The 288,358-nt window shown below is 41.0% G+C and overlaps 1 protein-coding gene and 1 non-coding gene across 7 annotated transcripts; one reads left to right on the top strand and one right to left on the bottom strand.

Moving 5' to 3' along the window:
• Window positions 1–108,624: 108,624 nt before the first annotated feature.
• Tbl1xr1 (TBL1X/Y related 1) lies at window positions 108,625–255,106 on the bottom strand. 6 transcript variants are annotated; one of them, XM_051156967.1, is made up of 16 exons: window positions 254,837–255,106; window positions 181,676–181,736; window positions 133,851–133,953; window positions 124,026–124,171; window positions 122,390–122,606; window positions 121,749–121,881; window positions 121,220–121,361; window positions 120,449–120,512; window positions 120,264–120,361; window positions 118,958–119,018; window positions 116,714–116,835; window positions 116,504–116,578; window positions 114,367–114,494; window positions 113,653–113,818; window positions 110,360–110,461; window positions 108,625–109,528 (listed from the first exon to the last, which is right to left on the bottom strand). In XM_051156967.1, the coding sequence occupies exons 3-16, from the start codon at window positions 133,906–133,908 to the stop codon at window positions 109,502–109,504; spliced, it is 1,539 nt and encodes a 512-aa protein (XP_051012924.1). In that variant the 5' UTR covers window positions 133,909–133,953; window positions 181,676–181,736; window positions 254,837–255,106; the 3' UTR covers window positions 108,625–109,501. The 6 variants fall into 6 exon arrangements, with proteins under 6 accessions (XP_051012924.1, XP_051012926.1, XP_051012925.1 ...); XM_051156969.1 differs by lacking the exon at window positions 254,837–255,106 and adding an exon at window positions 254,354–254,452; XM_051156968.1 differs by lacking the exon at window positions 254,837–255,106 and adding an exon at window positions 229,070–229,172.
• Window positions 239,676–239,782, top strand: LOC127199727 (U6 spliceosomal RNA). The gene has a single exon (XR_007831991.1). It is a non-coding gene; the product is annotated as a U6 spliceosomal RNA (small nuclear RNA).
• Window positions 255,107–288,358: the final 33,252 nt, after the last annotated feature.

The following is a 288,358-nucleotide window of genomic DNA, read 5'->3' as shown; positions in this document are numbered from 1 at the left end:
GCTGTTAAAAATATAAAGTGAGAAAGTAAAAGTAGAAACAAGTGAGAGTATTTGCACTCTCAGAAATTGTCCTATTTCTCAGAAGAGCCTTCCCTCTTAGCTCCAGAACTACCCTTTAAAACACCTTTCCCAAGATAATAAGAGACTTTTCAAATCAAATGAGAGGATTAAAAGCTGGAGATGATCTTCCAAAATTTACACTCCTAAGAAGGCTGCCAAAGGATACATGTAGCACATGAAGATCCCTTTCATTTACGAATGTTTAAAAGACCAAATTTATAAACAGGACCTTGTGACACACACCTATAATTGCAACAGGAGATGGAGCAGGACTATCAGTTTAGGGTCATTCTTGGTACTTGGCAATTGAGGCCAGCCTGTTTGAAATAGACTCTCCAACAATTAAACAAACACTAACAAGTGAAGCTCTTCAGTTCAAATAGGAATTTGTTAACTATACTGTCTTGACTCCTACATTTTCACGGGTGAGGAGGCTAAAAAGAGAACAATGATAAGCAAGTAGAATTGATAAGATAAGAGTTCAAGGCATCTAGTCCCGCCCATAGGCAGATACATTCCGGTGCTCACCCAGCCTCCCACTCCACTCTACTCTGCTTGAGCATAGTAAGGCCAGGACACTGTAAGTACAGACTGTGTTCTGGTTGAATTCTACATGAACAGAAAATTAGAAAGGCATCTGGGAAGAAGTGCATGTTTTCTGCACTTCTTACAAGTGAGTTTCTTCACCAAGAGTGGACAGCCACCAGATCTTTCCAGAGAGAAAGAGAGAGAGAGAGAGAGAGAGAGAGAGAGAGAGAGAGAGAGAGAGAGAGAGAGAGAGAGAGAGAGAGAGAGAGAGATTGGACATCGAAGTTGAAAATTGTTTTGCTGGTTGGTTGGTTGGTTTGTTGGTTGGTTGGCTGGTTGGTTGGTTCATAAATTGTGGATTTTTTTGTGGTGGAAGTAGTAGTGGTGGTTGGGTTATTTTTGTTTGGTTTGGTTTGGTTTGGTTTGGTTTTGAAACAGTCTTGTGGTATAGACATGACTGACCAGAAACTGAGCATGTATACAAGGCTGGCCTCAAATTCATGGCATTCCAAAGAGCTGGAATTACAAACTTGCTGTACCTTGGTCCAGGAAACTGGTTTGGGGGACCTGGCTTTGGGATAGTGATCACTTTAGGAAGGTGCCTGCTCACAGCAACATATAGAATCAAGCAGAGGCTGACAAACCAAGTAAGGGGCAATGGCAGAAATGATGACAGCAGAAACAAGACACATTTTATATCTTTATTGTTTGAGTCAGTGGGCACCATCTGTCTGTGACATACATGCTGACTCGACAGCATCTAAGACTACTGAGCATGCCCATCAATCCTAATACTTCTTGTGGGTGTCACTAACACCATACATTGCTGTACTCTCTCTCTCCTTTCCTCCCTCATCTCTCTCTCCCTCTCCCCTCCGTGCCCCCATGTTGATTTTCTGCCTCCCCTTGTTTCTTGTACTGTTTTTTTCCCACCCTACCCTTGTTATTTCTCAGATTTCTATCTTTGGTATTTTTCTGGTTCCAAACTGAATTCCCCTTTATTACATTTCACTCTGAACTTTATTTTTTTGTTGTTTTTAATATATTTTATTAATTTATTCTTATTATATCTCAGTGGTTACCCTATCCCTTGTATCCTCTCATTCCTCCCTCTCTCCCATTTTTCCCTTACTCCTCTCCCCTATGACTGTGACTGAGGGGGATTTCCTTCCCCTGTATATGCTCATAGGGTATAAAGTCTCTTCTTGGTAGCCTGCTATCCTTCCTCTGAGTGCCACCAGGTCTCCCCATCCAGGGGACATGGTCAAATATGGGGCACCAGAGTTTGTGTGAAAGTCAGACCTCACTCATAAAGAAACTGTGGTACATTTACACTGTGGAATACTACTCTGTTATTAAAAACAAGAAATTCCCGAAATTTATGGACAAATGGATTGAACTAGAAATGATCATAATGAGTGAGTTAACCCAGAAGCAGAAAGAGTCAAATGGTATATACTTACTTTTATCTACTCACTCTGAACTTTAAACACAAGTGACTCACAATCCCTTTCGTCTGCCTCTACTGTCCTCATCTTCACATTCACACCACTGTGCATACCTTACTTTCCCCTTCAAGAATCTTTCTTATTTCCCTTCCCAGAAAAATCTCCATCCATTTTAATGATATTTACCTGATTCCCACCATACATTGAGTATGTCTCCATTCATAGGATCTAAATAATGAACACAGGCGCATCTTTGTTCATATCTTTATGAGACTGTGAAGTGAATAGAGAAGTAATTTGACCTCAGCTTGTACTTGTCTCACCAGCACCCAACATATCACTTGCTTTGTACTGGATGTCCAATAATCACATATTAAAGTGAGTTTAATGCACTTTAAAGATTTGTCATAATATTTTTTTTCAATTTCTTCCCAGTTGTCCTCTTCAGGCCCCTATACTCTATTTCCAAATATCTTCTCTACCAATGAACTCCACCATACCTGACAGTGATTTTCTCATAGATTTTGTGAAAGGAGGTATGATCTAAGCCAACTGACACCTTTGGTGAGAGTTTTGTAGAGGAGCTCTTTAAACAATGAGCCAGTTCTATGGCCTGAAAATTGAATACTAAATAAGTTTCTGTTTCTATATAAGAGAGAGAGACAGACCAAAACAAATAGATAAGTAGGCAACAGTACTCAAGATCCATATTGCTCTGAGAACTCTGTGAGACAGTGAAAATGTACGAAATTGAGTGCCCACAGAAAGCTCAACAAATCTTCTTCTGCTTTATTCTTCTTGGTGTTTTCTTTTAAATAGGAGTTGTAGAACCCCAGTTCAGTGGTTTGAAGGAGACATGCTTACCATGGGCTCCTGTCCTTGAACAGTTGGTCACCATGTGGTTGTGCTGTTTGGAGAAGTCATGAAACCTCTGGGAAGTGGAGCCTTGCTGGAAGACATACATCACTCTAACAAGATTTGAGGCCTTGCCCCACTTTCTGTGTCTTTCTGTGTCTCTGTCTCTCTGTCTCTGTCTGTCTGTCTCTTCTCTTCTCTCTCTCTCTCTCTCTCTCTCTCTCTCTCTTCTTCTTCTTCTTCTTCTTTTTCTTCTTCTTCTTCTTCTTCCTCTCTCTCTCTCTTTTCCTCCTCCTCCCTCTCTCTCTCTCCCCAACCCCGTATTTCCTGTATAAATGGCATGCCTTTCTCACTGTGATAGACTGTACACACTCAGGAATATAAGCCAAAATAACTCCTTTCTTCCCATCAGGTTATTTTAGAACTACAACATAAAAGACAATAGTGCCACCAGAAACACTAATTCTTTTTCAAATACTATTTGTGAAGGCAATGATAGATTGAAGAAGGGCAAAAGCTTTGAAGTGAGCATCAGCTCTAAGCCCCTCACAACATCACACAGTCAGCTACCTACTGTGTCTCCTGGGACAGCCAATCTCTATTGGTCACTATTGCTGATTTTGATATAACTCATCTCTTCCACCTATAACATCCGTTCTACCTACCATTTCTGCCTAGCTAAATCTTGTTCACTTTCTGTGGTGCGGAGCAGAAGCCATCTTTTAAAGAAATCTTGCAATGATTCCTGGGAGAGAAACTGGGCTATTTCTGGGGTTTCCCCAGCACTCCACTATCCTCACCTCCTCTTACCTGAATCTTGTCTTCCTCCAAGCTCTCTATCCACATCCTCCCCCACACAAGAACAGAGCGCCTCCTTGCCATGGCAAAGACCTCCATTTCCCAGGAGGCTGGAGAGATTCTGCTTAGAGAACAGCCTCACACTCAAATCCAAAGACAAAAAGTAAGAATAAAGTAGTTGTAACTGACACAGAACACTTTAGTTCTGGAAATAAAAAATTGAACTTGAACAGCAAAGATTTTTGTTAAATCCTTACCAGGCACTGGACTGACAAAATATAGTTATCTCTGGGTAATGTGGAGGGGATTCCTGACCTTCTCTCTATATTGGATTTTAATTCTCTCTTTAATAAATCTCACTCTCAATGGGGGTTTTGACAGTACAGGGGCCATTAATGAGAACACAAACCCTGGAAATCTAATTATCAGCTCAGAAGACATACAGGGATAGCCATGCAAGGGTAAAGTGTGAAATCTGACCAGTGGATCTTCAGGGCTTGCTGTGTCTAGATGTTTTTAACTAGTGTAATTATTTTTCTCTAGAAGGCATTTCAAAGAATGGCATTTAAAATGACCAGAGAGTAGATCAAAGGAAACAAAAGTAGCAAGTTTTATACAGGCACCATCAAAAAGAGATTGGAGTGTGCTGACCTAGGAGATCACTGGTTCCCTCCAGATTGATGCCCAATTTCCAACAAACAGCCATTGAAACTGAAAATGCAGAGCACCTCTATTCTGAGGAAACAGTAGAAAGTTGCAATGAAAATGTGTCCCAGGGCTTCCACTGTATTTTATTTGTCATTCAAAATAGAAACTTTAGCTGGCAAAGCTGTACCATTTTTTAAAGATTTACCTTCCCTTTAAATGTGCGTGTGGTTTGGTTTTTTTCATGTGTGTGTGTGTGTGAGAGAGAGAGAGAGAGAGAGAGAGAGAGAGAGAGAGAGAGAGAGAGAGAGAGAGAGAGCACAAAAGAGGATATCATCCTCTTGAAGATGTAGTTATAGCTGTAAGTCACAAGGTCTAAGTGCTTGGAACAGAACTTGGATCCTTTATAAATGCAACACACGCTCTTAACTTCTAAGCCATCTCTCCAGCTCCTAGCAAGTTGTAATTTTTAACACACTCATGTTAATAAAAAATTTAACCTGGATTTGGAGCTGTTCCTAGGGAACTCACTGATGTGTCTAATAAGACAAATTATTTCTAGTACCTTTCATTTTACAAGATGAAGCAACAAATTCCTTGTGATTTTCCAGAAGATCTATAGATCTGAGACAGCTCTGAGTGCAGTAGATAGTTAGCGTTCAGTGTGGGAAAGATACAATCTGACCATCCTGAAGATCCCATTGCCTGGGTGGAGCAGAGGGGTTTCATAGGGTTTGGGAAATGCCATAGTAAGTATAAGAGTATATTATATAAGCATGCAGACCTGAGTACAAATTCCCAGATCCTGTGTAAAAGCCCACACATGGTCATGCATCCTATAAGCCCCACCCTCTAGGGCCAGAAAGAGGAAGATTGTTAACCTAACTAACCTATCCAAAAGTGGCAAGCTCTGGGTTCAGTAACAGCCCATTCCTCAACATAACAAGACACAGAATAATAAACAACATTCAACATTATGCTCTGGCTTCTGAATGTTTGTGTACAGGAGCATAAATTCATATACACACAGGTGTTCACAAATACATACATACATAGAAAAGGTAAAAAAAAAATGGTTCCAATGACATATTCTGATGTTTGAGAAGAGAGCCAGTGCTATGAGGGATAGATTGCACTATGCAACTGAGGGAATAATATTTAAGCAGGCTTTTGCAGCAAGGAGAGCATCATTAACCAAGAATGTCTCAGAGATAATGGAAGGAACAAGCAGGATATTGGATGCCGATAATCAAGAACATCATCTGTGGGAAGCTGAAGCTATCGCCCTCGCTAAGATGGCACCTGGCAACCAGCCAGGCAAAATGACTTGCAATTCTGCTCCTGGTAAACAAGTCCTTGTTTGGGTTGTGGGCCGTGCTTTGCTCTGACGTATGCATCCCGCCTTGTCGGGAACCAATTGGAGCTACCAACGTAAGGGCTGTTGATTGGGTGAGGCAGAGGATATAAAGGGGCGCTGGGGTGTTGGAGGGGAGAAAGGAAAAGGAGGAAGGAAAGGGAGAAGGAAAAGAAGAAGCTTGCTGAAAAGGTTCCTGAATAAACTGCCTGGAGAAGAACGTTCGGGTCACATCCTTATTTTCCGCTGGTCGGAAGGGTCGCGACAAGTGGTGGCCCAAACGGGGAACTCTTGTCATTTACAAGCGTTCAGAACTCCTGGTGGTCAGGGCAGTCGACTGGTAAGTTCCCTGGTAAGGGAGGGACGAGCTAAGTTCTCAGATACAGAGACTATAAGGTTCCCTGGTAAGCAAGGGACGAATAAAGTTCTCGGATACAGAGACTATAAGGTTCTGGTTAGGACTATAAAGACTCGGTACGAGCGCTAAAGTTCCCGACAGCGGACAAAAGCGAAAATCAAATGGGAAATTTACCATTCAGCCCTGTGTTTATCGCATTTAAAGACTTGTTGAGAGCAAAACCTGCAAAATCTGTAACATCATCAGATTCAGAGGGGGAGGACTCAGAAGAGAAAGTAGAAAAGCTGATCCGGAAAATGGAGAAGCTAGAATCCGGGGGGGAGCCTTCAGCTCCTGGGCCGCCTCTATCTGAGTTGCCTCGGCCTCCTCCCTACGTTCGAGAGAATGGCTCGGGGACAGGACGGTGGACAAGGCCTCTGGGCCCGTGGCACACGGCGGACTGCCGGCGGGAGCGCGAGCAGCTAAGCGGCAGCGGAAGTGTCTCCGCTGAAAAGATGCTACCCTTGTCGCTGCTGAAGACAACACAGAATCATCCCCATGCTGGTGGAGCTGAAAAATGGGGAGATGTACAACAGGCGCCTGTTGAACTGCAACAACTGGATGAACATCAACCTGCGGGAGGTCATCTGCAGGTCCCGAGATGGTGACAAGTTCTGGCGGATGCCTGAGTGCTACATCCATGACAGCACCATCAAGTACCCACGCCCCCGAAGAGGCTGGAGATCAGACCTCTACTCCCGCCTGTTGCATTTTAAAATAAAGAAGGCGGGACTGTGGGAAGCTGAAGCTATCGCCCTCGCTAAGATGGCGCCTGGCAACCGGCCAGGCAAAATGACTTGCAATTCTGCTCCTGGTAAACGAGTCCTTATTTGGGTTGTGGGCCGTGCTTTGCTCTGACATATGCATCCCGCCTTATTGGGAACCAATTAGAGCTACCGACATAAGGGCTGCTGATTGGGTGAGGCAGAGGATATAAAGGGGTGCTGGGGTGTTGGAGGGGAGAAATGAAAAGGAGGAAGGAAAGGGAGAAGGAAAAGAAGCTTGCTGAAAAGGTTCCTGAATAAACTGCCTGGAGAAGAACGTGCAGGTCGCGTCCTTATTTTCCGCTGGTCGGAAGGGTCGTGACAATCATCACCGTGTGGGAGTCCCCAGGATGGGCGGCATGGGTTTCCTCTCACAGTCAGGGATACCTCCCCTGGCTCCTCTGGGTTCCTTTGTCAACCAGAACTCATGATTACCTGACCTTGCTCAGTTCAGCAAGAATTCCCCTACCCTTGATATCAAGGAATATCAGCTTCCTGGAGAACAGAGAATGGGACAGAGACTTGTGGACAGAAACAAAAGCCAATATGGTTTGACAAATGATAGAACAATTCTAAGGATGTGGGAAACAAGAAAGAAGTAGAGGGAAAAATGAAAAATTTAATAACCACACTGCAAATAATGGAGCTTTTATTCCAGGTGGTGTGAGACTTAGGAGTCACTTCCATTAATGAGGCTTTCTGTTCTCTGTTACATGCATTTACTACAATTATATACATCACATTAGCATATTAAATCTCCATCCAAGTAAATGCATTTTGTAACATAACTATGATGAGCCACAGAGCGCATTTTGGACCCACTTGTGCTGGTGATACAAGCCAGTTGTCACAGGCCTGGAAGATGGGGAGTGGTGCTTTTTCCAGCCTTTCTCTTTAACAACAAGTTGTTGTCCTCCAATGCTAGACTTACAGGTTTTGTGTAAGTCTTCTTTTTTGGGTGAGCCTTCTGGGCCTCACACTCCACCCACTCCTTTGCCTCATCCTGAAATCAAACAAGCTTCTCTTGAAAGTTTAAATCTGGGGCTGGAGAGATGGCTCAGTAGTTAAGAGCACCACCTGCTCTTCCAGAGGTCCTGAGTTCAATTCCCAGTGACTACAGGTAGCTCACAACCATCTATAATAAGGTCTGATGGCCTCTTATGCAGATAAAGCGCTCATATACAATAAACTGTAATGATGATGATGAAAGTTTCAATATGTTAGATCCGGTCTCCCCTTTAAGATGCTGATCATTCTAACCAGTCAAATCCCACAGCCCAGGAGATCAGGCCATGTCCCACTGTAGTACTGTGGCTAGTGATCTCTCTCTCTCCCTCCCTCCCTCACTCACTCACTCACTCCCTCTCTCCCTCCCTCACTCACTGACTCCCTCTCCCTCCCTCCTTCCCTCTCTCTCCCTCCTTTCCTCTCCCTCCCTCCATTCCTCCTCTGCCCCTCCCTACTCTCCTCCTCTAGGACAGAGATATGACAGCCATACTTTGCAGTAGCTTTATACACCCTACTTTATGACCCTGCGCAATAATACCTTGTTCCTCTATTTTCTTTGTCACATAGGCTACCCAAGTCTAAATTACATAGTATAGGTCTTCCTACCCAACCCCACTGAAAGGGCATAAAAGTCAGGTATCTTTTCAATGCCACTATCTTTAAACTCTCCCCATGGACTTTCTCCCCATTTGTGAGCTCCACAGTCACTCCTCATATATTGAACATTGACTTCATTCTGTTTCCCCTATTGCAGCAGTCTTGACTCTTGTTGCTTGAGGAAAGTCTTCTTTGCCTGTTTAAATCTGTCTGGTACAGTTTTTCTTTAACACTTGTTAGCCATTTCTAGGACACAAATATAGGACAGGATTACTCAACTGTCAGTAGCTTTTGTAAACAAAGTCTCAGTAAAGTTCAACCCTGTCAGAGCACACAACAAAAAAATGGCTTCCTGCGGTAGGCTGCATGAAGTAATTTACTGGCTAACAACCTTTTATCTTGCCCCAAAGCAAACTTTTTCTCAATATGTTCTGCAAGTAACTACTCTGGGTGAGACTACATGGAGGCGAATACAGGCCATTAACATAGAACAAGAGAGACTACACAATACTACATGAAGAGGACTGATTAAGATAGAACAAGAGAGAGTTAGCCCCACTCCATTGGAAGAACTTAGCTTATCAGAAGAGTGAACTAACCAAAACTATCTTCAGGATTTTACTTTCTTGGACAATCATAACTCCTTCATAGAATTCCCTCTGCTCTTCAGAACACACACTGTACTTCCTTTGGTTTTTAAATGTATATTTGCTATCCTTTCAAATGTATATTATGCTTCCCCCTTTTAATTTTTTTAATTTTATTTTATTAATTTATTCTTATTACATCCCAATGGTTATCCCATTTCTTGTATCCTCCCATTTCTCCCTCCCTTTTTTCCCTTACTCCCTTCCCCTATGACTGTGACTGAGGGGGACTTCCTCCCCCTTTATATGCTCATAGGGTATCAAGTCTCTTCTTGGTAGCCTGCTATTCTTCCTCTGAGTGCCACCAGCTCGCTTCCCTCTTTTAAATGCATACCACTTTCAGGTACATTTTTCCAAGTCTGACAACTCATTATAAATTCACCTTTCTTTGCACATTAGGTCTCCCTTATCCTTTCTCTGGCTTGTGTGTTGAGAGGTACCTTGTCCCAGTCAGACTACAGGGAAAGCTTGAAAGACTAAGTCTAATGAAAGCCTGGGGTGAGGCAATTCCCAAGCTCTGGCAGAAGGAATGCCTTCCTTTCTGCTGGGTTTTTATAAACAAAGATTCCACCACCAGCGTTAGCTCAGCGCAGCCGCAGTTCTCCTGCTGTGATGCAGGCTGGATAGAGCGCTCAGTTCCACAGGCTCTAAGACTCTGGTTGGACACAGTGTGCAGTTTGAATCCAGAATTCCTGGCTGAGATTGGCGGACAGTTCGGGCCCTGAGTCAATAACTGACCACAGCACGCACTTTGAGCCAAAAGCCCTTAGCTGAGCTTGGTGCGCAGTCCCAGCCCAAAAATTCTGGCTGGACCCTGTGTGCATTTTGGGCCCAGAATCCCTAGCTGAGCTCGACAGACAGTTCAGGCCCTGAGAATCTAGCTGAGTTCAGCCCGTGGTTCGGGCCCAGTGTTCCTGGCTGGACTTGGCAGGGGACACAGAAGGCTGTGGATACCTTGGCCTAACCCAACGCTCATTCAGAGACCCAGAACGATTGCAGGACACACAGCACAGGGGAGCTGAGCATCACTGGCTGTGACAGCCCAAAACAACAGGGCTAACCTCCTAACATCCACACCAGTAAAGCTTTAAGCTCCCAGCCTAGGGAAATCGTGAGAAAACAAGTGAATCTATCATCAGACTCCCTCCATCCAACTCTGGAAGCTACCCAACAAAAACAAAGATGGCAAGATATCTAAAGGACAGCGAAAAAGCATACACAAAAAAAACCCCAAACAACATGGCATCTCCAGTTTCCAGCTATCCCAAAGAAAACAACCCAGAGAACTCAAATACAACGGAAATACAAGAAAATGACCTCAAATCCTTAGTAATGAGGATGATAAGGGAGGAAACAAATAAAATTTGTAATCAAATGCAGGAAGACACAGCCAAATAGGTGAGAGACATAAAAGAACACATAGAGTGGAACTGGAAAAATTGCAGGAAAATGCAAACAACCAGATGAAAGAAATAAATAAAATGGTTCAAGCTCTGAAGACCTGTAAAGAGGCAATGGAAGAAACTCAGGAATATACAAACAGTCAGATGAAAGAAATCAAAAAATCAGTTCAAGATCTGAAAATGAAAATGGATTCAATGATAAACACACAGACAGAAGAAAAACTAGAACATGGGACCTCAGAAAAGAAGGCGAGCAGCACAGAGGTGAGCTTTACTTTAAAATTCTGAGTTTGAATGTAACAAAAACCCTAATACCAGGCATGAAAAGCCCCTTTATGTACTGTTGGTGAGGGAGTCTAAGAGAATTCTACAATTTTGTAGGTTATTGTTGCTACCTTTGGTTGCCTCTCAGAGGATGAGCATAAGTCCTTATTATTATAAATACCATGCATTTTGGACCAGGATCCCAAGGACCTAAGGTGAGTCTAGCCTGAAAGCCTCCCTTTGACAACTAGCTTTTATGGCACCCGTGCAGGCTCCCAAGAAAGGAAGCAACCCATAGTCTTACCCAGATACTCTAGAATATGATCTATAATAATGACAAACACAGTACAATAATTCTAAAGGTGAATATATATATATGCCATATCCAACACTCAGGAGATAGAGGCAGGAGAATCAGGAGTTCAAGGAGATTTTCCTACATATCAAGTTGAAAGCTGGGCTGAACTACATGACACTTTGTCTGTAAAAGAAAAATGAGCCAGGCATAGGGGCACATGCTTTGAATCCCAGCACTTAGGAGGCAAAAGTAAAAGGATCTCTGTGAACCCCAGGCCACCCTGCTCTACACAGTGAGTTCCACACCAGACCAAGCTATATAGTTATACTCTGTTTTAAAAAAAACAAAAACAAAAACAAGGGTTAAAAAAAAAAAGAATCTGACATAGCAAGTGATGTAGAAACCCAACTACATATATTCAAAGTACAAGAAGAGCCAATTGGACACACAGCCTTAACTAATACTCTCCCCCCATCCCTTCCCCTCTCCTTTCTCTCTTCTTCTCTCCCATTCCTCTTTTTCATCATTATAAATTTGCCAGTCCACTGCATATCATACTAATGCTCCTGACTGGAGGGCAGAGCTGTGTTTTCTCACAGAACTGTACATGTCTTCTTAAGGGAGAAAACTTAAAAAATAGCATAGGGAAGTTTGGATAGTTGGTTGTGAAAGAAAACTCACTTGTATATTTCTACACGTCCTCCTTGAACTCATTCCTATGCTGCCTAGAAAACTGCAAGCCAGCACTTCCCTCTTGTTGTAATTAGGCACTCTGCCAGCCTGCCTTTCAGCAACTCAGTGGCAGCAGCACACCGGCCACTGCCACCAAGGGCTACGTAATTCCACTGTCAACTCACACAATTCCACTATGCAATACAGGCACCCTTTAAAAGTCCTGGACACCCCAGACCTCTCTGAGTCTTGTTTGATATCTCTCTCATCTGTCTCTCTATCTGTCACTCTCTCTTCTCATGTCTCCATGCAGAGATGGCTTTTCTCGCTCCTCCCTCCACCAATAAACTTCTGGCACTAGATCTGTTGCATGTGTGATCTCTTAGCTCATACCATGGCCCCAACATTTTTTTGTCTCTTCATCCTAACACCCCTAAGCAGGTCTGTTCAAAAGGCAGGGTCTATGGGTAGTGGTGAAATATCCACCCTTGAGAAACTTTCCCTTATGAGCACCAGATAATAGCTCTACCTATTAAATGAGACTCCCTCTCTGAAAGTTTTATTCTGCCTGTAGATCACATTTTTAGATGAAAGTTTGGCTATTGAAGTAGCTGCCAGAATATTATGGTCTGGAGTGATTGCAATTTACAGTATTTCATAAATCATGACAAGATTGAAAATGCTTGTGACAGATGAGGTTTTAAATTGACATCCTGTCTCTTTATGGGCATTACAAAGGATGTTCTCATGGCATGCATACACTACAGATGCATCTTCTCTTAGCAGCCAAGAAGTTCCCACTTTACACAATACCAGAGAAAGACAGAGAGAAAGAGAGAGACCATGTCTATCAGACAATAGCTTTCCCCTCTGCTTTGTAGGAAAAAGAAATTCAAATGGCAAGAATGTAGTCCTTGACCTCTATCAATGGTTTAAAAAATACATATTACTAGATACTACCCACTCCTGGTCAGCAGCACTGTCTTTGAATATCTGAAAGCCTACTGAAACCCCAGATATTAGGGATTTTAAAAAAAAAAGACTAAATCTATCCTGTTGGGTGCTTTTGAATTTTTTGTTTTGTTTTGTTTTTGAGACAGAGTCTAACTGTGGAGCTTTGGTTGGCCTGGTACTCACTATATAGACCAGACTAGGAAGAGAGACAAAGAACCTGCAACCTCTTTGACACAGGGGAGCAATGCCTCATGTGGGACCAGTGGAAGAAAATGACCAGTCACCTCCAAACCACAACAGTAAACAACATGCCACAATAACCTTGACGTTTCAGTAGTGGCACCAATATTATAGCAGTACCCAACATCTCTCTATCTGGACTTAAGACCCACTCAACAAGCAGAAATCATGCCTTGCCCTGGACACATAAACAACTACCCAGGGTTAGTAAAGTCATGGATCTTAGAGGAGAACTTATAACCACCACTTTACTAAACCAGCATAATCCATGACTATGTCCTCAGACTCAGAGATGTGTGTAGTCCTCAGCCCAATCATGGACATTTCTCTTTCCAGCAGATGGAGACCATTACAGAAATTCACAACTGATAAAAATGCAGAGATGTAGAGACCAGTCCCAACTGAATACCTGTGGTTCAGAGATCATAACAGAAATGAGGCAGAAAGATTCTAAGAGCCAGAAGACAGGGAGTTTATTATGAGATTGTGTCTCCTAGAAATTTCAGAAGCTGCACCCACAAAGTCATACTGGCATAACTACCTAAACATGACCTTAATAAGGATGACACCAGAAGACACACTAATGTAGAATGTGGAAAGCTCAGGAGACTTCACTCCTATACAAAGAACAACAGACAACTAAGGAATGCTAAGAATGGGAGAAGCAATCTTCCTTTCCCAAGGAAGAAGACCCTAATTTTTCAGTGTCCAATAGTTATCCAATACCAATAGTCACCTCTGAAAACCCACATACAATAACATTATACAGACTGTTTAGGAGTGTGCGTGTGTGTATCCCTAATATACATACATGTATATGTTTATGTAGTATACAATTATACATGTGTAATAACAATAAAAAAGGGTTATGAATTTTTAAGAGGGAATGGGGTATATGGGAGGGTTTTGAGGGAGGAAAGGAAAGGATAAAATGATGTAGTTATATTATAATTTCTAAAATATAATAGTAATTAGAAAGAAAGAAAACAATCACTGCTGCCGTCTAGTCACCCTGGAACAGAATTGCTCAGTTTGGTCCTATGTTAAAAAATAATTATCTGGGATTCTTCTAAGACAACTCAAATCCAAAAGCTAGACATGGTGGTGAATGCTTTAAGGCTATCCCCAGGGAAGTAGAAACAGGTAGGTCACTGGGGCTCACTGATTAACCAGACTAGCCTACTACTCAGTGACTTGCAGTGAGATATCCTCGCTCAAAAAGAAGAAAGTAGATGGTAATTGAGGTTGTCTTCTGACACATCACACACACACAAACACACACACACACACACACACACACACACACACACCTCTACTCTAGACAAATGAATACTTCTGGTTGCAGCTGAAGCCTACAGAATCTCCAGTGTTCCAATAAATTCCCATTCTGCAATTCACTGATCCAAAAAGATGAAGGTAAGTGACAAAAACGAAGGCAGCAGGAGGATGTCAGCACAAGGATGCCATGAAGATTTGTGAGTATAGCTTTGGTAATGATTTTGCTGTAGGGTGTTGAGAGAACTTAGTAGTCTCAGGTGCCAGATCCGAGGACTATTGTTGCTTAGTTCCAGTCAGTTTTCAGAAGAGTATCAGGCCATTTGAAAGATTACCTGATTGTTAGAAAAATCCAGGAAGCCTGAACAATCACAGTGTGAGATTTTCAGATTTTTAAGTGTTGAAGAATAACACAAAACATTTAATAATAATAAGTAAAATGTCTAACAAGAGAAAAATATGTCATGGAAATGTGCGTTTGCAACCTCTGTCCTATATACGCTGGCTCACACATCAGAATTTTCCCCAGACAGAAAAATATACTTTCCCACCTCTATCAGGAATCCCCAGGAACATTTGTTCAATGCCATAGGAAGCTTCCAGAGAAGGGTCCTAATGGAACTCACAGTAGCAGCTCATACTGAGACTTACAAATGCCAGGCACAGAGCTGGGAGTGTCACAGTCAGGCTGTACCTCCTGGCTTTATATTTTGAGTAAAGAGGGGAGGTGGCAGGTCTCCTGCCGTAGGTGGGGGGACTAGGATGCATGCAACCTTTTTGTTGTCCATCACTGTGAAAGGATGCAGACACTTAGCTGCCATTAACCCCAGCCCTTCACCTGGCTGCTTCTCTCAGAACTTCTGAAGTGCCTCTTTCATTTGCTTTTGCAGTGTTCGTTGACCCAAGAGCCCAGGCAGCCAGGGAAAAAATGGAGGCCAGCCATCAGTCACAACTCCTTGCAGCAGGAAAGAAATGACTACCTCTAATTGTACCTCTAAGACCTATGCTGGAGCAAACCTATTTTTTTCTTTGAATTAATGCCAACTGACCTATTTTTCTGCATGTTATTTATTATTTGTAAAGGTGTTTTATTGATTTTGAGGTTGTTTTGTTATATAAGTGAGGGAATTTTTCATACAATAAAACTGCCTTCATTGAAGATAATATAGCCACATCACAATATATAAAAGTCTTCTTTTCTCTATGAGAAGACAGCATCTGTAAGCCATTTGGGTTGTAGTCATTAGCTGAGAGCTGCTTCGGTGAATTAATGAAAACAGAAATGAATATAAATACATTAATGTTTAGGCACAAAGAGTACATTTAAAATTTTTCAAACTTCCTTGCTTATAATATTCTAGTAATATTTGTGTTATATAGAGGTACAACGTTTGTTTCAGAAGATTACATACATTTTCTATTTAAATTTCTCTCGCCCTATTTTTCATGTGAACTATATCATCTGATTTTTACCATATTTTGTTTATTCCATTATGAGATGGTGAGATTTTATTTTTGAAATTTTAGTGAAATGGTTACTAAAAAATAGATAAATAAAAATAATACCACATGACTTAATATACATATTGTTTCATACACAATTATAAATATATGTTCAAAGCAATTCTAAATGTCCAATTTATACACAAGATCCTATTCCTCTGTGCAACACAAATTTTAAGAAAAATTAAAAAGAGTCTTTCTGTATAGCTCTGGTCACTGAAGCCTGAAGTTCTACCCACACAGAGTACAAATAAGTGACTTATGTTCTGATGGATTAGAAGTAATTTTATTCACAATGCAAGGAGTTTTCCCAAAGAAACTACAATTGTTAAGGGATGTTGAAAGAGAATAGTATAGAGAAGACAGCAAGGACCAGGAGGCACAAATTGTGGTTTGGGGTATTTCAGCTCTCATAATTGTAATCTTTCAGAATTTTGGTCATAGGAATTTGAATCTTTCTAGAGTTCAGAGTTCAAAATCTGGCATTTTAGATTGAGTCTTTCAGAATAATGACTGGCAGTGGGAAATCCATGAACACTGAAGACATTCTGTGAACCAGGAAGGAAGGGGAGTATGACAAAAAATTTTTTTATTCATTTATTCTTGTTACATCTCAATGTTTATCCCATCCCTTGTATCCTCCCATTCCTCCCTCCCCCCCCCCCCCATTTTCCCATTATTCCCCTCCCCTATGACTTTTCCTGAGGGGGATTACCTCCCCGTGTGTATGCTCATAGGGTATTAAGTCTCTTCTTGGCAACCTGCTGTCCTTCTTCTGAGTACCACCATGGTCAAATGTGAGGCACCAGAGTACGTGAGAAAGTCATATCACACTCTCCACTCAACTGTGGAGAATATTCTGATCATTGGCTAGATCTGGGAAGGGGTTTAAAGTTTACCTCCTGTATTGTCCTTGGCTGGTGCCTTAGTTTGAGCGGAACCCCTAGGCCCAAATCTGCCTATCATATTGTTCTACTTGTAGGTTTCTAGGACCCTCTGGATCCTTTTATTTTGCTATTCTCCCATGCGTCTCTCATTTAGAGTCCCAATAGGATGCCCTCCCCTTTGTCCCAGTTTCCTGGTAAGTGAAGGCTTTCATGGGACATGCCCCTTGGGCTAGTAGGCAGATATAAGTGAGTATATACCATTTGATTCTTTCTGCTTCTGGGTTAACTCACTCATTATGATCATTTCTAGCTCAATCCATTTATCCACAAATTTCGGGAATTCCTTGAGGGTTTTTGTTTTGTTTTGTTTTGTTTCTTTTTTTTTTTCTTTTTATTAATTTATTCTTGTTACATCTCAATGTTTATCCCATCCCTTGTATCCTCCCATTCCTCCCTCCCCCCTTCCCCTCCCCTATGACTGTGACTGAGGGGGATTACCTCCCCCTGTATATTCTCATAGGGTATCAAGTCTCTTCTTGGCAACCTCCTGTCCTTCCTCTGAGTGCCACCGGGTCTCCCCCTCCAGGGGGCATGGTCAAATGTGAGGCACCATAGTACGTGAGAAAGTCATATCACATTCTCCACTCAACTGTGGAGAATATTCTGACCATTGGCTAGATCTGGGAAGGGGTTTAAAGTTTACCTCCTGTATTGTCCTTGGCTGGTGCCTTAGTTTGAGCGGGACCCCTGGGCCCAAATCTGCCTATCATATTGTTCTACTTGTAGGTTTCTAGGACCCTCTGGATCCTTTTATTTTGCTATTCTCCCATGCGTCTCTCATTTAGAGTCCCAATAGGATGCCCTCCCCTCTGTCCCAGCTTCCTGGTAAGTGAAGGCTTTCATGGGACATGCCCCTTGGGCTAGTATGCAGATATAAGTGAGTATATACCATTTGATTCTTTCTGCTTCTGGGTTAACTCACTCTTTATGGTCATTTCTACCTCAATCCATTTATCCACAAATTTCGGGAATTCCTTGTTTTTAATAGCTGAGTAGTATTCCAAAGTGTATATGTACCACAGTTTCTTTATCCACTCTTCTACTGAGGGACACTTAGGCTGTTTCCATGTTCTGGCTATTATGAATAAGGCTGCTATGAACATGGTTGAGCAAATTTTCTTGTTGTGTGCTGGAGCATCTTCTGGGTATATTCCAAGGAGTGAAATAGCTGGGTCTTGAGGAAGCCCTATTCCCATTTTTCTGTGATAGCACCAGATAGATTTCCAAAGTGGCTGTACTAGTTTGCATTCCCACCAGCAATGAAGGAGTGTTCCTCTCTCCCCACATCATCGCCAGCATGTGGTGTCACTTGAATTTTTGATCTTAGCCATTCTGATGGGTGTAAGATGGAATCTCAGAGTTGTTTTGATTTACATTTCCCTGATGACTAAGGAGGTTGAGCATTTCTTTAAGTGTTTCTCAGCCATTTGATACTCCTCTGTTGAGAATTCTCTGTAGAGTTCCAAGCCCCATTTCTCAATTGGGTTATTCGGTTTGGTGGTGTTTAATTTCTTGAGTTCTTTATATAGTTATATATATATATATATACCTTTGTCAGATGTAGGGTTGGTGAAGATTTTTTTCCCAGTCTGTAGGCTGTCGCTTTGTTCTCTTGACCGTGTCTCCTGCCTTACAGAAGCTTCTCAGCCTCATGAGGTCCCATTTATTAATTGTTGACATTAAGGCCTGGGCCGTTGGTGTTCTGTTCCAGGAAGTTGTCTCCTGTGCCAATATGTTCCAGGCTCTTCCCCACTTTTTCCTCTAAGTGACTAAGTGTCTCTGGTTTTATGTTGAGGTCTTTAATCCACTTGGATTTGAATTTTGTGCAAGGTGACAAATATGGGTCCAGTTGCATTTTTTTACACATAGACCTCCAGTTAGACCAGCACCATTTGTTGAAGATGCTATCCTTTTTCTATTGAATGGATTTGGCTTCTTTGTCAAAAATCAAGTGACCATATGTGTGTGGATTCATATCTGGGTCTTCGATTCAATTCCACTGATCAACCAGCCTGTTGCTGTGCCAGTACCATGCTGTTTTAATTACTATTGCTTTATAGTACAGTTTGAGATCAAGTATGGAGAATCCTCCGGAGCACCTTTTATTGTACAAGATTGTTTTAGCTATTCTGGGTTTTTTGTTTTTCAATATGAAGTTCAGAATTGAACTTTCAATGTCTTTAAAAAATTGTGTAGGTATTTTGATAGGGATTGCATTGAATCTGTAGATTGCTTTTGGTAGGATGGCCATTTTTACTATGTTAATTCTCCCGATCCATGAGCAAGGAAGATCATTCCACCTTCTCAGGTTATCTTCAATCTCTTTCTTCAGAGTTTTGAAATTTTTTTCAAACAAGTCCTTCACTTGCTTAGTTAGGGTAACTCCTAGATATTTTATATTGCTTGTGGCTAATGTGAAGGGTGTGGTTTTCCTAATTTCTTCCTCTGCAAGTTTGTCATTTGTGTATAGGAAGGCTGCAGACTTTTTTGAGTTAATTTTGTATCCAGCCAATTTGCTAAAGGTATTTATCAGCTTTAGGAGTTCTCTGGTGGAATTTTGAGGGTCACTTATGTACACTATCATATCATCTGCAAATAGGGATAATTTGACTTCCTCCTTTCCCATTTGGATACCCTTGATCTCCTTTTGTTGTCTTATTGCTCTGGCTAGAACGTCGAGTACTATATTGAAGAGATATGGAGAGAGTGGGCAGCCTTGCCTTGTTCCCGATTTTAGAGGAATTTCCTTGAGTATCTCACCATTTACTTTGATTTTGGCTATTGGCTTGCTGTATATAGCCTTTATTATGTTGAGGAAAGTGCCTTGTATCCCCGATCTCTCTAAAACTTTAAACATGAATGGGTGTTGAATTTTATCAAATGCTTTCTCTGCATCCAAGAAGATGATCATGTGGTTTTTTATTTTCAGTTTGTTTATATGGTGGATTACATTGATGGATTTCCATATATTAAACCATCCCTTTTGGTTTTGTTGATTCTTTAGACTGTTTTCTTAGTTTCTAATTTGTTAATTTCAGCCCTGAGTTTGATTATTTCCAGGCATCTACTCCTCTTGGGTGTTTCTGCTTCTTTTTTTCTAGGGCTTCCAGTTGTGTCTTTAAGATGCTTATGTGCGATGTTTCCAATTTCTTTTTAAAGGCACTTAGTGCTATGAATTTTCCTCTTAGCACTGCTTTCAATGTATCCCATAAATTTGGGTATGTTGTTTCTTCATTTTCATTGAATTTCAGAAACTCCTTGATTTCTTTCTTTATTTCTTCTCTGACCCAGGTGTCATTTAGCAAAGAGTTGGTTAGTTTCCACATACGTGTAGGCTTTTTGTTATTTCTGTTGTTGTTGAATTGCAGCCTAAGAGCATGGTGATCTGATAGGATACAAGGTATTATTTCAATCCTCTTGTATCTATTGAGGCTTGCTTTGTGACCTACGATGTGATCAATTTTGGAGAAGGTTCCATGGGGTGCAGAGAAGAAGGTATATTCTTTCTTGTTTGGGTGAAAGGTTCTATAGATATCTGTTAGATCCATTTGATCCATGGCATTGGTTAATGATGTTATTTCTCGGCTTAGTTTCTGTTTCAATAACTTATCCTTCAGTGAGAGTGGGGTGGTGAAGTCTCCCACTATTATTGTGTGGGGATCGATGTGTGGTTTAAGCTTTTTTAGGAGATCTTTTACAAATGTAGGTGCCCTTGTATTGGGAGCATAGATGTTCAGAATTGTGATGTCATCTTGGTTGATTTCACCTTTGATGAGTATGAAGTGTCCTTCCTCATCCCTTTTGATTAATTTTGGTTGAAAGTCTATTTTGTTCGATACTAACATGGCTATGCCTGCTTGCTTCTTGTGACCATTTGCTTGGAATATTTTTTCCAACCTTTTACCCTGAGGTAATGCCTTTCATTATGGATGAGATGTGTTTCTTGAATGCAGAAGAATGTTGGATCTTGTTTATGCACCCATTCAGTTAGTCTGTGTCTTTTTATTGGAGAATTGAGGCCATTGATGTTGAGAGATATTAATGACCAGTGACTGTTAAGAGTCTTAATTTTGATGTTGGTTCCAGTCGAGCGTTTTTGTAGTTGTGTTTTTGCCATGGGATAGTTATCTATTTCCTGGGTAGTTTTGGTTGTAACTTGACCCTTTGGGATGGAGTCTTCCTTCTAGTACCTTCTGTAAAGCTGGATTTGTGGATAGGTACAGTTTGAATTTGTTTTTGTCATGGAATATTTTGTTTTCTCCATCAATGGTTATTGATAATTTTGCTGGGTAAAGTAGTCTGGCCTGGCATCTGTGGTCTCTTAGGGTTTTCGGGATCTCTGTCCAGGCCCTTCTGGCTTTTATGGTCTCTGCTGAGAAGTCGGTTGTAATTCTGATAGGTTTACCATTAAATGTTATTTGGCCCTTTTCCCTTGCAGCTTTTAATATTTTTCTTTGTTCTGCACGTTTTGTGTTTTGATTATTATGTGGTGGGCAGTTTTTCTTTTCTGGTCAATTCTATTTGGTGTTCTGTAGGCCTCTTGTATGTTTATAGGCATATCTTTCTTTAGATTTGGGAAATTTTCTTCTATGATTTTGTTGAGAATAGTTTCTGGGCCCTGGAGTCTGATATCTTCTCTTTCTTCAATGGCTATTATCCTCAAATTTCTTCTTTTCATGGTGTCCTTAATTTCTTGGATGTTTTGTGTCAGGAGTTTTCCAGATTTGGCATTTTCTTTAATGGTTGATTCAAGATCTGTGATTGTATCTTCTAGACCTGAGATTCATTCTTCCATCTCTTGGATTCTGTTAGAAAAGCTCACCTCTGTGTTGCTCGCCTTCTTCTCTGAGGTCTCACGTTCTCGTTTTTCTTCTGTCTGTGTGTTTATCATTGAATCCATTTTCATTTTCAGATCTTAAACTGATTTTTTGATTTCTTTCATCTGATTTTTTGTATATTCCTGAGTTTTTTCCATTGCCTCTTTATAGGTCTTCAGAGCTTGAACCGTTTTATTTATTTCTTTCATCTGGTTGTTTGCATTTTCCTGCAATTTTTCCAGTTCCACTCTATGTGCTTCTTTTATGTCTCTCACCTGTTTGTCTGCGTCTTCCTGCATTTGATTATGAATTTTATTAGTTTCTTCCATTATCATCCTCATTACTAAGGATTTGAGGTCATTTTCTTGTATTTCCGTTGTATTTGAGTTCTCTGGGTTGTTTTCTTTGGGATAGCTAGAAACTGGAGACGCCATGTTGTGTTGGGGATTTTTGCGTATGCTTTTTTGTTGTCCTTTAGACATCTTGCTGTCTTTGTTTTTGTTGGGTAGCTTCCAGAGTTGGATGGAGGGAGTCTGATGATAGATTCACTTGTTTTCTCATGATTTCCCTAGGCTAGGAGCTCAAAGCTTTACTGGTGTGGATGTTAGGAGGTTAGCCCTATTGTTCTGGTCTCTCACACCCAGTGATCTTCAGCCCCCCTGTGCTGTGTGTTCTGCAATTGTTCTGGGTCTCTGAATGAGTGTTGGGTCAGGCCAAGGTATCCACAGCCTTCTGTGTTCCCTGCCAAGTCCAGCCAGGAACACTGGGCCCGAACCACGGGCTGAACTCAGCTAGATTCTCAGGGCCTGAACCATCTGCTGAGCTCAGCTAGGGATTCTGGGCCCAAAATGCACACAGGGTCCAGCCAGAATTTTTGGGCTGGGTTTACTCACCAAGCTCAGGTAGGGCCTTTGGCCCAAAGTGCGTGTTGTGGTCAGTTATTGACTCAGGGCCCGAGCTGTCCGCCAATCTCAGCCTGGAATTCTGGATTCAAACTGCACACTGTGTCCAACCAGAGTCTTAGACCTGCTGGAACGGAGCGCTCTGTCCAGCCTGCGTCACAGCAGGAGTCACCACAGGGGCACTGCCGCTGAGCTGAGGTGGTGCCTAGGATGGAACTGAGTGCTCCACCAAGCCTGCGCCACAGCAGGAGAACTGCAGCTGCTCTGAGTTAGCGCCAATGGTGGAACCAAGTGCTCAGCCCAGACTGTGTCACTGCAGGGGAGCTGCTGCTGAGCTGAGGTGGTGCCTAGGATGGAACTGAGTGCTCCACCAAGCCTGTGCCACAGCAGGAGAATTGCGGCTGCTCTGAGTTAGTGCCAATGGTGGAACCAAGCCGCCCAGACTGTGTCACTGCAGGGGAGCTACTGCTGAGCTGAGGTGGTGCCTAGGATGGAACTGAGCACTCCACCAAGCCTCCACCACAGCAGGAGAACTGTGGCTGCTCTGAGTTAGCGCCAATGGTGGAACCAAGTGCTCCACCCAGACTGTGTCACCGCAGGGGAGCTGCCACTGAGCTGAGCTGAGGTGGTGCCTAGGATGGAACTGAGCGCTCCACTAAGCCTGTGCCACAGCAGGGGAGCTGTGGCCGAAGCTGAGTTAGTGCCTCGGGCAGAATTGCTTGCTGGGCTGGGCCAGTACCCAGGACTCTGGGGCCGAACTGTCCACCGAGTCCAGTCTGGGTCCGAAGGCCCCACTCGACCCAAATCCTGCCCCGAGTCCCCTCTCCCGCAGCAACTTTCACCAGCCACCACACCAATCGCCTCCACTGGAAGGCTATGAGCTGCAAACCTCAGCTACCACCACTGGTGCCGCTGGTGCTGCTGCCACTGCCTCTGCCGCTGCTGCTCCGATCAGAGAAAATCCACGCTCCTCCCATGTTCAGGGGCAAGCAGGTCCTTCGCAACCTGGTCCCTCCAAACCGTGGAGCACTCCCGCTGCCATGATGTTTGGACCTCGGTGTTCCCAGCTCAGAAATCTGTGCAATTCCCTGAATTGTTCACTGGAGCCTCCAAACGCAGTCCACACTGCTCACCGCCATCTTGGATCCTCTGACAAAAATTCTTGAGAAAAGGTTTCACATGGTCCAGGCTGGCTTAAAACTTGCTGTGATAATACAGATGTCCTGCCCTCACTCCTCAGTACTGAAATGATATGCACATATGTTGAGATCAAGCCTAGGGTTTTATTTGTGCTAGGCAGGCAGTCTACCCAACAGCTCTTGTCAGATCTACTTTTCCTATAAGAATTCTTTTTTTAAGTAGCTAGGTGTCATGGTACCTGCCTGAAGTCCCTGCACTTGGAAGAAGGAGGAAGAAGGGTCCAGAGCTCAAGGCCAATCTCAGCCAAACAGTAAGGTAAAAGTCACCTTGATTAATAAGATACTCTCTCAAAAACTAGGAGGATGTAGTGTCTGGGGATGTTGTTCGGTTGGTATAGTGCTTGCCTAGCATAAACAAAGTCCTGGATTCACTTCTGATCACTGCATAAACAATGTACATGCCTATAGTTCCTGCACTTAGAGGATAGAGGCAAGATCAGGAATTCAAGGTTATCTTGTCAATGTGTTAAGGTCAGAGCCAATCTGAGCTACATAAAAACACGTCTCAAAAATAATCATAATAATAAATACCAGTGTATCTATATTCAATATTAACTAATATTAAAATTATACACATATGAAAAAACAAAGGTCTCTTTATTACATACCTTATCCCTCATCAGACTAAGCATCTAGGATACAGGAAGTACATATTTGTGGCCCCAGAAAAGTAAGTGACCACTAACATATGAGAAATGGATGAAGAAACCAACTCTGGCTTTCTTCTCCCTCACTTGAGTCCTTTTCTGTTGTCTTCTCTGCTTACTGACCTGTGTCTCCTTTGAAACATGTCATCTCCACAATTGGGACAAAAAGCCAAAGAGACAGCTGCGGAGAGCATCACCTGCCACTCATCTTCCTCACCATGTCCCTGAGCAATTAGGGAATGTAATTACAAATGCCAAAAACAAAGTCCTAAATATTTTAACCATGAGCTATCCCCTACTGTTAGTTACACATTTATTCAATCTCAAACGTCTTTGTGTGTTTGATAGATTGTAAAGAAAAATTTATAGAGAATGACAGATAAGGTGCTTTTTCCCTATTATATCAAGCATAACTAGCAGATAAAGAATGGGCCTCTATAACAATTTGCATAATAAATGTGCTTGACAAAAAACTGCTTGACAAAAAAGTGGATAACAGGTATCCACTGTTTAAACCTAGGGATATTTTGAGTCATTAACTAGAACACAGAGTGTAAACAGAAGGAGGGAGCAAACAAATACGTCTACCAAGGCTTATCTGTAAATAGAAGGCCTGGAGTTTGCAATTGGGTTTTCCTGAAACTTGGTTCCTCAGCATGTTGTCTTTAAATAATAAATATATACTTTTATGCAAATGCCCTCACCAAAAGTTTTAAAATAAACTGATAGACAACAAAGCTTATTTAAACAGGCTAGTTAGAATTCTGGTCCTGAAGACTAAGAGGTTTGTGTAGAATATTCTGCTCCAATACAAGATTTATGGGATGCTTAGCTCCTGTGTTCTTTCACCTACTAGAGCTACCTCATTCTGATGAGACAATGTGACAAGCATGGGCCAAAAATTCCAAGAGCTCGCCTTTAGCAAATCTCTCTACCCTTCCTTATGCAAAGAGCTACATCTTGTCTTCACAGTAAGTTGAGTCTCTACAGTAAGATAGTACTAGCCCAATAACCAAAGAGAGGTAGCCAGGTACAGGGAATATTGAAATTATAAATTATACCTAGCTATGGCTTTTACTAACAAGTCAGGACTGAGAACAACTCCATACTTAAAATCTATTGTATTTGTGTGATGGTTTGTCATCATCTGGAATGACCTAGGAGACACCCCCCTGGAGGTGTCTGTGAGAGAGAGTACTTTTCAGAGATATTTAACTGAGGAGAGAAGACCTGCCTTGAATGTAGTTGGACCCTTGGTCTTTGATTCAATAAAAATGAGGACGTGAGTAGAACCCTGCCACTCACATTCTTTGATTCCAGACTACTTGTGCAATATGATCAGCTACTTGAAGTTCCTGCCACTGTGTCTTCCTCACTGAGGTGAACTGTACCTTCCAATTGTGAAAGAAAGCTAACCTTTCCTTCTCTGAGTTGTTTCTGATAAGTGTTTTGTCACAGCAACAAGAAGAGTAACTATTCATGATGTTATCCTAAATTCTTTTCTGAATCGGTGTATGTGTGTATGTGTGTATGTGTGTGTGTGTGTGGCATGTGTATGTATGTGTGGTATATGTAGTATTTGTGTGTGATGTGTGTATATATGGTGTATGTTTATGTATGTATGTGTGTGGTATGTGTGTGTGTGGTGTGTATGTGTGTATGTGGTGTGTGTAGTGTTTGTGTGTAGTGTCTGTGTATATGGTATATGTGTATGTGTGTATGTGCTTTGTGTGTGGTGTGTGTGGTATATGTATGTGTGTGTGTGTGTGGTGTGTGTGGTGTGTGTGTGTGTGTGTGTGTGTGTGTGTGTGTGGTGCGTTCACATGAGTTTGCAGATGCATGAGAAAACAGAACAGGGCATCAGGTATCTTTGACTACTCTCACCCTTACTGTCTCTAGTTCAGCAAGGATTTCTTGCTGAACTAGAAACTTGCCAAATCAGCTTAGATACCCTGCCATGAGTTCTCAGGATCCTCCTGTCTCCACTTCTAATGCTGGTGTTACAGACACATAGCCTTGTCTGACTTTTTATGTGAGTGGCGGTGATTCAAACTCAGGTCCTCTTGTTTTTAGCAAGTGCTCTTACCCACTGAGCGAGCCCCAACCCTGAATATATTTTTCTAGTAAACAGAATCCTTCAGTTGTTTTTTGTTTTGTTTTAATCTGTGAATTTCAGTTTTGACCACTTTCTCCAACAAACAAAAAGTTTTCTAAACACCTCTATCTAAGCCAATATGGCCATTCAGTATTGTTACTTTTTCACATATCACTGAATGTTTGGAGGTTCTTTTCCAATGTGTTCCCTAACTGGGATTTGCTTCTCTAACCCTTATACTTATGCTTTGTCCTAGGGACTCTGTCCGCACTGTGCCACAGTTGTGACCTGGGAAGAGCTGTACTGCTGCTTCTGTTCTGCCATGCTCTGGTATGTGGGGCTTAGGTCCCATCCAAGCTGCCTCATTTGATCTTTCGTCACTCAGCTGAAATTCCTCTTATAGTCCACCGGCACCCAAAGATGACACATCAATCTACTCAAGATACCTAACTATAGAGACTACAGAATTTTCATACAAGAAATGTAATCTGGCATGTACTTAAAACCTGAAACTGTCAACTGTCCGGTGGGGAGGCCGGGATAAGAGAAGGGATAAGCAGGTCACCAAGATAAGACGTGATGGCCTGTGACCGTATGGTGCAGGAGAAGGTTCCCTTTAGTCACAGACCTAGGGGAAGGGAATAGGGTGAAAGCGAGAAGGAGGGAGGAACGGAGGATACAATTGAGGGGAAAACAATTGAGGTTTAATCTGAATAAATTAATTAAATATTAAAAAGCTGAAACTGTAATTGCAGCAGATACCAAATACCAAAGAGTAGGAAGTTGGTGCATATTATGTGGGTATGTCAGCCACTACTGTGACCATATACTTTAAATAACCTAAAAGAAAGGAGACTAAATACATGGCGCAGCAATTAGAAATGCATGCTGTTCTTTTAGAAGATCAGAGTTTTGTGCCAAGCACCCACAACAGGCAGCTCAAAACTACCTGTATCTCCAGGGGATCTAGATGCCCTCTTCTGGTCATTTAAAGGCATATACTTCCATAAAGATATATACATGTACACAAAATTGAAAATTAAATAAATCTTTAAAAGAAAGAGATTTGTTTTGCTAGTGGTTTCAAATGTTTTGTTCTAGGTTGTTTAGTCTGGTTGCTTTAGGCCTGTGGTGGATAGGACAGGAGCATGTGACAAAAAAAAACTGCTCACCTAAAGGCAGCTAGGAAGCAAAGATACGAAGAGGAGCCAGAGATCTGATCTTTGTCAAGGGCACAGCCTTGACCTAACTTTTTCACTCCACTCCTTTCCTGCCTCTAAAAGGATCCACCATCTGCCAATTGTATAGCTAAATGGACACAAACTGCAAGACATGACCACTTCAAAATCCTACAACCTCCTTCAGGACTCTCAGATGAGCCTAGCCCAGGCCACCAGCATCTGCCGCACAGATGAAATCACCAGTCCTGCTGTCTGTATCCTCCACTCTCCCTATTGGACACAGGGGCTGGAGCTCTGGAGAGCGATAGGTATCAGGAAGAAGCCAGAAGGAAGAATCCATTACAGGAGACAAGCGCTTCCACACCAAAAAGAATCATAAAATACTAAGACTAAGATTTACAATTAAAGACACCCTAAGCACATGTCTTAGTTGAGTTACTATTGTTGTGATGAAACACTGTCATCAAAGCAACTTGGGGAAGAAAGGCTTTGTTTAAATTACACTTCTGTACCACTGTTCATCATTGAAGGAAGTCAGAACAGGGACTCAGAAGGTCAGAGACCTGGAGGCAGGAACTGACACAGAAGCCATGAAGGGGTGATGCTTACTGCTTTCTTCAGCCTGCTTTCTTTTTTGTGTATATTTTATTTATTATAATTTATTCACATCACATCCCAATTGTTATCCGCTTCCTCTTATCTTCCCATCCCCACGCGCCTTCCCCTCCCCTAGATTAACATGTCCAGACCCATGGGAAAAATCGAATCAGGGTTCACCTGAAAGAGGGAGTGGGGATTGAAAGTAGAGTACAGAGACGCAAGAAATAACTAGTCAAAAATTTCTGATCAAGACTCTCTTTAATGCAGATGAGTAAGACTTTATATAGTAAGGTCAATAGGATCTATTCTGATTCCTCTCTCCCTAGCTTCCAGGCAAGAAGAACACAATAGCCTGTAAGAACTTCCTATTTTTGAGTAGCTCTCTGAAAGGATTTCATTAACCCTCTAGGTGTTTGTCAGTAAGGACTTCCTTGCTTCTTTCAAAGGTAAATAGTCCAAGGATGGCCTGGAACACAAAGACCTCCTCTGGCAAAGCTCAGCAACTGGAAGGTCACAGCATGCAGCCTAAGCATGGGATTTCTGACATGGCAGAATTTAGCATGGTTTCCCACACTAGATATCTGATAGAAGGGGCCTCTTACCCCAATTGCCTGGTGATAGCCTATTAAGTCTCATCAGGATAGCCTACATCCCCTTCCTCTCTGTGCCCATTAGGCCCTCTTGCCAAGGGGCAATGACCAAATCTTGGGCACCAGAGTGTATGTCAGAGGTTTAGGAGCAGTCTCCCTAAAGATAAAGATAAAGAAACTGTGGTGCATTTATACAATGGAATAGTATTTAACTATTAAAAACAAGGAAATCTTGAAATTTTCAGGCAAATGATCATCCTAAGTGAAGTAACCCAGAGCCAGAAAGACACACATGAATATTATACCAACACAGATGTCTTCTGAGAGACGCTACCCAGTAGGGGAATGGAGACAGATAGTTTGACTTGAAGCCATACTCTTGGCAAAATGCTGAAAGTTATAGGGAAAAATGGAAGGTCCAGGATGGAGCAGGAGCTCCACAGGGAGACCCTCAAAGCCTGTGGTTCTGGACACAGTGGTGGCTGCCCAAACTGATGCACCAGCCAAGGACAACGCATGTAGAGAACCTAGATGCCTTGTAACCTTCAGCCTGCTTTCTTATAGAATCCCCAACAGCCACCCCAGGGATGACACTACTCACAGTGGGCTGGGCCTTCCTTCATCAATCACTAATTAAGAAAATGCCTTACAGGCTTGCCTACAACCTGATTTATGGAGGAATTTTGAGGTTCTTTCCTCTCGAGTGACTTTAGTTTGTGTCAAGTTGAAACAAAAGGTCCAGCATAGCACAGAAAACATATAGAATAGTTTTTAATTCCTTTTCACTCACTCATTGATGTCTTAAAGCTTCAGAAACAGGCTATGGTTGGAGAATGAGAAATGTCCCCCATACGTTCATGTAATTGAATATTTGGTCCCCATTGGTGGCCCTGCTTGGGAAGGTACCGCCTTGTTAGAGGAAGTATATCAATGGGAGGCCGACTTTGGGGGTTTATAACCTCACCCATTTCCTACTTTCTCACTGCTTCCTATGTGCAGGTAACAATGTGATCAACCGTCTCCTGTGCCTGCCACCATGACATGTCTCTCCCACGATGGTGTACTCTATCTATGCCTCTAGAACTATAAGCCAACATAAAGTATTTCTTCTTTAAGTTGCTTTTTGTTCTGGTATTTTATCACAGGAACAGAAAAGTAAAGAAGACAGAAGGCCTCCATTTAGTCAGCTATATAAGAGGAACAGCAAACATGCTGAGCCTTATATCAATTAGATATAACACACACGGACAGTAACTAAACCACTTTCCAGGCCAGAACATGTACAAAACTACTTTTTTTCTATGCTAAAATTTAAGCTAGTCGTCCCTCACATGTTTATAAAACTTTAAATGCTTTCTCGGAGAAGTGAGTAGTATTCTCATAAGACTTTTAAACTTTTGTGTGTATGCAGATATGTACATGTGTGTGGGATACATGAGCCTGGGTGCGCAATTGCAGACATTAAAGGTCAACATTAGGTGTCCTCCTCCATTGGTTTCCATAGTTTTTAGGGGTTAAGGGTTTTTTGTTTTGAGTTTTTTAGTTTTTTGTTTGTTCTGTTATGTTGTTTGGATGGGTTTGGGGGCATTTTTTAGCTTTTTTTTAAAGACATGATCACTAAAGAACTTGGGGCTCTTTCATTGTCTAGACTGGCCATCCTGTGGACCTTCCTGTCTCTGCCTCCAAGTGCTGGGGCTATGGGTATACACCAGCATACTCCGGAGATCTGAACTTAGGCCCGCAGACATACTTTACTCACTGAGCTGTCTTCTCTGCTGCTGAAAAATTTAACCCTTTCTTAGTCATCTGCCATTCTGACACCATCGCTGATATTTGAACATAGATGTGGCTTTTGAGTAGAATCTGCTTTAATGAGAACTACCCATCACCCAGCATAGTTCTGCTTATTATATTACAGACCAGTCAGACTGTAAATGGGAGGAGGGAGGCGAGATGGAGTTTGGAGAAGCACCTCGATGATTATGTTCTTTTGAAGTGGTCTCATATGAATGGACAGTCAGCTTTCCTTATTTGAGATGCTTTCTGCATTGAGGAAACTGAAAAAAACAATGTCATCCATGGGTCTCATTCTCTGATCTCTATGTACTGTCATCAAATGTGCACATATGTATCCATTTGCCACCTCTATGTGCCACTCACTGCCACACCCTGCAAAGGTGTCCCAAGTGTTGGGTTTATAACAGCACTTGCCTGGGACCAGAAGACATATGTCAAAGGTGACATTTCAAAGATCATTGTTTCAGTGCCAGCTCACAAGTGTTTTGACAAGAATAAAATACAAACCCTAACTCACTCTAGAGCAAACATTGTACAGCCAAATGATTTACATGATGACAGAAAAGGTGAAATCCATGACCTTTTCTCCAACTTTATTCTAACTTCTGGAATTGAACTAAATAAATCCTAAGTCTTCCTATATCCCATGTGAGCACACAGAAAGTACTGTCTTCAAATCAGCTTTTCAATACATCAGGCAGGCTTTCCATGTATGAGGCAATTACCTTAAAAAACTAAGAAATAAAAAATAAATATATATATATATAAAGTTATTTATATAGATATATAATATATAGTATATACAGTGTATACACACACACACACACATACACATATGACTTTAACTGTGGAGCTTTGTAAAAATGAACTACCACACAAATAATGTCTTGAATGTTCCTCAGTATAAATTGTTAGTAAATTCCAGGTGAAGCAAAGATAATTTCACTGTTAACAAAATCTCTTCTATTTTAAATTAATGGGAGGGTGGTGAAGGCAGAGGAGGATGAATAAGGAAGCAAGGAAGGATACACAAGGAAAAACTGCCCAACTTCCCATTCGGACACTAGAAGGTCGGTCAAAGAGAGCTACCTGCAGCAGCATGCTGGCATGTGACGGTGGAAATGAACGTCAGAGAGAGCTCACACTGCAGCAGCATGCTGGAATGTGATGGTGGAAATGAACATCAGAGAGAGCTCACACTGCAGCAGCATGCTGGAGTGTGATGGTGGAATCATGGAAATGAATGTGCATTTCTTTGTTTTGGTTTTCCAGAGAATGTTTCTCTGTGTGTAGCCTTTGCTGCCCTACCACTCTCTCTATGGACCATGCTGGCCTTGAACTCATAGACATTAGCCTGACTCTGCCTCCCGAGCACTAGAATTAAAGAGGTGCACCAGCACTGCCTGGCTGGCAATGAGAGCATATCTTTAAAGAAATTTCAAAATGGTCTTTGGGTTGAATGTAATAACTAAAATACACGACTGGTTTATTTGGTTGGTTTTGTTTGTTTTATTAAATCAGAATTTTTACAATTGAAGAAACTGTTGTGTTGAGGGCACAACTCTATTGCACAAATGAGAAAGTGTCCTGCTAACTCAAGAGGCTGGACATCAGTACTTCAATGTTGCAACTCAAGCAACAGATGTCCACTGTTAAACAGAAGGAGATATGTTTGATGTCAGCTAATTGACCAAGAAATACAGATCTCCAGCTTACTCTTTAGACATGATTCTTCTAGAACATACTCTTTGGTGAGAGCCACTGTCCCAAATGAGGAATTCTTAAACAGCCATTTATAAAGCAAACAGTATCTGAAAACAGAGGAGCCCACTAGTTCATGGCACTGTGAACTCCATGTCAGCCTTTACAGATGGCTCTCTTTTTATCAAGGACAATCTGAGTCATTTAAGGAAACTACAATTGTTTATCCCATATTTCTTTCTTCTTGTTAATAAAGAACTTCAACAAGAAAAGTCCCTACTCTACAGTGCTTCAGTTTGAATATATTTATAAAATTAACTTGAAAAAAAACTGGAGTTGATTAGTTCCATCAGCTATTCTGTCAACAAATGCAACTCATCTAATCAGTCATAATTAACACTGATATTGGATGAGAGGCTCACACAGGGAAGCTGGTTGACATGCCACACTGGCCCTCCAGGGATCTGGGTGAGATTGCTCTTCAGCTTCAAGTTGGAAAAGGAGAACGTGTGTTTGCTTTGGCCAAGTTGGCAAAAGAAATGTATGCCCAGCCACTCCTGGGTACACGTTTAGTAAACCTGGCAGATAGACTCTAGTTTTCTCCAGAAATATGGTCTAAATTCTAGAATCCTGGCACGTGAGTGAAGTCAAATGCCAACCTAACCTGTGCATCTGTCTAGGAAGATTAGAGAGCATCACCCATTTGGGCAGCAATAATTAAATTACTGTGCTTGTATGGCTTAATGCAATCCACTAGATGATAGACGATAGGCTGAGCTCATCATTGGGTCATGCCAGACATCACCCAGACTGATGAGGAAGGCATGTACCATCAGTATTGAAGCCACCTGGGCTCCCCATAACTCAAATGCCACTTTTTATTTTTCTCAGACTTGTTATTTGAAGTAAGAGAGGGTATTTGGATTTTTATTGTCGTTTGATAAGGTGTAAGTGGTGGAGGGGCCTGAGGGGGAAGTGTATGTCATGGGTGTGAGAGTACATGTCCTTGCATGAATCATGCATATGGAAGGCAGAAGCCTTTTTATATTGATTCAGACCCTCTCACTTGAGCTCAGAACTCACCATTTCAACAAGTAGACTGTCACCCTGATCAAGGGATTTCCTGCCTTTAGCACCTCTGTGCTGAGATTGCAGGCAGGCCACCAGCTTTCATATGGGACCTGGGGAATCAAACTCTGGTCCTTAGGCTGGCACAGCAAGCTTTTTTAACCACTGAGCCATCTCCCTGGTCCCTGTTTGCTTTTAACCAGTAAAATAGCCTTTAGTTCTCCTAGAAAAGAAAGAAAGAACAGAAGCTAGTGTTACAAGTGGCACCAAGGAACCCCAGATCCTGTTCCCCAGATGGAATTTGCACCTGAAGCTCGGATTTTTCCATATTTCCTTTTCAACTACATAGTTCACATCAGCCTGCAAAAATGTAGGTCTTCATTCAAAATCTTCTCCCTATGTTTCCTTCCTTTTTTTCCTTCCTTCTGTCTCATGCCCACTCTGTCTCTTTCTTTGTTGTAAGATTAGGTTATGCTACTCAGGCTGATCTTGAATTTCTAGGCAAACTGATCCTCCCAGCTCACCCTGTTAAATAGCTGTGTCTCCAAGGGTACACCATCATGCCTGGCTTTCAGTGAGTTTTATTTTTAACTAGTAATGATTTGATGTTTGTTTGTTTGTTTGTTTTTTTCAAACAAAGTCACAATACCTTTATACAACTACCTGAGTGGGTACTCTGGACTGTCTAGCCTGCTTCTGTTCTCTCATAAACAAAACTGCATTTCATCTAAGCCTGTGTCAGTCTAAACTAAAGAAAAGTTTATCTGGGTCCCTGCCTCAGCTTCCCCAGCAGCAAACCTACAGGTTTATGGCATCTGGGTATTAGCATATTTCTTAATCCTTAGGCTTTCGTTTTTTACCCTCTTTTCTCTACTGCAGTTTATCTTCCCCATGGCCTCTCCTCCCTAAACCAGAAACTCTCCATTTAACACTTCTAGAACATTTGATTGGATTGACAATCCATGATTCATCTTCTTCCTCCTCCGAGAACTCATAACATGCCATTTCTTTGCACATTCTCAGCAGCCTCTTGAGGTTCTCCTCCTCTGCCTCCTATATAGGAAGTTGCCCCTTTCCTATGTCTGTGGCCCTTCCACCCCTTTCTCAGTCTCCCTTTGAATAACCATTCTACTTCTAAATGAACTGCTGAAACTAAGCTGACAGTGCAATGTGGACAGTAACATCTGGGTAAGCACTAAAACTAAGGCTGATGTGTATGCTGCTTCAACCAGGCAAATACAAGGAGTAACACCTCAAAGTGTTGATGCTGTTTAACCATAACTAACTTTAAATCACATCCTTACATTAAACCAAACAAATACACATATCAAGTTGTATGCTTAAGATTTTTTTTCCATTTAACTGAATGTCAAACTCAGTCATAAAACAAAGAAATAAACACATGTGTATGGAAGAATAAGTTGCAAAATTAAAATGAATGCATACAAGAAGCATAAATTTTCTAAGGAAAATGGCCCTGTTTACTCCAATTCTCCCCTCTCCAAATGACAGCTTCAGATATTTGTAACTTTATGACTTTTCACAAGATTCTTAGAATCTATGTTGAAAACTGTGTATAAATATCCTTTCAACCCTGTTTCATTTCTAGCGATACCATCTCTGAAAATAGTCCCATGCATATAATAGTCACTGTATCTTAAAACCATATGTCACTCTAATTCATCTCTCCCTGGACTGATGTGTTCAAGTAGTTGCTGGGCAACCTCATGTTTATGCTTTCACCCACTTTCTTGTGTCCTTCTTACTTTAATTACCCTCACCTAATTCCTACTCCATTATTTTTACATTTTTCATATTGCATTTACTTGTTTTGGAAGAGGCACACATGCCATGGCATATGTATAGAAGCCAAAGGAAATTTTTCATGACTCAGTTCTCTTCAACCTTGTGGGTCCCAAGTGTTGAATCAGCAGCAAGCACCTTTACTCACAGAGACATTTCCCAGGCTCAAGAGCCTACTTACTTTTGCTTAAAGTATTCTAATTGTATCTGAATAAGTTACTCTTGTCAACTTGGTTGAATTCAGAGTCATATAGGAGTTTAGTGGAGCACCTGATTAATGCAGAAGACCTCTCCTAACATTAATCATGCTAGATATGAGGGCTCAGACAATCAATGCATAATATGATTATATTATCAAAAATTGGTAAAAGGTAGGAACTGTGGTTCTAATTAGAGGAAGTGGGTCACTGAGGACATTTCCGTCTTGTTCTCTCTTGCCTTGGAATATTAGTCTTTCCTCTGCTCTCAATCTACTATGAAAAAGATCCTCTGTCACATCATTACATGATGATGTTCTTCCTTATCACAGACTCCGAAGCACAGAACCAAGTGGCCATTGACTGAGCCCTCTGAAACTGTGAGCCAAAAGAAAGCATTTCTCCTTAAATCAATTCGCTCATGCATTTGCTCATGGAAACAAAAAATTAACTAAAACAGTTGTGTTGGTTACTTTTCTTCTTGCTGTGACAAAAGACATGACAGAAGCAATGTAAGGAAGGAAAGATTTATTTTGGCTCACAGTTTGAGGGTGCAACCACAACGTGGGAAAAGCACCAGCACAAGTATGAGGTCCGGTCCCATTGTGTCTTAAACCAAGAGAGACCAGTGCTCTTTCTAGTTTACTTTCTATTGTTGTAATAGAACAATCTGACCAAAAGCATCTTGGAAAGGAAGAGGTTTATTTGGCTTACATGTTCCAAGCACAGTCCATCACTGAATGAAGCCAAGGTAGGAACTCGAGCAGAGGCCTGAAATGAATGTTGCTTACTGGCTTGCTTTCTTATATAACCCAGGACCACCTGTCCAGGAATGACACATTAATCACTGGGTCCTCCTACATTAACCACTCATGCATTGCACTCAAGCAAGCACCCATGAAATCTCCCATAGATGTGCCGATAAGCCAATCTACTGGAGGCTTTTTCCCAGTTGAAGTTCCCTCTTTCCTGATTACCTGAGCTTGTGTTGAGCTGACAAAAACTAACCAACACAATGATGGTTCCCAGTACCTCTCTCCTTTCCTCCCTTTTAACTAATCCTCAGACTTCAGCCCATGGTCAAGATGACCAGTCAACGCGCAGGAACATTCTCCAGGCAGACCTAGATGTGTGCCTGTAAGTTAATACCAAATTCAGCCATGTTGGCAATGATGATTACCCACCACAACACCCCCACCCTTTTACCTACATATAAATTATACATTATTTGTCATTGTCAAAGCTTCCTCTGACTCTCGACATCTCCTGCAATAGGATGGAATTCTTCAGCCTGACAAACATAAGCTCACTGTTCTCTGACTTTAACCTGCAACGTTCTTTAGGTGCTCACAAAAACTTCTCACTGGAGTCTTGAGTTGACATGAAAAATTTGCTGTGTGTAAGAAGAAAAGTGAAGATATAATCTGTTAACCACACTGACACCTCAATAGATAAAATTTACTTCAGAAGTCTGCTCTGGTTCTTCTCTCTGAGAGCAGAGCCTGCCTCCTAGGGCTGGGATCCAGCATGTGCTGCAGAGGTAACCATATTTAACTGTCCACCAGGGCCCTCTTGCCCTGTGCTGAACTGCTGCCAGCTCCCTTGGGCCCTATGGATTTCCATGTATGTACATGTTTTTAACTTTGTGTCATCTCAGCAGGAACCAATGAACCTAAGATATTAAAATGTAATTTGCTCAGATCTTTGCCTTCAAGATGAGCCTTCAGATGCTGCCATCAGCTAGAAAATCTGTGATCTAATTTAGAACCAGTGAGCCATGCTGTCTTTTCTCAGACACTTTACTGAGGAACTCCACTCTTCTACCATTTCTTTCCATCTCTGAACAGGGAAGGGGGAGTTGTTTTGTTTTCCTTCCACTTTACCATTGCAAGAGATTCACCTGTCAAAGACAGGGAATATTAACTGTACTCTTTCTTCAGCTGTCACTCTGTTGAAATGCCACAGTGCACAGTGGCTTAGCTTTAATCTCTCCAATTCTACTCTAGAAAGACCCTTGTACCTTCTCTGACTTTTTCTCTAGACTTTGGAAGGAGCTTTCTATCCCTGGCACTTTGAAGATAAGTGTTATATGCTATGTTGAATTGACTTAAATAAAAATCTCTAAATTGACAGCCTTTATGTTCTGAAAGATTTCTTAGCCCTTTATTCTTACATTAAAAACCTTAGTACTGTCATTAAGGCAAAACCAAAGGTTAATTTTTCATTTTTCTATAGAATTATATCCATTTTGGTCCCTGTATAATGTCAGCTAGAGAGTGGCTATTTTTAGTTCATTTGAGAGTTTTTTGTTTGTTTGTTTGCTTTTGGTTTGGGGTGTGTGTGTGTGTGTGTGTGTGTGTGTGTGTGTGTGTGTGTTCATTTTTTCCTTTAGTCTCACAGAAAAAGAAGAACAAATTCTGGCCTATGAAAGGAATAGCAGGTAAAAATTTGGGTCTCCTTTGTGAACTTGAAGAATAGTTACATTAGATGCGAAGCCATTAGACATAACTCTGTACAACAAGCAATTGGATGGGATTCAACTGAGGATGGAACCTAAAGCTGCAGACAGATGAGTCCCTGGACATGGTAGTTAGAATCTGAGAGACTCCAAATGCCATTGGAGTTTCAATTTTTCCTAATACTCTCTTATCACCCTCCAAGAAAATGGCAAAACATTTCAATTTCACAAATGAAATTTCACTAAGTGTGATGGCCATTTTATTCATAGGCTAACATACCAGACACTTACCCACAGAGAGAAACAAAGTGACCAAGAAAGGGATCCAACAAACACTGCAGAAATGTAATAGAACAGTGCTAGCTGACAACAGCTGCAAGCCAACAGATTCCTCACTTTCTTCACTTCTGCTGTAGTTTAAATAACAAATAAACCCCATAAGCTCATGTGCTTGAACACCTGTCTCTCAGCAGGTGGCGCTGTTTGGAAGGTTGTAGAACCTTTAGGCTGTGGAGCCTTGTTGGAGGGAGTATGGGCGTGGAGATCTTTGAGATTTTTATAGCTTCACTCCATATTCTCTGGCTGATTCCTGACTGCCAGTGCAATGGAATCCCACAGTCCTCCTGTCCCACCGTCCCTGTCATGATGTGAGGAAAAATAACCCTTTCTTTCTTAAGGGCTTTTGTCAGCGTCCTCTTATAGCAACAAAACCAAAACTAATACAACTTCTCTCCACAAACTTCTAGGGGTAACAATTTCCAAAGTTGACATAGGAAAGAAAATACATAGAATGCTCAAGACTATGACTTACAAGGCACCAAGACAAATCTTCAGTGGTCCTCACAAACACCAGCAGGATGTCTTCTCATTACTAATTTGAAGATTCTCAACAATGCAAACAAAACGACTTATGGTTCTTAAAATAAGATGCTTGCTGCTGTGGAATTTAGGAGAAAGTCCAGACAGAAAGCAAATAACAGTCTCAGCCAACATAGCAAGGTGAAGGACTAACAGGCCAGAAAGAAGAATTATAGGGCCAGTGGCTTCAAGCAACTCAGTCAAAACAGCAGGAAATAAATAAACCTCCAAATTCTCTTCATATTTATGTTTCATCTAACCAAACCCTCAATTACTTGCTTCACATAACCAATGTGGGGATCTGAGATACAGCTCATCAATCAAGTACAAGGACCTGAGTTCAATCCCCAGAACCCAGTGAGTTAGTCAGGATTATCTAGCAGAACATAACTGAACAGAGAGAGACAGAGGCAGAGGGGAGCTAAAAGGAAATTAGTTAGACTGGCTTATGGGCTGTGTGGTTTGTGGTCCAAGAACCCAGTAGTTGTTGACTGAATGGATGGCTTAGTGGTCTTCAGGCTATATTGGAGTTTTAAAGAAGTAGGTTCTAATTCCAGAGAAGGAATGCCTCACCAGCAGGATAGATGACCTTGCCAAGAAAAAGAGAGGGCAAGCAGGAAAACAAAAAACAAAAAGCTTCCTTCTTTCATGTCTTTTATAGAGGCAGCTGCCAGCTGTGGCCCAAATTTAACCCTAAGGTCAGTCTTCCCATCTCAAGTGATCAAAAAATTTCTCACAGGCATGCTCAGCTGCCTGGATTTCAGTTGACCCTAGATGTAGTCAGGTTGACAACCAGGAATCACCATCCCAACAAGTTAAAAAACAAAGAGAGCAACAAACAAACACAAAACAGTGGCGCAAGAGGTTGTTCTGGGGAGTCCAAGACAGGTAGTTGCCCAAGGCATGTGGGCCAGCCTCTAGCCCACTTGGTGAGTACCAGGCGAATAAGAGACACTAAGAAAGTGGGCTACACATTAGGAAAGACTCCTCAGGTAAATAGTTTTTACATGCATGCTTCTGCACACACATACAAATTTACATATGCTAAATACAGTAATATGATGCTGGACCCATGTCACCCGCAACTATAACCCAGGCATGTAGAAGGGTAAAGAAGCAAGATTGTAACTTGAAGGCTAGCCTATGCTTCATGGTGAGACCCTGCCAAAAAGAATCAAAGGGCCCCTACTTGACTACTTCTCCTTGGTGGGAAGCCTGGTGGCACTCAGAGGAAGGGTAAGCAGGCTACCAGGATGAGATCTGATAGGCTGTGATCATATGATGAGGGAGAAGTTCCCCTTCTGTCACAGACCTAGGGCAGGGGAATAGGGTGAAAAAGGGAGGGAGGGGGGAATGGGAAGATACAAGTGAGGGGATAACAATTTAGATGTAATTTGAATAAATTACTTAAATCCTTTTAAAAGTGAATAAATAAAAAGAAAGAAAGGAGAAAAGAAAGAAAGAAGGAAAGAAAGAAAGAAGGAAGAATCACAGGGCCAGAATGGACTGAAAATACTGTAAGCCCACAATCTAGACTGGGGGGAAAAAAATGAGGAGTATAGTGGTAAGAATGTTACTAAAAGGCCTTTAATCAGAACTCAAAACACATCCCTTTTTCTAAGCTCAGAACAGTGTTTTCATCCCTCTAAAACAGCAAAGATTCCCTGCAGATCATCAAAATAACTTTTCAAGCCTGATTAAAAGGTGTATCAGTTTCCAGAAATGAGGTTTATTTTTCAATCTCATTTTCCTCTGTGAAAACCTTTATTAGAATCTCAATTCTGTGTCTGACCATATAATTTAACAGAACACTGTGCTTGCATAAGACTATTTCCCTCACCGAGTAGATTGTTCATCGTGAATATAAATATAATCCATAGGCTTCAACAAGATTTGGTACACTTTGGATACTATCTTAAAATAAAGTATATAAATTGTCACTGAAAATTACACTACCACATTACCTGTATTTCGGATTGTACTAAGTCTTTCATGTACTCAACCCATTCGACAGAGATAATTAGATAGCACAGAAAACGCTAGCATTATAAAATCAAAGAATTTAGGGCTCATTGCGAATTGTAACTGCCAATCAGGTTCAGATAACTGTGGTGCATGACTGCCACCTACTGGCAAGGATTAAAATTTCAATGTCTCACCAACTTCCTTGCACCAAGGCCAGGCTTTACCCTACAGCTAGTGTACCACCTAGTGTCAGGTGAGCAGCTTGTGAATATTTTTGTAGGGAAACCACACAAGAATGGTTTTCCCTTAGTCATGATGTTTTGCCTTGTATATGCACTGAATACAAGGGGTATTTTGTAAGTTCGTGAGGCAGCAACTTCCCTTTATTCTCTAATGTATTTGTTCCACTGCCCTTGAACGACCCCTGAATATTGAGGTTAAATAAAGAAGAAATTAGCAAAGTGATAACAAGTTTGAATTCATGTAACATGTCACCTGATAACCTATGTTTTAATCATGAAGAGATATGAGCTAAAACTGACACCTTTTTTATAATCTATGTTAGCCCTTTTATGTGGGTTGGGTTTTTTGTTTTGGGGGTTGTTTGTTTGTTTGATGGTTTGTTTATTAGTTTATTATTTTTGAGACAGGATCTTCTGCATCCCAGGCTAGCTTTGAACTCACTGTGTAGCCAAGAATGACCTTGAATACTTGATCCTCCTGTCTCCATCTCCTGTGTGCTGGGATTACTACACCTGCCTTTGCTTATTAAGCTCTTTAGCCTTGGCTTGTTTATGTACAAAATGGGATAGCCACACTGTGATTAGAACAATTAAATGGAAAAATGTTTATCAAGTACAGAATAAATATAAAGTAACAATGCCTTGGTCCTAGTGCCACTGAGGAAGCTGTTTGGTACTTAATAAAGACATTAGGAGTGTTAAGTGTGCATGCCAAATGTTCTTCATTCTCTGTTTTCCATGTTCTTAATTCCCAGTCTACATCTTAATACAAAATCCTACAGCTCCACTGAGTGCAGCTCCCTGCAGGTATGCACTGAGCATAAGTGTTCACACAGCCATAGATCCTTGGGGTTGTTAGAAGCTAGGCTATAATATTCAAATCACTATTTTAAAAATCTCTAACAGTACTCAGAATTGCTTGACTAGTTCTGAGCTCTCCCTAGAGGGGTCTGCAGACATGTTAATTTATATTGCAGCATACATTACATTTTGTTGCCTGCCAAGGACCCGTCTTGTATGCTTAGGGAACTATCTGCCCGTGTGCCTCTGCTAGAATGTCAGTCAGACCACAGACTCCAGTCAGCATGTGCTCTCACTGCTTATGGAACACAGAGCACAGACGAAGAACTGGTGTTGACCCAGCAGTGCAGTAACATGCTACAGAGCCCATGCTCTCTCCTCCACATCACTGAGGCAGCTGTATTCTATCCTGAGGCTGCTGCCTCTGCTCTTAAGACAGTTCTAATATGACATCATTGGGTCCCCATGGTATTCTCGTGTACATCGATTAGAGAGAGACAGTAGGTCATGAGGACTGTAGGAGGGGAAAGGGGAAGCAACACGTGAAAGTGTGTACATGTGAAGACCAGAGAAGAACCTTGGGTCCTGTGTTTAGGGCTCCTCACTACCCTAGATCTTACCAGGTAGGTTAGCTTGGCTGGTCATGAGTCACCTGCAATTCTCTTGTCTCTGCTGCGCCAGCACTGGAGTTACAAGCCTGCCATCATATACACCATCTGATCTTGGTTCTGTGTCCTCATGTTTATGTGGCAGTCACTTAATTAAACCATACCCTCGGGCCCCTCAAGGACTTTAGCAAAGAGAGGAGAACCCTTCCCATAAAGTTCTAATGAGCATTTTCTCTTGACTCTGATTTAAATGCTAAAGCATTCATCAACTGGCAGGCTCCTAAGATTAATCTGTTATGTTAGAGCCTACAATCAATGAGGCTCCACCCTAGGGACAGATGGCATGGACTGCTCAGAGAGGAGAAGACTGCCTCTGTTTTGAATATGCACACTGTCCCCCCAGAAATTCACATGGCAAAGGCCTGATAGCTGTTCATAATTAGAGGTTCTGTGGACCTTTAAGATTCAGGCTGTTGGAGTCTAGTTGTCATTAAGAACAGACCCTCCAAAAGAATTGAGAATTTTGTGTTCTTCAGCTTCTAGCTCAAAATGTGATTATTCACTCTGACAGTTTCCACCATGAAGTACCTCCATGACCAGAAGGCTAAAACCTGGGACCAGGTCATTTTAGACTTGAACCTTCATAATCCTGAGCGAAATAAACCTCGCTTTAAAGTAACTTGTGTTGGGTATGTTCCCTAGTGATAGAAAGCTGACTAATAAAGGAACACAATCTGGTTTATTTACAAGGAAAAGAGACTAGAAGCAAGGAAGGCAGCTAAATTCCCCACAGCAAGCACGTATTGTTTTGGAAAAACAATGTCACATGTTGAACTGTTTCAGTTCCCACCTTGAGCTCATGTCTTGACTTCCTGCCCTGACTTCCCTTCATGATGGACTATAATGTGCAAGTATAAGCCCAATAAAGCCTTCCTCCCCAAGTTGTTTTTGGACCCAGTGTCTATCACAGCAATAAAAGCAAAACAACAGTCATTTGTGGTAGTGTTGGCTTCCTCTGTTCTGAACCACTATAACAACTGACAAAGCACAGAGAGGTGAGGTAGCTTCTTGACTTCCAGAGCTTTCACTGGGGAGACGAGGCAGAGAAGAAAAAGTAAGAAAATAGGGCAGCTCGTGGTTGCTAAGCAACCATGGAATGGAACAAAGAAGGAGGCATCTGGGCAGTAGGAGTTGCTTGGTAAGAGAGAAGGTCAGCTTCAAATTATGTGTAGAAGAGCAGGTGTGGTTTAAAAGATAGATCAAAATGAGAAGGTGGTATTAGTATTGTGGCTCAGGACATGATTTAATATGTTTATAAAACTAAGCAAATAAAAGGAATGGTGTTGGGTGGACATTGAGAACAATAGTTTTACATGTGAGAATTTGTGTGCATGCAGAAGTCACAGAACAAGCACTGGGGTTATTTCTTAGCCGCTTTTCTTTGTTTGTTTGTTTGTTTGTTTGTTTTTGTTTTGTTTGTTTGTTTGTTTGTTTGAGACAGAGTGTAAGATAAAAGGGCAAAGGGAAAACACCCTGACCCTGTCTTCACCCAAAGACCAAGACCAAGAAACAGAAACCCACCACTCCTTTAGCTTGCCATAGAAACCCACCAATGCTGAACTGGAAAACCCACAAATCCCTGAGCTCACCAAATCTCAGGAATTAAAATTCCACCAATCCTCACCCTGGAAAGTGCTCCCTACCCTCATGCACCCGCAAGAAGCCTTATATAAATCCGCCTTCTTCTCACTTCCCTGAGCAGAAGCAACCACCATTGTGGGGGTTTACCTCCCAATAACTCTTTTGTGAGGTTTGTTGTGTGGTGTGACTTTGTAGTACTCCTTGGCTCCCAATTGTCAGGATACATCTTGGAGCAGGGCTGTACCTCTTTCCTCTGGAGCAAAGCCTTTCCTGAGGAAAATCTCCCACTGCAGTAGAGCTGTAACACTTTCACTGGGGAAGCTTCCCCCTGCTAGAGCAGAGCTGTAACACATTTGCTTGAAGAATCATCCCTACCTTAGAACTGTTACACTTGCATTGGGGAAACCTTCCCCGCAGCAGCCAGGGCAGAGCTGTAATACTTCTGTAGGGGAAGCCTTTCCTTCAGAGCTGCAACACTTACACAGTCTCTCAAATACCTGTAACTAACTGAGCCCCACCGATGTGCTCATCTCTGCTTCTGCCTCTAGTGCCGGGATTATGGGTTTACAAGGGTATGCTACCAACCATGCCTTCACACTTGTGGGGCAAACACTTTACAGTCTGAGCCATCTCCCCAGCCACAAAGACCATATTTGATGGTGTGATAGTTGCAAATTCCCCTGGTCCATCCAGCTGCAGCACTGTGATTACCATACTTCATATAATCATCACAATAATGCCAGGGAAAGGTGCCACCAGGGGTAGTCCACATGTTACCCTCAACTTACATTGCCCAAAATAAAAATGAAATGATGACTCTGAATAGAGTCTACTCCTGCAGCTTCCAGAACTATAACACCTTTGTCATGTCTCTCTGTTTCTTGGAAGGGACATTGCTCCACATATCCCCCATGTACTTGAGAGGATACACATCACCAGTGACCAGATTCAAAAGCAAAATTGCTTACAACAAACATGAATCTTCAGTACAAATGGACATGGCTTTCTACCATCAAGCTTTTTTAGTTAGAGAATGATGTGTGGTTTTACATCTCAGATTTTTCACTTGTAGAGTCATCATCACAGGAAAATTTTGGTGTTTCTTGCCAGCCACTGAGGTTGAAAGGTCTACGTATTAGACAAGAATGCAGAGGCAGCTTTTTGCCTTCTATCTTGAATTAGATCAAAGGGTTCAGCTGGAAGTGATGTAACCCCTGACCTAGGTTACTTGAAATTCTAAGCAAAAAGAGAGAAAAGGAGAGAGGTGAGGAGAGTGAAATGGAGAGAAAAGGAGGAAATGAAGAGTGAGAAGGAGGGGAAGGGAGAGAGGGAGAAAGGGGGATAAAGAGAGAGAGACAGAGGGGGGGGGGTGCATGACAGAATATTGACCATGTACCAGAGCAGTTGGTAGGCAGATATGCCTGGATAACTTCCACCCTACCATGATATACATATGGACCTCTGTCACCAAAATCCAGCACTTTCTGATAGCCAGTCTAACCACCCTCTACTTGTAGCTCTTCTGACAGTTTCTGGGGTTCAGGCATGCATTCCTGAGAGTGACAGAAACATAAAGAACATAGACATACACACTAGCAAAGTTCCTCAGCATGGCTCACTTAGAAACAGAATTGCTGTCACTCATCCCTAATTGCTGAACACTGCCCAGGAAGCCACAGACCGGGACTGCTGAACTTCACCAGCCACCATTTCCTCCCCTACAATTGTAAAAACTGCCTTTTGATCCACGGCCTGCATTTAAAAACTGACATCTGGTGGCTAGGGTGGTAATTAGACAACATTTAAAAGTTATTTCTGCCTTGTTAACTTGGTTGCTCTGTGATCAAATTAAGGGATAATTTAGAGGAACTCAGGCATATTGATTGTATAATCCATAATGTGTATAATTAATAACTAACCCTAAAAGCCCAATGTGAGGGATGGGAAGAATTCACATTAGACACAAGTCAGGGCCTAGATGGTACTTTTCCCCCAGTGTTTTTTCTTCACAAAGCATACAAAGGAAACCATTTGGATTCCCTGGCAGAAATTGGCAATGCTGTTATATTACTTGAGACTCGAAACAGATAGACACATGTCAAGTGGTATCTTAGTTTCTTTTCCTGCCACTGTGACAAAAAACCATAGCAAAAGCAATTTAAGTAAAAAAAAAAAAAAAAAAAAAAATTTGTTCTGGCTCACAGTTGAAGGTGCAGTCCATCATGGGTTAGGGGACCAAGGCAGCAGTACATGAAATAGCTGGTATTAATCTGCAGTGCAGAAACAGAGAACAATGAATACTTGTTTGTTTGTGCTCAACTCACTTTCTCCATTTTATATGGTCCGGAATCTCCTGCTTAGAGAATTTTGTGGGTGAGTGGCCTGGCTTCCGGTACTCAGTAGAAGAGTGTCCACAACTCTGAGGACTAGGAGTTATCCCAGGCCTGAGGTGGGACGGTGTCCCAAGGGTATCCTGAGGAATGGGAGCCCAGGAAACTTACAGCTCTGAGAGGAATCCATTGCAGCTCCTGAGGGATTGTTGCCCCAACACCTGAGGAGCTTCAGAGTCTTGAAGCCTGAACTCCACTCCTTCTCCAGCTCCCAGGGAGGGTTTCCTCAATATCTGAAGAGCTGAGATGGCAAAAAGACTGAGCTCCACTCCTTCTTCAGCTGATGCAGCTCCCAGGGATGGTTGCCCCAACACATGAGGAGCTGAGGAGCCTAGAAGCCTGAGTTCCACTCCTTCATTTCTTCTTCCTTCTCTTCTTCTCATGAGAGAATCATGATAGAGATTTATTGGAGAGATGAATCCAGGAGAGGAGGGAGTCCAGGAGTGGCTGCCTCTGTTCCCAGGAGAAGACAGTAGGGAACTGGGCAGATACAGCCTTTATTTAAGGGGCAGAGCTTTCTGTGGCAGGGATTTCCAGAGTGTGGATTGGTGGGATTTCGAGTCCTGAGCTGGAGAGAAGCTCAGGGATGTGTGCTCTTTCCTGTTCACAGATAGGTTGGTTCTAGTGCTCAGTGGTAAGTTTTAGTGGGACGCTCAGGTACTGATCAATTTTTTCATCAGGGACTGGTGGACATTTGTCCAGACTTTTCATCCCACATCAGCATAATCTAGGATGAGCCCTAAATACAGCTGTTACAGAGGTGTGAGGGGAGGAGCTGGGCTGCTGGAGCTTTCTCTGGCAAAGGTCTGGCCACTTTTCTGCCTTGAGGGGTTATAAAGTTTACAAAGTGTCCAAAATTTTACAGAATCCACTGTGAAGGCAGTAGGCTGAAGCAGGAAAGGTTGCCGATCTCAGCGACAGCTCCCATGGCTGGGGCTGTAGGCATTCTGAGACAGGAAAGGTTTCAGTTTCCATAGCGGTCAGCCGAGGTAGGAATAGTCACCATGGACAGCTCACGCAGAGGTGCTGACCAGAGCAGCCATTTTCTTTTCCATCTAAATAGCCCCAGGCAGGAAGGAGGGCATGAATGCCCTGAGGTGGGAAGGAGGACTGGCATCGAGTCACTGGACACTTAAATCTCATTCGGTAGAAGAAATAGAATATACAGAGGTAGTAGTTGAAGAGAGGGGAGAAGAAAGGAAAGGAGAGCAGACAAATATGAGGATGGAGATCAGACCTTGGGAGAATGGGGATGGGAAGACAGAAGGCCTGTAGAGAAAAGAGAAATTATGAGCAGGGGCATCTCTATGACAATTTGGAGACCTAAGTCAGGGTAGTCTTGTGGGAAGATATGATGGGGGCCACTAATAGAGAATCCTACTAGCGGGGGTCATAGAAACCGAAGAGGACTCACACCAACTAGATAAGGCTCCCAGTAGAAGGAGGGGAACACAAATCTACCACAAAAACTTCAACTGAAAGTTTATCCTGCCTATAAGATGTGCATGGATAAAGATAGAGCACAGAGATCAGATATGGAAGGAATGTCCAACAAACGCTGGACCTAACCCAAGCTCCTATGAGAGGGAGCCAACTACTAACACTATAAGGACACTCTGCTATGCTTGCAGACAGGAGCCTAGCAGAGTTGTCCTTTAAGAGGCTTCACCCAACAGTGCTTCAAAAAAGATGCTGAGACTCACAGCCAAAAATTGAGAGATAGAGGGAGACTCGTGTAGAAAAGTGGGGGGGAAGGAGAAAAGTACCTGGAGGTGGCAGAAGCCCCACAAGTAGACCAAGAGGCCCAACTAAACAGGACCCAGAGGGGCTTGCTGAGACTGAAGCAACAATCAAAATCCATGCATAGACTGGACAGAGACCCCCAACATAGATGTAGCTGATGGGCAGCTCAGACTTGAAGTGGGTCCTCTAATAATGGGAGCAAGGCCTCTCTCTGACATGGACTCTGTTGGCAGCTTTTTCATCACACCTCCCCCCAGGATAGATTGCCTTGGCAGGCCACGGAGAAGAGGACATGCTCTGTACTGATGTGACTTGATGAGCTGGGGTAGATGGGGGGCACTCCTTTTCTAAGGAATAGGGAAGGGGGGAAGTGGGAGAGGGAGAGAGGGTGAGACTGGGAGTAAAGGAAGGATAGGCCTACAACCAGGAAGTAAAGTGAATAAACAAACAAAAATTTTACTGGCCTGATGCTGAAGGACTAGACATAGCTCTTGGGGAGGGGGTGGGTGCCACAGCAGGGGGCCAGTGGGCTGAAGAGCTGTGAGAGCATTGGGCCCCAAAACATTGGGGAGATGTAACAAGGTTTGGGGGGCAGTGGATCACTGCAGCCTGGGCGAAGCAGCAGGCAAACCCAACTTGGGGACAGGGTACAGCAGCTTGGAGGCAGACCTCCACAGCTTGGAGGTGGGTCACTGCAGCTTGGGGGTAGGCTGCCATGGCTTGGGGCAGACTACTATTGTTGCCTCAGGCCACTGCTTCAGGTGCCATCTCCGCTATGGTGGGCTGCCTCCCTTGGCAGAGTGTCATCACTACCTACCACTGCCTCCTAAGGCCCTCTTTTCAGCCAAGACAGTGGGCTGCCATGGCTGTGGCCTTTGGAGCTAAGAAGTCCCTACAAGGAATGGCCCTGCCCACAATTAAGATAAGTCTTCCAACACCAATGATGATGACGAAAAAAATCTCCAATAGACATACCCAGGGACCCAAACACCTCCACAGGTATGTCCAATGACCCAACCCCTGGTGATTTTAGATTCCAACAAAGTGACAAAACTAATAATCAAAAATGGGAAAAGTCTTCCTCTGGGTATATAAGGTATCATCTATTTGTCTGGGACCCTCAGCTACTGACTTCTTAGTGATAGTATCACTGAACAATTTTGAATTACAGAAGGGACTTGTCCCAGCCATGAGGGTCAAGTTGATCTGCTTTGTAATGTGCTGGTGCTAATACTTAGGTTAGTTATACCCATTTCTCAAAGATAACAATATATGTTAGGGAGAGGATTAACAATTATGTACCCCTTGAATCTTACACTGCTGCTCAAAACCACCCCAGGTCCCCAAGATATATGTACCTACAAACACCATCACAATTTATTATTAACTAGGATTGCTACCCCAAACTCCTTCCTAGTCTCTTACCCTGTCACTAGCCTAGACCTTCCTTGCCACAAAAGTACCTTTTAAGCTGGCCCTTCAAGCAAGTATAAGGTTATTCTGAGATATCAGTGTGGCAAATGAAAATTTTACAGAACCCAGTGGTACCCAGACAGAAGGAACTCTACAAAGCAAAGGAAGCAGAGGTCACCAACAAAGAAAAATAGAGTCAGAGAAGACGGAACCTGCCCATCTGTATATCTGAGGTGGTGCAGCCTGGCTAGGACCAGCACAGCTGCCTGAACACCTGCACAATTTACTGTGCTTGCCTCCACCGACTAGTCCCTTATGTTCTGAGACAGCACCATCATAACATCAGTTTGCACCTCATATTTGCTGAGTTCATCCTTCTGCTATGACCTTAGTCAGTTTTTTAATATTATCTTATTTGTGTTGTGTTGTGTATCGCCTGTGTGAGTGTATGTACATGTGCATATGTGGAAGCATATGCCTGTGTGGGCACTTACAGAGATCAAACACAAGTGTTGGGTGAGCTCCTCTGTGGAAACAGTGGAATGAGATGCCTGTCAGTCCTGTGTGACCACAGGCACAGGCTCTGAGCTTCTCTGAAGCATCCACCTGTTATGCATCCTAAGAATCTCTTCTTTCTAACAAAGTTTTGAAAGTGAATGGGAGAAGGATTAAAGACAGGCAGTACTCAATATTAAGCTGATTCCTAGGTAGTGCTCTGTTTAAGTACAGCCTCCCGTGTTAGTCAGCTTAGCTACCATAAAGCCTACTACACACGAGGTCATTAAATAGTGGAAACAACTTTTACTGCAAATAAAGAGAGAAGAGTCTTCTGGGGGCTCTCTCCTTGAGTTGCAAATATCCATCTTCTCCATAGAGCTTCATGTGGTCTTTTTTTTTTTCCCCTGTGTGTTCCGTGTCCTAGTCTCATTTTTTGTTGGATGTGAATCTGTTGCAATGACTTAACGTTAATTGCCTTTTTAATACCCTTAAACACAGTCTCTAAAAGTAATAATTTATCCTTTGGATGGGAGATGGGAGGAAGATTCAGCCCAGCATCTAGTACACTCCCTCTCCACACACATATGCTCACCTTTTATCTCTAAATTTTGAGCAAAATCTTCTAGGTCCTATCTTCAATAAGAGAACAGTGTTGGAAAATTAAAGACAAAGACAAACTCATCTTCCATATATGGGGCTAGTGGAAAAACTAAAAATGATGAGAGCTGTGGGAAGATGCCTCAGTCGGTAAACTTCTTGATTCATAAGCATGAAGACCTAAGTTTGATTCCCAGCATCCACATTAAAAAGCCAGGTGTTGTGGCACCTGCTTGCAATCTCAGCACTGGGGGGATGGACATAGGTGAAAACCTGGTGCTCACTGGCCAATCTGGCCAAATCGGTCAGCTCCAAGTTCAATGACAGACTCTGTCTCAGAAAACAAAGCAGATGGTGATACATGTTTTTAAGTCCAGCACTCAGGGAGGCAGAGGCAGGTTCATTGCTATGAGCTCGAGGTCAGCCTGGTCTATAAAATGAGGCCAGAGCAACCAAGGCTACACAATGAAACCCTGTCTCAAAAAAAAAAATTAAAAATCAAGGTAGAGAGAAACTTAAGAAGACCTCTGGCCTACAGACATGTAAAAAACATTCATCCACATACATGAACACATGCACACACATACATGCACATATATACAAACCACACATACAAAAAACACACACTGCATAAAATGCTTGTCAGGACAGCATGAAGACAATTTGATCCCAAATATCTACATATTAAAAAAGAAAAAAATCCTGATGAGGTGGCATACCCTTGAAATCCCAACATTGGGAGGCAGAGACATGAAGATCCCTGGGCCCACTAGGCAGCCAGCCTACCTAAATCAGAATGTTTCAGGCCAATAGAGGCCCAGCCTCAGAAATAATGTAGATGTCACCTCAGAACTAGCACTTGGTTTGAACTCTGGCCTTTATATTCACACATACACACACACACACACAGACACACACATACACATGCACACACACACCACATACACTGCAGACATTTGTATACATACATAAATGCATGCACACACATTTATTTATTTATTTATTTTTCATTTTATATTAAAAATAAAAATTACTGGAGCCAGCAAAATGGCTCAGCAGGTAAAAATGATTGTCACCAAGTATGAGGATGGGTTCCATCCCTGCAATTCAACATGGTAGAAGAAGAGAACTGACTCCCTGAAGCTATCCTCTGACTTCTACATGTGTACCATAGAGAAACACCCCACAAACATACAAATAAATCATTGTAAAACATAATAACAAAATTAATAGTACAAAAAGATTTCCTAAACAGTCCCACCCCAGTTCTGTAAAATCTACTAGACACACAGGAAAGCTTAAAAGCAAACATCAAATGACAGAGACAAGGACACAGCTATCTTCAATATCTGAGGAGGACAGTGCTGCAAACTCCAGTGCATGTGGCTGAAGAGACCACATAGCCTTGGGGAAAGTCTCAGGCTCAATGCCCTGTGCCTTAGAACTTCAAATTGGAGAGACATTAGTAAATGTCCTGACAATTCACAAGGATTTTCAATTTTTAAAAAATCACTGAGTTCTCCCAGCCTTAGATAAGGCTAAGTCAGTTACGAAATAAGCAAATCTTGTTCATACTTAGCCAAACTTGTAAAGGTCATTTCTTCCAACCGTGTAGAGGGAGGTTTCCTTCATTCTAGTGCTAGATGATTGGCATGTCTGAGGAGCTAACTGACAGGCCTATCCTGCAAGTTTGTACCATATATCAGCTGGTTGGCACATCTGCCCCGTGCAGCATCTCTCCAGAATGCTACATCAGATTTAGCAACTGAAGAAAAAAAAGACATCAACAATTCAGGTATAATGTGTGAGAGAGAGACAGAGAGATAGAGACAGACAGACAGAGACAGAGATGGGGAGAGACAGAGACAGATACAGAGAGAGAGAGAGAGAGAGAGAGAGAGAGAGAGAGAGAGAGAGAGAGCACAATACAGTTTTCTTTCTTTCTTTCTTTCTTTCTTTCTTTCTTTTCAAAACAGAGCTTCATGTAGTTGTAGTCCAGGATGACTTGATATCACTGGGTAACTAAAGATGACATTGAACTTCTGATCCTCTTGCCTCCACCTGTTAAGTCATTGTGCCACTAGTCCTAGCTATGCAATAATGAAAATAAAACTGAGGGTTTGTGCATGCTAGGTAATCACTCTGAACCAAGCTCTATTCTCAGCCCCCAAACAATAAGCTGACAATTGTTCCTCAGACAGACAGTGAGCAACATAGGTGCTCAACAGATGACATTTCTTATATCTTTGAATCATATGGAGCAAATGAGTGCAGAAAAAGCAAAAACAAAGATATCCAGGAAAGGCGAAGAAGTAAAGGAAATATTTTCCAGTATATTGAGGTATGAGAACTGCAATTGCAAACTGTCATTTTACTATGGATTGTTATCCAGCCTGCAAATGCTGATCATTAAGCATAGCTCCTATAGGAGAAGATGAAGCAAGGACTATCAGCAGCAGGGAATCAAACACCAAGAACAAGTATGTGGCTATCTGGGTACCAAGAGGAATGAGGCTCAAAGCTCAACAGCATACCACCAACCTTTGGGTTCCAATAGGAGGCCCTGGCAATGGCAGTGGCAGCATCAAGATAAGGATATGGGTTTTAAGACCAAGGCCATGAGTGCTTCCAGAAAAACTTGGAAACCAATCAAATGGATCAGTTAATGCAAGCACATGTTAAGGAGCAAGGATTAGTAAACAGAAGTTCAAGCAACATGCTCTGAGTCAGTGGGCAGGGTTTGGAAAGGAGCCATGCTGGTGGCAGGATGAGAACTCTGTGGGACATAATACTGATTGTCTGTTTGACAAGCTGTAGACTCACTATTGCCTACACTACACTAACTGAGATGGGGAAGTCAACTCTAAGTGTGGCTGCAGTCACTGACTGCACTAAAGGAGACAGCTAGCTGCATACTAGCCTTCATCTGTCATCCTAAGTGTCTTCAATGTGACCAGCTGCTTCCTGCTCCTGTGCCATACCTCCCTCACCAACTGTAAGCCAAAATAAATCCATCCTGCATTGCTTTGATCAGGTATTTTGTGTGACAAAAACAAGCAACAAGAAAAGTAATCAATACATAAACAGAACTATACAAGAGTACACTGGAAATCTGTGGAGGCAAAACAGACCCCCTATCCAATGTTTCCTTCATATCATTACCACCAAACTGACCAGGGAAAAGAAGAGAAGGAAATTGGTGACACAAAGGAAAGGGGGGATTGAATCAGTGTAACATGACTATCTGGGCTGGGCCAGGAACAGCTGTACAGTGAGAAGCAGGCAGGAAAAGTAGTCCTTCCCATGGTTGCTATAGAACCTCACTCCAAAACAGGGGTCTGGAGGTGTCATGTGTGGTATCTGAGGCCTTTCAGGGAAATGCAAGCAGGGCTTGCTGCTTATAATGTTTAATTTCTGCAAAACAAACTATGTTTAGAAATCCATCCCTGAGCTTGTAGATGACATCAACTCTCCTACTGAAGCCACAATAGGAAAATTAAGATTGACTGTTTTCAGTCTGAAAATATCATTCTGTCCTAAGCCAGATGTCTTGTCATATGTCTTAGTAAGAACTAGGATGTGGCCAAGGAGCCATCCCTTAAAGCCATGGTTTTTTCCTGTTTCTTAGCTATGACAATTTATAGATTGGATACCTTTAAGAGCTGTATTTATGTCCTCACCTTTATACTGACTCCTCACTCCCACTGTCTTTTGGAGTTGGTGATGATGATTTGAAGTAAACAGCATTCCCTCGAGAAAGACTGTTAGGGTTGAATTCCAGTCATACAGTTTTCTAATGCAGCTCTAAAGTCCTTACTGTTTATGGTGACAGAATGTCAACTCACTAGATGTCATTTGAACTTCTTCCAGAAAAGCAAAATTACATAAAATTTTAAACTCCCAAATAGCATTTTTAAAATGCAGCAGATACATGAGGGAGCTAACAGGAGAAGGGCAGAATAGAGGTGAATGTGAGCAGTTACTCTAGCATATGAAATGTCATAATAAAGGCCGTTGTGTACATTAACTGAAACTGAATTTAAGAAAATAAAAACACCTCAGATATATAATAACAAACTATAGGGGGTAATAGGGCTACATGGTACCTTTCACACACACACACAGAGAGAGAGAGAGAGAGAGAGAGAGAGAGAGAGAGAGAGAGAGAGAGAGAGAGAGAGAGAGAGAGAGAGAGAGAGAGAGAGAGAATGTAGACAAAGATAACATTGAGATTCTTATCCCCTACTTCTATCTCCTCAGTACTACAATCACAGGTGTGCCCTGCCAGTCCAGCTTCATGCTGTGCTGAGGATTGGAGCCAGGGCTTCATATAAACAAGGCAAGAGTTCTGTCAACTGTGCTGTTTCCTCCACTCATACTTGCTATTGCATTCCTATTGACACAAGCAATCCCAAAGATGGAATTAAGTTTCTTCTCCGCTTAAGAACTAGAGTCTCTGACAAGGTACCATCACATAGAATGAGGGAACAAAAATGCAATTTTGGAAGGACACTGCAAGGGTTTTGTGACTTTCCATAGGACTCTGTTGGCTATTTTCTATATTGATCCTCAACTTTGATGCCTAATAGACTCACTTGATAACCTTAAAATATAAACAACACACAGCCTCTACTTGGACAAATTATGGAGGAGTCGCTGGATAAAGTCCATGAATAAGAACGCTTATAGAGCTCCTTAGTTTCCTCCTGTAGAATGGTAGAACTAATAATAATCAGTTTTGATTTCTAGATCCATTTCTTTTTTCTTTTCTTTTTTTTTTTCTCAAAAAAATTATAAAATTGCAAGAAGAGAGAATGTAAGTGGTACTGTTTAAATTGACAGGTTAGCACTAGGTTAAATTAGCCACTGTCGGAAAAGCAGGGTCATACTGAATCCAGTGAAGACAGGAGTCCTCAAAGCAGCCTCAATTCCTATGATCGCAACAGCCACCCAAAAGGCATCTGTCACACCACCCATGTGAAGGGAACTGCTTAACTATGAAAATAAAGGCAAGACAGAACCCAGATTCTAGCAGAACAGCACAGGATGACACCAACTCATTTTTAGAACACAAAGGTGTCTAGTGTCCTGGAAGACTTAAAGTTGGGGAGAAGGTGTGGGCAGAAGAAACAGGGAAGCCAAGACCTGAGTCAATACCCACCCAGCAGGGCTGGTTGGCAAGTTTTGCCTTACTTTGATGTTTCCTTAAGCAGAATCTGAGATGAAGTATTTGAGTGTGCATAATTTATCTGATGATGAGAAAAATAATTTATCTGATGAGGCCTGTCTCAAAGGAATAGGAGGAGGTGTGATAAGGGAGACAATGATGCCTTCCCTTGGCCTCCATGTACACCTACAGATGCATTCACCCACACAAATGCACATACACTCACAAACACACACACACACACACACACACACACACACACACACATGAATAAGTAAGTTTAAATAATAACTCAGCATTGTTGAAATCCTAAGCACTTCAGTATGTAAGGAAATATCTTTCAAATAGTAAGATTCAAAATGTTAATATTCTTCTGTTCTTGCAGACAGGAGGCCAGCATCACAGTGGCTTCACAGAGAAGCTAATGAAAACAGATGCAGAGAGTCATAGACAAACATTAATTGGAGCTTAGGGAATCTTATGGAAGAGGGGTAGAAAGGATTGAACTATCCAAAGAGGTCAAGGACACCACAAGGAAACCTACAAAATCAGCTAACCTGGACCCATAGGGTCTCACAGAGTCTGAACCAGCAGCCAGAAAGCATCCATGAGACAGTCCTAGGCCCCCTGCACATATGTAACAGATGTACAACTTGGTCCTCATGTGAGACTTCTGACATCAGGAGCAGGGGCTGGCTCTAACTCTGTTGCCTGCCTTTGGATTCCTTTCCCCTAATTGAACCACTTTGTCTAGCCTCAATAGAAGAAGATAGGCTCAGTCCTACTTGATATGCCAAGATAGGTTCATAACTGGGGGGGGGGGTGTTTCATCTTCTCAGAGAAGAAAGGGAATGGAGCACAGTGGAAGGTGAGTAGAGGTGAGAAGGAGGGAATGGAAGGAGAGGAGGAAAGGAGAGAGGGAGAAGCTGAGAAAGTAAGAGTGGAGAAACCTTCCTGCCAATACTCCTCAAACTATTCCACAAAATAGAAACAGAAGGATCACTACCAAATTCATTCTATGAAGTCACAGTCACATACATTAATACCTAAGCCAAACAAAGAAAGAGAATTTCAGACCAATTTCCTGTATGAATATTGATGCAAAAGTACTCAATAAAATACATGCAAACCAAATCCAGGAACACATCAAAAATCTCATCCACAATGACCAACTAGGCTTCAGGTAGAAATGCAAGGATGGTTCAATATATGGAAATCCATCAATGTAAACAGCCATATAAACTAAAGAAAAAAACACATAATCATCTTCTTAGACACAGAGAAGGCATTTGACAAAATATAAGGCCTTTTCATGTTAAAAAGCATACAGAGATCTAGGATACAAGACACATACCTAAACATAGTAAAGGCAATATGAAGCAAGCCTATAGCCAACATCAAACTAAATGGAGAGCAATTTAAATCAATTCCACTCAAATCAGGGACACAACAAGGCTGTCCACTCTCTACATAGCTCTTCAATATAGTAGTTCAAGTCCTATCAAGAGCAATAAGACAACTAAGGAGATCAAGGGGATACATATAGGAAAGAAAGGGGTCAAAGTATCACTATTCGCAGATGATATGATAATATACATAAGTGACCCCGAAAATTCTACCAAGGAACTCCTACAGCTGATAAACACCTTCAGTAAAGTGGCTTGATACAAAATCAACTGAAAAAAGTCAGTAGCTCTCCTGTATACAAATGACAAATGGGCTGAGAAAAAATTTTGGGAAACCACACCCATTACAATAGTCACAAGAAAGCAGACCCTGCCCTGGCGATACAGGAGCAGAAAAACTGGCCCTGCCCTGAGGACACAGGAGGGGTGATTTGGCCTTGCCCTCATGACTCGGGAGCAGGAGAGCGGGCCCTGCCCTGAGGACATGGGAGTGGGTGAGCTGGTCCTGCCCTAAGGACACAGTAGTAAGAGAGCAAACTCTGCCTTGAGGACAAGGAGCGGGCCCTGATCCAGGGCTCTGGGTGGACCTCAACCCAACATCTACCCCATAGAAGACCTGCTGGAACACATGAACAGGCCAGACCTGCAGATTCTAAGATTAAGAATTTCCTTGACACATGTAAATCTTGAAATTTGCAGGCAAATAGATGGCATTAGAAACAATCATCTTTAGTGATGTAACCCAGACCCAGAGAGACACTTGTGGTATATACTCACTTATAAGTGGATACTAGCCCAACATAGATGTCCTCTGAGAGACTCCACCCAATGGGGAATTGGAACAGATACTGGAACTAGAAGCTGGATTCCGGGCGGAGCTGTGAGAGTTATAGGGAAGAAGGGATGGATGGAAGGTCCAGGAGAGAGCAGTAGTTCCACAGGGAGACCATCAAGGCATGCAGATTTGGACACATGGGTGCCTGTACAACCTGATGCACCAGCCAAGGACAATGTATGCAGAGAACCAAGACACCCTATTCAGAAGTAACTGATGGACTGCTGCTGAGCCTCTGGCATGCACTCTGGTGCCCACAGTTTGGTCACTGCCCCTTGGCTATATGGACTAATGTGCACAAAGAGGAAGGGAATGCAGGATATCCTGATGAGGCCTGGCTGTCGTCAGGTAGTTGAATGATACCTAATAGGCTGTCATCAGGAGGACCCCAAATCAGAAGTCTAGAGGAGAGGAATGGGCAGATGAGGAAGGGAGGGAAGGAATAGAATGATAATAGGGAGGGGATAACAACCAGCATGTAATGTGAATAAATTATAAGAAATAAAATATACATTTAAAAATAGAAAACCAAAAAAAAAAAAAAAATCCAATTGTTGACTGTCATCATCACCTTCCTTAGCATTATGAACTGACTAACACAAAGTAAAGTGACACTCTCAATTCTGTAACAGTTCATCTCCACTAATTCATGTTAAAAGTTAATGCAGTCAATATCAATAAAGAGATAGGTGGGGAAGAGAGGTGTGAGAGGAGGAAAGAAAGAAAGAAACAGGAGAAAGGAGGGAGCAGGGAGGAGGAAATGATAGAGATGGATGTTTATAAACCTAAGAGTAGAGATTGTAGAGGAAATAGTTGCTTCTTTGCCTTGTTCATTTTATCTCCTCTTCTGTTTCCAGGTCATCTAAAAGCAACTGTTTAACTGTCTTCATAGTGTTGGCCTTTAGCTGTTGAGGTCTTAAATTCCCCATACATGGGCAAGGACGATGCAGAGCTGTGGAACTAAATGACTTCCTACTTGCTTTGTAAGTAGAATGCGGAGGACACAATGGAAAGATGAGAGATAAATGCAGACATCTCAAAACTGAACAGCACCTCCCATCGCAATGGACTGGGAAACTGCTGGTGGGGTGCACTGTTGAATGGAATAGTTGACACTCGGATGGTCCCATAGGGTTTTCTTGTACCTAATCCTTTAAAGGGGGAAATAACTTGGTATCAGGTAATGCTTTTGTTTGCAACTCTTCTTCCTCTGTTATATATTGGGGTAAATTGTTCCCTCTCAGCTAGATGTAGTATGTGTTTATACAGAGTTGAGGAATCTGAGGGAATCTTTATCAACTTCCTGAGAATTGAACAGTTCTCTATATGGTTTAGCCTCTTGCCTTGCAGTGGGGTGAATGATCATTCATCTAGAACAGTGGTTTTCAACCTGTGGGTCAGGACTTCTTTGGCATCACATATCAGATATCCTGCATAGCAGGTATTTACATTAGAATCCATAACAATAGCAAAATTACAGGTATGAAGTGGCAACAATATAATTTTATGGTTAGAAGCCACCACAACTTGACGAACTACATTAAAGTGTCATAGCCTTAGGAAAGTTGTTAACAACTGATCTAGAGGAACTTCACCCAACTCTGCTCTCTACCCCCCTCCTCACTACATAGTTTCAGATGGCCTAGTAGCAATTTATATTCACTATAACACCCCATGAGGGCTTTTCCTGAAGTTATAAGTCAATCCCAGGATGTTGTACCCTCCAAACCTCATTTTATTCCCTTTACTGTCTTCTTTTGCCTACCATATAGAATTCTTGGAGCTGTAGTCTATATGAGGGCCTCTTAATGGATGTCAAGAAAGGAGTCATTAGGAAAGATAAAGGCTTGAGAAACATAGTACAAATATCTCTGCATCTGAAGATGACTCAAATGAAAGGCAATTACCTGCTTCATTACCTGGGAAGGATGTAGAGTCCCAGAGTTTGGCTAGCACCAAGTTTAGTTTGTCTTCATTCTTTGTGTGTGTGTACATCCATGTAGAGTCCAGTTGGTCGATCTCCTCTATGCCTCTCCACCTTAAATATTGAGACAGGGTCCCTTGCCGAATCTGAAGCTCACTGATTTGTCTAGAACAGCTAGCCAGCAAGCCCCGAAGCACCTCCTGACCTTTTTTACCTCATCAGTGCTGGGATTTCAGGCACAGGTGACAAACTCAGATATTTTTTTAAGAGGAGTTCTAGGAGTTGGCACTCAGGAGTCTACTCTTGTATAACAATCTCTTGGACAAGAAGTGATCCCAATTGGGAAAAGCATAAAAGCTGGGTCACATCCACAGTCAGCAGTTAAAAGAGCTGCTCTGCCAGGCTGACAGGCTGAGTTCAATGCGCAATACTCATGTGAAAAGTCAGATGCCAGCCATATATCTGTAATCTCCATGCTCCTGTTTAACAATGGGAAATAGAGATAGGAACATCACTTGTGGACCTGCCAGCCTATAGTACACAGCACAGCAGCAGAAAAAAAGAAGATTATACCTCAGCAAAGTGAATAGAGTCCCAAAAGTTGACCTTTGGCCTCCAAATGCAATGGGTGGCGTGAGTGTATGTCACATACTCACACAGACACAAATACACACACACACACACACACACACACACACACACACACACACATATATTGTAAGGGTCCTATAATTGCTGATGAAAGACTGCAAACTCAATAGCATGCAAGAGCAAAAAGTGTTTATTCTGCAGAAAGTTGACCACTCATACCAAACAGCATCCCCAAGGGGGACACTCACAGGTGGGAAATTTCTAGCCATGGTCATTCAACCTTTGTTGGATTGGTTGGGTTCATAGTAAGGGGTACTGGTATGTTCCTGATTGGTTCCAACCTTGGAGAAGGAAGTCACCTCTTATCTAGTTTAGCCCCAGGCCAGATGTCAGGAAAGTTGCTGATTGGTTGTCCTTTTTCCGAGGCTTTTCTGCAAAGTCTATGAGCCCTTCTGGGAAACTGAGAGCTAAGGATCAACATGGAGGCCTGATTCTAAATGGAGTAGATTTGGACAGGAACAGCAGAGTCAAAAGTAAACCAGAAGCAACTTTATTCACTGAAAGGAGTGCTTCTAGCCAGCTGATGTCGGAGTTCAGGCTCGGAAGTGGAAACTGCGGCCCTGAGGGAGGGGGTAGGCTCCTTTTGAAGCACTACAACCTAAAGTACAAAGGAAATTTAAGAAAGAATTTAGTCCAGGATATGGCAGTCAAAGGATACCTGTTTAATCTCAGGTTTAATTAACATTTCCTGTAACTAAGATCAATATAGGGCAGAGGATATTCAACAATATGGGTTACATATATAAGAATGGGGGTCACTAAGGCCTTTCAGTGTGTACGAAAGTAAATAAATAGAGTTGCCATGGATACTACTCATGGTTAATCTATATTTACTACACATGCAACTTAACCCATTAGTTTTTTCATCTCCTCCCAACAAATGAAAACAACAGAGCAGTGTGGGTATCCAAAACACCTAGCCATTATAACTAGACAGTAGAATTTTTTAAAATTTAAGGCCCTAGAATATTTAAAAGGATATTGTTTGTATGTCGCAGTTTTATTAAAAATATGTTCAGGAGCTAAAGAGGTGCCTCAGTGGTTAAGAACACTTGTTGCTCTTGGAGAAGACTGAGGTTCAATTCTCAGCTCCAACATAGTAGCATACAACCATCTACAACTCCAATTAAAGGGAATTCAATTCCTTCTGACTTCTGTGAACATCAGGTATGCATATAGTGCATATAGCTACAGGAAGGTAAAACTGTCATGCACATAAAATAAAAATAATTATTTTTAAAAGAGTCTGGAAATTTCATTACTGAAGAGAACTGTAGATTCAAAGGAAAATCCTGACCATTCTATTGTACCAATAAAGACTCAGGAGCCAGATGCTGGGGTGAAAACCTGGTAGCTCAAAGAGACAGAGAAAGCACTGACCTTTTTCCTTAGCTGATGTCCCAGAAGGAAAAAGGCTCAAAAGGTTCACTAGCTCAGCTGGCAGCCCAGGAGGAACAGGCCAGAAAACACAAGGCCAAAGGCTTGCTAGCTCAAAGACAAAGGCCAAAGAGCTGAAGAGCTCAGAAGTTAAAAGCCCCTTATACTTCTGCACACTGTCTTAAAGACCCTTCAACTCAAAGTCTCCCTCACACTTTATTCTTTAATCCCTGTCAGCTGGTTTCTAGCTCTGCTTCTTGACCTAGGGTTAGCTTTACTAAACCCTGCTTACAGAAAGCTCTTGGGTTAAAGGTGTGTGTTAGGGGTCAACCTCACCAAAAAAAAAAAAAAAAGACAGGTTTTTACAGTTCACAATATCAAGGATCACAATGAGATCAAATATCTTGAAACAGAGAACCCCCAAGAAAAGACATTCTGGTTTCTAAGTATGAATTTGCATTCTCACTTTTCTCCTTAAGAGAATTCTCAAGAGATTATTTATTAAGTCCCTGTTGTACTTTTTAATAAAATAAAAGAGCAAATAAGAAAGGACAAAAGCATTATTAATATGTACGGTGTCTTAGTTAGGGTTTTATTGCTGTGAAGAGACTCCATGACCTTGACAACACTTATAAAGAAAAGCATTTCATTGGGACTGGCTTACAGTTTCAGAGGTTTAGTTCCTTGTCATAATGTCAGGAAACATGGCAGCATGCTGGCAGACATGGTGCTATAGAAGCAGCTGAGATTTCTAGGTCCAGATTGGCAGCAGGAAGTGACTATGTGCCACTAGGCCTGGTTTGAGTTTCTCAAAGCCCACTGCTAGTAACACGCTTCCTTCAACCAAGCCACACCTACTCCAATAAGTCCTAATAATACCACTGCATGTGGACCTATGGGAGACATTTTTATTCAGACTACCACAATAGACAGGAATGCCCATGTTAAGCATCATCTGTCTAATTCTAACCTTGAATAATTGGTACACAACTGTGTACAGTGCCAAGAAGCATGCTGTTCCAGTTTCTCTGAGGAGCTATACATGTCATTCTGAAAACATGCTTGTAAAACTAGCCCAAGTTCTCTACCCTTCATTTAAAAATCAGAGTTACAGTCATCCATGACTTATTGTTTTATGTCACACTATTTTTCTTGCTTCTTGTAGTTGTAAAATGCCTTGGGATTGCCACTGTTAATTTTTTTAAATAATTTATTCAGATTACATCTGGATTGTTATTCCCTCATTTATATCTTTCCATTCCTCCCCTCCCTCCTTCTTTTACCCTATTCTTTTCCCCTAGGCCTGTGACAGAAGGGGACCTCCTCCCCCACCATATGGTCACAGCATATCAGGTCTCATTCAGATAGCAGGAAAAGAAAGAATACTCATTGGTATCTTCTTTCTCCCATCTACACCTATGGAAAAGAGACAATAACAAAAAATATGACTTAAATATCATGCTTAAATAGCACCTTTTTAAAAAGAAAAGAGCTTGGTATAGTGTAGCATAATCCCAACATTTGAGAGGATGTAGAGGAATGTTAACTCAGAACATGGCTGTTCTGGGAAGAGATCATATCCAAAGATCTTCTAGGTCTGTGTGATATGGCTGGAATACAAACACACATTTAATCCATGGAGACAGAGGCAAACAGATATGTGTTCAGTGACAGTCTGGTATAGAGCAAGCATCAGGTAAATAAAGCTTAGGTCCAAGTGTGGTGGTATATGTCTTTAATACCAAACAAAATAAAATTAGTTTGTAGAAGGAAGCACCATGCTTGAAAGTGATGTCCAATTGAGTGGCAGAAAACATGAAGAATCAGAGAATATTTGACAGAATAGGACACACTGGATTCTCATAAGAAGAGAGAGGAAGGGGAAGCTACTTAAGAGACAGTGTTACTGAGAGAGGAGGCAGTTTTTCCAGGACAGTAATAGAGAGACAAGTTACAGAAAGAGAACTCAGATGAAGATGGAAAGTGCCAAAAATGAGAAGCCAGAAGATTAGAGCAGAGTGCTGAGTTAGTTTGAGACCAAGCAGAGAAGCAATTCTGTTCTGGGAGAGAAGCCCAATTAAATAAATCCGCTGGGAGAAGAGTTTGAGCCAGATCAGCTGAGTTGAACCAGCCAACCCAGAACTCAGAAAGAACAAGTAAAGGTTAGTTAGCTTATTAAGCTGTAAGTCTCAGAAGCTGAAAACATTCTAAGCTTAGGTTGGATTGTATGAAAGATAGACACTTCCAGGACTAGGCCTAGGTTAGCACAAGGAGGCAGTAAGATTTCAAAACAACAATTGAATCAGGAAAATAAAAGTTACTTTTACAGGATTCTGGTGATCTCTGTGAGTTCAAGGCCAGCCTGGTCTACATAGTAAATTCTAGGACAGCCAAGTCTACACAGTTGCAATAAATGATAAATAAATAAATAAATAAATAAATAAATAAATAAATAAATAAGCCTATTCCTAGGTACTTTGCTATCTTTCCTTCTCTCTTTGGCCTTACTAAAGTAAATCTTTCAAAACACATCTATCTCCAGTTTTTACTAACCTTCAGGGTTTTCTGCACTTTGCTACAGTCACAGAGGGTAACTGACAGACATGGTCATGATGCCTATAATCCCTGTAGTATGGAGGTGGGGGCATGAGTCCACACCAGCTACATAACATGACTTTGTCACAGGAGAAAAAGAAAAAAGAAGAGAAAGAACAGTAAAAAAGAAGAAAGGAAGGAAGGGAAGAGAAGAAGAGAAAGAAATGAAGGTGTCCGTATTTACCAAGAAAGCCACACACCTATCGTTACTACACACACATACAAGCACCTCACTGCTCATACACTTAAGGAGTTAGTGATACCTCTAGTCCCATATAACTGCTACTCTAGTCATGTTTTGGGAGGAGATGTGTGTGTATATGCTACTCTATGCCTGCCCTTTGTCTCCAACAGTCCATTTCCCATCCCCTGCAGGGCTCACTCTAACTGTCTCCTTCTTAGCTGAACATGGAGATCTAGCACAGGGGAAGCAGAGGCAGGAGAATCATCACAAGTTTGAGGCTAGCCTGGTCCATATTATAATCAGCTTAAACTTTTCACATAACAATAGCCCCTTGTTGGCACCTATTTTAGTTCTTAGCATGACTGTATCTCTTCTGAAGCCATTTTACTCCCATCTGTATTTTGGTCATAAGGTGAAATTAAGCTCAAGTTCTCAAGCCCTATGTGCCTGAAACCAGGAAGATCCAATGTGTGCTGCTTAAAATAAATCAATAGATGGTAAATGCATGTTCTGTTTGAGTCAAAGATAAAAATATCTTCTACTAGAATTAAGACCTTAACATCCTGCTATGTTCCTTACTGCCAGAGAACTGGAAAGCCCCCAAATCTTCCCCTCCCTTAAATCCAAGCCAATTGGCTTTTTCTAGATACCTAGAAACAATGGAGAATAAGTCTTCTCAGTTGGGTAAATACACTGTACCTGACACCCCCCCAAAAAAAAAAAATTTATCTTGCCAGGTTGTGTGTTTTGTTTTGAAAATTATCCAATGGCACAATCTGACTCCCGAGTTCACATTGTGCCCCTTGCTGGTCAGTTCTTGGTTAAACATTCAATAAATATCTTGCAACCAGAGTCTGGTGTTCAAGAGGTCAGTCAGTGTATGACTATTACTGAACCTTTACAGTCTACAGTAAGTTTCATGCTAGCCTGATCTATAAGTCAAGACCATGGTTCAAAAATGAAATAAAATGCAACATTTTATCTACTACATCCTCATTTTCTACATTAGACTAAATAAATTTGTCTCTCTACACTCAGAAAACAAACATTGATCACCTACTGAATATTGGTCCCTGTTTTTAGAGCATCACAGCTTCTACAGGATGAGATAAACATGAACATTCTATCAACCTTCACAGACAAAAATCATCTGTTCAAGCAGTAAGGTGCACAAAAGAAATCCTGAATTACAAGAAATTAGCTCTTGCCAGGTACATCTGACCCTGGCGGGGGGGGGGGGGGGAGGAGAGAAATTAGCATAACCAAATCTCAAGGAAAGTGGGGAGAGCATCCTGAATACTGTTGGATGTTCAGGAATATCCCCAGGTAGGAGGGAAGGGATTCTAAATGACCAGCCACATGCTTTCAGATAGACAAGCCTCTAGATGGCTGCAGAGTTTTTACCTGGAATTCTGCTAGGGAGATTCAGACCAGTGAAGGATACAACATGGAGTATAAAGGCAGTGTTGAAAAATAGGAGTCGGTGTGATTGCAGGAAGGGCAAACTCAGATGAAGCAGCACAAGCAATGATCTTTAAAAAACATTCAAGAGAGTTTGACTAGAGTACCCATAACTAGAAGAACCTGGAGAAACAGTCAGGGGACATGCCATGAAGAGCTCTTGATAGCCTATTTGAAGATCTTGGTCACATATGCCTGGAACACAGGAAGGCTAAAGAAATTGGGTGGTGGTGCTTGCTTTTTGTTTGTTTCTTTAAGGTTATAATATCAATATCACTTTTTATTTTAATGTAATTTTAATTTTATTAGCATGTACAGTGTTTGGATACTTTATTATAATTTTTTCAAACAAAGCACATTTAATTATCAATCATATTGATGAATCTTTTTTTGTTTGTTTGGTTGGTTGGTTGGGTTTGTTTGTTTTTCAAGACTGTTTTTCTGTGTAACACAACCCTGATTGTCTTAGACTAATTTTGTAGACCAGGCTGGCCATGAACTCACAGAGAACTGCCTGCCTCTACCTCCCAAGTGCTGGCACTAAAGGCATGTGCTACCACGCCCTGCCCAAAGTTGATGGACTTTTATGTTAGTTATAATTCTTAGCTATTGTGACTATAGCAGCAGTGACCATGAATGTGGAAGTGTCTCTGGTAGGATATTAACTGTAACGATGTGTTTCAAGGGTCCTTCCAAGATGGTGGCAGTACCTGAGTGGCAGAAGACTAGAGACTGCGGTCATGGTGAGTAACCTAATGGCTGGCCCCAAAACACCAATATCCAGGTTTCCAGGATGGGAGGGCACATCCCAAGAGATGGTGACACAAGATTACAGCCCCCACTCCCACCCTGCAGCTGTGTCCTGGGTCCAGAAGTCACACAATGCAGTGCTCAGGGCATTCTACCTGTATGGTCCACAGGCCCCCAGGGATGCTCAATGCCAAAGACAAAACCTCGGATTCCTCCCACTTTCCTGAAGGCAGAGCGTGGATACTTGGGGTCAGCATCACAATCCCAATCCATAGTTCTATTAGTCTCCCTGCAGAGAACAGCAGGACAACACAAGCATACAGAGTATGAGTTCAAGATGGCAAAACCCAGCTGAATCTTAGCGCTGGGAGCACAGTGCCTGCTTGGCTACCAAGCAACAGCACAGCTGAATCCCAATCCATAAAGCCAACACTTGTTCATTCACTGTGTGGCTGGCTCAGCAAAGAGGTGAACTGTAGGCAGGACACAACTTCCATTGTCTGCCATCCCAGGGATGCTAGTAGGGAGATTCTACAACCTTCGGTTTAGAACTCTTTCCCTGCTAACTCCAGACCTGACTGACTTACCTGTGCCAAGGCCAGAAAGGTGAGCTTCGGCTCTGACCCACCTTGTACATCTGCCAACACAAGGAGGCTGTGTAGATATGAATAACATTCAGCTTAGAGCCCTCCCTGCCTACACCCAAACTGTCTAGCTCTCAGAAAACACCAGGTCTGACATCACCAGAGATAACCAGATGGCTAGACAGCAGTGTAAGCACAAAAACAACAACAACAAAAATGAGAGTCACATGACACCATCAGAAACGATCTATCCCAACACAGCAAAACCTGGAGATAATAACATACCAGAAGCACAAGAAAAATATCTTATGACTGTTCCTAAGGGGGATTACCTCCCCCTGTATATGCTTATAGGCTATCAAGGAACAGTCATAGGGGAGGGGAATAATGGGAAAATGGGAGGGAGGGAAGAATGGGAGGATAGAAGGGATGGGATGAACATTGAGATGTAACAAGAATAAATTAATAAAAAAATTAAAATAAAAATATCTTAAGTCAGAGGTTACAAAAATAACAGAGGCCATATGTGGTGGCATATGCCTTTAATTCCAGCATTCAAGAGGCAGAGGCAGGCAGATCTCTGTGGCTCTGAGGCCAGCCTGGTCTACAAACTGAGCCCAGAACAGCCAGAGCTGTTACACAGAGAAACTCTGTTTCAAAAAATCAAAAAATAATAATAATAATAAATTTTTTTAAAAAATTTTTTAATTAGTGGCCTTAAAGGACAGAAATAAATCTCTCAAAGGAATACAAGAAAATACAATCAAACAGATTAAGGAATTAAATAAATCTCTTAAAGAAATACTGGAAAGTACAAACAACTGGGAAAAAGAAATGAATAAAACTGTTCAAGACATAAAAATGGAATAAGAAGCAATAAAGAAAACACAATCTGAGGAATTCCTTGAGATTAAAAACCTAGGGAAAAGAAAAGAAACTACAGACACAAGCATCATCAACAGAATGCAAGAAATGGAAGAAAGAATCTCAAGTGTAGAAGATACAATTGAAAATATCGATACGTCACTCAAAGAAAATATTAAAACTAAGATGATTTGACAGAAAACATCCAAGAAATCTGGGACTCTATGAAAAGACCAAACCTAACAATAATAGAAATATAAGAAGAAGGCTCCTAGTTCCAAGGTCCAGAACGTTTTCAACAAAATCATAGAAGAAAACTTCCATAGCCTAAAAAAAAAAGAGATGCCTATAAACATACAAAAAGCTTACAGAATTCCAAATAGATTATCCAGAAAAAAAAAATCCCCGACACATAATATTCAAAACATTAAATGTATAGAACAAAGAAAGAATATTAAAAGCTGCAAGGGGGAAAGGCTGAATCACATATAAAGGCAAACCTATCAGAACTATACCTGACCTCTAAACAGACACTTTGAAAGCCAGAAGGGCCTGGGTAGATGTCATGCCGGTGCTAAAAGACCATAGATGTTAGGCCAGACTACTATATCCAGAAAATTTTCTATCACCATAGATGGAGAAAACAAAATATTCCATGAAAAAAATTTAAATAGTACATATGAACAAACCCAGCCTTACAAAAAATATTAGAAGAAAAACTCCAACTTAAGGAGGCTAACTACACCCAGGAAAACACAGGAAATAAGTAACCCAACATCAGCAAAACTAAAAGAAAGGAAACACACATGCATACACACACATACACATACTATCATGACAAACATCAAAATAACAGCAATTAGCAAACACTGGTCATTAATATCTCTCAACATCAGTGGTCTCAACTCCCCAATAAAAAGGCATGAGCTAACAGAATATGAAACCATTACCCAGCATTCAGCTGCTTACAAGAAACATATTTCGTTAATAATGATAGATATTACCTCAGAGTAAAAGCCTGGAAAAAGATTTTCCAAGCAAATAGACCAAAGAAGAAAGCTGTAGCAGCCATTCTAGTATCTAATAAAATAGACTTTCAACCAAAACTAATCAAAAGAGCTGGGAAAGGACACCTCACACTCATCAAAGGAAAAATACACTTAAGATGATGTCTCAATTCTGAACATCTATTACCCAATTGTAAAGGCACCCACATTTGTAAAAGAAACATCACTTAAGTCACACATTGAACTGGGAGACAGAAGCACCCTACTCACCACTGGACAGATAATAGTGACAGAAACTAAACAGAGAAATAATTAAATTAATAGACGTCATGAGTCGAATAAATGTAAGAACACTTCACCCAAACACAAAAGAAAATACCTTCTTCTCAGCACCTCATGGTAACTTCTCCAGAATTGACTGTATACACGGTCACAAAGCAAGCTTCAACAGATACAAGAAGATCAAAATAATCACTTGAATCTTGTCAGGCTACCATGGATTAAGGCTGGAACTCAACAACAACAGAAACAACGGAAAGCTTACAAACTCATAGAAACTGTACAACTCACTGCTCAATGACCACTGGGTCAGAGATGAAATAAAGATGAAAATGAAAGACTTTCTAGAATTCAATGACAATGAAAGCACAACACACCCAAACTGTGGAACACAATAAAAGTTGTGCTAAGAGGAGAGTTCATAGCACAAAGTGCCTTCATAAAGAAACTGGAAAAATTCCGTACGAGCAACTTACCAGCACACCAGAAATCTCTAGAACAAAAAGAAGCAAACCACACCAAAGAGGAACAGATGACATTAAATAATCAAACTCAGGGCTGAAATTAACAAATTAGAAACCAAGAGCTGGTTCTTTGAGAAAATCAACAAGATAGACAAATCCTTAGCCAAACTAACTACAAGGCAGAAGGAGAGTATTCAAATTAACAAAATCATAAATGAAAAGAGAGACATAACAACAGACACTAAGGAAATCCAAAGACTCAATAGGTCTTATTTTAAAAGCCTTTCTTTAAAAAAGTTGGAAAATGTAAAGTAAATGTAATATTGTCTTGATAGATTTCACTTATCAAAGTTAAACAAAGATGAAGTAAATACTTTAAACAGTCCTATAACCTCAAGGAAATAGAAGCTGTCATCAAAAGTCTCTCAACCAAAAGAACACCAGAGCCAGATGGTTTTAGCACTGAATTCTATCAGACATTCAAAGCAGAGCTGATACCAATATTTCTCAAACTATTTCATAAAGTAGAAGCAGAAGGATCACTACCAAACTGATTCTTTAAAATGACAGTCACTGTGATATCTAAACCACAAAAAGACTCAGTAAAGAAAGAGAATTTCAAACCAATTTTACTCATAAACATGATGCAAAAATACTCAATAAAATACTTGCAAACCAAATCCAAGAAGACATCAAATACATCATCCACCATGATCAAGTAAGTTTCATCCCAGGTATGCAGGGATGGATCAACATATGAAAATCTATCAATGTAATGCACAATATGAACAAACTAAAAGAAAAAAATCACATGATCATCTCATTAGATACACAAAAAGCCTTTGACAAGATCCAACACCTCTTCATGATGAAAGTGTTAAAGAGATTGAGGATACAAACCCTATACCTAAACATAATAAAAGCTATATACAGAAAGCAGATAGCCAACATCAAATTGTATGGAGAGAAATTCCACTAAAATCAGGGACAAGACAAGGCTGCCCACTTTCTCCATATCTCTTCAATACAGTACTTGACGTTCTAGCTAGAGCAATAAAACATCTAAGGGAGATCAAGGTGATACAAACTAGAAAGAAATTAGTCATCTTCCTATTTGCAGATGATATTTTATACATAAGTGACCCCAAAAATTCCACCAAAGAATTCCTACAGCAGACAAAAACCTTCATCAAAGTGGCTGGATAGAAAATTAGCTCAAAAAAGCAATAGCTCTCCTGTATACAAATGATAAGTGAACTTAGAAAGAAATTAAAGAAACAACACCCTTTACAATAGCCATAAATAATATAAAGCATCTTGTTGTAGCTCTAACCAAGCAAATGAAAGAGCTGTATGACAAGTCTCTGAAGACAGAAATTGAAGAAGATATCAGAAAATAGAAAGATGTCCCATGCTCATGGATTGGTAGGATTAACACAGTAAAAATGACCATCTTACCAAAAGCAATGTACAGACTCAATGAAACTGCCACCAAAATACTAACAGAATTCTTTACATATCTTGAAATAAAAATTCTCAACTTCATATGAAAAAATAAAAGAACTTCTGAGAGTATCTCCATCCCTGACTTCAAGCTATAGTACAGAGAAATAGTAATAAAAACTGCATGATGCCGGGTGTGGTGGTGCATGCCTTTAATGCCAGAACTCAGCAGGCAGAGACAGGCAGATTTCTGTGAGTTTGAAGCCAGCCTGGTCTACAAAGTGAGTCCGGGACAGCCAAGGCTACACAGAGAAACCCTGTCTTGAAAAAAAAATTTTTTTAATTGCATGATATTGGCATAGAAGTAAACTGGTTGATCAATGGAATAAAATTGAAGACCCAGAAATAAATCCACCCAACAATGGACACCTGATTTTTAACAAAAAAGCCAAAACCATGCAATGGAAAAAAAGAAAGCATCTTTAAGAAATGGGGCTGGTCTTATTGGATGTCTACATGTAAAATAAAATGTAAATAGATCCATATTTATGACCCTGCACAAAACTCAAGTCCAAGTGAATCAAAGACCTCAACCTAACACCAGATACACTAAATAAATCTGTTAGAAGAGAATGTGGGAAAGAGCCTTGAACTCATTGGCACAGGAGACAATTTTCTCAACAAAATATCAATAGCTCAGGTTCTAAGATCAACAATTAATAAATTGGAATTCATGAAACTGGAAAGCTCCTCTAAGGCAAAGGACACTGTCAACAGAACAAAATGACAGCCTACAGACTAGGAAAAGATCTTCACCAACCCTACCTCCAACAAAGGACTAATATCCAAAATTTATAAAGAACTCAAAACCTTAAACACCATCGAACCAAATAACCTAATTAAATAACTGGACACAGAGATATACAGAGAATTCTCAACAAAGGAATCTCAAATGGCCGAGGACCACTTAAAGAAATGTTCAATGTCTTTATTTTATCAGGGAAATGCAAATCACAACAACTCTGAGAGTCCATCTTATACCCATCAGAATGACTAAGATCAAAACCTCAAGTCACAGCACATGCTGGAGAGACTGGAGAAAAGGGAATACTCCTCCACTGCTGGTGGGAGTCCAAACTTGTATAATCACTTTGGAAATCAATCTGGCACTTTCTCAGAAATTTGGTAACAGCTCTACCTCAAGACCCAGCTATGCCACTCCTTAGTATATACTCAAAAGATACTCACCATACAACAAGGGCAATTGCTCAACTATGTTCATAGCAGCTTTATTTGTATAAGCCAGAGTCTGGAAACAACTCAGATGTCCCTCACCCAAAGAATGGATAAAGAAACTGTAGTACATTTACAGAATGAAATACTATTCAGCTATTAAAAACAAAGAACTCATGAAATTTGCAGGCAAATGGATGCAACTAAGGATCATCCTTAGTGAGGTAACCCAGACCAAAAGAAGATACATGTGCCATGTACTCACTTATAAGTTTATTTTTGCTATGTAGTAGATGATAAGAATACTACAATGCACAGACCCAAAGAAGATAAGCAAAAAAGGAGGATCCAAAGGAGGATGCTTAAATATCACTCAGAATAGGAAATAGAATATACAATGGTAGTGGTTGAAGAGAGGGAATAAGGGAGGAGAGGGAACACAGAGGAATATGAAGGTGGAGATTAGACCTTGGGAGAGTGGTAGCATGCGTATAGAAGGCCTATAGAGGGGGGGGGAAACCGTGGGCAGGGGCATCTGTGACAAGCTGGAGACCTATGTCAGGGTAGGCTCCTTGGAGGATATGAGAGGGACTCTATCAGAGACGCCTCGTAGCAGGGGTCATAGAGACTAAAGAGGATACCCTCTAACTAGACAAATCTCCTAGTAGGTGGAGGAAAACACAAACCTACCCTCAATAACTTCAAGCCAAAATTCACCCTGCCTACAGAATGTACAGGTATAAAGATATAGGAGAGATTGAAGGAATTTCCAACCAATGCCTGGCCCAACCCAAGACCTGCCCCAGGGGCGGGAAGCAACTCCTCACACTACTAATGATACTCTTATATACTTGCAGACAGGAATCTAGAAGAGTTATCCTCTGAGAGGCTCCACCCAGCAGCACCTCAAAACAGATGCAGAGACTTACAGCCAAACATTAAACAATACATAGAGAGTTATATGAGAAAGTGGGGGGGAAGGAAAAAAGGACCTGGAGGTGACAGGATGCTCACAAGAAGCCCAACATAGCCAACTAACCAGGGACCAGAGAGGCCTGCTGAGAGGCACCAACCAAGGAACTTGCATGGACTAGACCTAGGCCCCTTACAAAGATGTAGCCAATGCACAGTTATGGCTTCATGTGGGTCCTCTGGTAAGGGGAGTGGGAACTTTCTCTGACATGGATTCTCTTGGCAGCTTTTGATCACTTTCCTCTGGCAAGGCTGCCTTGCCAGGCCACAGAGGAAGAGGACAAGTTCAGTCCTTGATGAGCTGGGGTGGATAGAGAGGGAAGCCCCTCTTTTCTGAGGTGAGGAGGGATGGGGCTAGGACCGGATGTAAAGTGAATAAATTGATTAATTACTTTTTTAAAAAGATATGTTTTAAACTGAGAGATGACTTAATGAGACCTGTACTGCAACGAATTCCCTTTCCATGCCATAGAGGATGGAACAAGTATTGTGCTGTCTTCCCACGGTGCCATCGCAGTACAGTCCACTACCACAGCATTTATCATTTTGAGTAGGTAAACTCCGGATCTAGCATTCTAGCGGTCCAGATAGATCTGAGAATTAAACTGATATAGGAGCAAGGGGAAAGCACATACTATTTAATGAAATGTTATGCAGCGTGGGAGCTCCGATACTGAAATGAAAATCCATATCACCAAAGTAACTTATCTACAGAACTTGGCAAACAGCAGTCAACTGTGAGACTGAGCCAGGTCTTGGGCACGAGTGCTTAATTAACAAGAGAAGTAGCAGGAAATATAAGTTACCATAGTGTCTGTTTCTTACAAATTTTCTTTGGGTTGTTTTCCATCTTTAATGGCATGTATGCTATTTTATAGGGAGGAATCTTTCATGTAAGAATTTTATCGCTTTTAAGAAATAGAAGGATTTTTAGTCAAAATAGCCACCATGAAGAATGACATATATTAAACTCCCTTGTGATCATTTTCTTTCTCATTACCACGTACAGATCACCAACTTTAACTTTTCAAATTTTATGTTCATTTGAATTTGTTAAATTATATCTGCTATTGAATCACTAATAGATTTGACCTCTCTATAGCTTCCATTCCATGTGTTTCAATACATGAACATAGTTAATTTTAATTTAGATATTTTTAATTGATCTTTTATTTTATGCATATGGGTGTTTCGCCTGCAGGTATAGCTTTGCACCACACAGATGCAGTTCCTATGGAATCCAGGTGAGACAACTGGATCCCTTGGGACTAGAATAAAAGATAGTTGTGAGTCAACATGGGGATATTTTCCTGGGTCCACTAGAAGAACCCACTGCTCTTAACTACTAAGCCTTCTCCCTAAGCCTCAGTTTGGAATTTTTAATTATCTTATCTGTCTAATAAAGATATTTTACTATATAAAATGGTAAATTAATTTACATTTCTTAAGTGTTCAGCTGCTGTTGACAAGGTTAAGGTTAAGTCAAGGTGATTTAGATGAAGAAATGATTTGGTTTGAGTTGCCCTGTGTACTAGAAATAACATATATAGGAACTTAAGAATAAACCTAAGAAGTTCATCATCAAATAGGTAAAGAGTGGTGATATGTATTCACAGTGGAGTAGTTCTCAGTCCTTTTCATTCCTGATCACATGTGTGAACCTGGAAGACAGTATTGTAAGAGAAATAAACCAGGTCTAGAAAAATACATACCAGGGGCCAGAGAGATAGCTCAGAAGTAAAAAAAAAAAAGGACATATTGCTTTTGCACAGGACTGTCCTCTTGCAGGGAAACCAGGATTGGGTTCTCAGTACTCACATCAGGCAGCTCTAATTCCAGCACAAGAGATTGATTGCCATTTTATATAGTTGAGGACACTGTATTTACATATCCATTCTCATGCCCAGGCATACAAACAAACACATATAAGAGATAGCTCACTTGCAAAGGACCTCAGTTTGGTTCTCAACATTCATGTCAGGTGGCTCCCAAGCACCTGTAACTCCAAAGGATCTGATGCCCTCTTCTTACCTGTATTGGTACCACCCATATGTATGCATACACAAAAATTATATATTTATAAATATTATAAATATAATATATGCATAACATAATATTCTAAATTATTAATTATATAAATATTTTATTTATATTGTATATGTATGTACATGTACATATACATACATATAAATACAAAATATTTGTTTAAAGATAAAGAAATATAAATATTGCATGGAGTTTAAAATGTAAACTCAGTGACCCAGCTTATGGCTGGCATGCCAAAGCCTTGTACGTGATCTTCACTAATTACATGGAGTTCATAGAAGCAGAGAAGAGACTAAAATTACCAAGAGATTGGAGTGACTTGTAGGAATCAGGAAGAGATTGTTCAGTGATATAGCATTTCAGTTAAGATAAGAGGAATAGTCTCAAGAGGTCACCATTCAATGTGACTATAGTTAATAGCAACATTTTTATACTGAAAAATCATGGAGAGTAGACTTTTAGTTTTCTTAACACACACACAAAACGCACATAAAAGTTAGCATATAATTATCTTAATTAAGTCATATGTTGCTACTATTCACACACATTTCACAGCACCATACTCTGTATTCAAAATCTAAAAGTATTGACAGTAAGATGGCTCAGCAAGTGTCTGACCACTTGAATTCTAGTCCAGATCTCAAAGGTAGCAGAAGACTCCATAAGGTTGTCCTCTGACTTCCATATACATAGAGAGGCATACACCAGCCTTCTCTCTCTATCACACACACACACACACACACACACACACACACACACACACACACACACATAGTGTGCACACATGTACAGGATAATAACAAAGTAAAATCTTTAAATGTTTAAATATATTAGATTTTGTCAATTAAAAGAAGTTTGAAAAACATAAGTTGAAGATCTGGTGCTAGTACTTGGATAAAAACTGAAGGATTTAATCTCTTGCTGCATTGTGGAGAAATAATAAAATTTAAGCTAGAGTTTGAATATCATGTGTCACACAGCCATCTCTTCAGAAACAGCCCCATGATGGCTCTGTGCATAAAGCCCTGTTACCTGGCATTCTCTCTCTAGAAAAGTAATAACTTTCCTTTCACTGTTTGGTGATGCCTTGAGTCAATCCCCCACAGCATCTGCATAATGGGTTTCCCAAGGGTTTCATTTCTGCAAATCACTGTTTTGGGGAGGAAAATGGAGGCATTCCAGGCAAGCTCCAGTCACTGAAAACACTTGGACATCAAAAAGGAGATGGCATTTCCTGATTGCTACGTTATCTCTACTGTTGGAGGAGAAATTATTCTCCCTATAATTCTTCCATTTGTATATTTGATAAAGCTAATATCTGTGAAATCAGCTGATTCTTACTGCACTAAATTACACTGGAATAGACAGAAGATTGACTTCTTGGTATTGACAAGAGAAAACTCTCAGTGTCTTTTGACGTATTGTCTCTGGCAGTTGAAAAGAATTACAATAACACATGAAATTACTTCATGCGATATGTTTAGAGAGCAAAGAGCAATAATGGAGAAATGGATTTTTAGTGTAGATTTCCTTTTCACTGATATTCCTATTTTTTGCCACTCACCCTCTGGAATGACCTAGAGGCACACAACGTAAATTGACATCTGCACCTTAAGAAATCTCTGAGGTTTAATTGCTTCTGTGGTCCTTATGCTTGAATAAATAATTCAATGGTAAACTAATCCAGTTTTATAATTACCTCTCACAGAAACACAGGGATCCATCCCATAGGACTTAATTGCAGCTTGATGCAGATATTAGGGCACTATGACCAATAAGCCATACAAAAACTTTAAAAGACATAAAGGGAAAAACCATAACCTTCAAGCCTGAGTTCTCATAAAGAAAGGTGACATTTATAGTTTATCCTTAACACTGTCTTCACAAAACATTGCTCTATTGACTGGCAATTTTCTTTAAAATTTTTTTAAAAATATTTTGTCACTGGTGCACACCTCTTGTCCTAGCACTTGGTAGGTGGGGGCAGGAGCAATAGGAGTTCAAGGTCTTCTTCAGCTACCTGGAGTTTGAAGCCAGCCTGAACTACATGAGATTCTGTGAGAGATAAAGCTGAAGAGATATTTTAGCCATTAAAAACTAAGTTTCAGAACTAAAACTTTAAAAGTAGACAGACAAACAGATGATAGATTAGATAGATAGATAGATAGATAGATAGATAGATAGATAGATAGATAGATAGATAGACAGACTGGCAGACAGACTGGTAGATAGATAGATAGATAGATAGATAGATAGATAGATAGATAGATAAGAGATAGATTGATAGATGAGAGATAGATGAGATAAGAATTAAATATGATGTCATAGCACCATTTTTTACTTGAATGGCCCATGGCCAAGTGCCATGTTCCCTATATCAATCAGTAGTAAATTTCTATATAGGGTTTCTGTAATTTTTAAAATTTTATTTTTATGTGTAGGGAAGGGTATGTGCATGTGCATATCCACTTAGTCCAGAAGAGAGGGTTGAGCCATTTGAAGCTGGAGTTACAGGTAGTTATGAGCTGCCTGACCAGGTGCTTAGGGTCAAATTTGGGTCCTCTGGAAGAGCTTTTTATGTAGGCACTCTGTACTGTTGTAGAAGGATGAGTTATTCTTCCTATCTTAATCAAGAGAGTAAACTACTAAGGCAGTAGTTTTCTTTAGCCAGCTTGTTCGCCAAACACAGACACAGAGAGACTATAGTTTATTTTTAAGTTGTAAGCACAGTAGTTGCTGGGAAGATTCTGAGCTACTTTAATCCTAGTACCTTTAAAACCCACAGAAAATCCAGTCGCTTTCCGGGCTGATAACTCTTGGGGTGGCTTCTGATTGGTCTGTTCCTACAATTACATGCCCAACCACCATCTTTTCTTTTGGCAATTCCTCCCTTCTCTCTCTTTCCCTCTCTCTCTCTCTCTCTCTCTCTCTCTCTCTCTATCTATCTATCTATCTATCTATCTTTCTCTGTCTCTGTCTGTCTTTCTCTCTCTCTGTCTGTCTCTGTCTGTCTGTCTCTCTCTCTCTCTTTCTCTCTCTCTCTCTCTCTCTCTCTCTCTCTCTCTCTCTCTCTCTCTCTCTCTCTCCCTCTCCCTCTCCCTCTCCCTCTCCCTCTCCCTCTCCCTCTCTTTCTTTGTGTGGATTCCTCCCCTCTTGCTGCCTGCTCTGCTGCTTTCTCCCTCTCTCGAACCCAAGCTAAAACTCCACCTCCCTGTCTTCTACCCAGTCATAGGTTTCAGCATCTTTATTTAGTCAATCAGGGATAATTCAGAACATCACATGGTTATAGGAGATAGTTCAACGTTCTTAACAATGTACACAGTAGTGTGGCAACCATATGTCAAGGCACTGAAATTAACATTTGAAAATGCAGTTGGACCTTCCTCCAACATCTCTCTGTTTCTGTCTAATTTTTAAAAAGCCATTTTAAACTATGTACAGTAATAATAACTATAAGACAACTATGAAAACCAAAAGGTAAGGTTTACATACATAATGCCTAGTTGAAAGGTATTTGGAAAACTTGAAAAATATTAATTAATCTATCTTGGTGACTCAAAGGTTTTGTAGCTAAATTATTCTCTATCATACCCTCTACCTATCAATCTAAAAATTTCTATATAGACCTTAAAAGATCTTCTTAACTCCTAAGTAACTAAGGTTAATCATAAAACTATAACATTCTGGTCTTCCACCCAATCAGAGACTTGAGAAGGAATAAAATTAATTACCTGAGTAAACAGGAAGTGCAGGCTAGCAGATTCCAAAAATGAAAAATGACAGAGACAATTCACTGCCTGGATAGCCTTCCCCAAATTCTATAACATTGGAGCATCATCTTCATCATTCTGGCCCAGTATATCTGACAGAGATATTTGTGAAGCAGGATCTATTAAGGACTTGCTTTACCTGTCTTGGAAGAGTTCAGTAGTCAACTCAGCCTGCATCCAAGCTTGCAAATTGTAGGCAGAATTCTATCTGTGATAGAAAGGAGGGCATTTCTTTGCCCAGATGGCTTGTTTGCTACATTTGAAGCCATCTCCATATGTAGATTCTTCAATGCTCGTCATCTTCTTTGACATAGACTGGGGGTGCTGCCAGAAGCTGGTGTGTCTCATTGTCAAAGAATCCTTACATTTAAAAAGTAACTTTTTAATTTTTTTCATTTTTTACATATGCATCTATACTATTTTATATATATACAATAAATTACTTATACCTAAACCATGACATAGTTAGGAATTATATAAATGTTACATTCTTAGTGTCTTGGCTATTTATATTTGACAGCCTTAAAGAAAACATTTTTCCCATCCTGGTGCGTCTCAACTTCTGAATGTAAATCAGTCTCAATCATATCTTGTCATTATCAACTTTAAACATCTTTCTAGACCTAAAAACATCTTAATCCCTAAACAACTAAGCTTCATTGTAAAACTAAGCTACCTGGTTTTCAACTCCATCAACTCCTTGAGAAGGAATAAACTTGATTACCTAAGCATGCATAAAAACATCTTTAATTGCCATTTTCTGTAGGTCTCTGAGGCTTTAGATGATGACCTAGTTATCTATTTTTACATACCCTATCTATAGAATCATATCTATCTGTTAAACCTAGGATGCATATTCCTGTGCTATATTAGACTAGTATCTGGAATGGCCATGAGTTGATCAACTAACAATTAACTTGTATAATTATACTAAACAGTTGGTAATAGCAGCTTTAAAAATACTGGAAGTAAACCTTGTATTATAAATGAGTTGTATGGGTACAATACAACCAGAGTAGAAATGTGTGTGTGTGTGTGTGTGTGTGTGTATGTGTGTGTGTGTGTGTGTAATAACATAACCTTGAATTTGTATCAATATATCAAAATGTATACCAATGTATTAAAGTAACCTTATTTAAATTAACAATACCTCTAAATTGAAGAGTGGATACAATAATCTACCTTTTGTCTTATTATTCCTATAAGGTATTCCTATATTTCCCCTTATTTCTTTTCAACCCCTTTGTCCTTACCTAAGAAAGAACGATAGATAAAAGAAAAGGAAAAAGGGGAAATCCCCGAGCATAATTTCATTTTATCTCTGAATAAGATATTAATAACTTGTAACCAAACCTTTTAAAACAAGTGTCTTTGGGAGAATCCAAGAGTATGGCACTGTGGCTGATTAGCCGGACTGAGCTGGGAGCTACAGAGCACCACAGCTGGAGTACCCTCAGTGAAAGGGATTCACATGCACAGGTGGATCTGACTTCGTGCCATCCAGCTGGTCCATGGAGTAGTCCCTGGGTCCCTGCAGGTATGTGCCCAGTCCATAGAATCTGGATGCATGTCTGCCTGTGAGCTACATCTATGCTCCATATCTCAGACTCTGCATCTAGGACAAAACTACGGGCTACAGGGCACCAGCATCTGAGTCTACTAGACCAGAGTAGACCCCAGAGTGTGGAGTGTGGGTGCATCTGACCTCAGATAACCCAAGCAATCAACGGAAGGCTCCAGGGCCCAGGCAGTATTGAGCATGGTCTGCAAAGCCCACCCAAACTCAGGCTAGCACACTGCACCAGTATTCTGTGTCAGACTGAAGTTTGGGCTGCAGAGCAATAGCTTTTCAGTCTGCTAGCCCAGAGAAGACACCAGGGTATGAAGCTCGGATGGCTCTGGCATCAGATCATCTGCCCAATTCACAAAAGGCTCCAGGTCCCAGCCAAGTGTAGGCATGGTCCTCACAGCCTAGCCACACTGCATTGGCACTCTGTCTCAGACTGAACTTCGGGCTGCAGGACACCAGCATCTAGGTCTGCTAGCCCAGGGAAGACCCCAACGTGTGAAGCATGGGTGGATCTGACCTCAGGTCACCCGGCCAATCCAGGGAGAGTTCACAGGTCAAAGCATGCACAAGAGTGTGCACATGTTATATAGATGCCTGAACTTGATATGAAGTGTCTTCCATGATCTCTCAAGACAGTGTTTCTCAATTTAACTCAGAGCTTGTCTGTAGACAAATCTAGCTATGCAGCCTGCCTCCGGTATCCCCTATCTCTACCTCCCAACTGGCTGCCTAGCTTTGATTTGCATGCTAAGGATCTAAATTCGAGTCTTGACACTTGGGTTGCAAGCATCTACTCCACCTCGCCAACCCAAGCTCTTGTAGCCATAATTTCCTAAGATATGATATAAATATGGAGTTCACTTGGCCATCCTTCAAATTGTGTAATAATTTTCATGTTTCGTTTGTTTTTTGTTTTTGAAAGGAGTGTAATTGACTCTCATCAGCCTCCGCTCTCCTTCCATACCTCCCTAGTGCTGAAATTCCAGGCATGCACTACCAGTGCCCAGCAACTCTCATCAGCTTTTCCACAAGACACACTACCAAAACCACAGAGCTCCTTAAAGCTTCTAGAGCAACAGAGATCTGCTGGTTTCCTCTGTGTGCCATTTTTGTAACAAACCACCTTCCTTGTTCATTTTATATGAAGCTTTCATCCTCTTCTATCAGGGAGGACAAAGGGTATCTTTTTAGAATTCCGTTACTTTCTATTTTTTTATTTTTAAAGATTTACTTCCTTATTATTTACATGTATGTGAATGTTCAGGTGCCTGGGGAAGCCAGAGAAATCAGGCCCCATGAAGCAGGAGTCGTAAGTGGTTGTGGGCTGCCTGAGGTAGCTTTCTGAAACTAAATTCAGGCCCTCTGTGAGGACATGTGCTTTTAGCCATCAAATCTTGTCTCCAGGGCAGACCTTGATTTCTTTAAAAGTAATATTTATGAGGCTTTAAAGACAGCTCATCAATTAAAAGTACTTATTGCTTTTACAGAGTCTGGGATTCTGTTGCCAGTACCCTCGTGGTGGTTCATAATCATTTGTAACTGCAGTTACTGGGAATCCAACCCTGTCTTCTGACCTCTGCAATGCAAGCAAAACACTCACGCACATAAAATAAAAATTAAATCTTTAAAAATAGTAGTATTTATAAGTGTTGTTGCTATCAAGGTCACAAGTTGGTGATCACCTGGCAGGTTGTAACTATAGCAGAAGTAAAGGAGCCTGTCTGAGAAAAGGATCTAACAAAATCAGCAGCAAAATCCTGCCCATCCTCTATCCCCCCTTACACCACACACACACACACACACACACACACACACACACACACACACACACACATACAAACACCTGACTCTAGGAAGTATTTAAGTGCTATCCTAGTGTTCTTCTACTTCTGTGATGAAACATCAACCAAACCAACTTTGAGGGAGGAGAGGGTTGATTTCTCCTTACAGTTTTCATTCCATCATTGAGGGGAGTCAGGGCAGGAATCCTAGGGAGCACTGCTTACCGACTTGATCCCTGTTACTTGCTTTTTTTATATACCTCAAGACCACCTCCCCAAGTGTGGCACCAACCACATCAGTCAGTAACAAGAAAATGCCCCATAGACATGCCCACACAACAATGAAATTTCAAAAGTTTATGCCAAGTCCAGTCTGAATCTCTCTCTCTCTCTCTCTCTCTCTCTCTCTCTCTCTCTCTCTCTCTCTCTCTCTCTCTCTCTCTCTCTCTCTCTGCCTATGGAAGAGGATGTAGTCTGCTCTAGCACCTGCCTGCATGACGCTATGCTCTTTAATATGATAATGGACCTCGGAAACTATAAGCATGCCTCCCATATTAGTCAGGGTTCTCTAGAGTATCAGAACTATAGAATGGGTTGCCCCCACCACCAATGGGGCAAAGAGACACCTTGTTGGTGGTGGAGCAGATGGCAGTCCTTTGTTCATCCTAGCTTGATGCATGTCATGGTAGCCAAAGCTATCTTATGCCTAGGACTCATAAAAATAAAATTCAGGTAGCATAGTGTGGGAGGAGGGAAACAGAGACCTGCGGACTACCATGTCACCCACAGACCTGCCCTCCATCATAGGCAGGCTATAGACATGCACTTGCTACCATGCCACACAGAATAGATGAAGGGTGTCACCCAGGGGCCCATCAGCCACATGGCCAGCCTGCAGCAAGAACCACCACAATATGCAAATATGTGGTAGTCAATGGAAGGGAAAGAGAAGTAGAGCAGCTTGAGCATTATGAAGAGAGATGGAACTCAAGACGCAGAAGAAGAGTAGCCTGTTGAGAGTGGCCAGACCTGCTACCTGGGGTCCCACCCTGAGCTGCTGCTGAGGGCCTTATCTGAGTCCATGGCTACCCAGTTGGTGATGATATCCCTGGCTCATATTACCCCTAGAGAACATGGGGATGTCCCTGGTCGAGCAGCCATCAGGGACCATGTAGATGTCCAAAGGCTGTGCATAATTGTCCTTGCCTCTCACTGGATGTGGCACTCTGGAGAGCTGGCTCCATCCCTCACCACTGGCAGCATTCGGGAAAGCAGGCAGTGTACCACACACAGACAGCACAGTGGAGCTAGAAACAAGGGCATGAGCATGGGAGAGCTGCCTTGAACTTGCCTACCATAGGCTGGCTCACAGAGGTGATGCCACCGCCCCCATTACCCTTCACCATCTCTGGCAATTGGGAAAGCTTCCCCAGGGTCATGAACTCAGGAATATTATCTCTGCCCCTCACCAGTTGCAGCACTCAAGAGAGTGGGCCCTGCACCTTACCTGGACAGCACAGCAGAACTGACCCTAGTGACAGGGGCCTTGGATGAGCACAAGATGCCTTCTTTCCTCCTTGCCCCTTGACACCTGAGGCAGTCAGGAGAGCTGACCCAGGGGCCATGACAGTGGGTGAGCTGTCTCTGCCCCTTGCCTGCTGCAACATTTTGTAGAGTGGGCTCTACAGCTCACATGAGAAACAAAGTAGAACTAGCAATGATGGTGGGGTTGGGGGGCTGGGTGAGTCAACCTTCAGGGCTTGAGGAAGGAAGAACTGGCCCTATCACTCATCCACTCTGAGGCAGCCTGGGGCAGGGGATATGGCTCCATGTTCGCTCACCTCTTGACATCTGTGGCACTTGGCTCCCATAGGCAGCATAGTAGAGTTGGCCCTGACACAGGCGGCACAGATGAGCCATTACCAAGGGCTAGAACACAGGAAAGCTAGCTCTACCCCTCTCCGTTGTGAGATGTCCTGAGTGCAGGGGTGGCTCCCTATCCCTACCTTGCTACTTGCAATAGCTAGTAGAACCAGCTGTGTGGTCATGAGAGCAGGAGAGCTAACTCTGCCCCATACCAATGGCAGCACTGAGTGGCCTAGCCGGAGCAGTGATGAAGAACTTGCCCCGGTGCTGCAGATAAAAGAGAAGAAGCCGGCTGACCAGTTCAGCTACCACCTAGGGCCAGATTCAGGGCTCTGAATTGGCCCATCCTCAAATCTATATCATCATCCAATGATTGGGATATATGAAAGGGCCAGCCCTGGTATTGCAAAGCTGCATGATCTCCATGACACAGGGAAAATAACAGGATAACCAAGAGGAGTCCAGATGATGATCCAATATTGATGGTGTCACAGAAGCCAGAAATCTCAAACCAAACCAATTATTCATCACAATGAATATTTGCAAGTGAAGATGTATAGACAGAGGGATATGCTGTGGGACACACTATGACATACCACAGCTTTCATGATGAGATATTTTCTATGCTTTGTTTTTGGTGTGTGTGTATGTGTGTGTGTGCATGTGCGTGTGTGTGTGTGTGTGCGTTTGTGTGTGTGCGCGCGTGCGCACATGCATGCTTTATTGGAGGGAATTGCAAAGTCAAAGTGCAGATATGAGGAGACAGGGAGATGAGCACATGGCTGGGGTTCTTGATGTGAAATTCACAAAGTCAATTAAGAAGCTTTAATAAATGGATGTATCTATACAAAGAGAAAGAAAAAGGGATTTTTAGAGTGACTTATAGCAGGTAATACAACAATAGCTGGCTTTAAATTGAAAGTCCAAGAATCCAGTCTGCAAGGCTGGATATCTCAGTTGGTCTTGAATATACACTGGAATCCTGAAGAAGTAGTCTGTAATGCTAGTGAAACAATGGAGTTGCTAGTAAGGCAAGAGCAAGCAGGCAAAGAGCAAAACTTCCTTCTTCCATGTTCTTATATAGGCTTCCAGCAAAACAAGTGGCCCATATTAGATCTGGATTAAAGATCTAGATTGAAGGACTGTCTTCCTACTTCAAAGATGGCACAGATTCTATCTGGATTAAAAATCTGGATTGAAGGGCTGTCTCCCAACCTCAAAGATCTAGGTTTGAAGTGGATCTTCCTACTTCAAATTAAGTAAAAATCCTTCATATGTGTACTCTCCATTTTTGGATTTTAGTTAATTCCAGATGTAGCCAAGTTGACAACCAAGAATATCTATCACAATGATGGTGGAAATGTTCATAGTAATATATGGCCTTATTGTGTCCCATATTGGTTAAATTAAATAAGAAGATACAGAATGGGTGTGCTCCTTTACATTATTTTTTGTCCTGCTTTACTTTAACTGGTTTTCATTGAACGCAAACTTGAGTTAATTTTCAATATCATTATACATAATCTGCATTTGTTTTGACATTTCTTTATTGCTCTAACAATATAAATTCACAATCTTAAAGTATGGTATATGGTGAACATTATGCAGAAAACTTAATCTAGTTGGGTAGAGAAGTAAACACAAGAGAGCCAAGGAAGATTAAAGCTGTGCCTGGGAGGAGGGTGTTTACAGTACCCTCACTTGTAATTCCAGCCACACTTCCCAGTACAGCTTCAAGTGATATTAGGACACCCTAAAGTAGGAAGGAGGTCAAAGGCTAACAGGAAGGGGGATGCAATAGCGTGGCTTCCATTAGCCATGATCTGCAATGAGCATGAAGTCTACCATGTAAATAAGGTGCCTCTGGATGGATTTTGGTTTCCATTTCCTTGGCATTTTGCCCTCTTTCCTTTCATTTTCAATCTGTGTGTGTTTTTTCCAGAAAAGAATATTTCATGGAAGATAATGTAGTGCTGTGTCTCATTTTCTTTGTGTTTTTGTTTTTTTGTTTGTTTTGGTTGGTTGGTTGGTTGGTTGGTTGGTTGGTTGGTTGGTTGGTTTGGTTTTATTTGGTTTGGTTTGGTTTGGTTTTCTTTGAGTCAGGGCTTCTCTGTGTAGCTCTGCTGTCCTGTAACTAGCTCTGTAGACCAGGCTGGCATCAAACTCATGGAGATCCACCTGCCTTTGCCTCCTGAGTGTTGAGATTAAAGGCATTCACCACTGCCACCCACTAGGTCTCATGTTTACATACAGTAAACACAGTCAGATAGTCTGTGAAAATTTTTAGACAATTAATATTTATAATTAGTTATTATTGAGAGGGGTTTGCTGGTCTGCTAATTCTGTTTGACATTTTTCTGGTTGATTTTTCCCCTTTCCATTCTCCCCTATTTATATTAGGGGTTGAGGGTGTACTTAGTTGAGCATGATTGCTTCTTTCCTCACTTACCTATTCCACTCGTGAATTCTATTCTTTCTTACACTCTCATAGCTGAGACTGGCTGAACAAAGAGTCAAGTTTTGTCAATCAGCCCCTCTTCATTGGACCAGATCACCAACCTAAGAAGTCGTTTCTAATTATGATGAAATGCCTATAATGTGCCTATGGTCTAAGCTCAGAACCAGCACATCCTAGTGGTCTAAACAAGCTACAAGGTTAGCAGAGATTCAAGGGGCAGAAAATGATTTTTCAAAGTTTTATGATAATAGCCATGGCTACTGGGATGAGGGCATAATTGACAATTATAAGATCTATCATACAATTGTTATAGATAATATATGATAAATAATATATAGGATAGATAGTTAGATTATAAATAGATAAATAGAAGATAGATAGATAGATAGATAGATAGATAGATAGATAGATAGATAAATAGATAGAGATCATTCAACTTTCAAAGCACATTTGTTTTCATTAACTATGTGCATGCTTCCTGACAATTAGGTACCATCACTACTGCTTTTTACAAAGAAGGATGCGGAGTGAGGAAGTCTGGGTTGCTCAGCATCAAACATTTTGGATTTGTCAGAGGCAGAACATGCATATCTTTGCAAAGTCTTTTTGCTAAGCTGTATCTAGACTATTAAATGTATCTGCTGTGATAGAGAGAGCTTTCTGTCCACTCATTTCCAGGCCTATTGTGCATAATACAGAAGTGTATCAACCAAGCGAGAAAGTTACTTCCTACAAATGCAATGTGAGCCAAATACTGTGTGACACATCCTGGCTAAGACCTTCCTTTAAAATTTTTTTTGATCCTTCAGGCTGTTTCCTGAATTAGTGGTTATGTTTATGTCTAACCATGTGTGAACACTCAAAATAAGAAAGCACAACTGCGGGACTGTATTGGCTTAAACTTAGGTACTGTATTGCACACTGTAGCTTCCCTGATGGTGTGATGGTGGGGTCATAGGGTCATAGTTCACTCCCTTAATTACTGTTCATGTGGAAGAAGAAGGATGTTCTATCATATCCTCCCCCCCCCCCGTGTGTGTGTGTGTGTGTGTGTAGGGTGTCATTTTAGTTTTACAGTTCACCTACTCTGACACCCTTAATAAAGCGACTGCAATTAATTTAAATGTGTAGTTAACCAGAGCGAGTACTTGAAGCTAAGATAACAAATGAGAAAAATGTGGAAATTATAAATTCCCTTAAGCTGGTAGAGTATTTGGTGAGGCAAAACACAGGCTAGTACTTTGGGGGTAGAAAATCAAATATATCAAAGAATATGAATTCTTAATGTGGCACTGTGTAAAATTCCCATAGTTTCTCTTGACTAGGCCACATTTCAAGCTCCCTTTAGCGGAAGAAGCAATTTGTCTCTCTCGCTGGAAAGTAAATTATCATTTTGAGGCAACGTGACATGTGGTACACAAACAAAAGTCACCTTCTTACAAAGTTCATGGTTTCCTAGAATACATCTATTTATTTATGTTCATTGTAACAACTCAATAGTTCTAATGAGTTGTGAGGCCTAGTCACCCTGCACACACATAGCAAACCTAAGCAGGTCCCTACACACCACCACCATTTGCAAAACTACCAGTACCCAGTTTTATAGATGGATTGATGGGCAAAGTCTAGAAAATAAGCTGTTATCATTGTAAATTTGGGGTAACAAGAAAGCTTGGTTCATACACTTTGAATTATCAATTATATTTTATTTTAAAAGTATGCTCCTTTCTTACATACTATTATGTACATATACATTATTTACATATAGAAATCACTTGGAGATTAACAGAATATTTTGACATCAAAATTCCAGAAAACTGCAGCTGCTTTTTGGCTTGTGCTTGTTATATAACTAGCTTTCACTACTGGCAGACAAGGTCACAGTGGTGGATATTAATGGCAGTGAATCTACTCTCAGAAAGGCACTGTTGATTTAATCAAGGGCAAAGCCACCACACAAAACAATTCAGGCTTCATTACCTCTTGGTTTCTTCATGAGGGCCACTTAACCTGGTCAGTTGTCAAATAGAACCAGCTTATACTATGGATCCTTGACATCACAGCTGACCGCGAGCGTGCCAGCATTCTGAACTTCAGTGGTTCCTTTGCTATCAGGATTAACAATGTGAAACATATAGTGATTGCACACTGTTAGAACCCAATAGGCACAGCCATTAGCTGTTTCCAGAGGTCTCCATTCTTCCTCTCCCCGACATCACTACCTACACACGCAGCTAAGTGAAGTGTGCCAAACCACAGCAGCTCTCTTTGTCTTTGAAGCCTCAAAGCTCTGCCAACTGCAAATGGCTTCATAACATAAGCAAAAATCCAGCACTTACTTTAGGAAAAAGACGAAAGAAAACTACTACACCAGGCAGCATGCACAGGTCACTGTGTTACAGGACAGAAACCAGATGGGCAGACTCCCCACTCCCCACCCCCGCCTCTCTCTCTCTGTATTTCCCTCTGTCTCCATGTGCTTCCCTCCCCCTCTCTGTCTCTCTCATGTCTGTACACATGCACGCACACACACACACACACACACACACACACACACACTGAGTAGAAATCCACTGATTCTTCCATCACATTTCCTTTTAGTTTACAGAACAGATAACTAATGCTAGGCTTCCTACCCTCCTATTTGTGGCTGTGGAAGGACATGGTGCATGGGCTCTGCAATGCTTCAGATGCATATGGGAAGCATCACTGAAACCTGAAGGACTGATGCTTTTCCAGGGTATTTGGATACAGAGCTGTGCCTGTAACCCCAGCACTCATAGATGGAGGCATAAAGATCAGGAATTTAAGCTCATTTTTTTTTCTTGCCATGGGGTGACTTCTATGAATGCTGAGCTTCATGATACCTTGTTTTAAAGAAAAAAACTCCAAGTTTTTGGTTCAGAACAAGACTTTCATATATTGAATGCCAAATACTTATTAAGGATCTACCAAGTCACAGGATGAAATTGCAGGAACAAACATCACTAAACGTGCTCGTGGGTGACATTGCTTCTCAGTTTCCTTGGAATTTTTCTCCCCCCATTTCCCTTTTCCTTTCTTTCTCTCTCCTATCTTCTTTCCCTTATCTCTTTCCCTCTTTCTTTTCTTTTCCTTCTTTCCTTACTTGGGGCTATTTATGGCTTTGAGCAAGATCACTACAATAAGTGATTGTATGAGAATATACGAAGAGAATGGTGTTTTGTAAAATACCGAGATGTGTCTCAATAACTGTAAGGATTTTGGGGCATTAGTTTTGTCTCTAATATACTGACAATAGCCATGTTTCTAAGTCCTGCTGATGTCTGTCATTAACTGCTCTTAACCAGGGATTCAAAAAAGAATATAGTTTCTGGGGGACTCCTACACAGAAACAGAAAAGCTTCTGTAGCAAAGGTGATTCACTGCTAATCCAGTATTCATGCTCTCTTTCCATTATGTGCACTGATTAATGTAAGCAGTGACTCAGCCAAGGAACACCTTACCCCTCCCTTTTGTCTCTAGGTGGGATCTGATGACAGAGGTAGGAGAGGAGCTGTCTTTACTCCACAAGCTGCACTTCCAGTGCACATCAAGGACCGGAAGATACTAAGTGACAGCACTACCTGGGGTTCTCTGGCTCTCCTTTCAGTGGACTTTAACTTTCACCTAGTTTTCATACACACAGCAGCAGCAATCACCACCCCAAGCCCCTTAGAACAAACAAACAAAAACAAAAAAACCCCTCTGCAAATCCCTCTGGTTCTTCTTGGCTGGTAAAAGTTTTCCCTTTAACTCAACAAATTCTCATTTGGCTCATTCTTCATTGTCTGTATTCACCATTCTTGTTGGGTACAAATGAAAGTATGCAACAATGAGCTATATTGCTAAGGGTCATATCATATTGGCTGAGACAGTAAATAATATGGCATACGTTTTTCTCTCCATACACACTCCTCCAGTAACACATCTCAGTATGCTATTGGAAACCATGTGTTGAATATGGCAAAGCCATAAAATACAGGAAAGAACTGAAAATACTGAGACATTTCACTGAGGCAAGGGGACTGCCTCATCAGAGATACACATAAACACTGAAGTGCTTGGTGAGAAATGAGCTCTAGCAGCTGCAGAAGCCAATGCTAGTGGCATGCAAATTAACACTGAAAAAACATCCACCGGCATGTGGCCATGGTTGCCAATAATTTCTGGTTGTAACTTGTTTGTTGGGTGTGAATTTTGCTGGAAATTTCTGGCAAAATTATGCATTCTGTGACCTAACCACATATACTGCCATTAGAACTGAGTACAGTTGCAACCCAAACATCTTCTAAAACAAAACACAAACAATCAATGCACTATCACTCCCAATTAAAAAGAAAGTAAATTCTAACCCAGGTCATGATGGCACACATTTTTAATCCAAGGACTTTACAGGCAGAGGCAGGCAGATCTCTGAGTTTGAGTCCAGCCTGGTCTACAGAGGACAGCCTGGTCTACACAGAGAAACCCTGTCTTGCGGGGGAAGAAAGAATGAAAGAAAGAAAATTCTGACATGGTATATGTGCAAACCTTGAGCACATTATGCTAAATAAAAGAAGGCACTTATATTTAAAAATATAAATAGTATATGGCTTAAATTAAATGATGTTCCTACAATAGTCAGACTCATGAAACACAAAGTAAATATTGACCTGGAATAATATGGGATGGGGAGTTGCTTTGTGGGCAAATAGCTTCAGTTTTTCATGATAAAAAAATATTTTAAAAATTAGTTGAACAACAATGTGAGAACGTTTAAAAATATCTTTTGAGTCTGTGTAAGTACTATGTGTATACCTAATGGCTACAGAGGCCAAAGCAGGCATTAGATCTCTTGGAGCTGGAGTTACAGACGACTGTGTGTGAGCCACCTGGTGTAGGTCCTGGGAACCCAACCCAGGTCTACTGCAAGAGCCAAAGATAGTCTTAACAGTTGAGATATCTCTCCATCTCCAAATTAGGTTCAGATAAGTTAATGGATTTGATCCATGAGCATTTCATGATCTGATTATCAGTTGAAACCAAGAAGTACAAGAAGAGTAGCTATTTCCTGTGGCTGAATATGGAAGGAAAGCTGAAACACACCTGACTGCTGTGTCGTGAAATGTCTCACACAAGCTTTTGTATTTGAGTACTTGGTCCCCAGTTGATGGCACTGCTTAGGACCTTTAAGAGGCAGAGCCTCACTAGAGGAAGTGGATTATTGAGTACGAACCTGAGTCTTTATAAATTAACCCTACTTCCTCTGTGATCTCTGCTTCTAAATGTGGGTCCAACATGACCAGCCAGCTTTCTGCTCCTAACATTATGTCTTCCCTGATTGCTACCATGTCTTTTTCACCATGACAGAACTGTTAGCCAAAATAAGTCGATTCTCCCATAAGTTGCTTTTATCAAGATACTTTAACACAGTATTAAGAAAGTAACTAAGATGCTGACCAAGAGGAAGCATTTGCCTTATTGAGGCATGGTATTAGCTCATATATGCTGTTCTGTTCAATTCCATTGGCTGCCTAAGATTGGCTGTAGCCTGGCTGTTTATAAAACAAAGCTATTTTTACACACACACACACTCACACACACACACACACTCACACACACACACACACTCACACACACACACACTCACAGAGAGAGAGAGAGAGAGAGAGAGAGAGAGAGAGAGAGAGAGAGAGAGAGAGAGAGAGAGAGAGAGAGAGCTGATGTAGGCAGCAGCGTGAGTATTCACTAAGTCAAACTGTAATTTCTAATAAAGGAAATAAAGTGGAAAAGCAGTGGCAGGCCAGTAAGCTTCTGCTTATTTATTTTACTAGCACTTTACTAAACTAAATACTTAAAATGAGTGGGATGGCAACTGCATAACGCCCATATTTTACAACAGGTTAACATAAAAAAGTCTGTGTTAGACTATTCAGAGAAGCATGATGTGTACTAGTCTGAAACTAGAAACTAACCAGCTATCTTTCGACCTGAAAACGGGAGGATTCCACAACAACGAGAAACAAATGGTCTACGGTATAAAATAATCCAAGGACACTTAACAAATATAATATTAAGAGAAGAAACTAGACAAAGGAGATATTGTCTATTTTAAATGATCCCATATACTTAAAGCAAAAACAGGTAAGACACTGTATTATGAAAGGTAGGTTGATGGTTACCTTCAGAGTGTGGCTAGCCAGAAAAAGAAAGATGAACTGGGGGAAAGGTCTTCTATATTTCTTTATTTCAATTAAAACTTTCTTGAGAGGCTGAAGCAGGATGAAGCCAGCATGGGCTACGGAGTAAAGCGCTGCCTCAAAAAATAAATATCCTTATGGTATAAATCAATGACAAAATAGCATGCTTCTAACCACAGTCTTCAGATATATTTTTATATCATTTTAAGAAAGCCAAACCTCACAGATTCAAAGGTAAGAGACTCAGAAACTTTCTGCCTGCAGGCAGTTGAATCTCTGAAGTGGCTGAGACAATTGAGTGTGGAACTCTTCATATGTGAGTGGATAAAGTCTGAACAACATGGACTTTGTAAATATTGAACAATCAACTGTATACAAATTGCTTACTTCCTCATCAAATTACCATTCAACTAGAAGCAGCCACAGAAATCTGTTTAACAATTAACATGCCATGGCAATTTCACACTCAGCAGTGCCTTGTGTTCATAATTTCAATGTTAGATCTGATTGAATATGATTAAATGCAGCCTCCGTTTTCCAAGGCGGGTTGTGATGGATTGCAATGAACTCATTAGGGGCAAAAGCTGCACAGATCTTTTCAAATGCTACCATTTAGCAGCCTCTGGCTCATTAATTAATTTAAAGATTGTGCAATTATCAGAGCTTTTGATTCAAGGACACCCACCACTTTTATTATTGGATAATGCATATTTGCATGTGAGCATAAAAATTATGTAACCCAAAGAGATTTAGCATAATTCAAAACCACACAGAAAGAAAAACAGAAGAGGGAGATGGGCAGTCTTTTAATACATAAGTAGCTAAACATTTTCAAATACTTGTTACCAAATGAATAATGAAAACGAACACTTAAGTAGGCAAGGAGTCAAAGGACAGGAGCACACTGTTAAAATGGCAAACTAAACTGAGAGGATGCGTGGGAGCATGGTGACCTTCAGAAATAGCCATCCTTAAAATGTAAAGAAAATTCAAATTGACAGGAATTCTTCAAGGTCTTAGTCACTCTTTGGAAACTTGCTCCTTGGAGGCTTCTTCCAAAGACATTATGACCAGAACTGTAACCACAGACACAAGATGTTAACACTGTCAACTTTACAGAATAGAATCACCTCAGATCAAGCCTCTGAACATACTGCGAAGGTGTTTGTGGAGTGGTTTAACCGAACAGGGCAGATGCAAGCACCCTAAAAGTGAGTTGTGCCATTCATGGTATGGGGGCCTGTACTGAGGGAAAAGGAAGTGAGCTGAGCACCAGCAACCATGTGCCTGCATCCTGACTGCAATGCAGTGAGCAGCTGCCTCATACTTGCTCCTGCTACCACCACCCTCATCTGCCACCATGAACCATGAGAAATGCTTCTTTTCTTTAGTCATTTCTGTCATATATTTTGTCAGAGACACAACAAGAAGGAGAGAAGTAACTATATAGAGATTTCCAGATACAGTAGTTTCCTTTTATGATCTGGATAACTTCAGGCCTGTAATTCTTCCCTAGTCATTCTCAAACTGAACTAAACATAGCAGGATTAAACTCTTGGGATTAAAGGGAGGACCCAGTGCTAGAGGCACTTTGAAGCAAAGGGGAAAAAATAGGGAAGGGTTTGGGAAAATTCTACTTACTTGTCTACAATTTTAATTATTAGTTATCTCATAGCCAACAGTAACAGTAGAATGTGTACGAAACTGTCAATGAAGACAATTCTTAGGCTGTGACCTTCTGATTTGTCTTGGAGGGGTCAAGCTGTGGATGTCACCATATTGTAAGTTTTAGTTTATGGTGGAAGGCATTCACAAGAGAATTTTAAACAGAGAGAGGTCATGAACAAGATTTTAAGTGATGCTTGCATGATTGCATATTTTGGAGGGTTGGCAGCACACAGGGAACCTCATCATGATACTTTCTGTTGTGTTTTGGAAATACTTCTGCCAGAGGAGTCATTCAGAAAGGTTTGATCTCCTGGGAGGTTGTAGAACTTTGGGCCTTGCTGCCAGAAGTGGATCTGGAGGGAGGGAAAAGAACTCTATCCACCTCTGGTTCCCACCCAAGATCTCTGCCTCCTGGACTACCCAGTGCCGACAGAGCTGCCCAGCCTTGGCTTCCCACTATGATGGACCAACCGTTCTATCCTAAACTATGAGCCCATATTATGTTGCTTTTGCCGGGTATTTTACCAAGGTGACATGAAAACCAACTACATACTCCCTAAGATGGACTTCAACACCCCATCCTAGGGATATCTGCTTTCTCTACAGGTCAGGCAATGATGGCCACTTAGGGTACACAGTGAGAAACTGTCTGTGTCTTAGCAATGTAGAACTTGGCTCTTTAGTAAAAGCTATCCACAAATAATGCAGAACTGTTTTCATATGTCTGATAAGTTTGAGTGTAAGTAGCCAATAGAGATGGTCCAATGATGCCGCTCTAAATTTTTTCAACTTTTTACTGATGAAAAGCTAAGCAAATATTCAGTAGAAAATGCACTTCCAGGTTTGAATTTTGAGCTCTTCCCAGGCCAATGTGATATTCATGAAATACTCAATTTAGAGTAACCTGGGTGCTCTGAGCATATTAAAGGCAGAATGAGCCAAGCAATGATGTACCTGTAACATGTAGTAAATATATTTTCTCAGTGAAATATGCTTGTCATTTTGGGGGGGGGTTGTTTTGTTTTGCTTTCTTATTGTTGTTTGTGTATGTGTGTTCCTTAGAAACACCATCTACCTCCTGAGGCAGGGTTTTGCATGGACTTGGAGCTCACCAGTTAGACTAGACTAGCTGGCCATCAATCCCCAGGATTTATCTTGTATCTGCCTCCCTAACATCAGTGCATGTCACCAAGCCCAGCATTTTAACACAAGTTCAAGAGCTCAAACTCAGGTCCTCAAGATTGTGAGGCCAGCACTGATAGAGTTCTTGTCTTTACGTTGAAAAAAAAAAGAAAATATATACACAGCAGGGAATAGGATGTAGGTCCTTGTAGAGTGCTTGTCTACCATAGTCAAAACATTGCACCCAATTCCCAGAGCAAATATGAACTGGACAGTGGGTATTCTGCATTATATTCTGTAGTATAAAAGCATTGTGGGGGTTGGAGTAAGAATGCACTTCCCCTCCCAATAGACTCATATATTTGCAGTCTTAATCATCAGGGAGTAGCACTATTTTGAAGGATTAAAATGATTAGGAAGTGTGGCCTTGTTGGAGGAAGTGTCACTGTGAAGTGGATTTTGAGGTTTCAGAAGGCCATGCCATTGTGTGTGTGTGTGTGTGTGTGTGTGTGTGTGTGTGTGTGTGTGTAATATTTCAGTTACGCAATAGGTGGAAACTATGTTGAAAACACATCAGCGATTGAGGATTGAGATGAGAGTGGAATTCAATCCAATGCCTGCACAAAGGAATTTTCATGGTGATTTGTATTTCTCTATTGTGTTTTTGGTGGTTGGTAAATAAATGACTCTGTTAAAAGCCATAGAGTTGTACAACTATGCAAATAAACTTATGACATGCATTCTTAGAAATGATTCTTTATTGTTGTTTGCAGAAAACTGATGGTAGAGTCCATATTTATACACTCAGGTGCTGCAACACTATGCCAACTCTGCAACTGTACCAATGATGTCCCAGGAAGTAATCACACAGTTTCTTCTTATCAGTCACATTGCCTTCTTCTCAGTGCCTCTCACCATCACACAGTCACCTATTTTCCAGGCCCATAGCTCGGCCCTAAAGAGCCAGAGAGAAGTACAATGGCCTTTGCACTTTAGTGGCTTGGGCTCAAATATTTCTCACTCTTAAGAGTGAGGAACAATTCTACAAATAGCCAAGGCAGAAAAAAAGGAGGTACCCAATTCAATGGAGGCAGAGAAGTGATCAGTGAGCAGGTAAATGACTATAGTCATAAGCTCTCAGCTTGACTTTATCTCACAAGACTTTCAGCTACATGTACACACACACACACACACACACACACACACACACACACACAGCACAAAAAGACATCAAAGTAGAATGAAGTTTGCTGGAAAGAAGAGGTTATCATGAATGATAGGAGGAAGAGAGGATGATGGTGTAAAGATGATCATAATACATAGTAGACCCATGCATGAAATTGTCAAAATAAGGGGGGAGGTTAGGCAGAGCAGAGAATATAGTTTCTTGTTTGCTAGAGTTTAAGACTTATTTTATGGTGGCTGGAGAGGTGGCTCAGTGGTTAAGAACACTGACTGATCTTCCAAAGGGCCTGGGTTCAATTTCCAGCACCCACATGGCAGCTCACAACTGTAACTCTAAGACCTGACACTCTTAGACAGACAGACATGCAGGTAAAACACCAATGAACAAAAAAATTAAAATACGTAATTAAAAAAGATTTATATGTATGTATTTGTTACTTGCTTGTCTGTATGTGTACAAAAAAATGTGTAGGTGCTCATAGAATGCAGAAGGCATCAGATCTTTCCAGTCACTGGGCATGGAGTTCACTGATAAAACATTTGCCTAGCAGGTGCCTGATCCAAACAGGAAGTTGCAAAGGGGAAGGGGAAGGATTTGCATGCAACTGAGGGAGAAAAGTTCAACATGAAGTTACTGCCCCTGCTACTCAGCCTCCACCCCATCTCAGGACACAAATCTCCCCTGAACATCCTTACTTAGCCCAATGCCATCTAAAAGGGCCCTTTGGGGCAGCATGGCTTCTGATTTGCTCCAGAACCTTCTGCTACATATTCTTAAATGAAGCCTTGTGACTGATGCCTTTGCTCTCTCACATAGGCCCCAGCTGGCTCCCTCCAGAGACAGGAGTCTTCACAGACAGGAGCAACAACTCACTAACAAGTATGAGCCACACCCGTGGCAGGCACACCGACTAGACAGTCCCATTCTTGGAATGTTGCTTTGTAAAATGTGGGCCATTGAATTCTCCATGCCAAGGGCCCTCTAGCCCTCATCACTGCTAAGTCAGCCAAGCTTGGAGAGCAATACTGAAGGAAAAATACAAATCCCAAATGATGCAAAGCGGTACTAGTACATATTCATGGTGACTCATTGCAGCTAAGTCTGTGGCAAGAATCATGAAAAGGGACTCAATTGCAAGGTTTATTTTTAACACTATTTTTTAGATAGAAGGAAATGTGAGCGGAGACTGGACAAGATTTACTATGGTCTGGGAAAGATTTTGAAGTGATCATTTGTCCTTTAATAATTACCAAATTTCAATGTCATGGAATCTTTTTGAGTCTAGATACTAAAAACCAATCTGAGAAAAGGGGCCACATTGACCTCACACATCAACATGAAACTGAGATGAGCAGGGGCTGTATTGCACCCCCTGTGGTGATTCTGTAGATTTAGCAAGCTCAGCACACCTAGAGAGATGTGAGATGAGACTGCTGCATCCATCCGCCTGAAGTGGGGCTAAGAAGGAACACCACTTCTAACACTGGGCTCCTCAACTTACACTGACAACTGAGTCCTAAGAAAATGGGCTTTGAATATATAGTGTTAAGCTCTGGCAACACAAACCTTAGACCGCTGGGCAAGGAACAGAATTCACGATCCTGAAACAAACATGGAACCCATGGGATGGTTGTAAAAGAAGAGTTGAGGAATAAAGCCAGTTTCCAAATGGGTTCTGAATTCACAGCATATGCAGCAAAACTAGCTGTGACTATGAACACAAAGCAGAACTTGACTCTCAACAAAACAGGACAGGATTCTCACTTGTCAATATATTGTCTTCCACCAACACGGCCAAGGGAAAGCAATGGCTCCACTTCTGAGGCCTTCCTACCCACTGAGTGCTTGGCCTTAAACTGCACACAATACTTGCAACCAAGACGCTGTACTCACTCCCAGGAAATAGAACAGGACTTGAGCAGAACAGTGTGTGCTGACCAGACTATGCAGTCAATTAGCTTGATGAGAGCTGGCCTTTCATGACAATCCTTTAAAGGACCTTAGCTAATGTTTATCCACTGAATGTTCTCACTGCTAAGATGTGATCAGGTTCTTTTGGGGAAATCTCATCATTTTTCCTTGTGCCCATATCAGCAACCATGTTACAATGCTCTCAAAATTTGTCACCCTACTCTTAGAAATTTCAGATGCACATGGACAGTGACATCTCTACTTTGATATGTTTTGTGTTTTTTGAAATTTTCTTGTCAACAGTTTACATGGGAGATGCATCATCATAACAAATTCATTAGGTTCATAGATGCCAGGTATTAGGACAGCACAGCCCAATCACTAATTCCAAATTGGCCTTTTGAGAGATGAGCTGAGTACAAGGACAACTGATATACTCTGAAACAGTTTATTATTATTATTTCGATTCTTGAGACAGGGTATCTCTGTATAGCCTTGGCTATCCTGGACGCACTTTGTAGACCAGGCTGGCCTCGAACTCAGAGATTCGTCAGCTTCTGCCTGCCTGAGTGCTGGATTTAAGGCATGAGTCACCACACCAAGCTTAGTTTATTTCTTTGGAAAGCTGGTGTTTTGGAGAACACGTGATAGGCAAAGGATTCCAAAAACTGCAAGTTCTTGCCCTCAGCTAGTGAGAATCAGGATGAACAATTGATTCCTTTGCCTTTTGTAGTTAAGAAAGCAGAGAACAGTATTTAATAGAGATGCTGCAAAGTACACGTGTACTGTAAGCCAGAGGGACATTCACGGTCTCACGTTTAAATACTTGGTGCCCAGTTAGAACTGTTTAGGAAGGATTATAGGAGGTGTGGCTGCATTGGAGGTGTGTCCCTGGGGGTGGGCTTTGAGGTTTCAAAAAGTCCACACCACTCCAGTTGCCTCGCTCTGCCCTGTGCTTGTGAGTCAAACAAACTCTCAGCTTCTGTTCTACTGCCATGTCTGCCTACTGGTATGCTCCCTACCATGATGATGGACTGACCCTATAAAAATGTAAGGTCCCATTAAACGCTTTCTTTTATAAATTGCCTTAATCACAGTCTCTTCATAGCAATAGAAATGTAACCAGTGTACCAGAACATACTCATGCCACTCTGCAGTCCAAGAATTCAAACCCTTACCTTCTTAGGAATCACTTCCCTTTACACAGCATCCCACATCAGGCTGCATTATTTGAATCTACCACCAGCTGGCTCAGTCTCAACAGGAATTTTAGACAGCTGTAATTATTTCTTCTTATGGGATATTGAAATCTAGTTCCCCTGATGTCCTATTTCACAGTCTGCTTCTCACTAGATTCCTACCAGTTCCAGTGCTAGGAGAAAATGTTGGTCAACAAATACCCAATGAAGAAAGGAAGATGATGGACTAGGAAGGGGAAAATGAGTTAAATGTGGCTTTAAGGGTTCACAGAAAACAACTCCAAATATCAGTAAGACAAGTACATGGACCAGAAGCCTCACTTCCAAGTGACTTGGCAACGGTGTGCAGGGTGGTGGCAGAGGCCAGTAATTCAGGATATGCAAATAAATTTACAATAGTTAGCCCAACATGAACTATGTAGTAAGATTCCATCAAAAAAAAAAAAAAAAAGGAACCCCATGGAACTAGGATTTTGCACAACATATGCCCCCCCAAAACTTTCATGTTAAAAAAATTTTATTTGTATTCTTAGCATTTCAATGATTAAATCCCTTCTAATAAAAGGGCCAAGTCTTTGTACCATCATTTTGGCCTCTCCCTCTTCTGTATCTGCACAAATAAATGAAAATACACTTCTCAGGGGATCTTCCTCCTACAAATTCCTAAATGGTTCCTTTTGAACTGAAGATCAATAATTGATCATCATGGACTCTCTACCGTGGCTCAAAGCCAGGATGTGCACCAGAACAAACTGATGAAACTGATCCATGTTTTTTATGTGTACCAATTTCTAATAAGTCATTAAAAAAAGAGCTCTTATGGAGGCAGATGCACTTTGGTGTGTAACACAATGTGGCAAGGGAAAGTCACAGTTGTAGGACATGCACTCAGCCTATAAAAATCACTTGTTGCACATGCCAGTACCCATATAAAAAGCTGATACAGTGGCTGCATCTGTATCCAGCTGTCCTATGATATAGGATACAGAGATAGAATTGGCTGGAAACTCAAGGCCCAGCTAGCCTGGAATATGTAGCCCACTAACAGCAACAATGGTTATTTGTTGCCTGTATCTGGAATGAACTAAAATCCAGACATGGAAAGCATGCCTGTAATCCAGATTTGAGTCAAACAGGAGACAAAATATATGACTTTGATCTAAGTTTTTTTTGGGGTGGGGGATGAGGTTTTGAGACAGAGTTTCTCTGTGTAGCCTTGGCTGTCCTGGACTCACTTTGTAGACCAGGCTGGCCTCAAACTCACAGCAATCCCCCTGCCTCTGCCTCCTGAGCACCGGGATTAAAGGCGTACACCCCCACCACCCGGCTGTTATCTAGATCTTGAGGCTGGAATTCACACACTTTTGATATGGATCTTGCAGTAGGAAGACACACCTTTAATCTGGGCCACGCCTTCTGCTGGAAGCCTATATAAGGACAGTGGAAGGGCCATTCTCTTTGCCTGTCTGCCCCCACCTTGCTACCACCCCCATTCCTTCCCTGGCATTTGGGGCCTACTTCTTTGGGATTCCTATATATAAAGACCAGCTGTGACAAGCAGCCTTGTGAGACCAGGCACTTACTAGATTCTTGAACTTTCCATTCACAGCTAGCCATTGTTTGGATTGGTTGAACTGTAGCTTATGTCATTCCAATAAATTCTTTTATATATGTATAGAGATTTCATAAGTTCTACAACTCTAGAGAACCCCAACACACCATCTGAAAACAAAAACAAAAACCAAGGTGGAGGAAAAGCAACTTCCCAAAGTTGTCCTCTGACCTCCACACACATGCTGTGGAACTTGTACTCATAAACAAAATAAACTCAGCAGTGTGTGTGCTGTTCACAAGCAAGTACTATTCCTTCAGGGGTTTAGATGGACTATCATGTTAATCTTCATGGCCAATCTATGAAGTGACTACCTCTAGCATCACTGTACAGATGAGGAAACATGTCAGTCAGTCATGAAGGTGGAGCTGGACAGGCAGGCTGATATGCCACGTCTTCAGGCTGGAGAAAGAACAGCAAAAGCCCCAAAGATCTCATATAAAGGCAATGCACAAAGTGCATACTGAAACTTTTCTGAAGAAAACTTCGAACTGCCAACACTGGATATGCAAGAGGAACTGGATAAAGCTTAGGATCAAATATTATTATATTTCATATTTGAATTTCTTTATATGCATGGTCTGCTATCAACCAATGCCTGAGATATCTTCACTCCCTAGTCAGGCCCTGTACAAACATGCTCACAAAAGAAAGCACACTTACTGTTACCATACTATACCTTTTTAGGTCAGAGGTGAGCCTTGAGTTAAAATTAACTTACCTGTTATTATTCACATCTGAAGACTTACTTGATTTAGCAATATCCACTGTCCATGCTTATTATTGCACATTGAAATATTTCAGCCAACCCAGCTAGAAATATTAAGACTACTATTGCATAGGTATATTTTTCTTTCTTGGGGATGGAGGTACGGGGGTGGGGTGGCAGGCCAGGGTCTCAAGTCGCCTAGGCTGTCTTCAGACCTGATATGTGGCCTTGAGTCCCTGACTACGAGTGTTCTACTCACGAGCATGTTCACATAAGCTACATTCGCTCTGGTAACTTTGTGGTTCCTGTGTCATGCCTGACAAACATGCAAGTGCTCCCCATGTTTATCCCTCCACTCCTGCAGGTCTCCTCACATGACCAAAGCTATCTGTGACAAGGCTCTGGTAGTGCACAGGTGCTGTACTTTTCCTAGATTATGGAGACGCTGGAGCTGGCATCAGGTTCCCCACAGCAGTGCCACCCAGCCCATGCTTGTCCTGGCCAGCAGGGTAGCATCTTGTAGGCCAGCCCATTCCGACACTGTGATCAGTACACTGTGTTAAATTGTGATTGTTTTCCAGTGCTGATTTCATTCCATTCGTCTCGGATCTTAAAATGAGGATTTTTCCTCCCCACCTGATCATATATACCCAACAACCAAGAAACATTAGTAATTGTCATCTGTACTTTACTAAACACTTTGTGTTTAATATATTTTAAATTATAAAGAAATTACAAGGAAGTCCTAAAAAATTTAATACAAAAATATTACAAGTTAGGACAATGAAGCATTTGTAGATGACATTGAAAGAAGCATGCAGGGAAAGGCAGCATAGGGTTAACATTATCACTGTTGACAGGGCCTTGGTACAGCAGAGAAAAGCACCACATAACCCAGTGTCCATAATGGCTTTTCCTCTACTGTAGTTTTCAGATGAATATATAGGAAAAAAAAAAAAAATCCAGTAAACTTTAATCTAATCAGCTACATATTATAGTAAGAAATCTAATTCATGATAAAGTATGAGAACTATAAAATTAAAAGTAATCCCCCTGCAATGGTGGCTCAATGAATTTCTGCTTAACTTCAGGCTCATATGGACTCTAATCCTTGGCCCAATACTTTCTGAAAAAGTAAAAAAACAGAATGTTATTAACAACTTATGCCATGCAGTAGAAATTAATCTCTTGAAAACTAAAAGTTGTTAGCTTTAGCAATAGCAGTGACAGCACAACAAGGCTGTAGCTGCCTGTTTCTACCAAAGAAATTCAAGACCGGTAGAGGACATGGAGAAGGCAACTTGACCAAGAAAACAAAGGCAATGTCCAATGCTTCTATTCTGAAAGTCTCTGGAGAGTGAGGCTGGGCGGAGTACTTTGGGACTTTCCTCATAGATTATTAAGTTATAGTAATATAAGCAGTTAGCTAAGGGTGAAAACCATTGCGGTACGCTTGGTTTACGTGAAAGGAGAATGCCATGAAGGGAAAAGCAGCTGTCCTGAAAGCCTTCAGCCACATACTTGGTGTGTCTTGTGTTACTGCATGCTAAGCTAACGGGGAATCTGAAGTCTTAGTTCATGTGCGAAATCCTCTAAATAAACTATCAATTTTTCAAAAACACTCAGGAGTCATCATTATCCTTTAGCAGAGAACATGCTATTATTTAACAAATATAGAAAATAATCCCTTCATTTTAAAAAATCTTATCCCCTGCAAGAAGTAATAAAATAGCAAAAACTTTAATTTCATCTATGGGCTTTTTTAAAGTATACATTTTGGAAACAGTGTTTATGAAAACAGTGATTCCCATGGCAGTTATATTCACTGGAGAGTAAGAGCTAGGACAGATAGGTTGTCATACGGAAGACTCTTGGAGCAAAATCATTTAATCTACACTAAACAATGGGGATAAAAGCAATTGAAATGTAAACAGGAAATTGTAAACAAACACCATCCCTCTCTTTAAGTGACTAAAGAGTCTATACAAACCACATAGATATCAAAGGTTTTATATATGTACACAGCCAACATAATATCAAAATATATTTTATTCTGGACCTCTTTCAGATCTGATTCAAATTACAGTTGTCAAAGCAATACAATGCAAAGGGGAAACTTCAACAACACACACACACACACACACACACACACACACACACACACACAAATGTGCCTGGAAAGGGTCAAAGGGTCACTGGGGATAAATCACTGTGATGTCAAACCAAAATACATCATAAGTGTCATTGACATGGTCCAGGAGAGATAGACATCTGTATCAGTCTTCCTTACACAATCATCATGAAAACTGAACAATAAAGTTCTTTAACATGTACAAAAACTGTCACGGGCTGGTTTACACTCTTACAACAGCTTTAAAGTTAAGTGGGAAACTTTAAAAAAAAAAAAAAAAAAAAGGACGCAGACATCATCACCAGTGCTAAGGTAGGCTCACAGAATTAGGCCCAAAGGATTTGTCAAACCTAAATGAAAACATTATATATATAGCAATAATGTCAAAGTCAGGAGAACCACTTTTGTATTTAAGGATGGCAGAGATACACAGTGAAGTCTGCCTATTTGTAATGAGATGAAGAAGTACACCAGATACAACATGCAGAATATTTCCTCAAACTGATCTAGAAAGTCCAAAGAAAACATGGAACAGCTTGCTAGGTCTTTATTTAAAAAAAAAAAAAAAAAAGCCTAGTTATTCACCCTGCTTCAACACTGTCACAGAAGGGCAGAAATAACACCTCAGAACTGCTATAAAAACACAGGATTCTAAATAAGTGGATTAAAAAACATGAGCACTCCCTTTGTTTCTCTCTCTTCTACATTTGACTAGAATCATGTATTTAAAAACTGATATTAAATATGACACCTCAGAGCTATTACTGGAAGAAGACCTTCCTTCCATACTGATATCAAAAGAAAGGAGGGAACCAAAACCAAACAGAAAACCATCCCCAGGGTCTCTGTAGGCTGGCTGCTAGCTCCCAAATGCTGGCTTTTGCTGGTGTGCCACAATGTTGGTCCACGGAGGCAGGATTTCTGCAGCAACTATGCAAGCACTGCTCTTAGCTTCAGAGAATCCAGCTTCTGTGGAAATGTGCAATGCGCTTACAAAATCATAAATGGTCTCTGAAAGAGCAAGACAGCACTGAGATGGTTTTCCTATGCATCTAGTAAAACTTGTCATCTGTGCTTGCAGAAGTCTGGTCGTCTGTGAGTACTTTAAATAGCAAAATGCCCAGTCCTCTGCCAGCCTCTGCTCCTCATTCATATTTTACATTACTCTTTTAAGAAAATCATTCTACATAAACAGATAGCTCCTTAAAAATAGTACTCTCTCATTAAATCTGATTCAACAGAAAGAATCTTTAGGAAAAAAGGAGTGCTTTATAAGTGAAAAGTACAAATCTTTGGCCTGTCTCTTGACATTTTAATGTCAAAAAGGAAAAACAAAAACAAAAAAAACCTTCATATGATTCAATCTATTGATTACTTTTGCACCATAATTTGTTTGTTTTTTTTATACCATAAAAGGAGGCACTTTCAGTATCTGTAAAAGGTGTTTAATCCTAAAACATACCCACCTAGAAGATAACTAATAAAAACAGAATTTGCTATACTCTAAGACCTATTCCAGTTACCACTCCAAAAATCATCTGAAAGTCAGTATTGCCTGATCATAGAAAAATGGGAATGGGGCACATCTAAGTCCCCCAGGGTCTCCCACATGGAGAACAGAGATTGCTTCGTGCCTTTCAAGAGTGGCAGCTGCTCCCTCTATTCTACTTTAATTAGTAAGTATTCACTTACATTTCCTTATTCTCTTTCCTTTAAGTTCCTTACCATAGCATATAAAACAGTGATCTAAATGAATACCACAGAAGGACCACTGGACTCCATGGATCTTCAGAGTAAATTCCCAGAAAAAAAGACAAGAAGGAAAGTAAGAATCCCAAGACAGAACTTCACATACTGAAGATGATCACTCTATGGTCATCTGATTGCTCAGGTGGAAACATGATGTGGTGTCTGTGGAGCAGCATTGTGGCATGTCAGCAGGCTTCAGTGACAGTGACAACAGCAGCAAAGCACAGTCCTACGCTCACAAAAAAACAGCCTAAAGATGGACACCTTCAGCCACATCTGCGCAGGAAAGACCCGAGGTTTTGGGATAGCAAAGCTCTGCACTTATGTTCTCTTAGACATCCTATCACAGCGAGTGGGCTGAAGTGAAACAGGCAAAGAATTAGGGAGAAAAAAAAAAAGTAACAAACCAACACATACACACACACACCTAACAGAAAGCCAGACAATATCATAAAATGCAGCTGTCATTTTGGCAGCTATATTGCAGTAATTTCTGACTGTCTTTGAATCAGCTGGGAAGAACATCAATGACTGTATGCAAATGAATAAAATGTCCATATCAAAATACAAAAGCACTATCAACAATCACCTCAGACTTTCAGGTTTAGATTCAGTGCAATTGACAAATGCATCGCTGAAGGAAATGCAGCTTAGGCATACTCAAAACGTTTGTGTCTATTCCTGGGAGCACATTTAAAAATTATTGCACAGATTTTTTTTTTATTTTTGTTTTTATTTTTAAACAACAACAGGTGCCAACAGATGTGACCCTCTTGCAGTAAAAACAGAATCTCAAGTGCCAGACACTCGGCATTTTAGATTTCCTACAGAGCCACAGGGCAGTGAGTTTTAAATATCTCCATGTGATCGGACCCTAAAAATACCGAGCACAAACCATGACTGCCTCTCTGGATGTAAATTTTAAAAATATAATTACAGTATCATAGTTCCCACTAACAACAACGGGGAGATCTAAAGATGCATGGTACAATTTAAGTATATCATCCTCTTTACCAAAAGCAAAGGCCTCTCCACCTTAATGAAGCCAAGACTTGCATCAATCAGTGCTGTTTTGTAAAGAGTAAAGCAGCAAATCTGAGGACGGACGCTGCAGGGCTGGGTTAGAGCCGCTTCTTAGACAGAACACAGGGGTGAGACGTAGGAGTCAAAGGCCTCAAAATAACTAATGACATAAATAGTGTTATAAATTTGCTAAGCAATTTCTTAATTAAAAATTTAAAGATATAAAATTGACAACTGTTTTGTTCAGAATCGACACTCCTGGGCTCTTCCATTAACATCTACTTCCCTGTTAAAACCTTCACAAACATAGTCTCTGGTGAACATTCGTAGGTATATTTTACTTTTAGCTGAGCACAAGAAGAGATCTGATTGGATACCTATATCTTAAAAAAAAATTCTTGATATAAACAGAGTAAAAGACATGATATAGTAGTGATTACTGGAAAAAAAACAGCAGCTCAGATCTACATTGCTTGACAAAGTGCAGCCTCGGCAACTTAGACACAGCAGTGCTAACCTCAGCCATACTTGTACCTAAGCTCTCAATCACTGCTATTCAAAAACACCTTGAAGCAAGCCTTTAAAAATTGTTTTTAAACTAAGATAGCAAACACTTAGCCATGTAATGGCAGTGTTATGTGCCATAATCTTGCTTTGTAAAAAGAAAAATAACATGAGAGATTTTTTAATACTGGAATCTGGTTACATTACATATTTAAGCTTCTATACAGAATGATGGACACTTTGAGAAGCTAATCCTTATCCAGAAACATTTTAATCTCTTAAGAAACAAAGTAAAACAGACAAATGGTAAAATAAAAAATAAAAAAATTTTAAAGCCCCAAACCATGTTGCTCCTTCTCACAATAGTGCACATTTTAACCATAATTTAGTTATGGCTACAAAATATCAGAAGATTTTTTTTGTTTAAAATCTCTTCTTTATGGTATTTAAAAAAAAAAAAAAAAAAGTTGTGCCCTTCTAGTCTTTAATTGGCAGAAATACGTCCCCAAGAAGAAACTATTTTATTTAAGCCATAACAAACACACACGCGCGCGCGCACACACACCATACACACAGAACAAAAACAAAAACCCAAAACAAAGATACATAATACCCTTTGCTGATGTGTCTTAGAGAACGACATGACAGAAGTCATGTGGGTCTTCCTTTAATTCCAATTCCCTCCACATATGCACCAATTGAATATATGCTCTGGGAGCCATAAAATGTACCAAACATCTACCTCTTCCAAAGAATGCAATAAAATATTTTAAGATTTTTTTTTTTCATTTAAAAAGTGAGAAAAAAATAAAAGCAAGAAAATGATTCACTCCCTTACTTCATGCATCCGCAATCTAAACCATAACAAATGGAAGCAAGAACGCACTACTGCCGCAAGCTTCTGCTAAGTCCATTTCTCTGTACATACAAACTGCGCACTACTGACAAGGAAACAAAATATAATCCATGGTATCTGCTGATTCAAAGGGGAGAAACAAGGCTGTCATTAATATCCAAAACTGGTACATGTGTGGTTTGCTCTTATAACGCATATCCTTTTCTTCTGCTTTTCATATCCAAACTTCTAAACACTACTTAGGGGCACAGCAGGTTAGATCCCAGCACTTGGTGAGCAGAATTCTCAAGCTGGGGTGAGACTGTCATCCTCAGGGTACAGCTGTGTTCACATATACTGTATGTATATATTTCTCTTAGATTTGGCTGTAGTGGACTGGCCATGGTTCAAGTGGGACTATAGCAGTATGTGGGTCAGGGATAGTCTTGTGGCTATGTACACATTCATAGTCGGTCCATGGCTTCCAACTAGTAACGCTATTTCCGAAGGTCTAAGACACAAACCTGTAAGAGATGACAACAGTCAGCCAGTGTCCAGAAACCTACGTTACATTTCAAACTTAACTTGTATAAAGATTACAGTGTAATTTAAATCTGTTTCTTAGATGCAAATTCGCAAAATCAAAGTAACACATCATGGAAATAAACTTTAACTGAAGGATGTCACATCACTAAGATATACAGTGAGCTCCCATGAGCTATAGTAACTGAAGAAATGCTGCTATAATTTTTAGGAATTAGTCCTTATAGTCAGTAAAAAGGGAGCAGGAAACATATAAAGCAGACTGTTTCTAACTCTCAGATCTTAACAGAAGACACCAGAGGTTACAGAGGGCCAGGACATGGCTCAAGGACACTTTCCAGTTTCCCCTGCTTTAGAACGAAGAAGGCCACACTACTCTACTCCCACTCCAACCCACATACCCAACCAACCAACAACATCTTGATGGTCTCAGTGTCAAATATCCCCCCACAAAAATTGGTCTCCTTTCCCAAATCTCCAATACTCCTCCAAAGAGAGGAGAGCTGGGGGAAAAGGGCTTTAACAATATCATTCACTAAGAGACAGTTCACCACATTTAATTTCACAGTGAAAACTGCTCATTGCTTGTTTATAAAGACCCTTTGGCAAAGTCATCCTAAGTTTTATTTATATTACTCAAATGTAATGAACAAATATAATATATATACATATATGTATGTATACACACACACACACACACACACACGCAGGGGGAGAGGTGTCAATACCTTAACTAAAAATTTTTATTTTGCAAAGAACATGGCTGTACCTAACACACTCTCGTCTCTTTAAAAATTCATGAGTATACTCACTGAACCATCCGAAGCACTGGCTCCAACTTTGTCTCCTGCTGCATTCCAGCAAACTTCAAATATCCCACCTGTTCCCCTGTAACTGTGAACTAGAGCACCTGTCTAAAAATATGAAAAACAGAACCCTAAGAATCATTACAGTGACACAAGAAGATTAGAATGTGGGAAAGGACTGATGAGCGCCCCTCCCCCATTGATGGTTTATGGTGGCTGAGGGAGGAAGTGACATTTTCCTCAGTGGTGTACTCACTGATTATTTGTTCATTTTTCTTACAAGTAACTCTCTTTACACTCACTGGGTCTCCTCCAATGCCCAATGACATTAATGGAGGAGGAGGGCTAAATGGGGAAAGGAAGTTGCTGCACCATATCATGTACAAGCAAGCATGTCATAATGAAACCTATTATTATGCATAGTTACCGTACAGCAATTTTAAAAAGGGAAAGAATGAGATGCAGGGGAGAAACCCACTAGGAAGCGATCAAGGTACAACTATTACAGTAATCCATATAAACTTAGAGTCAAGAATTAAAAAGGCAGTATTGGGGTTCAAGATAAACTATCAAAGATAACAGAATTTGTGAAAAGATTGGGCCTGAGAATGAGTAAAAAAAAACATAAAAATATATTATGATGCATTAATTCTCTAACAATCAGAGGTGGGACTTGGTTTCAAATAAAAATACAGGCAGGTTCTAAAACTCCAGAAATGAGCTATGGTAACGCTGTCACAGATGCGATCAGACAATTCTCAAAGGATAGTTTCTGTACATGCCATTCCCCACTAGGCATTTTAACTTCCTTGAAACAACACCTACAAGTGAACACTTATTACTGAAAGACATAGCATGTTGCCAACAGAAACAAAGACTGAAAGTGTAAAAGATGAAGTGTAAAAGACAAGAAAAACACTGTGTTCAAGCTGTTTATACTATGTTTCCTAGAGTGGTATGAGTGGGCCAGGGAGAGTCCAAGGAAGCTAAAGGCAGAAAAGATGTACATGCTCCTCTTGAAAGGAGTTACAGAACTTCCTCTAAAAATATGTCCAGGAGCAGCCAGGCGTGGTGGCATATGCCTTTAATCCCAGCACTTGGGAGGCAGTGACAGGTGAATCGCTTCATCCAGTCTGGTCTACAACGTGATTCAGGACAGCCAAGGCTACACAGAGAAATTCTGTCTTCAAATACCAAAAAACAAACAAACAAAAACACACAAAACAAACAAACAAAACATATGACCAGGAACATATATTCGTAAAGAGAAAAATGAAACAATAGTGGTAAGATAATATTGAGTAAGATATTAAGGTAGAATATTTTTATTTTCACCAGGAATAGGCCTTTAATCTCAGCAACTGGAAGGGGAGGCAGCCTGTCTATAAAGTGAGACTTTCCTTCAAAAAACCAAAACTACCAACAATCCAATTGGAAAACGAAAGGACTTGATCTGAAAGGGGCCTCAGCTTCACAGGAAGTAATTTCAAGACTGATAAAGGAGATTATATGAAACGAAATCTTCTGCAGGGCAAAGTGAATATTCAGCATAGTAGACAGAAAATGGGAATGAGAGACAATTTTGTGCCAGCCATACTTCAAACATAAAATAGAGAGAATACATTTTTTTTTAAAAACCCACCAGAATTAAGCACTAAATAAGTAACTAATCTAGTTAATACATGGGCAAACTGAATGAACAACTGACAAAAGAGACATAAATGACCAATAAATGTTTCTAAGTTTTCAACATCCTCAGCCATCAGAGCGAGGTGATCTAAATGACTCTGAGCTTCTCACTTTAATGGCTTTCATGGGGAAAACAAGTCCAACATGCTGAAGTAGTGCAAAAATAGTACAACTCATAAATCACAATGCAGGTTCCTAAAGAGTGAAGAGTAGAACCACATGCAGCGGTGTCATGAGTACACACTGAAACACAAGTCAACGCACCACAGAGTCACCTGCATAACCATGTCTACTGCTGTGCTATTCAAGATGGCCAAGAAATGAAACCACCTTGGATGTTTATCAACAGATGAATGGAGAGAGAATAGGAAGCATGTATACACAATGGAATTTAATGTACCCTTAAAGACAAAATAAAACCATGACATTTTCCCAGCAAATTTGTATAAATGGGAATTATTATTAAGCAAAATATACCAGGCTCAGAAAGATAAATATAACTTGTTTCCCTTCACAAGGCTCCTAGATTTTAAGTTTTATTTATGTAGGTGGAGCACATGTCATAAAACTAGTGACATCACTGGCAGGGGTTTATGAGAAGGGATTAGAGAGGTCTTAATGCAGGAAAGAGGGTAATAAAATCCATGTGACATGGAAATTGAATGAAGGCTGAGGAGAGGGTGAAGGTTGGGGTGGGCAGCCAAAGCAAAGTATGCACAAAGTGTCATAATGAAGTCTTTTAGTTTTAATGCTAGTTTTTAAAAGTAAAATTAAAATAAAATTTAAAACTGCATCGGGAGTCAGCCTGCATCCTGAAGTGTGTAAGGAGAACTTATTTTCATCCCCTATGATAACGAAATCTTAGAGACTCACTGAAATGTCATCCTCCACCAAAGAGCTGGATCTTTGCTGACAGGGCTTTGTGCAGTAAGCAACTCAGAAAAGATGAAAGAGAAGCTAGTAAGAATCGTCACTGTGCGGTGTGAAGGCAGAGATGGCCAAAAGCTCTTCAGTAAGGACCTTCTTCAGCCATAGGATGTGGAACTTAATGAGAATATACTCAAATGTGATGGTTTAAAACTTACTCATCAAATTAACTGGAGTAGAAATCTCCTACAGAAAGGGCAATGGCTGCCTATAATGAATTAGAATGCCCTGCACCAACAAGACCTGGGCAACACAGAGGATGGTTCCTGAGGCAGAAAAGCTCCTACACTGAAAAGCTGTAAAAGTGAAAGCAAAAGTACTATTTTGCGGTGGCTCTTTACCATCACTGAAAAGGCAGCAAAGTGTTAAGAACAGTTCACTCACAAAATCTTGTCCTTTTAAGTTCAACAAATGTCAAGTGCATCATAAGCTTCTTCAGTTCATATCTACTATGCTGTTCGAGAATAAAATAATAAGGCAAGAAATCTATTTCTAAATTGATTTGCACATAAAAATGCAACTTTCACTCAGTGTTAGTTTAGCTATAAAATGTCCCAAGAGTAATCTTAGGACTTTAAAAGTAAGCATTAAATTGATGTCACATAAAGAATAACCAAAATATAAGAACTTAAGTAAATCCCTCTTAGTAAGAGTTGTTTACTGTTTAAATTACTAGGACATACCTGTGTGTTCCAGATGTGCACGCACTTGTCAAAAGAACCACTTGCCAGATACCTGCCATCAGGACTGAAAGCCACACTGTACACAGGCTCTTGGTGTTTTGTCAAAGTATGAATGCAAATCCCTCGGTCTACATCCCATAACCTTACTGTAGAATCAAAGGATGCACTGAAAATAGAAGAGAAAATAATTTTATAAGTAACCAAATACTCTCTTGGACTTTCCTCCAGCCAATCCTAAGGGGTTAGCAATAAAATCCACGTAACTGTAGAAACTGGAAGGGAAAGAAGAAAAAAGACTGAAGGCCCTAGCCCCTGCCCAGTCACTTTACTCTTAATAGTCGTAGTTATCAGTCTATGGTTCTGAACCCCAAACTGATTGTATTTTTGGATTCATCTCTTAAAAAACATGCTGATGGAACTTTATTATCCTATGCCAAACTGATCTGAATGTGTTGCTGATTGAAATAGGGACTCACTTTCTGGAATAGAAGCATGTGCCAACAAGCAAAGCCTAACCATTGGGTTTTATTCAATAGATACAAAATTAAAAAAAAGAAAAACCTAGTAAGCCTTGAAACACTAATATTAAAATCCTATGTTTGAGGGTTCCCAATGAAATAGATTCCCAAAGATATGCTCCCTGTTTTCTGCCATACTTTCCCAAAATTTTTATTCATGAGAGACTAAATAGGAAAAGTGAAACAGACACATCACCTTGCTAACATAAGGTTGGCATTTGGATTATTTGTCCCTGGTCCTGTTGGACTCCATTTAATAGTATAAATTTCTTTATTATGTGCTTGCAAATCATGAACACAATTATCTTGCTTCATACTCCAGATCTAAACAGAAAGAAAAAAACATGGTTATTTTCCATACAATGGATACATTTAAAAGTGCTATCTTTCCAGTACAAAATGAATCATATAACCATGTATTATTCAGCATTACTCCACCTACAAATGTGTTAAATTCTTCACAAATATTCCCTACTGCAAAACTTGGAGGCTGAATTAAGTGCAGCTTTGACCAGTCCTTTTTCTTTGTTTGTTTTTGTTTTTCTAGACATCGGCCTTTTGTGTGTGTAGCCTTGGCTATCCTGGACTCACTGGCCTTGAAGTCATAGAGATCGCATGCCTTTGCCTCCTGAGTGCTGAGATTAAAGGTGTGCTCCATCTGTCTTAATCCATACAAATCTCCTCATTTACAAAGTCCCTGAACTAAGGATACAGAAACTCAGTGGTCTAGCACTCTGTGAGGTCCTAGGTTCAGTTCCGCCAACCCACAGATACACACCCAAAGCAACTGGAATTCACACTCCTAAAATACAATAAACAGAACAATACTATACTGCTTTGTAGCTTAGATATATACAGTGCTGTGAAATGAAGCTGACCACAGATTTCTACAATATTTTTTGTTAGTAGCATTTGGGCACCGGCAATCTTGACATGTCACCCCTTCTAATCTTCTTCACATTTTCCATCTACTTTGATCATCTTTTTGACCTAGGGAATTCTATTTCTTGAGGTTTATAGTCCTATCACTTGTTGTTTATTAAATAGCACCCATTTCATTTCTGCTTCAAAATCCTGTAACCCTCAATTCTGTGCTGGGTTAAAAAAGAAAGAAAGAAAGCTCCAATCTAGAACCCAGGACATCTAGTTCCAGGCTCTCCAGCTTGCAGCTCAATCCATGGTGAAGCCTCTCTGGCTCTCGGCATTTTTTTTCATAGTATACGCTTTGATGGTGTGTGCCTAAGAAGAAAACCCAAAGATAAGAAAATCTGGTGTGGTGGTATAGTCCTATAGCCGGTGCTTGGGAGGATGTGAAGGATATCCAATCCAAGGCCAGCCAAGGCTACGTAATTAGATTCCGGCTTTGAAAAAAAAAAAAAAAAAAGAAAGAACAGGCTAATGATACAGCTCAGCATTGTCGTGAGTCCTTAACACACTAACATCCTCCATTTGAAATTGGAGGTAAATAGAAGAAAGATACACTTAGCCTTTTCATACTAAAAGAGGTGATTTTTCTCTGCAGGATTATCCTATTTGTAAGGGTTGTAATGATAGTCACTGGTACTGCAAGTCTCAACTTGACTGAATCATGAAGAATTCAGATATTTGGTTGAGCATTAGCTCTCCATGTTACACAGTAAGAACAAAGCAGACTGCATTCTCCCTGTGGGTGAACAGTGATTTGTGTAGGCAGCTACAACTATCTTCTTTAGCTTCACTACTGAGCTGAAATGTGGGCCTTCTGCTTTCAGTATGGGCCTTATCCAATGGCCCTGGCATTCCAGATTCGCACGACTTGAATTTCAAGTTTGGAACCACATGGCTGGCTGTGGGCATTTGTATAAGAATTACCCCCCACATGATTATATATTTACATGCTTGGTTCCCAGTTGGTGGAACTAGTTTTGAAAAAGTAGGAAGTGTGGCCTTGTTGGACAATGTGCATCACTTAGCTCCCTCTCTCTATGCCTCTATTGACTTCCTCACCAGTGAAAACTGTGGTAAGTACAGCAGCACAATTCATCTGTATAGCCATAGAATTTATTATATTCAAGTATGCAAGTATTTTAGAGGAAAAAAAGATTAACCGTTAAAAAGCTAGACAAGTCCTCATTTAGGTTTATTTATCAAGAGAACATTTTAAATAGTCTTAAGCTGGGCATGGTAGTACCCATGCTTTAAGGCCAGCATTCAATAGACAAGTGGATCTCTGTGAGTTCCTGGCTAGCCTGGTCTACACAGGGAGACCCTGACTCAAAAAAAAGCGGGGATGGGGAGGAGAGTTAAAATGTCCACAGACATCTTCACTCTAAAGCACCCACTACCTCAATTACCTTCAAGGTCATGTCATCTGAACAGGAGGCCAGGAGATTGCCAGTTGGGTCCCATTTGATAGCATTTACTTCATTCTAAAATCAACAATAAATATTTTTATTTTTATTTTGTGGAACAGGCTATTTGATATTTAATATACACACTTAAAAACTATCTTGAAACATTACTTGCTAAAAATAGCCGTTTATACGAGGAAAAAGCCATCTTACCGTGTGTCCCTGGAATGTTTTGATAGGTCTGTCTTGTCCTAATTTACAGACATGAATGCACATATCTGTACTACACGATGCAAAGGTGTTGTTGCTCTGCCAGTCAACATCCAGTGCTGGGGCTGGAAAGAAATACAGACTGGGTTTGCATTGTACATACGTGTCATCCAGGAGCTTGAGCTCTGAATTGTGGTTCGGTATTACACATCCTACGCAGTATTTAAATATTTTACTTTCTACCTTTCCACCTATTTGTTTGTTTGCTTGTTTATGCATTGGTATTTTGCCTGCACGTTTGTCTTTGTAAGCTGCCATGTGGGTGTGAGGAATTAAACCTACGTCTTCTGGAAGAACAGCTGCAGCTCTTATCCACTGAGCCATCTTTCCAGCCCCTGCTTTACACTTTTTAAGCTATAAATCAATAAATAGCTAACTATCTAAGTATTAAAAAAACAAATAACTTTCACTGTGCAGTGATCACTGTGCAGGATGATTTATGTTATAAACTGGAAAACTATGTCTTAGCTTCTCTTTTGTATAACAAAAAAAAAATCTGATTAACTTTTTATTTCTATTTCATTTACCTGTGCATGTGTAATCGACAGGAAGCTTTGGTTCTACCACTGCTATAGTTTTAAGCCAAACAAACTGCTGAGCCTACTAGCATGTGGCCCTTCATCTGAGCCTGGGGCTAACACTCCACCTCCAAACTCACTTAGTACTTGCTGATGCTCCTACGACCAAGCAGAAAGCTGCAGGCTCGAAGAATGCTACAAACTACAAGTCAGATAAATAATGAGTGAGAGCCATTCCCATTACCAACTACACTGCATATAATTGACAAATACATTTTCTTCGAAGTAATTCTTATAAAATTCCTTTTAAAAAAAATCAAATGGCTGAGCATGGTGACATAGGCTGCAATCCCAGCACTTGGGGAGGCAGAGGCAGATGGATCTCTGTGACTTCAAGGCCAGTCTGGTCTACAAAGAGAGTCCAGGACAGGCAAGGACACAGAAAAACCCTGTCTCAAAAAAACAAAACAAACAAACAAAAAAAATCAAATGAAATCTTAAAATTCTTAAATTTAAAATCTCGAAAAAGCCGCAAAAGTTGGCTAGGATTTAGTATGTAGCCTGATTTTTAGCTCAAAGAGGACTACACATTTCTCCCCTGCCCAAACTCCCTCCCACCTCCCCCAACCCCCCCCCCCACCCCATAATTAGTCTCACAGATCAATGCAAGGGTAGCAAGTGACTGGGCTAAGTGTGAACACACGAGAAACTGTCTTCACACTCAGTCAGCTGTACTGAACAGATTTTCAGTGGGGAAGTAATAGGACATTTAGACTTAGCCACAGTATGACACAATTCCTACGTTCTACAAAAACTAGGAAAAGCTACTTTTCAAACCATGATATGTCTGTCAACTCAACTAAGAGACAAAAAGAAACAGGAAAGAGAAGGAGGTTTCCTCATTTGCTTTTCAAGAACATTTCTTAAATTTATCACTTCACTCTCACATTTGGCTAGGTATGACTTCTAGGTGGATGCAACTCTGGAGCCAAGAAAGAGGAAAGCAGAATGCTGTGAGTCTGCAGCCAACCTGGGACACAAAGCAAGATATTGTTCCTTCTTGACTTCTCAAACAGCAGAGCTGGTCAGTGAGAACAGATGCAGCGGTTCCAGGCTGAAGGCAGTGAGGACACTAAGCTACATGCCAGGACCATGCTGGACCTCACACAAGAAGACACCCACAAAAGACACCAAGGACACCCATCTTTTACTTCACAAACACAGGAGGGATGACACCAAACTAAAATGCACAAAATGCCAATATGTAAGCCTGTAACAATTTAATTTATCCCCACAGAAGTCATTTCTCTTATCCTTCCAATAAATAAATATCAAGACCCCTTATTTACATAAAGTGAAAATGAGGCTAAAAAGGTTAAATTATCTGAGAGCATAGCAAGTGGAGAAAGGACATTTGCTGCCAGACCTTCCAATTCTACAGCACCATCCCTAACTGCATACACCACCTGAGTGCTTTCTTTATAGTACATTTCACAAAAAAATCTGCTGATCTTTGAAAAGCACTATCCAAAAGCTATGGAACACTTCCTGAGAGAACTGGTACAAGAATGTTGTATGACACTAAAAGTCCTGAATGAATTCTATGACATCACACTCTAATGAGAGAAAGAGAAGTGCGAGACAGCTGCCATGTGTCACCAAGATTTACCTGAGTGGAAAGGAAACTGCTGCTTGGCTTCACCAGTGTGTGCATCCCAAATGATGGTGGTCTGAGATTAAAAGGAGAAGAAGAATTAATTTTTCTGAAATTAAACATTGTGCAAATACAATAATGGATGCTTAACGGTATTAAGGCAGAATGAAACTTTAGAGTGGATTTTATCTTCAATGTTTTTATCCCTCATGGCACAAGGCCACCTACACTCAGCTCAGGAGATATAATCATGATGCAGTATAACTTTTCTGTGGGCATTTCCCACCACCTTACTCCCAATAACAATTATTGTTTGTTAACCAAGTACCTGGCATTGTATTAGACTGCTTAATGGACATCACTGCAATGGTGGATTTAATGAGTTTTTACAGATCTGGAGTTATAAGACAGTAAGTTATTGTTACAGTGAAATCTGGTTTGAAATACTAAAAGACTGTAATTGTTTTGAAGCTCACATTGACCCCCCCTCCAAAGAGAAGCTATTTACATTTTTGATACCACTTAAAACAGGTCCTAAAACTGCCTATGAAAGTGACAGGTACTGTCTCTCACTCTCTTTTAAAGCTAGTCACTAAAATGAGGCTAAGCCAGATATGTCCCCTCCTCTGATACCACAAAACGGATGAATAACCTTTTCTTTGCTGGATGGAAATAGTCTTAAGCCCTTGATTATTTAGGGAGGTGTGGTAGCAAGGGGGAGGGGAAGGAGGGCTGAAAGAGAGAGAAGCCAATTCCAACAAGTTTCTATTTACATCCTGGAGCTAGCATGGTATTGTGATTCAATTAAGCACAGGAAGATATGGAGGGCCCATGGAGTCACTCCACAGCCACAGCTGCCACTGAAATAAACTGGGAAAGCACAAAGTGCCTAATGACAACATTTCATTAGGTTCAAATGCCAGCAAAAATGAGTAGTCATAATTAGCATATAGGCAGTCCCACTCGCTACCTCTCAGGGGCCTAGCAACCTCTGAGGTCATCATCTACTGCTTGTATGCTGAGTAAGAAGGGCCTGCCAGCCATCTGTGTGCTCTGTTGTGGGTGTCCCCAATCCTTTGCCACAATAAACCTCCTTTATACCAGATCTATTACATGGTATATTCATCATTACTTTAATAGTCATATCAACAAAAGGTATGAGTAGATTCAGGAAATCTTGCAGAAAATATTAGAAATTATTTCTATTATTGTCACAAATTCATACTTTTATGAACTGAAGTGTGTTTAAGTGATTAGCAAGAAAGAAAAACAATTACTTTCTAATATATTCCTTACAGAACTTATCTGAATGTTCATTTACCTTATCTACACCAGCACTCAAGATGAAATTTCCTTTCTTATTCCATTTTAATGCAAATATAGGGCCTTTATGCTGTCCCAAGGTGCTGGCAAGATTACCTAAGTTAAAAAATGAAATCTTTAAAATTACTTCAAACTCTATAAACTATAATTTGTAAACATCAATAAACTTAGAAAAATATGTACCATCTTTAGTCCATATTCTGGCAAATCCATCATATGACCCAGTTGCTAGAAGTGTACCTTCACTCTGTCAGAGAAATACATTTTGTTTGTTACACAACCCCAAAATGCCATTTCATTACTACACACATGCTTCCTGTGGAAGTCCCAGGCACAAAAGACCCTTCTATGTGTGTGAATGCCAACAAAGGCCAACAAAACACCCTTCCCTGATGAAGCTAGCGTTCTCTGAAAGGCTCATACCAAATTTGAGCACTAGTAGTAAGCGCTGTGAAGCAGGACTGACTGACAGTGGCCTCTGTACAACATTTTCACAGATGTTCATGAATAAGAATGGGGCAGGTAGCAGAATAGGGAGACATAAAAATGATACTATGAGAATGTTTTTATAAGAAGTAAAAAGCGAGGGGATGGAGAGATGGCTCAGAGGTTAAGCACACTGGCTGCTCTTCCAAAGGTCCTAAGTTCAATTCCCAGCAACCACATGGTGGCTCATAGCCATCTATAATGAGATCTGGTGCCCTCTTCTGGCCTGAAGGTGTACATGAGACAGAGAGCACTGTATACATAATAAATAAATAAGTAAATCTTAAGGGGGGGTGGGGGGGAGAGAAGTAAAAAGCAAAATCTTCCAAAATGCTTTTTAATTCTGATTAGGACTTTAGGAACATAGAGCCAGGTTGAAGGTAAAAACAGGGTCTACTTTCCAGATTGTATGTCAAGTCATCAAATATCCTCATTTACAGACCACTTAAGCAAGAAAAGAGAACTCACATTCCAATCTAGGGAGGTGACATCCTTGTTACTGGGAACGTCCTGCCCTCCTTCCCGTATGCAGTGTCTAAGCACCAGCTGCGTGGGGCCACTCGTGCTATTCTCACTTAGGTTCCATATTCTTGCTGTGGAGTCTCCAGACCTTCAAAGTCCAAACATTGGCTTAGTCCTCATGATATTTGCAAGCATTCCAGAATCCAAGCCACACACTTAGCATCTGAGTGAGAAGTGGACTACCAGGCATAAACATTTCTAATATTTTTTTATTCTACATTTTAAAGCTTCTACCAAGTAATTCTAAAATTACTTCACAAAGAAATACAAATTTACTAAGGCAAAATATCCACAAGCAATCAACAAAAGTGACTGGAAAGTGACATGTACACACAATACATAGCAGTCCATTCTTAATGGCCATTGTGAAGCTGGGCATGGTGAAGCAGGCCTATAATCCAAGGACTCAGGAGAAGCAACAATTCAAAGCTAAACAGTAAATCCTAACATCTAGACATCACTTTGAGAAACCTACCCTGATGCCAAGAGATCACTGACAGGGTTCCAGGCACAGATGAAAACCTCGGATTCATGGCCCCGTAGCACAACTGCTTTATTGGGAGGGATTTCAACATCCCCATCTACTTCCATCATGTCAGTGTGATTATCTGCATCATGAGAAATAACAGTCTTTGTCAGAAGGTAAGCACATTTCTAGCAAGTATGACTGTACTAGAATAAAAAGTGTGAGTGCTTATATATACAGAATATGTATATGGAAGTGGTAAGGGAGTAAAAAAGGTTATACCTCAGCATGGCTAAATTAAAGTCTGTAACAATACTATTCTGAGTTTCTGCCAGTAGGGGTTGCTGATATCATTCATATAATATAAGCCGTCTTTATTCCTCAATGCCAGAGCCTTACCGTACATTTGAAACAGAGAATATCACAAATTTTACTTAGAAATCAAATACAGATGCAAACTTCACTAAGAGTAGAAAAAGCATTCACATACAGTGAATTTAAGCTTTTTGGAAACTTAGGTATAAAATCTGAACTCTGTGATGCAAGTTAGGAGTAGAGGCAAACCCTGGGTATGATGTCAGCTCTAAGGAAGGGGCAGCATCCTAGTAAATCAACATTATTTTCTCAGTCTCTGAACAGTCTCAGCTCACTTGCGATGCTATGTGCTCCATTCTCCTCCCCGTTTGCTGTGTTCTCTCCATTTTTTGCAGATCCTTGTTGGTTCGCGGCTGCAGCAGCGGCTGCAGCTGCATGCTGCTGTGCAAGCTTGTCTCTATAGGCTTGTTGTCTTGTTTGGACTACATCAGGCATGACAGCATCTATCAGGGACAGAGACTCTATGGGTCGACCATCAAATAAGGTGCCATCCTGAGGTTAGAAAAACGGGAAAGAAAAATGAGATGTAGCCTTGAGGGCAACACACATTCCACTAACAAAATGAAGAGCTTCATTCTGAGGAACACCTAGTAAATATCTGAATGTGTGCAAGAAAGCGGGGAGGGAAAAAGATAACACGGTGTTAGGCAGAGGTAAACAGCCATCACTTATGTCCTGCTAAACTCTGCACAAAGACAAATGTAAAAAGAGGCCACTCGAAAAAGCTTTAACAGATAACAAAATGCAAATACATAAAATTCAGGTAAAGAAAGCAGTTTGTAAAAAAAATCGACTGATATGAGTAAGTCATACAACAAGGAGGCAGTGCCCCCATCAGTACTCTGCATCCATACAACAAGGAGACAGGGCCTCCATCAGTACTCTGCATCCATACAAGGAAGCAGTGCCTCCATCAGTACTCTGCATCGAGGTCTTGGAATTAAAAAACACATCTGTGCTGAACTAAGGCAGATCTTTTCCTTGTTGGTTTTCTCTAAACATTCCAGGGTAATTCTAACATTCCAGGGTAACTACACCATAAAGGAGATCTAGATGTGTATGATACACAAGCTTGCCATTTGGTGCAAGTGAACAACACCTGTAGACAGTGCTAACTGTGGGGATGTGGGATCTATCCTTGAGTGTACCAACAGCGGACTGGACTGCTTTAAATAGCTAAAATTCTCAATTTACTTTGGAGGGGGCGGGGTGGGAGAGGAGTGTGCTCACCTGTCAAGTGAAAATAAAGGGAAGCCGTCAACATGTTTGGAGTACTGGCCATACCCTAAACTTTGTAGCTACAGAAAAGCTCTGGAGACTTTTCAAAAGGAACACACAGTGCACACTTACTAGTGCTTTGAAAGCCGTAAGATCCTAGTAACATTACTGGAGGTTCCCAGTATCGACCCATAAATGGTCTAGAACTGAATGAGTTTGGCTGTGCTACAAAGCTGATTTATACAATCAGTAAGCTGGTAATTTGCCTCAGGCACCAGTAGCATGCCAACACCCAAAACAAACAACTACTCACACATGAACCTCAGACACAAAGCTCTAAGCATCAAAGCTGGCATCAATTATAAAGAAATTGACTTCCAAAATCAGGGTACATGAAACTAACAATGGCTAGCTCCTTGCTGTTTCTAAGTACTTCTCAGTGCTATACGACGAAATTGTTTCCTAGAGGTAGAGAGTGGGGGAGGGAAGGAGGGCGGGAGGGTAGGGGAGAGAGAGAGAAAGAAAGAGACAGAGAGACAGAGACAGACAGAGATTGCCCATTGTATAGAATCCCATGTGGCACAGCAGGTACAACCTGACTAGTACATTATGAATAATAATCTGAATCCAGTGAAGTAAAGGTCAGATACTGAATAAACAAACACATTTAAGAGTCGGAATCACGTGCCTTACCTCATTTATACTAACTTCTGCCTCTACATACTGTAGGCCTTTCTGGATGATAGAGATCAATGCAGCAGGTGGGACGAGGGCACCATTTATATTGGACTGACTTATATGGCTCTCTATACCAAAGGTAAACGCGGAATGAGAAAATCCTAAAAGCAAAAGAAAAGGTGTGAGAACTTATTTTCCTAGTAACAGCACATTAAATTACAAACAGGAAAAAAATTTTATACTTGTTTCTAATTATGTACCAACATTTGAAATTGTAAATGGACAACTAAAGTAAAATGCGATATTAAATACAAGAAATATTTAAAAAACAAACATGTCAGCTTTTTATTTTCTTTTGCTTGTGATTCAATGTACTTCTCATAATTATCTGATTTCTACTGGGTTACATGGCATCAATTTTTCTAAAGAACAATAGCACCACTTTCCTCAAGAAAATGCAGCAAATGTAAAAACTGAAAAGCATTGAGAAACACACCTCAACTGCATCCTGAGACAAACTGAAATCAAGATTTATGTGACAGGTCAGATTTAGAGACAAACTATAAAACACCTTCAATGTTTTGTGGCTTTAAAAAAAAAGAGTTAGGAAATAAAATGCAAACTATAAAACAATAGAAACAAAACAAGATGACTCTAGCCTTGGGCTGGAGATGTAGCTCTGTCAGTAGTGCTGGCCCAGCAGAGTCCTGAGCTCAGCACTGATCACATCTGTCTGTAATGGTGCACACCTGTACTCCCAGCATTCAGAAGGTAGAGGCTGGAAGACCTGAGTTATCTTTGGCCACAAAGAGACGAACCTGGGCGGTTTTTTGAGACAGGGTTTCTCTCTGTAGCCTTGGCTGTCCTGGACTCACTTTGTAGACAAGGCTGGCCTTGAACTTACAGCGATCCGCCTGCTTCTGCCTCCCGAGTGCTGGGATTAAAGGCGTGCGCCACCACCACCCGGCTCATACATTATTTTTATATATTCATTGACTGTTTAAAAAGATACTAAGGTTACCATTTAGTAATTTAACATTTAGTAATAACTCATCTAAAAAACCTTTGGTTTTGTTTTATGTTTTTCAAGGCAGGGTTTCTCTGTGTAGCCCTGGCTGTCCTGGAACTAGCACTGCAGACCAGACTGGACTCAAAGGCCTGCTTCTGCCTCCGGAGTACTCGGATTAAAAGTGAGTGCCTCCACCACCTGGCTTTAAACAAACTCTTAAGAACTACAAAATGAAAATCAAGTTTCTAAGTCTATTAACAGTCCCAGCACCAAAGAGACAGAGGCAGAGGTAGGCTACACAACATATTCCAGGTCAGCAGGAGCTGGCTACACAGATCATATCAATAAATTATGTAGTAAAAAAAATAATAATAATAACATTTAAAAACACGAGGCTCACATAACCAATCTCTTTACATTAGCTTCCTCTTTTTATGAAAGTCTCATCCAGACTGACAAGTGAAGTTCCAGTAACGGACAAGGCGGTTGTCCTCTTTACTGAAATCCCATCAGTTACTAAGATTTAAACCTCTGTGTGATTTCTAGCAGCACATGGCTGGGAAAGGTTCAGGGGTGACCAAGGTACACTTGGTTGGGATCTCAATGGCGCACAGTGGGAGGGGAGGAGACAGGCATCTCTCTAAGACCTTGGTTTTAACATCATGCTCTCACCCACAGACTAGTTTGTGATGAAGTGCATTTAAGAGTGTCACAGAGATGGCTAAAGCAACTGTGGCTGTGAGACAGGGGACCAAGACACAATTCATAAGCATTATTCTTCAGAAATTCCAAGTTCTTGAATCTGCTAGGTTCCAGACCACCAGCAGAGAAAGGGCTGACTAAATGCTGGAATCATTAGGAAAAATGACTGGAGGTGAGGCAATCAAGTTGGAGACTGGAGATTCCTGAGTAAATAGCAAACCAAAAATCAGGTGGAGGCAACCACTTGGGAAGACAGTGAAACAGAAGATGACATTATGGGAGGCACCATGTGCTAGGTTATACTGTATTAGGAATTAAGGCTGGAAAATAGTCACAGGACACAGTAAGGACTCAAATCCATTCTCCATCCTGTCTCTTTTTAAAAGTCAAAATATGGCAGCAAGATTGCACTTCGCAGCCAGAGAGCAGCAGTCCATCACTGCTCTGTTGTCCCTTGGGGCTGAGAAAGATGAAAAGGTGTTACATGAAACACCAGGACATTTTACTAGCTTTACTACCAGGATTAGGAATGCAACTATATTCAGTAGCAGTTATAAACTGAATAAAATCTGGTTTCTCTACATTATCATCAAATGTAGCATTACCCAGAACTATTAGATTCCAGGCCCTGTAAAAATTTCTTCCAGTTTAAGCTTAATGTTTGGCCCAAGAATATAACTGCTTGAGCTGAGCACAGTTAGGGCTCATTTTGCCAGACATGATGAAAGGCATCTCAAGCCACTGCATATGTGCTCAGAGTGATCTCAAACAGCAAGGGGACAACCAGGAGCAGCCAGCTTCTGGCTGCCTGTCCTCTCCGTACTGTTAGCCCCAGGAAAGGCCTACATGTACACATCTGACTAGACATTGAACTGACATGTCTTCTTTAGCTCTATGAACACACACAAGGTTGCTCAGCCTGCTCAAAGCCTTCTGGAAACTTTTTTCTTGGAAGTGTCTGACCTCATTTCATAAAACTACAAGATCAGTTACATTAACTCCCAATTCCCCTTTGGCCTCTTCAAGCATCATCACATCAAATCTTCCTACCTCCAAACTCTCTGCACCTGACCTGTCCTTCATCAAGAACTAAGTTTAGTCTCCCTCACCTTTAGCTTGGACACCTTCGTCTGTGCATCCCTCCTTCCCGTCAGTTAGCTGACTACTTAAAACTGACAGTATCATATAACAAATCCTCTTGGTACTCTCTTCAGCTGTCACAATAACGTCTTATGACATAGATGCAACCATATCTGGAACTTAGTCCTACCTTTCTGCAAAGCTTCCTATCTCTTCCAACTCCTTAGGGCAGGCCCCATTCCCAGTGCACATACTAATGGCATTTGGCATCTTTACCATACTCCACTATCCTGCATGTCTGAGCAATCTTCTTTGTCCTCATTTGAATGGAAGTAAGTGTCATCTCACTATCCCAGGTTAATCAGTTTCTCCTGTGGTCTTAGAAGTTGTGTGTGTCTGTGTGTGTGTGCGTGTGTGTGTGTGTACACGTACACGTATGTATGTACATAGTCTACACTGACTACTTGATGTGGCAGCCAAGGAAAGGGCTTAAATATAGCAATACTTTAACTCTGGGAAACTAGCAAGTTACCTGTTTAATCATCCATTAAATCAGAAGGCTGCTCCACCACAACACATTTTGGCATATGTAAAAATCTGTCACTCCAGGAAAGTTATAGTCTTTGTTTAAAAACAACTGAATTGTAACTAGGTTTATGCTCCCCCTTAAGTTCCCATTTATTTAATTTAAAAAAGAAAAAGAAAAAAGAAAAGCTGTTTCCGGGACAACTTTACATTTACACAGGAGCAAAGGGAATTGCTTAAATCTGCAAACTGTTGAAATCTGCCTTATTAAAAACAGCACCCCTCCTTTTCACAGGTAAACATGAGTCTGACATAAGTAGCACCTCCATAATGTATGTAGGGTAACCAAGAGCAGGAAGCAGAGGAGCCCTGAAGAGGGCTGAGGTAGAAATCAGGAAGTCACACACCGGAAATTTGTCATGGAGAGAGTGGCAGGGTATATATGTGTGATGTCTTTGTGCATATGTATGCCTGGGTTACACAGTCAATCACATAGTTCCTGTTTTGTCACACTGCTTAGTTAAGCAAGTATTTTCCAGGGACAAGTTGGACTTGAAGAGAGGAATGAGTACTCCACAGCCTTGTAACTCTACTTTGCAAACACAAACACAGCAATCTAAAATAAAAACAAATAAATAAATAAAAGTTCTTGAACATTGTGGTCATGGCCAAGCAATCTAGCTTTTCTTTTTCCCTTAAGGCAAAGTGTAAATGAACAGAGTGTTGTCCTAGTAGGGAAATGAAACTGATAGGTTCCTGTTTAAGCTTCAGAACAGTAATACTCAGAAACTGCATTTTGTTCATACTATCCACATGCTGTAGGGCTTCAACAAAGCGTGTTCAGTTCTACAGAGCTACGAATAGACGGGCAGCACTCACACACTAAACACACAGTCCGATGCCCTAAATCTTGCTTTTAAAACTTATGTCCAAGATGGAGGAGTAAGCTTTGTGCTAGAGCACCTGTACAGAAGGCCCTGGCCCATTTAATGCCTAGCATTCTCCACAAACAGGAAAAAAACAAAACCAACAACAAACAAAACTACTAACTAGTTTAGAGTTTGTATGAATATTAGACCCTCTGAACTATTTAAGCAGGAGCACAACATTGAGACTGAAAGTCATTTATGCTTCAACCTGACACCTGGGCTTTGATGATGTTCACTGTTGTAAAGACTTTTACATTGGATGTCTATATATACATCTTTTTCTCCTTAGGAAAGTTTCCCTCAAAAGATCTTTGTGCGTGCGCGCATGGTGAGAAAGCGAGAAAGTGAGGTGGGGTGGGAGGACAGGGAGAGAAAATTTAAAAGATATCATTATGACCATTATATCGTTAAAAAAAAAAAACTATATAAACACATGAAAGCTACCAGCAATGTATGTGCACCTCTTTATACTTTTGCCGCACTATGTCAAAAATAACAAAAGGACAATGAAATTAAGACTGAGCAAGAACTCTGACAACTATTCCAATGGACTTCAATATCACTTGAAATGAAAAATATAAAGTTCAGACAAAATGGTCATTCCACTTAAAAGTACGGAAAACTTGATTTGAAAGTATAAAAGTCCTTAAATTGGGGCTTTACTTAAGTCACCCCTAATTTTCATTATATACACTTTATTATAAAGAAACAAAAATGCTGACTTGTACCTCTCATTAAAAAAAAAAAAAAAAAAGAGGAAGAGAAGGAGGAAGAGTAGAAGGAGGAAGAGGAGGAAGAGGAAAACTGAAGCTAGACACAACCCAAGTTCCCTTCTGTCTTGTTTTTCATGGCTAGTAGTATGGGGAAGGAGGATTACCTATCTAATTACCTTTACATGACTCAACAGAAACTGTGCTGCCATTTTATTAACACTATTGAGGTTAACAGAAAACCATCAAAGAAGAAAAATGAATGAACTGTGACTGGTGGTATAGAAGCTGAATGTTAAACATTTTCCATTTGTTCTGTTCTTATTATGATCACATTTTCTAAGTTAAAAACATTAATATGGGGTTTTGATGTGTGGTCTTCTAACTAAAACACAGGCCAAGTAGTCCATATCTGAAATAGCCACATGTGCCTTTGACCTCACATTCTGGAGCATCTGACTGTCTAAAACGAGTCTGCCTTCTTGAGGATGATACCCATGTTTAAAAACAAACTCCTTTACAGTACATTTCTTGCTATACTAAATCTGGAGGTGTTCTTTGTAACATTACCGTGTGCCTGCATTTTAACTGAGACATGTCAGCATGAGATCAGATGAGGAATCTTCTATTTGCATTAAATTAGTTATTACATGATATTAAACTCTGAAGCATTTTGGCTTTCAGACTTTTAGATAAGGAGTGCTCACTTTCTACATCGTTTGGGTAAGCACCATATCACAAACAAGTATGGTGGTAGGCCTATACCCAGGAGACCTTTCGAAGAGGTTAGAGAAGAGGTAGTGAGTGACAAGGAGAATGCCTGCATGACTTTTAATAGCAAAGTTCATCATCAACAGAGATGTTACTGAGCTCTTGAACATGTGCGACGACACTCAAATCTGCGAAGACTTCAACCAAACACACAAAGGGATCAAAAGGAAACTTGATCTCCTTTTTTTCTTTTGGCTTATTAAGACAAGGTTTCTCAGTGTAGCCCTGGCTGGCCTTGAACTCAAAGATCCACGTGCCTCTGCCTCTCAACATGCTAAAATTGAAGGCATGTGCCACCACTGCTCAATTGAAATTTTATATTCTTAAATAAAGCAGAAAACTCAAATACCACAAGAAAGTCCACAAGAAAATTTATTTAACACCCCTATCTAACAAAGTTGAATATGGGCAGGGATAGTAGGAAAGATTCAAAGCGGTTTAGCTCTAGGGAATACTGCGTCAGATTCAATCAATGATTCATCACAGACCACTGTATAGGGTTGCCAGCTAAGTCCACAGGGCAATCAAATCCACACCCTGGGGCAAACAGAAACTAGAGGAGGAACTCTGGTTCAAGTCAATCTTGCTTATATGTAACAAATACTTCTAATTTTTAAGCTACCTCAAAGGGAAAATAATAACAATTATTATAATTCCTAAAAGTATTTGCTGCATTGGGTTGGCTTCCTAAAAATGCTGAATCAGGTGAGGCCCTCATCAATGTTCTATCACAAACTTAACTGAGACAAAACTGAGAAGTATAAATTTACAATACTTAATAAAAGCCCAATGATAAATAATACCTTTGTCTTCATCTTGACCTGTGAGGGGCAATTTAGAAAGACAAGGGCAACTGATTAGTTAAAGCATTTGCGATGCCATCTCTTTTCAACAAGCAACCCCGACTCTGAAGTTAGTCATCTGGAGGTTTAAGACGAAAATAGCTTCATTCCCTCTAGATATGGGTGCCACAGTCTAGTCAACATTAAACATAGGATTCAGGGAACAGATGTTACAAGTGCTTACTGAAAAATGTTACCTCTCAGCCAATTATTTATCAAAACAGAAGAAAGCTTTGTAAGGCATTTCTCATCTGAGAGCCAGAACAAGACCTTTTACTCTAGTCTGCTCATATCACAGGCTAGTTCTTCAAGCATCTCTGTCCTGGCCTCCTTTCTGTCCCCTTACCTTATTTCATAGGGGATATGGTAAGGAATAGGAAGGATTCTTTTGTATTGTTAAGACATTTCAGGAGAAATTGTTATGACTAAAGAAACTTACATCATATTGCACAAGTATTTAACTGATTGTTACAAGCACCCCTGCAATCAACAGAGCTAATACAACTGAGCCCCATGGTTCCAGAGATGACCACAACCACGTGTCAGAGCCGAAGCTGAGCTTTCTGAACACAAGCTGAGTGCTCAGTTTCATGGCAAATGGAGTCTGTTGTGGGATAACTAGGTTCCAGGTCCTTGTACTGCGTTCACAGAACTATAACATCCTTCAACTCTACTGTTTTCTGCATCTGGACAAATTTAAAGGCAATGTCTGGTGACAGCTTATATAACAAAGCATATCCCATTGCTTGTTTGACCTTTGACCACACACAGTGCAGTCAACGATGGTTCTTAGGAGACATGACTTACTCCACATCCCAGAATGTTCACCCTTCAGCCTGTTCACTCTAAATTCAAGTCATTAATTATAATTTTTCTTTCATGATATTGTGAACATGCTTGCATACATGATATGTACTTTCCACCCTGCCTCTTTTCTAAAAAGTACAGCTATTTTCTATTTTAAAATTTATCTGTTATTATTAATTATTAGTGTGGGGTGGAAGTAGAGAACGTCATGGGCTCTTCTCTTTTCACCTCTCTACGTGGTTCCAGGGATCAAAATCAGGTCTTGAGGCTTCAAAAGCATGTGCCTTTACATGTACTGAGCCATCTTGCCAGCCATCCCTGTCCTATGACTGACGCAAAACAGTGACCTTTACACTTTGTTTGGCCTGAGTCACCTGGGATGCCTTCTGTTTACCAGGTGATTCTAATGCAAGCAGCCAAGGACAATATCAGACACAAACTCTGAGTCAGGAAGTAGGACTACATTTACAGCAAGGTGCACTGCCAGACAATAAACATCCTCAGTTAAAATCTCATCAAGAAAACCAGTTTTTTCCTGTCATAAGTTACAATTTTTACAAAGATACTTTCTTCACTTTTATACATGTTATTTACTAATTTTTCAATACCAGTACAATGGAAGTATAATGCTAAGACATAACAAAAGCCCATCTAATAATGCAATGAACACTAATTATATAAACTAAGATGACTTGAGCCAATTCAGGGTCCTTAAAAATACAATTCTTGCTTTAGTTTTGTTTTTGGCAGGTTAAGGTCTTATATATAGCCCAGGCTGGCCTTAAACTATTTGTAGCTGGAGGGGACACTAACTTTTCTGATCCTGCATCTGCTAAGCACTGGGCCATGGACAGGCACCACTATGCCCCCTCTCTGGCTTCATCTTTAATCTACACCATCCTAAGCACTGGCTATAGATGGGGACCACCATGCCCTCTCTCTATTTATCTTCACTGTAACCTACACCATCCAAAATGTGTTCACATTTTTCATCGAGAATACAGGTAACTTTATGAGACATTTAATATTTAATCATTGAATATCCTTTCAGAAATTAAACAGATCAGTATTTCACTACCTCATCCCTTTTCCAATTCTTTTCTTGTAGGAATATAAAAAGCAATTTGTAGAACTGTTTGGACAGGAGAATCTGAGCAAGAAGCAGCACCGTAAGGCACCTCTTGCCTGGGTCACCTGGGCACTGGGTAAATGACAGGGTGCTCTGAGGTACCCAGCTGTTTCTGATGTTCTTGAACAGTACTGTCCAGTGGTCTGACCTGAACAGTTGCCTTTCAAATACACCAAAGGAGACTTCATTACAAATCCTCATGCCAATCCTTCACGTCTCTTTCTGCCTGCTTGTCCAAAAGCTTGAAAACTGGGGTTTGACAAGTGGTCCAATTCAAGAGGAGAAAGCAAAGGTGTCCACACAACAAGTCCTTTCCATGTTGGGCACTGTTGCATAATAACTTGTACAAACTTTCACAGGTTATATTCAGAATAGTCATGAGGGCTACTATTTTGTTACTTTATTAATCATCTTATCTTAAACAGTTTCCTCTTGTTCCTAGAATTCTGAGTAGCTCAGTATCTTCCCTCTCAGTATAAACAAATTCCATAGCTTCCAAAGAAGTTATTCTGTTGGGTGGTGACTCTTATCTCAGAGCTCTCCTTCCTTCCCTCTGACTCCCACCCCCACCATGATTGGTTAGGCTCAGTCTCCCCTCACCCCCATAGTTGGCCACTCTTGTCTTTCCTCTCCCCTTGCCCCTCCAGTGGTTGATTACTGTAGTCTCCACTCCTCTCCCCTTGGTGCTTACTGAGCTTCACTACCTGCTCTTTCTGATTAGATATCATCTTCCCAGCTACTCAGAGAGAATTGTAGGAACAGTTTCACTTGTAATGTTACTTCTATTTTATGATTAGATTTCCATAAGTAGAAAACTTGGATGGTCAATAACCTCAAAATTAATTAAAAGCTACATTCAATAATCTATATTAATAACCACCCCAATATATCAACCAAAATTCAGATCAGAATAGATTTAATAAATTGGGAATAATACTTATGAAAATACTCTGAAAAATACTGTTAATTTTGCTTTTAAGAGCCTTACTATAAGTAAGAGTAACAATTAACTGTGCACATGCAATATATATTACCAAGCTGATCATATCTGAGTTCTTACTAAAATACGCAACGTCACTTCTTAACACCTTATTAAAAATGACCTCTGAAATCAAAAGACAGACTGCTAGTTACGTATTTGCCTGAGACAATCCTAACATATTTGAAAGAGTCAGAGAGTTAAACCATGCAGCAAACACAGCTTTAAAGTGGCAGTCCAGCATCCAGAAACAGACAAAGCTCAACAGTTTGGACTGGTACAAATTTCAAATTAATAAAAAATTATTTTGAGAATAGTAAAGGAATTTGAGGCCTATTACTTTATAGAAGTACTCACCTGACTCTTGCAAGTACCTATATACCAAGAAGTTGACCTCATCACTGCTTATACTCATCTTTATTCCCACTTAAACCATGAGGTCACAACACAGGATATAACCCTAAAAATAAAACAAAGTTAATTATTTTCTCAGTAAAAATATACTGAAACAAAGTGTAAACAATGTTGTAAAAAAAAAAAAAAAAAAAAAAAGAAACATTTGATTTTATTAAATGATGTAAAACTGAAGGTTCTTATTGCTTTGCAGTATTAACATAGTTACTTCTAAAGGTAGTAAAATGACTTACACAATCAAACCATAGCTAGTGCTGTTTTTCTATAGGGTAACATCCTGTCAAAAAGGAAAAGAGTCACAAAGGCCTTCGACATTGCAAATAATTAAAAACTTATTCCCTTTAATCTCCTTAACTAGAAATAAGTTGGCAAGACTTAATTAAGAGTCTAGTGTAACAGTTACTGGAAAAAGGCACAATTTTAAAGTGGTGAACAGGAAGGAGCCCCAGTCCTTTCCCCTAGTTCTGTCGGATCTCTTCATGCTTGGTAGCCTTGCTTCATCGCAGAATCTCATAATACAGTGCTCAAGTCTGCATGTGTATATACAAGATCTGGGTATGTATAAAACCAGGAGGCTGGAACACAGTTCTTATAATGCCACATTCTCTTATGAATAAGGTCAAGTGTACGGCAAGAGAAACGCTAAAGACATTGACTTAAGTATATATAAATCTACTCTTGCAATGTAAGTACAGGTCACAAAACTTCTCTTAACAGCCAGACAGTAAATATTTGAGGTTCTGCCAGGCAGCCGTAGTCTGTCACAACTACTCTAGTGTTATGATGTGATGCAAAACAGTAAATGTAAACAAATAAATGTAGTTGTGCTTCAGTAAAACTTTAGTTGTGGGCACTGCAATTTATATTTCACATTAATTATTGGGTAGTCCAATTTTGGTCTTCTTTTTTCCCCAAGCACATTTTTCAAAATGAAAAACAAAACAAAACAAGGAAGAAAAAAAAGAAAAAGAAAAAGAAAAAAGAAAAATATTCTCTGCTTTTGGTCCTTTTGAGAGAAGTGATGGGCTGGATTTGACACATTGTGTTTTGATGAGGTTTAAAAATATATGCTAGTATCTACTTAGAATAAAGGTGCACTTAACATGTAGCTTGTGCTAATTGTCCTGCTATACCATAGCTCTTGTGTATCAACAGCGCTCCCCTACCATACTTGGTAGATGTAGAGGTAAATGGACATCCTGGCAGACATTTTCCAGTGGAACTGCATCATGGCCACCATGGTTCAGAGAGAGCGGAGGCAGTGGTCTGCTCCTTTGGTCATTTCCACCTACTTGTTTTACTGTGTGCTGATTAGAAGTGTGGGGGCAGGGGCAGTTCCAAAAAGGCTGCTGCAGTACTGTCTGACCAACTTCCTATACTCGCTTAGGGGTGAACTTGCTGAAGGGTGACAGGAACTACAACAGGCTTCAGAGACCTGACAAACACAGGAGGCCTCACAGCCTTCCTGATTTGTGAAAGAAAGTCACTTAGTTCATTACAACTTGAACAACACAGAGTGCATACAAGTTAGGGCTAAGCAGGCAAAAGTTGTAAAATATGGGTGGCTCACAAGTGCCATCGCTAGCACAGTGAGGAGAATCTAATCTTTTAATTCAAATTGTTTGAATATATAGCTAATTACTAGGACATAATACACTTCTTCCCATTTAGTTTGGAATAATAAGAAGACTAAAGGCAAGCAGGGATGGCATGCGAGGGAAGGGGAAGCACTTACTAGACAATAGATAAAGGACCTGGTCAAATATGTTGATCTTCCTTTTTCAGTATTATGTTCCTCACTTCTGAGACTGGCATATGAGAAACCACTCCTAGAGACAGGGCTATGGACTCAGAAATAGTAATCGCAAATACTGACTCCCTAAAGTGCAGGACAAAGTTGAAAAATGAGGCCAGTAGGAAAAATTCAGCACTAGGAGGTCTCACTGCTATTCCCAAGCCTTGACTCACTAATCTGCATGAGTAGTGGGGGCTATCACAACAGTTTACACGCAATACAATCTTAACAAATGGCATCATATTCTCAAAGTCAGCCAGAATATGTCATACACAGACAATGCAATCTCTATTGAGCGGGACAGCATCTTCTACTAGCACAATCCTGAATGGGAGGTGAGCTCTCAAAACCATGAGCCATCATCATTCACCCATAGCCATGCTGCTCACTAGGACCACATTACATGTTGTGCCAAGCTGACTTTGTCAAGCCAAGATACACTGTAGCAACAGCACCTCTTTAACAAGGTGGGCTTAAACCTTTTAACTCCAAACTCAAGCTAGCATAACTGTGTACAACTGCGGAGAGAGGAAGTAGCCCACCTCCGACATGACTGTTTTGGAGACAGGGTCTTTCAAGGTCTTTAAGTTCAAAAAAAGCTCTGTGGTCTTTCTTGGTTGGTACCATACACCAGGGATGCACAAGCACAAAGGAGCCTCAGAGGACACTGACCCTAATCCTTTGACCTTGGATGTCAAGTACCCAGGATCCTGAAACTAGGTTTCTTCTGGCCACTCAGTCAGTGGGATTTGCTATAGTAACTCTAGCTAATGTAAAATCATTATTGTTTGGTTTTGATTTTAGAGGGAAAGCTTTACTGTGGTACCCTAAGTATTAACAACCTCCTGAGCTCAAACTTCCATGTCACTGGAACTACAGGTACGCATGACCACATATGGCTTCATCACTACAAAGTCTGAAACTATGTGATCATTCTGTGATACCTGTAAATTTAACAGCTGAATTCAGAGCCTAATCTCTCCTTCAGAAATAGACTCCATCTTTGAACATACCATGCCCTGGAAAATGGCTAAGGACCAGATAAGCTTGCTATGTTAACATGTGCCATCTTCCCTCAGTAATGCTCTCTCTGGAACACAGCACTAAAACATGCTCCTTTCAATTTCCTACCTCATTAGAAAAGATTAAAACCTCACCAACATTTAAGGTAATACCATTTGGTGTGTATAAAGTATATCAAGTGAAGGAAAGCTTTAAGGCATTTTTCACTTTTCCTCAAACACATCTTAAAAGGCAAGAAATTTTTATTATTAAGACTAAATAATACCCAGTTACAGAAAGCCCATTTGTAAGCTGTAAAGCAAAGAAAACCGGACTATCTTCATGTGATCAGACAATCTTAGAAAGAAATTGCCTGAATGAAACATATGTTTCAAGTTGTTTGATAACTAATCAGAAACAAATTTAATCCCCAGTTTAACAAGTCTTTTTTGTTCCCGTTTTTGGACAAAGAGTCTCTCTATATAGCCCTGGCTAGCCTTGCACCTACAGAATCCACCTGCCTCTGCCTGTCAAGTACTAGAATTAAAGATGTGACCAACCACACCATGCTTGGTAAATCAATAAAATTCTTAAAGCATCAATAGTTAACAGTACACTTACTTTTTTATTTGTATCAACACTATGGCTTCTCTATATTCAATAAGGACAGCTGCTAGCAATCTATTCAGTTAAATAAGAATTCCCAGGGTGGGAAAACAGCTCAGTGATCAAAAGCACTGTCCACAAAAGCAGGCGGAGCACAGTCCAGATTCTAGCACCACATAAAAACTGGAAATTATAGCCTGAGTTCCTAACCTCAGCATTCCTTGCATGAGACAGAACCATCTTGGGAGCTTGCAGCAAACACAGCAGCACAACAAGGTGGGAGGTAATGACTGATCTTTTACATGCACACTATGATACGCTGTGCCTAACTCACGCAAGTACACGTAAGTACCATCTGGACAGATTTTTTTTTTCTTTTAAAAGAAGAAGAAACCTGCCTTCTGAACTATGGATAAATGCTACTTACACTGTATTTTCAATCTGAAGACTCATCCTATGAAATTCATACTAAATGGGAAAAAAAAAGTCCTTTTAAAATAAGTCACTGAATCTTCACCTATTTTTTTACAAGACACATTTTATATTTTATAATGTGCTAGTACACATAGCCCACAATATCTTCACTCATAATGGAAACAGATGAAGGGATCAAAGAGAGGAAAAACAGGAAAAGCAGGAGATAAACACTTATGAGCGGAAGTCACCATCCTCTTTTGACATGATCATCTTCAGGTTAAGTCTCCAAAAAACTCACTTGGCAACATATTCATTTTACACAAAATGGCACTTTCTTCTTGTACTTACAGTTCATTTTTGTGTTGTTTTTTAAACAAGACAGTCACCATTGTTTGATACTAGAGAACACTAGATTGGAATCACAGTTTAGCCTTTTAAAGGCTCTTAGCAATGTTATCTAGTAGTCAACCAGAATCTACAAGTGAAAAGTCCCCTCCATCAACTAACATTAACTACTATACTCCTACTGAAATGACCAGTGATGAACTACTTCATAGTTCAGATGCCATCTGTAATTTCCAAGACATACAAAAAAGAGTGACTATTTACAGAAATATCTAAAATCCTCTGAAAATGAAGAGCATACAGAACTCATTAACTATGTATTGAAAACTGAGTCCACTATAGTTCAAACATGTAGACAGGGGCACTGAAGAGTGAGACGTGAAATCTAGGGGACAGAGAGCAGGCCATATGATACATTTTCTCAGTGATCTAGTCGAAATCAACTATAGGATTTAAGGCAGTCAACCATTCTCGCATTCTTTCTTAATGAGAAAATGGTTGATTGCCGTAAATCCTATAGTTGATTTCGACTAGATCACTGAGAAATGTATCATATGGCCTGCTCTCTGTCCCCTAGATTTCATGTCTCACTCTTCAGTACTGTCCACTTTCTCATTAATAAAGAATGCAAGGGGCTGGAGAGATGGCTCAGCGGTTAAGAGTACTGGCTGTTCTTCCAGAGGTCCTGAGTTCAATTCTCAGAAACCACATGGTGGCTCGCAACCATCTATAATGTGATCTGGTACCCTCTTCTGGTTTGAAGCTGTACATGCAGGCAGAGCACTGTATACATAATAATAAATAAATAAATCTTGAAGAAAAAAAAAAGAATGCGAGAAAGTCTAGTATGGGAAATCAAACCAGAGAGCTACGCTCTTCCAGTAGCATGGAAAGCTCATTGGCATAAAAGGCTAGTATAACCATCTCAAATTAAATCCATCTTTATTGTAGCTTCAGTCTTAGAAGAAAATAAGACTGAACACAACCTACTCTTTCTAGAAATTGGTCAAGCACCAGAACAGGTAAGCACTGTGCTCATAACTCAGACACTGAAGGTAGAACAGAGAGAAACAGAAAACAATCTGGCCCAAAATGTGAGAACAAGAGATGTTCATGAAAGCATTTCCAGAATAAGGAGGTAAGTAAGAAAACTGAAGACTAACAAGGACTAAGTACATTGAGAAAGGTCCTGGTAGCAAGCAGCTGATCACCAGAGACTAAGTGTCCAGTGTAGTGCTTCAACAAAAGAAGAAAACTGCATAGAAGGAATCAGCATAGACCCTAAAGGATAGTGAGCGCCTGTTTAAGTCAATTAAGAGGGCTTAGGTACATTTAGTGTTCAAAAGGGGGACAGCACTTCCTCCAGGTTTTTCTGCTCTAAAAAGCAAGAAAGCAGGAAAGCAAACAAACAGACCCACAGAAGAGCCAAGGCAAATACACAAAACAAAATCTACTACTCCATAACCACCTGAGGCCAGACAGGGTTCAATCCTTCCTAGTATCCTGCCAATAAAATGCAATCTCTAGTTACAATGAGGGGCAAGTATTCTGTGGAAAGATGCATCCCTCCATACTTCATAACAAATACGTTTCATAGGTAAGATGGTTCAGGTACTCAGAACTTCAAGTCAGATAGAATAAACACTGTGTGCATGGCAAAATGTGATCAACTTTTAAAATTCAGTTTAATATTGGGTCTCCAGATGAGACTTAGAGAATTTTATGGTGTCATGGGGGCAAACTTCCTTTCCTACATACAGTGTTGCTACAGTATCCCTGTTCATTGAGTTGACGCATGAAATGAGGCACTTCTCACAGCACAGGCAGAACAGTTATGAATTTTTTTCATCACTATGTATGACAACAAAAACAAATAAAAAGTTCTCCCTGAAGAATTTTATTAATACTTTAACACCAATATCTTCTTTACTATCCCAGGTAACAGAGCACCAAGCTCAAACAGGCGTTTGTTTCCAGAGCTGACCTTGCTGCACCCTCCTTAGTTTACATTTCAAAAAACAGAATGGCTTTCTAGTTGGCATACCATAGATAGTTCTCACAAATGAATGAGACAAAACTGTCATTTCCAAGGAGAAAAAAAAAAAAAAAAAAAACTAATGATTTGTTGGCAAAGATTAAACTTAAGCTTTTAAATGAAAATTTTATGTGTTGGCATAATGTTCTTGTGGACTATGTACAGTTTACCCCTTGTTCATTCACATGCTGATTCCTCCACCTCACTCTCTGTATTAATCTGGACATTGCATTGTGATGTTTATTCTTAGTATCTCCTGTTTCAAGTTTTTGTAAACATGTCACCACTTGTTCTCCATGTTGCCAATAAAAACAAACTAGCCAATGCTGAGCAATAACAAGAGAATAGGATGGGAGATCTTGATCCAGTGAGGGGAGGAGAAAGAGAAGAGAAGATAGAGCCACATCTAGGATATAAGTAAAAAGCAAGTATAAAGTGGGAAATCAGGATGGGAGGAAACTATACTACCAAGGAGGTTTAGGAGGAAGTAATTATTGCACAGCATTCTGCTATAGGCTAATAAAATAGATCCTAGTCTTTCTGTGTGGTTGTCTCGGTATAAAGCAGGATAAGGAGTAACCACTGATTTTACTAAAATAATAATTCAATATTAAATGCTAATAAATCATTCAACACTTATGATTTTGGAAATGCTGTCATAAGTTGCTTTTTGTTGTTGTTCATTTTTTGTTTTTGTTTTTCCAGAGATGGGGTTTCTCTGTGTAATTGCCCTGGACTCATCTTGTAGAACAAGTTGGCCTTGAACTCACAGAGATGGGTCAGCCTCTGCCTCTGGAGTACTAGGATTAAAGGCATACTGGACCACCCAAAGCCCAGTACGTAATCTTAAAGAGGAAAATGGTGGCTTGATTAATGTCTCTGATATGTTGACATTGTACCATAGGCTTGTGAAAATTTTTTCTACCTTAGTAAATCTTTTTCAAATGGCCAGCACAAAGCTTACAAAATTATGTAGGAATAGAGGATATTTTAAAGTTTAAGAAAGGGCCAGATGTAGTGGTGGGCATCACTAATCCAGCAGTTAAAAAGCAGGGGCAGGTGAAGGTCTGTGGATTTGAGGATAGCCTGGTCTACACAGCAAGTTCCAGGCAAGCCCAGGCTGCACAGGGAAACCCTGTCTCAAAGGTTGGTATATTTTAACATGAAAGAATTACAAAATGGGGCAGTGAGGGAAGCAATTAACCACACTGTTCCAGGAAACCCAACACCAAATGCGGGAAGAACTGGAAAAGATAACATGCTCTGGCCTCTGCAGGCATATACACACATAATTAAAAATAGTAACAACAAAAAAAGTATACAAAAGTTTCATTGATACAATTTCAGATCCAGCATCACAGTGAACCCTTAAAAGAACTGTTCATTTGCTGAGCTTTAGTCTGGTAATAAAGAAGACTAAGACATTTATTCCAAAAATAAATTTTGGTTTTAATTTGGAAACTTTCCTGCTCTCCTTGCACAGCCAGGGCTCCCATATGTTTCAACTACAGCAACACATCTTCACACTAGAATTCACAGCAGATGTGAATACCCAGCTGTGCATCAATCCGGAGATTAAAGGATTTGCAAAAACATAAAACAATGTAGATCTAAATACATTTCTTAGAAAACTTTTATTTAATAAAACATGATTTGTGTTATTATGTTATACATGGAATTTTTTAAAACGTGAATTGTAAATTTTTACACTTTTAGAAACTGATGCAGTAAATACCAATACTACATAGCCCACATTTAAAAAAAAAAAAAAGCTCTTTCAGGCTAATGAACTCAGGTTGCAATGAATGGGAATGCACATGCTTGAGGACTTCTGGGTATAAAACCCCATTCTGTCTTCGCAGTTCCAGTTATCATTTCTCTGTCAAAGTCAGCTTACTGGAGAAAAGGGGAACTGCCTCATTAAGCCACCAAGGGTCCAGATTTTAACTTGACCTAAATCTTCCATTTATGCTGAGGTAGGAATATGTATTAGTTACCCCACCCCCAAAATGTACTTAATAGAATAAGTACTAGCTTTAAAAACATAAGCACACAAAAGACATAGTTTTTATTAAACATATGGCATATAACTCTGAGCCATCAGAGAAATGAAAATGACAAACGTATCTAAGACCACACCTCTGTTTATGTAGTTCTCTGCAGATATACCCATAATTTAGTAATTATACTGAAAATGAGTGTTTTAAGTCATTGTGCATTGCTCAAATATTTTACTGAGTTCTGCATTACATACCTGCCATTGTCCTATGCCAATGCATTAAAAATAGGTGAGAGAGATGACTCAGCAGTTAAGAGTCCTTCTTGATCTTACAGAGGACTACGGTTCAGTTCCAAGCATCTCCAATACAATTTACAACCATCCCTAGCTACAGTTCCAGGGGATCTGGAGTACCAGGCATGTGCATGGTGCACACTGTTATAAAATATGATGATGCCATGGTAAGAGGACTCCATGGCAGGCCCAGCCAAGGTAACCCCTGAAAAATTATGCCATGCAACAAGGAGGGTTATTGGGGGTGGGAGAGGAGAGCCTAGAGAAGGTGTAGAAGCAGCAAGTAAGCCATGTAAACAGGCAAATGGAATGGCATAGAGCCATGCATGTGAGGGTAGAGAAGGACAGAAAGAGCAAGAGTGAGCATGGCAGAAACAGAGAGGAGGAGAGAGAGGGAGAGGGAAGGAGAGGGGGGGAGAGGGAGGGAGGGGGAGAGAGAGAGAGAGAGGGGAGAGGAGAGAAGGAGAGGAGAGAGAGGAGGAGAGAGAGAGACAGAGAGGAGAGAGGAGAGGACGAGGAGAGAAAGAGAGAGAGAGAGAGAGAGAGCGAGCGCATGCACAAGGGGAGCCAAAGTGCACGCTGGGGGGAGGGGGAAGATTTGTGCATCTGGTGGTGGCAGCAGGTGATGATGCAAACAATTGCTAGGTCCCTGAGGGCAGGCCAGCATAATCACTTGTATGCTAACACACATATACACATGCAAGCAAAAAATACATGCGTGTAAAGTGAAAAATATATTCAAGGCAATTGTTGTAGCACACACCTTTAACCCTAGCAACTAGATGACAGAAATGATTTTTAGAGTTCAAGGCCAGCTTGGTCTACATAGTGAGTTCCACGACAACGAGGGCTGATTTGAGACCCTGTTTGACTGACAGACAGACAGACAGATGATAGATAGATGATTGATAGATAGATAGATAGATAGATAGATAGATAGATAGATAGATATGGATAGTAAGAAAAAGGAAAACAGAGGGACAAATATGAACAAATTACAATGACATGTTCATAAAAAAAATGTCACCGAAAACTTATTCTATGTGCTAAGAAAAAATAACTAAAAAGCATACATTTAAAAGAAAGAGGAGTCGGAAAAGGAAAGAAGAGGAAGGAGGGAGCAAGGGAGGGAAGAAGAAAGGGAGTAGCAGCCACACTGCCACTAAAGAGACTAGGCCTTGTCGTCACATTCTCCACTGCATCCTATTCCATGACAGGTTCTACCGTCAGAGTAGGCTAGAAGGAGAAGCACAGCTTCTCTGCTGCTGGGGTCCAATTACCAAGACTCATCAGCAAGCCTTTCCTCTGCAGCTGTGACTCTAAAGCTGAACTCTTCCATAGGCTTTACTTCCCAAAGAGATCATGTTCAAGGCTACAAAGGAGTGTAGATTTCTTTACAACACAACCTGGGCACTGCAAAATGAAATTTAGCATATACTGCACCAGGTAGTGGGACAGAAATAAAATTAAGATAGTGGTTAAGAAACAAACGTCAAAATCTTTTCAGCCAGTTTACCATGCTGCAGATACAATTTAGCAGGTACAATCTCTATACCAGCCATTGAATACTCTAAAAAGTCAGCAAAGAGATGAAGAAACCAGAGGCATAAGTGTCTAAGAAGGTCAAAGGCAGAGTCTATACATACTCACTGCTAGAGGTAACTAACTACACCAAAAACTGTACATAAATTAGAAAATAGCCAAACATAAGATGGCAGGGCTTTCCTTTTTTCCAAATTCCTATACATAAGCTATTATCACCATAGGCCACTGGGAAGCCTCAACAGAGACAGGACTGTATGTAGGCGGGGCCCTCCTACCTGCATCCAACGTAGGAAACCACCCACCTTCCAGTACTGACACTAGTTTAGTCAATAAACTCTTTACCTTGACAACTGCTTCCTCCTCAACTTCCCAGAAGCCTAGCAGTATTTTAAGAATAGATCACACAAACAGTAGTTTGGGGTACCTGTAATTTACCCCAATAAAAATTCTTATTTATATCTCTACAAAACATGATGGTTTAAGAGAAGCAGTCTTCTAAGCACGAAGTACTCAAATCCACATCCTTTGGCAGCAGTTTCTAAGTGGCTAGAACCAAGCTGACAGAACTCATCTCATAGTTCTAGTGATACAACTCAAAACTCAAGCACAATGGAGGGCCTCTTGGGAGTCACTGCACCCATCCAGCGCTTCTTCTCAGCTCAGAGGATCAGAGTGTGTTTCTCTGTGTAATCTGCAAATGGCCAGTGTCCATTCTTCTCTGCGTCTCTGTCTGTCCAAAGTTTGCCCGTTTTATCAAAACCCTATCTACAAGGAAGTGAGCTTGCTCTGATGACTCAGTTTGAGCTGAGTACAACTCAACAGAGTCTGTTCCCAACAAGATGTCATTCATAGTACTGAAGGAATGGGGTTGCAGGCTTGTATAATGAAAGAACTTTTTAGTGACAGTTTTAAACTTTCAATTTCCCTACAAATCAACAAGCTTAGTATAGTAGGGTCTAGTTCAGATGTCCAAATTGAAAAGAAGTAAGCCCAGCGCCTTGCAACTCATGATCGGAAAGCACACAACTGTGAGGGTCTGATCCCCATCTGAGCAGACTGAGGCTTCAACCAGTGGCAACTAACATTCCACTTGTCACTCAACAACAAAAGCTCAGTCCTATTACCAATTTGAAATTTTTTAAAGATAAAACAAACAAGAAATTAGGTTAAATTTGTTATAAAAGAACACTTTCAATAAGATAAAAACTATTGACGATTACTTTTTATCTCTTCATGGTACAGCACTGTACTCTGTGAACTCAGCAGAACATGCAACAGTAATCTAGACACATCAGGATGTAGGAGGAAGAGCCTGTCCGATTATTCTGCACATCACCTGTGTTCTACTAGCCTGCTCCCTTCAGATCGTTCTTTCCCCTTCCCTTCCAACCAACAGTCCTTTTTTAGTGTCCAGGGTTCTACAAGTGCTAATGATCTAAAAGGAGACAGAATAATGGGGCAGGAGGCTGAAATGGCAAGAGGAACGGGAGGGTACGGCAGACCGGGATGTAGGGAAGGATAACACTGTAACCTGTACACTGACAAGTTTTACAAAGGCTAATGAATATAGATAGACAATGAATGTCAAACTTTAATGTGTCTATAAATATGTACTGTAAAGCCCTGTGGGCCCATGTGATCGGGCCCCATTCAAAAAAATTAATGTAATAGTCAATGTTAAGCATCAATGCCTTAGTATACATTAAGATGTAAAGGTTGGTATAACGGCAATGTCACTGACACAAAAGCCAAAAGGGTAGGCATATACAACTCTGATCCCAGGATGTAGGAAGGAGATTTCAATTATCATTAGCTACACAGTGAGTATGAGTTACACGAGATCTTGCCTTAAAACAAAAGCAGCAGAAAACAAACAACAACAGTTACTATGATCCCAGGCCGGAGCAGGAGTATCTTAGGCCAAACACCTAAGAAAATAAATAATAACAAGAATTTAAAAATCTCAATTCAGATTATTCAAGAAAATCCATAAAATATTGGACTGATGGTAATGCTTAACTTTAAAGGGAGAAGCGGATAGAAGTGCCAAAGGGGCACATCAGCCAACTTGAGGCCAAGTAAGTATCAATACAGAAAAACAAATTTGCAGTTTACAACCTCCCTGTGCCCACAAAGGAAAACAACCTTCCAAGCTGTTTTCCTGCAAAGCATGCTATATTTTTGGCTGATAATTCTTGGCTTTTTAGTAGTTCACCTACACAAACTGCTCTCTTATCTCTTCTCAGATCTTGGCCAAACTGTTTTACTTGATTATAATTCAATTTATGAAGTTAAGTTCATGGCCCTGTCTGTATTTCCTGTCATAGCTTTGGTGTGTGGTCAGACTACAGGAGCTGGAGATAAGCAACTGCCTTGCTGAGAGTTTCCCTTAAAAAACAATGACCAAATTTAAGAAGCCAAAGTGCCTAAAATAAAACTTTAAAAAAAATTTGTTCATTCACTTAACTGGTCGTAGCCCCCATACCTCCTCTCCTCCCAGTCCCATCCTCTCCCCCCGACCCCTGCTTCCCCAGCCACTACTCCTCAAAAAATGAGAGTCCCTCTTCTCACCAACCTCAGCTCACCAAGACCTAATCAGGACTAGCCTGTCCTCTTGCCCTGTGGCCTAGGAAAGCAGTCCTGCCAGGAGAAGGTGATCAAACAGCTAGGAACAGAGTCCATGTCAGAGACAGTCCCAATAGCATTACTAGAGGACCCACACGAAGTCTGAGCTGCCCATCAACTACATCTGTGTAGAGGGCCTAGATCCAATCCATGCATGGTCGTTGGTTGGTGCTTTAGTCTCAATAAGCCACTCTGGGACCTTGTTAGTTGACTCTTGGTTTTCTTGTGGAACTCCTGTCTCCTCCCGGTCCTTTTGTCCTACCCCCTCCGCTACTTTTCCATAAGACTTCCTAAGGATCACCCAACCTTCAGCTGTAAGTCTCAGCATGTTTCAAGTGCTGTTGAGTGTAGCCTTTCAGAGGATGAAGCTGCTATGCTCTTGTCTGCAACCATAGCAGAATATGTTAATAGTGACAGGAGTTGGCTCTCTCTCATGGTGTGGGTCTTGGGTTGGGCCAGGTGTTAGTTAGACATTCCCTCAATCTCTTCCCTATCTGCTCTAACTTTATCCCTGCACATCTTGTAGGCAGGGTAGGTTGGTGTTCCCTTCCTTCTATTAGGAGTCTTGTCTAGTTAGAGGATGTCCTCAGTCTCTCTGGCCACTGCTACTTGGAGTCTCCGCTAGTCTACAACCTCATATCCACCCAGGATCATGCCCTGACATGGGTGTCTAGCTTTTCACAGCGATGCCCCTATACAGTTTCTCTTTTCTCTACAGGCATTCTGTCCACCTGCCCCTGTTCTCCTCAGGTCTGATCTACACCCTCATATCTTTTTGCACTCCCTCTCCTATCTTGTTCTCTCTCTTTATCCACTAACGCTTTCTATCCTATTTCCCCTCCTGAATGAGATATAAGTATCCTATTACATATCTTTTTTAGGTCTGGGCATTTATGCTAACCTTGTACTATATGCCTAAAATCCACTTATAAGCAACCCTGTATGTCTTTCTGAGTCTGGGTTACGTCATTCAAGATGATCTTTTCCAGTTCCATGTATTTGCCTGCAAATTTATGATTCCCTTGTTTATAATAGATGAGTAGTATTCCATTGTGTAAATATACCACAGCTAGTCTATTCTTCAGTTGAGGGACATCTAGATTGTTTCCAGAGTGTGGTTAGTACAAATAAAGCTGCTATGAACATAGATGAGCACCTGTCCCTATTGTATGGTGGAGCATCTTTTAGGGATATACTCAGGAGTGGTATAGCTGGGTCTTGAGGTAGAGCTAATCCCACTTTTCTGAGAAAGCCCCAGACTTATTTCCAAAGTGGTTGTACAAGTTTGCACTCCTACCAGCAGTGGAGGCATGTTCCCCTTTTGCCACATCCTAGCCAAGATGAGTTGATCTTAGCTATTCTGACAGGTGTAAGAAGGATTCTCAGAGTCATTTTGAATTGTATTTCCCTGGTGACAAAAGACACTGAGCATTACTTTAAGTGCTTCTCAGCCACTAGAAATTCCCCTGTTGAGAATTCTGTTTAGTTCTGTACCTTATTTTTGAGTTAGGTTATTTACTTTCATGGTGTTTAAATCATAGAATGCTTTATATATTTTGTATATTAATCATTTGTCAAATGTAGGATTGGTGAAGATCTTTTTCTCAATCTGTAGACTGCCATTTTGTACTATTCACAGTGTTCTTTTCCTTACAGGAGTTTTTCAGTTTCAAGAGGTCCCATTTATTAATTATTGAAGATGCTGCCTTTTTTCCATTGTATGGTTTTGGCTCTTTTGTCAAAATTCAAGTGTACATAGGTCTGTCAGTTTATTTCTGGGTCATTAATTCAATTCCATTGATCACCTATTGTATTTCTATGCCAGTGCCACGCAGTTTTTATTACTATTGCTCTGTAGTATAGCTTGAAGTCAGGGCTGGAGATACTTTCAGAAATTCTTTTATTGTATAGGATTGTTTTAGGTATTCTAGGTGTACTGTTTTCCATGTGAAGTTTAGAATTGTTCTTTCAAGGTTTGTAAAAACTTGTGTTGGTAGTTTGATGGGGATGTTAAATCTGTAGGTTGCTTTTGGTAAGATGGCGTGCATGTGCGGGTGCGGGTGCATGTGTGTTTTAAAAGCTTAATGCACTAGGGCTTGTTTGTTTCACTAGAAGCTGTGAAGATATCAACCCTCTAAGCTATTTTGCTATCTCCCAGCTACACATCCCATGCTAGTTGCAAATAAGTCATCCCGTCTGAGCTGAATCTGCTATGTCATTCTGTCCTCATGGCCATGTGCTCATGGTCCATTCTACCCCATCATGACTTCCTTCTCTCCAGCTTTCTCTCTTCCTGCTACACCTTCTGCCTACTCTCCCCATGCCTTGTGGTCTCCCGACCCCAAGCCCTAGACCCTCTACTCTACCTACCTCTCTTCTGCCCAGCCCAGGCTGTCAGCAACTTTGTTAGCCTATCAAGGATAATTGGTGGATGAAGATACACAACACCACTTGGTGTACATGAGAAATGTGCTCATCTGGGGTATAACAGATTTGGGGATTAACACCTGAATACATAGCACCACACCAACCCCCAACACATAGGTCTTGTAAAACAAATGCTGATACATGTTCTTAAGAACAATGCATTAAGAAAAATAAGGAGCAGGCTGCAACATATGCTAAAGTTTTGGCCAAGAGAATGGAGGAAGCCGAAGAAAATGCTGGGCACAAACTGCTAAAATACATAGGCTGTCCTAGCTAAGAACTTGTACTTCTGAATTCAGACAAAAATAAGAGTCCTTAAGAGTAACAAATAAATGACTACACCTTGAAAAAAATAAATGTAATATAGCATATACCTAGACGACAGACAGAAGTAACACAGGATTATCTGAAGAGGAAGAAAAGGCTTTTGATGCATTTTAGCATTTTTTCCATGAGAAAAAAGACCTGAAACTAGAAAATGACAATCCTTCAAATTCATAAGTTTATACAATAATGCTGTAGTAAACTTTATAATAAATAGAGAAAACACCAATTTTTCTCTAAAATTGGCAACCAACATATATACTTTCACCACATTTAGTAAACTTTAGAGAAATAAGCCAAAAGAAAAAAATAGTGACAAATAGGAAAAATATTTGTGTATATGTACATGCATGTTGTGCATCTCTCTCTCTGAGGGGTGTGAGGGAAAGGGAGAGAGGGAGAGAGGGGAGAGAGAAACAGAGCCATTATATACTATTAGAAGATTCTTAGGTCCAGTAAATTATTTCAGAAAACCAGGGTACAAAAATCAGTAATTTTCTATTTAACCAATGATAAATATACTAAAAAGGAAATGGATGAAATAATTCCATTTACAGTAGTTCTCAAAGTACCTTAGAAATAAATACACATAACCATGAAAGTGATAGAGCTCTATAGTCAAACTTTCAAACCAGTTGAAACTCCTAGAGGACTGAAATACATACCTCCCTCTTGGATCAGCAACATCAGTAATAGGAAGATGCCTGTACTACTGAAAGGGATACACAGATTCGGTGTTACCCTGTCAACATTCTAATGACATTCTTCACAGAAATAGTGCTTCATCATCATGGTATCATCCATACATATGTCACTGATCGTCATTCTCATTTTTTTTTTTTCTGATTGCTCACTGCCTTTCCCTGTACCTCTTTCCCAACAGCAACTGGTTCCTCCTTATGTATGTGTTGTAAGGTGTTATTGTGGGTGCTGTCTGAATGTATGGCCATTTTTACTGTTATTCCTACCAATCCACAAGCGTGCAAGATCTTTTCATCATCTGATATCTTCTTCAATTTCTTTCTTCAGAGATTTGAACTTCTTGTCATACAGATCGTTCACTTGTTTGGTTACACTAAGACGAAGGTAGTTTATATTATTTGTGGTTATTGTGAAGGGTGTTGTGTCCATAATTTCTTCCTCAGCCCATTTGCCATATGTATATAGGAGGGCTACTGGTTTTTTTGTTTGTTTGTTTGTTTTTTAATCTTGTATCCCGCCACTTTGCTGAAGGTGTTTATCAGGTATAGGAGTTCTCTGGTGGAATTTTAGGGGCCACTTATGTATACTATGATATCAACTGTGAACAGTGATCCTTTGACTTCTTCCTTTCTAATTTGTGTCCCTTGATCTCCTTTAGTTCTAGTCTTATTGCTCTAGCTAGAACTTCTAGTACTGTATTAAAGAAATATGGAGAAAGTGGGCAGTATTTTCGTGTCCCAGATTTTCTCTCCATTTAATTTGATGTTGGCTATCGCCTTGTTGTATATAGCCTTTATTGTGTATAGGTATGGGCCTTGTATCCTTGATCTCTCCCAAGACTTTCACATCATGAAGGAGTGTTGTATTTTGTCAAAGGCTTTTTCGGCATCTAATAGATGACTGTAATATTTTCATTCAGTTTGTTTATATGGTGGATTATACCGAGGGATTTTCATATGCTGACTTATCCCTGCATCCCTGGAATGAAGTCTACTTGATCATGGTGGATGATGTATTTTATGTATTCTTAGATTTGCTTTCTAAGTATTTTATTAGCATTTTTGCATAAATGTGCATGAGTGAAACTGGTCTAAAATTCTCTTTCCTTATTAAGACTTTGTGTGGTTTAGGTATCAGGGTGACTGTGGCCTCATGAGTTAGGCAATGTTCCTTCTGTTTCTATTTTGTGGAATAGTTTCAGGAGTGTTGGTATTAGCTTGTCTTTGAATGTCTGCTAAAAGTCAGCACTAGAACAATCTGGGACTGACCTTTTTTAAGTTGGGATATTTGCGATGACTGCTTCAATTTCCTTAGGGTTTATAGGACTGTTTAAACTGTTTACCTGACCTTAAGTCAACTTTGATAAGTGAATCTATCAAGAAAATAGGTCATTTCATTTAGATTTTTCTAATTTTGTGGGATATAGGCTTTTGAAGTAAGACCTAATGATTCTTTCGATTTCCTCGGTGTTTGTTATGTCCCCCTTTTCTGATTTTGTTGATTTCGGTACTGTCTCTCTTCCATTTAGTTAGATTGGCTAGTGGGTTTGTTAATCTTGCTGATTTTCTCAAAGAACCAGCTCCTGCTTTCATTAATTTTTCATATTGCTCTTTGTTTCTAATTTATTGATTTCAGCCCCGAGTTTAATTATTTCCTGTCATCTCTTTCTTTCTGGTATGTTTGCTTCTTTTTGTTTTAGAGCTTTCAGGTGTGCTGTTAAGTTGCTAGTGTGAGATCTCTCCAGTTTCTTTATGAAGGCACTTACTGCTATGAACATTTCTCTAAACATTGCTTTCATTGTGCCTCAAAAGTTTAGGTATGTTGTGCCTTCATTTTCATTGAATTCTAGAAAGTCTTTCATTTCCATCTTTATTTCATGCTTGAACCCAGTGGTCATTGAGTAGGGAGTAATTTGGTTTCAATGACTTTGTAGGTTTCTCTTGTTTCATTCCAGTTTTAATCTATGGTAGTATGATAAAAATGGAATAGTTCACATTTCTTTGTATCTATTAAAGTTTTCTTTGTGACCAAGAATATGGTTAATTTTTGAGAAGGTTCCATGTTATGTGGTGAAGAAAGTATATTCTTCTGTGTTTGGGTGAAAAGTTCTGTAGACATCTATTTGGTCTACCTGTAGATTCATTATTTCTTTATTAAGTTTCTGTTTCAATAATCTGTCAACTGGTGAGAGTGGGTTGTTGAAGTCTCCCACAATTAATGTGTGGGCATAGATGAGAGATCTAAGTTTTAAGTTTTAATGATGTTTCTTTTATAAACATGGGTGCCTTTGTATTTGGGGCATAAATGGTCAGGATTGAGATGTTTACTTGGTGTATTTTTTTTCCTTTGATGAGAACGTAGTGTTCATTCCCATCTCTTTTCATTAATTTTGGTGGATAGTCTATTCTATTAGATCTTAGTATGGCTACTACAGCTTGCTTCTTGGATCAGTTTGCTGGAAAGCCTTTTTCCAGCCCTTTACTCTGAGGTTATGTCTATTTTTGTTGCTGAAATATGTTTCTTTTGTTTGTTTGGTTTTGTTTTTGGAGACAGGGTTTCTCTGTGTAGCCTTGGCTGTCCTGGACTTGCTCTGTAGACCAGGCTGGCCTCGGCCCCACAACGATCCACCTGCCACTGCCTCCTGAGTGCTGGGATTAAAGGTGTGTGCCACCACCGCCCAGCCTGTGTGCAGCAGAATGTTAGATCCTGTTTACACGTCCATTTTGTTAGCCTATGTCTTTTTAATGGAGAGCGGAGTCTATTGATGTTGAGAGATATTAGTGACCAATGATTGTTAGTTCCTTTTATTGTGATATTGGTGGTGATAGTGGTGATTGTGTGTTTGTCTTCTTTTTGTTTCGCTGTTGTGATGTTATCTATATCCTTGGGTAGTGGACCTCATTGGGTTGGAGTTTTCCTTCCAGTATCTTCTATAATGCTGCATTGGTACATAGATATTGTTTAAATTTGGTTTTGTCATGGAATATCTTGTTTTCTCCACCTATGGTGATTGGAAGCTTTGCTGGATAATCTTGTCTTGCATTGGTGGTCTCTAGTGTCTCCATGACATCTGCCCAGACCCTTCTTGCTTTCATAGTCTCCGCAGAGAAGTCAAGTATGATTCTGCTTTTATAAATTACTTGGCCGTTTCCCCTTGATGCTTTTTTCCCCTTTGTTCTGTATATTTAGTGTTTTGATTATTATGTACCGGGTGGAACTTCTTTCTTGTTCTAGTCTATTTGGTGTTTGTAAGCCTCTTGTATGTTTAAATGCATCTTTTTCTTTAGGTTGGGGAAATTTTCTTCTATGATTTTCTTGAAAATATGTTCTGGTCCTTGGAGCTTGGAGCCTTCTTTTTCTTCTATTCCTATAACTCTTAGGATTTGTCTTTTCATGGTGTCCATGATTTTGTGGATGTTTTGCGTCAGGAATTTTTTTGATTTACTTTTTTCTTTGACAGATGTATAAATTTCTTCTACTACATTTTCTGTGCCTGAGATTCTCTCCTCCACCTCTTATATTCTGTTCGTGATGCTTAGTTCTGTGATTCCTTTTCTCTTAAGTTTTCTATCTCCAGGATTTTCTTGGTTTGTATTTTCTTTATTGATTTTATTTCCATTTTTAGGTTGAACCATTTTATTCATTTCCTTCACCAGTTTGATTGCACTTTCCTGTATGTCTTTGATTGCCTCTATGTATTTGATTGTATTTTCCTGTATGTATTTCTGTTAGGGATTTTTGTTTCCATTTTAAAAGCCTCTATTTGTTAAACTGTATTTGCCTGAATTTCTTTGAGGGATTCTGTTTCCTTTTTAAAGACCTCTATTTATTTAATTGTATTTTCCTGTATTTTGTTGAGGGATTTGTTAGTTTCCTCTTTAAATGCCTCTAACATCTTCATTTCCTTGTGTTTCCACAGCATTATAATATCCAATGATTGGGGAGGGCAGGTTCCTGTTGAAGCCATATTGATTGTGTACTTATGCCGGCTTTTAGCTATCTGGTTGTCAGTGCCATTGGCTGTTTGTTCCCAGAACCTCCTGGGTTTCTTGGGCCTCTGTAATCCACTGAGGTCCTGCATGTCTCAAGACACCTAGTACATCTGAATCAAAGGATGGGTCTGCAAGTCTCTGGAGTCCAGAGGCCCATTCAAGATGGGGGGAAAAGTTCAGAGGAACAAGAACCGGGCATTTCTAAGTCACTCACAGAGTTTCTAGCTGAGTAGATGCTGGGACTCTGTTGTCTCTACTGTCCAGCAGGTCTCCCCTGGGGGACCAATGGCACGGTGGATTGGATACTGGGGTATAGTGGATATAAACATGATTTTGTTTTGATCCCAGTGTGGGACGGGGAACAGACTTGTGAGAGAACAAGTGATGTTTATTCACTTAGAAGTCAAACCACTGCATGGTGGGGTGGGGGAGGGGATTGCTTGGTTTTTGCCAGCTGAAACACATCCTAGTACACACTCTGAGAGGAAATATATATATGAGCCGACAAGTGGCTGGAGCTTTTGGGGGTCCTGCTATTGTTTGGCTATTCATTGCTCCAAGAAAGACCGTTCCAGGAAATGTTTCAAGGCTTCTGGCTCTGGGTTCCGGATGCTCCAGGTTCTAGCAAGCACTTTGGTGGAATTGGTGCTGAAATCCTGCCAGCTACACCCGGGGAATCATTCCCAGGAACTGAATTCAACAAGGTCTACTTCTCCTGTTCCACAAATCTCCTTTTTCTCCTATCTGGGGTAGGTGGGTCGGAATGGAGGTATAACCATTTAAAGAACTCTAAATAAAGCAGGTTTGGAAAACATACATTGGGGTGCTGTCTTCTGTATCCAGGTGCTGTCCTCGGTATAGGAGGGGGAATTTGAGGCCTGGTTGGTGTATTGGAATGCTCCTGAAATTGGAGAAAACGTCGGGTGGGCACTGTGTGCCCTGATCGTGTGTGCAACTCTTGGACCTGGGAGACAACGTGGAACCTGGAATGGAGCGTCTCCAGCTTCCGGGATGTCTGGTCCCTTCCAGGAATCATCAACATCAGCGTTTTGGAGTCAGTTACCAGGTTACCCACCAAATCCACAGTTTCTAACTTTCTGCCACTCAGATATGTTACTCTGTGGCCACCACCTTGGATAACCCTCCCAAAATAAAACTTTTTAGTAACTTTTAAAGGTTTATGAACAGCACGAGGTGGAGCAGTGCAGAAAGCTGACTCTCAAGCCCACCTAATCTAGGTAGACACTGTACTGCTGAACATTACACCCTTAACTAGTACCCAAAACTTTTGTAAAGAGGTTAATTTGCCTATATAGTTGACTAAAACTGGAAAACAAGTTGAGAATGGTGAAAAGCAGCTAATGAGTAAAGAGATAAAAACATTTTGTGTCAACTTCATTTGTTTAAAAGCTCACCATGTGTGGTATTATTTATTTCAATGAAGTAACACATCAGGTTGTGGCAGGAGTGGAGGCTCACACCTTTAGTCCCAGCATTTGCGAAGCAGAGACAGGTGTCTCTGTCAGTTCTAGGCCAGCCTGGCCTACATAGTGAGTTCAGGACAACCAGAGCTATGTGGTGAGACCAGATCTCAAAATGAAACAACAAACATCAAGCTGTACGGTATGATGGAGTCCCAGGCTTAGTCAAGTCTCTGCCTGGGTTGCAATTGTGGAAAATGAGGGCAAGAATTAATATATAACACTTCTCCTTTCTCCATTTCCCTATTTGAGTTATTCACATTGAACCAGGGTCCAAAAGTACTAGCAGGAAAATTATAGAAATAACAACTGATAAGTTTTAAATAATCAAAAAAAAAAAAAAAAAGTTTTAAATAATCTTCACCACTGAAGACAATTACCTCCATTTCCCTCACTGTTGATCTTCCAATCTGTTTATACACGTGATCCTAGGTATATGTATAGGGAAAATACAGCATGTCTATGTGGAAAGGCAACCTTGGTGTCTTGGGAGGAGAGATAAGGAAAATTCCTGTCATTCCAAAAGGATCCTCTGAGTGATTAGCTAAGGAGAAGCAGTCAAAGGGGGAGGTCTGTTAGTGGTAAAATTCAACCAGAGGTATTAGGCACTTTGATAACTGCCAGTGAGTGTCAAGGACAGCACTGCAGTCATGCAGGATAAAGACTACGCAACCATGGCCTGAAACAATTATAAACCTGGCCATCCAATGCCAGTCAGACCTGTACTTTCAGCATGGTACACCTTAGAGCTGGTACTACGTACTACTACTAGTTAAGTAAGTACTTAGAACTGTTTTCCAACTCAGTTATTGAAGAAATGACAAGATGTTAAATTAAGTAACTGTTTGATTTTATTTTAAAATTTGGTAAGTAGACAACTATGCCTCTGACATTTCAGTGTTAATGATGCCATTTCCCTATGCACAATGCTTTTTTCTGGCTAAATATCAAAAAAATGGAATGTAACTTTACTTTCTGACAAGGCTAAATGAAAAGGCCTTCTCTCCCTCTTTTCATTACTTTTTTCCTCTTTGGGGTGACGTTTTGTGGTGGTTTTTTTTGGTTTTTTGTTCCCCCTACTTCAAGAAATTACACTTCTGTTTGCAAGAGACCAGCAAGGATCTGAGGTTGCTCTAGCACTAGTTGTTTTCTACCTAAATGTAACTGACTGATTACATCCAACCCACAGTCCAGGATCTGACACACTTAACTACAGTTTAAACTGAAGATGAGCCATCTGCCCTTCTTATTCCTCACACTTATGCCAGGTTCTTACCTCGTGAACTCAAAATCTCCACAGGTATGAGAACTAACAAGCTTATATAGCAGGAACTTATCACAATTCACCCAGGAAATAATTCACCCAGGAAATCTAGCAGACATGGACATAATGGGGGGGTGGGGGGGGGGATACCACAACCAGACTAGGCTGGGGGTAGAGAATGGAGATACAGCTGTGGAACATGGTGTATCAGCTAGATACTCAGAAGAGAATGAAAGCATTGTGACCAAACCCGTTATCTTAAACAATTAATAGATTTTAATCAAATCTGTTAAAAGAATATTTTTAAAGCTCATTTTAACGCAAATTACCTAACCTGATTTTAAAATAACTTGGCATACAAATAATTCATGTCTTAGTCATAAGAATATTTCACCCTGGCAATACATGGTACCTAAAGCAATATTTACAATCACTAATAGAAATTTTCCCAGTTAAAAAATAATAATAATAAAAGCAAAATAAAACTACCATGGTAGAATTGAAATAGTGACCCTGGGATAGAATCTCTGGAACAAAACTTTCACTTATACTAAATGGATTTTTAATTATAGTTGTAGCAAGTTGATTAAATGCCATCACATTTAATGTTTATTAGGGAGGGCTCCAGTCCATCAGTAGCTGCCTCAGCACCTTCTCTATCTGTCCTCTCTCTCCCATTACCACTTCATACACTTAAGCATTAAGATACTATGTAGTTTTAGCATATGTGAGTGTATGCATGTGCAGGCAATCCTCAGATGTCAGTCTTCTTACACCCTCTTTGAGACAAAGGTTCTTTGTTATTGGCTGATGCACATGTCAGGCTAAGTGGTCTATGCACTTCCAGGGAATTGTCTGTCTCTACCTCCATCTAACTATAGGAGCAGTGGGATTTTCATATGGGCTCTAGGGATCCAAATTCAGACTTTGAATGAGTCAACTTCCCAGTTAAAAACATTTAATTATAAAAATGAACAGACTGGATGTTATACACAACACTGTCTCTAAAGAGTGTAATACAGCCCCTATACAAACGAAAGATGACCTCTAGGTCAAATCTGCCCTGGAAGAAGTCAGCTATACAGAGATCAGCTCCTGGCTAAGTTTCATACTTCAGAGAGATGGTGGGGAATAAACCCAGAGTCTCATCCATGCTAGGCAAGTTACTAAATTACAATCCCAAGCCCATGGCTCCCACTGCAGGAGTAAGCACACACATTTAATTCTACTTCCAAACTAAAACACTTGGCTTAGATATAGACAGTTTATCAGAACAAAACAAACAGCTTTGTATAGCTGATCTAACAGTTACAACAGCTGGGAGAAAATATGCTTTACATTATTTATTGCAATATATTTGGGGAAAAAGATAAAAGGCCAAAAAGTGGCACAATCATGAGCACACTGAGCTAAAATTCTCAGGTAGGCATGGTGCGCAATCTCTGGAGATGAGCAATTCAGGGCCAGCCTTAGTTACTCAGCAAATGTGAGCTGGTCTGGGTCACATGAAAACTCCCTTGCCTTTTTTTTTTTTTTTTTTTTTTTTTTTTAAAGGTTCTTAGAACATATAATTTCATGTTGTTTACCTTAAGAGAAATGCTTAGCCTCCATCTCACTGGAAACACATATTTCTGAACTACCAAAGAAAAAAAACTTAATAGGAATTGAGGTGATGCATGTGCACAGTACCTGGGAGGCCAGAATAGGGTACTTGATCCTTTGTAACTGAAATAACAATCGTTTGTGAACCATCATGTGGGTGTGAGAAATTGAACCTGGGTCTTTTGGGGGTTCAGCCAGTGCTCTTAGCCACTAAGCCATCTCTCTAGCCCCAGCATTAAATATGAATTGCACTTATAAAAAAAAAAAAGAAAGAAACTGAGGTGATGGTATTAACAATTAAACAAATCTCATCTCAATTACAAACTATTCTAATAGTAATATTTGATCTTTAATTTCCATTCATACACAATTCAATGATTGCATGCACACACGCGCGCGCACACACACACACGATAACTTTCCTAAGAAAAAATAAAATTGGACATCCAGGTAATGTATTATTTTAGTAGCACAGTGCTCTTTAAAACAAGCACACAAATCTAAATGAATTGTGATTATTTATATCTTAATCCAGCAATTCATTAATTGACTGTTACCTAAAGTCTAAAATGCTTATTTGTGTGTAGCACATGCACATGTTCATGGCAGCCAGGTGCCAATGGGTGGAGTTTTCCTTAATTGCTCTCCAGCTTATTTTTTGAGACATTCTCCCATTAAATCTGAAAGCTCAATAATTTGTCTAGAATGATTGGCAAATGAGACCCAGAATCTGCTAGTGACAGATGTGTAGCCATGGCCAACTTTATATGTAGCTTCTGAGATCCAAACTCCAACCCTCAAAATTGTGCAGCAAACAGGAAAGTGAGTAAACCCACTAATCTGGTTTACCTAAAACGTAGGCTATTTTTAAATTAAAATTTTGTCATCTCAACTTTGATAATAATTTCAGCATAAAAATTCATATAGCATATCTTTTCTTGAATAAACTGTCTGAAACACTTTACAAGTAATAATTTGGTCAAGTGAGACAGTAAGCAGAAAATGAAATCATTTCCTATGATAGCATTTTTAAAAATCTCTTCATCAGTGTCGAACTACTGTACCTTCTTCCAATCTCAGCTACACCTAAGCATATGGGTATCCCTCCCCTCCAAGTATGTTTCATACAAGGTTTTAGTCTTTCTGCTAGCATTCTGAAAGACAGCAAGCAGCATCCCTTTTCTGCCAAGGAGTCTACAATTCCCTAGTCAGCCTGGAAGAGCAGATGGTAGCACACCATATATACTTTATTTCTTTCTTATACAGTAATTTAGCTTATAAATAAAATACAGTAAGATTTTAAAATGTCAACAGCACTATGGTGCAACAATAGCCACACGGGTGGACAGCATATTACAGATAGTCAGGATATAAGGACAAAGATTTTCACTCTCTTGGTAGATAAGACAGTCCAAGATTTCACACAACATTAAAGCTACATTATGTTCACTTCTGTAATTTTCCACTTAATATTCTCAGATTATAATTGACCAGTTTCATTGAACTCTTGAAAATAAAAAGCAGGTAAAAGAGAATAAGTAAGCAAACTACTTAGGCAAGTGTATTTTATCTTTTTACTTTTATTGTTATTTGCAGTTCTACATTTTTTCTTTTGTATCCCAACTTGTTTAGAGCTAAGAATAGACAGAAATGTTGTCAGTGAATTACTTGAGGTATTACTAAATTTAACCCAGTTGTGATAACTGCATAAAACTTTCACTAACAAATGAATCTGACTTAGATGCCTTCCACTACTAGTCTTTAGTTTTTATAGCATTTCTGAAGAATTTCAGACATATACAAAAATAAAATGCTCACATTTCCTTATATTTATACCAAAATCATGAAAGCCATGTGCAAGCCCACACTCAAGCTTCAAGCTGAACCCTAGCTGCTGAACTGAGTCTGATGTTTCTGTTGCTCAGCTCTCCACTGTAGGAACACAGCAGTGTGTTCTCCAATATCTTCACCACCAGAGGCTGCAGGCGGCCATCCTGTCACCAGAGCATTGCCAAGCACTTCACTCCATGTGGGTTCTACCTGCACCCCCTCCTTCCTCGTATATTATTCCACAGCAGTTTGGAAATTCAGCACCTTTCCGACTCCTGTAGCAGCAGTAGCCCACTCCTGGGCCAAGGTCCACTTGCCCTGGTTCCTGGTTGTTTGGGTTTGTCCTAAGGTATTCACAGTGGTCACTTTCTCACAGGTTGCCTAGAAACTGTAACTGTGTTTGTGAAAGGTCTGCTGTGTAGGAGCCACTATTCCCTTTGCCTAATTAAAATGTTCTACTACCTGGAAAACACACACAGTGACACCACAAGTGACATACTTTTATATTTTATAACTTCAATATTTTGATTAAGTTACTTTCAATTTTAAAAGCCAAGACAAAAGGCCTGCTGGCACACACCTGCAACTAATACCTAGGAGGCAAAGGAGCAGGGATTACTATAAATCTGAGCCTAGCCTGGGCTAGAGTGAGTTCTACCCCAGCTCAGCCTCAGCTGCATAGCAAGACCCCTGCTTCAAACCTATTCCTTACTCGGGAGAGAAAGGAAAAAACAAAACAAAACAAAACCAAGCCCAAATAAATCTTGAAATGCAATCACTAGAAGCTGGAAATTGTGAGGAAATAACCAGACCAGAGAGCTGCTAATGCAGCCCCTGTAACCCTATATGAGCCAAGACAACTTTACCCAACGATGCGCATATGAGCACTAAAGTGTCACTTATGACAGGCCCCTTTTGGCCCTGAGGACCAGCATAGCCAAGCAGTCTCCAAAGACTGGTGGGCACCAGTCACTGCCAATGGCATGGACTGAGTCTAGATCCCAAGCCTAAGCATCTTCATTAGCTACTGTAATTTCTGAAATTGAGACTAAAATTTAAGTTAACACTGCAAAGATGATGGGACGCCAAACTACTTAACATACAAACAAAGGGGGCAAGGGTTAACAGTCTCAGATGCTAAGCCTGAGGAGACACCATGAGGGTTATTAGAGAGGCCTTGGCAGGAAGGAGTCAGCCTCAACGGCATGAGCAGCAAGAGCCAAATGGACATTTCAAGGCTGAATGAAAAATACCATTAGACAATATAATGTGCAGAAAAAGACCAGAGAGTAACAGTTCTCCCTAAGAAGCTACAACAAAGTAAAACAAAAATACTTTAAAGAACAGTTTTAAAAAAAGAAAGAAAGAAAAGTAAGTTACATTGAAAAAGTTTTTAAAAGGGGGGGGGAGGGGGTTCAAATAAACATTTTCTGAAGTAACAGTCTTTTAGCGCTCGGTAACATTAGGACAGATCTGAAGACCTCTCACCTGCATACTAACACCCCTAGCACCTCTCCCCAGCACTGCAGCCTCAGTCAGTGACCACCAGGAATCTTGTGCACCTTCAAACATTATTCTGGGAGGAAGGGATTAAAAGGCACATCTCTTCCTTGAGGTCTAGAAGCAGTTAACAGATGCTAAGACAGGGAGCTAGCAGGCAGAGGAGACATTTTATCTGTATCCAGCAGTAAAATTGTCCATTCTTCTGTAAATAACCCCTGATCTGTGCTCCTATAAAAACCCTAATTAAACATATTAGTCACTCCCTCACTCAAGAGAGAGAGAGCATGAAAGAACAAGAGTGTCAGAGAGAACACATGAAAGTACAGGGACACTACTGATTGAAGAAAGAAATCAGAGGAAAAAGGGTCTGTAGAAAGTAATGGGGAAGATCAAAATACATTACACACATGAAAATGTCCTACTGAATAATTAATACAATTAAAATTGAAAATTAAGAACAATTTAATAACAGATAATACAAACCACTTGTGCTCTGTAATACACCCTGAACTAAGTAAGGGCTGTCCCTCTCTGCATGCCAGCATTAGAGTGCTCTGTTTAGTTTCACCAGCTGGAGAGAAGTTGCTAGATAATGCTCATGGACCAGACATTGAACACCACCATTCTTCCTACCCCACAAAAAAGTAAGCCATAATAATAAATTCAATGTTTCCTTGAAGCTGCATGAAATTTTTAAAAGAGTAGAAGTTGAATATATTCCAGCCCACACTGTCAGTGAAAGAAAGCCCCCTGTTCTACCAGAGCCGCCCTGTTGAAAGCCCCCTACCCATAAACAACAACACTCCCCCTGCAGACCCTCAAAAGCCCTTCCTCTGCTGAGCACTATATCCTGGCCCCTCCAGCTAACGGCCCCTGCTCTACCAAAGGCCACACCACCACCTAGAACCCCAGGTAAGCTGCCAGCCAGTGGACCATTCCTAATCTCAGTGCCTGCCCAGGCTACTCTCAACCAATCTTCCCCTCATTAACATATCTCTCTCTCTACTACTGAGGAGGATCCCTGGGGACAATCAGAGGCCACATTAGCCACCAGAACTTTAGCCCCTCAACTCAGATGCAAACTCCTGCTTGACCAGAGGCCATCCCTGCCACCCAAAGTCCAGGCTCCAACTCAGGTCAAGACTTTCTACTCGACCACAGACACCCCAGACAGAAGACCAAAGAAGAAACAGAAACCAAGCACCTAGATCTATAATCATCCCAAACCAAGCTATCTAGACAGCAGTGTAAGAAAACAATCATCAACGGCCAGGGCAATGTGTCACCACTACTAAAGCTCACTCATCCTACAATAAACTCTGAATGTTCCAACACAGCTGGAGGCAAAGAAAATGACCCTAAAACTAACTTTATAATGATGATAAAGATCCTTAAAGGGGGAAATAAATAAATCCCTTAAACAAACTGAGGAATCCTGTCTGGTTAAGAGGGTGACCTCTTGAGTCTGCACGACCCCGACTATCAGGAGGTCTCCACTAGAGTTATCCTTATATCCTCCCAGCAGCCTCCCCTGCCATAGGCCTCCAGCTCGTCACGGAGATGCCTCTGCCCATGGTTTCTATTCTCTCTGCAGGCCCTCTATCCTCCTGCCCCCACTCTCCCCACATCTGATCCCCAATCTCATTTCCCACAGAACTCCCTCTCCTATACTGTTCCCTCTCTTCAACCACTTCCACTGTCTATTCTAGTTCCCCTTCTGAGTAAGATATAAGCATCCTCCCTTGGGCCCTTCTTGGAGTCTTTTGGTCTATGGAGTATAGCATGGTTATCCTTTACTTTATGGCTAACATCTGCTTATAAGTGAGTACATGCCATGTGTGTCTTTCTGAGTCTGGGTTATCTCACTCAGGATGATCTTTTCTAGTTCCATCCACTTGCCTGCAAATGTCATGATTTCTTTGTTTTTAATAGCTGAGTAGCAGCCCTCTTATCTTATAAATGTACATTTTCTTTATCTGTTCTTCAGTTGAGGGACATCTAGACTGTTTCCAGATTCTGGCTATTATGAATAAAATTGCTATGAACATAGTTGAACAAATGTCCTTGTTGTATGGTGCAGCATCTTTTGAGTATATGCCCAGGTGTCGTATAACTGGATCTTGAGGTAGAGCTATTCCTAGCTTTCTGAGAAAGTGCCAGATTGATTTCCAAAGTGGTTGTACAAGTTTGCAATACCACCAGCAATGGAGGCATGTTCTCTCCATCCTAGCCAACATGTGCTGTCACTGAGTCTTTAGTCTTAGTCATTCTGACGGGTGTAAGATAGAATCTCAGAGTCGTTTTGATTTGCATTTCTCTGATAATTAATGACATTGTGCATTTCTCTAACTGCTTCTTAGAGTGGAGGGACGGGAACACCAACCTACCCACAAAAACTTCAACCCAAAATTTACCCTGCCTACAAGATTTCTAGGGATAAAAATAGAGCAGAGACTCACCCTGATGAAACCTGATAGACTGTGATCAAACAGTGGGGGAGGAGCCCCCCCATCAGAGGTCTAGGGGAGGGGAATAAGGTAGAAGAGGGAGGGTGGAAACTAAAAGATAAGAGCAAGGGTATAACAGTCAGGACGTAATGTGAATAAAGTGTAAAAACAACAAATTTAAGAAAAAAGTACTATGACCACATACAATAGTGTACATCTTAGACTATAATGCAAGTGTTGGGATAGGTTCTCATAAGAAAATTAAGTATGTTGTTACCATTAAAGCTTTAAAAATAAAAAAAATTAAAAAGAAATTGAGGGAATGGCCAGACAATGCCTGACCCAATCTGAGACCCACCTTATGGAAGAGAGCCAGCCCCTGACTCTATTAATGATACTCGGCTATGGCTGCAGACAGGAGCTTAGCACAGCTGTCCTGAGAGGCTCCAGCCAACAGCTGATGGAAACAGATGCTGAGACTCACAGGCAAACATTGCACGGAATAGGAATAAAGGGAGTCTTGTTGAAGAGTTGAGGTAAGGATAGAAGGACCTGAAGGGAAAGGAACTCCACAAGAAGACTAACAGAGGCAACTAACCTGGGCCCAGGGGAGCTTGCAAAGACTGAAGCACCAACCAAGAATCATGCATAGACTGGACGTTGGCCTCCTACACATATGGACCCAATGGGCAGCTTGGTCTTCGTGTGGATCCCCTAGTAAAGGGAGTAGGGGCTATTTCTTGAAAAGGACTCTGTTGCATTCTTTTCTATCACTTCTCCGTGGTGGAGCTGTCTTGCCAGGCCACCAAGGAAGAGGATATGCTCAGTCAGTCCTGCTGTGATTTGATGTGCTGGGTGGGTTGGTAAGGGTGGGAAATAGGGAGGCTGACCCTTTCCTGAGGGTAGAGGAGGGGGGACGGTGGAAGAGGGAGGAAGGGTGGGACCTGGGGGAGAGGAGGGAGGGGACTACAATTAGAATATAAAGATAATAAATTAATTAATTTTTAAAAATCAAGGAAAAGACTAATCAAAAATTGGATAAAAATCAATAAATCCCTAAAAGAAATCCAAGAAACAAACAACTGAAAGATACAGATAAAACTTTTCAAGACTTGAAAATGGAAATAGAAGCAATAAAGACAACAGAAACTAAGGGGATTCTGGAATGGGAAAATATAGGTAAGGGAACAAAATACAAGAGATAGAGAATATCAAGAGTTGAAGATATGATAGAAGAAATAGATACATTGGTCAAATAAAAAGTTAAAGCTAAAAAATTCCTGACACAAAATATCCAGGAAATCTGTACCAAACCTAAAGATAATAGGAATAGAGAGGAAGGAGAAGAAAACCAGGTCAAAGGCCAAGAAAAATGTTTCACCAAAATCCTAGAAGAAATTTGTCCTAACTTATAAAAGGACATGCCTATAAAGGTACAAAAAGCTTACAGAACACCAAATATATTAGACAAGAAAAGAAACTCTCTTTACCACATAATAATCAAAACACTAAACACAGAGAACAAAGAATATTAAAAGCAACGAGGGAAAAGGGTCAAGTAACATATAAAAGGCATACTTATTAGAATTATACCTGACTTCACAACCGAGACGTGAAAAGTCAGAAAGGTCTGGACAGATGTCCTCCAGACTCTAGGAGACCATAGAACTACTTTACCCAGCAAAACTTTCAATCACTGTACATGGAGAAAACAATATAGTCTATAATAAAGTCAAATTTAACCTCTATCTATAAATCTAGCCCTACAGAAAGTACTAGAAGGAAAATCCCAATCCAAGGGAATTAACTACACCCACAAAAATACAGACAATAAATAATCTCATATCAGCAAAACCCAAGAAGAGACAGAAAGACACACATGCACCACACACACAACAACAACAAAACAACATGAATTAATAATCCTGTTGGTCACTGATATATCTCTCAATATCAATAGACTCAAAGCCCCAATAAAATGTCAGAATAACAGATCAGTGAGAACACAGATCCATTCTGCTGCTGCATATAAGAAATATACTTCAACATCAAAGATATACATTACCTCAAGGTAAAGGATTAGAAAAAGATGTGTAAAATGGGCCTAAGAAACAAGCTGGTAAAGTGATTTTAACATTAACAGACTTCAACCCAAAGTTAAGAAACTGAGGATACTTCTTAAAGAGGAGGAAAAAAAGAGATGATTTTCTTTCATTTTTTTTAAGATTTATCAATTCATAACATCTATGCCCCAAACACAAGGACACCTATGTGTCTAAAGGAAGTAGTACTAAAACTTAAATCACAAATGCATCCTCACACATTGATAGTGGGAGACGTCAATACTCCACTTTCAAGAATGGACAGGACATCCAGACAAAAACAAAACAGAAATACTGGAGCTAACAGACATTATGAACCAAATGGACCTAATGGATAACAACAAAACATTTCACCCAAATGCAAAAGAATAAACATTCTTAGCACCACTCAGAACTTTCTCCAAAATCAACCACATACTCAGTCACAAAGGAAGTCTGAAATAACTCCCTGCATCCTAACAGACCACCATGGATTAAAGCTGGACTTCAACAACAACAGAAACTGCAGAAAGTCTACAAATACATGAAAACTCAACATCTCCCTACTGAATGATTACTGGGCCGAGGCAGTATGTAATTTCTTTCTAGAAATTAAGGACTTCCTAGAATTCAATGAAAATGAATATGCAACATATCCAAACTTATGGGGACATAATAAAAGCAGTGCTAAGAGGAAAATTCATAGCACTCAATAGCTGAATAAATAAATGGGACAAATCTCATACTAGCAACTTAGCACACACCTGAAAGCTCTAAAACAACAAAAACAAAGATCAAAAACAAACAAAAATCCAAAGAGTAGATGTCATGAAATAACCAAACTAATGATTGTAATCTATAAAACAGAAACAAAGAATCAATGAAACAAAGTGTTGCTTCTTTGAGAAATATCAACAAAGTCTTACCAACTAAAGACAGAAAGAGAATATTCAAATTGACAAAATTAGAAAAGGGCGGGGCATAACAACAGCCTCCTAGGAAATCAAACAAAAAACAAAAAAAAACAAAATAAAAAACACTAGGTTATCCTTTTAAAACTTGTACTCGACAAAATAGGAAAATCTAAACGAAGTGGGTAATTTTCTTAATAGATACCATGTACCAAAGTTAAGTCAAGATCAGATAAACAGTTTAAATATACTTATACCCCCTAAGAATAGAAGCTGTCATAAAGAGTTTTCCAAAAAGCAAAAACAAACAAACAAACAAAAAGTTCAGGGCCAGATGGTTTTAGCCAGAATTCTACCAAACTTTCAAAGAAGAGCTAAGGCCTATACACTTCTAATTATTCCACAAGATATATACAGAAGGAATATTGCCAAATTCATTTTATGGGGCAACAGTTACCCTGATATCCAAACCACAGAAAAATTCAACAAAGAGAGAAACTTAAAGGCCAATTTCCCTTATGAACATAGATGTAAAAATACTCAATAAAATACTAAGTCAAATCAAAAAACACATTTAAAAAAAGACCACCCACGATGATCAAGTAGGCTTCACCCCAAATATGTAGAGATCATTCACCATATGAAAATCTGTAAATATATTCCACCATATAAACAAATGGAAAGAAAAATACAGAACAGACCTTTGACAAAATCCAACAACTCTTCATGATAAAAGTTTTGGAGAGATTAATGATTAAAAGCACATACATAAACATAAGAAAGGCAATTTACACTAAGCCAATAGCCAGCATCAAATTGAATGTGGAGACAAAGCCAAAACAATTCCATTAAATGATAAAGCTGTTCACTCCATAACTATACAATATAAGTAATTGAAGTTCTAGCCAGAGCAATAAGGTAACCAAAGGAGATCAAGGGGATACAAAAAGAAAAGAAGTTGAAGTGCCATTATTTGCAGATGATAGTATACATAAGCAACCCAAAAAATTTTACCAGGGAACTCCTATAGCTGATAAACACCTTCAGTGAAGTGGCTGGATACAAGATTAACTGGAAAAAGGAAAGGAAAAAAAAAAATCAGTAGCCCTCCTACACAAATGATAAATGGGCTGATAAACAAATGAGGGAAACAACACCTTTTAAAATAGACACAAATAACATAAATATCTTGGGATAACTCTAACCAAGCAACTGAAAGACTTGTATGACAAAAACAGGACTTTGAAAAAAGAAATTGAAGAAGATATCAGAAAATCTGTAGAGATTCCCTCATGCTCATACATTGGTAGAATTAACACAGTAAAACTAGCCATCCTACCAAAAGCCCTCTACAAGTAAAATGCAATTCCCACCAAAATTCCAGAATAATTCTCTACAGACCTTGAAAGAACAGTACTCAGCTTCATATAGAAACCAAAACTCCGAGGATAGCTAAAGCCATCCTGAACAATAAAACTGTTAGAGGTCTCACCATTCCCAGTTTCTAGTCATGCTACAAAGCTATAACAGTGAAAAACAGCATGGTACTGGCAGAAAAACAGACACATTGATCAACTGAATTGAAATGAGGACAAAGACATGAACCCACACACCTATGGATACCTGATTTGGGGTTTTTGTTTGGTTTGGTTTGGTTTGGTTGTTTTTAATGTTTTAAATGTATGTTTATTTGTTTTAAAGAAGCCAGAAACACACAATGGGAAAAAAGAAAGCATCTGCAACAAATGGTTCTGGTCTAACTGGGTGTCTACAGGTAGCAGACTGCAAATAGATTCCTATCTATCATCTGACACAAAACTCAAGTTCAAGTACATTAAAGACCTTAACATAAAACCAGATACACTGAACCTGATAGAAGAGAAAGTGGGGAACAGCCTTGAATATACTGGTACAGGAGACAACTTCTGAGCAGAACACCAGTAGTGCAAGCACTAAGATCAATAATTAATAAATTAAAACTGAAAAGCTTCTCTATAAGCCAAAGGGCAATGTCAATGGGACAAAATGGCAGCCTACAGAATGAGAAAAGATGTTCACCAACTCCATATTTGACAGAGTGGTATAAAGAACTCAAGAAACTGGACATCAACAAACCAAGCAATTCCATTTAAAATGTGATACAGCTCTAAATAGAGAATTTTCAATAGAGGAATCTCTAAGGGCTGAGACATAATTAAAGAAATGTGCAACATCTTTAGCCATTGGGGAACTGCAAATTGAAACAACTCTGGAGAGTTCATCTTACACCTGTCAGAATGGCTCAGATCAAAAGCACAAGTGACAGTTCATACTGGCAAGGATGCAGAACAAGAGGAACATTTGTCCATTTCTTAGTGGGAGTACAAACTTGTAACACACCACTGTGGGAATCAGTATGGCAGTTTCTCAGAAAACTTCAAACAGATCTACCTCAAGACTCAGTTATTCCATTTTTTGGATATACCCAAAAGATGCTATGCCATACCACAATGACACTTGCTCAACTATGTTCATAGCAACTTTATTCCTAATAGTCAGAAACCAGAAACAGCCTAGATGGCCCTCAAATAATTGATAAAGAAAATGTGGCACATTTACACAATGGAATATTACTGTTATTAAAAATAAAGGAATCATGAAATTTGCAGGCAAAACTAGAAAAAAAATTGTCCTAAGTGAGGTAACCCAGAAAGACAAATGGTATGTATTCACTTATAAGTGGATATTAGCACATAAGTAAAGGAGAATCATGCTACAATGCACAGACCGGGAGAGGCAAAGTAACAAGGAGGGCTTGGGAAGGGGGTGCCACATGGGGGGGGGGGGGGGACACAGCAGCACATAGATCTTCCTAGAAAGGGGAAATCTATTTAATGGGTAGACTGGGAGCTGGTGGGGATGGAAAGAGGAGTGTTCAGGCAGGGAGAGGGAGAGAGTACTGTGGGAGACAATTGGAATTGGGGGGGGGGGGGCCGCACACTTGGAGAGCAAAGTAAAAACCTAGTGCAGTGGAAATTTCCTGGAATATATGAGAGTGACCCCAGGTAACATCTCCTAGGACACAGAGCCCAAACTGACTATTTTCTATAACCAGACAGGGCTCCTACCAGTGGAATTGGTACATCAACCCACAAAACCTTTGAGGTACACAATACGTACGGCCTGTAGCTATACACGGATAATTGTGGCACAGAGCTTGTAGGATTGGCAAACCAAGGACTGGTCCAATTTGAGGACCAGACCAGAGAGGGAACTCATGCTGGACACTGCATGGATATCCAGGAACCAGAAGCTAGGCAACCCAGAGACCCAGGATAGAACCATATATGATTGGCAAAACAAAACAAAACAAAACAAATGAACAAAAGCAAAAAACAAAAACAATGAAATTAATCCTAATGATATTCTGCTATACTAATAGATGGTGCACAGCCCAATTGTCATCAGAGAGGCATTATCCAGATACTGACTGGAGCAGATTCAGAGACTCACAGCCAAGCACTAAGCAAAGCAGGGGAAACCCAGAGAAATGGGGGAGGAAAGATTCTAGGAACCAGAGGCATCAAGGACACCACAACATCAAGACCCACAGAATCAACTAAGCAGGGCTCATAGGGGCTCACAGAGATTTAAGCTACAATTATGGACCCTGTATGAGTCTGAGCTAGCTGATTTATTATTTAGCATATATATTTTGATTGTATATTTTCATGTTCTTATGTGACTCCTAACAGTGAGAATGGGGTATATCTCTGATGCTTCTGCCTGCATTTGGGACCCTTTACCTCCTATGTGATTGCTTCATCGAGACTTGTGCCTAGCCTTATTGTAATTTGTTATGCTAAATTCTGTTAATATCCCTAGGAGGTTTTTGTTGTTGTTGTTGTTTTTGTTGTTTTTAAGAGAACCGGCGGAGTGTATCTGGGGAAACGGGAGACTGGGGGACTGAGAGAGTGAAGGTGGGGACTATAATGTATGAGTGGTCAGGATGTAATATAAGTAAAGAATAAAATTCTTTACAAGTTTTTTTTAACTTGTTCTTACAATATTTCATTTAACTCAGTATGTCTGTGATCTCTTACAGAATAGAACACCACCTTACCCACATTTCCCATCTGTACTTTCACTCACAGCAAACAATGACCAGAAAACACATAGTAAAAATCCAAAAAACATCTCAGAAGTTTTAAGTGGCTTTTATTATACTGAAGCTACAAGTGCTCCGGTTTCATTATTACTGTCATTAACCAAGATCCTTTTGAGCATAATTCATAAATTAAACTCTATTACGTGTGTATATGTGCAGGAAAACCTCATATATATGGTGCAACCCATGCTCGGGAGTCCATGACAAACATACCCCATTTCCAGGTTTAGAAGTTACTTAGTATTTTCAAATTAAGTATTTTCCCTTAAAAAACAAAAGGTGTCTGCCACTTTACTAAACTAGCACAATCCCTAATGATCTTGTCATAGATTTGTTCTTATCCCCACTAATAAATATAATATTGATCCCTCATGAAGGTACTTTTCTTTGTAACAAATGGATCATCACAGAAAACCACAACCAGTGAAAAGACAGAGTTGTGGAGCCCAGTCCCAACCGATATACCTGCAATACATAAGACAAGGATCACAGAGGAAGAAGGGACAGGCAGAAGAACAAAACAGTCTGCCGACAGTGTGTTTCTTAGGAATGTCAGAATCTACACCGATAAAGTCTCATCAACATGACTGCCTAACCATGAGCTGAAGACAGCAATGGAGATGCCAAAATGGACAAGGAAAAGCTCAAGAGGCCACAATTACACACACACACACACACACACACACACACACACACACACACACACACACCTACCTACAGGCAGCTAAGAAACACTGAGTGAAAGAAATAGTCTTTCCCATGGAAAAACACCCTAACTGGCCAGTCCTGAAAATATGCGTACATTATAGAGACTGAGCAGGTTATATTTATATATTTAGGAACATACACATAACAATTAATGAAAAAAAGAAAGGTCAAGTTTTGAAAGAGAGCAAAAAAGGGTATATGGTAGAGCTTGGAGGGAAGGGAAAAATAATGCAATTGTATTATATTATCAAAAAGTAAAAGAAATAATTAAAAATAGAATAAATAAAGCTGCCAATACAGTAAGCATTTTATCTCTTTAGTATATGCAGTGGTTACTCATTTCCAATTGTGCAACTGCTGCTGATCCCGTTGAGAGGGCATTAACATGACTAAATCTATGGTAGTGGCAAAAAAGCTGGTGTATGTACATTAAGATTGATAAAAGAAAAATCTATTTTGAAAAACATTCCATTCCTATTATGTGGCTAGAACACATAGTTTTTGCAAGGGTTAATGAATAAGACACTTACTGCTTTAAAATAGGTGCACTAACAAGAACTGGCCAGGTGTGCTGCTGCACAACTTTAACCCCAGCATTCAAGGGGCAAGAAGGTAGAGTTTGAGGCCAGCCTGCTATGTGTAACCGTTCTTCTAGGCCAGCTAGGCCGACCGTGTCTCAAACAAAAACAAAAACCACAAACAATAACAAAACAAAACCCAAATACTTTTGTTAGATGTCAGATATGGTGGCACACTAACTAGCATGTGGGAAACAGAGACAGGAGGATCAGAAATTCAAGGCCAGTCTCTGCTGCTTTGGGAGCATGAGGATAAGATAAAACTCTGTCTCTAAAAACCTGAAACCAAACAAAAAGCAAGACTTCAACTACCCAAAAATGAGATAGACTGGCTGAATAAACTAGAATCAACCTTCTTTATTCCAAGAAAAATAACTTATGGCTAAAGATACTCACACACTAGGAGCCAAAGAAGGGAAAGCAAAGAACAATACCTGCGAACAGGCAGCACAGCTACCCTGACAACTGATGAAAGATAAAGAAGGTTACTACATGCCTAGCAAAGAGAACAGTTCATCAAATGTAACAACTGTAAATGTAAATCTACCAAACACTGAGGCTCCCAATCTCACGTCACAAATGCCAGCCCAGATAGGCACTGATATCAGACAAGGATGAGTATGGGGCCCCAAATTCATCTTAGATAGGAGACTCCAAACTGAAAACCAGCAAAGAAAATCAGGGCTAAACTACAGCACAGACAAAATGGGCACAACAACTACTTATGGCATACTGCAGCCAGCAGAAACCAGCATACATTCTCAATAGCCAAGGAAAACTCTTAAAACCAGACTACAGGCTACAAACCAAGCATTACCAAATGCAAAAGAATCAAAATAAACAACCTCTCTTATCCATCAGATCAATATACAATAAAACTAGAAATTGCTAGAGAACTGAAGAAATTACAGGAATTCCTGGAGACCAAACAATATACCCTTAGATGACCAATGAAAACCTTAGCAAAGAAAAAGTTCCTAGAATCACAGGACTATAAAAGCTAATAGACCAGGACATTTAGGGCCCACCTAAGGCAGTTCTAAGAGAAAAATGTATAGCTCGATGTACATACAGTGTGTGTGTGTGTGTGTGTGTGTGTGTGAGAGAGAGAGAGAGAGAGAGAGAGAGAGAGAGAGAGAGAGAGAGAGAGAGACAGAGACAGAGACAGAGACAGAGACAGAGAGACAGAGAGACAGAGAGACAGAGAGACAGAGAGACAGAGACAGAGACAGAGAAAGCTTGCTAACCTAACAATGGACCCTAATGTCCTGGAAAACAAGAGTAATACAAATGTAAAAGCAGCAGATAGTAAAAGATCAAGGCAGGAATGAGGGACACTGAGGATAAAAATAACCATGCATACAATCAGAAAAAGCACTAGTTACTTGAAAACAAAATCAGAATAACAAACAATAGCCTAACTGTACAGAAGTAAAAAGAAAGAAAAAGAACCTCAAATTTTAAAAATGAATGGTAGAAGGGGGGAAGTTACTACAAATTTCAATTTAATACATCAGTCATTAAGGGAGTCTGTAAAAGTTTAAACTCATAAAATCTATATGGAATGGGTAAATTCCTAGGCCATGTATGAGCTACCAGAATTAAGAAGATATGAGCAACTTGGTATCAGTGCTATTGAAACAGATATTTAAAGCTTCACAACAAAGAAAAGTCATATTCAGATGGATTCACTGGCAAATTCTACCAAACTTTTAAATGTTTTTACACTTATTTTCTTGAGGAGAGAAGGGGATGTCATATCTCACACATGAAGTTCAGACGACAGACACTTAGAACAGCATTACATTGAAACCCAAACTTGATAAGGACACAAGGTCAGCAAGCTACAATTTCTCCAATGAGCACATAGGCAAAAACTCTCATAAAATTCTTAGAAATTCAAGAATGCATTAAGATCACACACCATGACCAAGTTGATTTTATCCTAGAGATGCAAGGTTGGTTTAACATACACAGACAGCTAAGTGTAACTCAGCACATAAAAGGAATTAAAGGCAACATCCTTTCATAATAAAAACACAAAAACTAGAAGGAACATTGTTCCATAACAAAGGTTGTATACAGCAAACCTATGGCCAACACTATGCTAAATAAAAGAAAAACTGTTTCCCTAAAACTTGGACTGAGCCTAGGGACCTTGTTCTCTCTATTCTTATTCACCATGGTGCTCTGAGTCTTACCTGGGTTGCTCTTTTATGTTGATCTACTCCTAGACACATCATCCAACTTTGCTGAGCAATCTGGCTATTCCACCCGAAGCATGGAAGTGTAAGAGGGGTGGGCATACCACAGGTCAGTCAAACAGTTCAATTCTATAGGGATTAATAAACCTAAAGAGCCACTCTCATGGTTGTAAGCTTAGTAGGAGTCTTGTGAAATGAAATTAGATTTTATGTGGTGTGTGGAATGACTGCAGAATCAGAATAAAAAGAAAACAGGACAAACAAGACTGATGGCTCACACACTTATCTATGAAGCAAGAATTGCTCTTGGAACACGTCAAGAAAAGGGTATGCAGACAGCCTTAACAACACCTTCTGGCAGAGACATCAATCAGAAGAAGCGCAGGAACAACCTCAACTGATCACAAGGGGTGCTCCAAAACACCCATTACACACAAACTCTCTCTCTCTCTTAAAAAGGTTATGTGTACGTAGGCTGCCTGCATGTGTATCTGTGCACCATGAGCCTGATACTCAAGGAGGCCAGAAGAGGGTATAAAATTCCAGGGGACTGTTGTGAGTCACCATGTGGATACTGGGAATTGAATCCAAGTCTGGAAGATCAGCAAGGGCTCTTAATTGCCTAACTATTGCCTCTCTTAACTCCTACCTACATTTTAAAAACTAGGCAAACGACTACAAAAATATACTATACGATGAAACTGTACTCAATCAAAAGTTTAAATTCTAAATAGCCAACCAAATACCCAGTCTGGGTGTAGAGCTCACATAGAAAGATTGCCTAAATGCTTTAACAAGTGTGGCCTCACTTCTGTCATCCCAGCACTCAGAAGCCCAGGGACCTCACCTGTGTTCAGTCAAGTTGATGACATAATGAGGTCAAAGCCAACCTGAGCTTCAGAGTCAGACACCCACAGACAAACACACACACAACAATTTTAAAACACACCAAACATAATGGTAAACCAGTGGGGCACGGGGGAGGAGAAAACAGAAAACAGCGCTTATCCATTTCCAGTTCACAGAGGAACATTTGCCTAGCTGTCCTGAAGGAAATATCAACATGAACAGCCAGGAGGAACAGAGCATTTAGAAGGATAAGAAGAAAAAAATAAAAATAAAATAAAATAATAATAATAATAATAATAATAATAATAATAATAATAATAAAAATCAATTGAAGCCCAGCCTGGCATACATACATACATACATACATACATACATACATACACACACACACACACTTTGTATCAAAGAACCAAATTCTATTGTTTAATATGCTTAATGACATGTCATTATTATAGAATTATTTTATTATTCACTATTAAATATAATTAAGAGACTGGATAAAATTATGACTGTTAACAATAATTACATGTTGTGTTATTAATATGTAACCAATATAGCAATTATTATAGTTAACATTAGCTATTGTTATTATGATTACTATTAACATATTGGTGAGTTTTTTCCTTTATAGTCTATTTTTAAGTATTTCCTAATTTATTATGTATACTACATGCATAAGAATACAAAGTAATCAAGTTTATATGAACACCATTAACAATCTTTTCCATCATAAAAATACTGGCAGAGGAGTTGTATTTTAAAAACAAAATGCTAAATTTGTAACAGAAACACCATATCTCGTATACATTGCTTCCCCCTATCAACCACATCCTGAGCTCGATACTGTGGCCTCAGTACTGCTTTATATTAAACATATCAGAATGTAGAGACAAGAGTTAACTTGGGGACTACGGACACGTAGAAGATGATATTAAAAATGTCTTGTTGTGAGATGGCTTAAGATTCTGTCAATGTCTGCTACGGTCAATTTAAAGACTAGAAAGTCAGCTTGAAAAAACTCTAGATTTAGCCAAGAAAATGTGACATCAACAATAAAACCACAAAGCAATAAATATGTCAAATGTTCAAATCCACAGTACACAATAACACTTAAACAAACCCTATCTTCTAACAACCTGGGAAACAAGTCAGTATTCTCAAATACCCAATATGTATGCCTGTCCTGTATAGGCCAGGACACTGAGGCCTGGGGAGGTTTTCTTTACAGAAACATTAATGTTTGCGCACACTCATGGAATAATGAATTTGGGGTCTAGGCCATGATTACCAATGACCATCCTCAGCAATTAGATGCTCCTTTGGGGATGTACTCCGCCTCCCTAGCCTTCAGACAACCAGGGTAAGAGCAAAATTAGAGTTAACCCTTAGACCTAGCTGTTGATTTGCAGAAAACACAAGGAGAAGATGAACATTTCTCTAAAGAGATAGAATTAACAAAACACAGTCAGGGAAACTTCATAGAAAGACAGAAAGGGATAATTAAGTAAACTGTACATAGCAACTAGGCATCTTGTTGCTGTTCTAGGAAAAGATACTAAGTTCAAGAAACTTAAATGGCTATTAAAAATTGTCATCTCACACCTATTAGATAACCAACATATGGACCGCAGTATGGAAATTCTCAAAAAAGTGCAATTAAAATACCTACATGTTCCTGCGACAAAAAGCCTGCTCTAAAATTCCAAAAAGAACTTCTTAAAATCTGTAATCAGGATCTCAAATAATTCTACTATGGAATGAACCAAGAGAGAAGCAATCCAAATGCCCACAAAGCCAAACATGGTTTGTATGTTAAGCCTTTGTAAAGGAGAAAATAGCCGGGATTTGATGGTACAGGCCTTTAAGCCCAGTGCTCAAAGAGACAGAGGCAGGTGGATCGCTGTTAGTTACAGACCAGCATGGTCTGCATTGCAAGCGCCAGGCCAGCCAAGCTAAATGAGACCAGCTCTCAAAAAATGAAAAGAAAATAGAGGAAAGTGTGCGACTGGCTACAACATGGATGGACTTCAAGACACCACGTATGGAAACTGAAAGAGGACAATCAGAAAGGGACAAATATTGTTACAAGGACTCTAAATTACTCAAACCCAGTGTAATGAAGGAGTGAAAAAGCTACAGGTCTAGGCTGTTATAAACATTCAACCACTGCTGACACCTGCAGTAACATTGGTGTTACCACCTGTTATGTGGTTTCAAATATGAATATAAAGTATACTTACATTCCATCTCACATGAAAAAAATTAATACCAGTTTAAGGCTGAAGAACGCTATTGTTTTTATGCAGTAGTCTATAACTTCCAATATAGAAATATTGTGGAATAAAACTGGTAGATTGGTGACAGGGAACAACTGGCCAGAGGGAAGGTCTGTAACAGAGGCAGGCCATGGGTGAGAGAAGGAGCCATAACTTTTCTCTCAATGCATGTTTGAAACTTTAAAAAAATAAAAAGTCAAAATAAGCCTACATCCTGTTAGCCAGTGAGTCCCACTAACTTGATGAGAATTCTTGAAAAAATATAAAATAACTTGCAGAGGAAAATCCTGGTCTCATGAAGTACATTTTAAGATGTTGGGCTATTTAAGCTCAATGTATGACCAGGGAAGACAATAAAGGGATCACCAATTCCCACAGCATTTTTATCAGCAGTGCTAACCAGGACCAGGCATTGTCATGGAACCTCTGCACATGATACTTCCATAGCGACTTACATTGGAGGCACAGACTTCTAAAACTACACCGTACACACATCCTGTATACACCAAACCTTCCCTACAGCTCCTGCCATATAGTCTCAAAGTTTATGTTAGGCCCTCTAGCCGGTGGAAGGTCTTGACCCTCTTTTGGGCAGAAGAAACTATATCACTAGACACATGGAAGCTTCACATCCAGGACAAAACAAGCAAGCACACTCCTTAGTACACAGCTTAAAATTCAGTAATAATTCATTTCTGGAATGTTCTATTTGCTGTTTTCAGATCTTGTTGATATAGGTAATGAAATCTCAATAAGTCACAAGGTGTGTAAGGGAGACCACTGTGCTCTATGCACAAGTGATCAGCCAAATAACATGTCATTTGAGGTTCCTAGAAAACCACATTTTGAACTACCTCTAAACACAGGACACACTGCTGCATGTACAAATGGCTTCAGAGTCCTGAGAGAAACTGGCTTTGCTCTTTAACATTGGCCTCTGGTTCGAGTGCATGCATGCATGCGTGCATGTATTTTACCGACATACAATTAACCAGAAGTTTAAAGTTTGTGACAACACATAAATCATTTCAGAGATTGTCAGCAATATTATCAAATGTTTGAAATTATCAAATTTAAAGTACAGCCTATCACAGAAGCAGTAATAGTGTCTAATGGTGGTCGGCCCAGGGGAGGAGGGCCTGATGAGATAGCAGCCTGCAGCTGCCTGTCAGGGAACAGTTTCACAACTTAGGACTCTACCAACTAATGGAAACCTAACTAGTCTTGAATGAGGGCTTCCAATGAAACAAAGGCTTCCTCAGAGCAAATGTGACTACTCCTCCAGAGAGCTGCAGCCCACAAGACACCAGCTCCTTGAGCAAATGGAGAGCAGCCCATAAATTAATGAGAAACCAGAGCCCACTGACACTCTACTCCTCCTCCATCAATTGAAAGGAGAAGGAAAAGTGAAGAACAGAGAAGGAAAAAATCAGATTCTTTCTCTAGTAAGAATCTAGAAGGGGGATCGTGAAGTGGCCCAGCAGGTAAGGGCATTTGCCACATCTCAGGAAACTACACAGAAAGAAACCTGATATCCAAAAGTTGTTCTCTGCTCACCCTGTGGAGGAATAAGTTTAAAAGGCACCAGTTGGGGGCTGGAGAGATGGCTCAGCAGTTAAGAGCACAGTGTGCTCTTCCAGTGGTTCTGAGTTCAATTCCCATTCCCAAGAACCACATGGTGGCTCACAAACCATCTATGCCCTCAAATGCCCTCTTCAGGCATGCAAGTGTACACACAGACAGAGCACTCATATACATTAAAATAAATAAAAAAAATTTTTTTTTAAATTAAAAAATTAAAAAGAAAAAGCATCAATGGGTGGTAAATGGCTACTGGGGCTGGGGTGATCCTTTCTTTTCAGAAGTGTAGCCATTGGTATGCTGTCCCTGATCCAGCAAATAAGCCTACACCCAGTAGCCAACATTAGCCAACACGATTAAGCATGGTTAATGTGGTGGCAACTCACCTTCAGCCCCAAATTCTCTGAGATCTAGGCCAGCCTGGGCTAAAAGGCCCTATCTCAAAAAAAGAAAAAGGAGTAAAGGCCTTAAAGTGTGTGTGTGTGTGTGTGTGTGTGTGTGTGTGTGTGTGTGTGTGCGCGCGCGCGAAGAGGGGACAGGGACATATGCACATGTTAGAAACAAGAAATATTCCAGAGTGGGGGATGGGGGGGTGCGGGGTGGGAGACGAGAGGAAAATGGAAAGTATGTCAAAATGCATTGTACCCTCAAACAAAATTGTCAAATAATCTTTTAATTAAAATTTTTCCTAGGGACATGAGGCAAAGGAACCCCTGCTCTTAACCAGCATTCAAGCCATCTTCAGGCACCACTTGCTAGAGCTATTTTAGTCATCCAATTCACATCTAACCCCTTTTACTTCAGGCTGTTCTGTATGCCAGTTCTAATCGCATTCTAAACCTTAGTTTCTACAATTCCTTGACTTAGTGTTTGAAGCTGAAATTTGATAAAGCAAAAAATAACAATGTTTGGTAATGTGGTATGACAATATGTTTATGTATATTTGAACAGAAGAGATGGTTGTTCAGTGAAGTCCAGGAATGTATTGGGCTCTCTGACTTTGACAGTGTTTTGTGACTTAGAAAAAGTCAACAGTAGATTTGAACAGTAGTGTGTTTGGGGGATAAGGAAATGTAGTCACTACTGCATGATAGCTGAGACTTATAATCCAAAACTAAAGACTTCAAAAGCTTTCTAATGTAGTAAATATATCTCCCCCTAAAGTTATGAACTAAATAAAACTATAAGGCTTATACATTTTAACTGAATGTTAACTAGGCACATCAGCATAAGCACAATGCCCTAAAACCCACTAAAGTGATAAACAAAAATAAAGAACTATTACTACTAACAGAAAAATTTTAACAACAAAAAATTCTATTCACACAATGTAGTTCATTTCACAAAAGATCATATTTACATCACATTTCTTTAAAATCTTGATGTAGTGGTCTAGATGAGAATGGTCCCAAAAACTCATATATTAGAATGTTTGGGTCCTAGTTGCTAAAACTGTTTCGGAAGAATTAGAAAGTGTGGTCTTGTTGGAAGAGATGTAAACACTGGGGGTGGACTTTGAAGTTTCAAAAGCCCATTTTTGGTTTTTTTTTTTTTTGGTTTGGTTTGGTTTTTTTGTTGTTGTTGTTGTTTTGTTTTGATTTGTTTTGATATGTTTGGTTTTGGTTTTTTGGTTTTTCAAGACAGGGTCTCTCTGTGTAGTCTTGACTGTCCTGGGCTCACTTTGTAGTCCAGGCTGGCCTCAACCCCACAGCGATCCGCCTGCCTCTGCCTCCCAAGTACTGGAAGTAAAGGCATGTGCCACCACGCCCATTTTTGAATTCCCATTTTACTCTCACTCTCCACCATATGGCTGCTGTCTCAACATGTAAGCTCTCAGCTATTGCACCATGCCAGCCTACCTACTACCATGCTCCATGCCTTGATGGTCATGGACTAGCCCTCTGAAAACTGTAAGCTTCCATTAAATGCTTTCTTCTATAAGTTGCCTTAGTCATGGTCACTCATCAGAACAATAAAAAATAAGACACCATAAAACCATAAAACCATGATAACCATAAAAATGACTGGAAAATGAGAATCTTCAAAGGAGGGGCTCCTTTCACTAAAAATTCTAAATTCTTAAATGGAGTTTTCTCAAATTGTTGAGAATATTTTAATTCTCGTATCTAAAAAACAAGAATAAGCATAGCTATAAAAGCACCGACAGAGAACAGAAGAAAAAGGGAGAGGCATCTTACCATTGGCAGTGCATTGATGTGAGGATGTGCAACCGGATATCTGACCACCAATCACAAGTTGCTGAGAATAAGAAAAAGGGAAATCGTTTCAGTGTTTTCAAATTCAATTTAAGATTCCCACACCAAACAAGGCTTCAAATCCCATCAATGAGACTCTCCCCAGGCCAGCTGTGTCATTGACAGCAGCCAACACTGCATGCATACATTCCTGAGAGGCTAATGCATCCAAGGAAGGTCATGCATGATCCCCAACCCCCAATTCAGCTCAATCTCAGAGGGTAAACTTGCATTACAGTTCAACAGGCTGTTCATCAAATATGACCATGAGACATGAAAAGGATGTGAACTTGCATCCTATATATTTTGATTCATGAGAGACATTTAATTGGTTTTGAAGTTATTTTAATCACAACCTGTCAGGTGTTAATCTCAAACTTTACATTCTATAGGCTTTTTCTCTACTTTTCTTAGTGAGTGAATCACAGCACATCATATCCATATTTCTGCAACATAACAGTTATGTTTTCTTTGCCTCACAGCTTTTCAGTTTTAATTTATTAATTATTGACCTTAGTGCTTGCACTACGGGTGTTCTGTTCAAAAGTTGTCTCCTGTACCAATATATTCAAGGATATTCTCCACTTTCTCTTCTATCAAGTTCAGTGTATCTGGTTTTATGTTAAGGTCTTTAATGTACTTGAACTTGAGTTTTGTTCCAGGTGATAGATAGGAATCTATTTGCAGTCTTCTACCTGCAGACACCCAGACAGACCAGAACTATTTGTTGAAGATGCTTTCTTTCTTTTTTTTCACTGAGTAATTTTGGCTTCTTTATCAAAATTCAGGTGTCCGTATGTGTATGGATTTATATCTGGATCTTCAGTGTGTGTGTGTGTGTGTGTGTTGTGTGTGTTGTGTGTGTTGTGTGTGTGTGTAGATATATAGTATATATACACAATTAGCATACACTGCTAAATTATGTGTATTTGAAAATATACAGAGGTTAAAGGCATAAGATAAATTACATGCAAATTTTTGACATTTTTATGTATCTTCTTAATCAATAGCTTTGCTGTAATTATTAAGAAATATTTTAAATTTGGGGCACACTGGCGCACACCTATAATCCCAACACCCACGGAGGCAAAGGCCGAGGCAGAGGCAGGCAGATCTCTGAGTTTGCAGCCACCTTAGTCTACAAAGCAAGTCCAGGACAGTGAAGGCTACACAAAGAAAACTTGTCTCAAACAAACAAAAATTCAAGCCAGGCACTGGTAATGCATGCCTTTAATCAGGCATGTGGATCTCTTGAGTTTGAGGCCAGCCTGACCTACATAACAAGTTCCAGGGTTACAGAGAGAAACTTTTTCTCAAAACAAAACAAAAAAACGAAGGGAGGGAGGGAAGGAAAGAAAAGAAAAGAGAAGAGAAGAGAAGAGGAAAAGAGAAAGGGAGAAGAGGTGCGTGCCTAAATTTCATCATTTGGGGAGAAGAGACAGGAGGATCTCTGTGAGTTCGAGACCAGCCTGGCCTACAGAGTGAGGCCCAGTACAGCCAGTCCTGGAACTGTCAGTATGGATCAGTCCTTCCTTGACTCTCAGCTTCAAACATCTAAATGTATCAGACTGAGCAGGTGGATGTTCATTTTAGTTTCTAAGAATCAGCTCTACCACCCTGTCCTGTTCTTGTTTCAATATGGAGTTTCTTTGTAAGAATCTCCTTGTAAAACTCAGTTAAATGGTGGGTACTGTAATTGCAAAATCCACTTAATAAATAAGTCACAGCGATTGCTGAGATGCACTGGAAACTGGTATGGCACAAAAAGGAAAATGGTGCACTAGTCACCTCTCTCCCCAGACCATACTACGGTCCATCTTATACATGCCTCTTTCATCAGAGCCAGCTGCAGTGCAGACCAGAGCGCTTCATCAAGTATCAGAAAGACTGCTGTCACCTGAAATGAGCATCAATTAACTAACAATGACGTTCTACCTACAGATACATCGTGTGGACCCATCCACACATTACTTGGGGAAAATACTGAGCCAGCTCATTCTAGTTAGTTTCCCTCTCTCCGGGGCTCTTTTCCTTTCTTGGGGTGAGTGAGAATTTTCCTCAATACCTCTATATATGTATTTAACCAAAGTTCTACAAGTTATCTTTCCCGCATACCCTTTAGCTTTTTATTTAACTTTTCCTTAGACTATATAGCTCCTTAAAGTAAGTATCACTTAAATGGTAAATATATGGTTCTACAGCATCAAGGACAGGTTGTCCTTAGTAAACAGCAGAGTGACAGTCACAGCTGTGTGCACACACAATTCAACCCAAAGCCAGGAGTTCCTAGCAATATACAGAGGGCCACATCATATTTCAGTTCAGACATTTTCTGAGATGAGTTAATACATTTACCTGTGGCTACCCTGGCTGTGTGGCATATTTAAAAAGCAAATTACACAAAAGGAAAACTCAAACTTGTAAGACCCAGATAATACTTGCAGAGAAATTACAAACATTACAGATGTTCTTTAACCACAGGACCATGAGATTAAACCAAGACTGGCAATTCAAGCTGTAAAGCTGTGCCCTGTGCACCTGCCTGCTAATTTCTTTGTTTTCTACAGATATGTTCGTCCTCTGCTCTGCAGTCCAGGTGGCTTCTAATGTGCAATCCTCAGCCTCTGTGCACTATGACCTGCTTCACGACTGTGCGTCTCTGTCTCTCCTACCTTGGCCTTCAGTCCTCTGCGGTCTATAGCTGCCACGACACTGACATTCTAGTACTGGAAATGCCCTATGCAAAGAGGTTCTGGCCTCAAACCTGGCCCCATTCCTTCCTCCATGGCTCAACCCACATCAGGCTACTCCTTCACCACCCATGGCTCACTTGTGGTGGGAAGGGGGGGGGTGGGTGGACCAGGGGGCAGGGGGGGTGAGGGGGGGCAGGGGTGGTGATGCGCACAGTCCTTAGCAAACCTGTCTTTCTATTGCTGGCTAGCATGTCCCTCAGTAGTTTCTGCACACCAGGGCCCACTTTTCATCTTGCTATTCCTCTATAAAATGGGAAAATATGTAGTTCTTGGAATTGAACGTTATAATAGCACATGTGCAGGATCTAAGCACTGATCAACCACAGGAGCCAGGAGGAAGTGGCTGACTGCTATACTGATGATGAGAACCTTTTCACACTACTTCCAGGAGGTGGCAGGGACAGACTGACATTCCACTAAGAGAAGGCTAAACTGCACCTAATGAATTACACAGCTAATTTGTGGACTGTTAACTTAGTTTAAGTTCATACAGTCTCCAAACAAAATACTTCTTTTTTTAAAGCTATTATTAACGTTTACCTAAAGTGAATAAAGCATTAATCTTACAAAAGGCTGTCTGCACAGACATTGGAACTAAGCAAACATCTTTCAAGTAATGCCACTAACACATAATTAGGCTTTTCTTCCTCAAAGATGTAAAAAAAAAAAAAAAAATCTACAAAATGACAAAATGTATTTTGACTGGTTTCTTACAATAAATTCATTTGATTCACTGATGTCTTTGAAAAGGCAACAGAAAATGTGGCTTCTCCCCAGGAAAAGTACAAACAAAACAAACATTTATTTTAAAGGAAGTAACATAATCTAAAGTCCAGTCGCCCGTGCCAAGTGCAAGAAAATACATCTGTGTACTTCAAAAAAAAAAAAAGAGAGAACAATGAATTCCCGTCTTGTGTGGAGAAATCTGGAAGTCACATTTAGAACTGAGAAAAAATGAAAATCTTACCAGAGCTGATTGGGCTAATCAAGATCTTTATTACATGCATGTAGCCAGCATACATAGCTGTGGTTCAATCCCAAACCCATAAATAAAAAGAGGAAGAAGGTTCTATTAACTGAGGGAAAATGTAATGGAAGTCCAAGTGAAATCTCACAGTGGGACGATTTTTAAGGGGGCTGTATATACAAGTCGGTTTCAGTTTATCTTTCCCCATTTGTTGACTTTACAAAAACAAAATTTATTCCTTATCTTCCTCAGCATGACAAACCTTGACAACCCTACACTGTGTAGAAGAAAGCCTTTGAAACAATGTGCACTGTGCCTGAGTTGACAGGCACATGCACATGCCCCAGCTAACACATGCACGCTCACACACTAGCCAGACACCATAGGATGAGGTGAGGGTAGTACCCCTGCAGGGAGATCTTAAAGAAGCAGCCTGGGCTCCACAGCAGCCAAAAGACACCTTGAGGCACCTGTGCTTCCTTTCACTTTGCATTGTACTTCAAGTTACTTGGGAAAACTGGAGCCAGAAAGTTGTATTATTGTGACCTTAAATTTTCTAAAACTAGGCAATGTATCAAGACCACATATCCATATAAAGATGCCTAAGAAGCAAGTTACTGCTTTCAGCTGAGTTAAGTCTCATGGTGCATGATGCAGATGAACCTTTCATTAAACATAAAAATAAACCACCACCAGATATACAGCAAAGTTATCAAAGATTTCAAAATGTGTCTGTTCAAATTCAACTACAGCAAGGCTTCTAAATTAAAGTGTGGTCAAGTGTGAATGAAATTCACTATTAGCCACCTCTCAGCATTTGGGATGCAGAAGAAGGAGGATCAGGATTTCAAGGCTGGCCCAGGCACATGAGACCCTGTCAAAAACAAAATTAACAAGGTCGAAGTTTAGGTTTTATTAAGTTTTAGGTTTCATCCAGGAATGCTGTTACACACCTATAGGTTGTTTAGTTTGAGGCCATTTTGGATACATAATGAGTTTTGTAAGGCCACCCTGAGCTACTCAGACCACATCTAAAAAAGAAAACAAAGAAAAAAGAAAAAGCCTTCAGCTCACTGTAAATAATAGAGAATTTCAAGAAACTTGAGCCATTAGTAAAAACAGAAAAATACCTGAAGTTTCATGTAAAATGTCCATTACTTTTTAAAATGTGAGTACATCACTATTTTTCAGGTATAACAAATTGCTCCTCTCTTAAGTTGTTAAATTAGTGATACAGCTCACAGTGCCTAGAAATACTGTAGGGAATATTTGATACAGTTTTTTTTTGGTGACACAAAGATACTATGTACCACACCTTCAAAAACAAAACAAACCAGTAGTTTAAAGGAATGAAATATCTAGAAAAGGGGAAGCTACAAGACTGCACAAGTATCTAAAAGCTTACAGCAGAACTGGTGCCTCTGATCAGTAGCTTTGGAAGTAGAGGAGTAGACAACTTTCCTAGGTCCCAGGAGGCCACACTCTTCCCAAATGCTGAGTAGCTGACTCTAAAGAGCTAAGGAGACTAAACCAGCACAATGCAGGAAAGCAAATTACTTCAAGCAGAAAAGACAAGAGCACCCCCAAGGATATTGTGTGAAATGCCTCTTGGCCTTAAGATACCCTGGACCCTTACTAGATAATGCATCTAGGGCAGCAGTTCTCAACCTCTGGGTTGAGACCCTTCTAGGGAGGAAATGTCACCTGTCAGATATTTACAATCTGTGACAGTAGCAAAACTGCAGTTAATAAGTAGCAACAAAATAATTTTACAGTTGGAGGTCACTACAACAGGAGGAACTGTACCAAAGGGACAAGCATGAGGAAGGTTGAGAACCGCTGAAAATCACTTCAGCTTCAAAGCCTTCCTGGAGGGGTGGTGAGCTAACTGACTGCAGAAAAGGAGTGAGGAGGAAGAGAGCTGTGCTTGTTATTCTAATTATTATTCTGTTGGAAGTGGAAGAGAAGGATGGCTTCTTTGAATACTATATAGCAAAGTAAGTGATGCTGGGAACTAGAGTAAAATACACCAAAAGTGAACTGACAACTATATTCATCTCATTTCAAAACTAATGATGAAGAATAAAAAAATTAAAAAAAAAAAAAAAATCGGTGTCTCTCCAAAATTCAATTACAAAGAAAGTATAAGGACCTGACAGAGAGGCCACAGAAGAGTACAAAACAAACAAGCTACCATGGAGATTTTTTTAACAAGAAACATACATAAAGGGAGATACAACATTAACTGTTTTAATCTGCATTTAGATACAGACACAGAAAACCTGAACTTCTGCAGTAAGCACAATATTGCAGCAAAAGTTAAGGAAAGATTCCTCTCCCCATACTCAACACTATAGAAAGTGTTCCACAGTGAAGGGAGTGGCAAGCACAGTGCTCCCTATCTGGGTAGCTCTAGGAGGGATTGCTCACTTCAACAGGACTTGCAGCAGGTACAAGGTCAAGAGATGAGCTCTAGGAAAGAGTTAGAGCCAACGGGGCTTCTTAAGGACTCAAAAGCTGCAGACAAATGCCATCTCTGCCTTAACATTCCTGCATAGTCAAGAGCCATAGGAACTTGGATTCTAAAGGGCACTGGGACCCTGGGAAGCTGCTGCCCTCTGCCCTGCATGTAAGGCTTCAAGATGGGCCTTGAGCTGGTGTTAACTCTAACTACATACTAGAAATCATACCAGGAACATTCATGTTCACAAAACTTGTTATTATGCTTCATGCACTCTAATTTCTTTCTCTGAAACATTTGTTGTAACCTTCCATCTCCTACACATACAGCTGTAAATCCTATGAGAGATGCTAGGCATTATAACATAAAGGCCTACCTAGCATTGTATTATGGAGAGTATATATAGATGTTATCAAATGCTAATGAAATACACAAATCAGAAAGGTTTCTGTTAATTGTTCATAATATGTTCAATTATATTTCATTATTAGTGTGTGTGTGATATCTACACATGCAAGGGTGTGTAGAGGTTAAAAAAAAATGTTTAAGAATTGGTCCTCGACCTTCCAGTGTAAGCTCCCAAGACTCAACTCAGGTTGTCAGTCATCCCACCTGAGTCATTTTATCAGTCTGACTTTAAATATTTCCATAAAGGTATTCTGACATAGCTCATAAAAGTCTCTATTTTTTTCCCAAGACATGTGATACTGAGAAACGGGAAATGTCACAGAAAGACAATAAACATGCAGTCACATAAGCCCTAATACAACTTAGTAAACTTTTGTTTAATAGCTACATATGTTCACAGCATTCCCAGACAACATTTATACCTATCACCACTACTTTAAAAATATTGCACAAGTAAAATTAAAACATCCAAAGCTCCTTTGAGTGTGGAAAAGCCCCTCCCTGACCTTGGTCTTATTCTGTAGGATTCCCCACAACTGTGTCCCAATGTGCACTAGAAGATGATGAACAGGAAAGACCTGTTCAAGAAACATGCAACTCTAGGATTCCAGGGGACTAGCTGGACATCTCTCAATGGTAAATTCCCTGGAATAGGTAAGTACCTCAGTCACTCCTACAACACAACTGAGAGGTTGGGGGGGCGGGACAGGACATAGACAGGAGAACACATGGGCTTTAATAGGGAGAGAAGGAAATTTCCAGAAATGGCCAATATAACAACAAAATTATCCTTGAAAAGAAAGGGTCTGAGCCAGAAACTGTCTAAGAAATATCCTCCCTAGTACTAAACACGCACTCACGCATGCACTCACGCATAACCCAAGCTAACAACTACTTTCCAAGCATAGCTTCCAAGGAAGCTCAGCCCTTGGGACAAGGTAAACTCTACCAATGCCCATGACTTTTCATTTCAGCCTTCACCCATGCCCCAATTAGTGGGCAGCACTAGAGTACTACTCCATGTTGACATTTCTTATGTGAGAGTGCTCCCATCTGATCTGTGCACAGGAGGGGGAATGAGGCTCCTCGGTCCTTTGTCCTTGCTGGCTCTAGGATGTCACATCTGACAGTACAGCTAAGCACTGTGTACTGACTCATCGCCTACATTCTCTTGGGTTTGACTGATCATCCTGAGATACTATGAAAGCTTCTTTAAAAAACAAACAACTGGGCTCACAGAAGCCATATCTTCAAAGAAAAGAAAATATCTACTGCCTTCTGCTACATAGCCTAGAATGTTTTTAATTAACATTAGGTTTAATTTAATTAACATTAGGTTAGGGGTTGGGGGAGATGAGGACTCATCTAGGGAAGGTACCTGCTGCCAAGTCTGAAAAACCTGAATTTGATCCCTGGAGCCATAGTAGAAGATAGGAGAACCTACTCCAAAAATTGCCCTCTGACCTACACATACACAAATACTAATTTTAAAACATCTAAGCCAACAAAAACTGAAGTTTCATAAATACCATAGGAAACTTGTTTCAGTGAGAAGTTGAACAAAATTAAACATTTAGCTTAATATTCTTTGTTTTATTCATTAAAGGACTATGGCTGTTCTTCCAAGGACTGTTCTTCCAGGGATGATAAAATGAACACTGTATTTCGTAGTTAGCACCAGTTTCACAACGAAGTACATTGAGGCTCAGAAGTCCCAGAACAAGATCAGAGAGCTGGGAGGCAGCAGGAGGTCAGAAAAGGCCATATCCTCTGTTCTGACCTACCCTCCCCAACATTTGTCTTAGGAATCTCTCCAAAGGCCTGATTCCCTAAAACCGATTCTGGAAGCCTTTAAAGTATCACTTTACTGAGAGTAGGAAAGCTGTGTTCTTATTTTCCACAGGTAGGACTGAGTCAAACAGGATCTTCCACACACTTCAGCAGAAGCCATGGGACTGACTGGCCTCCTAAAAGCAACACATACAGTCTTTTGCTATTCACCCTGCCTAGCCTTCTGGATACTTCTGAGTTACAACTTTACAGAGCTAATTCTTTTCTGAAATACTACTGTCTGCTTTGCTTAAAAAGAAAACAAACACAAGCAAACAACAAAAGAAACACATAGAAATCAAGGGGCTTCATATAAAAGTTTTTTGTTTAATTGCACTTATACAATCAGGATTGCTAAAGAACTTTGAAATTTAACATACCACATCTTTTTTTTTTTTTTTTAACCAATAAGTCTTGAAAAGCACTATTTATATTCAAATATTTGGCTACTTATTGCCTAACATTCTACTTTGCTATAACCTCCCAACTTGATGTTTCTACTAATATATTTGAAAGGTGTCTTGATTTGTAACTGTCTTTATTCGATTACTGTAAAAACTTCATGTGACTTTGTTCTGGGAGTCATGGTACTATTTGGCTCTAGAATAAAGTACCTCTTACCTCCTTTGAGTGACAGCTATGTTTCTGTGCAAACAGTATCCAGACCAAAGATAAGAAAGCAATCCAACTTTTCCTATCTGCCCAGCCACTTCTAAGCTTTATCAATTCTTTTCCAAACATCTCAGGATGTTTCACTTCTGCAAGTTTAAAGGCCAAAAATTCTTTTTAAGAGGCATATCTCCCAAATGTAAAATGGGATCAAGTTTTTTGTTTTCCCTTTCTTTTACTTTAGACAGTCAACAGAGGGTTTCTTATATAATAATGCTTAGCCCTCCTTTACTTACAACAGTTCAGGTACTATTGTTACTTAATCTCAATTTTGTTCAAATCAAAAGCATAATATGCACAAAATTATATGATACAGGCTCAAGCGGTGGTGCAGGGGGTGTACACTGTTAGCACTTTCTACTTCTAATTCTCAACCAACACAACCATGCTAATACAAAACATAAAAACTGCCTTTCTGCCTTTCAACTGGTTTCAATGTGTCATTTCTTGAATAGGATATCTTTCCCCCAATTTTAGATATTTGCCAAATGATCTCAAACTTACCTGTATTTAATTTAATTCACTTCTCATCTCAGACTTGTACCTGGCTGTAAATATAGCTTTTCGCTCCCCTGCCTCCTACCACTAAGTAAGTCCCAATTCCATGCTGTTTCTAGGTGCTTCTTCAGATCTGCCTCCAACTGAGTATGATGCATCCCCTGAATATGATACATCTCCTGCTAGGAGACCCATACTCTAAACTTTTCCACCATGTCTAGTCATTTCATGCCTGTCTCCCCTACTAAAAGCTATAACCTGAGAGATACTATTTCAGAATCTATGGAGAACATACTGTCTTATAGCCTTCCATGAAGGGTTAATAGTTTAAATGGTGTCATCTCAGGTGGAAGGAAGGAAGGAAGGTAGGTCGGTCGGTCAGCAGTTCCACATGTCAATGTTCAACAACAAATCCAAGCACAGTGCTTTGATGGAAATGTTCCTGATAAGCTCAGCCCCTATTTCAACATCTGCTCCCCGGGTGTTGGTGCTGTTTGGAGATACTATGGGGAAATGCAGCCTTACTAGAAATTTCTAGTCGATACAGGGCAGGCTTCCGGGAGTTTAATGCCCTATCTACTTCCAGTTCACTGTTCCCAGTATGTGGTTAAGATGTGACTATTCAGTTTTTTACTACCACTATGAGTGCCATTTTCCAGCCACGCATCCCCACCATGATGGGCTCTTACTCTTGTAGAATTGCACACCTAAATAAACTCTCTCTTTCTTAGGTTGCCTCTGAGTTGTGCTGTTTCATCATAGCAACAGATAAATTAAGTAATACACCAAATAATCCTACTCCCAAAACTGAACCACACATGCTCTGCTGTGGTAGCTGTTCTCTCTTTTCCCCAATCAGTGCCTTGATTTCTGTTCAACTGTAGCCTTCTTTGTTGTGATGGCTAGTCTTGATTGTCTGGAATTAACTAAAACCCAACTGGCTAGACATACCTGTGAGGAATTTTTCTTAATTAAATCATTTGAAATGGAAGGCATACTACCATTCCAGATGTTTGAGGTAGAAGACATAGCTTTAATCTAGATCATGAGGTAGGAAGACCTTCTGCTGCCAGCCTATACAAAGGACATGGAAGAAAAAAGTGTGCTCTTTTTGCCTGCTTGCTCTCATAGGCAAGTCCATTCCTTCTCTAGCACTAAAGCCTACCTCATTGGGATTTCAGCATACTGAGGACCAGCTGAGACATCTAGGCGTGGACTCAACTGGACTCTTGGATGTTTCATTGGTAAACTAACATTGATGGATTATAGCCTATAAGGCATTCTAATAAATTCCATAGATAGATAGATAGATAGATAGATAGATAGATAGATACATACATAATACATACATACACAGACAGACAGACAGACAGACAGACTGACTGACAGGTGATTCATACATACATATATGCCTACATATTCATTCTATAAGTTCTGCTCCTCTAAAGCAGTGATTCTCAACCTGTGTGTCACAACCCCTTTGGGAATCTAACAACTCTTTCACAAGGATCTCACAACCTGTATATCAGATATTTACGTTATGATTCAAGACAGTGGCAAAACTACAGTTATGCAGTAGCAACCAAATAGTTTGGGGGGAGGGGAAGCACAACAATATGAGGAACTGTTAAAACATCACAGTGTTAGGAAGCTTGAGAAACACTGCTCCATAGAACCTTACCTAATACATTTCAGATAGATGAGTAAGATAAAAGGTTAGCACAAGAGAAGGCATCAGCCCTGTAGCAGGAAGCCCTACAAAGAGATACTGGTACCCTGTCTTTGTTTCTTAATTACCATATGATGGACTGTTCCAACTGCTCTGAACTGGCAAGAGTACTTGCTGTGCTGTGCTGCTGGCTTAGATATGGCTAAACAACAACACTGGCTACCCACTGTACAGCTCATTTAATAAATATCTCCAAGACTGCTTCCCATTGCTCCAAAATCAACACTATACTTAAAAGGTTGAGTTTCCAGATACCACAAACCAACCACAGGACACAGAAACATGCCCAAAGAACTCTTTGGCCTCTTCAATGTCATTTACTGGTGTTGTCATTATCATTACCGTTTCCTTCGACAAGCCTTGAGATGTTATATCAAGATTTCACAAGTAAGAGAATAGGAACACAACTTCTCAAACTCTTGGGGCTCCCTAAGCCAACAGTCTACAAGCCATTTCCCAACAAGACTATACACATGGTCAATATCTCATCAACCTTTATGAAATATCTATAATGGGCATGTTCCTATCTTACCAGTGCTAAGTACCATGCCTAATAATAAGGCCCTGATGCTAAGCACAGAACAGATTGCCTTAGTCCAGTGTTACTGCTTTCCAACACACACCACTTCTACCCTGGCTCCTATTTCCTATTTACAATGGTGCCTTATTTCTTTCAATATCCCTGTTCTGATGACACTTGCCTAGCTCTCTATTTGGACGCTGCATATCTTCAAGGTCATTTTTGAAGACTCAACTAACTCAGCTAACTACATCCTGCTGGTAGTATTTCACCCCTTAAAGAAATGCTGTATTCACCAAGCACTGCACAGAGCTGGGCAGCAAGGTCCAAAAGCATGCAAAGACCTTCATAGTTCATATTCTAACAGCTCTCTTAACCTCCTCTAAGATTATCTCCCATACTAATCTGAACCTACCTCTCCACATCAGTGTATCCAAACATACTTCAAATCACAGGCCACATACTGGCTTCCCCATCCACACTTCTTTTTACACTTCTAACCCATGCTAGGTTTTCTATTTATTTTAACAAGCATGATACAGGACTGTACCTTTGTACTCTGTGTTATCAAAAAAGGCAGAATTTATCAATATTTTACAAACAGCCCTAAGATGTTACATAATCAGATCTACATTTATACAAGTATTCACTCATAACACTTACCCGGCCCCAAGAGTGAAGTTACTCAGCTCTTATTCTTAACAAGCAGTTAAAGTATCTTCTGAGAATTTCTCGTCCAAAATTCTTTGCATTCTAGCTTCTGGCTTCAGCCATGGGTTCCCATATTTATGTTAATTAAATCCACTAAGTTGAAACTAACTGTAAGGAATAATCGATCAAAATATTCTTCACAATAAACAGTCCTTATGGTACTGGAGAAACGCCTCAACAGTTAAGAGCACTGACTGCTCTTTTCAGAAAACCTGGGTTCAATTCCTACCCAGCCCCCACATGGCAGCGCACAACTGTATGTAACTCCAGGACCCAACACCATCACATAGATATACAGACAAAACATCACTAAAAATAAAGAAGGGAGGGAAGGAGGGAGGGAGGAGGGAGGGAGGGAGGGAGGGAAGAAAGAAAGAAGAAGAAAGAAAGAAAAGAAAGAAAGAAAGAAAGAAAGAAAGAAGAAAAAGAAAGAAAAGAAAAAGAAAAGAAAGAAAGAAAGAAAGAAAGAAAGAAAGAAAGAAAGAAAGAAAGAAAGCAAGCCAGTCTTCACAATCACCCAAGTCACAACAGTCAAGAATTGCTGAGAAGCTGATGGGCTGCATTGGATGTAGGTCTGTTGGTGTGGCTCAGTGATCCACAGCACCAGAGAAAGAGAAAGAAGGGGGGGATAGGGAGAGGGAATGGAGGGACGGAGGGAGGGGAGTAGGAAAAAAAGAAAGGCAAGGAAAGGAGGGAGGGGAATGTAGTTTATAAGTGCTGGTGCTAAGCAGCAGAAACATGAATATCATCTATCTCTTAAGCACTTTCAAATCTTATATACTAAAACCTTTTACAATAAAATTGTTCCTTGAAGGGAAAAACTGCTAGAGGACCATCACTTTCTTCCCTTCTACAGTCTCCACGCAGAAATCAACCCAATTTGAGATCATGCATCCTTCAAGTATCAGCTCCATTCTAAACAATGTACCAATACCATTTTAGCTAGATACACACACACACACACACTCATGGTGGAAAGGGTCCATCTTATCGAGTGATTAACATAAACTGCATGGTCCAAAAGCCAAGTAGCAGATTCCATCTCTGGCTCTCAATCTGGCTTTCTTTGGCACATGGAAAACTAAGCTTTCACAACTGATGGTTCCTGGGGTATGAGAATTGCAGAAAGTAGGGCTGTTGTAGCCAAGTGTCTTCATTTGAGTTTTACTGCTGTAAAGACACACCATAACCACAGCAACTCTTATAAAGGAAAACATTTAATTAATTGGGGTTGGCTTACAGTTCACAGGTTTAGTCAAGTATTGTCATAGAGGGAAGCATGGTGGCATGCAGGCACATGTGGTGCTGGAGAAAGAACTAAGATTTCTGCATCCGGATAGGCAGGCAGCAGAAAGAGAAAATGAGACCCCAGGCGTGGCTTGAGCATCTGAAACCTCAAAGTGCAGCCACAATGACACACTTCTCCAACAAAGCCATACTTCCTAATAGTGCCAGTCCCTGTTAGCTTATGGGGGCCAATTCCATTCAAACCTCTGTACATCGAACTACCCCCATACCTGACACACCTTTTGATTTTTTTTGAGTAATTTAGTGTTCCATGGAACAACAACAAAGAGACATCAATCACCAGAAACCTAAAAATACAAGCCCAAGAGAGATGAGTTTGAAGGAAACAGAATGAAAGAAAACCCTCACCCCATCCTACAAAATGTAGAAATGGAGGCCAATCCCAGTATTTTGACTGAAGGGAAGTTAAAAATCATAAAGTGTTTAGAAACTTAGCATGATAATAAGAAAACACACATTCTGCTGATGGGGAGGGAGGGGGAAGGAAGGAGGAGGGAGAAAGGATGGCAGGGGGAGGGGGGGCGCACAGAACAGATCCCAAGGGTTGCTGGCCATCAAGGTCCATCCACTAGGCAGGAAAAAAGTGGCTTTGACCAAGTAAAGGAATGGGCTCTGAAACCAACCTCCAATGATGACATAGAACAAAATCAATCAAGCACCATAGCTTTCCATAGTTCAGTCACTTGAGATAAAACCTCTCGCTTTCCTTGCTTTTCATTTCACTACTTGGAACAGTTTAAGAAGAGATGAGCCCTGGGGGAAAGCTCAACAAATGTGGGTGTTACCAAGAAGGGAAATGGAAACCTAACAAACATCTAGTGAATAAGGCAAAGATCCAGGGCTGGGCCTCCGGGCTAACACACTATCCTTTTTTTTTTTTTTAACTAAAGGCCAAGTTACTTGAGTCTGCCTTACTAGAGAGCTATAATCAGCTCTCTTTTCTCTGGGATGCACCACTGACTTCTAATTGGAGGGTTAGGAGCTACTCACAGCAAGTTTACCTCTAGCCAAACTCCTGGAAAGCTTGCCTCCTCTCTCCCTCTCTTCCCCCCTCCCCTTCCCTTCCTCCCTCTTCCTCTCCCTCTCATACCTGAATATAAATACTTGAGCTGCAGTTTTGAAGTTTGAATGAAACAAACAACAAAAAAAGAACTAATTTATGGAAGAAAAAAATTCAGAAAACCAGTCCAATTCTTTCTCAAGTGACTCCTATCTACCGAATAGCAGGTCCTTTGCAGCATGCTTTCTTCAATATTTACTGTTTACTCTTTAATTTGGACTATGAGATAGTAGGAAAACTCAAGATCCATTTAAGTGTTGTTAAGTTATTTAAGTTACTAGAGAATTGTAAAAATGAACTAGAAGCAGTGAGAAAGTGCTAGCTGGTACCTGCACTCCCAGTCCTGAGGAACCTAAGGTAAGAAAGATGCACTTTAGGCCAGCCTGTGCTAAACAGCAAAATCTGATCCCAACATTCATGAGCGCCTGTGGTAAAGGAGGCTGAAAGATGAAGGTGTGTCACAAAACAAGTTAATATGCATAAAGAACCAATGCAGCCTAAACTGAAGGAAAATAATTTTAAAAACAAACAAACAGAAGGACAAGACAAGACTTTGGGACCTGAAATAGGGCAGTGTTTTCTTAAACAGGGCTAAACCCAACAATAAACAAAGGAAAAAGTGGACTGGCATCCAATGTTTTCAACTTTCCCCAAAGGGCAGGAGAAGGAGTTACAGACTGTGGTGAGCTGTCATGTGGGTGCTGGGAATAGAACCCAGGTACTCTGGAAGAGCAATCAGTGCTCTTAACTGCTGAGCCATTTCTCCAGCCCCTTAGACCTTGAAATTAGAATGTAAAGAAATTATCTTTCAGAAAAAAGAAAGAAAGAAAGGAAGGAAGGAAGGAAGGAAGGAAGGAAGGAAGGAAGGAAGGAAGAAAGAAATTATCCTTCAGGCTGGTGAGGAGGTTCAACAGGCAAAGATGCTTCTGTCAAGCCTCATGATCCGACTTTGAGAGAACCAACAACCTTGAAGTGACCTCTGACTTAAGGTATGGTGCTATACACAATCAACCCTACACACACACACACACACACACACACACACACACACACACACACACACACGCCCATGCACACATAAATGTAGTTTTAAATTTGTTAATGATTTTTTTAATTAGAATTACCTTTTGTGGTAACATAATTTTAAGCTTACATAATCAGCTCAAAAAGAATGAATTTTTTAACAAAAGTGTGGTGCCATTAATAGTTGTGCTGGCCTGATAAAGCTGGTACCACACAAAGCACATTTTAAAAGAACATCTGAGCTGGAAATGCCTGCTCCTCTACAGAAGCAGGAGGACTAGCAAAGCACAGCTGGGTCCCACCAACAGCATTTCTAACAAGTTACCAGGAGCTCTAAATGCTGCCAGGACCACACAGGGGATCATCTCAGATTATCCTTTGGAGAATAAGACATGCAATATCAAGGATACAGTAATCACTTGACAGACTTCATTTATCCAACAGATGCTCAGTAATAAAATTAAGACACAAGGGTAACAGCCTAGAGGCTGCATAGGTTACAACCCAAAACAGCATGCTGAGCTGAGGGTTGCAACCACTGCATCTTCAGAACAAAAATGTATAGGGAATCTCTTGTGTACTGTATGGAAGCATTACCTATCAATAAAAGTCTGATGACCTATTATTTAAGACAAGAAATAGGAAGTAGGAGTGCTGAGAGAAAGAGATGAACTCCGAATTAGAACAAGAGACTGGAGATTTGTCCCGGTCTCTGAGGAAAATAGAGGCATGAAACTGAGTAGAGGTAACCAACCGTGTGGCACTATTTCGTTATTTCAGGAACTGGGGTGCGGAGTACAAACCTGCTTCTATAAAGATTCTCTTTGTACCCAGACTTGAAGAAGCCAGCCCTTTGTGCACAACCAGGGCCAAAAAACAGCCATCCTGAGGACTGATGTTGACCAGCCTGAGGATATTTGTAAGGAGTTATCAGTAAACACTGGCCATGCACATGAATTTCAGCATGTTCATAAAACATGAGCAGCCTTAATATAGCAAAGCTGGTCGTACATCTTGAAAGAAGTTAAATTACCATTCCAACTAGAACCTATGATGTTGGATTATTACTCTTGATGCAGATATAATTACCGTCCCTATCTTAGACTTTCATTACTGTGAAAAGACACCATGACCATGGCACCACTTATAAAGGAAAGCATTTAAGTGGGCTGGCTTACAGTTTCAGAGGCTTAGGCTTTTGTCATCATGGCAGGAAGCATGGCAGCTTGCAGGTAGACATGGTGCTGGAGAGACAAGAATTCTACGTCTAGACCAGAAGGAAGCAGAAGGGAGACTGGATTGCACAGTGGGTGGAGCTTGAGGATAGGTGACCTCAAAGCCTGCCGCCACAGCAGCACACTCCCCCAACAAGACCACGTCTACTCCATCAAGTTTAGTGCCGCAGTGTTTAAATGGCACTAAAGCCACACCCCTAAAAGTACCACTCACCATGGGCCAAGCATTAAACATATGAGTCTATGGGGGTCGTTACTATTCAAATCACCACACATACTAATCTGGACACAAGAGCTCACTGTGGGCAAACAGTATAATGGTGCCAGGACTAGGCATTGTTATTTAACCAGCTGTTGCCACATTACATTGTAAGTGATACAGCCAATCCAAAGGCTCCAATAACTCATTGTGAACTTTTGAATGCTGCCTGAAGTATAGGACTTTTCAGCAAGACATTGCAAATACATTGTTTAACAAGATGAACAAAATTGAAGCAAGACTTAACTATGCAGCTGAGAGCAGAGAGAAGCCGATGGCCATGGCTTTCAGCGTCTAAGCAGTAAAGGAGGCAAGGTGGGAGCAATGGGAGAGAAAAGAGCTCGAGTTCTAGTTCGGAAGGCAGCTCACAATAAAACCCCTCTTAGAAATGAGGGTAACAAGCACAAGGAACTCCTTAACTGAACATGCTACAGATCTGTGAATGTTTCACCTGGTTTTAAGAAAATTTACTAAAGGCTGGAGAGATGGCTCAGTGGTTAAGAGCACATGTCAGAGGTCATGAGTTCAATTCCCAGCAACTACATGGTGGCTCACAGCCATCTATGATGTGATCTGATGCCCTCTTCTGGCCTGCAGCCATACATGCAGACAGAGCACTGTATACATAATAAATAAATAAATAAATAAATAAATCTTTAAAAAAAAAAAAAAAAATACTAAAATCTGACAGGTTACCACCAGACAAGGCTACAGGGTTAAGAGCCTACCTATCTCCAAAAGCTGTAAGCTGCAATACAAAATCAGGAATAGCTTGGCTAGCTTATGTCTGTGTTTTCTAGAAGTCCCTGAAAAACAAAGGTACACAATCCTCATTAGATGCTATGAGGACTCAACTTAACCTGAGAAGTAACTTCTGCTGTGGTGGGAGTCAGTCTTAAAAGTCCTCCATGATCAGCGGAGGGGAAGCACTGCTTTCAGATCCATTTGTTCAGGTGCAGTGAAGGCCCAAGCTGGCCGTCCATAGGAAACTCCTTCAGTGACTGCTGGTCAAACTACTCTGCTGCTGGACTTAAACATACTACCCCTGGAGACACTCAAGTCCAGGTATTGGGGGCAGCTCCCCCAGGCAAAAAGGAGAAAAACAGCAAACACTGAAGCAGAAGGACTTGTGGTGGTTGGGGTACAGTCCAAGTTCAGCAATGCCCTGCCCAGCAGCAAACACCTAAGCAGCCAGATTTCTCATCAGGCACTAAGGTGTCAGTGTGAAGATTCCAGGTCAAGCCTAAGGCCGCATAAGAGGTATAGGCTGAAATCATTCATAATGTGGTCAAAGGGAGTATGTGCCAGGTGCCAACATAGGGTCTTTCCAGGCAACATTACAAAGAGACCACTATAAATGGTAAGCTTCCCTAAGTGAAATTTTAGGAGACTACAGCTAAATACTGTAGAAGTGGAAACACAGCCATTGACATATCACACAGTATGCCAGCAACCAAGGATATTATTAGTCATTGAAGACCTTCTGAAGTTTTCCCAAGGGGGCTACAGAAGAGGAAATTCACTGTGTATCTCCAGGGACTGCAGTGTGGAATCTCCAACACACAATGTAGAGAACATATTCACACACAACTCATCGTGTTGACCCACATCTATGCTTCCTTCCACCTGTCTCAGATGTGCATGAAAGTTTTTAAAAAAAAAAAAAAAAAAAGCTGCCCAACCAGCCACATGGCAGAACCTCCGCTGACAGCAACTAGAGACTACTGCAGCTCTGTCCTGAGAGATTTGAGCACAAGAGACACCGGCTGACCAGGACAACGAAGCTGTTACTGGGTTTGCTCCTTAAGCAGAAGTCATGGGACTTTGTGACCTGTGCACCAAGCATTAACATCAGGCTCAGCTACATTTTAGAGTTATCTACTTACTCTGATTCCTGAGTCCTCTAGACCAAATACTGACCAACCAGACAAAGGAAGAAATCTGAGTGCTTACCACTTGCTTCATCTATAGTAAGAACAGGCTTCATTTTTATTTATTGGTTAAACAAGTGTTGCTTCAGTATATAAAAAAGAACCTAATGAAAGATGAAACTTGAAGGCTGAAAATGGCAATGGGCTGCCCATTAAAACATCAGAAATTGGTGCTTTACTTGCAACAATCTCCCTGAACCTAGAAGGTGCTAACAGTGAGAATCAACCCTTACCACTATATTAGTGTGACCAGAAGGATCTTCCTTTTGTTTTTTAAGCTTTTCATAAAAGAAAGATGTCAATCTGTGTAATACACCTAGAGAAAAGTGACAATTTGTTTTCAGAAACCCGAAGCTCATACTGTCAGGGCTTTCTGTGTTGTCTGCTTCAACTGACATGCTACTACTGACACACCCAAGAAATGCCTTCAGTCTCTCCTTCAGGAGTCCCACAGCTGGAAACACCCTCCTACACTGAACTGTTCACCTCTAAGAAGCTGATGACAACCACTTCATCTGCTTAGGTATTACATCTCACCTACTGAACTGAGCTCTACGGAGACCAGTGCCTTAGAACTCCCAGCTCAACCTCAAAACACTGAAAAATGTGTTCAGCATACATATATACATACATACAAGAATACAGTGATGTATCCTTGACTACATTCCGGAACAACAAAACCATGGAGGCCTTAGCAGAGAAATTAAATAAAACTATTTCTATATGACTGTACTTAACATTAACTTACAAGAGCACCAGAACGGGTGGTTCAAAACCTTGTTTTAACAAGTGCAACAATTTTTTTCAGTTGGTCAATAAGCCTACACTTTTTTTTTTTTTAAGTAGTTTGTGTAAAACAGCAGGCCTTCATTTGTTTTCAAGATTAATCTGTCATGAACAACACATGATGGATTAAGTATCTTTGGGTGGGGCTTGGTAAATTTAATCTGATCACTCAGGAGATTAAAACAGGTAGATCCCTGTAAAATTAAGGCCAGTTTAACTACACAGTGAGCTCCACACCAGGCAGGGACAGAGTTAAGACAAAAACAAAAACAAAATACAGTGAAAGGCACCTGAGGACTAACACCCACTTCGTCCTCTGACTTCCACACACATACATGCCACATGTATATGCACATATGCATGCACACACAAACCTAGCTTGGAGTTCAAGTCCAGACTGAATTAGACAGTGATCTTTCTAGACCAGCCAGGTTATAGCCCTGTCTCAAAACACAAACACATCTTTGCTGTGGCCTGTGTCTCAACGTGCTGCTGCCTGAGAACTACAGAGGTTCAATTTGTCTCAGTTCCCACAAATTATCTTCAGAACAAGAATCATTCTTCCATGGTATAGCCAACATCACAGAAAGCACAAAAGGTTTAGGAGCCTGAATGTTTAAACGTATCTAACTTGTAGTATCATGCATTACAATCATTCTCGACATTAGTAGGTGACTGCTTAATATATTACCAGCCTGTCCACCCTTTGCAGGCTATGAAAGAATATAAGTAAAGGGCTTACCTATTATTTATTGGTTTTAAACTTTACAAGTTATTATATGTCTATTATTTATAGTTTTAACATTTTAACATTTAACACAGTGTGAGAATGGAGATCAGAGAACAACTGGTAAGTTCTTTCCTTCCACCACGTAGGTCCCAGGAATCAAACTCTAGCAGCACCTTTCCCTGCTCAGCAACCTCACTAGCCCTTTTCATCGTTTCCTATTCCAGTTCCTAACTTGCTACTTGAGACTGTGTTACTGTATAAACACAAAGGCATCATTGTCATTGCTAGTCTTTCACGATTCATGTTAACATATGAAACACTGTCCACATTTTGACATTTCAGGAGCAAATGAAATCTAGAACACTCCACTAACTGCACAAGAAAATACAGGAAAGTTCCTATTCTGCCTTTATTTTTTGATGACTTCCAAAGTAAGAATGGACAATGAAGAAATAGCTGTGTGAAACTCTATAAAGTCAATTTAAGGCACTTAGAAAATATGGTTTAGAAATATTTCAGATGATAGTATAGGCCTACAAGGTGACCAAGATTAAAATCAAGCCAATCATTCTTAGTGGTAACTGTTCATTGTATTGCTCAGCCCGAGATTCTTACTGTTTACATGCAGACTATCACGTACCCCAAGTATTGTTGTATAACCTTGCCTCCCTGTTTGACCTGGGCAAGGCAGAAGGAAGAGGCGGAGCCAAGATTCCACAGGGCTTGGGGGACAGAAGGAGAGAGGTACCTGAGGAAGGAGAAGAGCAGACTCACCACAGCCTCGGAAAGAACCATGTGGGGGCCAGGAGGAGGAACTGAAGATCCACATGGAAAGAACTGGCCCAGAAGAACAGCATAGATGGGAAGTAGCCCAGATAGAAATGATTACAGCAGATGGCATGGGATAGGGGCTGGGGAACAATGGGAGATAGTGTAGGAGGTTAATATCTGCCCAGCCCCAGGTAAAATAAGGCTTATTCTAAAATACAACAGGTGTCTTATATCTTTTATTGACTATAATAGTGGGTTAGATAGTTCTACCATAATAATAAAATCATTATGTTTTTATATTTTCTGCAATAGTTGATTATGTATCTATATACATAAACTTATCAAAACACTGACGATGTTGTTACAAATATGAAAATAAAAATTGTGGACTGACAATGTTGTTACAAATATGAAAATAAAAACTGTGGAATTAACATTCATCTAGTATTACTTCAAAAGGACAATTGTACATTTTTACTCTGTATCAATCAAGTATTTTGAAAAGCATATGTCCTCCATACAGACTCACCATCTTTTCTCAATTTTAGGCAATAGCTACCACTTTTTGAAACCTGCACGCGTGCGCGCGCGCTCTCTCTCTCTCTCTCTCTCTCTCTCTCTCTCTCTCTCTCTCTCTCTCTCTCTCTCTCTCTCTCTCTCTCTCTTCTCGTGTGTGCACGCATGCACACTCAGAGCACACGCAGGTGTGAGTATAGCTGCCTACACAGTCAGAAGGATCAGATATCATGAATGTGGAGTTACTGTCCTCATATACCCACATTCATTGTCACTCCTTTTACATTCAACTCAAATTTCACTTTAAATATTATCATATTTTATTTTATGTTTATACATGTTTGCCTGCATGCCTGTTTGTACACTGTGTGAGTGCCTGGTGCCCCAGAAGGCCAGAAGAGGACACTTTAGTTCCCAGGAACTAGAGTGACAGATAGTAGTGAGCCACCATGTGTAGATACACAGGTGCTGGGAGCTAAACCTGGTCCTCTGCAAGAGCAGCTAGTGCTTTTGCCTGCTGAGATGTCTCTCAGCCCCAAGGACACTATCACTTTTTACCTACTGAAAGTTTACCTTTGCTGACAAAAAGATGTGAGTTAACTGAAATTATGCGGATCCACGGGCCCACAGCTTGGGGAGGAAAACAGGCCAATGGAGAAATGTTGTAACTGCTATAAAAATTAATCAAGTTACATATGACTTTTACAACTCTTCCTCATAAAAAACATCACATGACAAATCAAAAAGTGAAAAGAATGCCAGTTGTGGTGGTGAATACTTTTAATGCCATCACTCCAGGTACCAATGAATCTCAGCTTTCAAGAGCAGCCTGGTGGTCTAACACAAGTTCCAAGCCAGCCAATATTCATAGTGAGGCCCTGTCTTTTTTTTTTTTTCCTCCCTCTCTCTCCTTTTTTTTGGAGGGGGTGGGGGGGTCAGGAGGCGGTGGGGAGGGGGTAGTGATTAAATGAAAATAATCATGAAGAGAGAGTGTCATAAAGGGAAACAATCCTATTGGCCACTGGTGCCGGAAATAAAGTATTTTCATATCATGAAATAGCAGAAGTTAAAACATAAAAGTACTTAATATTGCTTGTAAGAAAAAGCAAATTTAGATTTCACTGAAGGGATAGATATATGGCTGAGATGGCAGAGTGCTTGCCTGGTGTGCACTGACTTTGATCTTCAGGACCATACACACAGGACATGCCTACAATCCCGACACTCAGGATGTAGAGGCAGGTGGACCAGAAATTCAATGACTTCCTCAGCTGTATAAAAATTTCTAGACAAGCCTCAGCCAGAGACCTCATCTTTAAAGGGGAGGAAAAGGATTCCCCAAGGAACTTTTGAAGAAATTTCATGATTTTCCAGTATAGAGCTGAACAAATGAGTCACAGACATTCAAGCTTCAGAGCGTTGGAAGTAAGCGTAAGCCAGGAGGCTGGGGAGGTGGCGGGATAAGTAGTTACACAGGCCTTCTCCACTGTGTGAAACTTGCCTTCTTTTGTCAGTGATTTGAGCTTCATCTTCCAGTGTGACAAATACCAGGGTCACGGGGACATGCTGCTTATATGTAGAGAGCCAACCACAGACTTACAGGAGAAATTCCTGACAGGCAAGCTCAAAAGCACGTATATTTTTATTTTGATTAAAATTTCACTGAATTTATCCTTCAAAATGTGTTCTCACTCGCTACAGTAACTTGATTCTAACGTTATTCATGGCACAAAAACCTGTTGTTCAATAATATGGTCCTGGCAACATGACAATAACTAGTTGAAAAAGTAAAAATAAAAAACCATTTTCAGTTGCACTTATGGGCCTGTTAAACTAAAAGGGGCAAAGATTGATGAGCAAACCTGTTTAATAAGGGATTTTTTTTTAAGGACACAAATCATGAAAGAGGACATAAAGCTAATTTTCTTTCTGGCTTTAACCATCTAACACTTTTTTTTTTTTAATTTCTGTGGTGGACAAGTGCATAAAAATTTCTACAAGAGCAAAAATGTAAAATCCAACGTGCAGTTTAACAAGTTTCAAAATGCCTGTTTTATCTAACTGTATAGAAACTCACTGAAATATATAGACTTGCATGTTGCTAATCATTCGCTAATGATATTTTTCAAGTTCCTTACAATAAAGTTTTAATTGGAAAGAAAAAAATACGTAAAAAGAGCATTTTACACTTTTGTATATGGCAATATTACCTCTGGAAGGAATCTCAAGAAATAGCACTGCTTGATGCAGGAAGAAGACCCGAGTGCCTGAAAGCTAGTGTAAAAGCCTGCTTTACTCCACACTTTCTTAGATTTTTTTATTTGATCATAGAAAAATATTCAATTGTTCTTGATACTACTGAGTTACAAGAGAAGCAAAAGCAGAGAGTCATAAAGAGATGGGCAGGGCCCCAACTCATTAAAGGAGTGTCTAGAAGCCACCTGCACCTAAAGCTGCAGAACATGCTGAGAACAGTCCAGTCCATGAGAAACCTACGGCGAGGGCTCTTAAGACCACCTGACGTGAGCACCCCTAGAAAGATGACAGGCTTCAAGCATGAGAACACAGTCACTCTGGAACCAGCAAGTATAAAGGGAAGAATATTTCCATGCACGATGAAAGGTCAGAGTAGCTAACCATTCGCTGTAAGGCTCTTGACATCCTCCCTCCTAAATGATAGAGGAGCACAGTGGGAGCACAGTGGGAGCACAGTGGGAGCACCTTCCATCTGAATGCAAATCAGCCTTTGCCAGCAGTTACTACACATGGCCACCACAAGGACACCTCCCACACACAGTACTTCACATGCTCGATACTTCCAAGCCTCACACTGCATTTACATAAAACAGAAATATTACTACCACCCTGGTGTCTTCTTGGGAGGAGGGGTGGGGTGGCACAAACACAAGCAAACACAGTTCACTTGCTTCGTGTTGGAAAGGAACACTCAAAAAGTATCTGCTATTTTTCAATTGCTACCCAACCTGATGATAAATCCTAAAACAGATTTGTTTTTGTTTTCTTGATGCGGAACTGGTAGATTATAACTCATTATGCAGCCTAAGCTGTTTTTAACCTTGCACTCAGCCTCCTCAGAACTAGGATTGCAGGAAGCCACAAAAAGCATTCTTTTCCTCAAAGCTACTTTGAAGAACATTTTGCATTTCTAACTCTTCCTCCAAGACAACCAGCAACACACATAAGTGAAGCTACATTTGTCTAAAAACAAAGACCCTGAAGGGAGAATCAAATAAAGACAAAGCTACAATGAGAAGGAAACAGATGCCCCTGCCTCTCACTACTGCACCTGACAGCATGGAGTGTAAGACAGTGAGGTACCATAACTAAAAAACTTCCACCCCTAAATGATAAGGATAATTACTGCTCTGAGTAACTTTCATCAAATTTTAAGATATTTGTGTAATTCCTGGCATCTTCCAATATAGGCAAGATTCCTTGTCTACTATCATGCATAGTCTAGTAGAACAGGAAGTAACTAAAAGCAACATGTACTTAAAGTATTCTAGGGGCTAACTCCACAAGGACAGCACTGATTATCAAAACCGCTGTGTCTGCTTCCACTTTTACACAGGTTCAGGGTACATATCTAACTCTATTTCATAAAGCTCCCAAAGTTCTACTCATCTTCTACACCCTCGTGAGCTCAGCATACACAGCCACACTAGAGGTGACCTCAGCAGAAACACCCACATCCCATGTGAGCTTAGCCTCACTAACCTAACAAGTGGGAAGGGGCAGGCAGCTCTCTGAAGTGTGAATTTTAAGCAGTAACGCAGTACTGAAGATCTGTGGTTTCCAGACCTCTAATTTTACAACGAAGGAACTACATATACCTTCTACTGCAGTCTGAGAATTAGATAATACTGTCCCTCGCTCTGCTGGCAAAAACAAAACAGATCTTCAAGGTAAATAAATGAAGATGATCCACCAGTCAAAACTCAGACAGTCACTGTAAATAAATGAAGATGATCCACCAGTCAAAACTCAGACAGTCACTGTAAATAAATGAAGATGATCCACCAGTCAAAACTCAGACAGTCACTGGCCTCTCTTACTTAGGTTATCTTTAATTCAATGAACTACTGAGTCCTTCCTCTTTTTTCTTCAATTAACTAGACTCTATTCCTTGCCAAAAACAAAAAACAGAAACAAAAATCTGTGAATCTTAGAAAACCAAATAAGATAGAGGCCAGTGAAATTCACAGTACAGCAACAAGCATGCTGAGAGCAGGCTAGGCTACTGGGAGACAAAGAACCAAACTGCAATGGCAAAATGGTAGGCTTGGAGGCCTAACACTGCTACAGAGGAGGAGAACATAGATAACTCAAGTCCCTAAGAAGACTGTGTTCTAGAATACATGACAACTAGCCACGACACTACAAAGCTATGGCTGCCCAAAGTTGGGTGCCAAAATGTTTTAAATGAAAATCCCAATTGTTCTATTTACCATTCAAGACTCAGGAGCCAGATGCTAAGGTGAAAACCTGCTCAGAGAGGCAGAGAAACCACCCACTTGACCTTCCTTCTTAGTTCACATCACAATGCAAAAAGGCTCAAAAAGCTCAATAGCTAGCTCAGCTGACAGTCCACAGGAAAAGGCCAAAACCCTCAAGGCCAAAGGCTTGCTAGCTCAAAGCTCAAAAAACCAATGGCCAAGGAGCTGAGCTAAAGAGCTAAAAAAGCCAAAGAGCTCCTTCTACTTCTCAATGCTGTCTTAAATACCCCTCAACTCAAAGTCCCTCCTACTCTTTAATCCCTATCAGCTGGTTTCTTGCTCCAATTCTTCACCTAAAGTCAACTTTATTAAATCCTGTGTACACACATCACTTGGATTAAAGGAGTGTATTCTGGCTCAACCACACCAAACAAAAGACAAGTTTTTACTGTTCACAATCTCAGGGATCACAACAGGATCAAAGACAGGATTTTGTAGGTCACAATCTATGGGATCAAATATTCTGTAACAGCCCCCAGCTGTAACAGCACTCCATTTCTCCTTACTACCTCATGGCTTGTGAGCTGGGGTAACTGAAAAAATACTACACAACTCCAATTCCCACCCTGACTCCCTTATTGTATTTCTAATACAAGAACATCCTTCTCAGCAGGACGTGATGGTGCACAGCTTTAATCCCAGCACTTGAGGCAGAGGCAGGCTGATAGTTCTGAGTTCCAGGCCAGCCTGGTCTACAAAGCAAGTTCGTGACAGCCAAGGCTACACAGAAAGACCCTGTCTTGAAAACAAACAAAAGACAAACAAAAAGAGCATCCTTCTCACCCTTCATGACAGGTTTATCTGTGTATTTCTATAAGGAAAAAATTACAAAAGAAAACACTCAAGTTTAGAAGGCAGTGTCTACTAGCTGGCATATAACAAAACATACAATAACAGACAGGATCTACTTATTAAATACATCGTTCCTAATGTATATCAGCACTTTACATGTATTTTTATTTTCCTAAAAGTGTCTGTCTCTCTCTCTTCACCCCTCTCTCTCCCTCCCCCCTCACTGTGTGTGTGTGTGTGTGTGTGTGTGTGTGTGTGTGTGTGTGTGTGTGTGTGTGTAGTTTCTGGTTTATGGATGCAAAAAGAGACAAAGAAATAAGGCCATTCATCTAGAACCTAACATTCTCTTGCCTCCAACTTATTCTATTTTCCCATTATTTCAAGACTTGTTCTGTTTTTCAAATTCCACAAGTCAATCAGTGGTACATGTTGCTATAAAGAAATTCCCAGACGCTCAATTTTACCAATGAAGACTCAGGAGCCAGGTGCTGAGGTGAAAACTTGCTCGCTCAGAGTGTCAGAGAAAGCATCCAGCTGACATTCCTATTCTGCCTACATCCCAGAAGGAAAATGGAGCTTCTACTCAGCTCACGTTCCAAAAGGAAAAGGTCCCTTTTCTTTCTCCACACTGCCTTAAATACCCTCAACTCAATGGCCCTCCTTTCTGTTTACTCCCTGTCAGCTGGTTTCTTGCTCTACCTCTTGACCTAGGGGTAGCTTTATTTAATCCTTTTTACAGAAAGCTTTTGGATTAAAGGTGTATGCTAGGGCTAAGGCACATCACAAGTACAGGTTTACAGTAAACAGAAAGCTCTAGGATCAAAAATTGAGCCAAACCAAAATTAGAAACGGGTTTTTACAGTTCACAATCTTAGAGGTTCACAATCAGATCAAATATCCTGCAACAGGTATATATCATGAAATAAATTTAAGGGTCATATAATAAGGGTAGGGGAAGTCTTTCTGTGCAGCACAGGCTGACCTAGACATCACAATTCTCCTGCCTCAGCTTCATAAATACTAGGATTACTTTCAGACTTTGAAAAACTGAAACATTAGTCATAAGAAAAATTGAAAATGCGGAACAAGAAACTCTATCTCAAAAAACCAAAAGAAAGAAAGAAAGAAAGGAAATACAGAACAAAACAGAGAACACAAGGAACACAACACAAAACTGAGGACACTTCTTGAAGACGGCAGACTAAAATGTCTCTCTATATGACCTCAGTAAAGAGAAAAATCATTAAGACAGACAGAAAAATAAAGCTTTAAAAATTCACTGGCAGTGACAGAATACTCCAGCCAGACACAGCTCCAACAGGGGCTCCTGGTATGGAGAGGGAAGAAGTCCCATTAAGAAGAAGCTGATGCCTCAAGAATAGGCTGCTGAGTGAGAAAATCCCCAAATAAAGCTGAAAATGACATACTGAAAACATGCACAAATCTAAGTGGAGAATCATGAAGAGCAAGCAACCTGACTTCTCCAAAAGATCACAATTCCATGCAGATAGGCAAACAGGACAATGCTGTATCAAGACTCCAAAAGCTTACTAGTAAAAATGGTAAGTTAACCTCAAGAGGATAAAAATAAACATAAATTCACTCCATGACCTGGAGAAGGTGGTCACACGCAAATATCCACAAGTCATCAGGAGAGAGGGAGGAAAAAAGTAGTATGAATAAGAAAGTCAGGAAAATGGAAAATTCTCCAAGAAAACTGAAATTTTGAGGGAAAAAATAGAAACGAGCAAAACATTATTAATAGACTCACCAAGAGGAATATGAAGGATGTACAAGAAAGAGAAAATACCATACCCAAAAGTCAAAAAGGAAACAAGTGAATGTGATAAGAAGGTCATAATATAATTAAGGGACCAAACATTCAAAGTACAAGAGCGGAAATTCAAACTAAAGGCATGGGAAATCTATTCAGAAAATATTTTCAGATTTGGAGAAACAACAACATAAAAGATAGAAAACATTTAAACTCAAAACAAGATTTTAAAAAACCACTTCTTTACAACACATCATACTCAAAAACACAAAGAAATAATATCAAAAGCTGTAAAGGAAAAGCACATTATCTACACATGAGAGCCCATCATAATAACATCTGACCTTTAATCATCAACTCTAAACATCAACAAAGCATGAATGAGTTGGGGGGGGGTGTCTCCTCCTCAATTTCTGTATTGATTTTCAGTTTATGACCTAACTAAATATGAAAGTGAATATTGAAGTCATCTACTGTTTTAGTACCAGGAGCTACGGAACCTTTTGTGCTCATTTGTGTTTGTTGCCTATACACTTAAAATTGCTGTATCTTTTTGGGGGGGTCTGACGGGGTGAGACATTTTCTGTATAGCCCTGGCTGTCCTAGACTCACTTTGTAGACCAGGCTGGCCTCGAAATCACAAAGATCCACCTGCCTCTGGCTCCCGAGGGCTGTGATTAAAGGCCTGCACCACCACGCCGGGCTCTTATCAATGTAATTGTTACCTGATAATTATCATAATTATTCTTATTGTATATAGTTTGTTCATGTTAGAGAAAGAGCCACTTTTAACAAAAAAGGGGACATGTAGTAGTAGTAGTTTTGGTTTCTTTAAAAACTCAGTTATGTTATATAAACAAGTTTTTATTTTACTCCCATATCCCATGTGTAGGATATGGGACTGCCTTACTTTGTCCACAGCTGATAATTCCCAGAGTAGCTCAACAAAGGGCGCATGCACACACAAAGATTTTTTAAATTGAAGAGATTACAAATTAATAACCTAATTATTACCTCCAGATTTCAATAAAACAAGAACAAACCAGACAGTAAGTGACAGAAAACAAAGAAAGATCATGGAACAAATTTAACAAATGAAGACCCAAACAACAGTACATAAATCATGCAATCAAAAAGTTAGTTCTTGAAAAAATACCCAGGGTTGGAAAATATCTAGGCTAGAGCAAGGGATAGGACAGCAATTAACAAAAGCAGGAGAATCAGGAAGTGCTGGGGAGACGCAGTGAACTTCAGACTGCTTTAAAAACTTGCATTCCAAAACTCTGGAAAATATACAAGAATTGGATAAAATCCTAGCCAAATATGAACTACCAAAATTAAATAAAGATATAAACTATTTAAACCGATTCATAATAAACAAGGCTATAGCAGCAAAAGTCTCTTGGTTGCCAACTTGACTGCATATGGAAGGAAAACCCAAAAAACGGAGGCACACCTGTAAGTGACTTTTGTTAATTTGGCTTGGTTTCAAGTGGGTGGACCTGGACCTTTGAGGTAGGAAGACACGGCACACCTCTAATGCCTCGGCCACACTTTGTGCTGGAAGCCTGTAAGGAGGAGGAAGCAAGCTTTGGTGCTTTGCCTGCCTGCCCTTGCCTTGCTAGCAAGTCCTGGTATTAGAGCCTAACTCTTCAGGACTCCAGCATACACTGAAGAGGTCAGCTGTGACATCCAGCCTCACAGACTGACCAACTACTAGATTCTTGGACATTCAGTTCACAGGCAGGCACTGTTGGATTACCTAGAACACAGCCTGTAAGTCATTCTAATAATAATACCCTTCCTATATAGAGATTCATTTTATAAATTTTGTTACTCTAGAGAAGCCTGACTAACACAGTCTCCCACAAGGAAAAGGCCAAGACCAAAATGATTCACTGCTGAAGTCTACCAAACTATAAAATTTGAGATCAGTATTTCTCCAACTGTCCCACATAGCATAAGAGAATACATACTACTGAATTCATTCTTTAAAAAAACAAAAATCAAAAAAAAAAAAAAAAAAAAAAAAAAAAGGTATTGCTCCTGGTATCAAAACCAGATGACACACCAAAAAAAGAAAATTACAGATCTAGTCTCCTGATAAACACAGATGTGAAAACATTCAATTATCTGCCATAAATCAAATTTAAGAACAAACTACAAAAAACATATACCAGTTAATGAGGTTGGCTCAACATGTATAAGTCAAAAGATGTACAACACACAATTATGTATTTATTTATTTATGTATTTTTTTATTTATTTTATTTGTGGACAGGAAGCACATGGCCATCTCAATGCACAAATTATCTATGACAAAATTCAAATCCCTTCCTAATAAAAAGCCCTCAAAAACGAACAAGGAAAGAACAGCATACAAACAGAGCCAAGACTATCTGTAACAAACATATTACCCAACACTAGACAGAAAATATTTTTTTCCTCCAGAAACTGCAACAGGACAAGGTTATCCACTTTTATAACATAGTACTTAAGTGCTGGTTTCTGGTTTCTCTGAAGACTCAGTTGTGTCATGTGGTGTTTTGCAGAAAGCCGCAGTATGAGAGGTCATGTGATGTTTTTCTGGGAGAGAGGGCATATGATGCTTTGCTGGGAGCAGACAGAGGCTGCACGATGGTGGGAAGGAGATAAAAAGAACCAAGGACAGTGGGTCGAGACTCTTTGCATTTCTAGCTCTGCAACACTTCACTGGGCTTTGCTGGTCTGAGAGAAACGTCCCAGAGCACTCGTGGTACCCCACCTGAATCTGGCCACTTCCATGGACTTCTGATGATTTGGCAGAGCCTTGGTTTCTGCTGGATCGTGCCACCGCTGCAGATTCATGTGCTGTTTGGTATTGGCTATTGGACTGGACTGCTGGTATCCTGACAATACGGAGTGGAACTGGCCCAAGGAACTACATCTAAACAGGTCCAAAGCCTCTTTTTATTATTAACATTCTTTCTCCCCTTCTTCTGGTTGGTGGGTTAGAAGTGAGGTTGGAAGCCTAAATAAAGTAGCTTTTGAAAAAACCTAATCCTACATAGAACTATCTTACCTAGAATAGTAAGAGAAAGAAATAAGAGATGTAAATAGAAAAGTTATCTGTAACTGCATGTTAAACATACCTATATCTGAATAACTCTAAAGCCTTGACCAGAAACCTCTTAGGCCTGATACTTTCAGCAATGCTGCAGGATGCAAAAATATACATATCAGTAGCTTGCCTATAAGTCAATTAACAAACTTTCTAAAAACAGAAATATCCTATCTGTGATAGTTTAAAAGTAAATAAAACACCCAGGCATGAACCTAAGCAATAAAATGGAAAGCCTCTACAATGAAATCTTTAAGACCTGAAGAAGGAAACTAAAGACTGGTTCCAGACTGTTGGAATTAATATCGTGCAAAGATAAAAGTACCAAAAAGGAGCTAAAACAGATCCAATGCCAATCCTTATCAAAATTTTAGTGACTTTTTTTCACATAACTAAGAAAAAATTCATACAGCAACACAAAATACTCCAAAGAGCCAAAGCAACCTAAAACAAAGAATGCTACTGGAAAGCTATGGATGATGATACACTTGTAATCGCCAACACTTGAGGTGGTTAAGACAGGAGCATCACCATCAGTTTGAGAGCAAGCAACGTGGGCTACAAGATAAGCTCCAGAACAATCTGTTTCAGAGTAAGAAGATCCTGTTGAAACAATCAACCAGGGGCTGGAGAGATGGCTCACCAGTTACAGGCACTGGACGCTCTTCCAGATAATTTGCATTCATTTCCCAGCACCCACATGGCAGCTCATAACCATCTATAAGTCCAGTTCCAATGTATCCAACACCCTCTTCTGGGCCCCATAAGCACTGTATACATGTAGTATATATATATACAGATATAAATGCAGACATAAAACCCATACTCAAAGAAATTTTTAAAAAGAAAGAAAAAAAGGGAAGGGAGGGAAAAAAAGGAAGGGAGAAAAAAAAAAAAACCAAACCAACCAACACAGGCCAAAAACAATACTAAATATATTATAATTCCTGACTTCAAATTGTTCTATAGTGCCACAGGCAACATAGTATCAGCACAAATACAGTTATGCCCCACACCTACCCACTATCAAATTTATGACAAGAATATTAAAAAGAGACATGGAAAAAATCCTTTCCAAATAATGGTACAGGGAAACTGGATATTCACATGCAGAATAAATTAGATTCCTATCTCTCACCTTGCACAAAAATCAACTCATAATAGACCACAGACCTTAATATAAAACCTGAAACAATGAAATGTTGAAACATAAAGAAAACTCTTCCAAACACAGGGACTAACTTTCTGAAAAAAAGCCCAATAGCACAGGAAATAACCTCAAAAACTGACAGGTAGAAAAACATGAAACTAAAAGGCTTCTGTACAACAAAGGAAACAATCATCAGTATTAAAAGACAGTGTGAAGAATAGATGTGGGGCAGAAAATCACTACCAACAATACATTAGACAGAAGCTAACATCTAGAATATATAAACAAAAGACAACAAGATCTCCCAATTAATACTGAATAGACATTCTGAAAACAGCAAGGCAAGAGTGATGGCTCAGCAGTTAGGAGCCCTGGCTGCTCTTTCTACGGACTGAGGTTCAGTACCCACACCCACATAGCAGCTCACAACTCTCTATGACTACAGTCCCAGGGGTTCCATTGTCCTCTTCTGGTCTCTGGGGGCCCTGCATGCACAAAAGTATAGACACATATGCAGGCAAACCCCATACACACAAAATAGTAATAATTACACACACACACACACACACACACACACACACTTTTTTAAGTGACTAAAATTTTTTTTTAAATGTTCAACAAACTTAGCCACTTGGGAAATAATATAGTAGTGCTGAGAATGCACGGCAGGCAGGACAGCTAACACTAAAAGAATGGTAGAGAAAATATGCTGACACATCGGGAAGAGTAACCCCTTCAGTGTGGCCACTATGGAAATCAGTGTTCAGGTTTCTAAAAATACTAAAAATAAAAATGTCACCCGATGCAGAGATAATCTTTCTGGACATTTAGGAGAAAAGTCTACATACCAAAGAGCTGCCCCAAGGGGAAGAACCAGTCTAGATGTCCCATAAACTGATAAAAAGAAAATGTGGTTCATGTACACAGTAGAATTTTATTCAGCCTTACAGAAAACTGAAATCATGCCATTTACAGGCAAACAGATGGATTCTGCAATTGAATTAAACAAGGTAACTCAGGCTTGGAAAAGTCAACTACCACATTTTCTCCCATACACAGATCTTACATTTTAGTCATTTTACAAGTATATTAGGGGCAGGAAGAGTTCTCTAGAAAGGGATCTACAAAGGATACAAAGATATCTTAAGGGAGGGGGGAGTACATGAATTTGAGTCACAAAAACAGAAAGGGGCCAACTAGAAAGGTGGGGAAGAGACGAGGAGGAGGACAGGAGCAGGAGGGTCAGAAGCAGTCCATGTAAGAGAGTGCCACAGTGAAACCTGCTGCTTTGTGTGCTAACTTTAAAACTCAAGCAACAAGCCCGCAAGAGCGCTCAGCAGGGGAAGGTGCTTGCTGCAAAGGCTGACAAGGCTGAATCCCCAAGAAGGAGAACCAACTCTGAAAAGTTGTCATCTGACTTCTACCATGAGTCATGATGCACATATAAAACTTAATAAACTAAGTAAAAAAATGAACACCATGACTAAACCACTTGGGAAGGAAAGAGATTATTGGGCTTAGACTTCCACATCACTGTTCATCACTGAAGAAATCAGGACAAGAACTCAAACAGGGCAGGAACCTGGAGACAGGAGTTGGTGCACTGAGCCCTGGCCTGTTGGACACTCTTAATTTTAAGTTAATTCCAGAAATTTTGAAATGTATTTTTTCATGTCCCAGGCATTCACTGTCAATATACTATCCTTTAATGTTTTGAAAGGGAAAACTGAGTTCACTGTTTGAGACTTCACTAAATATGAGTAATACTTGCTATATACTAACTAAAATGACATCATCCTTTCTTTTGTTGTTTTGTTTTTGAGATGTGACTCTGTGTAGCCTAGGCAGAGCCTGAACAGGCCATGGAGGAGTACCGCTCACTGGTTTTCTCAGCTTCTGTATAGAACCCAGGACCACTAGTCCAGGGGTGGCCTTACACACTATGGATTGGGCCCTCCTCCGTCAATGTTTAGTTCTGAAACTGGCTTAAAGGCCTCTCTGCAGCCTGTCTTAAGGAAGCGTCGTTCAGCTGAGATTCCCACCTCTCTACTGACTCTAGTTTTTTCAAGTTGATATAAAACTAGCCAGCAGAGAAGATGAAATGGCTTTCTTTCAGATCTACAAAGGTAAAATAATTAATAACCAGTAGGCCTGCAGTATAGGACTGTTCTTATACCAGATGAACCCATTTGCCAATGCAGTGGGAAGAGCAGTATAAGGAAATGGGAGCTGTAAGTAACACACTGCACCTGGGCAACCTCTCTTACATGGCGCTTCAAGGTGGGTGGTGTACTGAAGGCCTGTACTGTAGAGCTTAACTTTATACTTCAAAGCACTAAGCAGGTAGGATGAACTTTTTGTATTAATCCAAAGCAGAGGTTGAAACTAAATGAACAATCAAAACTACTCCACATCATACATACAACAGATCTCACCGAAACAAAATGAAGAGAAAAACACAGCCTCCACTCATTCCAAAGAAAGACAACATGACAGCAAAAATATCAGATAGGGAAGATTGTAAAAGCACAGAATATTAAAAAATCAATACCACATGGAGACAAAACACTAAGCATTCAATAACATAGTCACATAACTTCAAAATAAATAGAAGGAAAAAAGTTTCAAGGGCTGGAGAGATGCCTCAGAGGTTAAGAGCCACTAACTGCTCTTCCAGGTTCAATTCTTAGCACCCACATGGCAGCTCACAACTCTCTGTAACTCCAAGATCTGACACCCATAGACATACCTGCAGGCAAAACACCAATGCACATTAAATAAAAATTGATAAATTTTTTTTTAAGTTTTGAAAGGAAATAAAACTTGTGTTCCAAATGGCTAAGAGATCTGAGTATCTGATTCTCACTGACTAACGAAAGGAAGACAGAAAATCAGGAAAGGCTAAATAAAAGATTTGAATATTATCAAACAAAGCAGCCTAACAGATGTGCTAACAGTGAAATTAAATCAACAATCAACATTTGAGAGATTCCCAGGAAACAAAAATAATCAAAAACTGAATAATGTGCTCCTAAAAGTCAATTATTCCAAGAAAATATTGGGCTGGATTGAACAGACACACCACCAGGAAAGAAAAAGTTCAAGTTCCAGGCCAAACTGAGTTATTTATATGGTTAAGACCTTGTCTCAAAAGGGGCTGGGTGTGGGGAGAATAGTGGGATGTACAGTTGGTAGAGTACTTGCTTGGCACACACAAAACCCTGAGCTTCAGCCCCAACACTGCAGGGGGAGAACACACCTGTAACCACGGTGCTGGGGAAGCAAAGGAAAAGATCAGAACTTCTGTTATACAGTAAGTTCAAGTTCTGCCTAGTCTACACAAAGCTGCATCTGAAAAACAAAACAAAAAAAGAAAGGGTGCTGTCATTTTAGTTAATGTACAACAAGAAATACTCATATTTAGTAATGTCTGAAACAATGAAGTTAGTTTTCCCTTTCAAAACATTAAAGCAAATTAGGATTGACAGTGAACGTCTGGGACATGAAAAAATACATTTCAAATTTTCTAGAATTAACTTAAAATTAAGAGTACCAACAGGCCAGGGCTCAGTGGGTAAAAGTAATTGCCACATCGGACTGAAGATCTGAGTTCAATTTCCAGAACCCAGTAAAGGGCCAGCTGTACTGGTGGTGAGCATATGTAAAGTGACAGGAATGGCAAAGGAGAATCAGGCACAGGCCTGGTACCCAAGAATGCAGTGCAGAAACCAGTGACTGCAGCTCAACAATCTAAGACAGGACCATATGTAAATGTGGTCCTCTGACATCTGCACATGCACTGTGGCGTGCATATGCCCACAGTTACACACATGAACAGAAATGAAATAAACATTTACAAATAAAAAGAACGTCCAACTCAGTGTAGTACTGCAAGCCAGGAAAGAAGGGAAGAAAATATTTGTAAACAATATAAACCCTTCATAGGCAATCAATTCCTCATCTCCAAACAGGACCTATTTGCAAAGGCAAACAGCCACCTGAAAGCAGGATGCTAATTCAGACCTTCCCACCTTAAACTCCTGTGGTATAAACCTCAGCTACATAGTAAAGGCACCTACTATTTATCATCATACTTTAAATGAAGAACACATTTTAGGTCCTAAGCAACCAACTCATATGCAGAGTCATATGAGTGAGTGTGCAGGTGTGAGTTTGCTGTAACTGTTTTAAGTTAAAGAAAGAACAGAGGTCACTAACGTGGAAGCCATGGTTCCCAGCATTCCTAGCTGTATAAAACCTTCTATGCTCATTATTAGCCAAAGCAAAGTGCTGTTCACAATGAACAACTACAATGAGTGTAATTGGTCTCCTTTCCCATACAAAACAATGGAGGTTTGGAGCAGGTTACAGTGACACATGCCTGTGATCTAACCAATCCTAAGGTGGAGGCAGGTAGGTTGTGAGGCTGAGGGGAGCCTAGGTGTCATAGTGAGACCCTCCCTCACAAAGGCTTCAAATGTCAGAGTTTTGCAATTTTCTACAATTGCCTAACTAATAAAAGGAAAGCTACTCAATCTTGCCAACATGGTGGCAAACTGTGGCCCACGGGCCACATCCAAGCTGCCTTTCTATGTCCTCCAAGCTTAGAATAGCTTTACATTTTTAAGTGATTATGGAGCAAACAAGCAAATATGAAAATAGTATGAATTTTGATTTTAGTGTCTGTCATGAGTAGAGCCATGTCTGTCCCTTTAAACACTCTTTATGGCTGTTGAGCACTACACCAGTGACTGGAGTAGCTGTCATAGCACCTGTTCTGCAACTGACTCTTATTAACCCAGTGTGCCACTACTGCTCTAAAATTATTCTAGTGTAACAGGGAATACCTAGGAATATAAATTCTGAAGCAGATATATGTAGTCCTATCAAGCCAGGGTTTTTACTTTGAGAACACGGTATGTAAACACTAATGTTAAGCCACAACTGCTTTTCTCTCTCATCATCTGCTTTTACAGCAAAGGTAGAAAGATCAATCTGGAAACTTAGCTGTATAGCTAAGCACATGTGCAGCTGGCACAAATTTTTGAGTATTGTAAATTAAGTCACTAGAATTTTTTTTTAGGTTTTTTCATTAAACTTAAATATATTTACACCATCTCCCTCTCTCTCCTATCCCAAACCATTCATAGCCTCCTCTTCTTTAACATACATCCAGTATGACTTTGCTGTCTCTTGCTGACATAAATAGCATGACCAAATGCATCTTGGAGAGGAAAGTGCTCTTATAGTTGTGGCCATAACGAAGGGAAGTCAGGGCAGAAACCTGGATGCAAGAGCTAAAGCAGAAGCCACGGAGGACTGCTTGTTAACCTGCTGTCCACAATTTATTCAACTTGCTTTGGAATACAAGCCAGGACCACTAGCCCAGAGGTGAGGTGACAGTGGCAACTGCAGGTTGGGCCCTCCCACATCATTAATCAGTAAAATGGCCCCCACAGACTTGCCAATATGCTAATGTGATGAGATATTTACTCAATTGAGGTTCCTTCTTCTCAGATGACCCTACCTAGCTTGTGTCAGGTTGACCAAAGAAACTAGCCAACAAACACATAAATGAATGAATGAATGAATAAATAAATAAATAAATAAATAAATAAATACAACCTGCTGAGTCAGTCGAATGAAAGCCCTGATTGAACTTCTGAGTGAACGTGTTGTCAACATATGTCAGAAATGCCAAGGACCTAGCCTCAGACCCGTGGAAGTACGCAAAAGCTTCCTTTTTGGTTCTTGTGTGGATGTTGACAGTGTGTGCAGAAAAAAAATCCACCACATCTTTCTCTCCCCAGCCTGAAGACTCTTCCTCTCAGAGATTGCTCCTACCTAAATTAGCTAAACTTGTCTCCTGTATGCCCTGAACACTTGCTCCTTGTTCATCTGTAAGCAATAACTCCATCTTCCTACTAATGCACTGAGCTTTCTGGTGCTTCAGCCTCTTAAGCAGACAGCATGGATCCCAGCTTTCAGACTTTGTGTCCATCTGTCCTTCCCTCATTACTTTGCTGCCCCAGTCAGTTCCATCTGTGTCACTGAAGCCAAGTGCTGCCTGCATGTATGTTTCCAGGGCTGCCACTTGGTATTAGATAACTAATCAGGCATGCATGCCTAAGGAAGGTTAATTCTCCCTCTCTTGGCAGTTGTTAATTGCTTCTATAGCTCACATTTTTTAAAGGGGTGTACAAGAGATAGTAAGGAAGCTGAGTCAGGAGGATTGCCCCAAGTTCAAGGCCAGCATGCTACATAAGTAACAGAACACCTAATTGTACCAAGTTATGACACTGTGTCAAAACACAAAAACAGAAAAAGTTAAGCAAATAAAGGAGTAGTGAGGAAATCAGGCTCAGGAACAAAAATCATCATCATCATCATCATCCTACAGCATAGTGGCAGAGGTTGACATTATAGCTTTGAGTAAAGATTCCTCAGTTCTTTTTTTTTTTTTTTTTTAAGAAAATTTTAAAAAGCAGGGAAAATTAGTCAAACAGAAATCCACAATAACTAGAAAATTCTAAGACATGCTAATAACAAAATAGGTCTTCAGTGCATGTCAAAATTCTAAGGGCAAAGCTATCAGGTCACATAAAATGGGAAAGTCACCTACTCTCTGCCCTGTTCTCTTATCAACTACATACTGAGTGAGTAATCTAGCAAAGACTATCCAGGGCTGCACAATGCCTAGTCCCAGGAGCTGATTCATCATGCCATGTTGTAGCTTAATGTTTTCTAGTATTTCTTATCCTTTATGGATCATCTCCAAAGTTCTGCCTGCCTATCCCCAGGCCCACAGTGGCTTTCTGTGTGCTAAATGAGCCCACCTTGTTAAAGTGCCATGCAGCTCAAAAGCTGACTAACAAAAGATACTGAGAGTGGCCCTGACACAATTCCCAGGAGTCCTCAGAATGATGGGCTGAGGATGGAGTAGAGGAGCTTTAGTTAAAGACAAAGTAAAAGTTTTCCCTGAGTTTACCTTCATATGAAAATCAAGGCACAAATCCAAATAGCTTATGAGAACGGGTTCTGCCCTTGTCACATGGGAGTAGGATCTGTGACTCAGCACGGAAACATACCGTTTCTTTGGTAGATGTAAAAGCAAAAATTAACTTTAAAACTTTCTAGGATCAGGAAGTCAGAAGACAACTTTAAAGTGTTACTAAACTTTATTTTAGAGTAAGGCAGCTGTGTTAGGAAAGCTGGGTTACTGAGATATGTAAAAACCAAAGCTGGAACTTTCAAAGTCATACATTTTCCAAACTGAATCACATCTAGTTATGAAAGCTTTTGTTATGTTAGGTTTTAAAGAAAAGGTCTCGGGTATCCCAAGCTAGCCTCCAATCAGCGATGAGGCCAAGATCAAGCAGGCAACATCTTCCTGCTTCCACCTCCCAGGCATGCACCACCACCACTTGGAGCTATGAGGCATTTTTAAGCACTATTGGCTCAATATGTCTGAGTTCACAGCTGCAGGAGCAGCAGCACTGGGAAGCAGTGGCACCTTGTCCTGCTGCAGCACAAACAGGCTTATGTGGCTCCTCCTGCACCCAATGCCTGCACTACCTTCCCTCAGCGGCTATGAACCTCAGACGAACTTTTCACTGCTTGAAGATAAAAGATTCCCACTATAGACAGCATTTATTTGTCCTAAAATCTGTTGCATACAATTAATTCCAAACTGGCACAAACAGATAACAATGTGAGGGGAATTCAGGAATAAATCCAATATAATTATAGTTTGGGCTAGCTATACTGAAAACCTCACACAGCTGTAGTCTGCTGTCACCCTCTGTCCCGGTCTTAAGGACCTTCCTCTGGATGCTACCTTCACTCTTTTCAGTGTACTCATCTTCTCCAGGCCTGTACAATGTGAGCCATTCTGCCCTCCAGCTTTTACGGAGAATTGCTATGCTTGTAGGCATTTCCCTCACCCACTGAATCCTGTATATACACACACATGTTCTTTCTCCTTTCTCAGTGATCCTGGAGACTGAAGCCAGGGCCTCACTGATGTTGGGAAAACACTTTTTAGGCTATGGGCATCTTCTCAAGAGTCTCCTCCCAAGTGTGATCTCCAGCCACTCTCCTTTCACCAGCAGAGGGAATATTGCTTCCATAGCTCCCTCCCGTCCACAACCTGCTTTTTCTTTCCAGGCAGCTTTCTGAAAAGTGTCTGAAGCTCACGCTCATCTCTGCTCCACAGGCCAATGGATACTACGTGATGATATCATTCACCAGCACAACCTTTAACAACCTTGGAAACAGTGCACTGACCAGCTCTGGGTCTGTTGTGTGTTCTCTAACCTAGAACTACATCAACCTTTCAAAATAATTCAGAGAATCTTAAGTATGAACAACACAATAAATTTAAGCTAATCAGAACTAATATGTAAGGCCTGGGGATGGAGCCCAGTGGCTAGAATGCTTCCTAGAATGTCCAAAGACTTGGGCTCCATCCCCATCGCCACATAATCCAAGTACAGTGGGACACACCTATAATCTCAGTGCTCAGAGGTTGAGGCAGACCTTCAGGGTCACTTTCACTACTGACACCTTGTCTTACACACTTGATAGAAACAGGAGCAGAGCAGCTCTTAGGATGCACAGAACACACTGCAATGACACTGTGTCACAGCATAAGAACAAAGAACAAGACCAACCCCACTCAGGCCAAGGGACTACATCATCCCCCACTCCAACCCACCATCCACCTCATCCCCATTATGCCTTGTTTTGCAGTACTACCTATAGGAGGCAGCTCAGGAATCAAGCCAATCAAAAGCCTAAAGAAGGATAAATTGATCAGGGACAGGATACAGAGCTACAGATAAGCCTGGCTGAGTACCATACTCTACAGAACACTGGACAGCGACTGACAATCCCTAAAACATACAAGCGGAGTTTCCTGCTGTGATAACACTCCAATCAAAAGCAGCTTAGGCAATGAAAGGGTGGGACTACACTTCCAGCCACATTACATCAATGAGGGAGGTCAGGCAAGGGAATCAAGCAGACACCATGAGGGAATGCTACATGTTGGCTCCCTCACATACTCATGCTTATATTTCTTACATTGTCCAAGATGACATGCCTAGGGCCAGGTGCTCCTCAGATATTCTACTATAGGCTGTATCAAATTGAAGATAACTAGGGCAGCTCCTGAAGTGGTACAGTACAAGCAAGAATTCTTCCATAAACAAGTAAACATAAATCAAGAATCCATTCTATGGCTGCATATAAACTACTAACACTCTTAAAGGACATTCCAAACTGAAACTATGGAATGAAACAGTAGTGCTGTGAAGTCACTAGAGTCCAAGCGACCTGGAGCTGGGGAGGGCTCCCCTAGTCAAAGGCTTCCCTAGCATGGACAAGGCCTGGGAGTGGAGGCAAGAGAACACAACTTTGGCCTCTCAGCAAAGTACAGGCAAGCATAAACAAACAAGATTCTTCGGTGGGGCACTGCCACACACTTACAAACTCATGTCAACGCCACTATGTACCCTGGGAACGGTGAGTTCCAGATCGTCCTGAGCCACAGGAATGAGGCAAAGCTCCAAAGGAGAGATTCTGCTACATGTATTACATATTCTGCTTTCAAAAGAGACTAAATTTCTTTATTTTTGTTTTCTACGTATTTTTTGTTTGTTTTGGAGTCTTTTGCTTGCTTGCTTGTTTGTTTGTTTGTTTGTTTGTTTTTGCTATTCAGACAGATTTCTCATTATATAGACCAGGCTGGTTTTGAATCAATCTTCCTTTCTGATCAAAGAGCTCACTTCACAGAGTGAACAAGCAAGCTCCTTTAAGTTACAAAAATGTTCTAATGATAAATAGAAATTAGCCCCATGTTTCAAGAAATTAATCATGAACTTGCTAGTTCCTGTTTAAAAGTTGTGAAATTTAGCCAGGGAGGGGTGGTAATGGCGGCAAGCTGCTCTGCAGGATGGTATAAACACTTTGAGAGGCCCCTGGCAGCTATCAACTGAAGTTTAACAGACTCTACAGCATCTTGTAGTTTTACCCAGAACAGTGCAAAGTTGAAATCCAAAGTATCATTTCTACCACCAGAACAACACCCAACAGTGGATGATACACACCATGTAGAGGACAGTACCAAGGAGTACCAGTACAACAGTCACAACAATGCTGGGGCCACCTAGCTCCTGACGGCAATACCAAAGACAACGAGGGGTCCCTGCACCAAACAAGGCCATTTGGTCACACACAAAGCTCAAGTCTGTGGAACAGGATTTTCCTCCTCTCAACCTTGTGAAGTCACATGACTAATATTTTTCTATCTTAAGATAGTCAAGTTGGCTGGGATGTTGCCTTTAATCTCAACACTCAGGAGGCAGAGGCAGGTGGGTCTCTGTAAGATTGAGGCCAGTCTGATCTACAGAGTGAGTTTCAGGGCAGCCATGGCTATACAAAGAAACCCAGTCTCAAAATAGCAAACAAACAAAAAAATAAAATCAAGCTGATCTTTGATCAACTGATACAGAAGCAAGTCTGTGCTGTGCTGTGCTGGCTGACCAGGGGCCCAGCAATGGTTCAAAGCATTATCACCACCAGAAACCAAAGCAATCACATAGGTCTAGTTATTAAGATCAACCCAAACAAGATACTACTATTCTGACCAGCTACCCACTGCCCCCATGTAAAGAGACCTCATGGGAACAAAATGGCAAATGCTAGCCATCTCAGTCCATGAAAGTTGCCACACTGCTATGGCTCTGAGCTGTGAGCCACCTTCCCACTCCAGGAGCACTGGTCATCTAAGGTCCTGTGTCCAACAAGCTCCTGATGATGATCAGCACTGACAGGGAACAGAGCATCATAGACTACGCTACCCACTTGGGCAATGTCACCAAGGCCAGTCTAATGCCATTACCAAGACATACCTGGAAAAGAGATGGTGCTGCTCACAAAATGTCCCTTTGAAAAACCCACCAATTAATAATAATGATAATAATAATAGTAGTAGTAGTAGAAAAACCCACCAATTGTCTTATGAAGTCCACAGGAGCCAGACATAGTTCTTCATTCTTGTAATACCAGCATGCAGGAGGTAGAGGCAAATCAGCCTGGGCAACATGAAATGATGTCTTTAAAAAATAATAATAGGCAGGTTGTGGTGGCGCACCCCTCTAATCCCAGCACTTGGGAGGCAGAGGCAGGCAGATCACTGTGAGGTCGAGGCCAGACTGGTCTACAAAGCGAGTCCAGGACAGTCAAGACTACACAGAGAAACCCTGACTTGAAAAAAAAATAGTAATAATAATAATAATCAACAGGGAAAAAAGCTTTTATAGAACACAATGCAAAACATAGCTTGTGTGGGATGACATTCCTTGAATGAGGTAGCTACCTCCTTGAAGCTCTTAACACCCATGCTAATTTGACTGCTGTAGTCCACAGTGGTGAAGGAAAAGAGAGAAGGGGGTGGGGGGGAAGGGGGGGCGGAATCAAACTATCTGGAAAGAGAGAGGTGAGGGTAGAGGGCACTGCTTGGCACAGCTTGGTGATATAGCAAAGCCCCAGCTACCTAGGATACTATAAAGTAGGAGGGCTGCTTGAGCCCTGAGTTGCAGCATTTCCAGCCTGTAGGAAGCATAGGTGGTCAGTGGTCAATGTGGTGGGAGGAGAAAGGAGCCCTGCTAGAATAGCAATGCAGTCTTCATCTGTCATCACAGTCATCAGAATACAGGCTAAAAAACACACTTTTAAAAACCAGGGGCACAGATTTTTAGGGGAGGGGGTAGTGTCGGGCTCGTTGCTTGATTCTGATACTCACTACATAGTACATGCTACTCTAGAACTACACGTACTCCTCAGGTTTCAGCCACCTGGAAGGGCTGAGACTGCAGGCAGGCATGAGCCCCTACGCCTGACTTGGTCACACTTACTTATGTAAGTAACAGAAGCTGGAAACCAACTGCTTTAAGAGCAGAGAGGGAAAAATGAACAGGCATATGGCCTGAGGGAATGAGGGTAAAGAGGCTCAGACTAGGGTGAGTCACAGAGATGTCTAGTCAGACAAAGCTGTCAGAACCAATCAAGGCTGTACACTTACCATCTGTTCATTTTACTAAAGCAAGATTATCTTCAGCATTTACTGACTTGGACGTATGTGTGACCATCACCTCGACCACTGCACATTGCAGCAAGAAAGCCCTCAGAGCTACCAAACACTGAGCAGCACTATGCTCTTAAGCTTCCCAGTCTAAGAGCCGGGAGCCAAAAAAAACTTTGATATTAATGAACTGCCCAGTCTTGAGTATGTTGTTACAATGGAATATAGAATAAGACAGCACCCAAAGAAATGAAAAAGTGATATAAATCCAAATTACACTCAAGATGCAAGTCAGCAAGGCACACGAAAGTCAAAGAACCAAATAAATGAGATGTTTTCCAAGTCTACATACAGGGACAATCAATACTATCAAGACACCACCACTTCCCAAACTGAGCAAAAGATTTAACTCAATCTCAGTCAAAATACTAAGTTAGTTTACGGGACTTAGCAAAATGAGTCCAAGATTTTTAAGTTTATACACAAAAGATCCAGAATAGCCAACTTATATTAAGTTGAACCTCAAGATTGTGAAGCTGGACTAATCAACTGTGAGACTAGTGAAGGATAGGGGAACATGCAGGAGCACAGAGCACCACGCTGTAGAGCATCTTTCTACCCAGTGCTGCTAGAGGGACTAACACAATGATGAATCTAGCCACTGGAGAGGTGGTTCAGTGGTTAAGAGCCAGGGCCTGGTTCAATTCCCAGCATGTACATGGCAGCTCACAACCACCTGTAACTCCAGTCTCAGGGGAGGCTACTTCCTCTCCCGACCTCAGAGGGTGCCAGGCAAACAAACACTTGGTGCACTGACATAGACACAGACAAAACAAAACACCCATACACAATAAATAAATAAATATATAGATGAATAAATAAGTAGGAAAATAATACTGGAATCCACCCACAGACCCACATTCTTCACAGCAATCAAGCTGATCAATATCTAAATGTGAAACATATAACATAACTATTTAAAACTTCTCAAAGTACCCAAGACGCTGAATCACAGGAGTAACAGGACAAACTCATAAAGCAGATAATGGACGGATAATTTGGATATAGTTAACATTTTCTACCTCGTAAATGACAATGTCCGCTGGTTGGTGGTAGCACACTCCTTTAGTCCCTGCACTCAGGAACTAAGTGGATCTCTTAGTTCAAGGCCAGCCTAGCCAACAATGTGAGTCCAGGACAGCCAAGACTGTACAGAAAAACCCTGTCTCAAAACACAAAAAAGAAGAAAGGGGGGGGGGGCAACAACCATGTCTAGAGAATGAAAAGAGGCTACAAAACAGAGAGACATGTTTGTAAAACTTGATAAAATTAGTAAGAACTACTAAACCTCACCAATAAGAAAACAGCTGGGGCTGGGAAGATGGCTCAAGCATCATAGTGCTTGTGGCAGCAAACATAAGGACTTAATTTCCGTTCCTAGTACCCAATGTAAAAGCTAGATGCAATGGCACGTATTTACAACCCCAGTGCCTGAGAAAGCTTGTTGGCCATCCAGGCTCGCTAGATCAGTGAGCTCCAGGTTGAGGAGATAGATACCCTGCCTCAAAAAGTGAATAATGTACTTATTTGAATTCTGGCCACTACATAAGCATGTATGTATCCACATGAGCACACACAAAATAAGTAAATTTAAAAGAAGGAAAAGGATACATAAACGAGAACTGAGTATATGAATATTCCTTATCATATACTGAGCAGGAAAATTAAAATTAAAATATGACACTGCCACATACCTACTGGAACAGCCAAAATCAAGATACAGATACCATCAACCACTGGCAGGATTTTGTAGAACAACAGGATGCTCTTGTTGCTACTAGAAATACAACAAAAGAAAGACTTTGGAAGACTTCTTGGTTGTTGCATATAAAATGATACAGACTTAACACAACTGTGCTATTTGTTGTCTACATAAACTCACGCACAAGGGGGCTAGAGAGATGGCTCAGTGGTTAAGAGCACTGTCTACTCTTCCAAAGGACCCAGGTTCAATTCCCAGCTCCCAACTGTCTGTAGCTCCAGTTCCAAGGGATCTGACACCTTCACACCAATACACACAAAATATAATTAAATAAATTATGTTTTAAAAAACTCACACACAAAGAAAAGCCTGTATGTCTACCTCAAAGACCTACATGTGGATGTTTCTAGCAGCTTCATTCATAACTTCCCAAACTTACAGCTAATCAAGATATCCAGGAGGTCAACAGATGAAGCTAGGTTCAGACAGACAGTAGTGTGTTCTACACTAACGGGAAAGAAGCATTAAAGAGATGAGAGAAGACATGAAGGAATTTTGAGTGCATATTACCCTAAAAAACAACTGTGAAAACTCCATACTGTATGAGTCATCACAGCTCAATACATAGCCTGAGGAAGGCCAAACAACAGAGACTGAACAAAGATTACAGGCGGCCAGGGTCTGGGAGATAGGGACAGGAAGGAAAGACCTCACCTAATACAGTATGGCAGATACACATCAGGACATATTTGTCAAAACATAGAATGGGCAGCAGCTTGACGTGGAAATGTTAGCGATATCGGTCTGTCTAAACTACAAAGACCCAGCTCTGCTCAAGAATTTGGACACTGGGAACGAAGGCCAGACAGGGATACCTCTGCTCCTTCCTTTCAACTTCACTGTGAACCTAAAACAGACCTAAAATAGACCAATTCTTTAAGGAAAAAAAAAATTTTTTTAAACTGTTACAGAGGAAAAACCTCACATTATTATTCTTAAGTTTCAAGAAATAAGAAATTAACAACTTCCAGGGCTTTTTCAATATGAGACAAAATAAAAATAGATAAATATGATAATAGCCAGGCATTTTATATTATGGAAACCCAGTGTTTCTCACAGGTAAATAAGTCAGCAATAACTTACCACTCTGTCTGTCTGTGGGTCTTTTTTCAGGTCTCACACACAGTAGACAGTTGTTCTGCCTGAGCTACAGCACCTTCATCCCACACATGCATCCTTTTTTTTTTTTAATTTAAAAATTTTCAATTAGATACATTCAAAGTATCAACCAAACAGCTGCACCATTGTTTGTTCTGTTTTTGCAGTTACAGAGTGGTATTCAGTTAATAGAGCAGTTCTTCCACAGCAGGTGCATCAGAGACAACTAAAGACCTAAAACCTATCCCCCTATGTAACCAGATTTCTCTATGCACCAACAAAAAATAGCTTCAATTTCCATGGCAATCACAGCTCAATTCTATGCCATGCCAGATTAGCAGCTACGGAAAATACTACCAGGGCAAGGTTATCTAAAGAAACACAGAAACTACCATATTGGTTCAAAAACAAATTTTACCACCTTGCACTTCAATTTTTCTCTTTCAAAGGCATGAGTTGTACACAAGGGTGTTAAATACTTCATAGCCAAGAAACAAAACTATGCTGGAGCCTACTGCGTCTTCCTCTTCCTCTTGCCTATGCTTTTTAGCCGTGCAGTTCCTTAGTTCTGCAGGGCATTATCCTCCACTCGGTTGCCTTTTGAACAACACTCAAAAAATAACTAGGAGATATCTGGGCCCTGGGTCCTTCTCTTTCATTTTTCCCCTTCAGGAGGCACGATGGAGGCTTTCAGTTCTCTTTCCTAAGGAGCTTTGTCCACCTCTCCCACAGCTCCCAATCTCCCTCTATAGCAGGTGTGGTCCTCTACCCCTCTGACATTCTCTCAGAAGCTGACTGGTACATCACGTGGCACCCAGTACTGCCGCTTTTGCTCCATGGATTTGCACAAAAAACACATATGGTGGGGGAAGGAGTAGGATGAAGAAGAAAATGGAAAATAATGTAATTATATTTAAATTAAATTAAAAAGAACACATAGGTTGCCCTTTTTCTTCTGATGAGGATCTCCTTTGTTTTTCTTCAGTGATACACAGAGCTCATGAATCTTTCTGTAAAATTGTATTTAACTGCCCACACAGCAGCACACAAAATTCTAAGAAATATACTTCAAATAAAAATTAAAATGAAAGAAAATAAGAAATAATAATTTTCTAAGACCTCTCCCCCCGCCCCCGGGGGGTTGGTTCCAGACAGGGTTTCTCTGTGTAAGCCTTGGCTGTCTTGGACTCACTTTGTAGATCAGGCTGGGATTAAAAGCATGCCCAGCTTATAACAATTTTCTAAATGCTTCAAAATACAGCTCACTAAAGAATCAGCCTCCCAAATCTCCTGGCATCCCTGCACACAGGTATCCATGATGCCCTCAGTCTACAAAACTGTACATGTTTAACACAGGATCAACCAGCTTTCTACGATGATCTAAAAGTATAAAATAAAATCCCAGCTCCTTCTGAATTTACCTACTAATCCATAGCTCCTCTTGATTGATTTAGAACTATTTAGGTATTCATGACTAGCAATCTTTAGCTACTGTGGTGTCTCCAGTAGGCAAAGAGAGGTGAGCACGATCCAGCAATGAGGCACCCAGCAATGCAGCCTCACCTGGCTTCACCCAGCAACCACATTCCCAGCCAACCAGCTGCTCACAGCCAACAATAAACCTTCCTACTCCATTTCTAACCTACAGGATTTACCATTTACTATTTCAGTATGTTTGAACTCCTAAAATTTGGCTACATGCTTATATATGCAGTGTATATATCCGATCAAAATGAAAACTCCATTTCAGTCAGGCGTTACTACATTTTGTTAGCTTCTTGGATAAAACTGCTCATTTATACTAAATAGAGACATCATTACTTCATATGTTCATGTTAGTAGAGACCAAGCCTCTTTAAAGACTTTTAAACCTAAATCTAAAATTATAATGACTGTGTACACACACACACAAACACACACACTCAAATCTTTTACAATTACTTGTGCTATTTAAAAATATAACTTCATTATGTTCAGAATCTGAACAAAGAAAACAATAAGATCATGTTTCCATTACTATAACGCTAGGGGCTAGAAAGATGGCTCAGAGGGTAAAGCGCCACATAAATAAGGGAGTGCAGATCTCTACAACTCACATAAACATCAGTGCTCAGGAGGCAGTGAGAGAGGATTCCCCAGAATCCAACCTGAACCACCACACATGCACACACATATTCACATGTGAACATATACATATATACACCATGCATGCACACACGCAAATATATATCGCATGCAAATATATACATACACACACATGAAACATTAAGTTAAAGCCAACAAAAATACATCCATAAATTTCACAAGCTGTAAGTACTGGCTTAAAATGGTTCTATATTAGCTTCATTTAATTTTGCTTCCTAGGATAGAATAAATGTCTTACCATTCCAATAAAGGGCTGAAATGGTGGGTGTGGAATAGGAAACACAAGATAAGCCTGAGATGCTAATGTATCTGAAAGAACGTGCTAAAAGAAAACCATAGCTAATGTGTTCTTAAAAATATAGACGCTGCCAGGCGTGGTGGCACACACCTTTAATCCCAGCACTTGGGAGGGAGAGGCAGGCGGATCGCTGAGTTCTAGGCTAGCCTGGTCTACAAAAGCAAGTCCAGGACAGCCACGACTGTTACACAGAGAAACACTGCCTCAAACAACCTTTAAAAAAAAAAAAAAAAATACAGAAGCCACCAGTGCCACATGCCTTTAATCCCAGTACTTGGGGGAAGAGGGAGGAACATCTCTGTAATGTCTATTAGTACATGCCAGGACAGCCAAGGCTATATAGTGAAAATTTGACTCAAAAAGCAACCAAACCAAACCAAACCAAACAAACAAAAAACAAAAGCAGAAGCCATAGAACAGGCTTCTAAACCAGTTGTGGTGGTGCATGCCTGTAATCCCAGCACTCCAGGAGGCAGAGGCAGGTAAATCTCTGTGGATTTGAGGCCAGCCTGGTCTACAAATTAAGTGTAGGACAGCCAAGGTTACACCGAGATACCCTGTCTAGAAAATCAAACAAACAAACAACAGGCTTCTAGCAAAAGTATTAAATTATTACCCAAAGGACAAAAGAAATCTACACAGGAGTTCACAGGCATGACTGGGTGTGTAACATATTAAAACCTACATAAATAACAAGAAGCAACCTCTTATAAAGGAAGAAAATCTAACTACTGTGTGAAAGAATGGGGCCAAACCACAATATCCACTGGCCAGAAAAGACCCGTTATGATGCTGAAGCTGCTAAAAAAAAAAAATGCTACAGAAGAGCCCATCTGTATCTCTCTCCTCACATTTATATTCTCTCTTGAGCTGGAAGCTGACTGGAGGCTTTACACGAACAGAACACTAGATCTCCATGAGCTGAGCTCCCACTGTGGAACACACAGAGCAATCACTTCACAGTAACAATCCCTGGACTGGGACCAGAATCAAATGATCAACTTTAGCAGCGTCTTAACATACCCAGATGACCTCCCACCTTCAGTGAGACAAATACAACAGCACATTTGAGACTGCCTCAAGTGCACTCAGCTTCAGTCTTATCAAACAACTGTCAGGACAGCAAAAACCAACAAAGAATGAGAAATCCCAAGACATGAGAAGTCTAAGGAGACAGAAAACACAGCATGGGATCCTGGAACATCAGCCAGGTAACAGTGGGCAACACCAGAAATACAAGTAATAGCTGGGGAAGGGGGATTAAAGGTACAAAACAAAGTCACCCTACCTCTGCAACTGTTCTTACTCCAGAACTAAAACTCTCACAAAAATAAAATAAACTCACAATAGTAAACTTACAAAAACAAGTGTGCATAACTACAATCAAATATAGAAGATAATTTGGGGAAACAATTAAAATGTTTAGCAAAGGGCTACAGCTGTAGATCTGAGGCAGGGCACCTGCCTCATATACAAGGACCCTGCGTTCACACCTAGCACCTCAAAGGGGGGGGGGGGCTTTTAAAGTATTGGTATGGTAGCAAGCCTGTAATCCCAGCACTTGGGAGGTGAAAGCATGATGTTCTTCCTCACCTACATACCAAATTCAAGGCCATTCTGAGCTACATGAAATCCTAACTCAAAGCAGGGGGAGGGAGGAAGGGAGGGAGAAACAAAGGGAGAAAGGGAGGGATTAGCACACTGCCCCAAGTCTGCCTAGCAACCTCAGATGTCATTACCTGCCTGCCACTAGGTGGGTCAGCTGCCCAAGGCATAAAAAGGCAAACCCACCTCATCTTCCTCTTACCTCTCTCTCTTTCCTGCTCTTCTCTTTCCTCTCTTGCTCCTCACTTCCTCTGTCTCTGTCTTTTTCAAGGAAGGGGGGGGGGGCAGGTGCCTTCCCCCTCCCTTCCCTGCTCTCCCAAGCTTCTATAATAAACTGTTGCCTGTCATCTTATTTTCCATATTTAATAAGAAGGAAGGAGGGAGGGAAGGAAGGAAAGAAAGAGGGAAAGGAAAAAACAAAAACAAAAAAACAAAAAAGCTTGTAAAGTGACTAACCTGGAAGCCAGTAACAATCACACCCATTAGAATCAGTTCCAATGAGTGGAATCAATGGGTTCTCGCTGTTCTACACTTTCTCAGTCCTGCTTGACTTTCCTACTTAGGCTTTGACCAGGAGCCAATGGGATGACAGTCTTTCCCTGATCCCCAGAAAACGAGGCACAGTGCAAGCCAGAAAGAATTCCCCACTGCTTGTATTTGTTTACAATTTCTTTTTGGAGACAGAGTTTTTCTATGTAGCCTTGGATGTCCTAGACTCACTTTGTAGACCAGGCTGGCCTCAAATTCACAGTGATCTGCCTGCCTCTGCCTCCTGAGTGCTGGGATTAAAGGCATGCACTACCACACTCAGCTTGTTCACAATTTCACATATGTACTCAATGGACTTTGACTACTCTAACCCCCCTCCCCTTCCTTCCTTGACCCCACCTGTCAATTCCTTGTCCATCCTAGCTTGTCCCTATAGGAGCCTTTCCCACATTCTTGTCTTTTTTATTTTGTGATCCACTGACTATCAATTAGTTAGAGGAGCCATCTCCTCAAACTTTCAATACTTAAAAGATTATTTATACACACCTACAAATAAAGTGATTTTGCTTTTAAAAATTACAAGTGCAATGCCAGGTGGTGGTGGCACTCGGGAGGCAGAGGCAGGTGGATCCCTGTGAGTTCTAGGCCAGCCTGGTCTACAATGCGAGTCTAGGACAGCCAAGGCTACACAGAGAAACCCTGTCTTGAAAAAAAAAATTACAAGTGCAAAAATAATTTTCTCAAAGTAATAATAATTTAATACAATGTTTCTAAAATGTGTACACAGGGCAAGGTGAAACCTTAATGCTTAAACACTGTTTTGATTTTCAAAAGTGTTCTGCCAATCATGCATTAGAGGGGGAAAAAATCATTCTCAGTCCTGAGTTTGGTTGGTTGCTACTTCTTTTACTCATCTCTACAAGCTTAAGAGGATGTGACTAAATCTCTACACTCATGAAATGAACTAACACAGCTTCTCCTCAGCTAGCTATGAGTTTTTCTTTGGAGTAAACTTTTAACTGAGGTGTCAGAGAAATATATCGGTACCTCATATCTTCCATGTAATCTGACCAACATGTTTAAGTCACATATGTAATTAAAAGGCTGAGAGTAATGAGCTGGCGAGGACAAGCCACATAATCTAGGGGAGTAAAAAGGAAGCAAATGAAATTCAAAAGAGGCACCCAGGTACAGTGGCTCACCTTGCAAATCTCCAGCAGTGAGGTAAAGGTGGCAAAAATATCACCCCAAGTTTGAGGTTAGCCTCAAGCTACAGAGGAAGGCATAGGCCACCATGGGATACAGAGTAAACACCTCCACCCAACCCCAGAACTCAAAAATTAAAACAAAAGAACAGCTGGGCAGTGCACAACTTTAACCCCAGTACTCTGGAGATGGAACAGAAACAGACAGATCTCTGTGAGTTCAAGGCCAGTCTGGTCTACAGGGTTCCAGGATAGCTAGGACTACACAAAGAATCCTTGTCTCAAGGGGGTAAAAAAGAGAATGAGGAGGAGAAGGAGGACGAAGGAAGGAAGGAAGGAAGGAAGGAAGGAAGGAAGGAAGGAAGGAAGGAAAGAAGGAGGGAGAATCAGGAGGAAGGAGGAAGAGGAAAAAAGAACTAAGGTTAACCAAGGCTTATTTTACACAACAGCTACTCATTTTACTTTGGTGATCTAAGTATTTTCTTACAATTTTGTGATACACAAAAATTATTTAAATATAGACTAAAGAAAGCTGGAGAAGTGGCTTGGCAATTAAGGGCATGTACTGTTCATATTGAAAAAAATCTGGCTTCCAAAACCCATGTCAGACAGCTTAACTACTTCAGAAGAGGCTCTGAGACCTCTGGCCTCCATGAGTGATTGCACTCACATACTCAAACCAACACACAGAAATATATACATACACAGTGTGAAATAAATAGAATACATCTTAATTAGATTTTCTGCCTCAGAAATTACAATGTCCAGTATTTACATAAAGAACTCACTGCCTCCCTCCCCTCAGTGCCTTCAGTCCCTTGGCATCCTACTATGGAACTCACTCTGAAGCAGTCCCCTTCAGCACCTCACCGCCTACACAGACTGAAGAGAACCCTTGGTTTTCATTTTAAAACAGGTTCATTTGAAAAAGCTGGGTGGCAGTGGTGAAGAGACAAATGCCACTTCTGAGTAAATGGCAATCTTAAGTGACATACAGAGTGGACTAACAGCCCAGCTTTCTAACTATATACATGGCTACCTAATTTAATCCCCAAGCCTATCTCCTCTTCCAGCACCTGGAAGCAACAAGTTCTAACACAATTATAGGGCCCCTTCCCAAGCTACACTGAGCAGAGTCCTTCAGGGATTTTTCCAGGTAAAATACATAAGTCACCAACTTCAGGTACTGACATTATACTTCCAAATAGGTAAAGGGCTGTCGTGGTCAAGACATTCCTGGTACTCAGGTCTGGTTCTGGCTGTACAGGCAGGCCAGCTGGCCTGATGCTCTTCACACAGGGGAGTAATTCAGTATGAGGGCTGTATTCATATGCCAATGAGCCTTTTAAAAGGTTGCTTTGGGCTTCCATAGGACAACCCACCTGAGTTATAACTTATTGCCAACTTTAGGAAGCAGATTAAAGTTAAACACTTCCACATCAAAAGTAAATGTAGCTAAAAGCACTGCAAAGTTTTCTCAACTCACTTCACTATAACTGTGGTATTTAGCCTACCTCCTATTACAGAATGAAGAAATATCCAGATTGAAAGAAATCAAAGGTCATTTGGTTTAAAAATTACTAGTATCTTAACACAAATATTTTAGTATCTATACATCAACTGTCCCTTTATATATTTTTTTTCTCAGAATGATTCAACAACTAAGAACTAGCTACAAACATAATGTAAATACCAGTATAATCTAATCTCCTCCAGCCCACCTTAAATTTCAGTGTCTTAAAGACTTATTACTGTATCCTATGTTAACAGTAAGTCCATTTTAGGCTATCAGCTGGCCAAGAAAAAATTAACAGGCATCAAAATACTAACTAAATGCCTGCAGGTCCTGTTCTAGGTACTAGTAGGCATGACAAGGAAAACTGGCACTCATGAAGTTTAAATACCCAGAAGGAGGTGGGTGTCAATGAAGAAAGAATTTTTTCATGGTAAAATGGTAATAGCAATGAAGGGTCACATGGGGTGGACATTACTTCAATGTACAGTCCAATCTCAGAGCAGAGCTTGAGACAAAGAACCAAGCAGCTAAGGCAGAAGCAAGCACATCCCTGGGTATGGAGCTGCCAGGCTTGATCAGGCAGAGCCAGAGGGAAAGTCATTATGAAATAAGTAAAATGCAGTCAGGTGAAGAAGTACTCACAAACTAAGTAAAAACTGCCCTCACTTTGGGTTTTATTTATTACGGTTGGTTTTGTTTTGGATTCATGTGGCCCATCTTGGCTAGCCTTGCATTCCTGACCTTCCTTGCTTGCACCTCCAATGTATCAGGACTACAGGTGTGGACTACCATACTCAGCCTTTTTTGGGTTTTAGTTGACTTTTGGGGACCAAATTTCGCTATGCAGCCCTGGCTATCAAGACTCACTATGTAGACCAGGCTAGCTACTGGTTGCAATACTCCTACTTACTCTGCTTTGTTGAGATACAGATTGTCACCCTTTTAAATAAAAAATGAAGGTGTCTGTCACCAGCAAGCAGCTCCACAGTGAGGCATAAACACGCACCCTGCTGCACATTCTAAAAGCAACACAAACAGGTAAAACATTGCATTGTATGTGCAGTCAAATGCTGAAGACAACAGGATTTGAAACAGAAAAAAAACAGGACATTCAAAACACATAAAACTTTAAAAGAAAACATTACCAAAATTAACAATCCAAATTAAAATGCTAATAAAAATTTTAGTGGCTAATTTCTCATGAGAAAAATATTCAATTTCAGGTAGAAAAACAAAAACCTAAAAGAATCAAAGAATATTTGAGGCTGCTGAACAAGGGCCTGCAGCCCTTTGCGTAATCCCAGCACCAGGGAGACAGAGTCTGGAGGCCAGCAGGAACTAAACTGTGGGGCTTCCTCCCAAAAAAAAAAAGGAAAATACAAAAAAAAAAAAAAAACAAACAAACAAACACTGAAAAGATGGGCCGCCAACCCCTGAGTAAGATCAGGAACTCAGTAACCTTCAGAGCTGCTATGGTTCATAAGCTCTGCTGTTGCTGTTCAGGCAAACAAGAGCAAGGGGTGGGGGACTGAGCAATTGTGGGGGGGGGGGGGGAGACACGACACAGAAGCCAGAACAACTGCCTTGATATAGCCACAGAAGTTCCCTGTTTTCCACACCCTGGACTGTTCTTTTGAACTTGTACTCAGTTTTCCACTATATTTAAACCCATGACAAATATGTGGTAAATTGCAAATAAAGGAAAAGAATTGGTAAGTCAGTTTCTAAGCTTTTCTTTACCTTGAACTCATGCAGCAGTTTTCTCCCCACTATCCACACTGACAACTAAACCCTCAGACAGCTTCAAACCACAGCCATTAAGTTATACTATATACACATTTGTGATGTCATATATGCATGTGGGCACAAGAGTGCCATAGTGCAATCATACGGGTCAGAGGACAACTCTGCAGAGTCATTTTTCTCATTCCTACATGTGGGTCCTATGAACTGAACTCAGGTTATGAGTCTTGGTGATAAGCACCCTTACCCACTAAGTCATCTCACTGTCTGATATGTTTGTTCAAAGATAAGATTAAAGAGTGGGGGGGTGGGGGTGGGCAGCCACTTTTCAACTTGTAGACACTATTTCTATGCCACTTTGTCGAGCAAAGGAACAACCTACCAGTGTTTCCACAAGACTGTTTACATTATCTGACAGAAACACAAGAATGGCAAAGGAGTGCTCCTTCGGCAGCACATATACTAAAAATTGGAACAATACGGAGAAGATTAGCATGGCCACTGCGCAAGGATGACACGCAAATTCGTGAAGCGTTCCATATTTAAAAAAAAAAAAAAAAGAATGGCAAAGGAGGCATGAAACAGGCAGCTAGTTCTGCACAGGAGCAACTCAAAAAGGAGAGAATTATCCTGTGTATCTGTCAATAAGAAAAAGTATGGCCTATAGGAAAGGGTAGAATAGAAGGTGGGACATCTGACAGACATAGAGGAATCTGGGATAGAGACAGGTGCAACAGATTGGCCAAGGAAGATGTGAGGACAGACAGCATAGTACCTGAGCAGAGGTAATCAGTCATGTGGCAGAATGCAGATTAGTGTAAATCAGAGCTAATCAGAGAGGAGCCTATCTTTATGGCCTAGGTATTTGTAAATATATTTTGAATCTCATGAGTCATAATTCCAGGAACTTAGGGTAGGGAGGAAAAACATGCACCCTACTATGGGAAAAAAAAAAAACTGACAAGCAATGAGCTTGAAAGCACATCCATAAACAGAGTCCAGCTACAAAGGATCAGGTTACCTACCTAAAGGGACAAAAAACTACAAAAGGAAAGAAATACAATTCTAACTGCAGCACCAAGCCAAAGCCAAGTGCCAGCACAGACACTCAATTGCAATATCCTTGCTGATTTAAAATTTACTGGTGAATTTTTTTAATTCTTTGAAAATATAAATTAAGTATTGAGGCAATCACTTAGTTCATTTGGAAACTGAAAGTCCTGTCGTCTCAAATACAGATCTAGTTCTCAAGAAATGATCAAGAAGCTCCCTTCTGACAGATTATTTGAAGACTCCAGATGCTGACAGCTCAGTTAACTACAACTTCTTACCACTCCCCTTTCCTCCACACATCTCCAGTATACAAAATTTTGGATTATCTAGACGTATACAGCAGTAACTAAGGATGTAGACAGGTCACCATCATAGGAGCTATTTCTGTTTATTCCAAATCTGACCCTCTCTTCTCCTCCAACTGTTCTGTTGCCGCTCATAATCATGAAATAAAGATGGAACACTGCCAACATTCAACAAGATACAGAAAGAAAGTAAAGCTCCTTCCATGTCACAGTAAATGACTGAAGAACCAGCAGAGACGGAATTATTTATGCAGTGCACATCCTCAAAGCAGCCACAGAGAAAGGGTGGGCCACCTAAGTGTATATGGTGGTCCAAGAGCTCATACAAGGCCAGAACCAAGGAGCAATGGTAGAGCAGCATCAGGCAAGGATTCATATGCAAGAGAGGACAATGGACCAGATTACAAAGAACAGGGGATTCAGGAACCAGTGCAGAAGGCCACATGATGACTTGATCAACTATAACTGGTAATCTCAGAACCAAGTCTTTATTTCTTTTACCCTGATTTTGGGACTACTCTTTTCTCTGTTCATATATCCAAGTTGTTCCCAAGCCAAAAGAAAAAATTCTAGAGATGGCCCAACCTGCAGAACAGGACACCCAAGCAGAGCCTGATGATCTACTTTGCACATCATGAAACGAAGGAACAAGAAACTTCTTTAGCTAGATCAACCTCAGACCTTCAAAGAGACATGGTTCTGCAGGAACCAAGAAACCCTCTCATCACTTGGAAAATGTCACTATTTCAATATGGCCAAGCCTGTGGTTTGTCTGTACTTCATCAGAGGCTCAACTGAAAAGTAGGTAAGACAACTGTCTTCAGGAAGGTCCTACCTAGTTAAGAGTAAACTACATGAAGGCTATTATCTGCAGATCCCTTTTCTAGAAATAAGTGACTACTCAGATCCCAAAATAGGCCTTTCAGAGAAAGCAAGGCATGGTGGCTCACCTATGATGCCAGCACTCAGGAGCCTGAGGTAAAAAGAGCAACAGCTCAGGACTTGCCTGGGCTACACATAAGAAAATCCAAGATAAACCAGGCGGTGGTGGCACACGCCTTTAATCCCAGCACTCGGGAGGCAGAGTCAGGTGGATCTCTGTGAGTTCGAGGCCAGCCTGGTCTACAAAGAGAGTTCAGGACAGCCAAAGCTACACAGAGAAACCTTGTCTCGGGAAAAAGAAAGAAAGAGAAAATCAAAGATAAATATGATCATTTATCTGTGTTCTACCATTCAAAATATCAACTTCCTTCCATACTGATTATAAACTCATAAACATAGAAAACTATATTTCTATATTACTTTAAATCCACACTTCCCAAGTTCATTGACTTAACAATAAAATAATTTTTAAGTATTATAATCAATGTATAGCTTTAAAAAGAATGGTCACAGGACATTTACAAATGAAGCTCGTATGACTGGGAAGCTTTCTCCTTGCTTGCTTACTTCCACAGTATGACAAGTTGCTATATGGGCTGCTGGAGAAAAAAAATCAACAGTCTTACCCAGTTGTGAACGTCATAAGCTCTAATAATAACTAGCCTGGTTAAGATGTATGCATAGGTCCAACAGTACTGTATTATGTTAAGGGGTTAGCCAACGGCTTTGCTTTCTTTTCTTTTCTTTTCTTTTAATTGTCTCAAGGCCAGTTCCACAGGAAGAAACTTCTGTCTGGCACTCTAAGTTTGGCCAAGAACCCATGGCTTCAGAGTTCTAAAGCCCAGGAGTGATATCACTACTATTAAATTACTAAGTGGACATAATTTCAAACCTCCTCTAGATAACACACATCTGTGCCTACATATTAGTGCAGCACAGCATTCATTCCTCGTCAGACAAGCTTCTTTGAGCAGCGGATGGTAGTTACTACACAACTCGTCAAAATACAGAGAGGATGTGTTGAGTACTCAGCCATACATCTGTTCTCAAGGTTCTGGGAACATCAAGACAGAGTAGGTAAGGAAGGACAGTAAGAACCAGAGGCTCAGGAGAACAAGGTAAAACAGTGTCTACTAAACATGAGAGAGAGAGAGAGAGAGAGAGAGCGCGCAAGCGCATATGAAGTTGGGAAGTGCATAAGAGCTAAATGGAAATGTTAGGTTGGGAAATCAGGAAGGAGCAATACAATCAAAATATAATGTAAAAATACTTTGATGAAATAGAATAAACTTCAAAGGGGTTTTTTAAAAGGTATTTTCCAAACCAGGCATGGTGGCGCACGTCTTTAATCCCAGCACTTGGGAGGCAAAGGCAGGTGGATTGATCACTGTGAGTTCAAGGCCAGCCTGGTTTACAAAGAAAGTCCAGGACAGCCAAGGCTACACAGAAAAGCCCTGTCTTGAAAAACCAAAAAATAAAAAATAAATAAAATTGTATTTTCCTTGGGGTGGGAAGGGGAGATTTTTAAAGACAGGGTAGGGTCTTCACACTTTAAAAAAACAAAAATGACCTCAGGAATAAGGCCAGACTGGCTTGAGCAGTAATCTACAGGGATCCTCCTGTTTACACCTCCACACTGGGATTTAGGCATGTGCAGCCATACACAGCTTTGTATGTAAGTGCTAGAGACCCACATTCCAGCCACTCATGCTTGCATGGCAAACGTTTTCTTTACTGAACCATCTCCCCAATCAGTTTAAACAGTATTCAGATAGACACCTATCATTCCTGCACTTGATGAGGATGAGGCAGGGGGATGAGGAGTTGGAGGCCAGCCTGGGCGACAAGTCGCAACCCCTCCATAGTTACACACGACCAATAGAGAGAACATTTCTTTATTTTAATAAATAAAGTGAAAATAAAAATGAAAAAGTGTTTTTAAATGAAACCAATTCCTGGCATGATGAGCAGACCTGGGAAGACTGCCTTGAATTAAAAACCTATCCTGACTACAGAGTAAAAGACCCTGTGTCAGGCAAACTATCTTTAAAGAGACAAACAAGGGCTGGCAAGATAGCTCAGTAGGTAACGTTACTTGTCTGGGACCTAAATTCCATCCCTGAAAATCATGTAAAAGGAAGGAACCAACTCCAAAAAGCTGTCCTCTGACTTCAAAATGCATTCAGCAGATGCCACCCCCCCCCCATTCACACAGACAGGTATTTTTTATTAAAGAAACAGGAAAAGTACAGAAAATGACTGCAGCCCCTGGTAACAACCCCCACAAGCTTACTTATTTCATTTACCTCTGCACACACAGACCATGTTGTTTCATTCGGGCTTCAATGATTATCCATCACATTATAGTTTTCATGGCATTCGCATGTACACAGGAAATGGCTGACCCAGGTCAAGTGAAAGCAGTGCAACTTATGTATCTACTGAGGCAGCAACCCTCCTCTTAAAACATCAGGGTTACCAAACGCAATATAAACAACACATCTGGGACGAGCATGGTTTCACATACATATAATCTCAGAAATTGGGAAAGAGTATCAAGTGTTCAAGGTTAATCTCCACTATATAACAAAGTACATGACAAGCTGAGCTACATGAAACCTGTCTCAAAATTTAAAATATAAATAAATAAATAAATAACCCTACATATTTTAAACACAGCAAAAGTACACTGCCCAATCTTCTTGGCTACACATCTGTAGCTTCAGCTACTTCCCATACAAAGGACAGCAGACTGGAAAGATGGTTTGCTGAGGACCAGAGTTTGACTCTCAGCACCCATATCACATGGCTCACCAGCTCATGTAACTATAGTTCCAAAGTATGCAACACCCTTCCCTGGCTTCAAAGGATACTGTACTCATATGTACAAACCTATACTCAGTACACAAACACATAATTTTTGTTTTTTAATTTGTAAAGGGCATAAGGCAGCAGCTGGCATTAACTGAGGAACTCCTCTTTGCCAGGCAATCAAGGAACAAAGAACTACTCTTTTTTCTTGGGGGGGGGGGGGGTCCAGACAGGGTTTCTCTGTGTAGACTTGGCTGTCATGGACTCGCTTTGTAGACCTGGCTGGCCTTAAACTCAGAGATCTTCCTGCCTCTGCCAGCCAAGTACTAGGATTACAGGTGTGTGGCACCATGCTGGGCTTTCAGAGAACTATCCTTTATTTCCACTTCCAGATGTGGAAACCAACTATAATAGTCACATGATCCCACAAAACCATCCACAGATGAATAGGAGTGCCAGGAATCCAGCCAGCACTACCTGGAGCCAGTTCCTCAGCACAGTAGTAGGCTAGAATGAAATCTGCTCTCTGTTCCAAAAGACCCCTATCCAGCCACCAGTTAGCGCAGAGAGGGTGCTGCCTTGGAAAGGCTGACACCTCATCAGTGCAGCATGAACAGAGCGTTCAAGCTGCTCCAGCGAAAGCTGAAATTGAAGGACACAAATACCTGAAGACAAGCCAATGTCTAAATTGCCAGCGGGTAAGTACAACTAACACAACTATAAGTGATAGCAACTGCAACCAAAAGCAGAGTAAAAATCTAACATTCTCATGGAGTTGAAATAATTCCCATGTCATAGATCCATGCAGAATCCACACAGTAACAAATACTAGAAAGATTACCATAATACTAAAGGCAGTGGCCAGTCTAGGAGAACAGGCTTTCACCTGATTGCCAAAACGTTGACAAAGTAGTGCCTTTGTATTTGTTTTAGTTTTTTGTTTTTGTTTTTTTGAGTTTTTTGAGACAGAGTTTCTGTGTGTGTGTGGCCTTGGCTGTACATCTGGCTGGCCTCGAATTCACAGAGTCCGCTTGCCTCTGCCTCCCAAGTGCTGGGATTGAAGGAGAAGCCACTACAGCTGGCTAAAGTAGTGCCTTTTGAAATAAAATTACTTTGCTGAGAGGTTGTGGTGTATGCCTTTAAGCCCAGAACTAGGGAGGCAGAGTTCGAGGCCAGCCTTCTCTACAGATTGAGTTCCAGGACAGCCAGTGCTACACAGAGAAACCCTGTGGGGTGGGGGGTGGGGGTAGGGGGAGAAAGAACAAAGATTCCTTAAGTCTTTCTGAACAACTAGAACTTTTTATTTCTACTTACCAACTTTAATAAAGACCCAGCTACAATAAATACCAACATGTGGTGTGGTAGCACAGGCCTTGTAGCCCAACATCTAGGAGACAAAAGCAGAGTTCAAGGCCAGTCTGGTTGGCCAAACAATTTCCAGGCTGACCAGAGCAGTATACAGTAAGAACCTGTCTCAAAAAATAAAAACAACAGTAAGAACCTGTCTCAAAAAATAAAAACAACAAAGCCCAACAACAAAAACACTCCAACACTTTTTATCATGTAACAACTCCAACTCTGTCAGTGCATCTGAGGAATAACTATGAAGTGTTACCAGAAATAAATCTATCTAGTTCTTTCTAAACTAGGGGGAAAGATGGGAGAAAATAATAGTTCTGTCTCCTTCAAGGTACAACCCAGGATAGACTTGAACTGGCAATCCCCTGCCTCAGCCTCCTGAATTCAAGAATTATAGACATGAGCTACCTACCATGCCTGGCTCTTCTTCCATCTTCTAATCATCCAAATTAAAAGACTAAAACTCCTGTAGCAGATCTCTCTGAGTCTGAGGCCAGTCTGACCTACAGAGCCTCAGGACAGCTAGAGGTATACAGAGAAATGCGGTCTCAAAAAATAAAATAAAATAAAGCCAGGCGTGGTACCAAACACCTTTAATCCCAGGACTTGGGAGACAGAGGCAGGTGGATACCTGTGAGTTCAAGGCCAGTCTGGTCTACAAAACACCAGGACTACACAGAGAAACCCTGTCTCCAGGAAAATAAATAAATAAAAAGTAAAAATAAAAATAAAATAATTTTAAAATCCTTTTTTTTTTCCTTTTTACATTTATTTATTTATTTGCTTATTTTTGAGACAAGGTCTCATATGCTTTATAGACCATGCTAGACTTGAACTTAAAAGGTCACCAGCCTCTGCCTCCCACCCAGGAATTAAAGGCCACTACAGGGCTGGAGAGATGGCTCAGAGGTTAAGAGCACACTTGCTGCTCTTCCAAAGGTCCTGACTTCAGTTCCCAGCAACCACATGGTGGCTCACAACCATCTATAATGAGATCTGGTGCCCTCTTCTAGTGTACACACAGGCAAAACACTGTGTATATATGATAAGTAAATACATCTTTAATAAATAAATAAATAAATAAAGGCCACTACAATCAGCCTAAAAGATTAAAATGTGCTTAACTGCACACGCCTTTAATCCCAGCACTTGGGAGGCAGAGGCAGGTGGATCTCTGTAGGTTCGAGGCCAGCCTGGTCTACAAAGCGAGTCTAGGACAGCCAGGGCTACACAGAGAAACCCCTTCTCAAAACAAAAAGAAAACAAAAAGCAAAACAAAACCAAAAAAAGAATGTTAACTGAAGGCTAGCAAGATGGCTCATCAGGTATACTAGCAAACCTGAAGATGTGAATTTGACCCCTAGGACCCACATGAAAGTAGAGCTGATTCCCCTAAGTGGCCCTCTGACCTCCACACAATGTGCACCACTGCATGTGCCCCACCTCAACAACTAAAATAAATATATATTTAGGTAACGCATAATTTTACAAACATCTTAACTGAACCGGAAATGCAGATACATGCCTACAATCCCAGCATTTGGGGTATAGCAGAATCCAACAGTTCAAGACCATCCTGAGGCATATAACCAGACGAGCTTGGCTAATATGAGACTTTGTCTCTAAAACACAATAAGTAACAGACCTGGAGCTAGCAAAATGGTCAGACTGATCCCTAGAGCCCACATGGTGGAAGGACAAAATTCTGTGCTGCAATTTGCCCCCTAAGCTCCACACATGTGTTCACCACAAAATAAGTGTAATGTTTAATATTTTTAATTGACAGACTTGACATTTCAACACCGAAGCGATATACTGAGTATCCTAGCTCAATTATAAGTTTAATGAGTGAGAAAACTTTCTATTTCAGTTTATTACCTTGATATAAATTTACAGAAGCTAAATTATTTCCTCCCATGTTTTTTGGGGGGAGGTGGGGTTATCATCCGTTGGGCTTAACCTCCAGCACTGCAAAGGTAAATAAAAGGGAGGGCATGATACCACGGGCACACAGGCACCTCCACCAAGCCTGAGACCTGTATACAACACCCAGACGTACCATCATGCAAGGAGAGGACTCCCAAAAGTCACCTTCCACAGGACAGGAATGCAGAACCTGTGTAGTGCACACCCCATTAATGTAAAAAATACTAACAGCTCTAATTAAAAATCAAAATAAATCTGTTGACTTAGCACTGGATCCATGTTAAAATGCTGCCCTGATTCAAGCAAGCATACATTAGTAATATAACCACAAACCTGTAACCCTCTGAAAGAGCTACTCTACCTTCCAGGGCACAGAGAAAAAACACTAACACCTCAGCAAAATAACAAAGAACCCAAGTGCTAGCCTGGCGAGCATAGAGCCTGGGTTCCACGCCCAGCACAGCACACGCAGCATCTACTGCCCTCCTGTAACTGTGGCACTTAGGAGGTGGCGGCCAGCTCAGAAGTTCAACACCATCCTCAGCTAGACATGCAGGAAGCCATCCGGGACTACATTGAATTTTGCCTCAAAAAGAGACAGAAAATTGAACAGATTAACATCTAATTCCTAAAAAGTAAAGTTTACTGTACTAATGAAAATGTTGGACTACGTCTTTACTTAAAATATAGAAAAATAGCCAGTCATGGTGTGCCTCATCCTACAATCCCAGCATTTGAGAGACAGAAGCAGGTGAATATGTGGGAAGAAGGGCAAGTTTGAACACACAGGGTAGAGTTTCAAGTAATTACTGAGCCAAACCAGAGACATATCTGTATCCTATATAGTTGGGAGGCTAAGGCTAGAAGGTTAGGAGAGCAAAGTCAAACAGAGCAAGTCTTTAAGCCACAGGAAGAAAATACTCTATTAAAATGCTAGAATGATCATCTCTGACTTCATGCTAAGATCTCTCCTAGTTTTTTAATTCTACCTCAAGAAAACCTAGGGAGTAGGAGGCCACACACAAGTGGCAGACTCCACAGTTGCACCGTCTGGTGCCCACTGCACACCCATCCTCCTCCTCGTTCCTTACATCCATCTTTACAGCTCCTTACTTCATCAGAAGGCTCCAGGCTCTAGGGCACTGCTGGTGTTCATTCTGAGCTATGGTTTCAAAGCAGCACTCAACTCATTTTGTTCAACTCAAAATCATGCTGGAAAGCACACATTTTTAAACTCTAAATTAAACATTTTGAAAGGACATAACATCAAATTAGTTGCCTTTAGAGTCAATTACCCTGGTGGGTTAGAATGAATACAGCACCATTGTGCCACATAAACCTTCAGAGAGGAGATGGCTAAGACAACTTCTGGTAAATTACACCCACTTACACTGAATAGACAGACCTATGTTAAATGCTAGTATGTTAAAAAATTATGGCTCAAATCAAGCCCCACTCCTCATCAGAATGTTATAACCAAAGAAAGCTAGGTACACTGCTAAGGAAAGCCTGAGTTAAAAAGCCAAGAGAACAATACTAAAGTTCTAGTGGGGTGTGGTAGTGGCACTCAGGAAGCAGAGGCAGGATTGCTGCCAAGTTCCTGACCAGATGAGGCTGCTCTGGTACATACTAAAACCCTCTCCAAAAATAAATAAATAAAAGGAATAAAGATGCATGGTGGCACACTCCTTTAATCCCAGCACTTGGGAGGCAGAGGCAGGCAGATCACTGAGAGTTCGAGGCCAGCCTGGTCTACAAAGCAAGCCCTGGACAGCCAAGGCTACACAGAGAGACCCTGTCTTGAAAAACCAAAAAAAAAAAAAAAAAAAGGGCAACAGACAGAATGCACACCTCAAACAGCAACACTGCTGAAGTGGAGGAAGGACCAAGACCTGCTTCAGCTACACTCATGTCAAAAGGAGCCTGGGCTACATGAGATCTTGTCTTAACACACACAAGTTTCAAATTTTTAAACATCATACTTGGCATAAACATAGGTTGAACATCCCCTAATTAGAAAGCGCACTATCTGAAATACTCCAAAAATCCAAAAACTTCTAATCATCAACCAGACCCAAACACAAACTCCACCCCAATCTCAGGTGACAAGACACTGGCAAAAGCATTTTATGCTATGATGCAACGTGCCCATGAAACAAAAATGACCTTCCAGTTCAGACTTAGATCCCATGCCCAAGATCGCATAACGCTCATGTTAAAATCTAAAAGGAAAAGTCAAAACACTTCTGAATCCCAGACATTTTAGATGAGAAACAGTGTGTGCAACCAGACAAAGCAGAGTAGGTGACAAGTGAAATCACATTCTCTTTTAACACTGCAGCTACTAGTCCAGTGAAAAGAACAAACCGAGCCAGGCAGTGGTGGCACATGCAATCACTTAGGAGGCAGAAGCAAGAGGATCTTCTGTCAAGCAGATCTCTGAGTTCCAGGCCAGCCTGGTCTACAGAGTAAGTTCCAGGGCAGCCAGACCTAGACAGAAAACCCCTGTCTCAGAAAAAAAGGACAAACCTACTGACTTTCATTGAACACCAAGTTTTTCTCTCTTTTCCACTCCAGCAGGATTAAAATTGAGATAATAGAGCAGGTCCTACGTATCTGCAAGAGTCCTGCATCTGGGAGGGCTAAGTCAGAATGAAGATTCTAACACATCATGGAAGAAGGAGGGCTAGCACTGCTTATTTTAACACAGGCCTTTTTTTTTTTTTTTTAAACATAAAAATAGTATTTGAGCTCTTGATACAATAACCAACAACTTTAATAAATTCTCCAAGGAACACAGGTCTCCCCATCAGGCAGCAGGGCACCTCACAATGGTACACCACGGCCTATATCCACAAACTGAGAGAGAGGAAAGGGACTGCTACCTGCATTAAATGCAATGGAATCAGAAGAAATGGCATGGCTGCAAGAGACTTCTCAAGATGCAGGGCTGAAACTAGGGAAAGAAAGAAAGAAAGAAAGAAAGAAAGAAAGAAAGAAAGAAAGAAAGAAAGAAAGAAAGAAAGAAAGAAAGACAGACAAGGGGAAGGAAGGGCACAGGTAAAATAAAAGCAGTAACAGCAGCTACAGGATCTGAGAGGCAAGCAAGAGTCCAGCTGCAAAAGGGGCATGGATTTGGTAGAAAAGAGTCCTTGATCCAGCAGGTAAGATAACAAATCTGTTCAAAAACAAGAACATTATCTCAAGGGCCAAACCTAAGTAAGACTCTCCCACATTCTTGGACTTTCTGTGCATTCAAGGCCAGAAGACACTGGTGTCAAAGCCACACACACAGCGTGTCCAAGCCACCACTCTTGCTGCTCACTTCCTGAGCCTATATTCCTCAGTTAAATTTAGGGTACCAGCTGCTCAAATTGTCACAAGGACTTGTCAAAGCACCAGTGTAGTCCTGACACACAACACTAGTGGCTCTGAGCTGAGAGTGGGTGAGGGGGGAAATGAGACTAAGACCTGAGCAAGGATTCCTAAAGGAAGCTCTCTGGACAGCTGAAGACATGGAGTGCAGACTCACAATGGTCAGGGTAGAGAGCAAAAAAAAATCCACCTGTAAGGCAGACCACAACTCAGCTTAAGAATTCTTTGCTATTTAAAAACTTGAAAAATGTTTTCAGTGGTACAGTACACACAGATTTGAAGCCTTAGAACAAATGGCAGAAGAGACAGTAAGCAAGCTATGGAAACACCCCCACTCCACTGCCCTGTAACCACACCACTCAATGAAATGTACAGGTGCAGAAGTGTTGACAATGCAGTCTAATTCTTCATGGACCAGGCTCAATCACAACTTTGAGAATAAATAAATTATGCTAAGTTTATTTCGAGAATGTTGCCCAGGAACTAAGAAAACAGACCTGCCAAGGCTTTTGTGTCATTATCCCCTACTAAAAAGAGTAACAAGATGTAAAATATAATACAAAGAGACCACCTCAACCTCACAACCTCACAACCCAATGCACAGCTTGACACTAGGCAAGTCAAACACTGTTCGGACACTACACATCCACCAACTAATTCCATTGTCTCAGCTCTGTGATACGAGGGGGAAACTTGAGTGCTACCCTCAAGGTCACTCGCCTGTAAGGGATAGACTGAGTAGTGACCCAAAAGAACCCTTGCTCACACACTACAACACAACATGCAGGACCCCTTCATTCAGTGTTCAGAACTTGCACTTGTGAAGACAGTTGGCCGCACTTTGCTTTGCTTTCCACTCTTTCTTAGCTGGTATTTGGAGGCTACCTTTAACATTAGGAAAAACAGCAACTACCAGGACACCACAGCTCAGCAGCCAGTTGAGGGCTTAAGCACAAAGGCAGGACTCGTAGACCTACCCATGCCATCACCTGAGAGGTACCTCAGAGCACATCCTGATTAGGAACACAAGGTCTGACAGAAAACCAGAAAACCAAACCTGGGAAAGCAGCAGGGAATGTGTCACAAGCACTCACCTAGAAAAAGCATAGAAGAAGAGTCAGAAAGAAGGCCACCTTCTGAGGTCCTGCCCATCTCATCACAGAGAATGCTAACACTACAGACTCACCACAAGGGAACAGTCTAAATGACAGGCAGCACCTTACACCTCCTAGAGGTGGCTCAGGCAGAGTCCTGTTCCTCTGGCTCTTGGCTAAAAGGGCAATTAATTGTACTCTTCTTACTGCATATGATGTCAAAAGCACTACTCTGCACATGTCAGTGGGCAGGCAAAGTGAATGATCACTGGCCACACAGCTCCAGGGGAAGGTATGAGGACAAAATGTAAATGTCTTCCCACCTCAGGGATGCACAGTGTAAATGTTACTTCTGAAAATGAGTCAAATTCACATGTACTGGAAAAAAGAGTCCTAACCAGTGCGGATGTGTCTGCCATCTCTCTCCCTTGAGTTCCAATGCATTTGATTGCATATAACTAACAACCGTAACAGTAACAAATTGTTTCAACTAACTCGATTTAAATGTGCTCAGTGAATGTCGATAGTAACTATCCAAAGAGAGATTGTGTGGGGAGATCCATTTGTCCACAACCATGGCCCTCTTCATCACTGTGAGTGCACTAACACATGGATGTACTCAACAGGTTAAAGCTTCCCAAGTCCATTTGTCACCTCCCTCTTCATCAGAAAGCCCACATTTATAAACAGTAGCCACCCTTTCCTGCTCACTGCCTTGAAAGCTTCCCAGCTCACAGTTCTCTGGCAGATAGATATTATGCTAATCAGTCTTGCAAACACCTTAATTAGATGGAGACTACATGTATCAAAAGAGGTTCTTGGGCTTATATAAAAAGTTAAAGTGTTTAACAGTTCTTCAACAAAAGTCAATACAAAATACAATCTCAAGGCTGGGCAGCAGCTCAGTGGCAGAGCCTAGCTTGAGGGAGGCTCTAGGCCCAATGCCCAATATTGTCACCCTCAAAAAAAAAAAAAAACCACCCTGCTCCCTTTACTAGCAGTCTCCTCTGTTAACATGTACAGATTAGAAGTGTGCTTCAGAGGGAGGGTGAAGGTGCAAGAATTCTGAAGTCATTACCAAGTTAATTAAGTTGCTTAACTTTTTGCACATTTGCTTCCCCCACAGGTTATCTCCTGTCCTAAATTCTGGATATCTCACTCTACTCAAACAACAGGGAAGTGGGAAAGTAATTTGAGTGTTTAATGTTTGTGATCGCAGACTTCATGTCTTGCAGGACAGCAAAACTAAGAAAGAAATAGTCCAAAGCAGCAGAAAACCCTCTATTATAAGTGTACACAGGACCTGCCTAACTCCTTTCAGGCACGGATTGAGTCCTGCCACCCCTCCCCCACAGGTAAATGCCAACTGCTTCTAGAACTCTGGACGGTAATTTGGGAAGTTTGCATTAACTCCCACGATTCAATCCAACTGATTCGGTGTTTCTGTGCAGATAAAGATGCCCTACTTCCCCAGACAGTAAACTTATTAAAGTGGTGAGAACATACAGTCCTAGGAAGTCAGGATTAGTCAAGTACTCCAATTAAGCATGGGTCTTATTTAACAAAAATAAACATGAATCGCACAGGGAAACCCAAACACACTCACTATCTTCAATGGGCCATGGAGATACTGCAAATCATTTTAGCTAATCAGTTTGATGGGGCTTTTGTATTATTATCCCAAGTGATTTGGGGAAGAGGTCACTTTAACACTGGTGGAGGAGCCTTCAATCTCAAAATTCAAACTAAAAATAACACACCATTTCACCCACATTTTATTAACATGTTTAGATCAGCCTAAGGTTCTTATATGGGGAAAAAGAAAACCAACTGTAAACTTCCCTAATTAACTGTAAATGGCATAGGTAGGGAACCCCTTCACCTTGGGGCCTGTTAAGTCCAAGATTTTAGGAAAACTCCATACTCTGGGGAAATGTAATGTTTCCCTATGTCCCAAACACTTCTGTGTGATCACCAAATTATTTTCAGTGTTTGGTAACCTAACAAAGAGAGCGTTTCTTAAAAGCTACCCAACCCAAATGTTACAGAACAGACCATTTTCACAACCTAAATTTAATCCAAATTGAGAACTTCCAAAATTACAGAACACTCTAAACACATGCAAGGCTCCCCTTCGAGCTGCCTTTCAACATGGAATTATACTTAAATGAAACTCTGCCTCTGTTCCAAAAAAAAAAAAAAAAAAAAAAAAAGACATCGGTTGCAAAGAGGAAGTCACCCAGCAAACATTCACAACGTGGCCTCTATACTGTCATAAGATAATGTGACTTGTGTGCCACCCCAAAACTTACCAGGAAGCTGGCAATAAGTTTGCCAACTGTATACACTTCTGACCCAACTTTACCGAGACTGTGACCAGAGCCTCCTTATGGAGAGGCCATAGGCACAAGGTGCCCACACGCGCATCTCGAGCGCGAGAGCAAGGCCGGGCCGCGCCCCTCCCCCGCCCGCGCCCCAACAGCCGCCTGCGGTCCCCACCGCTGCCCGGGGTCTGCGCGCGGCGCGGCCCGGAGGGAAGCGCGACTGGGAGACTGCAGCCCGCGCGCCCGAGCGCGGATGGGTGCCCATCCCAAGCCCGGCCCGCGCCCCCACTACGTGAGCATAGAGCGGCTGCGGCCCCGCATCCAGCCTGCGCCCGCACTCCCACTCGCCAGGGTCGAGCGCCTCCCGCAGCCCGGCTACCCCGACCCGGGGGGGCAGCACGTGAGCGCAGCCGCCCCTCCCCCGCGCCCAGGCCAAGTTCGAGGCGCCCGCCGCCCCGGGCCCGCGCTCACCTGCTTGGCGACGCTGTCCCCTCCAGGACGCGCGGCGCTCCCCTACTGGCCGCCGTCGGCACCCCGAGGCGCCCTGGGGTGCGGGCGCTGACAGCCGGGCGGCGGGTCCGGCGGGGGAGGGGCGCGGGGGCAGGGCGCAGCACCGAGGCAGGAGGGGAGCTGTTACTAAGGGAGAGAGCCAAGCGCGCGAGCGGCCAACGGCTCCGGCACGGCACCGGGGAGCGCGGGGACCAGCCAGGCACAAATGAGCTCCGGGCCCGCGGCGGCGGCGGCCGCGCAGCAAAACAAACCCGAGCGGCCTGCGCCCGGCGCGCGGGGAGGGAGGAGGGAGCGAGGAGGGGGAGGGGGTGGAGAGGGGGAGGGGAGGAGGACCCGAGGAGGGGGGAGGGGAGGGGCGCGCCGGGTGGGGGAGGGGTGGAAGTGAGGCGGACCCGGGAGGGGGAGGGGAGCCTGGAGGAGGAAGAGAGGGAGAGATGCGCGGGGGAGGGGAACCTGGAGGAGGGGTGGGGGAAGGGAGCCTGGAGGGGGAAGGGAGCCTGGAGGAGGAGACGCGAGGGGGAAGGGAACCTGAGGCTGGAAGGGGGAAGGGAATCTCAAGGGGGAGGGGGACCTGGGAGGGGGTTGATATGGGGAGGAGCACCGGGGTGGGGGAGGGGCTGGACCGCAACGGAGGCAGCGCGGCGGAGGGGGCGGTGGCAGACTTGGCGCTCCACGCTCTTCTCTCCGCTTCCTCACTCGCTCTGCTCTTCCTCCACCCAACCTCCCTCGCTGGCTGCCGGCGCTGGGGGCTGGGCTCGCGGCGCATTCGTTCCAGAGCCCGCTGCCTGGGCTGTCTGGCCGCCTGGGTGGCACTTGGGTCCCCTCGCCCGGAGCAGTTCTGAGCACCTAGGCCGCTCAATCCCCGGAGGCGGCGGGCAGGTGCGGGACCTCGGCGAGGGCTCCGCATTGACTTCGCGTGCAAAGCGCCGCACACTCCGTTGAGCTTAAACACTCCAGCTCGGAAGTATACCTGGAAAGGTGCTTCATTTGCAGTGAGCGAGTTACAGGATGGGATCCCCAGCATCGCACCTTGGGGAGGCGCGCAAACAGCGAGAGCGGCTTGGTGCTAACGCAAAGCTGTAATTGAAGTTTATACGCCCAAATGTGCGACTTGTCTGCTGGGTCTATTGGGAAGGTTTGGTCGATCAGTTCTCATTGCGCGAAAATAAAGGCATAGACTGAATGAATGTTCACTAAGTATGCACCGCCGTGTGTTATCCACGGGACTTTATTCCCTCTACTTCCTTCATGTGGCACGTGAAGGCGCTTTCTGACGTACAATTTGGCTGCTCAATAATGCCAAAATGTGATTTCGGGAGCGCAGAGAGGTTGTGGGATTTTTGTTTTGTGTCTTAAGGAAGACATTTTAAAGCACTGCGGTGACCTTCTTGAGCCTTTCAGAGGAAACCTGGGGCTTAAGAGGAAGCCTTCCTTTTAACTCTTAACATATAACTTGAAACTTTTCAGTTAACGACCTTTAAAAATAGTATTCTGCAACCTTCTTAGGTGAGAGGTTCCGGTTTCAAATTGCCAAAACATTTGGAAACATATAGTCCTGTCAAGCACTGGTCTTCCTAAAGTGCCTCAAAAACAAATTTTCAAAGTATCATTTGAAATAACTTTCACCGCTATAGACTCCGTCTTGCCTAATAAACTCCGGGACTAAACTAGATTTTTTTTTTTCCAGTCAAGGCCAATGATTCTCACCTCCTTGGGGGTCGCAGTCAGGAAATAGAGTGGAAAGGCCACCAAAACGAAGTGTGAGGTTGGAAACGCCCTTCCTACCAAGAAGTTCAAAGCCTGAGCCTGAGTGTCCCTGGAGCTATTGTCACATGTGAAAGAGGGAATGTTAGATTAAACAATGTCACCTGATGGGAATTTAGATAACCGCGGGGTTCCAAAACACAGCTGGCTGTTTAGGGAAACAGCACCGAGGAAGCCAAAGCTGTGGCCTGGATCAGTCTCTTCAGCCACCTAGCGAATTTAGCAGCTTCCCTTTCGGCAGAGTTGTTTAAGAACTGTCCAGTGGTATATATGACTGCTCAACATAAGCGCCTCATTGCAACTTAGGTTCTTTGTCTGAACCACCTAGTCAGCCACTAAAGTATTTTAGGGTGGTGTTATGGATAAGCCAACAGAGATTCCCAGCCCTTGACCTAGACAAGAAGCTACAAGAAAATGAAACCACACTTTGAGTGGCTAAGAATGTACAACAGAGCCATACATGGTGGCGGAGGCAGAGGCAAGTGGATCACCAGGAGTTCCAGGCCAGCCTGGTCTACAAAGTGAGTCCAGGACAGCCAAGATAGTTCAGCAAAACCCTGTCTTGGAAAAAAAGAGAATGTACAACAGTCTTCTGTTTTTGTAAAACAGAATAGGTTGTCTCTGTGTAGCCTTGGCTTCTCTGGGTTTGTAGATCAGGCTGGCCTCACACTTACAGAGATCAGCCTGCCTCTGCCTCCCTGAGTGCTGGAACTGAAGGCATGCACCACCATGCCCAGCTAATGTACACCAGTCTTAACAGTCAGCTCTAAGCAGGGGATTCCTAACCCTCCTGTGAGATGTGTCTTCCAAAGACCACCCTCCTTCCAGCCACAAGTTCTTAGACTCTGCCAGGCTGCTTCCTCAAGTTGTTCTGGTACACTTCATGATGAGAGTCATGAGAATCCATGAGTCTGTTATGCAATGTCTTAAGACATAAACTGCTTCATTTTAGTGTCATGACACAAGTCACTTTGGTGACTTGTTCCAGTAAAGTGCCCTTCGAGTTTTTCTTTTTTTTTTTTTTTTTTTTTTTTTTTTTCCTTTTTTTCTTTCTTTCTATTTTTCTGTTTTGTCTGTTTGTTGGAATTTTGGGCGTTTGTTTTCATGGTTTGTTTGGTCTTTTTGTTTCTGAGAAGGATTTTCCTGTGTAGCTAGCTAAGCCTGGTCTCAAACTCTTGGCAATCCTCCTGCCTCACCCTTCTAAGAGCTGGAAGGATCTCTTACAGTTATTAAACATTAATTGGGCCTTTGAGATGGCTCCGCAGATTGATATAGATATACCACCTGCTAAGGTTGATATGACAACCTTGAGGTCAGTTACTATGCTCTGACCGCAGGATGGGAGGGCGGAAGCTTCTCTGCCAGCTGCCCTAGAGGTCATATCTCAGTACAGACATTGAGACCCTTGAGGCATAGCTCTCACCCCAGCACTTGGGAGGCAGAAGCAGGCAGATGTCTGAGTTGGAGGCCAGTCTGGTTTATGTGGTAACCTCCAAGCCAGCCCAGACTACACATCCTGACCCAAAAATAAGTAAGAATGAAAGTCCTGAAGGTTGTCTTCTGACCCCGTATTCTTCCCATGTTTGCACCTGAACACACACACACAGACAGAGACAGAGAGTCCTAACATTCCTTTAGATGTTCTTTTCCACTTAAAAAAAAAAAAAAAAAAAAAAAAAACCTACTGAGCATGGACCTTGGATGCTCTGGTTTTGGATACAGGAACCCATCTGAAAACTCAGTGTGGCTTCAGGGTTTTTTTGTCCTTTTGTTTGTTTGTTTTGTCTTTTTAATGTGTGGGGGATATAGGGAGAAGGGGTGGGGGGAAGTGTTATGTGTGACAAAACTTTTCCTACTCATCCCAGATAGGGAACCCACAACAGACGAATGCACAGATACCACCAAAGTCCAAGGGAGAGAAGAATGAGGTTTATTGCAGTTACTTACAGGAATAGAAATGACTCAAAGACAGCCTCATCACCAAGCCCACCCTAGCATGGCTGACAGCTCACAGACAGTTGGTCTGGTCTCAGTCTGCTTTACAGCTTTTCTCCTCTCAAAGTCGTCTGAGCAACTCAACTTCACTTCCTCTGGGAGGGACTCTCAGATTTTATTTCCTCTGGCAGGGAGAAGCCTAGTGAACCTGGTCAGTTTCAAGGTGCTCTTGAAGATAGTTTGTTTTTTTTAACTTCCCACCTGAAAGGGGAATGTTTTAATCTCAAGGAGACTATATAACTCTGTGTGTGTGTGTGTGTGTGTGTGTGTGTGTGTGTGTGTGTGTGTGTGTGTGTGTGTGTGTTTCAGTTGGTTGTAAGCCACTCAACATGAGTGCTAGGAACCAAACTTGGATCCAAGCTAGAGCAGCAAGTACTCTTCACCACCGAAGTATTTCTTCAGCATCAGCGTCTTAAAGGCTCAGATAAACGGGCTGCATGCAGCACAAGGACAAAACGAACTGTTTGTCTCCTCACCCTTCAGCCATTCAAACATCCCCAGCACACAAATTCAAAGGCTGTACCAAAATTCAAGCAATAATTAGACCTGGGCAAATTGGTAAAAGTTACTACTAATTTTCAGTGGTTTAAATATAAATTACATATTTCTAAAAAGGACAAATTATTATCACTAAGAAGTTCCACAGGAAGGAACACATTAAGAAAGATCTCTTAGTAATCCAGCTGGTAAAATGGTTGTGTCGTGCCCAGGAACGATCTCCAGCACTGCCTAAACCAAGGCTAGTACTTCACACTTGTAATCCAAGAACTGGGAAGGTGGAAACCGGAGGATCAGAAGTTCAAATCGTCCTCTGCTATGTAAGGAATTCAAAAACAGTCTGAGCGTTAGAGAAAGAGCGTTTTAGAGGATTGTTCATGCACTAAAACTATTATTACCAAGCCTGACAAAATCAATATTCACACATACACACACACACACAAATTGTGACTTGTTTATGGACCCCATATAATTACAGCATTCAAAACAAGCAACAGAATGTAGATGTTTGGCACCACAAGTATTCAGTGCTGCTGTGACTCACGCCGTTCATTTACTCAGGGGCTCATGCTGCCTAGTTTCTGTCGACATCCTTCCGGTACACTGATGGTTTTCTGTTTCCTTCTGACTTGTGCAGTTCTGTGGTTCTTAGGCTCCGAGGCTGTGCTGTCAGCACTGATGAGCCCCTCGGCCACAGAGTCTAGATCTCAGCACACAAGCGTCTCTCCCTCTGAACAGGGTGTACTCCTTGTGACCTTTCCTCATCAATGTCACTTTGTCACGATGCTCCTTGACCTGTGATCAGGCCCTGGACTGATATGTTCTCTCAAACCCACCAGGCTACTTGAGGAAATGACTGCTACCTTCTCTCATTTGTTCTCCTAGCCAATCAAAGACAGCCACTCCAACACTCTCTCTAGGAGGGACACTCCCTTTTTCTTTCCCACCACCCCACACTAGAGCCCTTAAAATGGCAATGTGAGCTGGGCACCTTTAATCTCAGCTTTAATGTTCAAGAGAACCTAAGGGCCAGGTGCGATGGCACACACCTTTAAGCAGAGGCAGGTAGATCTCTGGAAGTTCGAGGCCGGCCTGTTCTACAAAGGGAGTTCTAGGACAGCCAGAGACACAAAAGGAAATCCTTTCTCCAAATAGCAAAAAACAAAGGCTATGCCGGGCATAGCGCACACCTTTAATCCCAGCACTTGGGAGTCAGAGGCAGGCAGATCTCTGTGAATTTGAGGCCAGCCTGGTCTACAAAGTGAGTCTAGGACAGTCAAGGCTACACAGAAAAACCCTGTCTTGAAAAAACAAAAACACGAAAACAAAGGCTATGTGCCAGTTCGCCAAAGGGAAGGCCAACTCCAGAGGCAGCCCACTTATCTTTCTGGGATGAGAAAATCTCTTTCATGCTGAGAATCTGGTGTCTGGGTGTGGTCTGTACCAACTCTTCAGGCCCCTTCAATAAGAACAGTGGACTTGAGAGCTTTTATTTCAATAAAAATAATAAAATTAAATTGAAGAGATTTTTTTTTTTTAACTAGCAGCCAGACAGGAGTGGCAGTGCACTCCTTTAATCCCAGCACTCAGGAGGCAGAGGCAGGCAGATCACAAAGCAAGTCCAGGACAGCCAAGGCTAACATGGAGAAACCCTATCCCAAAAAAACAAACAAACAAACAGATAAAAACAAAAAACTAGCACTCAGGAAGACTGAGGCAGGAGAATTGGCACAATTTCAAAGTCATCTTGGATTACATAGGAATTGCCATGCCAGCTGGGTCTACTTAGCCAAGATCATGTCTCAAGAAACAAAAGCCACCTTTAACCCCAGCACTTGGAAGGCAGAGGCGGGCAAATCTTTGAGTTTGAGGCCAGCCTTGTCTGCAGATAAATCAAGTTCCAGGACAGCCAGGGACACAAAGGACCTTGTCTTATAAAACTAAAAAGAGAAAAGAGGATGTCAAGATGGCTTAGCCATTAAAAGCACCCATGTCAGGGCCGCATAAGCACTTCTAACTGCAGCTCCAGGGACTCAATAGTGTCTTCTGGACTCCCCAGGCAATTGCACATATCCACATGCAGGCACACATACACATAATTTTCAAAATAATAGAAATCTTGGAAGAAAAGAAAATCACAAACTCTTAATATCTCTCAGAATATGGAAATAGCACGTTGTATCCTCTTTGTGATTCAGTCAGAAGAGAAAGCCAACCAGACACACAGCACATTGTCTCACCAACCACCTACCTTTATTGACAGACAGCCTTGGAGTGCTCTGGCAGCATGAAGAGCTTCAGATTGTGCTGACAGTTTTGCTATTCATTCAACCAGCATTTGTGAAATCCTTAGTGTGAGAAGACATTCAGAAGCTGTTTACATTGACCCAAACAGCCCCTATGCTTTAGGGAGTATACATTTCTGTCTTGTTCTTAGTGGCAGTTAAGTATATAAAGAAAAAGAAAAGCATATAAAGAAACTTAAAAAAAAAAAAAAGACTGGGGCTGGAGACTTGGCTCAGCCATTAAAGGCTAGGCTCACAACCCAATAAATAAATACATAAAATTAACATCTAAGTTACATAACTGAGGCTGTGTTGACTCCAGAGGTAGTGTGCTTACCTAGCATGCATCAGGCCAGGGTTCATTCTCAGCACCTCATGAACGATGTAAAAGAAAAGCAGGTGTCAAAGGTCATCCTACCACACATAAAACTTGTAGCCGTCCTGGGCTATGTGAGACTATCTAAAAAGAAAACCAAAAATAAGCTAAGTTGTGTTATAGCTTAGCTTCTGTCACAAAGATAACATAAACCGATTTGGGGAGGTTTTCCCTCTCCTTTTGCTGACACTGAAGCAGAAGCATTTGAACAAGGCCTAGCTTCGGGGGCCTGGGGAGACAGCTTAGGAACGTGCTTGCCTTGCACGCTTCAAGGCCTGAGTTTGAGCCTCACCACCCACACAAATGCTGGGCATGGGCCAGAAAGATGACTCACCGGGTGAAGATGCTTTCTGTGCAAGTTTGATGAGTTCAGCCTCCAGAACCCACTGAAAGGCAGAAGGAGGGCACCAGTTCCACAAGGATGTCCTCTGACTTCCACATTCATGTGCACATGTGCCCCACACACACACACCTGCTCATACCATATGCTCACTCGTGCACACACACACACAAAAGTACATACACATTTAAGAAAGAGCCAGATCGTTCTCTGTAGCCCACCACGTCCATCCAGGGAAGCCCTTGGGTGGCTTTTCCAGGACTTGCTGTCCCAGTCATGTCCAGTCACTGTGGTTGCACTCCTCACTGCCTCTTGAGTGGCCAGGAACTGGTCAGATAACCACACTCAATAGTGAAATACTAACAAAGCTTAACAAAAATAAGGCAGGGAGGGAGCACAGTGTGTTGTTGTAGGTAGAGAAAGAAGGCTGCCAAGATATAGGGACATATGAGTAGAGCATTAGTGACACAGAGAAATGAGTATCCACCATCAGAAAACACTCACTGCAGGCAGAGAAGACACTGCGTGCATTGAAACTGGTAAGAGCACAACTGCTGAATCCTGGGAGCATGAGCAAATGTCAGCTGCTTGGTCTGAGCAAAGGAAGATGAAAGGGCCTTTCCCTTCTCAGACATGGAAGGCCACAGGAAAGCCACAGGCAAAGGCATTGTTTGGCCCACTTCCATTAAAAGAAAAGGGCTCTGGTTCCTACACAGAGGACAACTGGGAGAGAGTCCTGAGGCTTCACAGAAATCCCAGAGGGAACTGACTAGAAAAATTAGACTGTGGACAGATAGGGTCTTACTTTGTACCCAGCATGGCCCTAACTCGTCTCTGGAGGCTGGCCTCCAGCTTTGTGCTCCTCCTATCTCAGCCCCCAAGTACTAAAAGTACAGGGGTAAGTCCCAGTTCCTGCCTCAATGATGCACTTATCAAGATTAAAAAAATGGACTATTGTTTGGTATATTGTTCAAAAAGAGAATCCAGCTGGGCGAGGTGGTCCATACCTGTAATCCTAGGACTCTGGGAGGCAGAGGAAGGTGGATGGATCTCTCTAAATTTAAGGCTAGTCTGGTCTATAAAGTGAGTCCAGGACAGCCAAGGTTATCCAGAGAAACCCTGTCCCCAAAAAACAAAAACAAAACAAACAAAACACAAGATGGGCATAGACATAGTAAACTAAAGAGCCAGTGTAAACAAAGAAGCACTGAGTTAGGTTGATGGCCTTGAATTCCTGATCCTCCCAACTTGTTTCCACAATACTGGGATTATGAGCATGAACCACCAAGCTGGGTTTAAATTGGGGGTGTGGAGTGAAGGGGTTGTTTGCTTGTTTTGAGACAGGGTCAGGCAAGCCTTGAATTCACAGAGATAGATAAACCTGCCTCTGTCCCACAAGTGCTGGGATTAAAAGTGTATGCCACTGTGCCCAGCTTTAAAAAAATGTTTTTAAAGTTACTTTTTATTAGGAAAGTCCTGCTAAAAATATATAATCACAGGTCAGCATACAGTGACTTTGTATATGTCCATGACTGAAGCCATGGGCAGTGTTAGTTGCTCTCGTTTGTAAAGTGGTACAAGCACTTTTCAAGACATTTTGTAAAAGGCAATGTCTTCCTTAGACGGGATGGCATAATGGCCAACACATTCCACACATTTTAGGGGCGAGGAGGCCTGAGTTTAAGCTGTCAACATGGTCAGGTTCTGGTGACCCTTCTCCCTGTGTTCTCACAGCAGAGAAAGGAAACAAGGTCTCTTCTTAGGGCACTGGGCCCACAGTCTGATGCTTGGTGCAATGAAGTCAAATAGTGGATCTCCGGTCATGCTGTAGGCAAGCCAGGAACATGAACTCAAAGCTTCTGAAGGCACAGTCTTCATTTCCATAGAGGAAGAATATGCAGGTCTAGGCATGAAAGGGCAAAAGATTGCTTCTAGAAAATACTTTGATGTTTGGGCTGTGGATGTGGCTCAGTTGATAGAACAACTGACTGCCTGGCATGCAGGAAGCTGGAGGTTCACAGGGCACAGTGGCGCACATGTAAAGGCCCAGAATGAAGAGCTGCAGATGGAAGCAGGAGGATCACAAGTTCAAGGCTGTCCTTGGCTACAAGCAAACGTTGAGGCAAAAACCTTTTTTAATCCTTCAGTGAAGAGAGGAAAAAGAAGCAACGTAAGCATGAGCTCAAAACAATGTCATGCAGATGAAATGATGTCTTGTATAGTTCAGTGGAGTAGGAAATACTGTTAGACCTCTATCCACAATGAAAAACCAAGCCACTGGCATGTTAAGAGACCAAGGTCTCCAGAACTAGGTTTTATCAAGGGAAGTGATTCTAAGCCTTTGTTTGGTGTTTTGAGCCAGGGTCTTACACAGTTCAGGCTACCCTCCATCTCACTAAGTAGGTGAGAGTGCTCCTGCCCACCACCAGAGTGCAGGGATTAGCAGTGCGCACCATCACACTGGGTTTATGCAGTACTGGAGTTGAACCCAGGCTTTTGTGCATGCTAGGAGAACGCTCTACCAACTGAGCTACATCCCAAGTCTGAGTTCAAGACTTTAACCATCACCATATAAGGTTGGCAATGAAGAGAAGGACTAAAGGGCTGGGAGCTCAGAAGCACTCTGGGTCCAGGGGCCTCGTGACACTCTCTTGGACTCAAGGGGTCCATATCTAGAGCATACCTCTCTACTGCTGTGGCAGTGAGAACCAGGACTCCCATTGCTTAGAGGTGGGGCATCTGATTCCTGGTTCTGTGGGGCAAACTCAGAGAATGGCAGTAGTAAAGGAAGCATCCTGTTGACTGGAAAATGCAGCCTTTGGTGGCTTTGTCTTTCAGCAGAAAGGCAAGCTGTATTTGCTGAGTAAAATGATCAGTAGCTAAAGACTTGCTAAGTCAGCTCCTTTCTAGAGGGGATGAAGAGGGGTCAGGAAAATTGAGTGCAGGCAAAAGGGAACAGGCGCTCTGAGCTGTGCTCAGAAAACTCTCGCGCGCGGCCAGATAGTAAAGTTTTAGGCTGTATTTCTCACCTCCCCCTACCCCCGCCACCCCCTCCCCCATCCTCCCGGGAAGACAATGTTGTAGTCTTGCCTTAGTCTAGGCCCAAGGTGAAAACAATCTTGGGACGCTTGATCTCACTCAAACTTTGTCTCTACAAACTGATAAACATCTTAGTATAGACTCAGAGGGAGGAAGCATCTGCCCAAGACTAAGACAGGGGCCAGAGATTCCAGCTGGTGTATTGTATTGCAAAAGCACCCACACTGCCGGGGTTTCAGGTTTGGTGGCCTCAGTGCTCTCCAAGTTAGGTCCATGGACGGTACAGCTTCTTATGATGGATAGATAATCTGCTAAACTCCTGAAAATTATGCCAGGAGAATTGCCCCCACGGAACTGATACCCAGAAGGTTTCATTCTTTTTTCTTTTTCTTTCTTTTTTTTGTTTTTTTTTTTTTTTTGTTTGTTTTTTTGTTTTTTGAGACAGGATCTCTCTGTGTTAGCCTTGGCTATCTTGGACTCTCTTTGTAGACCAGGCTGGCCTCGGACTCACAGCGATCCGCCTGCCTCCGCCTCCCAAATGCTGGGATTAAAAGCACGCACCACCATGCCCGGCACCAGAAGTTTTCATTCTTTTTCTCCTTAATCTCCTTTCCCTCCTATTTATGGTAGTTGGGTTATAAGGGAGGTACATGCCTTTAATAAATACCTAATAAAGTAGAATCATTAAGGAATCAGAGCCATCACCTCCTCTTAAACATTTAACAAAATGGAAACTGCTCATAGCAAGAAGGCTTAGTCTCTAGTTTACATTTTGCTGATTTCTGCTGTAACACTATCTGTAAACACACACAAACACACACATACTCACATACTTTACAGTTTGAACCTGGCCTCCTCAGCAGGCTTGATTACTTATTCTGAAACATGGTCTCGGTAGGACAGAGAAAGGGGCTCAGATAAGGAAAGGCGTGGAAATCTCACTGCAGATGCCGCCTCTTGCAACCTGTGTTCTGTTCCACTGAGCTTCATTCTACTGAGAAGCAGAGCTAACTCCACTTGGCAAGCAGGCGGCTTGGCATTTTTATGCCATGCACAGCTGCACATATGAGCAACTGGGCAAGAATTCTGTTTCATGCACTGTTTTGTTTGGGAACTGGTGCCCACAACAATCCTGCAGAGCCACAAGCCTTATCAGGGCTGAGCTCTAAGGAAAGTGGATTTTTAACTCTTCCATTCTCAGGACCCCCACATGGAATATGTCCTACCAAGGAAGAAGTAGTCAGTTTAACTCTGTTACATTTCTTTTGAGTAGTTCAGCTTTACAGTAAGGAGCCACAGTGGTGAAGACCAAACAGTGGCTTCTTAGTAGGACAACAGTTTGTCCAGTCATCTGCCTGAGACTCTCTCTCCCACAAAGCCATACAAGAGAGACTTCTTACCTTGGATGTGAAAAGCTAATAATGAAGTCTACTTTTTTGGTTTTGGTTTTGTTTCTTTTCTTTCTTTTTCTTTTTCTTTTTTTCTTCTTTTTGAGACAGGGTTTCTCTGTGTTAGCCTTGGCTGACCTGGACTCATTTATGTAGACCAGGCTGACCTTGAACTCACAGCAATCTGCCTGTCTCTGCCTCCCAACTGCTGGGATTAAAGGCATGTGCCACCATGCCCAGCCCATGAAGTCTACTCTTGATTACTCCATTTTTGTTTTGTTTTGTTTTGCTTTTTGTTTTTGAGACAGTGTGTGCTGGAGTTACAAGCATGCATCAACATACCCAGTCTTGCGGTGGGTGTGGGTCTAAGGGGTTTGAAAGATGAGGTCCTCAAAGTGCATTCTGAGGATGGTTGTGTTCCAGAGCTGCACAGAAATGTTTACCCCCAAGAGCAGCCTGATTGGGAGGAAACACTTAGCGCAATGTATTAGAAATACACAAGCCAAGATCATCCAAGATGGCATTGTTCACACACTGCATCTCATCTGCCGAACAGCAGTGACTGCACAGCCACCAAAGGACTATGCTGAGAGCTCCAAAACACACTGCTAGTGTTTCCCAGAAAGAAGTAAATTCTGTCATGTGGATCATCCATGACATCCCACTGAAGGACCATGGGACTGTGCTCTAGTGAGGCCCCAGGGATCCCGGGCCGCTGCCGCTGCTTTTCAGGTTGGTGGCCAGACAGTGTGGGCCAAGGAGATGGCATTTAAGGAGGGGTGCTGTTCGAGTTGAGCCCAAGCAAGGACAGGCCTCATGAACCTCCTCTCATGGGCCATGCTCAGTGCTGAGAGCTGGAGCATGCAGAATTAGATACTAGGAGCAGCACTGAGGTGGGGGCCCATGGCAGATGGAAAATGCAATGGAACCAGAGACTGAGGAGGTACGAATCAAAGAGCCACAAGTTCCCCAGAACAATGAGGTGAACTGGGCCAACATCAATGGTTTCTGCGAGCAACTCAATGAAGACTTTGAGGGACCTCCACTTGCCACCTGCTTCCTAGCCCATAAAATCCAGGACCCACAGGAGTAGGGGGCCATCAGGTCTTGATGGACAGCAACAATCTGGTGAATTGAATGGGAGCAGGAGAGCTGGCCCTGAGGACATGGGAGGGGGTGAGCCAGCCCTGCCCTGATGGCATGGGAGTGAATGAGCCGGCCCTGTCCTGCAGACATGGGAGCGGGAGAGGGGGCCCTGCCCTGAGGACATGGGAACAGGAGAACAGGTCCTGCCCTGAGGACACAGGAGTGGGTGAGCTGGCCCTGCCCTCATGACAGGGAGCAAGTGAGCTGGCCCTGTCCTGCAGACATGGGAGTGGGGAGAGCGGGCCCTACCCTGCGGACATGGGAGTGGGAGAGCTGGCCCTGCCATGATGACACAGGATGGAGAGAGCAATCCCTGCTCCCTGAGGGCCCTGTCCTGATGACATGGGAGCGAGACAACAGGCCCTACTCTGAGTACAAGGGAGCAGGCCCTGATCCAGAGTAGACCTCAACTCAACATCTACCCTATGTATGACCTGCTGGAACACATGAAGGGGCTGGACCTGCAGATTCAAAGATTAAGAATCTCCTTGACACATGGCAACAATGGGATATCTGGCAGCAGTCCCAGTGAGGATTCGATAACTACAGTGTAGGCCTCAAACAAGATCCATGACTCGTAGCAATGAACATTTGAAAGTAAACATATGTGGACAAAAGGAAACAAACAAACAAACAAACAAAAAAGTCTTGAGCTTGGACAAGCAGTCTAGACTCAGTATCGCAAGACAACAGACTCTGGAAAATGCCTCTGTGGGTTCTTACACTTACAGAGGAAGATCCAAGGACTCTCTAAGGCAGCTGACCTGTTGTTAGGGGAGTGTATGGCAGAGTGGCAAACAGCCTTTCTGAAGATCAAGAGAAACGGTCACTCACAGTCTTCTGTAGCTCGTAGCCCAGAGAGAGCCATCTTCCCCAACATACCTCTCCATCTCACCTGCTAAGGTAGAGCCTCCTCTCTCTTTTCCCTGAGAACTTTTGTTTAAGACAGCTACATAGCTTTTTGTTGTTGTTGTTGTTTTGTTTTTGGAGACAGGTTTTCTCTGTGTAGCCCTGGCTGTCAGGGAACTCTCTTTGAGACCAGGCTGGCCGTTAACTCAGAGATCTGTCTGCCTCTGCCTCCCAAGTGCTGGGATTAAAGGCATGCACTCCTATGCCAGGCTACATAGCTTGCTTCTTTCCTAGCCTTTGTGCCTTAAATATCGCTGCCTAAGAAAAGCCTCTGAGTACTGGGATTAAAGGCATGCACTACCACAAACAAAACAAAACAAAACAAAAAAAACAAAAAACAAACAAACAAAAAAGCATACACACTTTTGTGAAATGCTGAGGTTTGAACCCAAGACCTTGACCCTACTGGGCAAGGACATTGAGCTACATTAACCTCAGTGTGTACACACTGCAACTGACCTACTCCTTTGACCCTAGCTTCCCCCTTCCCACTCTTTGTTGGTCTGTCTCTGACCCCCACTTTGCAAGAAACTTACATATCCATCAACTGTAACTTTTTTATTTTCTTTCTTTTTTTTTTCCCTTCTTTTTTTCTTTTTGGTGTTTTGAGACAGGGTTTCTCTGTGTGTATCTTTGGCTGTCCTGGAACTTGGTAGACAAGGCTGGCCTTGAACTCATAGAGATCCACCTGCCTCTGCTTCCTGAGCGCTGGGATTAAAGGCATGCGCCATCACTACCTGGTGTCACCAACTATAACTTAAGTGAATAAATCTGGAGCCCTTCAGGTTGAGTGCCAGGAGAGGCTGGAGGTTTTCTGTAGGTAATGCTGTTTCCACGTATAAGTAAGAGAGGAATGTCCAAGGCCTAAAGTTCAAGGTGTCTCCAGGACTCAGGAGGACCAAAGAGGACTCAGGGGGACACAAACTGTTCAGGGAGCTGTCAGTTTACAGGATGGGGATCAGGGCTAAAATCGTGAGAAGACACAAGGCCTTGTACCAGCACTTTTGAATGAAGCCAAAAGGCAAAAATGAAGCCCAAAAAAAAGAGGGAAAGGGTCAGAGGTGGGCATCTCTGCCTCCAAGAGTACCAGAGACTGAGAGAAGCATTTATGCAGACTGCATTTATGAGATCACTCACCAATTGCCAGTGATGGATGGATGGCTAAATAATCAGTGGACCAGAAAGTGAATATGTTGGGCATAGAGAGGGCTAGTAGAGTCCTGGTGCCCAAGGTGGCTCAGATCCTGAGAGGGAGTACAGAAACCAGGGTACTCTATCAGAGTCTTGACACAAATGTTAGCATTTAGCAGAAGAAAAATACCTTCGTGAATGGAGGCCAAGGAATGCAGAAGAAATCACACCATGCAACAGATCTTATGCAAGAGATTATAGGGCTGTGGTGGCAGGAGGAAGCCACCTCTGAAAAGGAACAAGAGAGAGTGGGAGAGAGAGGTGCAGGAGACAGTGAGAGCGTGAGAGGGGAGGAGGAGCAGATGGCAGAGACCTCTTAAAGAGTATGGGTGTCACATTTGTCTGCTGTTGCTGATGACATGGCTGCCGGTGCAGAGTCGGTGAAGATGGGGGAGGGGCATCTGGTTTCTAACAGCTACTGTTAATTCAATGTTTAAACTATCCTTTAGTATGGAGAAACATATTTTGCCACGTGTGACCTGCCCTTGTGATGGTATACAGCTTGAACTCATAAGAGCTTTACTCATGTGACCTTTCTTAAGCCTAAGAGTATACATTATCTGGAGCTTTGAATAAATTTGCCTATTTCATGAGACTTTAGTCAGCTTCATTAATGGATTCTGTTCTCCCAGGTCCAAATGCTGCTGGACCTGTGACTGGTGCTGTAAACTCATGCAGATCCTCTAGAAGAGCAGCAGATATTCTTACTTCCCCAGGATTTGTCTCTTATATGAAGATTTTTTTTAATTGCTTGATGCAGTATTCATAAAATAAGCCATTTACAGACAAATTGAGAACAGCTCTAGTTTCCTGCAAAAAAAGAAAAAGAAAAAGAAAATGAAGTGCAAGGGTGGATGGAAAATGGGGCTGTAGAAGAAGAAGTGGGCAAAGCCTTTGTTCTAGTCTGAAAGGTGGACAGTGTTTAGAAGGCTTGACAATCAGTACTCATGACTCCCACCTTTCCACCTACTCTCCACCTGAGAGCTTTTAGTTCTACAGGGGCTTCTTTTGTCAGCTAAAGTTACTCAATCCACTGCTTCCCATAGCTCTCCTGGGAGGACCTGGCGAAGGAAAACAGACATGGTGAGCCAGAAAGTTTCCCCCTAAACTGACCGAGATTCTCTTAAGTGATTCATTACATGTTACCACCGAAGTACCAGTCCACGCTGCTAGCCTTGCACAACCCGTTCTCTCCTGCTCTAGATGTCCTGAGAGCAAGTGTGCAGCTACTTGCAGTCACCATGTACACAATGCCTGCAAACAATTGGAGCGCCAGCAAATTTGAGACAGGTCTTGTTTGTTCCCTGACTGAGCTTCCTTACCTCTCTGCAGCTGCACTCAGTTTACCTGGGAGCGCTTGGTGCTAAGTCTGTTCAGGGAGGCAGATCACAGCACATGTCTGTCTTTCCTGCAGCCAGGCCATGCTGGGAAGTCCTAACCAGAGAACGGAAGCTGTCTTCAGAATGGGCTCCTTCTGCAACCCGGTTTGTGGAGGTCCAGGTTTGTTTCCAGCCTCATGTTGGCAGCGGCTCAGCTGTCCTCCATTCTCACGCCTCTTCCTCAACTAGCTCTGTTTTCTTTTTTCAGCTTTGCCTTCTCCGTTCCTGTCCTTAGCCTTCACTGAATTCTCAGTTCTTCTGTTTAATTGTCAGTTCTGATTCTCCATTTTAATCCAGATCTCTTACTTTTGTCTATTAAGATCTATGGAACTAAGCACACGCCTTTAATGCCAGCATGTGGAAGGCAGAAACAGACCCTGAGCTGCAGGCCAGCCTGGTCTATATAGTGAGTTCTGGGACAGCCAGAGCTACATGGTGAGCTCTAAAACAACAAAAAGATGTAAGGTACTAACCTTTTCTTCTGTCACGTCTGGTAACTCCAGCTTACTGCTCAACCTCAAGCAGCTTTACACACAGATACCACACTCAAGCATGTGCACACCACATGATAGAGGAAGCTGTACACATAGTTTGTTATCTGTCTTAAATGTAAATATTCCTTTCTTATTTATGGGAAGTAATGCTGAACTCATTGAGTAATAATAGAAACAGTCGTAGCAGTTTTTAGACTCCTCTGTGTTTCTTAGACCTCCCAGGGGTCTAAAATGTTGGCTAACCAACTACAGACTCCACTGTGTACCATTATTGAGCCCCACACATCTATAGCTTCCTGACTCTTGTCTATTCCCAGTCACACTAGCCTTGGCCAATTCTATCAACACAACACACTAAGCCACTTCCTCCAAGCAGGAAATAAACCTATTGCTATCTCTTATCCCAGCCCTCCCACCAGTATCCACTCTAGGGTCACAGTTAATCCTCTCTCTTGAGGTTGGACTCAGTTAGGCAAGTGTCTGGGTCTGATCCAGGGAATCCTTTGTTTATAAATACTACTTTCTTAGGAAGAAGCTTCTATCAGATCTAAGGCTGATTAGACAATGAAATGAATTATGGAAGGTTTGAATTTACACTCCCTGGAGATTTGTAAAAGCAGGATTGACTCTCGACTGTTGGTGATTATGTGGGATACTGATGATAGACTGGCTCATCATCCACTGCTAAAATTTATGAACCTCCTGGGCATTCATAATACTGTGCTGGATCCCACAGATATAAAGAAATCTTTTTTAAAAACCACAGTCCCTCCATGACTATAATGGAAAGTATATGGGAGACGTTGGAGGGAAAAAGAGGAAGGGGAAATGATGTAACTATAACCCCAAAAATGATTTTAAAAAACTAAAGAAAACATGGACCCCTACTCTTGTAGGACATATAAATAATGCTCTATTCTAAATTTTCTTTGATTGGAAGCTATGCAGTGCAAGATTTCTGCCCCCTTGCTTTGAGAAGTCTTACATGTCCTAGGCTGGTCCTGACCTTGCTGTGTAGAAAAGGCTGACCTTGAACTTTTAAGCCTCCTGACTCCTTCTCTCATAAGTTGAGGTGTGTGCCATTGCACCTGGTTTATGGTTTCACAAAATTTGTCTCAAAAAGTTTTAGTCCACATCAATCCCTCGGTCCACTTGCGTCTCTAGGCCCTAGTTTCATTAAGGTTTCTTATAAAACTGTTCATTTTAACCTGAGCCAAGCTCTTTTCTAATCTCTAATTTCCAAGGTCAGGCTCCTCTCACGTCTTACCTTATGACTTTGTAACTAAGCTTCTATACATGGTAGCTATGCTGTTATAAAGGCATGTGATCTCACATTTGACAGACAGATCCAAAGCTCCCATGTTCACGTATTTCCAATACTTTTTACAAGAAGGCGTGTTGCTGTTGTTTGTATGGCTAAAACATGAGGTAGTCAGACACTGAAGTAGATTATTTGCTGTGGTCTGAGGAGGTTAGAGGATTATAGAAATATAGGAAACAGAGTATAAAAAAATTGCTGGCACAAGCCTTTAGTTTCAGCACCTGGGAGGCAGAAGCAGGAAGCCAGCCTGGTCTACAAAGCGAGTCCAGGATAGTCAAGGCTACACAGAGAAACCCTGTCTCGAAAAACAAACAAATTGCTGTAAAAGTTGGGAAATAGGGTGAAATGAAGTCATGGCGAGGATAGGGGATGTGGTCAGATCCCTGGGTTCCGTGCTCGGCAGTGCATAAACTGAAGGTGGTAGTCACATGTGGAACCCTCAGACTCTGGAATGGACAGGAAGCAGGAGGAGTAGGGAAGTTCAAGGTCACCCTCTGGCAATCAAGGCCACCCAGGCACCTAGGAGACCTTGTTTAGAAACAAAACAAAAACAAAAGGGTAAAAGAGAAGGCAGGGCATTGTGCTGTCTCTTTCTCCTCTGACTGTCTAATGCTCATTGTCACTTCCTTCTAGGTTGCCTCTCCACACTAAAAGGCACCCATTCTAGTTCTTACTGTTGTTATTAACTTCTAAGTCTCCTGAAAGGCCCTGGAGAGAGCTGCCTGATGAGTGTGCGTTCGGAAGGGTGTGCGGATGACATGTGCATGCGGAATGTAGGAGACTGAATGATGTGCCTGACAGAAGCAGGGCTCCTCTGGAGGTGGAGTAGAAGATAAAAAAGGTTTTTAGTTTTTTAAGATTGTTTTTGCTTTGTGCAGCTGTGCACCACTACACCTAATTCATACACTTCTGGGAATTAAATACAGGACTTTTAACCTGCAAACATACACTGTACCAACTGAGTTATATCCCTACACAATACTAGGAACTTATTTATTTATTTATTTATTTATTTATTTATTTATTTATTTATTTATTTTCGAGACAGGATTTCTCTGTATAGCCCTGGCAGTTCTGGAATTCACTCTATAGACCAAACTCAGAGATCTGCCTGTGTCTGCTTCCTGAGTGCTGAGATTAAAAGTGTGCACCACCACAAACTGGTGATTCTAAGAGCAGACTACATTTGGGCCAGGGGCCACGTCTCCCACAAAGGCCCTTAGTCAGGTTTTTTTCCCGACTTGTACTATGGTCAGTAAGTCCATATGTGACTGGGGGATACTTAAAGTTGTCTTCTAAAAGGCTTCCCTTCTTGCAATTTCTACCTTGTTCTTTTGTTTCCAGCGTAACACCACATAGCCAGGAAGGCCATCCTGTCCCTGTCCTAGAGGACTGCTTTAAGATGTAGCCTTCCTGTTTAAGAGCCATGATGGAGTTCTACATACCTATTTAATCTATTCTGTCTTTAGGTCTCACTTTCTTTCCCTTTTCTTTCCCCTCTCTTCAACTCTCTCCAGCCAGTAATCTGTCTTCCCTATGCATATTTCATGTTTCTATTCCAGTCTAAAAGGGCTACTTATATCGATTGGGTAATACACAAGAGAGAGAAATATTGTCCGTAGGTCTCTAGATTCTTCATTATGTCATCCCTGTCTTATAATTTGGAAACCTTGGAGCAACTTTTCTCATCCTCCTTTGCTAGCAGGGTTTTAGATTCATCTCAGATCTGCCAAGAAAATGGGTTGGTCCCAGGTGGTGGGGGCAGCGGCAGCAGCGCACACCTTTAATCCCAGCACTCAGGAGGAAGAGGCAGGTGGATCTCTGTGAGTTTGAGACCAGTCTGGTCTAGAGAGTAAACTCCAGGACAGCAAGGGATACAGGGAAATCATGTCATGAGAAACAAAAACAAAAATGAGAAAGAAAAAGAAAGAAAGGAAAAAAAAAAAAAAAAAAGATGCCGGGTGGTGGTGGCACATGCCTTTAATCCCAGCACTTGGGAGGCAAGGCAGGCAGATCTCTGTGAATTCAAGGCCAGCCTGGTCTACAGAGTAAGTTCCAGGACAGAGAAACTCTGTCTTGGAAAACAAAAAACAACAACAACAACCAAAAAAAAAAAAAAACAAAAAAAAAAAAACAAAAAACAAAAAAGAATGAAAGAAAATGGATGGATTGGTAAGAGATATTGAAAGTGTGGTAGTCTGAGGGGGAATGACCCACATAGGCTATATACATTTGAACGCTTGGTCCCCAGTTGGTGGAATTGTTTGGGAGGAATATGAGGTTTGACCTTGCTAGAGGAGGTGTGTCACTGCGGTCAGGCTGTGAGGTTTCAATAGCTGGCACTGCCATTTCCAGATCGCTCTTAGCACCATGCCTACCAATCTGTTTCCATATTCCCCACCATAGTGGTCATAGTCTACCCCTCTATAACTGTAAAGCCCCAATAAACTCTTTTCAATAGCTTGTCTTGGTCATTGTGTCTCTTCTAGCAATAGAAAAGTAACTAAGACAGAAGGCAAAAAGAAAGGCAGCCACTGTCTGGACTTTTTCCTGTCACTGGCTATGGGTAGCCCTTGAAGTAGGCAGGATTTCCATTGGCTTCTGAAATCTGAGAGGCAGTGTTTTTGATGCTTTTTATAGGAATGTGCCAGGTACCTTCCCACTCACCCTGAAGAGACAGAATAGGCCATACCAGAAGTGATCCATTAGGAATACATTTGCCTTAGTTTTCTGTGTTATCACCATCACAACCACAACCATAACCACCACTACAACCACCACTGTGCAGGGGATGGAAGCAAGGAGCATGTGCAGGCTAGGTAAGCATGCTGTCACTGAGCAACATCCCCAAGTCCCTCCCTATGTTGCTTAATGGAAATTTTTTTTAAAGCACAGGACAAAAATTTGGAGGAAACCAAAGTGTTTCTGGGGTGAAAGAGCGTGATTGTCATCCTCACACTTAGGAAGCAGAGGTGGAGGTTGTCTGCAAGTTCATGACCAACCTGGGCTACAATAGTAAATCGCAGATCAACCTGAGCTACTACAGAGTCAGACTGTTAAAAGGAGAGGAGGAGGATTAGCAAACAAACAAACAATTGAACTGGTAGAGATCAAGAGAAAGTTCACTGACAGCATTTCCATCCTGTCCCTCAAAGCTCAAGGTCCCAGCACCCACCTGCCTCTGGTGTCACTTTACTGTAATGCTATATTTACATCTTCTTTACCTTGAGTTGTCAGTGATTTGCAATTACTTCTAAAAAGGAAGAGTGAAAACCAGCATATGCTTGACTTGTGAGTGGTCCTGGCTGCAAAGACAAACAACAGGATGTTTCTCCTTCTCTCTGGTATCAGTGTCACAAAATGGATAATATTTTCTTTCTTTCTTTTTTAGGATGCGGGGGTGGGGGTAAGGAGGGTTTGTTTGTTTTTGTTTTTGTTTTTGAAGACAGGGATTCTCTGTGTATCCTTGGCTATCCTGGACTCATTCTGTAAACCAGACTGGCCTCGAACTCACAGAGATCCACTTGCCTTTGCCTCCCGAATGTCGGGATTAAAGGCATGTTCCACCACCACCCAGCCTTATTTTCTGTTCTAGTCTCCAAATTTTTCAAACTCAAGCTACATTACAAAATATTACAATCATACCCCTGACTTTTGAGACAGGGTCTTCTGTATCCCAGGCTGACCTCAAACCCTCTATAGAGCTAAAAACGACTGAGTTTTAAATACTCCAGCTTCCATCTAATTTTAGTGATACAGGAATTGGACTTTAAACAATCTAATTTTACATGGCCTGAAAAAATAATGTTTAGTTCATGAAATTAGATTCCTAGTCTTTTGTTTTGTTTTGTTTTTCGAGACAAGGTATCTGTGCAGCCATGGCTGTCCCGGACTCACTTTGTAGACCAGGCTGACCTTGAACTCACATCAATTGGCCTGCTCTGACTCCGAGTACCGGGATTAAAGTCCTGTACTGCCACGCCCAGCTGACATTCTTAGTCTTAAACATACATGAAGAGAGCATGTGTACATGTTCATAGGCTCTCGAATCATGTGGATATACGCACATTTAATGGAACGGTTCCTAGAGAGTGTTTTGGAGTTGTTGTAAAACCTGAACTTCATATTTCCCTGTTAGGCAAGGTATCAGACCAAGTCAGTAGAAGACCTCCTAAAATGCTCTCTCCATCCCAGCCATGGAAGGCAAAAGCACCTATGACTTGCTAAAGATCCAGGCATCATGTAAAAAGTAGTAATCTACTACATATACACAAAGGTTTACTGCGAGACCAGGGAGCTGTATCTTCTGCAGAGGTTTCAATATTTTTTTCTATAAATATAAGCCGCTTCCTTTGTATATTACAATGGCTACGTTATTGATAAACATACCTGGGAGAAGAAGTCTTTGGTGGAACTATAGATCTAATATCAGGCCAGTTACAAAGGTGCACTTGTTCATCCTAGAAGAAACTGCCACACACTCTTGTTATTATAGCCTCATCCACCATGACCCATCAAAGCCATAAAGCAGTGGTTCTTAATTTTCCTAATATTGTAACCCTTTAATACAGTTTTTCATGTTGTGGTGACCCCAAACTATAAAATTATTTTCATTGGTACTACTGGAATTTTGCCACTGTTGTGAATCATAATGTATTTTTGGAGATAGGTTTGCAAAAGGATCATTGTCAACAGGTTGAAAACTGCTACCCTAAAGGAAGGAAAAAAATTGACATTTATTATGAAACTCTCAATTATTTTCTATGAAAGGTCTTCACATAAACATAGACCATCAACAGATGCACAATTAATTAAAAATACACATTATCCATAATTTTAGACTTACAGAACACACACACACACACACACACACACACACACACACACGAGTACCAAAAAGTGGACCAAGAACATGGCTGGCAATTTCCTCACCACCTTTAATTTTGTTTTGGCATAAGTTTAGGTCAACTGTAAAAGGTTGTCTCAGAGTCATTAAATCTGGATCTGTGAATGAATTGTTGTGGGAAGCCAAGCCAAATTCTGCCATGTCAGAAATCCCTGCTTAGGCTGTATGCTGTGACCTTCCAGATGTTGATCTCTGCCGGTCTTCATGGTCCAGGCCATCCTTGGACTATTTACCTTTAAAAGAAGTAGGGAAGTCCCTACTGAGAAACACCTGGAGGGTTAAGGAAGTTCTTACAGAGAGCTATTCAGGCTATTGTGTTCTTCTTGCCTTGGGAGCTAGGGAGAGAGGGATCAGAATAGATTCTATTGACCTTACTATATAAAGTCTTACTCGTCCACATTAAAGGGGAATCTTGATCAGAAATTTCCTGACTTGATTTGTTATTTCTCGCGTCTCTGTATCCTACTTTCAGTCCCCACTCCCTCTTTCAGGTGAACCCTGATTCAATTTTTCCCGCGGGCTGGGACCCAACAGATTGTTTTTCTCTGTTGGTTACAGTCAAAGTGAGAATCCAGCTGTGGAAACTATGATACAAACTTGAAAAATTCTATAATCTCACTATCAAGAGAAACATACCAAGCCGGGTGCGGTGGCACACACCTTTAATCCCAACACTTGGGAGGCAGAGACAAGTGGATTTATGTGACTTTGAGATCAGTCTAGTCTACAAAGTGATTCCAGGACAGCAAATGCGACACAGAGAAACCCTGTCTAGAAAAACCAAAGAGAGAAAGAGAGGAAGAGAGAGACTGATGGTATCTCTCTCTCTCTCTCTCTCTCTCTCTCTGTGTGTGTGTGTGTGTGTGTGTGTGTGTGTGTGTGTAATTCTGGTGTACACTTGCTGTGGCTCACATGTAAAAGTCTGAACCTTCAAGAGATGAATATCTTATCTCACAATAGAACAATACAATCTGGGGATTGAGCTCAGGTCATCAGGCCTGAGTCACATGCACTTCTATTTGCTAAGTCTTCTCCCAGACCAACTACTATCTTTTCTTTTTTTTTAATTGAAAAAAGTTTGAAGAAGATATATCAGAAGATAGCTCGGCGTGGTAGTGTACTCCTTTGATACCAGCACTCAGGGAGGCAGAGGCAGGCAGTTGCTGTGAGTTTGAAGCCAGCCTGGTCTACAAACTGAGTCCAAGACAGCCAAAGCTGCACAGAGAAACACCCCCCCCCCAAAAAAAATCAGAAGATGGAACTATCTCCTATACTATTGGTTTGGTAGGATTAACATAGTAAAATATATAAAAGTATATAGTGTGCACTATAAAAGGACCAGAAAAGCGAAGTTGCCAGTCTCCCTTTGGACTGTATTTATAATTTCAATATTTGTTTTAATACTGTAAGAGCCTCAATCCAGACTTATTCATTTTTAAAGCTCAAACTTAACAGAATTAAAGTTGAAAATCTTAATATTTTTGTTTTGTTTTTGGTTTTTGGTTTTTTAAGCCAGAGTTTCTCTGCATAGTTCTTTGCATCCCTGAGTCCTGGGATTACAAGTGTCCACCACCACACCTGGCTAAAGATCAAATTCTTTAATGTTCTCAGAACTATGACTATAGTCATTCTACATTCAGTTTTAATTCATTTATAGTGAATGATAAGCTCTATTTAGCCTCCTGTATGTGTCTTCAATGTTAAGGATAAAGCTAGTAGATAAAAACAAAGTTTGTTTAAACTCATATATACTTAATAAAACATGGTGCTTAAATTCTTCAGAGATCTGTTCAATATAGCATTTAAAATATTTAATGGGAAAACTTTCTGTGATACATAGATAGATATGCTTCCTCCTAGAAGTAACCCTAAGGTTTCCAAGTAAGACCAGTGGGGCACAGACCTGGATTGTTGTAACACTGGGCAAAATGCCCTATGATTCACCCATCTCTAGGACCCTGCCCACACTGTGAACAAGCAGGGACACTAAAGACATGATTGCCGCACTTTGCCTAGACACAGTAGGCCAATTCCCCAAGTTCCTCCACCACAGGAAAATCATCAAGACCAAGGGACCGCAGGGTAGCTATCTAGGTAGTAGGTAAGCCTCTGTCATTTTAATTCATAAATAGGCCATTTGGATTATACTTCCTGCTATAATTTATTTTTCTCAGATCTCTGATGGCATAGACAGCTAGGCTTACTGTAAGGTTGGCAGCAGCAGGCAACCAGCTCCTTCGCCAAGGCTGCAGCCCCCTTATCAGTTCATTTTATAGGTAAAAATCAGGGTTTGCTTTTTCCAGGGTTACTAGGTCTCCTGAGAAAGAGCGGTTTGCCTTGCTAACAGGCTTCATGTTGACTGATGAACAGGTTTGAATTGTAACTTTTTACAAAATTACATTGAAATGACTGCTCTCGATAATCAAGCACTTGTGTCTCATAGTAAATAATTGTATAAAAAAGATTTTAAGTTTATATAAATTCTGGAGGTCTAAAAAAGTGGGTTATTTTTGTTTTTGTTTTTGTTTTCGAGACAGGGTCTCTCTGTGTAGCCTTGGCTGTCCTAGACTCGCTTTGTAGACTAGGTTGGCCTCAAACTCACAGACATCTACATACCTCTGCCTCCTGAGTGCTAAGAACGTATTTTAAGATGAGCTGGAGATGGTGGTGCATACCTTTAACCCCAGCACTCGGGAGGCAGAGGCAAGTGGGTCAATGTGAGTTTGAGGACAGCCTGGTCTACAAAGTGAGTCTAGAACAGCCAAGTCTAACACAGAGGGACCCTGTCTCGGGGGGGTGGAGAAAGAAAAAAAAGAAAAGAAAGTGTTTTAAGGTATGTAAAGGTGTGAAGGTCTGAAGATATAAAGTGTTAAGTAATTTCTGAGAGCCTAAGAAAGTGTCTTGTAAATGGAAGTGGAAAAGGTATAAGAAAGTGATTAAGATAATAAAATATGTTTCAGTTTTCTTTCTCCCTCTATGCAATTATACTAATATTTCAAGAGTTCAAAGTTCTAACGTTGATCAATGGAGTGCTGATAAGCTGGTAAAGGATTGACTACTGTTATCAGTCCCAAGCTTGAGATTTCAAGTTTCCTTTGGTTGTCTTGTAAGTATATGTCATTCAGTGTCATGCGGGTTACCTGGGTTTCATGTCCCGCTGGCTGGTCCAGGTGCTGCTTGCTTTCAGATGAGAATGAACCTCAAAATCAAAGGGCCCATTTCTGTCTCAGGGCAGCTTAGACCACTCAGGGAGAGGCCCATGTGTTAGGCCTGGGTGTGGAAAGAGCTTTTCCACTGAGTGTTACAGTTAGTTAGCTGTTTGTTTTGTTTGTTTCTTGTTTTTTTTAAAAAGATTTATTTATTTTTATTACATAGTGTTCTGACTCCTTGTACACCTGCAGGACAGAAGAGGGCATCAGATCACATTATAGATGGTTGTGAGGCACTATGTGGTAGTTGGGAATTGAACTCAGGACCTTTGGAAGAGCAGGTGGCGTTCCTAACCTCTGAGCCATCTCTCCAGGCCCCCAGTTAGCTAGCTCTTTTAGGATGAGATTGCTAGTATCAGACAACAGTGAAGACTCAGGAGCTCCACAAGCCTGTGATGATATTAAAAGTGTTATAACTCCATATTTAAACTGGTATACTAACTGGAAGGTAGGTTCAGTAAGACACAGGCTGGCAGGCCTAAAGACAAGTCAGGTAAGATACAGGACCTCGGGTGCTTCACCAGTGGTTAGTTTCCAGGTATTGTCAGTGATGGAGTGGGCTTTAGTGGCTGCTAAAGTAGCTCTGCAATTGCTGCCTGTCCATAGGTAGTCAATCCCTAGGCATCTAGCAGCAATTCTCTTGAGAAAAGGGGAGACCCTACTTTCCCAGAATAAATGAAATCTCAGATGGTCATGGTAGAGGAATAGAGTGAGCATGGTCAGTGGGGAGGATTTGTGGGTGAATATGTATGATTTGTATGTATGTATGATTTGCTGGGGCTAGAGGTGCTAGGATACTTCCTTTACATGCAGTGGTAGAGTACTTTGTTTACATGCAATAGAGTGGGGTCCTATCACAAGAAGAAGAACAGAGTAATTAATTATCCTATGGGTTAGAGAAGAACTTCCTGGTATGATTAACCATCATTTGCTGAAGGCTAGAATCTTTTTAGCATAGGGTAGGGGATTTCCAGGAATCCCCAGGTGCTTGCCGAACAGGTTCTATCAGGAAAGTGTTGGGCCTATAATCTTCCCTGAGGGCTATGTGATGCTCCTTAGGGTTTCTAGGGTTTAAGTAAAAAGGAGACCTGGCCTAGAAAGGGAGTGCTGTCACTGTATACCAAGCTCAGAGGCTATCCAAAAGTGCCAGACTTTGATCTCTCCAGAAGAGTCCTGCAAATATAAAGTTTATTCTTTATTTTTATTTTTTGTTTTTTTGAGATAGGGTTTCTTGGCTGTCCTGGACTCACATTATAGACCAGGCTGGCCTTGAACTCACAGCGATCCATCTGCCTCTGCTTCGCAAGTGTTGGGATTAAAGGTGTGTGCCACCATGCCTGGCCTGCAAATATAGACGTAATGATGCTTCTCAGTGGGTTAAAATCATCTCTGTCAATCACCTCTGGATAGAGAAAAGAAGGTTCATGCTTTTTAACCCAATGGCTTTTACTACAACTTGAAGGAGTGAGTCTACTCCAGCTTGTTAGCTACTTTTCTTCAATGTAGATTTCAGAACAGTTTACAAACAGTGGTAATGATAATATATCTCAGACTTTTAATCTCTTTTTATTTAAAAATTATTTTATATTACTATATAATATATTATAAAATATATTTGTTATTTTAAAAATTCATCTAAGCTTCATGGAATTGAGGAAGTCATAAGACTTGAACTGACCTCTCACATGTCAAGTGTTCTCCAGATAAGAACAGCCTAAGTTTCCCCACCTACTTATTCCTGAGGGTGTGATTTCTCTTTCTCTTCTGGTCTTGGGACTCCTTTCCTTCCCCAACTAGCAAGACTATGAGCCTGAACATTCCACATGTAAGATACTCTTTTATGTTCCTAAAATTTACTTCTGTCCCTAGTCTATATCTATCTTAGCAAATTTCTACTTGGCTGACAGACACAATCCAGGAGTGAGCTGCAGACTGCGAACTGCTCCAAATGGCTATGAGCCCTGGACTCACTGAAAGCTGATGTGCAATAGTCCAGCCGACCAGATTTCTCCTTGTCTCTTCAGCTGGGTCAAATAACCAGGTATTTCTGATGAATGCCTCATTGGCTGAATCTCCTACTTTGGCCTTTGATTAGCATTTCAGTCTTCCTAGACCCTTACAAGGATGTCCTAATTTCATAAGGAAGTAGTTACAGAAGAGAGCACAATGCCTCTTATCTTCTGGAAAAGGCTGGAATGTTAAGTCAGAAGAATACTCCCTGGTTTAGGGGACAAAATGGCAACCTATAGAGCCTATTGGCATAGAAGGAAAAGTACCTATTAAAGCCAAATAGACCCAGATCTATCAACAGGTAGATTTATTAGTCAAAGTAAATCTACAATATGAGAGGACACAACTTGCTCAATATAGTTTCTTGTATGGCTTTAAGAGAAAATAGTTGTGTCTATACAGAGTCATTGGAAATCATTAGAGATAATTTGGCTGTACTCATAAAACACTGCAGAAAAAAGGGGGACTGGAGATAAAATAAATGACTAGTTCCATTCTCATAGGAACTCTGATATCAGCCATCACAGGGCTTTTGGCCCTTCTGTTTCTGCCAATTATTATTGGCCTTTTCATCATTAATGCCTTAACTAGGTACATTAATCACAACTTTGGTGCCATTTACCTGATGGTTATTAGATCCCAATATAAACAGGTACCAACCACAGAGTCAGGGATTTGATTCAGGATATAACTCAAGCAGAGAATGTGAAGGGAATGTGAGTAAGTTTAAACTATTGTACTTAAGAGATCTATAGCGGGGCATGGTGGTGGACACCTTTGATCACAGTTCTTGAGAGGCAGAGATAGGCAGATTGCTGTGAGTTCAAGGCCATCCTGGTCTACAAAATGAGTACAGGATAGCCAAGGCTAAGACAGAGAGACCCTGTCTCGAAAAACAAAACAACCAACCAACCAACCAACCAACCAACCAAACAAACAAACAAACAAAAAGAGATTTATGAAGCCAGGCAATGGTGGAGCACACATTTAATCTCAGCACTCGGGAGGCAGAGGAAGATGGATCTCTGGGAGTTCGAGGCCAGCCTGGTCTACAAAGTGAGGGCTATTACAACACACACACACACACACACACACACACAGAGAGAGAGAGAGAGAGAGAGAGAGAGAGAGAGAGAGAGAGAGAGAGAAGGAGGAGGAGAGAGGAGAGAGAGAAGAGAGAGAGAGAGAGAGAGAGAGAGAGAGAGAGAGAGAGAGAGAGAAAATGTTTTTTCAAGACAGGGTTTCTCTGTTTAACAGCCCTGGCTGATCATGAACTCACAAAGATCCACTTGCCTCTGCCTCCCAAATGCTGCAATTAAAGGGTTGAACCACTATGCCTGGCAGAGACTGGGGGTGGGGGTTGGGGAAGGGAGAAGGAGAAAAGATTTATAAAATACAAATGTCTTGAATATGTAAGCCCCACTTGTCCAAGGACAGATAACTTCCTGGAATGCTAGGGGTTGTTTATTTATGATATTAAGCCATTTGTTTTCAATTCTGTAAACAAGATTCATTGCACCAACTTCACAGAGTATACTTGATCATATGTAGGCAGGACATACATCAGGATGCATGCAGGCCCCTGGTTGAATGAAGGTGAACCGTAGGTAGCCGTATGGGTTTTGCCTTTATAAGCACCATAATAATGTAATTTGTGGCCATTCTTTGGTAATCCCAGGTATGTATTTGGCCAGTGTCCAATGTCCTGGCAAATATTTAATAAAACTTGCTTCAGATTTGGCTCAAAGTTTCTGATAGTGGTCTTATTTTTGCCTGGTGGAATTAACACAAAGAAAAGTCACAAGAAACACATACAGACTTAGAGATACATACATTCTCAGACTCAGAAATCCCCCAAAACTACAAAATGGGAAAATATAACATAGCAGCAAACAAACAAGCAAACAAAACCCAAACCTGTAAAAAAAAAGAAAAAAAAAAAAAAAAAAAAAAAAAAAAAAAAAAAAAGCCCAGACATAACATTATGAAATGAAAAACTTCTGAAAATAACATTTTCATTTTGCTAGTTGTTAAAGTTATTTTTATAAAACTGTGTTCATTTATCAGCTTATCCCTTAGCCAGGCTATCACCCAAATATTTGCAACTGTATTGTTTTATTTTATCAAGCTTCACACACAAGAACTGAGCAGTTATTAATCTATTCTTAACCCTCTAAGCTATTTGGTTTCCTCTCAGCATACATCCCAGAGATGCTTGCACTTTGCAGCATTCCTTGCTGAGCTCTCCTGGTTTTTCCTGGACATCTCCCATGGTTGAATCCCCTACTTCCTCTTCTAATTCCTTCTCTCCTGGCTGGCAGGAAGTCCAGCCCTATTCTCTCCTTGCTCAGTGATTGGCTGTAAGCTGCTTTATTGGAATATCAGGGAACAATTGGGGAGTAGTGTTTACACAACATTGAGACAGGAGATTCTCAGAACAAGGATTGCAGCCAGACATGGAGGGTACAGAAATCAGCATTTGAATTACCCAATAAACTTACGCTGGGAACTCACCTAGTAGGCTAGGCTGACTGGTGAGGAAACTTCAAAGATCAACATGTCTCCACCTCCCCAGCACTGGGATTTAAAGCTCAAGCTACCAAGCCTTTTTCTTTTCTTTAAAAAAAATTATTTATTTATTTATTTATTTATTATGGATACAGTGCTCTTCCTGCATGTACACCTGCAGGTCAGAAGAGGGCATCAAATCACACTATAGATGGCTGTGAGGCACCATGTGGTTTCTGAGAATTGAGCACAGGACCCCTGGAAGAGCAGTCAAGGCTCTTAACCTCTTTCTAGTCCCTCTTTTATTTATTTATTATTTATTTATTTTTTCAAGACAGGGTTTCTCTGTGTAGCCTTGGCTGTTCTGGACTCATTTTGTAGACCAGGCTAGCATTGAATTTACAGAGATCTGCCTGCCTCTGCCTCCCAGGTGCTGGGATTAAAGACTTACACCATCACCACCTGGCTGAGAGAGATGTGGTTTTTGCCAGCAGGAGTTAGTAGAATTCTGAAAACTCTGGAAGAGTATACGTACCAGAGGCAGAAGGATGCTTCAAGAGCACTTGGATAGAGCTTTAGAGAGACAGACAGAGGAGGAAGAAGGCTACTTGTTCATCCTGCTACATTTGACATTTGCTGTTGCTGAACTGCTATATATCCTGACAACACAGATTCTATTTTCCCAAAGACCCAATGACTCTAACCAGCCCCAAAGCAAAACAAACAAACAAACAAACAAACAAACAAAAAACTATGATGTTTTCCTTTGTACAGCCAGAGGTAACAAGTAGGCAGGAAACCCAAAACTACATACTCCTGATCTCATGCAGGCCACTGAAGGCAGTGCAGCTTTGGATCTGGCCAGAGATAAACCTCTCATTTTATTCTCAAAAGTTTAATGTCAGAAAATAACCACTGGTGTTTATGGTCTTTTGCCCTCAGGGACAGTAGAGGATTAACTTCTCAAGGATTTATTGTGCATCCAGGTAGTATAGATGGGGATTCCAAGGAACAAAAATTAAAATCATGGTATATGTAAAAATAAGGAGATGGAAATTAATGCAGGAAATAGAATTATTCACCTTTTACTGTTTCCTTACTATAAGGGCAAAGCACATTTTAGTAGAAAGAACAGGGACATTTGGGAATACTGGAAAACATGTGTTCTGCCAAACAGTGGCTAACAATCAGAGACCCAAATTAATATTATAAATGAATGGTGATGAAATAGAAGGTTTTGTTAATATAGGAGCTGATGTTAGTATCTTTTCCTAAAAATCTTGGAATCCAGAATGGGCACCTCAGAAAGTTTATACACTGTTAATACAAATTAGAAAATTATCTCAAATAAAACAATGTGTATGATGGATTAAGTGTGTGGGACCAGAAGGCAAGCAGGGAAGATATGATTGTATGTGGCTGACATACCCATAAGTTTATGGAGAAGGGAGATTTTTACAACAATGGGGTACTCAGGTTGATATTCCTGCAATCACAGAGAGAGATAAAAATGAAATCAGGGGTGAAATGGTAGATGCTTCTGAGGAAGGTATTAATATGAGTAATCAAAACCAATCACAAGCTGTGACCATTGTCCAAACACAGGAAATAACAGTAACTGGATTTCCAAATTTATAAGAGGGGCCTCTGCTGAGATACTAATAGCTTTACCCTTAAAACAGGTATTGAATAGACCTGTGTGGCAAGAGCAGTGGCCCCTATCAAAGGAACAATTGCAGGCACTTGAACAACTGGTACAAGAGCAGCTGGAGGCTCACCATATAGGAGTCTACCATCCCATGGAATATCCTTGTGTTTGTTGTAAAAAAAGAAATCAGGAAAATGGAGGGTGGTAATTGATTTAACAACAGTGAATAGAGTAATTCAACCAGCGGGCCCTTTATAGCCTGGAATTCCTTTACCTTCTTTGTTACCTAGGTCATGGCCTACAATAGTAATTGACTTAAATGGTTGTTTTTTCACAATATTCTTGCATGATTTGCTTTCTTAATACCTACTCTGAACAATAGTGGTCAAATGAAGAGATACCATTGGAAGGTACTTCCACAAGAAATGTTGAATGATCCAACTTTATGTCAATATTTTTTTAGAAAACTGTTAGAAATAATTCACAGTCAATTTCTTCAATCTATCATTTATCATTACCTGGATGGTATTTTGTTGGCTGATTCTGACAAAGATACTTCAGAGAAAATGTATAAGGGAACCACAAAAAACTCTGCCAGGCTGGTGATTACAGATTGGTCCAGGAAAAAAAAAAAAAAAAAAATACTAAGAAGAGATTCAATTACTTATGTGGCTTATAAAATCAGTCAACAAAAAATTCCACTACAGGTACAAATCCATAGAGAAAAGTTGCAAACTCTTAATGGTTTGCCAAAATTAATGGGAGATATTAACTGGCTGAGGCCTACAATTGGATTAAGTACTTATGAGTTAAGTAATTTGTTTCAAACATTAGAATGAGATTCAGATTTAAACAGCTGAAGCAGGGCTGGAGAGATGGCTCAGCCGTTAAAGGCTAGGCTCACAAGCATAAATAAACAGCTGAAGCAAAAAAGAGATAACTCCTGTAGAACAAAGACTGCAAGATGCATATGTGCACCGATTGATCCTAAACCTGATTGTATTTTGGTTATTTTGCTTCAAGTCATTTTCCTACTGAGCTCACTATGCAAAGGGAAGACAGTATTATGGGTCTTCT

The sequence above is a fragment of the Acomys russatus genome, chromosome 15 (genome assembly GCF_903995435.1).
Source record: "Acomys russatus chromosome 15, mAcoRus1.1, whole genome shotgun sequence".
Taxonomy (NCBI): Eukaryota; Metazoa; Chordata; class Mammalia; order Rodentia; family Muridae; genus Acomys; species Acomys russatus.
The sequence above is the reverse complement of the archived record's forward strand: the minus strand, read 5'-3'. Positions and strand labels throughout refer to the sequence as shown.

Coding starts and splice junctions, on each gene's coding strand:
- Tbl1xr1 (XM_051156967.1), bottom strand. CDS start 133,908: ATGAGTATAAGCAGTGATGAGGTCAACTTCTTGGTATATAGGTACTTG. Junction 114,495..116,503: donor CAGATGACATGACCTTGAAG/GTAATTGAGGTA, acceptor CTTTCTGTTTAG/ATCTGGAGTATGAAGCAAGA. Junction 110,462..113,652: donor TGCACATCTGGAACACACAG/GTATGTCCTAGT, acceptor TCATATTTTTAG/ACAGGTGCTCTAGTTCACAG.